The sequence below is a fragment of the Gadus chalcogrammus genome, chromosome 14, assembly GCF_026213295.1.
Source record: "Gadus chalcogrammus isolate NIFS_2021 chromosome 14, NIFS_Gcha_1.0, whole genome shotgun sequence".
NCBI classification, from domain to species: domain Eukaryota; kingdom Metazoa; phylum Chordata; class Actinopteri; order Gadiformes; family Gadidae; genus Gadus; species Gadus chalcogrammus.
Window position 1 is genome coordinate 14184720 of NC_079425.1, and position 285784 is coordinate 14470503.

The window sequence follows — 285784 nt, forward strand, 5'->3', positions numbered from 1 at the left end:
CTATCACTTAAATATCTGGGGAAGGGGCTCCCGATAACTCAATTCCCATAGTATAAATCGCAGTTAGTTATTTGAGAAGGCTTGCACAAAGGTTTAATCATGCTGTTTAGGCAGGACTAATTGGTCACTAACAATATAATACAATAAATTGATTTATTAATACAATATTGGTAATTTTGTTGTGTAGCCTAATCAACAGAAGTTAGCCTATGTTATATTATATATGTTTTATATTGACCATCGGAATCAGGCAAGCATCCGTGAACGTGGCATTATCCCAGGTGCGCATTCATGCGTGTGTAGAATTGGTATTTGAAATCGCTGTTGGAAAACAGGCAAAAGCACGTCTGCTTTTCGTTAGAAACAGAAACCAGTTCGTCCACTTTAGTTTGTGTCTCTGATAAGACCATGTTTGACGCGTCTTTACAAAGGACATTAAAAAAAGTCTCATGCATTTCAACACATTGGCAAAGCCTATGAATGCATTGCCAAGCTGTGTTATCGAAGTTTTGAAGATGGCCATAGGGAAGTGTAGATACAGAACCGTAACGGCTTTCTGCAGTCGAAGGTAATTTTGTGTTAAGCCTTACCCAGGAAATTGCCTGGTCTAAGTCAACCTGTCGTTCTGTTATCAGTGATTTACAGCCTCCAGCTCTGGCGTGGTTTAAAGTTCATTCCCTTTCTCTGGAATTCTAGATGTTAGTCAGAGGAGTTGAGTGGAGTGCAATCCGCAGAGCAGGCCAAAGGGTTCCCAGCAGGTAAGTCTCGGCTCAGATATGCTCCGTTACGCGCAGTTCTTGGCAAAAGACCACTCCCCAGCCATTAACTTAAATGAACGACATCCAGGTATAATTATTGGATGCAAAAAAAGAGCAAACGCGTTTTTCTATCACGACAGCTTATAAGGAGCCAGACGTACACAATGCTAGGTGTGTTCTTCTACGTATTAAGCTACCGATTTATAACTCATTAACCATTTTGCAATTGTTTTACGGACTAAAACGTGCCGTTACTACACAGAAATTCCCTTGGGTCACGTTTCGAGCTGGTTAAACACAGGTGCAAAACGGGACTTATATTAGATGCTAGAATGGAGACTACAATAATCGATGATCCCATTCCGAGCGGAGGGGGACTCACAACAACCAAAGTTCGTAGCTCGTACAGGTGGAAATGGAGGCTTTATAAACAGCAGACATGACATTGTCTGTATTGTCATAGTATCGCTGTTATATCACATTATGTCAATTAATTATATCTGATAAGTAGCAGGAGATGGAGTTTGGTACGCACCCCAGACATAGCTCCACACGTAACATCGGATCTTATGAAACGTACCCAGTTTCACAGAGTTTTTTTGCGTCACCTTTTTTTTATCAACCTGCAGCAGCTCGACCACGGAGCGTTTGATTATCTGACAAAAGTAACGTTGCGATCAGCTGATTTTGCGCAATTCTCCAGTGTGTTCGCAGTGCACAGCAGCACACATGAGCGCACATTTCATTGCGCTTATCATTCGTTTCGAGCCACGGCACATCTCGGTGCCACTTTTTCGAAAAATCATTTTCTTCTGCTCCGGCTCCATTTCCCTTTTCTTTGCAGTTGTTTTTGTTGTTGTTTCGTTTTTTTTTCCCGATCTCTGGAACTTGCGTACCAGTTATGTGCACAATAAACGCAAAACGAAGAAAAAAGCCGAAAAACGGACCTGCTACACCACTGGCCCTGTTGCCACACCACACCGGCCCCAGCTCCGGGGCTGCAGCTGGATGCTACTCTCTTGTTTTGAGTAATTGAGTGAAGAGGGGTGGAGCCATTTATTTATTTTGGGAGGGAGTTCTAGAGGGAGGGTTCTGCAATGGAGAGGACCCTGTCCCCCCCCTCTTGGCACTTGGTTCTGTTGGGGGCCGAGAAAAAAACGATAGTCTGACAAAGAAGCCTACGAATTTGATTACTCCGAGCATCCTGTTCTCCATGGCTGAAGTCTACTATCTGTTCTTCTGACCTCTTCTCCATAGGGAACCATTCATAACCTTCTGCCATGTCTGTTAAAGGTAAGAACAGCCCATCATGTTCACACACACACACAGACACACACACACACACACACACACACACACACACACACACACACACACACACACACACACACACACACACACACACACACACACACACACACACACACATGCATACAAATACACCCACACATGCACACAAACATATTCACAAACATGTACACAAACATACAAGCACACAGTAGCCGTAACCATTGAACAGCCATCTGGGCTTTGTGCCTTGTTGCAGTTCCCCGTACTCAGGAGTCTGTAGCCCGTCCTTCTCTCACCTTCAGCTTGACCAAAGTGCCGCTGCCACAATATCAACTGGAACCCATAAGATGGACCCCATCTAACCCGTACTATCTCCCTCCCCTGTCTCTCAGTCAAGTTTAGAGTGGATTTTCAGGGTTTATATCTGTTTTTAACACTCCAAATGGGTGGTCAAAGTCCAATTCAAAGTCAATTATTTTGTATAGCACAGTATCAGACACAGAGGTTATCAAAGTGCTTTAAAATAAAATAAAAAAACAAAATAGAATGAAATAAATATATATATATATATATATATATATATATATATATATATATATATATATAATAATATATATATATATATAATTATTCAAGTAACAACAGAATCAAACGAAACCAAAACAACATTAATTGAAAGCAAAAGAAAATAACCATCATGTCTTTTGCCCCGAATTCTACCTCAAGGGCAATTAATACTGCCCGGTCCCACTGTCTCAGTTCGAAGTCACGACCATGCCTTCACTGTTGCAATCAATGGATTATTTTAGCCTATTAGGCCTGCTGTCCCTTTGAAATCTCACCTAAATCCTACCTTTTCTTTTGCCTTTAATCCCATCTGAGATTTTGTGACATAAACAACTCGCATATACAATTCGCTGTTTTTGTTTCCTTTCAATTTCCTCTGAAGCATGTTCTTTATAAATAAAATGTTTTTGACTTGATATATTTAATTATATATATATATATATATATATATATATATATATGCAGTACAAATTAAATAGTAACAACCAAAATGTAACATTATTAAAAGTGTGGAGGAGGTTGAGCGGGAATTATAAACCATGGCGATAAACTGATAACACCATGAGAATTATGCTCTTTGAGGCTGTGTCCGAATTTGTTCACTACAAAGCACACTTTTTGGTCTGTCACCATTCTGTAATGCTGTTTGAAGGTTTGGTGTAAGAATCTAGTTGCGTAGTAGTGCAAAACTTAAAAAAAAACAATACACCATTAAAGTGGTGTACAACTGACGACTGGCGTGTACTATAGTCTAAACTATGTGTGGATCTAAATGCACACCATTTTTCCAAACCATTCCACACCATTTCCATACCATTCAACACCATGTATCCCACACAATTTACCTCGTGATGCATCACATTGTTCCTTTTCAGCCAATGATCCAATAGACATGACAAGGCACGTACAATTTATTCATGCAAATGAGCTGTTAGGGGGTGAGATTTAACACATATCAGCTTCAATTGACCAATTAACATCATGCTGAGAGCTTCCCGCATATAATTCCTGTCCGAATTCCCCCTAATCCCTACCTTACTTATTCTTCAAAAAAAGTATTATTAAGTGTTCAGTATGTATTAGGGTTGGGAGAGAACAAGTGAACCAATCACAACACGGCCACAGTATCGATATCATGTTGACAATGAGGTGTGTTGTGTCTGCAGATGACCTGTACGCCTATACCCTGTCCAAGACCCTCACCACGGTGTCCTCCCCCACCACCGTTGGGCTCTACTCCTCATGTCCCGACCGCATCAATCATATCCTCCAACGAACACAAGGTACCGCTGCTCCAAGGGGGCTCGCTCCTAACTGGAACTCTCTCTGATTTGCTGGGCTTAGTATCGTAACAGTGTATACTTGGTTTGGTTGGACTCTAAATTTAATGTAGTTGATTGGGCTTGGAATTCAACTTAATATGTTTGTTTGCACCATAGAAGTAGGTATAGATCTCTGGGGGGCAGGGGAAATCCCCTCAACCTCAGGTCCAACTCTTAAGCAGACCAAACATTGACCACATCATCACCAAGACTAAATATCAGAATTCCACCAGGCTGTGTAACAGTAAAAAGCACCTTGACTTTAACCTCTTCAGACAGTTTTTAAACTTGAGCAGGGAAGGAGATCCCTTAGTAGAAATGAAACACCCTCTCTTAAAGAGTGACAAGGAGAGTTGTATAGTTCACAGTCCACAGTGTTATCATCTGCAGTCTCAAACAAAGACCAATGTCAATATTAAAATGCTAATAAAATGACAGCAAGTTAACGAGATACTTCCTCTTCAGGCCGCGATGTTAAAGTAAAACTTTTATGTCCCCGGCGGGGATTTCTTTTTACAACAGTAGTCGTAATAACACTGATATCACAGCATAACCGTAAGAGACAGAAGGCATACGGTCTATGTGGTGGTGGTGGTGTGGAGAGTGAGATCATGGAAGCTCCTCCACAAAGGACCCTTTCAAATCACTGAACCACGCTGACTTCATGCCTTTACACGGACTACTCACTTGGAACATCATGCCCCGGACATATTCTCAAACAACGTCCTAAAACCAAAATAATTTGTTTTATTGTTTTATTCCCAGCTGAGCTTCAATGTTCTAAAATAGTTTCTCCATAAAAATTGTGTTTTGATAACATTTCTCACAAGAAATTTGCTAATAATAATAATAATCTTCATGCAGCAAATGTATATGTTTGGTTATTTTTCTATCGCTGTCCGTTCTTTCTTTATATGAATCAGGGCATTAAGGTCGACTAAAAGTATACATTTGGAGGCTCTAGATCTACAGGGACTTATGAAGTAAGAGTAAGTGATGTCAAATGAATAGGGGACCTAGGGGTCAGGACAGTGAGCTAGAGACCACAGGTCTAGGATTATCAACCTGGAGGGTCTAACCCGACAGGGTGTGATTCACACAGCTTGACGACGAATTGAAAATAGAAGATGTTGCAATGGAAGAATCAACATTTATTGAAGGAGATAAGAACTTAGCCATCTACCAGGGGCCACCTTGGCTTACCCTAACCCTAAAATATTTATTGTAATAACACCAGATAGGAAATAGTTCAGAAAAGCTTTAAGACATAAGGGTGAACCTGTGACAAGCAATGAATATAACAGGACTTAACTTTAAACAAACTCATCTTTATAATAGCTCAAACGAAGGAAAAAAAAAGTAGGTAAGCCTAGCTCCCTAGCTCAACAAAAAACAAGATAAAATGTTGAACCAAATGAAAGGCCACTCGCAGCCTACCATCATCCAGAATGACGAATGATGAAATTTAAAACAGCTTAACCAAAGCACAAGGCCAAATATGGAAACAGTTAGACAAGGCTGAATTAAACTAAATAGGTGGCCACAGTGGCACCAAACCATAAAAAGTTAACAAATCAGGCTATGTTAACAGGCAGGCGTATTAGAGGGCATAAAAGCGCAGGAGAGCACATGAGATCGATAAGAGCACATGAGAGCGCATGAGCGTGTCTGAGAGTGCATGAGAGCACATGAGAGCACATGAGAGCGCATGAGAGCGTCTGAGAGCGCATGAGAGCGTCTGAGAGTGCATGAGAGCGGCTGAGAGTGCATGAGGGAGCATGATGGATCATGAGAGGCAGATGGAACCGTCAAAGCTTTTAAGCAGGCAGCTTTGCTCTCATTGGTTAGCATCCACCAATGAAAAAGGCTGTAACTCCAAATTAGCCACATTTGTAGTCCTAAAAATGAAAGACACTATGTTATTTATGGTGTGATTCAGGTAAGCATCGTAGATCAGTATCAAATGATGTCCGGGAAAAATTAGTTTCAGTTTCAATACTACACAGCCTGAGACATGAGATGGTGCATCTCATGATGACTTCCTGGATGGCTAGAGCCTCCAAATTGAAATTTTCATGTCCTTTGGGCTATTTTGGATAAAAGAGTCTGCAGGTCCCAAGCTCACTCCCAAGTGTCCTAGGTCACCTACTAATTACATCGCCTTCTGTAGGGCTAGAGCCTCCAAATTTATAATTTTAGTAGATGCCTTTCGAATTTTTATTTATTTATTGCATTCATGAATCATGCATCTTTAAGGCTGTATTAATTTGTCATGATTATGTACCTTTTTAATGGACAGTAATAAAATCTTCTGGTTATAAACTTCTGGGTACCGCCACAAAAACAGTCAGTCGTGTTCATCCCAAAGAACAATAAATGTCATCCCTGGGTCACTCAAGAGATCAGAAGTTACAATTCATAACACATAACGTAACAGCTCAGATGCCTGCTCAACGCAAAGGCGATGATTCAAACAACATACAAGTTGCAGCTTTCAGCCATAGCCCTCTTTACATCAATCACCATGGCAATGATAGAAACAGTTGTATTAACTAACAAAATAAAAAAAGCTAATTTCTCACTTGAAATGTAATCAAAACAAATTTTAATGCCGAAAATAACTTCTAATAAAGGATTTTCTCCCGACATAAAACAGATGACATCCATTTTTTTTCCATACCTAAACTTGACAAACGTGACATATTGTTGCTTTCTATGACCAATCGATAGGGGAGCTAAACGCTCATATGGGTGTTTTTGGGTCATATTGACCAACCACCTCACGTTGACCACCAAAATCCAGCCCGCGCGCCAAACCCATTGGTGGTTTTTGGCTTTTTTGGGATGACGGTTTTTGTTGGTGGACCTTTAGAAATTGTTCCCTCATTCCCTAATCCTTACTGAACACTGCATAGTACACTATGTATGGCATAAATAAGGAGTAAGGAGAGTAACAAGTTTAGGTTAGTATTCTGACAGGAATTATGTGCGGTAAGCTCTCAGTATAGTGTTGATTTGTCGCAACAAGCTGGAACGTGTTAGATCTCACCGCATAACAGCTCTTATTTACATAAGGAAACTGCCTTAACCTCTATATTGGATCATTGGCTGAAAAGGAAAAATGTGATGCATCATGGGATAAATGGTGTAAAATAAATTGTGGAATGGTCTAGAAAAATGGTGTGGACTTGTGGGCATCGGTTGAAGTTGTATGCTCAGCAAACATAGTAAGGTGCAAGGACGGGGTTTCTTCTCCTCTAATATACGTCTAAAATGTTCTCTCAAACGTGTTGAACAATTGAACTGAATAAAACCTTCAGGATTTACAAAGTATTATAATGAAAAGTGAAATAATCAGATTCTGAATTGTTTCTCCCATAAAATGCGTTTAACATGATACCTCTACCATTAATGTTCTACTCTAACTTGTGTTCCTTTCACATGTTCATGGTACTTCTCCTCCACCATGTTTGTACTTCTCCCCCACCATGCATGTTGTTCTCCTATCTATAACATGTATCGTACTCCTCCACTGTGCCGGTTCTCCTCCTCTAACGCGTGGTTCTCCTCCACCGGGCCGGTTCTCCTCCTCTAACACGTGGTTCTCCTCCACCGGGCCGGTTCTCCTCCTCTAACACGTGGTTCTCCTCCACCGGGCCGGTTCTCCTCCTCTAACACGTGGTTCTCCTCCACCGGGCCGGTTCTCCTCCTCTAACATGTGTCTAACACGTTGTTCTCCTCCACCGGGCCGGTTCCAGTGCACATGGACCGGGAGGCGACGAGGAGAGAGCAGCTGTTGGCCTACGGGAGCTCCAGACCTCGCTCGGTGAAGCCTTCTCTCTCTGGCCTGCTCTCGCTGCTCTTCAAGCTGCTCTTCTACCGGCCTGCCTGGGCGGAGGACCATCACCAGGAGCACATGCGCTTCGTCCACATCCACTTCAGCGCCTGGCACTTCGCCGGCAGCGACCTGCTCTGGGCCGGGTTGGTGTTGAGGCTCTGCCACGCCATGCAAGTCCACTTCGGCAGGCTGCCGCTGTCCCTGTACCGCACCGTGCAGCACTACGAGGAGGACGAGATCCGCCAGAAGGTCTTTAAGAGTTTTCTTTGGTGATCTTTCACAATAGTAAAGAAATACATTTGTATGAGGCCCCTATTATACTCTTTTTTTTGTTGATTAGTCTAAACAAGCCGTTTCATAAACCCCCCTTATGTGACATTTAAACTGTGAGTGTTCCTCCAGATTTATGATGTGTAAAGCCTACTAAGTGGGTGCAAAACGACCACTTGTGACGTCAATAGGGGCTGCCTCTTGAAATGGCTTATAATGGCATAAATTATACCTGGTGTTGAAACTTTAGGCGCTCTTTAAATTGCTGCATATGAATGTTGTTTACATCCCTTTCTTCCAAACCATCAGCTTGTGAAGGAAGGTCCAAGCTGCCTTAAACCTAAGATGCTGTGCTGCTGCCCGCTGTGGCACTTCATCCTCTATGTCCTGATTACCATGGTGACCATCTGCGTGGGCCTGGGGCTGTTCGGCTTCCCCGAGGAGGGGGACGAGGGCATGGGCCAGGTCAATGGGACAACCACCAATCTTATGGGTGTCGGTGAGGGCGTGGCCCTGGCAGCGCTTGGCGTTCCTGCTGCAAGCGCGGGCAAGTTCATGGTTGACCTGGCGAAGAACCTTCTGCACAGCCAGAAAAGCAGACTCAACAGCATCATGGACAACGTACAGGTGAGCCGCCAGCTGGGCTTCATGCACGAGGTGCGGAAGGAAATATGGCTGCTGTCCAACTTCATCCACTTCATGGAGCTGTTCGAGGGCCGGCGGATCCGCGTCGTGATGAGGATCACAAATCTTGACCGCTGCAGCCCGACGAAGATCGTGTCGGTCCTGGAAGCCATCAACATCCTGCTCTCAGACCAGGGGAGTCCCTTCTTTCTAATCCTGGCTGTCAACCCGGAAGTGATCGTGCAGAAAGTGAACTTTGCTGATGGCTGCTTGTGTCGCGAGGACCGAGCGTATGCCTTTTTGAACCGCATCGTTACTCTCTCCTTCACCATCCCACCGCTGACGGAGGACTCCAAACGCAAGGTGTTCTACGGCCTCACCTACAAATCAGACGTGATTCTGACCGGGACACACAAGCGCAAACACAGACTGTGTTGCAGCAAATCAACGCAAGACCATGAGTCTTCCCTAGAGGACATCCACATGCCACTGATGTATACAACGAGGGAATCCACGGAGGGGGTGGAGGAGGAAATAGAGAACCTTGTCACCATTGCCTTCAAAAGCTTCATGAGTGACGGGGGCAGGCTGAAGAAATACATCTTGGACGACAGCATGTCCATGAGGCGGGTGATCAACTCCATTCGGATGACGGTGACCATCATGAAATATCTGAAAGCCGAGGTTCCTCCACCAGAGGACATTGCGGCCTGGGTGGTGTTGGCCAACTACTGGCCCTGCCGTCTCAGCTGGCTCCTCAACTGTATGGAAGACGACCAGCAGAGACTAGAGATCGACGGGGTCAACGTGTCGTACAGTGAGGACTCCAAGACCCTGTGGCAGGTCTTCAAGGAGTCCAGGGTGGAGCTCTACATGATCAGAGAACAGATCGAAGATCTCCTGGAGCAGGACAGCGATCCAGAGACCTTTGAAATGCTTCTGAAGATCGACTTCCCGTTCACTATAAAGGATATTGAGGCGTTTGCGGCGGCGACGGTGAACCTTGACCTCACGATAAGAAAGGAGCTGGGTCAGATCAGAGGGGTCTCCAAGCTCAAGGAATCCGGGTGGACTGGTACCGTCGTGCCGCTGCCTATCAAATCCATCATCAACATGAGCGTTGAGGAGGTTTGTTCAGAGGTAAGCTGCTAACACTGAGTTAGGATCATTCATTATCATTAGGAAATAATGGCATAGTCACCAAAATGATTTAAACCCACTACATAGACATTGTATCAGCTCTGATCAATAATTAATTAATTAATTAACAAACCCTTTATCCTACTCTTCCCCTTCTTCTTTTTTAGCTGGAGAGGATGCACCCTAATTCTGATTATGCTAAGGTTGTCAGGGAGAATGACCTTAACGGCTTAGCGCTGGTCTTCGGTGACGTTGACCAACTCAAGTTGCTCTTCCCGATGACGCTGGGGCAGTGGACTGCTTTCAGGCTACGCTTCTGGGGCTTTTCCTCAGTCCGTCGACAAACTCCATCTCAGTCACCCTGCCTCAGACGGCCCCATCACGAACCACCATCACAGCCTAGCTAGCCTTCATGCTACGCTTCACGGATACATGTGTAATCATGATATACAAGCTGTGAAACAAGGATATCAGTATTGTATACGATGTATAAATGTCCCAAATTATACAATATATGGTACTTGGTAAACACAAGGTCACAGGCTACATATTAAACTGTATTATATATACAATGTGAAAGCTTAAAATGCTATATGAACAATGTATAACTATTTAACTATATCAATTAAATCCATTGATTTAATTGATATGGTATATGCAGAGCAGTATTGGTGGAAGGACTGTTTTATGTTGCACTTAAAATTTTAATTATTGAAGTAAAGGAACCCACTTCATTGGAAGTTATAGTTAGTTTGTTATGCTTGAATTAAGAAATTTACGTTTGTTAACATTCAAACCATTCTCATCATTGTGCAGTGAATCTGTTTGTTTCTGGAAAAAGCCCTTTGCTCCTTATTTATTGCCAAGGACTTTGGGAAACACTCTTTTATTTTGTATTCTTTATTCTATCCTGGTTGTTAGTGCATGGTTTCGTGTTCAATTTGACTTTTTCCAAGACTTTTTCTCTTTTGCTCTATGTTGTTATACTTGAACAACACAAATATATATGCATCTAAATATTATAAACAACACTATAGGTATCTTAATTTGCACTTGAATGTGCAGTTTTTTCTTCTTCCTCTGGGAATGGACATTGATCTAATATATTGTACTGTACTTATTTTATTGTACCAGGGCTGTACAGAAATGTCCTGTTGTTCATCAACACTGTACATGCATTATTCTTATTGCAGGAGAAAATGTACTCAATACTATTGTTATGACTTGACTGTTTTCACCAAACAATTTGCTCCGGTGATAAACCGGACTCAACCTCAATAAACATTTGTGAGACTACACTTTGTGATCACAAAGACAATGATTGAATCCATAGTATTAACAAATCAGTCTACATGTATCATGGGGAAACCATCCAGATATTAAAGTTGATGTGACCTTGCCAAATAAGAACTGTTTTCCCATGCCCGTAGACATGGCCCATGTGTTCATATGCCCAGGGTAATGCAAGTTAAAGCCACTGGACATGAAAAAAGGTAATTAATCTTTACAAGGTGTAGCTGTGAATACGACAGAAGAAACACCATTCAGTATTATGTTGTGATATCTTTATTAAGTTCTTTCAAATTAAAAGGTGTCGTACCCCTGAATTGCCAACATGCTAATTATTGGGCTGATCATTCGGTGCCAACAAGCAGGAACCCACATAATGGAAGTTCTAACTATCCATGTTTTTTTCCTTTCATTTCTCCAATTCCAAATTACACTGTCACCCAAAATCACACGACTGAGGTGAGAAGGTTCATAGTGATGGTGTGAATATCAAGACAGCATAAGATGGGTGTGCATGTATATTAAGCATTAGTAACTAGTGCAATCACATGACCCAATATTGATTAAAGGTATATTTGCATTTGTGATTAAGAAAAATACATTTGTGGCATATTAATGCATCATAAACATAATACATCTGAAAATACATAGAGCTTTATGAAAAAATAAAAAATGAATTGCATATCAGGATACATGGTTATATTCAAGGCACAATACAAAAGCCAATCAGATATATTCTTTGTTGCATCAATCCACCGGATTTACGTTTTCAAAGTAGTATCCTAGTGGAATAAAGCTCTTACTGCAATAAAAAGGTATTGCAGTTCTTTAGCATTACATCTACAAAATAAAAGATCATACTATAGCTTCTCATGTGGGCTATGATAAAGGTAAAATAAGAACCAAAGTATGTTGGCAACACTTTAACTAGAATAGAAACACTAATATACCAATTGTTAATCTTAAATGGAGAGCGTTTTGCGATGCAATATCCACTGTGATGCATAAGGAGCGAATATAAATACATTGGGCATTAAAAAAATGTGGAAAAATAAATGAAGTTAAGACTTGAGAAAACAACAGCCTCAGGTTAACATTACAGTAGGCCCCTTAAGGTCAAAACTACTGGAGAACTTACCTTAAGGCAAACAAACAGTAGACCCTACCTTAAGGTTAACACTATAGTAAACTTAACCTTCAGGTGAACACTACAACTTGCCTTAAGGTCAACATACCACAGTAGGCCTTACCTTAAGGTCTAACATTCTACTGCAGGAGTCACCGTAAAGTCAAACATACTAGGATAGGAGTTAAGTCAGGTCAAACAGGAGGGGGAATATGAAATCAACTCGTCAACAGCACAGTAGGCCTCATCTTAGGTCAAAGGTAATAAAACACCCGAAGGGCTTGGGACGACATTACTTTCTGCCCACCGCCTCAGCCAGCTTCTTCAGCCTCTTCTTGAGCTCCAGAGGAAACTTCTCATAACATTTCTTACATACCGGCTTCATGTCAAATTCCACAAACTTGTTCCTGCAAAGAGAAAGACAAACACAAGAGAAAGATGAAACCACCAGACCGACCCAACTGATCCTCATTGGAGCCAATTGAAAACAGCGCTGATTGGAGCCATGCTCTGCATGGCTGTCCATGTTTCCTCTTTATGATTCGGGGGTCCATGGGTTGAAAACACTTAATTGTAGAGCAACATGCAGGTACTTTTTTTGTGTTAATTCACATGGTCTGTTCATTTACTGTTGAGGGGTAAATCTACGTAGGCACTCTATTACAAAGCAGCAAGAGGCTCTCAATCAGCTGTCAAGATTTCAACCTCCATGAGGATGTTAATCCCAATGCTTCCAGTAGCGCCGGTGGGTCACTGGTGCATTCCACTTTCCACATTTGTATCAAATTAAGTCATTTGGTGCACATGCACGTTGCGTTACTAAAATAACAAATATACACAAATATAGTCTTCATGTCGATATCCTTAATACTTTGCCCACTATGCTCATTATTTTGGTGTGCCAACCTACAAGTTGCGCTATACCATTGGTAAAGTTGCACCTTTTAAATTAATGGGAATGACTACATTTCAAAAAAATATGAAAAGTAAAACAGACATAAATGAAGACATGCACGTGTGCAATCAAGTGCCCCTAATATACCACGAGGTATGATGTTGAGTATCCTGTACCAACTATTAGGCTGTGTGCTGACATTTAGTGAGTACTGATTTACACACCGAAATCACTTCACCAATGTTTACATTGAAACCCCAATAAGGCAGCACTACTCACTTTTTGTTTACATAAACATTAAAATAATACAATGCAACAGTATAAACTTGATGAAACACAAACAGGTAGATATCTTGAGAACCCAATGTACATGTACCTGTATGTTTTTGGTTGAATAAAGGAAGTGAAATTAGTTCTTGATTGTTTGTTGCCTAAAATTCAGCGTGGTGATTTTTTGGCTGCACATGAGCAGTTCAAACAAATAAAATAAAATTACCCCATGCTTATTTGATTGGGGTTGAAATTCTCTTCCATGCAGCCAACAATGGTTATGATAGTTTTAAAGTTGAGATTCTGATCTTTGTATGGTGTCTCACATTACTGCTTGCTCATTTGTTTAAATTCCATTCATTAAAACGTCTTTGCGATTGGGGCGGGTGGGCCTCACTCAGACACTTCGGAATGAATTAAAACATTAGATATGGTAACATGTGACCTTGAGGTAGCTGCACTTGGTTGACATTACAGATAAGAGGGCCTTTTCCAAGGCGGAAAAAACTCTGGCGCGCTGTCACTGCCTTCGGCCACGTTGTTCATTTCAATGCAATACAAACTCCTGTTGCATTCTGCGCCTGTGCGCCTGTCTCCGGGACGCTAACTGGTGGACGTCGGTCAGGGGTGGAACGTTGACTGGTTCAACGGCAAACTTCGGTTAAATTATTATCGCGGTTTGAATAATCCAGTTTTGACGCAGTAATAATAAAAGTCGGGAATTTGACCTCGGTTAATCCTTAGTAGGCTGATACATCCCATCATACATCTGGGGGGGGGGGGACACACTCCTCCACCCACTTGTGATGTCACTAATGGATCGATTTTGAACATGCCATGGCTAGACAACATCACACCTGGTGGTTCAATAGAGTCTCTGTAAGACGAGGGTACATTGACACCAGACAGCATTCAAATAAATACACAAACACAAAAATAGAGAAACGCAAAAAGAGCGCATTTCTATAAGCATCAGCGGGAGAGGGCATGCCGTCGACATCACGGAGACATCACAGCGGGGGAAGCGGGTGCCTTGAAGGGTGCTTGCAGAGCAACGAGAGAGGAACCTCTACACACAGACGGTGGGCTTCTTCCGGCCCTCTTTGGCATCCCGCTCGCGGCGGGCCAGGCGGCGCTTCAGCTCGTCAGGCATGCGCTCGTAACAACGCCTGCACACCGGCCGCAGGTCCACCTCCACAAACTTATCTCTGGACGCAGCCCCGCCCACAGGGCAGCGCAGCCAGAGGGCAAGGGGGGGGGGGGGGGACGGGACGGGACGCAAGAGAGGGAAGCCGAAGAAGGAAGACATGAAGGGAGGAGGAAAGGAAGGAAAAGGTTGAGGGAGGATTATTAGGACTAGACCGGGGGTTGTTAACCGAGACCCCAGGGTGAGTGAGAAGCCCTAGACAGAGTGAGTAAACACACACACTCACACGATGCCCACTAAACACACACAGTAAACCCAGAGCAGACGGGGGCAGGGACGTACTTGAGGGTGAGTTTGGTGTTGCAGGTGGAGCAGGAGAAGCAGCTGACGCACCAGGCCTTGTTGAGGGCTGAGACCACTGCAGAGACCAGGAGAGAGGGATCGGAAATCATACCTTTCATCTGACGAAGACACGACATGAGTGCATACTAGTCCAGATTGGTTGGCAGTGTTTGGTTCAGTAACCTTTAAGGTCTCAAACTACATTATTTACAATATTTGTGAGATAATGTGCAGCATTTTGATGGTATGCGTAACGCGTCTTCCAAAGATGTTCAACCAACAGCATAGCATGTTTTAACCACTAGGAAGCAGCAAACTCCTAAAAACGAAATCTCTCAATAGGTTCACTCGTAAAGTATTCTTGCTTGTTACTAGTTCTACCACTAAAAGTACTCTTTGCAGTAGTTTAAAGCATTATCTTGAATAGGTCATCTTAATGAGTATTAGTCCTTACCGTCGCCTTCGATCACACGGTTGCAGTGGTAGCAAACATCACCAAACAGCTGGTCAGTGGACAAAAAGCAGACTTTAAACTAAGCTCCTGAACCAGCTAACTAAAATACACAAACATTGAATAGACATGAAAATTAATGACATGACCAAACAACCAGCCTAGCATAAAGGTAGAGGTGGGTGGTTTGTTGGACAGGGGGGTGTGTGCATAAGAGCTAGAACCATTAATTGCTGTTTATTAGTTAATGGTTAATAGTTGATGAATCGATAAGTCAGTCAATCTACAAAAAAAATAATCAAATCAAATTAATATAATAGATTCATAAAATATTTGGTGTGTGTAGGTAATTAATCAAATACATATACAAGCCAACCATTTGCTGCTTAATGCTTCAGAAGAACTCTGGTAACTTGTGATGGCATTTGGTGTTATTAATGACATTTTGCCCAACGCACTGATCCAAAAAATTATTGTGAGTGGCAACCTTGTGTACAGTTGTATCATTGTTACGGGGGTAATGTAAGGAAGGTGTACCTGGTTGTAATGGGTCTCACAGTAGGCCAGCCCCTTCCTCTCATAGTGGCGGTGACCCAGGAAGGGCTTCTCACACTTGGCACACACAAAGTGCTGCAGAGACACATAAACACACTTATCACAAGATCTGAATTCACCATAACACAGTGTCCGTCTGAAAGAACCAGACATAATAACATAACCTGGTCATTCCCTGCAGTCTGTGTAAAGCTATAACGGCGCTTTCATTTATCCTCCTGCATGTTATTCAGAGTGTTGTTCGCTAAAAGTGGACCAAAATGTCCTCTTTCCGTGCGTTATGATGATCTTTATAATATGAAGAAGATGTGTTGTACAAATGAACATGAAATAGATAGAAGGAAAAACACAAAAAGAAAGACGGGGCAATCTGGCGGCCTGTGTGCTGGAGGAGCGCTACATTTAAAATATGCCCGCTGAGGCGCTGAATTATGTCTGGCTACCCTCTCTACCACTGACCTCCACGTGCCACTGCTTGCCCATGGCGTTGACCACGCGACCCTCGATGGGTCTTCTGCAGGCACCACAGATCGGGACCCCCATCTTGTCGTGGCAGGGCAGACAGTACAGCTCACCCTTCAGCTCCCTTGCCTCGGCTGTCAGCTCCTTACTGCACCACGACACCACACACACACGCCATGAGAACGCAATGTCAACATCATGAGAACGCCATGACGTCATCATGATAACGTCTTGACACCATCATGGAAAGATCATGAGACCTTTATGACATTGTCACGCAAGACAACTCGTTCAACCCGTCTGCATGGGTAACATGGCAACATACCACTGCGCAGAGAGAAGGGCACCGACCTGCAGTTGCTGCAGTTGAAGTGGTCAGGGTGGTAGGGGTCATTCTTGAAGATGAGAGGCTGCTCCTCGATGATGGCATGGCACTTCTGACAGATGTACTTCCCAAGGCCACGAGCCTTCTCTCGGTTGTGGCAGGGACGACACAGGTGTCTGGTTACACACAAGAAAGAACAATTTGCCTTCATCAAGTGACCCCTTCAATCATGCAGGGACTGTGTCTGGCCATAAACTAATACAACGGTTCAGTACAGCGAAATGAGGCTGATATGTACGGGATAAGATACCAGAGAGTGTCTATTGGAGTTTCAGTATGTGATGGTAGCCTGGGGTTCTAGATAACAGAATACAGGTTATAGAATAAATACAATATATGGGGCTGACCTGTTGTTCTAGAATCAAGACCACAGATTAAACATAGTATTTATATGGGGCTGACCTGTGGTTCTATATTAAAGACCACAGACTAAACACAATATATATATGAGGCTGACGTGTTGTTCTTGATTAAAGACCACAGATTAAACACAGTATATATGGGGTTTACCTGTGGTTCTAGATTAAAGACCACAGATTAAACACAGTAGTGTTGAGGCTGACCTGCCAGCATTCTTGACAAAGCCCACGTCAGCGAGCACTGCCTGGCAGATGTTACAGCAGAAACAGTCAGGGTGCCAGCTGTTGTTCATGGCTTTGATCACACGGCCGATGATGAACTCCCCTGAGAACACATGTCATCAGGTTTGATCTTCAGCAATCAGAAAGGCGGACAGGAGGGTCATAATAAGTACAAAACATCTATGATATCAAACAGTTGCCTTACTCTCAGTAGAGAAAGACCTCCGTTTTGCATGACTGTGCACGGTATTCACATACAATCATGACAGAACCTGCATCGATAACGAGCATTTGACTGATTACATGGTCAAAATAGATGTCAATGACGCGTTTCAGTGTACCTTAGAAACGGCACCGGCACCATTTAATTTAGCAGAACAGCCAAAGCCTTGTAGAGTACCCACAGAGAGAATCATGTTTTTTGTGTATGCTCCTGTCCTTAAAGCGCACTAAGACTGCAATGCCACGCTCTTAAGCGGGACCTGAGACCACGCACAGGTCTCGTTGGGACCTGCACGTCTGTAACCTCTCTTTATGCCCAGCTTTAAACGCCATATATTCAGCATTTCAGTCAACACTGCTAGACTTGGACCACGGATTGTCCCATTCCTTCCCTGCTTAAGATCCCTCCTCACTGAGCGTAAATATATGGTAAACAAAATAATGGCATTGTCATCTCTCAAGTATTACTTTGGCAAATCTAAGAATATCAGTTCTAAATGACTGCCCTCATGCATGTGCTGAATGAGACAATTTAGCTTTTGGACTTATTTCAGACCAATCAGGGCATCTCTTCTCTGATTGTCTTGGGGAATCAATCTAGCCTGTCAATCACATATATTGAAGGTAATTTTTTTTTAATAAAGAAAATCTGTTTGGTTGTACTGTCAAGTAATCATGATATAAGATAAGATTGTTGTTGATTGTCATATGTTTTGGCCATACGTTTTTATTTTGTGTTTTTACACATTTACCTCTGGTGTGGTGTCTGTGGTGTGCTTTGTCTGTTTCGCATCGTTGTTTCCTATGTCCAATGCGTGTTTTATTGTGTAGGACTAACCACACTGATGACAGCAGGGGGCGAACAGCATCTGGAAGTCGTGCTCGCAGTACTTCCTGCCTTCAAACTAAAACACAACACACTTCCTGTTAGCAAATATAGGGAGAGGATAACATCACATTTCCTGCTGCTCAAAACTGCTGGGGGGGTGGGGGGGGCAGTGAAAGAGGAAGAAAGAAAGAAAGAAAGAAAGAAAGAAAGAAAGAAAGAAAGAAAGAAAGAAAGAAAGACCTCATAGAAGAGTCCCTCTGGGAACTGCTGGAAGCACTGAGCGCAGACGAAGCACTGCTCATGGTACAGCTCTCCATTGCTGTTCACAATCTTCTCCGCAGGAGCAAAGCCACTCTTGCAGCGCTCGCACGCTGCGTTGGCCAGGGCGTTAGCCATGCTGTCAATCAAAAAAACATTGGGAGTTCTATTTAGTAATTGATCAACGCTGTAATCAAAATAAATAGGCATGAATTCAGATACTGATGCAGACGTCATAATTAGGGAGCAGGTAGCGGTTCGGGCATCTTGATCAAAGATGACAACAGGTAAGGTTGCGGAAACAGGGAATGAACCCAACACTATTCGGATTGGAGTCAAACACCTAAGCCAAGGCTCTACATTAGAAATCTGCCACTGCACTGAGATAGCTTTGACAGGTAAAAAATATATGTCTGGGTTGTATATTAAAAACATTGCTTGTTCGATTGATTTCTCACTTATAGGGGACAACATTTTAAAAGTACATCTCGGACCTTGTAAATACAGTAATGATATTGATTCCAGAAATGTGGCCAAAATATTCTCAGAGCGACAAAAAACTGAGTTTGCAAGCCCTGGAAAAAATGACCGTAGTAGTATCCAAGATGTTTCTACCCAACAATGAAAACTATAATAGTCAGGGAACAACACGACTCTATTATTCGTATGCATACACACAATATATATATATATATATATATATATATATATAGACACACACATACACATTGGATTGGGCTCAGACCAACAAGTAATCCTAAACGTGGCGACTGAAATGACAACGTTAGACGGTCTGTTGTAAATCTGTTTATACAAAACTCCTCTGCCAATACTGAGACGGCAAAGAAATATTCAGCACAAGTCATAACCTAATTTGGGCATGAGAGTACACTACACCGAGTTGACATGTAGAGGCTTAATACATGAATTATGAAAAAGCTTTCATATTGAAAAGGTCGCTGACCAAGTTATAGTAATGTACAGAATAACTGAGGAAGAAATAACACTTTGGAGATAAAATGAGGATGAAATATCTTAACAGAATAACATGAGGATAAACTTAACTAAATAGATTTAAATGTGGATAAGCTTCACTTGATCTCATAATGCTTATCCTTGTAAATGATTGAGTAGCTTTCCTTCTAATTGAATACAAGTTACTATTTTCTCCAGATAGAATAACGTTAACTAATAACGAATTCCCTTGAAGATTTGCTTCATAAAGACAACAGCATGGAATGCTTACAGGATTATTTATTAACAATTTCCAGATACTCAATGTAAAATTCCATCGTTGTTGGCATCTTTTCAGGTCTATATTGTCATAGAACAAGTAAACTAATATAACGGGGCCTACGCTAAGCTAACATGGCTATCGGATCTAGCTGACATGGGAGTATTATACTCCTAAATGTAGTTATGTAGCAGATAATACAACATTACCTGCCCCCCGTCATTCCGACCACCCCAAGCATCACCACTACAACACCACGACGTTTTAAATGAACACCACCCGGACTAGGTTACTTTTACACTTCTAAACTCGGACCGAAAAATCGTTGGAAGAGTCGGTTCCTGACGCTCGCTCCAAGGCGTGCCGTCGTGAGACAGCCCAAATGAGCGTTTAAGAGAGAGGGCGGGATTTTAAGCTACATAGGTTGCACGCCGATAGGCGTTTTGAGATGGAGGGAGGGACATATGATAAAGGTATATCCGTTAACTTTATTTCCGTTATTCTTGTCTCGTCTTCTATTGATGTTCTTATTCTTCTTGCTCCGCGGACCGTTAAACTAGCGTACACAATGAATAGTAAGAGACCAAGTACAAGACCGGATATTACGTTACAGTAGACCGGTGTAACGTTACAATTCATGATCCTACATCCACCCACTCCCCACCGCAGGGCTATGAACGAGGCCCCGCCCACTCTGAAGTCTGTTTATGCTTCACGCACGGCCAGATGGGAATCGCAAATGGGAAAGTTTCAAAAAATTTTCTGTAGCTTATTTTACCGTTGTTCATTGGCAACGCACGTGTACGTTTCAATGCCAATAAAGCCATTTCAATTTTGAAGCAGCAACTCGTCCAAAGTTATCCATGCTCACACAACATCGGGAGCAACGCGGCCCTTGTCCTATAATGTCTCGCTGCGGCTTGTAGTGACATGGACATCCAACGTCCAAGTACTGTCACGTGATTCTACTTGCCACCCCCACTGACGTCACAGGCTAATGACTGAAACAACCCAGAGCTCTGAAACAACTGCTGATTGCAAAAACATGCATTTGTGAAATTCGTTTTTGATGGGTCCACTCCTGAACCAGGGGTGTTTCTAGGTTTCATAAACATCCGGGGCTTAGCCCAGACGGAAAATGAAAATGGCAAAATGATTTCTATGCTTTATTTTGCATGATTTGTTTTTCATAATGCTTCACCTAAATAAACAAAATTCGCAGTTTATTATAGCTTAAAATAGCTACCTGACTGCTGTGTTGCTTATCCCCAAATGTCTAAAGTTCCCTTCAAGTTATTTCAGAGTAAAATTAATACAAGTGAGACAGACTTTACACACACATGACATGTTTTAAAACTGTTTATTCTCTTGCAAGGAATATCTAGACTAGGCTAGTACTGATAAATTATAAATATTTTTACATTTATTTTTTTAACCCAAAAATTAAATTCGGGGCTAATTAAACACAGGGTCTGTGATTAGTATGCCTGGGTACAGGGTCTGCGTTCAGGGCCTAATCGACCAGGTAAACACGTGACCTGCCGTCCTCCTCCGAGCTCAATACACTCATGATCCAAAATCTGACCGCAGCTGACCTCAGATCTGGTGAACTGGGCTTTTATTTCCTTCACTTCATATGTTTCGACCAATCCTGTTGCTGGAGGCAGAGTTATTTGCTGACAAACTAGACCATCCCATGAACATTTTAAAATGTAAATACGCAGACATTTCTGTATAATTAAGGTGTATGACAGCTCCCTCTACTGGACAACAGTCTCACACCAAACTACATTTTCCGTTTGAACCAACGTAGCTATAGTAGGCCTACATTGATGCGAGACGGGTTGGTGGATTGAACGTGTTTTAGTAGCAGAGAATGGCCTGCGGAGCAGTATGTACATTGTTAAATACATGAATAGGCTTGAATTTAGTAGTAATATGGAGGTTTCATATTTTTACAAAATGGATCATGGGAACATTGCAGAATAACAATCATGTATATTAAATGTAATGCAGGAGTTTAGCTTGACATTAACCAAGTTAAAGGACAATTAAATGAACCGCCACAAACAGGTAGAAGTCAATGTGGGATTTTAATATATAAACAAAAACACTTGACAGAAGTTTAATACAATTTTGTACAGGAAAGCAGAGGAAAACATTTTCCCAAATTAATCTTTTCAAAATGTCACCACCATTTCGAAAGCAAGTGAAAAGGTTTGTGTAAAAGCAGTCCTCCCTGACCAGCTCTGTCCCTGACTCTAAACCCTGACTCTCAACCCTAACGCTAAACCCTCTGAGGGCAGGAAGACGCGCCTTCAGTGTAAAGGTTTGAACCACAGAGAAGGAAGAAAAGAGGAAGCAATAGAGAGTAGTGAAGTAGTGAGGTTAGTGACAGACGTGAGGGAAAGGCGTGTGGAAGCACACGGTTACAGGTGGGGTCAAGAAGATCACTCCCACTGGAGGTCATTGATCCATCAGCCTCAGACTGCTGAGCTCAGCAGGTCTTCTGGAGGACGAGGCTCAGATGAACTGAGGAGAAGGGACCAGCAGGATGTCAGGATCAGGGCGGGTTTAGCTCAGGTGTGTCTACCCCCGACCAAACAGGATCAGGTGAGGTTCAGCTCAGGTGTGTTTCCCTGGACCAAACAAGGACAATGATTAGGTTCAATATTCAAAAGATGCAACATTATCTGAACCAAAGATAAGTCATTGAGGAGCAGGCAGGCTTTAGGTCGCCTTGCTCAAGGACGCATCACTGTATTCTGAGGACTTGAACCCGGCACCATTGGTTTGAGAGTTGAACCCCCAACCCCCTACCTAGTCCACTATGTCCAGATAATGCATATTTACGAAGAATCCTTGATGGTAGAGTCCTGGTGGTCCTCAGGATTTACCTTCCAGATGTATGGCTTCTCCATCAGTCCTCCAGCTTCCTGGTCTGGTCACAAACGTAATTATTCTCTAATGTAAGGTAACAAACACAGGAGTAGTTGGGCTCTAATATCAGGTAACAATCACAGGAGTAGTTGGGCTCTAATGCAAGGTAACAAACACAGGAGTAGTTTGCTCCAATATCAGGAAACAAACACGGTAGTAGTTTGTCTCTAATGTAAGGTCACAAACACAGGAGTAGTTGGGCTCTAATGGTGCGTAACAAAGTAGCAGCTGTAGCTTGTCTGGTAAACAACCACAATAGTATGCCGTAACTTGTACTGGACAAACTAATCCTGCGTTACAACAAGTCCACTCTGTTTATTTTAGGCAAACTTACGAGGATCCTGGTTGGTGGAGTGATGTCTTCCTCCAGAGTCTTGGCTCCTTCATCAGCTCTCCTCAGCCAGAGTCCTGGTCTGGAACAAAAAGCGCGAGTATGGCCCTAAAGTCTGGTAACAAACATGTAGTTTGTCTTATTTTGAAGCCCTTTATTTCCAGTTTGTTTGGTTAATACAAACTTACAATCCTTGTTGGTAGAGTGATGGTCATCCTCCAGATTCACGGCTCCCCTACCAGCTCGCCTCCGCTCCAGAAACACGTTCTAGTAAAGAAAACACAGCGGTAGTTGGTTAACGCATGTCAAAGTAACAGCTGTATTTTGCCCTTTAAGTCAACCATGTAAGTAAATACAAACTTACGAGGAATCCTTGTTGGTCGATTCCTAGTCGTCCTCCTGCGTCTCAGCTCCTCCAGCAGCTCTCCTCAGACAGAGTCCTGGTCTGGTTAAAAACAGCGGAGGTCTTGCTTCAACATGTGGTAAAACAGATCTAGTCGTCTGGTATATATGGTACAAACGCCGGTAGTTTGTGGTAGCAGTATTCTACGAGAAGTGGCGGTGAGTGTGATGATCACTTCAGAGTCAAGCTCCATCTACCCCACGACAGACGTCATTCACCAGGCAGGCCCTCAACCAGCTCCTCCACCAGCTCCTCCACCAGCTCCTCCACCTGCCCAGGGCCTTCAGCACGGCTCCTCCATCAGCTCCTTCATCACAGCTCCTCCATCAGCACGGCTCCTCCAGCCATGGATTCCTGGTCTGGTTTCAAACACAGTTGGTCTCAGCAGTAAATCACCTGGAGACGCAACCCACCCCACCTCCTGTATCTGAGGTTCACTTGTAAAATGGAAGACAAATTTAAACACTTGATTAGACAACGTCTGCAGATTGTCACGTTCAGCAATTCATCCACTACGGTCGTAGCAGAACTAGTAACATTAATGGCTCATATGACTCTTGCATAACCCCCGTATGAATTAACTCACAGCTTGGCACAGATTTAAAGTCATAAGATGATCAAAACCAGACCTAAACTACCGTGGATTTTAGTGTTTCAGATGAGCTTGGTGATGGTTACCCTCTGGTCCGGTGCTGCAGGCCCCTGGTCTCCAGCCTCAGTCTCCGGTCCATCCTGGCACCACAAGCCTCCGGTCCCCAGCCTCAGTCTCCGGTCCATCCTGGCACCACAAGCCTCCGGTCCCCAGCCTCTCAGCCTCGCCTTTCAGCCTCGCCTTTCAGCTACAGCAGCAGGTTTATATCAGCATTTGCCCAACAATAAACTTATTTGACTCATCCGAAACCGAGTTACACAATTAATTGAACTATTATTTTATAACTCAAGGCCAGAAAAGACTTGAGACCAGACATGAGCATCCCGTTTTTGGGAATGAAGACAGAGCAGTCCACAAGTTTAAAGAAGTGGTTCAGGCCATGCATCGAAACTGACCTGAGAAGACTACTCACACAGCACTGACCTGTTCTGGAGGTCTTCTGACAGGAGATGGAGGTCTGGCTCTGGGTGAGGAGGTGGAGGTCTTGCTCTGGTGAGGAGGCAGACACCTTGGGACAAACTACATGTTACCTTTTTAACCTTGTACAGTTCTAGAGTATCTTCTACTGTAACACGTGGGAACGACGGCCATTAGTTTAGCTTTGATATTATCCAGTTGGTAACTCTGCACCAAAGTCGTTGTTTAATGTCATTCCATTGGGTAGGGTTTAACTTCTGTGGCAATTAATGACGGCAGATATTTAGAACGTACAAAAACTGAAGTAACAAAGAACACTAAGCAGTATCGATATTAAATCAAATATACTCAGCCATATTCAGGTGCTGGGTTCCGTTGAAGAAACGTCAAATTATCTTCCACCTTGAAATGATTTTCAGCCTTCCCTGATGTCAAAAATGGGCCCGCAAGTAGAACGCTGTTTTGTACGCAGTGAGAGTCCCGCAACGTCATCGTGGTTAAAAGTACGGCGCAACCATCGGAAATTATCAACATAATGTACATAATGTAGTTGTTTAAGATAGGGGCAACAATTCCCAATGGAAACCGAAATTGTTTCCGTTGGCAACGCCTCGAGGTTACTCAAATACATCAAGAACGTTCCGCCAGATTCCCTCAGGGGACTCCAGTCAAACTAACTGCCAGGTGGTTTCTTATGGTTGTCAAGACTACAACGTTCTATGCTAACCATTGGGACTAAATCAAGTGATCGCACTCAACCTTCCACGGCGGGAAGCACAAACCGTCCGACCAGAATCCGAACATTCCGGCCGGAACCAACCAAAGAAAAAACAGAACCAGCGCCTCACCTTGAGCTGAACGGAGGAAGATCCTGAAGTCCAGCGATGGTCTTCATTAAAATACAGCCAACAGACTTACCTTGAGGAGATCTGTTTGTTGCTGTTGGTCATTAATACTATTCAGTGTACCTTTACATTATTATGCACCCAGTGTGTACAAGTTATATCACTCAAAACCATACGAAGAACCAAACTACCATGTACTTCCCACAACAACTTTAAACCTAAAATCCGGGAATCATTCAATACAAAACCATGTCTACATTTTACAATTATCTAGATTATTCAGGGTACAAACCATACAGAGCAAATCTAAACGTTGAGCTCACAGAGAGCCGACCATAGCCCTGCAACGTCACCCTGACCGCCTCATCACCAACAGCAAATCATGCCAGCCAGCCATGGCATGTGGGAAGTGGGCATCTGAGTGAAAGGACTGCCCATAATAAAAAAGAAGCCCAATTCCTGAACTATCCAACCATCTTCATGGCTTAAAGATTTACAAACTTGACAATTCCATTGTGTTCTAATGACCTTAGTCTGCTCCCTCGTTACTTATAAAACTCTACATCTCCATCACTAGAGTGTTGCATCCTACTCATGGGGGTGTGGTCTGAGTGAGCAGAGATGCATGCTGGGATACAGTGCTGTCTGAAGTCCTCAGTTCCATAGACACGCCCCTCAGGAGAAACCAAGTGTTTGAGAATCTGTCGTGACATCAGTTACATGAGCTGGAATATCCTTCAAGATGGCGCCAGGATTCTCAGAGGAGAAAGGCCAAGAGGAAGATGTGTGGGTTCTTCCTCGCAGCCAGTGGAACACAACAACGGTCTTCATCAGAGTACCATGGAACACTTTGAAACATTCTCCTCTTTACACCTTGAAGCCCCAGTGAAGGTTTCCTTACCTCCTCAGCTGAAGAGCACAACTTCAGCTCGAAGAGCGCACTAGCTGGAGTTCCCGGATTGGTTCTTCAGCTAGTCCTGTCCGAACCAATTACAGTTTAGCCTGAGAAGACGTACAACTGAGAGCAAGACAAGATCCACAGGGCTCTCCATCAATCCAGCCAGGTAGGAAGAGCCGTCTCATTACAGGTCTGAAGGTCATCTTGAATATCCATTTAGGTCCCTTTCCAACGTCAGACTCTCCTTGTGGAATTCCTTTTGGTGTCCATCCTCCATTGATCCTGATTGGTGTAGTCCTAGTTTGAAGTCACTGATCTGAACACGCCGCTTGCATCCTTTTACACTTGAGTTGGATACTCTCCTTCCTGCCCAGTGTGTTGGATCTCGCTCCGGAGCATCGCTCAGGGCTCTTCAGGTCTACTGGAGGCCCTCAAGTAAACATGTGGCCGTCCATCAGGTATGATTTAGTTGACCATTCCAATATCCCAAGCCAATCACACAGAGCCCCCGTATGATAATTATCACTGTCAAAGCAAGCCGGACACACGCACATAGAACCCAGGACAGGCACGTAGAACCCCATGCCAGGTGTGGGTGGGAGACACGCACACACAGTAGTAGAACCCTAGTGATGCTCAAAAATCTTCCATCTCATGTCAAACCCAACACACATCACTGAGCCATAAAAGGCCAAACAATCATGCAGGGTAAAAACCTCATATCAAATAACATTCCATCATCCCCCCCCAGCTCTCCTGCCAGGGCACCCATGACAGAACAACCAATGTCTCCAGAGACGTAAATTATGCACAACATTCTTCAGTGGCGTCCCACATTGGTGATGGATTATGCTTGGAGTCTCCAAAATGTGTCCCAGGTTGATTCAACATCTCTGAAGTCATGTCTTTGTAGTCCAGTTTCCTGAATGAGGGGCCTTCACAGATGCAAACGGTGCAGCTTTAGTAAGCCTGAGGACAGGAAGGAGATCATCTGTTCAGAAGACCACCCAGTGGAGGGGGGTGGCTCTTGAGGAGCAGGACCCATATGGGGATGGCCCCAAATGAAACTGTTCCTGAGGAGTCACGATGCCTGGAGGGGACTGTTGAATGTGTTCCATGGTTCTCTGTGTCAGACTGAAGTTGTGTTTTAGTCGTTGAGATGAGGAGCCCCCTCATCTCCCCCTGGTGTTTCTCCTTCTGAATCCCTGTCTCCATCTTTAAGAACATTCCAGTCCATGTAACTGACGACACGACAGTTTCTCAAACACGCGGTTTCCCCTGAGGGGGCGTGTCTACAGACCTGTAGACTCGAGACAGCTCTGTACCCCAGTATGCACCTCTGCTCACTCAGACCACAACCTCATCAATAAAGCAACACTCATGTGATGAAGATGCAGAGCTCAGGAGAGTAGAATGAAAGAAGACTGAAGATATCAGAACCCAACCCATTACTCCAGCTTACAACAATAACCATAACATTTTAACAAATCATTAAAACCAACATAAACCAAACACCTAAGTAAGTAACCCATGAACCAATAAAACATCTTACTACTCAAATCATCCTTCAGGTAACAGGTTATCTCACCAGGAAGCCAAAATACATCAATGTGCCCAAGAGTAATGAGAAATTAATGACTTACAGTTTGCAGTTATGCTTCATGGTTAAGTTGGGATACTCACAGAACTGCAGTTAATCCATGATAGACCTTTGAAGGAAGGAACAGTTTACTCATGGTCCAAATTTCAAACGAGAGTTAAACCACCACAATCCCCGATTTCCTTCACATTATCATTGATTTATATACAACACACAAGTCACGTCAGTTGTACTTTGCCACACAATCCTACTCACATCAGGTTCAGATGAGATGCTCCTCTTTACTTCAAAAAGTCTTTAACATGTGAAACTGGAAGAGATGTTAAATAAGTCACAAAAGACCTCAAAAACAGACACAAACAAATGTACTGTCCGGTTCCCTTTTAAGTGAAACGCACCAGATGCAACCAATTAACTAATTAAGAAAACCACCTGGCAGGCGAGCTGCGGCAGGTGAGCTAAGCTAAGCTAGCTGTGGTCTTGTTGGTAACAGTGAGAGGCTATTTCAGCTCTATTCATTTTAATTAAATGACCTCCCTCATTTTAATTAAAGGGATGAGTCTGATTTGACTGATTTAGATTCAAACTTCAAAACGAAAAAAGTCTTCATTCAATTCACCTTACTGTGTGCGCGAGTGAGTGTGTGTGTTTGTGTGTGTGTGTGTGTGTGTGTGTGTGTGTGTGTGTGTGTGTGTGTGTGTGTGTGTGTGTGTGTGTGTGTGTGAGAGTTAGAGAAGGAAGCTTTCCTCAGAGACCAGAGAAACTCATTCACTGGTTAAACTGGAGTCATCGTCTACCACCACACACGTTAACACACACACACACACACACACACACACACCATACAGACAAACACCATACAGACACACACAATACACCATATAGATTCACACGTTTGTCGGAATTTCTGCCTACGTTGCCAAGTAAAGATGGGCGCGCATCTCCACATGGCCCTCTGGTGGAAAGCGCAAGAGACAATTTATATGGGACATTTATTTTTGCCGTAAAAAAAGACTAAACCCATACCTGTATGCCACTTGATAAATTTCTCACATCTTCCCATATTTCCTGTTTTATTATAAGGCATATTTTATACATTAATACATTTTAAATCGTCCTGCCGGTATAACTACGGTAATGTTTTCAAAACCCTAGTCCTTTTACTAATAATGTGAAACCATTGCATAATTAAACTATTCCACAACCCTTCAGATATAATAAACCTTATGACTGAATATCATGTGAACAATGGTATTAGTTCATCTTTATTCAAATGGTCCGCTTCACGGTTAACATTCCATTTGGATGTGATTTTCAGAGCAGTATAAATACTGAATATTTATACATGTCAATGTTTCAACACAAGCGTTGTTCTTATTTTCTTTTAATAATATAAATACTTTGTGCAAGATCCCAATACTGGATTTAGATATGGTCAGGACTGGGTATAATTATTTTTTAAGAAGTCATTTCCCTTCCATGAACAAATAAATGAATAGATTATGAATGAATTATCTAACAGTGGTCAGTAGTTGGTAATGTCGTCTTGGTAGTAACCCTGAGGGATGTGTCCGCTACGCCATTATAACATGATAGGACAGTCACACACAAATAAAGGAAGGTTCATGGTCTTGAAACGTAAAATGGTCCGACCATTATTCCTCTCTGACCTCTCCTTAAATACACAAAACAAGAACGCTAATTTCAGTGCTGGGTCAACCGAGGACAACCGCATGACTTTGTGGGACCTCAACTTCTGGAAGTCCATTTAGTAATTGAAGAAGGAAAAACATCAAATATATAAATCAAAATGTACGTTGGGCTGTTTTCATTCAGTCTCAATGGGACAAAATATAAAATAGCCACGCATTCACCTGTAATGGTCAGACGTTGGCAACTCAAATATTACAGCAGATATTCCAGATTATAGATCATTTACCGATGCAAATCATGAATGTCAGCATTCCACCCTCTACTCTCTGTCAAGCACCACCTTCTAGAAGAGTCAAAATATAACTTGGACAATAAGAAAAAAATGTAACCCTGTTGCAAAACATGTATATTCCATCAGTTTTACACCTTCTCAAGACCATCTCAGACCCAATACAAACAAGCAGAGGTAAACCCTAGGACATTTGCCTCAATGTTAACAATAACTGTGCCACCCCCACACCCAAAATGACAAATTACACTTTTATTTCGAAAGCAGCGGTTGATACATCACATATATTCCCATCTAGATAGACACAAGCTTAGCAAACTGTGTGCTTCCTGTTCAAAGAGGATAAGCCTAGCATTAGCTCAGCAGTAGCATGAAGACACTGCACTGAGATGGGGGACCACAGCCAAGCAAGCTCATGTCAGATTGTTTCATAACCTGGCGGACGTTATGTTGTGCAAGAATACCAGACCGTACAAATGAGTCCCATGGTGGTTAAGCATCCGATGCCAAGGAGTTTGCAAGATGACACACTGAATGACAAACTCTGATCTAATGTTTTCATCTCAGAGAAGTGGAGGTTTGACCCTCTGGTATTAGCGTTTTCTCCTAAAGAAGCTGTGAACCGGTTAAGAGTTCTGTTTAGGGTGGACATCAGCTTGATACATATGCGGGGTGCAGATAAGGCCCTGGAGCAGGGGTCAGGGGGAAAACAGCACCTCAAAGAGTAGGCCAGGGAAGGAGCGGGGCAGTCAATGATTTGGTTTAGTCAATTCTCACATCATCCAGTTGAAAAAAAAGAAATTAGTGTAAAAGCAGCACTGAAATAAATATCTTCAAATCAACCATTTCGCCTAGGCACGTGTGAACTAGCACGCACGCACCTCTCCGCGTGTCTCAGTAGCACGTAGCATGACTGGGTTAGCCTTCTGGTTCGGGCGATCCCAGCTCCTTGATTGGTCCAGATTCCGCACCAGCGAGAGTCTTACGTGTGATTGCTGTTCTGCGTTGAGTTTTTGTTAGGGGCAGAGTCCACGTGTTTGCTGGGGGCGGAGTCAGCATGCGTGTTGAGGGCGGAGTCTGACAGTCTGTGTGCGATGCAGTGTGTGTGTACGGGGACAGCGCCGGGCAGACAGACCACGTCGGGGCAGCTGAATGTGTTGTGACAGAGGTGACAGCCCCGCTTCTCAGACACCAGGATGGGCTTCTTCCGCTCCTTTAACTAGATGATCAAAAAACAATGTTTAGTCATTTATTGGCGTTTTCTTTATTTGGTTTACTTCACTGCATCGTTGTTCTGTCTCCCACACATAAATTGCATGGGGTACTGAGAAAAAAGGCGATATATTAATCAAATGCATTATTATTATTTCACACTGTAATACAGGATATAATCTGAATTATTTATAGATGAGATATGATACGCTGAAGCTATTTGTCAAGATATTCCTTGACCGATATTCACTCCCGTATATTTGGAATAAATAGGGGGACATGCTGATTGTTTGAGGGGTTATTTTATAACCAAGTATTATAGTGTAATTGCATTAGCATTAACAGTGATCCTTTCTAGCTTTACGTCTGTTTTGACTGTACTGCGGACAAGTCAGCGTCGTATTTTCAACCCGTATTTTGACCCCTCGTATGTGGCCTCCAGCCCCTTAGCGGGAGCGTTAGCGTGGCCCACCGGAGGAGGACGATGTGCAGAGGGCCGAGGCTGCGGCGATGCGCTACTCACCCTGTCGTGCAACAGTTGCAGGTTCTCAGCACGGGACAGGCCCAGCGCCAGGCGAGACGTCCTGCTAGCGTGCACACTGGTGCGCACAGCCCGGCCCAGGAAGGGCTTGAGCAGCTGCAGGGACCAGCCCTCCGGGAGCACGCTCAGCACGCGCACCGCGTCAAACCGCTCGCCGTGACGGTTCAGCAGGTCCACGGCGGCCATCTCGAGGTCTCCTCGTCTCTCCTCTGCACCTCCACCTAGATACATGTCCAGAAGGAGGTGGAGGAGCTGCTGTCTGCAGGCTGCGCCCTGGGAGGAGGAGGAGGAGGCCCAGAGGCAGTAGGCCTCCGCCGAGCTGTAGTCCTGGAGCTGGTGGACCAGGATGTCCAGCGCCTTTCCGTGATCCTCCAGCTTCCCGTGGAGGGTGGCACGCTCCAGCAGCAGCTGATCACAGCCCTCCATCTTACCTAGGACAATTATAACACCTTTATTATACATATGACACTAATTCTACTTATATTAAGGGTATTGAGCAAACCCTTCTGTCCAAAGTGACTCACAACCATTCATACACACATTCACAGTGCGAGGAGAGGAGTGCAGCGGTGAGGAGGAGGAGGAGAGAGAAAGTATGAGGAGGAGGAGGAGGAGGAGAGGAGCGTAGGGGTAGAGCAAAGGTATTAGGAGGAGTATTTACATTTAGGGCATTTAGTCCTAAGTCGCTTTTATCCAAAGCGACTTACTAATACGTTTTTTTTCATAGGAAGTGAAACAATATATCGCTGTCAGTACAGTAAACATGTTCATAGAGCCAAGTGCAAGTACTAACAATCGCTAGGCTAACCCATTCCCCGTGTACAGCAATGATAGCAGCTACTGCAGATGCTACACAACTAAGTACAATAAGTGGTGTAGTAGAGTAGAGGGAGTAGTAGAGTAGAGGGAAGAACATGACATGAAGAGTTATGGGTGAGGAGGCTAAGAGCGAAGGTATGAGAAGGAGGAGAGGAGGGGAGGGAGGAGGAGAAGAGTGGAGGGGAGAGGAGGAGGAAGGGAGTGGGGGGGGGGGGTGGGCAAGAGGAGTAGGAGTGGAGGGGTGAGGACAAGAAGGGGAGAGGACGGGCTAGGAGGTTGAGGGAGATGTGTGGTGGTCAGCAGACCTAGTAGAAGCTGGACCCTGTAGAGGTTGGACTCCCTGAGGAGGGCCTGAAGCCTCTCCCGGGCGAGGGAGAGCTGGCCTGGGGCCGGGGGAGGAGCGCCCTCTAGCAGAGACAACACCTGCTCCAGGTACAGCACGGCAAGGAGGCTGTGGAACTTCTCCTTCTACACACACCACGGAGACGAGAAAACACACCCAATCAGACCCAGTGTAAAAAGTAAAGGACAGTTGTAGCATTGAAAGGATATACATTTTAAATAATGATAAACTATAATAAATATGCAGGAAATATGTCAATACACACTCTATATGGGGTCCTGAGTGTCATCTATCAACCACATACAGAAATAACTTTTTAAGACAAGTAGCAAAAACATTGTAATCCGCTACAGGTACAATTCATATCGCCTGATTAAAAATATCAGATAGCCTGTGTTCTGCAGGTATTTATCGTACAACACAAGGAAGAATGTATCAGGGAGATTTTATTCCAAAGAGGAAGTGGACATTTGACGCACAGGTACTACATTTCAACAGTTTTTGCAAACCTTTATTTTAGTTTTTGTGGTTTTTGGATTGGAAAATAAATTTATGTTAAGGGGTGCCATGGTTTGGAAAGCTTTGTGAGGCACTGCAGTAATGCGCATATTCCTAATTTCAGCGTCGGCTTGTATAAGACAGTTGTATCAATGCAGCCATAGCATCAGTTTTACCATAAAAACATCATACAAAAGCAATGAAACACAGACATGAATGTGCACTGTTGGAATTTCAATCGAGGAAAAGAGGAAAGCTGTGTACACTGTCCTTTTGACCGGGTTCAGTCAAAGCTCTACTTATAAGCTTGCTAAATTGGTGACATAGAGATTCTGCCAAAATACCAAACTCTCTTCAGAGAGTTAGTGACTTATAATCAGTAGACATTTAACTATGTATATTTGGTGAAAAAAGGAAAAGGAAAAGGTTTGAACGGTCCTGTACACACATACTGTCTAATGATTTGGTATTGGAAACACATCAACTTTGTAAGAAGTTGCAAGAATTGTAAGACCACAAATTTCGTTTGCTTAAAAGGTGCAGTGGGAAAAAGGTAGGGGGCCACTCGCGGTGAGGTTGCAGATTTCAACCGACCCTCCCCTCACCCATCCCTTTCCAACAACTAGCGTGGCCTGTACTGACCATTATTGTTGAAGGAGCCGTTAGTTACATCCAATATGATGTAATCGTCTTAATCAGCATCAAGTAGCCAGGTGAAGAGGTTCTTTGATTTATGAGCATTTAGTAAATGTAAATGTAGAACTATAGGTCCCTATAATATGAACGTGATTTGTTCATTACCATATTTATCCCCGGTCCATAAAATAATTACAATTCATGGAGATTAACGGGACATTACACATACGCCGCATTTCCGTTTCACGAAAAAAGTACATCTCACCCTTTTTAGACTTAGATTAAAATCAGTTTAACCAGGAGACCATGAGAGCGAGTTAAGTGTCTGGGACACGTCGTTTTTGTTTGAAGATGTGTCAAGCTCCTGGCCAGCGGTTGATTTTGATGTCCGCGTCCGATAGGGTTAAGCTTCTTGGATACATAGTATAACGCCACAGTTTCTGGCGCATTTTATATAAAACATCCCTAATTATAATTATAAAGCTCCTATACATTGACTTTACTTAAAAAATAATCACAAATAGAAAAAATGGTGTGTTATCCCCATACTTATGGGGATAACACACCAAACTCCTTCCTGAAGCTCTTACCCCAAAATGCATTTTTGTAAATGTGCTTTTCCCCCCTTCAGCCTTTTCCCCGTTCTACTATAGAACCATGGCGTTGCAACATGGTTGCCTCCCTGGAAGACTAACTATCTAGATATAAAGGGCTCAAACTAAGGTAAAAAATATATTCATATTCCCATGGGATTATAAATGATTATTGAAATGTTCCATTTCTTCTGCATTTCCTCCAACCATTATATTCTATACACTGGTCCTTTAGTAGAAGGTAAGCACACAGCAGTTACCTTAATGCGTCTTTCCAACACCAGGTGTTCCAGGTATAGGAGGCGGGCAGGGCTGTGCTTCTCAAGGTAAGTGATGACATCATCAGGCATTGGCTGACCCGATTGGTCCTTGCCAGAAGACCTCTTGGTGAAGATCTGGACTCCTACCTTTGAACAATAAAGTCAGAATGATTCAGATAAATAATTCAGAAAAATTAGAGAATGTTTCTGTACAACAATGTCAAAGGAAAGTACTATTGACGTAGTAGTAATATTGATCCTGTATGTCCATACCTTGGGGTCTCTCTTCAATGCCCAGTCGCTGTACCTCCAGACCAGGTCCAGATTAGGACAAAAGGTGAGGAAGTCCACTATGTATTCATACAGGTCCGGTCGGGTCGAGTCCTGCAGCTCCCCATCCGCCACACGGATCCACAACTAGACCACAATACATAAGATACATTTTATACTACCTAGACCACAACTAGTGCATAACTGTCTGCTGCTAGGAGAGTTGCGGTATACCTGCAGAGCAGCAGAATCCTGGCCGTTACAGCGATACAGGAGACCCAGGGCAAAATATCTGAGAAGAGACGAAATATTTTGCATTTGAAGAAAGACTGAGAGGGAAAATCACGAAGAACACATCAAAGGCAAGGCCATGTCAACAAACACTGACTAAATTTAAAATAACAATTTTTGAGTCAAAAGGTTTTATGTCTATACTAGCATTTTTCCTGCCTTCTCTCATGAACATGCCCATTCCACTTACAAGGCCTCCAACATCTGGATCACGTCAAAATCATAAGTTAGCTCCCGCGTACTGATGCGTTTCCCCCAGCTACACTACACCTCACCGGAGCTTTCACACAATCCAAAACACAGTTGTTTATGGCGGAGTGAAGTCCAAATACAAGGTCCCTCCGTACCAATGTTCCCTCCCTTTTTTTCAGCACTGAGCCAAAATTTATTTTCTGTGCGCACATTTCAGCACTGTGAGCAATACGCAACCACGTGAAAATGAGTGGTCGAAAATGACCACGATCCTGCGTTAGCCATGGGGGATTCAAAGAGATGACAGCAAATGCATGTCTACAAGGTCGATATTTATTTAATATCCTTTATAATAGTTGTACTTTGGGAACATTTTATTGATGCGGTTTTACCAGTCAGTTTAGTTGAAAAAAAAAAGGATCTTTGGTTGGACTTCAATAAGGTTTAGAGAGTTTATTATGACTCATTCACTGGTTTTGTCTGATAATGATATAAAAAATAAAAGTATCCAATGGGTTTAGTAATTTCTCTTATGTCATAGTTTTATCCTACCTGGACCTTCTTTTGTGTCAGTTTGGACTGTTTCATCTATCCACTCACGTTTTCTGGGGCACCTGCTCTGCCTTTCTTTTCACCATGGCATGCGCTTAGCCACATTATGGCCAACGTGGGCCAGTGCCACTTTGATTGACAGCTGGCCCACCCTATCAGAAGTGCAAAATTGTATATAGGCGGTGACAGCGTTGAGCCCAGACAGACAGGCTGCCGCAGCTCTGCTGTTGCGTTAAAAGTGTGTTAAGTGAAAACAACGAAGCATAGTATGCTTTGCTCGCCAACTAATATAAAGACCAGGCAAAACGTGAACTTGTAGCCGTCTGCATTCGGTATATTCACCGGGGAATAATTAAGCGGGCAGTGGGTTTTGTTGCGACTGAAGACATGAGTTCAGCTGGCATATCTCGCAAAATTCTGGAAGTGATCGAGCCTCTGCAGCTCGACCATCACTGCTGATTCAACCCCCCTCTCCAACCCTCCCGCTCCTCCTCCCAATTCAATTCAATTTTGGGAAAATTTCTTTACTGCCTATATCAAAGTAAAAAAAAAAAAAATTAAAAAATGGTGGCCCACCCTACCTCACTAAAGTCCACCCTGATGAAAAATCCTGCCTACGCATATAATTGCTGGAGCAGGGCCCGCCAAGATTAGCCTGAAGGATACTTTGTATGTTAACATTCTAACGTACATCCGGCTTGGGCGCCAGACAGGTCAGTATTTTAAATATTTATTACCAAGCCAACATCGCCTCTGATGCACAGATCGTTAACCCCTGAAGAAAGATCTATTGCGCGGCCACTTCGACTGGCCTGCGCGGCCGCACACACACACAGCTTAGAGGGAACGTCGCTCCCTATACATACTTGCTGTGTTTCTCCAGCCAGGGAGCGCTGTCAGCCAGCAGGCAGGTGTTGTCTGAGGCCAGCAGGTCCAGTAGACTCTCGTGGTCCTGCTCAGCATACAGCTTCAGCAGCGCTGTGTCCACTTCCTCCCGGGACGCCCTGGAGGCCTCGGTACCACGGACCTGTACAAACACACACACACACTGACTCACACTCGCACTGATTTCACAGACACTTGAATCCAGAGTGACTTGCAATTTAGGTCGATTACAATCAAAGCACATAATCGAAATTGAAGCTGCTCCAAAACATATCTACGGTACAGGAAGGTGAAGGTAGAGCATGAAGGTAGAACATGAAGGGAGAACCACGGCGCCCCTCACCGATCCTAGGTAGGAGATGAGGAACCTCTTGCAGCGCAGCACTTTCTCCAGGTCGCCCTGGGCCAGGTGGTTGAGGTCTGCGAAGGGGTGCAGTGGGGGGTGGCAGCGGGTGAAGGAGGACGTGGGGGGCAGCAGGAGGGGGTAAAGGGAGATTAGCTCCCTGACGTCCAGCTCTCCTTTCCTGGGGACACACCATAGAATCAAAACATGCATCCAAAGTATAAAAGTACAAGGAATACAACTTGGGGGAGGTGGCAGTATCCTAATCTAGAGTAAATAGTCAAAAATAACCACAGAGGTCCCATCACTTAAACACCGAGCGTTGCAGTGAAACGTGACCAGATGACCCCACCTGAAGTATTCTTGTGCTTCCTGAAACTGGAGCTGTCCAAACTGGATAAAGCCGGCCTGCCGTAGGATCCGTCTATGCAGGATCTGGTTCAACAAAAAAATATTATGTTCAACATATCACATTGCCTTGTTGAATTTCTGTTTTTAAACATGTATGCAATACGTTTCCTGTAACTGCAAGACAAACCACATGAGCATTTGGTGAAAGGAGCGCTACACTGCACCTTTTCCAACCACTTCAATTCAAAGCTCACGCTCTCTGCTCTGTAACAAAGCTTGGTGAGTCTTGACCTCATCGTCACAGCGATTCCTACACCGTGTTGAATGCAAAGTCTGTTTGAAAACACTACTGAAGGCTTGCCAGTGACATGCCTTCAGTATAATTTATCAGAATGTTATCAATAACTTGTTTTTTGTGTCGGCAGCATGCCACACCCATAGTTGATCGCAGGACACTCATGTCTGCTATATGGTAACACCACCTGTCTTATTGTCCGCTACTCTCCGTGTCGAGAGGGAATGGCATACACGAGGATTGCCCATATATAAATGTATACATACTGAGTAGGGCTGGGCGATTAATCGAATTTTGATCACGATTCCGATTTAAGCATCAAACGATCACAAAACTATTATAATTGAATTTTCGATAATTTTTTAATTTAATGTTTTATAGAAAAGGCAGCTGGATACATATCTGTACATTATTTTAGATTTGAACATTTTCTTTTGGACCATTTTGTGTATTTTTTTTAGCCGAAATTTTCTCAGTTACAAAATGTTGTTTTTGGAGAGACATGATGAATGAATACATCATGTTTTTAAACTCAAAAAGAATCGCTTCAATAATCGTGATTTCAATATTGACCAAAATAATCATGATTGAGTAAACTGAGTACATTCTCTGATGACTTGCGCTGAATGGAGTCAGACAGGGTTTCATAGTCTGGACACTATTCTCAAGGAGGCTTCCAAATGATCATCAGTCATAGGGGAACGGCATTTGGATTTAATAATCTTCATGTGGGAAAAGGCTGACGCAAATAAATAAGTAGAGCCAAATAATGCAGTCTAGGAGGTATCACATTTCCTCAGGTTTGGATACTTTCCTCTGAGTAAGTTCCAAAATTGTCGATGAGCCCTGAACTTAAGCTCAATATCAGCTTGTCCATCAAAATCTCATCCTCCAATCAGATGAGTTCAGGTGGAACAGTGCTGAAATTTGCAATTACATCTTCCCTAAATGGAAGCCACATCAATTAAGCGATGGCTCGAGTAAAGCGAAGTCTTAAAAAGAGGTTGTCAAAGTGTGTAGCGTGAGTCAACTTTCGGTGCGTCTCAAGCTCTGATGCAAGGTTTTTGAAGTTCCACAAATCATGGCAATGCAACTTTGAGGATATATGTTGCATTATTCGTTTGAAAGCATTAACTGAGCTGATGAAATTGACTACCGGTAGTCGTTTTTTTTCTTTGAATTTGTTATTTTCCTTGCAGCTCTAAAATAAGCTTATTCAACTTGGTCAAAAAAATGCCAAGTCTAACAGCCATTTAGTGTCATTAAGTTGCGTGTACTCTGAGTTTACTCTCAAGGAGAAAGCCCTTTATCTCCGGACAGAGTTCTCCAGGGGGAAAAGCCAGCTTGGTGATTGGCTCCCGCAAAAGCGTATCGGAAGCAGAAAGAACTGTATTGCTCTTTTCCAGACCCTTCTGCAGGGCGAACTCAAATCGCCGGCAGAATGGGCGGGGCTACCCAGTCTACCAATGTTTAGAAAAAGGGTCTGAGTAGTTGCAGTCAGCCTCCTCCAGATGTGAACAAAACAGACATCTTTGAAGAGGTCTCGCTTGAATAAAACAAGCGATAATGGCATGTTTCTCTTTCATGTTTAGCATTTTAGCACATAATGATTGTTGGTTTTTCATTCAGGGGTAATTAAGGAAGTCGGGGTAAGCATCGTCCTGCCTGCATTTGTCAATTAATCCATTAAAGCAGGCAACCATTGGTCTATTTCTAGACCCACACACACCTGGAAGCGGTCCCTGGGGATGTTGGGCTGGGCTCCTTCCGTCAGCACCAGGGCCTCCTCCACGCGGTCTCCAGACAGCAGGTCCTGGATCTGCTGCTCCAGGGGCAGCGGGACCAGCACATACACTGCCTTGGTGGAGGCCAACACCACCTTACCTACAACACACATACACATACACGTGGATACACACGTGGTTCAGCTTAGCTCAGGAGGTAGAGCAGTTGTCTTGTAACTGAAAGGCTGCTAGTTCGATCCCCAGCTCCTCCTAGCTGAGTGTTGATGTGTCCCTGAGCAAGACACTTAACCCTAACTGCTCCTGACCAGCTGGCTGTTGCCTTGCATGGTTGACTGCCGTCGGTGTGTCAATGTGTGTATTATTAACCGATGTAATTCGCTGCTAAATGCCCTAATTGTAATTGTAATACAGACAGAGACAGAAATGCCCGATAAGATATTGATCATCTCAGCAGAACTGTATGATGATGCAAACATTAAGTTTGGATACAACTAAAGTTATAAACAAGTTCTCAGACTCACTTTTAGCTTTCAATCATTAAACAACTGGTTCTCTTCATGTCATCATACCTCTTCAGCATTCGCCAGCCCCTCACTTATACTTGCATGGAATAAAAAGAAAAGGGAAAAAAAGAATAGAGGATAAAGGTTAGGTACCTTCAAAGTCCTGCAGGATGTGCCCGTCCCTGAAGGCCAGGCTCTGTTTGAGCTGCTGGTCCAGCATGCTATGGATGGAGATGAAGTCCTGGTCCAGGGCCACCACATATGGAAAACACACAGCTGCACCAATCACACTCTCCGACCAGTTGACTGGCGCACGTTGGGACACACCCTCCGCATTGGCAAACATCCCTGGAAGAAGAATACAAGAAAGGCATAAGATAGTGTAGAACTGTACGTTATTAGTAGAAATAAATAGATACTAGTGATAGGCATCGACACATCTTGGTCTGTGTTTAACATACATATTTTTTTCTATAAAAGGGATATGGCAAGATATGTGTAAATGGGCATTTTCCTTTCTTACCACGATTCAGACGAGATGTTTATTTCCAAATTCATCATTCTTTGTCCAGAAGGTGAGCTTGCTAGGTTAGCAATTGTTTTTCGGTTTGACTTGCCTAGCTCCTGGTCATTTGAGGGGAATACAATTTGATTCACGTGTTCTGAATAGCTTATTCATAACAAGTGTCAGTAACAACACAACAAGATTGTAGATTGTTTAAAACAAAACACCATAATTCTGCACTATTTTCAGCACTGGGATTATTAGGCCCATGATGCACCGGTTATCTCCATGTAGTCTACCCAGACAGGAGCAGCTGAAAGGTGCCAGCCGTGCACAACAGGTAGCCTAATAAGGAAACGCCAAAAGTGGTGTGGAATTATTCATGTGTTTGTAGACAAAGAAACAATCTTGTTGTGTTGTTGATAAAATAGAAATTATAAAGCTACTATTCAGAGCGCATCGGAAATCTTTGGAAAGCATGTAAACGTTTTCCCCTCACATAAACAGAGGTTAGGCTACTACTGTACTGCAAGTCAATGGGAGTGCCTAACAGAAAGCAAATCCTTCGCCAGCGAATTCTCCTTCCGGACACACAATGATCAATTTGGAATCAAACAACTCATCTGAATCTGGGCAAGATGGGCAAAGGACAATTTACAAATAACTCATATCCCTTTAAGCACTTGGATGAAGAAATCTTGAGTTTTGAGGCAATAACTCTTTTTAGTGGTTATGCCATTGAATTTTATCCTGGCACAAGGGGAAGACCTGGGCAGAATACTGCCCAGTATACTTGAGCCCATTGAACCTACTGATCTATGGGGACAAGGATAGCTAATCTATTTGCTAGTTTCCCAAAACCAACCGCTGTGTTTCCACTCACCAAGGCCGCCAGGCGCAGCCAGGAGGAACTCTTCCCTGCCGATCCTCTTGACGATGGGCCTCCTCTCCTCGCTGTTGTAGGGGAAGAGGTCTTGCGAGGCCCCAGTGGTGTAGTTCAGGATCATGTACTGGCTGGCCAGTGCAAGGCACAGAAAATAGCCGTCGAGGCTCACTACGCTGGGCTGCTCTGCCGTGGTCACCTCCTTCACCAGCTGCACGCGGTCCTCGTACACAGTGTAAACCTGCACTGTGCGCCGTCGGGACGAGATCACCGCGATCTCCACACAGAATGGGTCGGTGTTCACCGGGTTTCCGTTCATGCAAAAAGACGTCACGCCTTTTATCTTGGCCCCGCCCGAGCCCGTTGCTGAGGGAACTGTCTCCAGCGTGGCCATGTCTACCAGGAACAGCACGCCGTCACAGAGAACGATGAGGCGCTCCAAGGCTGAGGCGGCACGGAGCTCTGCGACTGGTTTCTTAAGGCCCAGGTATTTCTGTTGCAGCTTCTGGGCCGAGTACTTTATCCCGCCTTTCTGAGAGGGCACCTCCTCCAGCAGGAAGTGGTGGATAAAGCAGTCGTTGGTGCCCACGTACAGGTGTTTCCCACAACACTCAATACACTCCACATTGATGCGAGCCTTGTCCCCCATCAGCAGGTCCCGCTCCACGGCAGGCACCAGCTCAAAAGCCTTCACACTCATCGCGATGGCATCTACACCAAAAGACTGGAAAGATAGGAAAGAAGTCAAAAACACACAGGGACAGCATTGTTTACCAACCACAAATGACGTCAAGCCTGCATTGCCAGTACCATCATAATGATATATAAAGGCTGATTGAAACTTAGAAGACGTCAATGTCTACTGACGAAAGGGAATGTCACAATCTCTCAGCCAACAATGTCTACTAGCCAGAATTCACATTAAAATTCAACATTAGTCACAATTAGCTGCAATAACAACTCGGGCTAATAAAGGGGCGTCCATTACTGTTAAATAATCACAGATAAACTAATACTATTACGTATTTTCTTTAAACACTAATTGACTCAGGCTCAAGTTTATGAACCAACCTCTCCCAAAACGCATTGGTAACCACCTTTACACTAGCTAGTAAGAAATGGGCTAGCATTAGCATAAACATAATGGTAACCCTTGCGCTAAAATGCTAATGTATTTAATAATCAGACAGATCTGAGAGGTAATATGCAGTTAATTTATTATTGTTACCTAAACAAACGTTATTTGTTATACAGTTTATGCCTTCTCTCTTTAGCGGTTTTGCAGCAAACACAACGTTACGTTACCGGAGCACAGTCCACATTGACACACTGCAGGCCGTATCGCAAGAGATGGGCGTGGCCACAGGACTTCACGAACTCTTCCGGGTTATATTTAACAACTCCATGTTGTCTGCCTTTCCAATAATATTAAAAACATTGGTGAATGATTTAATAAACTACGAATTAAGAAGTCTTCACGTTCTGCCGAGAGCTCCGGGGCGGGGTTAACAACGCGCGTCCAGACGTCATGCTGATGGGCGTGGCGTAGACTTCACAGCGCATGATGCTGGGTCCAAACGCACGTTTTTTACGGTCCGTGGTTTGACTCGCCAACTGACAATTGTGATATTATGAATAACATTGGTAAATAATTTGTTTCAAAATTACTTTACACCTTATTCGAAACTTTTCCAATGGTCAGAAAATATTATTGAATAAAATGACACCACCTGAAGTCAACATTGGAAGTTCACATAAAATCGCAAAGTTCCTGAGTGCTCATGAACGCAACTGAACAGTAGCGAGAAAAGCCATTTTGTTATGCTAGCTGGCTAAGTGGCTAAAGCCACTGCTCCTGTAGATCTGTGGCACAATGTTGTTTTTATTGTTTAGTTTGCATTCACACTCCATAACAAACATGGATACCAGACGACGCCTGTCTCTGTTTTAACATGGGGACGTGCTTGTGAACATTAGCCTTCAAGTGCTAAAAAAGAAGAAGATAATAACTGCTAGCTATATGCGGCTAGCTTGAAGCTGACACATCGTTAGCGTGATAGCTTTCTACTAAAATGGTCTCTCTTAGATATTAGGGTGTTATTTTGTATCTTATAAGTTGGAATCTGCTTCTGGGTGCGTTTCTACTCGGAATTCATTATTTTCTTTTAATTCAGTTGGGTAGTAATTCAGCAGTGACTGGCCATCAAAACACTGAAGCAACACTACTCGCCGAACTAACTCCACCTGAGTTTGTTTCAAGATCAGTTCATTTCATTTTGTGATATGATGGCAGAGGATATCCGACAGGACAAGAAGGGTAACTTCTCTGCCCTGATGGAGCACAACAGCAACGGAGTGACTAGGTCCTCTGCTCTGGCTGCAAGTAAGACTGGCGCCTCAAAGAAGTTGGTCATCAAAAACTTCAAAGGTAATGCATTTCTTTATGAACTGAACACCTTTGTGTCAAATGTACCAAATCTGTTCTTCACCTAGTCCCACACATTCCAACAATTCAAGAACACTTCTGGGTTCCAAAATGATACCTTATCCAACAAGTATAATTTCTAGAATGTTCAACATTACCATATTGTCAAATGTTACAAAGGTAATTCATGTCTAAACCAACAGCTTTTATGTGTAGACATGTATATAATTGACCAAACTTTTTGAATCGTCAAAAGCCATCTTTTAAAAAATGCATCTTTTTTTCTGCCCCTTGGATAACATCCATATTTGGTTGAACCTGCATAACAGACAAGCCCAAGCTGTCTGAGAACTACACAGAGGATACTTGGCTAAAGCTTTGCGATGCAGTGGGCGCAATCCAGAACAGCACCTCCATTAAATACAACCTGGAGGAGCTATACCAGGTACGTTCCTTTATTCACTCTTACCTTACTTACCAACTATTTAAGAACTATCGGTTTTGGTATGCGGAAGACCCTTTCCACACAAATCGACATACAGTGAATTCAGAGTAATATCATTGTTAGTTGGTTTGAAGGTAAGTTATTATGGGGATTGAACCCTGTACCTTTCTGCTGGGAGGCAAACACCCTAGCTACTTCACTAATTCACCCAATACATCTCTAATGATCCATGAACAAGAGCGTGCTTAACTTTACCTTTACATATTTTTCTCCCCATGTCCAGGCGGTAGAGAACCTCTGCTCCTATAAGGTGTCCCCTACTCTGTACAGACAGCTGCGGCAGCTCTGTGAAGACCACGTACAGGCCCAGATCCAACAGTTCAGAGAATATCCTTGACACTCGACTGCTTGGCTGCACTTCACTTTCATCAATCATAGTCTCTATTGGTTTGCTAGTCTAGTAATTAAGCCCGTACAGGTTTGCTACAGTTTATCAGGCAATATTATAATGTTAATAATAATTATTGTTTTATATACATTTTTATAATACTAAATAATTAATCACATTTATTTGTGCTTTTCAAAGCATCCAAAACGCTTACATAGTGAATGTGAGGATATCACATCTCATTCACTTAAAGTGTGTAGTACCCAACTAGGTGATGTATGGATGGCAGTTTGCACCAGAATGCGTACCACACACTTGCTATAACAGTGCAGAGGTGATGAATGAATTCAGGGGATGGGGACCAGGGGATAATTAGTTGGTAATTAAAAGAGCAAGTACACCTTAGAACCCCACCCCTACATTGTGAGTGCCATGGGATCTTTAGGGACCACATCGGGTCAGGAACTCGGTTTAACATGTCATCTGAAAGGGTGACATTCATGAGTTGTTGATGGCTCTAGAGGTGGTGAGTATTGTTTTCTCCTTAACATTGAGCTAACAGAGTCTGTGGACAGCCTGTCCTTCCTGAAGAGGATGAACCGTTGCTGGCAGGACCACTGCAGGCAAACGGTAACGTGTTCTTCACTGCACAATTCATTTAAAAACTGCCTATTGCTCTAGTTGATTAGTACTATGAAAATAAAATAGTATTTTATTTTCAAAAAAATACTATAATCAAATAGTATTGATTTTTTGTTCTTGATTTTTGAGGCTTTGATATTTTTGAACACCCTTACCTTTAAGCACCCCTTTATACTTCCTACTACTTTTTGGAGAAACTTTTTATCATGCTAAGATTTTAATTCTATGATATGGCAATGTTAAGATTATATTGAAAAGCTGTTTGACTTGTAAAATTATTTGAATGTTTTTTTTGTTATTTTCCCACTAGATTATGATCCGTAGTATTTTCCTGTTTCTGGACCGAACATACGTCCTTCAGAATTCCCTGCTTCCCTCTATCTGGTAGGACATTTACCATTACATTTCAAGTTGTCTTGTTTGTCTGGCGAGTTTGAATTGATAGGAGTATCTGTGTCTTTACTGGGACACTGAGCTGTTCTATGTTTCATCAGGGGTGTTAAGTAACAATTGTCGTTTTTGGAGTATCTGTACTTTACTTTAGTTTTTATATTTCTGTCGTCTTTCACTTTATGGTCACTACATTTATAAAATGTTTTTGGTCCTTTACCTATGACTTTTAGTCAAATCATTTACTTACAGAGTACCTTAACTTTTACCAGTCATTTTCATCTAAGACATCTGACAAGTATGCTACCACTAGTTTTCCTATTACCTGTTTCTGGTTCATAGGGACACTGGGCTGTATTTGTTTTAATATAAAGTATTTTTGGGTAAACGGGGACATAAGAATGTAGTTGTTTTAATATAAGATAGTGTACTAGATTCAACCGAATCATTGTCTGGTTTACAGGGACACAGGTCTGGAGTTGTTCCGTACCCACATTGTGAGCGATAGCGGGGTCCAAAAGCGCACCGTGGACGGCATCCTGGAGCAGATTGAGCTGGAGCGGAGCGGGGAGACGGTGGACCGGAGCCTGCTGCGCAGTCTGCTGGGCATGCTGTCCGACCTGCAGGTGAGGCTGGCTGGGATGTCCATACAGGAAGGGACAGAAGAGGTTTCTTGACAAAAAGAGAGATTGAAAAAAAGAAACAGGATCTAAAGGGCTAGAGTTGAGGTCAAGCTAGGGGCCAGGATATTGGGGTGGCTAGGATCTTCAACTTCCAATCGAAAAGGTTCTGTGTTTGATCCCCAATGTTTGCAGCTTACCTGTCGGCTTCCTTGAGCAAGATACTCTCTAATGTCATGCATTCGGATCAACATTGCCCTATAATTGTCTGCATGCCTGTGACGGTGTGTAATAATGTCTGGCTGTCCCTGCAGGTCTATAAGGAGTCGTTTGAGGAGAGGTTCCTTGTGGAGACCAACCGCCTGTATGCAGCCGAGGGCCAGAGGCTGATGCAGGAGAGAGATGTAAGCAGTCAAAATGACATCGCAGTCGCATAGCCTACCTGTTACCTGTTTCCTGTTGCTAATTGTGTGTGTGTGTGTGTGTGTGTGTGATTGTGTGTGATTGTGTGTGTGTGTGTGTGTGTGTGTGTGTGTGTGTGTGTGTGTGTGTGTGTGTGTGTGTGTGTGTTCTCTGTCTCTCCAGGTCCCTGAATACCTGCATCATGTGGCTCGTCGGCTGGAAGAGGAAAACGATCGAGTGATCAGCTACCTCGACCAGAGCACTCAGTAAGACTTTCTTTTTCTCCCTCGCTCTCTATTCATCTTCCTTTCAAATTTGAGGGCTTTATTGGAATGATACATTTGTATTCTCTCTTTCTCTGTCTGTCTCTATCTCTTTCTGTCTGAGACACAAATTGTTCAGTGTATATGATCAGAATATTGTAATTGATTACATTCCAAGCAGATACAGTTGAACTTGAACTCGTATCGTACTCTCTGGGCCGCTGCTCCTGAGCACAGCATGGTGATGTTACGTGTCCTTTGTTCCAGAAAACCGCTTGTCTACTGTGTGGAGAAACAACTGCTAGGCGAACACATGACCTCTATCCTCCAGAAGGGTGAGCCAGAAAAAATCATTAATATTATATATTGTATTATTACAAAAATCGTTGTAAAATAACTGAATTCATAATGACATCTAAAATAAAGAAAGAAGAAGGCATATGCATCATGGAGGATGCAGAGAGACTAATAACCAGGTCACTAGCCCTTGTTAAGGCTGTGTAGGTGTGACATGTTCCCAGGTTTAACCTGTACTGTCAGGTGTTGATGTTAATCCATGGGTTTGTGTACCGTCAGGTCTGACCGTTCTACTGGATGAGAACAGGGTGACAGAGTTGACCCTCCTCTACCAGCTCTTCAGTAAAGTCAAGGGAGGCTTACACACACTGCTGCAGTTCTGGAGGGACTACATCAAGGTAAGCCACCATCACAAGCTCATGGTGACCAGGAGGAGACATCTACATGTCATGAGCTCAGGAAACCTTCCCAGCTGTTGTTGTGGTTCTCCTCCAGGCGTTCGGAGGGGAGATTGTAGGGACGCCAGAGAAGGACAAGGATATGGTGCAGGAGCTCCTGGACTACAAGGACAAAATGGACAACGTAGTGCACACCTGCTTCGCCCGCAATGAGAGCTTCATCAACGCCATGAAGGAGGCCTTCGAGGCTTTCATCAACAAGAGACCCAATAAGCCGGCAGAACTCATAGGTTGGTCCCATGAGGAAGTCCCCTCACTGTTACCGGACAGCAATAGATAATATTTTAACATCCTTTTATTTGTTTTTACATCACTTGATGTATTGGTCCTGAACACAAATTAGCTTTTTTATTCCTTTAATAGCCCTTCCATCACAATCTTGCAATATGTCTTAGAAAATCTTAGATCTCTATTCTTAAAATGGATTCCTCAAATCTCTGTTATATAGAACACAGATTCAGCTTCATGGATATTTTAAACAAGATGACTCTTGTGGTGTGGTTTCCCTTGTCAAGCCATTTATATTGCTAATTTTCAGGAAAATGGCTCTATAAATGAGGTTTGATTGATGGACTGAACCCTGCAATTAGAAGTGAATCAACCGGCTTTAAAGTGAATAATCCTCCCTGCGCATGCATCATGCACTAGTTGGATTATTCACTGGTGGATTATTATTCATTGATCATGATTTGGTCCATGTGGTTATTGGTCTTGCTGTGTTTTCTGTGAATCCAGCGAAGTACGTGGACTCTAAGTTGCGTGCCGGAAACAAGGAAGCTACGGAGGAGGAGCTGGAAAGGATCCTGGACAAGATCATGATTATCTTCCGCTTTATACATGGTAATACACTGTTTATATTTACGTTGTATGGCTGTTTTGATATGCTATAATAAATACAAGATAATACTTTCCCTGCCGTTCATACACAATATGTACGCTATATTTATGCATTGTAGTACTCACTCTCTTCTGCTGTTTATACCTGTGGCTTTACATTGTACGTATTAATAGGGAAGGATGGGACTTAAATCAGACTCTAGGCTAGGCTCTATGAAACAGTATTTATTTTTACTTGATTCTATGAAATAGTATTTTAAATTGAATCTATCAAACAGTATTTTAACTAGACTATTAAACTGTATTTTAACAAGACTATATGAAACTGTATTTTAACTTCTCTATCAAACAGTATTTTAAAAGACAATGAAACTGTATTTAAAAATACTGTTCGATATTTAAATAGAACGAATCTACTTAAATACTGTTCCAAAGAGGAGCTAAAATACAGACTCATAGTCTATTAAAACAATATTCAATTGAGTAGTATTTTAATAGACTATGAATCTGTTTTAACTCCTCTGTGGAACAGTATTTAAGTAGACCCGATGTAACAGTATTTCAATGAGGCTGACGTGCTCCACAGGAAAGGATGTGTTTGAGGCCTTCTATAAGAAGGACCTGGCCAAGCGTCTGCTGGTGGGGAAGAGTGCTTCTGTAGACGCAGAGAAGTCCATGCTGTCGAAACTGAAACACGGTGAGCCCTCCTCCATACCCAAACCTGACCTGGCTTCCATGGTTAATGGTGCTGTGTGGGTAAGGTTTAAAGGTGCTGTAGGTAAGGTTTGATGATGCTTAGGGATTGTAATGCTTGCTGAAATATCTGCTCAGGTTGATTGTGACTGCCTCTGTATGCAATCATTTAGATTTGAGACCGACCCTTTATTCTTGTTGGTCAATCAGAGGTCCATAAATGCAACACTTCTTCAGGTACACTTCGAGGTTAGCATGCATGCTAACTCTCGTAGGCTATATAAAGTGAAAGGAGTAATGGCTAGGCTACTGTTCGTTACTGCTTACTAGCCTGATGTTTGTTGTATTTCTGGTTGCTCTACAGAATGCGGTGCAGCCTTCACCAGTAAACTAGAGGGAATGTTCAAAGACATGGAGCTGTCCAAAGATATCATGATCCACTTCAAACAGGTACGCACACAAACACACGTACATACGACAAGCTATAGGATTGCAGATACACATGGGCCGTACACATTTCTGGGAAGTTAAACTGGTTGTTATGATGTTGTGGCTGAATCGCTGTATACAGGGGTAGGGCTGCTCGATTATGGAAAAAATCATAATCACGATTATTTTGGTCAACATTTAATTTAGGTGCCATTTTACCTAAAAAGTTCTAATAGATGCAACTGAGTTTTCCTTCTTGTTAGCACTGCTTCATATGATAGGTCTGAACATCACAGGATGTGGAAGGGGCCTGGGCGCTGTACATATTCTTTATTTTCTGGCAAAAAAAGAAAATTCACCAGTCACCTTTTCGGGCCATTGCCAGTTTGTACCCCTGGTATAGATTTGCACCCATCTATTTATAATATCATGGTGTAATATCAATAGGATAAATCTATGTGTGTCTATGGAATAGTATGGGTGTTTCTATATATCTGTTTAATTGTATATATTGTATATCTTGGTTCCCCTTCAGTATACCCAGAACCAGAGTGGCCCCAGCAACATCGAGCTGACGGTGAACATTCTGACCATGGGCTACTGGCCCTCCTACATTCCCATGGAAGTCCACCTGCCCGCCGAGGTCAGTCTTTGTTCTGGGGTCAGGGGTCAACCTTTCTGTGTCAGAATTCCGCCTGTGTTGTATAAGATTGGTTTCTGTGCAAAATGGTGCCTGAAGTGAAGCACAGCAGCACAGATTTCGGAGATAGTCTAATGTGTGAGTGGTGGGGGGTCAGTCCATGGTGGGGGAGGACAACCTGTCTTTTTGTAAAACATCTAATGCCGCTTTTCCACTGCATGGTACCAGCTCGACACGACACGACTCGACTCGACTCAGCTCGCATTTTTTGCGTTTCCACCGCGAAAACATGGTATCTGGTACCTGAAGTGGCTGCTTTTTCTAGTACCGCCTCGCTCTAGGTTCCAAGCAGCTGAGCCGATGCTAAAAGGTGACGTCGGCAGACGGCCCGCCACTGATTGGCCAGAGAGTGTGACGAAGTCACGAGAGCGACATGGCAACCATGCTGGTAACAGCCATAGCAGCGCCGCAGCCAACATATTCCACTTCTTCAACTTCTTCAACATGCTAGCTAATAATAGTAATGTTATCGATGTCCTCCATTGTTGTTATGTGGGTTCTGTCCATGTGTGGGTTGCGTAGGTGTTGTTTGCGTCGCGTACAAAAATACGTCACGGCTCTTTCGCGCAGCCGACCCCGCCCACGTCCAGGAGGTACTATTTGCGGTGGAAAACGACCCGTGCTGCTAGCTACCGTGTCGAGTCGAGTCGAGTCATGTGCGCTGGAAAAGCGGCATAAGCTATGATATTCGTCTGTGTGCTGTGTAGATGGTGAAGCCTCAGGCGGTGTAAATGTTTTTCTACCTGGGGGGTGTGTGTAGATGGTGAAGCTGCAGGAGGTGTTCAAGGTCTTCTACTTGGGGAAACACAGTGGAAGGAAGCTCCAGTGGCAGCCCACTCTGGGCCATGCCGTCCTTAAGACCGAGTTTAAAGAGGTGAGTTCAGGGGTTGAACTGGTTTAATTCTATGGTTTAACATGGTGGGTTTTAGCGTGAACCTAAAATCGACTTTCCTCTCAGGGGAAGAAGGAGCTGCAGGTGTCTCTCTTCCAGACCCTGGTGCTGCTGATGTTCAACGAGGGGGAGGAGTTCAGCGTGGAAGAGATCCGCACCGCCACTGGGATAGGTGCTCACTCTCCTCCTGTCTTCAACTTGGGTTTACTAATCACTCATTTAGCATGACGCTTTTATCCAAAGCAACTGTCAGGGATTTTTGGAATAAATGAGCAGGTAGGGCAGATAGAGCATCTTGCTCAAGGATGCATGTAGGTAGACTGAAAACTTTTGGGTTGGAACCCAGTACTGGTCGGCTGGGTGTAAACCCCATTATCCTCCAACCTATCCTGCCCCACTACTTGCTTCCTCTACCAAGGGGAACCTGGTCCTACCACTTTGGTTTTCTTCTGAGGCAAAATACGATGACTATTAAGAACCCCAAATGGAAATTTAGGGTCTTAACAGTTTAAGAAAAATGTTTGAGAGGGAGAAATTATTCATGTAACTAAAATGAAAAATAAATCGACTAGTTCTTGGAATTCACGTGGTGTTTGTTGTCCTTGTGACAGAGGAGGGGGAGCTGAAGCGTACGCTCCAGTCGCTGGCATGCGGAAAGGCCCGTGTCCTCAACAAGAACCCCCGGGGGAAGGACGTGGAGGACGGAGACCGCTTCAACTTCAACAAGGACTTCAAACACAAGCTGTTCCGCATCAAGATCAACCAGATCCAGATGAAAGAGACGGTACGGAGGCTCTGGAGCTGTGCTATCAGCCACAGCCTATCTCTGTACCCTAACTTCCTTCTACCTCCTCCATTTTCTCTCCTTCTCCTATCTTCTCTCCACCATCCATTGCTACCCCCTCCTCATATTCTCAACCTCCCCGTCTGCCTCCTCTATCACAACCTCATTCCTAGCCAGCATCCGTGATCTCTACTCTCAGCTGACCCAGGGATGCTCAATGAATTGTTTATAAATCGATTTTGGCCCATCTAATTAGTGTATCATGAAAGTTAGCAATTTATCCTTCTCCTAGTATCTGTGGTACCAAAAATAGTACAGGTCCATTCGTAATTCACAATTCTCTAATGTTGTTTTTATGCCAGCGGTGACCAAAGAGGAACTGATTTCACCAGTGCACATAGGTTTAGCAGTAATTCGTTTGTATGTGGCTCACTATTCAACGGAATGCTTTATTTTGAGCGCAGTATTGAACAGGAAGATCGTCAAACAAACACGTTGGGCTCATTATTTGACAGAAAGCTGCATGTTGGGCTCATTATTTTACAGGAAGTTGTATTTTAGGCTCAGTGTTTGACAGGAGGCTGTGTTTGTGACCTCCCCACCAGGTGGAAGAGCAGGTGAGTACAACAGAGCGAGTGTTCCAGGATCGGCAGTACCAGATCGACGCAGCCGTTGTGCGCATCATGAAGATGAGGAAGACTCTGAGCCACAACCTGCTAGTGTCGGAGCTCTACAACCAGCTCAAGTTCCCTGTCAAGGTGACTAATCGGTGTGACTAAACATTACGGCAGGGCTGAATTCATTTCGGCTGACATCACTATTTTGAAGTCTGATATCACGGTTACAAGAATTTGAATTTGTTCCATCATGTGGAACAAATATGAGGAACTTTCATTTTTCTACAGGGCGGTAAATATGCCAACATGTCTGTGTATAAACATAACATGTTTGTAATATTACTAATATAAATACTTATCTCACCTGTCTTTCCACAGCCTGGGGACCTGAAGAAGAGGATCGAGTCCCTGATAGACAGAGACTATATGGAGCGTGACAAGGACACGCCCACCCAGTACCACTATGTCGCCTGATGGGGGGGAGGGAGGGAGGGAGGGAGGGTGGGGGGGGCTTGTATTACTGAAAGACCCTTTTTGGCTCGTTATGTTTGACGATCCCCAGTTCACCTCACATACTTCCGGACACAAACGGATAAACTCTGGACGGGATGGGTCCAAGCCGGCTGGAAGTTCTGTCCCTGATTGGCCGGATCATTGACTCACTTTTAAACTGAAGATAAACAAGCACTTTGGCGTGATGTTTCCGTTTTGTTTTTTTTCTCTGGGTGAAGTTCATGCATCCTTGTCTGACTACAGTCACGGAGAAGGAGAGACCCAGGAGACGATTTCTGGTGTATGTTGTTTTTAGAATGCCTTCTTCTTGCGGATGCTTGTTATGTTATTTCTGGGGATTCAGTCAGATCGTCTTCAGAAAAGCGCCCTGCTGGAGCCCTGTGGCGTGGAGAGACCACTATCAGAGCTGCGTGGCGGAGATGAGTTGATATGGGGTCTGGGAGTAGAGATGGGAGATAAGGGTAGAGGTTGGGGAGGTCCAGAGAGAGAGGGAGGTGGGTTTCTAATCTGAGGCACCAGCCAGACAACCAACTGCAGGAGAGAAATGCCATTCAACACGTTTCCAGAAAAATGTCCAGTAGGTTGAAGACAAGAGTTTTTGTAGATCAGATTGTATTCTTTGTAAGCGTGGGAAAAGTTAACCTGAATAAATGGTTATTTAATGAATGAATGAATGGTGATGATTTGTGACTTTTCAGTAGCAAGTAGTTATTCTAGGATTCATTTGCTTGCGGCTACTACTATATCCTTCTTCAAATGGTAATTTGATTTCCACCCCTTAAGATAAATTCATTACTTAAATACACAATTTTTCTATTGGAGACGACCAGCACTACTGTGACAAAGATACCCATTGTATCTCCATTGAGCCGATTGTGGGCTAAAAGACTACCATGAATTGTGCAAGTTAACTACAAAACAAGCTAGTCGACGAGACCACAAAACCTGATTGCCAATTTGTAGACAAGCTTACTTAAAACAAAAATCGTGACTGTAGATTTCAATGACTGGAAAACGTTTTGGGTGAGCTGTCTTGTATATAGATGTAGGCCTATATATAGATTGAAAACTCCTTAATTTATATTCATGAAGTCCAGCAAAACTGAAGGAGAGCAACAACGAAACAGTTCTAGTTAATGTTGATACGATATGAGACTAGGAAACCATATTCTAATGTCGGTCAGACGGTCACAGCAGCACATGCAGTGTGTGTGTAGATGCTGGCTTTGGAAATTTCACAGTGAAGATTCGAGATTTTACATAAGCCTGCTGTGGAAAAAAAACAAAAACGTTTCTAACCTCTCAAATTGTCAAGGAACAATTTATTTCGTCAAATTAATAGGAAATATGAATTAACATGCTGACCCATGAAGTTACTTTTGAAAAGCACCAATTATGTATTTTTTATGTTGGCCTAAAATCTGAAAGAATCTCTCGGGGAGATGACAGTTCTTGGACAGCAGCGTGCGCCTTCTTCCTCACCGCCGTGTGAAGTGAAAAGTCATCAGCCGATTTGCAGATGTTGGTGCGCGTGAAACATCACATGATGTCGGTTTTGCCGCGGGCTTTTTCACGACTCATCTGGTGACGATCAGTGGTTTATTTATCCTGAAGTAAGCTCTTCAGGACGTTTTAAACAGGCATCAGCGCTGAATCGCAGATGAGATTTACGTTATTCATCCCAGATGAGAATTTAGGCTGTAAATGAGGCGCCAATTCAGTAATAATAATTTTGATAACAATAGAAGCCACTGTTATTTTATTAGGGTAGCCAACCTTCTTGCTACCTTCATTTGGAACTCGTAAACCTATTCAGAATCTGATCACTTCATTTTTTATTCATAAGCGTTGTCATATATTTAAAACTATTAAGATACAACTATCGATATTTACGAAAATACAAGTGCATGTTAATAGTTTTTTTAGAGGGACTTTTTTTTCTTGGAAATGTTGACACTGGGAATAAAACGAATGTACAGGTCTTTATCTTTGGTCAGGCCAGGGGGCCCTTGCACCGTCGAGCAGATAAGAGCAGCTGAAATTATTTGTGGAGAGGGCGGGAGTAGTCCTGTGTTTAGGCCTATGTTTTCTTTCGTTACGACTCACTGTGTTGAGGTGTGACATTAGTCTGGTGTGGTGGTGCTGGTGATTTCTCTAGCTCGATGAATGACTGAATCAAACCCTATATTATTCCAAACATAAACTTTACTTCGGATATCTTCCATGCTTCCGAGCTTGGTATGGCCCACGAACCTTTCGTTGAGCGGGAGGCGCGGGCGCATGCTCACGTGACTACTGGCTGACTAAACGTCTGTTTCACGTGACTCGGCATTCCGCACCGGGACTTGAACGCGTCCTGACGTCTGCTGTTGCTCTCCTGCGCAACATGCCACTAACGGAGCCCTATAATACCTAATGGATGAATACAAATAAATGCATACGGAGAAACCAGGACGTAATCAGTGTCACTTGTATAGAAGGAAAAGGATTTTATTATTTTCGGATTGCGCACTGACCTGCTTCCATCCGCGACTCACTGCGCTAGGCTATTATATCGCGTTACTTCCAAGTGAAATTTCTGGATTGGAAACATGAAGAAGTCAAACTTGTGTTTCCAGCTCGTCGCCTGTTCGATGATTTTAGGTGAGTTTTCACATACCCAAAACATACCAACGACGTCATTAAATCGATGTGTGGTTGTTGTTATTGTTTTGTGGCGTATACACACGAGCTACATTCAATTATATTAATCCTCTACCTGACGATCATAAATAATTTCACAACTAGAGGTGCGGGAATGCCCTGCCTCTCTGTCAGTTTTTGGCCATGGCGTTGCTGCGCTCAGGTGACGTCATAAGTAGAGCTTTGTGGAGGGGCGTTGATCGGTATCGATCGGTCTTCTGCCCGGGATGTGCTCTTATTTATATAGGTCCATATGGGGAGCAATGGTATTACTTTTCTCTGGTCATCACATGGTGCGTGCGCGTTCGCTCCGGGCCGTTCAATGTGCGATACAAGCGCCCATCACGTGACGGGACGGCATTTGTTCTATGAGACTGAATGAGAAATTGGTTCTCGGACTATTGTGCTTGTATTGGTTGTTTTACAAATTACAGTGTTATTGTTATTTTACATTTAAATAACCAGGATGAGAGCCAGCAAGGTACAGGAGTAGCACACACTAAATTTGACTGGAAGTAAATTGTTCTATATTAATAATTATATAAATACTAAAGCCACAAAGGAAAGCCTACAGATTATCCTACTACAGGTAGACCATGTACATCTGGGATCGAAACCAGAACCTTACGGCATGGAGTGAAAAGCACTTCACTTTTCCACTCAAAACCTCATACAGTTCATGGTCGTAACATTTTTATTAACTTTTTCTCTCTACTTCATACAACAACACAAACATATAACGTTATTGTCCTTCAACACACTTAAACGTACGGTACAATAAACCCACAAAAGGTACTGTAACCCTCTAGGGCAGTATACTCAGATATGGACTATTGACTAGATTCAGAGGGAAGAATAAAGTGACAACACAATAATTAACTGGAGCCACAGGTTACTTTTAAATTGACTGTATTCAACTTTATAGCAAAAATGAAATAGATTCAGTTGAGTTCAGTGCAATCAAGAAAATCCAGCCATTTTCACAGTTTAGACCAAACATTAGGGAAGAAACAACTCTCTTCAAACACCATTAAATGTCGGACAAATAAAAAAAAAATAAGAAAATAAATTCCTTGGAGAGGTTCCTTCAAGTTCAGTTTTTGTTCCTTTAGTTTCCTTGGTTAGGTCAGTTCAGCATGCGTTAACAAAAGGGGAATGTCAAGTGAGAATCCGAAGTCAATGTCAAGGGGTCGTGTGTGGCGCTTCCACCTGATATACTCAAGTGATGGAGCATGGAGGTAGAGGAAGAATGGTCTCCTCCTCGGCACAGGTGATCTCGGTCCACTCCTTTGGGTGAGGTATGTTCACTAGCTCGCCACCCCTTCGTCAAGGGGAATTCGATCCAGAGTTTCCAAGGACTCCAAAAAACCTAGCTCTTACTTCAGCTATGTTTCCCTTCAACTTCAACTCCGTGTATACAGTTATACAACTAGCACTGGTCACAGTTTGACTCGTTCACTCCACTCGTCTCCCACGTCTGCTTGTGTTATCGTTCTGTCTGCGCACGCCGGACAGCAACTTGAATGGGCGGGGCTTACTTCCCTCTACCCAATAGGAGATATGTTTTCTTAGATACAGCCAATAAGAATCCAGTATGAGCAATATCACTGATTGCCAGCTTAATGACCCAAGAGGTAAACAAAGAGAATGAAAAAAAACGTAGGAAATAATATGGGAAATAAAATAACATAACAGGGCCCAATTTTCTACTGGGATACACCACAATGCATGAATCATCACAAAAAAGTATAATCATTGGTATCAAAGAATCCCAAACCCCCTTGTTGTAAAGAGTTGTTTGTTTACCACATGGAACTTTGTGTTTTTTGGTTTTATGTTGCTTGGTTTTATGTTTCAAGGGAGATATTTTTTTGTAATTTTTATATCAATAAACGTGTGTGTTTGTTTAGGGTTCGTCCGGGCTGTGACGTTGGAGTTGAGAGAGGGAAACTCCACCTGTATCAAGGCTGATCTTTCCGCCTCTTTCTCCATCACCTACAACACAACTAACACCTCGGTGAGGAAAACTAGTCACTCATCCACAGATTCATCCTATTTTATACTGTTAAACAGAAGTATATATGGTAAGGCAACTTTATTTAAATAGCACTTTTCATGCACAAGGCAGACTCAAAGTGCTTCACATAGAAACATCGTCATACTATAAAATGAAATAATAAAATATGATAGATAAGTTTAAGATTTATCAGAAAGCTAAAGCAAACATACAATAAAAAAGGAAGTAATAAAATAAAATAGATAGACGTAAAATAAAATAAAGGCAAAGTAAAAGAATGCAATGTAGAAAGTGCAATGTATTCAATATTTAGCAGAAAGCTAAAGCAAACACATACTTTATACTTTTAACTGGTTTCATCCCTCTCTCTAACTATTTTTATCTATATCTTGCTCTGTCTTTTTCTCACTGGCTCACTGTTTCCTTCTCTCCTCCATCTTTTATCTTCTCCCTCAGACCACAGTAAAGGTGGATCTCCCGGACTCTACTACGGTGGATCAGGGCAGCAGTTCATGTGGCAGCGACGGGCGTCCGGCGTCGCTGGTGGGCGTGTTTGGGCCAGGCCACACCCTCGGACTCGTCTTCTCTAACAATGGGAGCATGTACAGTGTGAACATGCTGATCATACAGTACAACCTGAGTGACAGCGCTCTGTTCCCCCTGGCTAACAGCTCAGGTCAGATACACCACATTATATCTAACAATACATTGAATTCACAATGTCTAACATTTTGACTAACTCCTAGCAAAAGAACATGAGAATATCTGTAGTCAATTTCGATCTATAGTGATTTCCATAATGTTATAAATTTAATCACACCGATATACACTACAAATGATAAATGCCAGCCAGCTCTTAACTTTCTCTCTGTTCTTACTATCTTACAATAATCTTACTATCGACCCTCCGGAAACCTCCTCTACTCATGCCACCTAGCCAGCCGACCTATGCTAGTTTGTGTCACACAGTTGCACAGCAAGTCAGATGGAACAGAACATTGTTCTTGCGTTTATTAAACATTGAAAGTCTCCCGCCCATTTACTGGAAGGGACTCAATCTTGCACATTGCGAATCTAAAGATAACTTGACCACTTAAAATGATATATAACAATAGTATTAACATTACATATAGAATTCTATAAATAATATAACAGGACCTCTTCTATTTATTATGTCAGACAATTTATCGGTTTAATCCAGTGTTGTGTTTTTTATGGTCCATTAGACGTTGTCACGGTGATGACGGAATCTGTGGGGATGTGGGCATGGCTCAACACCACCTACCGCTGTGTAAGCCCCGCTTCTATCCCAGTGGGAGGGGCAATAGTGACCCTCTCTGGGGTTAAGATGGAGGCGTACATGACCCAAGAAGACTTAAGCCCCGTTGGTAACACTGCTCTTGTATTCGTTTATGCATATTTTAGAAAGATAGATAGATAGATCCTTTTAATGATCCTTTACAGGAAATGACAGACTTTTCATTTGTTAATTTTAAGAAACCGGTGTCATTTATTCATGTGTTCCCCTGTCCTGCTGCATGTATTCATTAATTCAGGTGTTCATGAAGTAATGTGTTTTAATAATTTATCCCAGTGTATATGTCCGAGCAGGGACCTTTTTGCTAGATTACTCTTATTTTTAACTTTTTCATGTGTTTTATAACACATTTGCCATTTGGTTGAAGCTTTTATCCAAAGTGTCTACAATACCACACAATATTCTCACCATGGTTGGCCCCAGTATGATTTGTACTCCTTACATTTGCAGAATTAATGCCATGCTCGCTCAATCAGTTAATCTAGACAGGTAATAAAACCTCTTACCCTGGCAGTATTAATCCCGTGCTCTACCAATTGAGCTCTGGAGGCCCATGTGTTTGTATGTCACTAATGTATGTGTCGATAGGTCAGTTAACCTTGCGAGGAGTGGCGTTCTGGCCAGAAAACATTAGACTAGCCTCATGGAATTCCAACCAATCTTGCCCTATCTGCCAGAGAGTGTCTGTACTGCTGACCAAGAGGGTACCACGTCAGCGCCTACAACACCCAGCCCCACCACGACGCCAGTGCCGTCACCCACCCCGCAAGGCCTCCCTGAACAGGGAACCTACGCTGTTACCAAGGGCAACGAAACCTGCCTGATGGCCAGGATGGGACTGCAGCTTAACATCACCTACACCTCTCAGTCCAAGAACAATGTGAGTCGGAGACCTAGATTATACTCAATTGTTTCAGTACTTATATGGAGTACTTACCTGAAGCATCTCTTTCAGGTTTGTTACCTGTGGCTGCCCCATTTACCTGATGTTCTCACCTGTAGCATTTATCTGTAGTTCATACCTGTAGATTTCACCTGTAGTAAGTAGACCCTGAGTGAGAGGCAGAGAAATAATGCAGGTTATAAACCCATTTCGCACTGCTTCCCTGCAATGCTAACATTTCCTGAATGGGAACAAGGATCGATATTCAGGGAAATCTTTGAAGCTCAAGACCTAGTAACATTTGCCGGTACGGCTGTATTTTGAATTAAAGCCGCAACATTGCCAGAGAAGGCACGGGATGGGTAAAGTTAGTCTGACATAATACGTTTTCAGCACCTTTTCATGCTTTTCGGGTGATTTAAAAACAAGTAAAATGCAGCTTATTTTTACAAGAACGTCTGGAAACTTAATTCCGCACAACATTCACTTTATCATACACTGCTGTAACGCGATTTGCACCAGTAACCGGTTTACCATTGCAAATGGCAGTTTTAGTTTAACGCTACTTTCGCCATTTTTTGTATACTGAAAAAATCACCAATCATTCAGCTTTTTTTTTTTTCGCTTTCGAGAAATCCAGGGAAATGTTCTTACCTGTAGCACTTACCTGTAGAATTTATCTTCAGTACACTTATCTGTAGCAATAGCAAGTACCTGTAGTGACTTGACACCGGGCTCATGGAGCATGAAATATCTACTTGTAGCATGCCCCAGAACCTGAGTTAATTAACTATATAGTGTGTAGTGTTTATGACTCTGCTTCTTTTTCATCCTGCCAGACGGTCCAGGAAGTAGTGAACATCCACCCCAACCTGACGACGGCTTCGGGCACGTGTGGAGCCAGCATCTCCACCCTGGTCCTGGACCATGAGGGAAACACAATCATCTCGTTCACCTTCACTCTGGTAAACACCACCGTTGCCTTTATTGGGTGGGTGGGTGGGTTTAGGCACGTGCGTGAGGGCATTTTCAAGCTTTTTCAATCAACATGCAATTCTTTTTATAGAACACCACCTCCAACAAGTACCACCTCAGCGGCCTCGTGCTGGTGGCCAACTGGTCCGACATGAGTGGTAAGTCCAACTCCTCAACAGACCCTGATGTCTTAAGACCGCCCCAGTTTATACCACTTATGAATGTGATGGTGTTGTCCTCTGGTTCCCCTCAGAACCAGTGTCGGTGAGCAACAGCAACCTGGCCTACCTGACCAGCGTCTTGGGCCGGTCTTACTCGTGTAACTCGGAGCAAAGTCTGATCATCACAGAGGCGGTCTCCATTAATACCTTCAGACTGCAGGTGCAGCCGTTTGCTGTGATCAGCAATCAGTTCGCTACGGGTAGGCCTGTGCTCGCTCTTTACCTGCAATGGGGTTGCGTGAGACTGCTTACATCTAAGCTTCGGATATTTGATCATACTTTCTTTCATGTCAAATGTTTCAAAGGTCTTGCAAAGGCCCTGTGTATGAATTATATGTTTTCCACTAAAAGGTCAGTTCATGAGTGGCATCAGTCTGAAATACTTAAACTATAGACTGAATTTAATTTAATTTATTTACCTCAAAAATCTACTTCAAGAGAAAATGTATACAGAAACAGAATAGGCTGAGTCCCGGGTTCATGCAGTAATAGGACTAAAAAAGCAATGATGGCTTGGGAACCCCCTGGTCCAGTACAGTGCAATAATTGACGGTTTTTCAGGTTCAACCTATCCGAAACCGACAGTGTGGAAACGAACTCTCTCTGAGTTCTACTGGGAGTTGTGGTTTCCGTTTAAAGATATCCTAACCTGCTTATTGAAACGGGCCCTTGTTTGATGGAGCTGTTTGTTGTGTTTGTGCTGGGGTTCCAGCGGTAGAGTGCCAAATAGACCAGGACCAGATGTTGATCCCCATCGTGGTGGGAGCCGCTCTGTCTGGTCTGGTGCTTGTGGTCCTCATAGCCTACCTGATCGGCAGGAAGAGGAGCAACGCAGGATACCAAACCATCTGATCGACCTCGCCCACGTCTCACCTGACTGACAACGCCAACCTCTCACCTGCTTGGCCGTGGCCACCTACGACCTGACAGACCACACCAACCTCTGACTGCCCAGACCATCTCTCAACACACCAACCACCCCCCCCCCCCCCCCCCCCCTCACCCGCCCACCCTTCACTGGAACGACCAGGTCCATCTCTCATCCAATACCTACACCACACCTACCTCTAACCTGCTAGACCCCGCCCCCACACCTGACAGTCCATGGCCCCCTCTAACCTGAAAGACCCGCCCCTTTCACATGCTAGATTATACCCAACCCTCACCTGATGGGAAACTCCCCTTATAGGCCACACAGCTTATATGACACTGCCTCGTCTGGCCTGAAGGACCATGCCCTCAAATACGGCAGGCCACGCCTTCCTAGAGATATGCCCCATTGTTCCAGACATGTCCATTTCACTTGGCAGACCACGCCCCTCTGTGTGACAGTTTGAAAATGAATGAGTGAAAGGTTGTTAAAAGAGTGAAATTAATCTAGGATGCATTGCGCTGTTTGCGTGTGTGAAGCTGTTTTTTCATTATTTGATGTTAAATTTTACTCCATGTTCATGGATGTTGAAGTGAAATCCGATTATGGACACTGTATTATTCATTCTAGTTTAGAGTCTCCTGTACTCCTGCTTGGATGTGTTTGGGTGTTTTGTTGTTATTTAATAATTACGTAAGTAGACTTTAGGTATATGATACTGCTGGGGAAAGATAATCACCTTGATGCATAAACATCCGAGAATTCAACGGCTCATCCACTTTCCTTGTGGCCAAAGTACATAACACAAGGTATTTTCCTATAAGCGTGCTGGTTTCAGTTGCCCTGGGTTTATCATTTATATCTGCTTGGACAAACAAGAAGTACCATGGAAAGAGAATTGACAGACTGTCCTTTTATTCCTGCACCATGAGAGGTGAACATGTGGAACAGAGTTCTCTATACTACTTCCTGTTTGATATGAAATGTTTAGTGTTCGTTATTTTTATAGAAAATACTTTTAATCGTTTTGTAGACTTTTGCATCCTCCTGAAGTCAATTAAAGCTTTTATCTGATTAAAAAATGTCCCATTTAAAATGTGTGTGGGAGGCATATTATAGACCTGCGGTTTACATTTTTGATTTATTAATATTAATTTAAAGTGATAAAGAAATTGGATAAAGCCTATTGCTGCATCGAAAATAGGATGTGTCTTGTCTATTAGGTAACAAAAACCACTGTTTCGGAATTTTGGGAGGACCAGAGTTCATACTTTTATTGGGCTGGTTCAGTCATGCACCTCAAGATTCTACATTGGGACATTTCCCCCAAATTATTTCTTTCCACATTCAGGGTACAGCATTGCAGTGTCTAGCTGCGTTGGAGTGAAATGGTTGGTTTGGAGGAGTTATTAATTTGCACTGGAGGTAGAAACATTTGGCTGATGAGGCGGGCCTAGCTCTGCTTTGCTCAGCCAATCAGAACTCTGCTGCTGCTGTAGAAGCGCCAAGGTAGGTGCTAGTCAGATGGCTAGCCTGATCTTTAAACATCACATTGAAATCATACCTTTCTTAGAGACTTAACTCATTGTGTATCAATGTTCACCAATTTCTAATTGGCTCGTATGAAAAACTTGTATAATTTATTTGTATACAAAAAGGTTCCACATATTCCAAAAAAATGTTAGATTTAAAGTGATTCTACGTCAGTAGTCTAGCTGTGCTTTTGACAATCAAATGCTGAATGCGAAGAACTACAAGAAATATTCAAGTCCGATATAAGCAACCTTGGAAATAATGGAAACATTCAAAAGAAAGTGCAAAGATTGTGTTTGAAGGTTGTCCCAAAACACAAAAGGATTTCAGGTCAAGTGAGGTCCCCGATGAGGTCTCCTCTGGAATGTAGTGAGTTTGATTGACAGGTATCTATAGGGGCGGGGTCATGACCCCTCGGCAAGGATGCGGGCTCGGCATGTGGCCCGCAGCTTGGCGATGGTTGCCATGGATAGACTTCCTGGTTCGGTGAAGATTTTCTAGGAAATGGAGGGAATGTTTAGGGTGTTACATATGGGAAATGAGTGAACGGAGAGAACTTCATAAAGGACATGAAACTTATGGAAGTGTTTTTAACAGAATAAAAGATTGAAAAAAAGAATATAAAAATTAAAAAAGCATTGTACAATTCGAATGTGAGGTTAGGGCCCACATCAACGATATGTTTGTTATTTATCCAGGGAGCTCCAAGCTATGAGAGGATATAGATAATTATCATTGAGTTCCCATAGCATCTGAACCCATGTTAATACCAAGCCGTTTCAAAATCTACCCTTCATCAGTCCGTCACTCCATCAGTGACATCACATCTGGGAGTGGCATACCAGATGTAGATCAGCATACCCCAGTGGACTTTTCCGACTGTTGGGCTAATCTAGCACATAATAAATCTGGGCGGACACACCCACTTTAGATGTTACTATAGGGTCGATTTTGAAAGGTCTAGTCAACATAAAGCCACATGGTAAAATATGCGCCGGTTATCGGACAATTGAAAGTCACACATGGCACTATCTTCAAAAGATCCTTCAGTGTAGATTCTAGCTGTCTGACCCTACCAAGCATACTGGTCTTGTACCTGCATGAAAGGATGGCATTCCTCCACAAAGGGCCCGAGGGTCATGTGTTTGAAGCTCTGGCACACATCTGGCAGTGACCGGGCATCCTCCATCACTGACTGGTGCTGGTGGATTATCGTCAAGGCAACACGGAAGAGGATTTTAGATCCCTCGTAGAACAGACAATCCCAGATCCGGAGCACCGTCTGCAAGAAGGTTAAACATCTCGACTTTTCATTTGTTTCGTCGGTTCTAGTCAGTTGATGCATCGTTGGGACAGGTGTGTGTGTGTGTGTGTGTGTGTGTGTGTGTGTGTGTGTGTGTGTGTGTGTGTGTGTGTGTGTGTGTGTGTGTGTGTGTGTGTGTGTGTGTGTGTGTGTGTGTGTGTGTGTGTTACCTCCACTGGCAGTACATCGATGAAGAGGCAAATGAACCAGCGCGAGACCACCAGTGACCACATGACCCCGTGCTCCGTCATCGCCCCCCAGACTCCGGGGACTCTCTCCCTCACCAGCTCTCCTAGCACCTCCTGGTCCGTTTTAAGACCCAGCATGGACGGACTGTAGTAGTCTGATGGAGGGAGACTATATTCAGCACAAGCTTTTATCCAAAGTGAAGTAGCTAGCTACAAAAAAAAAGTTTCATTTCACAATCTAGCACAGTGGCTATAGGAATAGAAATTACACGGTTGGTATATATTAAACATGCTGTAGGTTAACTTTGCAAGCCAGTAAGTACCAAAAATATATAATTATGGCCCAGGATCAGTTCCTACACCGATTTGTTGTGTACCTGTAAGCGCACTTGCATGAGTAGTGTACGTCCAAAGCAATGATAAATGCCATGGCCATGCATAGACTGCTCGTGCAATTCAAGAACGTAGCATCACGGCTATATATTACATTTATGAACAGGAGGTTGGAGGATACTAAAGACAGAAGGTTGGATTGGGAAATGATGGATTACACAGAGATGGTTGGATGATTGCATTCTGGAACGTTGTGTCCGTCCCCTTTCCAAGTTAATACTTAAAATAATATAATGTCATGTATGTATGTCAACGTAATAGTTAAACCATTGTATATACATGAATAAGAAAAGTAATATTATGAATGATTGGATTTCCACAAACTCAAGAGGACGATGTTTTCCCCATTAAGTAATTGCGCCCCCTGTTGGATGAGAGGTGAGTATTTTATTCCACAAAGTACTCACAAATAACTATGCACAATGGCACTTTAATAAGAGAGATTGTATTAAAAAAAAGAGCGAAATTAAGGGGGGACAGATAGAATTTCTTACTTCTTTGGCTAATTAGATGTACCTTTCCCATGCAAATAAGCCCTTTGAGTTGAATCGGATGAAGAAGAGAGAGAGGCAAACATAGGGCTTAATCTAGGGGACCATGGGACACAGAGACCATGTGACTAATGACAGAAACATGTGACTTGTGGTATTTATCAGGCCATGCCCACCTGGTAGTATCCGACCAAGCAGAGCTTCCATCAGCCAGAAAGACTTCTCCTCATCCCTGGTGATTATAAGGAGGAGACCAGCGATGAAGTTCATACCCTAAAGAAAGAAAGAAATGAAGAAGGAGAGCCAGAGTACAACTTAATCATAACCTCTGTTTTGCCTTGTGTTATGCTTCAATTATATGTCTGCCCACTCAGTACTCTGGTCCCTATTCTGTGTTCCTTCTCAAGGTTTCTTCCCTCTGGGTGGGAGGAGTTTCTCTTAGAAGTCTTTAGAGTGCTTAGGGTTTGGGGCATGTCGTATAATGTGGGCCTGTGAACACCTTTGAGACTATGTGTTTGATATGCATAATAGAAATGTAGAGGAGTTTGTTCAAAATAATACCGTGTTGCCCAGCTGTTCGGTTCATTTATGTTGCATAACTATCTTAAGAACCAGCCCATCTGGGATTAAAAAAGTAAAGTACCATTTTATCTGGATTACATTGATATTACATGCGTAACCACTATAATCGCTTATTAGTGTTCTCTTTATAGTCATCAGGTCTATTGACTGAGTTGCTGGTACATGAAAGTTTGACGTAGGAGGTGGAAGAGAACAGAAGAACCAACCCAGTTAGTAACATGGCCCCAGGGAGTAAAGAAGAGGGTGCCAAATATCAAGAGAAGCTTAAACAGAGTAACGAAGAGGGCGACAAAGCTCAAAAGTTCAGAAAATACACCTAATCAACTTCTCTAGAACAATCCCGAAGTGTCTTCCTCTACGTCTGAGCTAACACTATAATTTTAAACATTCTGTGAATTGTAGCACAGAACTGTCAACGACCCCCGGTCATTATCGTCGTAATATCATAAGACCACACCTTGCAGCCGGCTGTGAGGCAGGAATGTTTACAACTCCTAAAAAGGGGAACCTTTGTAGACACAGTGTTGTACACACAGTATAAAACACATACTTGACTTACTTCTAAGTAATGTTGTCTTTGTTGTGGAAACATTTATCCACAGCCAATTCATTCCTTAGTACTTGAGTAGCCATTATTATTCCTAAAGTTTGCTATGGTTGTTTATTTTTGAAATACCACTGCCATGACCAGGGTGTCAGAACATTACTTACTACAGTACCTTGGTTTCTATTGTAAGACATTTTCTACCATTCAAATGATTCAGCTTGGTCTAGTTTAGTTACATTTCAATCTTTAAAAATGTAAATAAAACATAAAGCTAAATAACTTGGGCTGAACAGAAATAATTAAAAGACGGGGTTGGTGCTGTCAGTTCATTAGCAACCACGTGTTGGCACTGGGCGTAGCACTTGATAAACTAAACTTTAAAATGCCCCTATATTACCAGATAGACCAGCCTAACCAGCAGAATGTACCAACTGTTGATCTACCCATCATACATCTGGGTGGTCACTCCCTGTGATGTCACTAATGGCTAGATTTGGTAATGGCTTGCAATGGTGTAACCAACTTTATTGCCCATTTAATTTTATATTTTGGTATAAAACCCTTGTCTTAGACGGAGGGCGACATACAATGATACCAGCAATGAGTCATTCAGTTTGGTGTTAAATATTTCCCCTTTTTGCTACCTAATCTCAATAGTTCATGTATGCAAACGAATCTGTGGAAGGACGGATTAACATCGTTTCCAAACCTTAGGACAATATTTAACAGATATTTTCCAGAGTGCCACACGATGTCCTTGATATAAGGACAAGATTTAGTTGGATATCGATATCAGCGTGTTATCTAATAGTGTGAAATATTGTCCAATGTCCAGTCTTTACACCAAGACTTATCTGAAAGAAATATGCAATTTTTCAACAAGCTATTTGGATTTGCAAGCTAAATTCGTCAAACTAATGGCGATGCGCTCCTTTTAAAACTTTATTAGGCTTTTTAATTAAAATAGTAACAGGAATGAACGAATAATAAAGAATCAAGCTGTGCGGAGAGTAACTCTAGCGTTACTCTTCGTGCATGGCGATGCATCTGATATACAGGAACGCATATATTATTGTATTTGTATGCATCTCGGGTGCGGCCCAGTTTATTTAAATAGTAAGAGGAAATGCAAATCAACGCTGCATGGTACGGTTCGGTGGGACCAAAAGTGCCAATGGAAAAACCCCAATAATGTCTCAAGTTATGGGTGTGTGTGTTGGATGGTAGAGAAAGTGGGGGGGGTATGTGTGTGTTGAGTGTAGAGGGGTGGGGGTACCTGGCAGTAGCCCACGGTGGGGTTGTGCTGTCCGTAGGCCACCAGCACATTGTAAAGCTCCTTCTGGAGACACGTGCTGGATGACTTGCGGAATAGGACATTCTCTGGGAAGGTTCTGTTCAGGTCTGGACCATGAACACACACACACACACACACACACACACACACACACACACACACACACACACACACACACACACACACACACACACACACACACACACACACACACACACACACACACACACACACACACGAGGTATACTTGAGGTATAAACAGTGTTTCCTAACCTTTGGGTCAGGGTCACCTGAATGCATATGGGGTGCTCACTTATAAGCTAAAGATATTTAACTAAATGTAGTGTGTTTGAGTCATGGACCAAAAAGTTAAACCATTTTGTTTTAGTGTCCCTGTTGCAGCAACATAGATTCCTGCTTTATGAAGTGTTGACTCTACACAGGTAAGGCTGATCTGTCTGCAGCTGTACAGACAGGTGAGCTGGGTCTCACCTGTGCGGATGCTGTCGACCAGTTTGGGGTCATGCTGGGCTCCCAGCACAGACTGGTAGTAGCCAGCGTTCCTGTCCAGCTGCTCCTGGGCTCCACTGGCAGACATCCAAACCAGGGCCCGGTGCTCGTTGGGAACCCCCTTCCGGACATAGCGCTTCACTAGCGTGGAACGCGCAGACACACATGCAAGCGTTGTTAACAGAGGTTTGTGGTGACGGGAATCGGCACACTGATATGTGCACACTGAGTGCCGAAACGATTTAAATGTTATCTGTAAAAAAAAAAAAACAGGCCTGCTGGTGTCAGCCATTGTTTTTCATATGAATGTGGCTAAACAGAACATGGCTGATGGTAATCAACTTTAGGCGAATACATTACAGCCGCTCTTATATGTTTCCCCCGAGATGATTTTGACGTTGCTTTTTGAGTCAACCTGACAGAGTCAATTTCCTCCCTAGCCCTTATCTTTTTGACTGATGCTTGGTTTGAGTAAGTTGCCTGCTGCTTGTTACTCAATTGCAAGCGTTGACTAAGTGATTGGGACTAGCGTTGGTTTAACTGAGTGGGCGAGAGATTAAAAAAAACACACGTCAGCGCAGCCAAGGGTTGAGCTGACACGAAAGTTTCTTTGTTGCAGATTCATTTTGACCAGAATGTTTCCCTCTTTCTTAACAGATAAGCATGATATGACCAGAACACACACACACACACACACACACACACACACACACACACACACACACACACACACACACACACACACACACACACACACACACACACACACACACACACACACACACACACACACTTACATTTTACATTCTTGTCCACCTTTTTCTTCCCCTTCAGGAGTTTGGACCACTTGATGGAGCGTCTGGTGAGGACGACCATGTACTCTGACATCAGTTGCTCATACGACCCAAAGTCAAAGTCCTCAGAGCGCTCAAAGCCGTACGGGTCCACCCTGTAGAGTTAAAACTAAGTTATAGGTTCAATTAGCGCTCGTAGATGCCCCGTGGAAATGAAGCGAGTCGATGCGGCGAGCCGTTGAGCACCCGTGAGGTGCAGGTAACAAACTGTCAGCTCTATCCCACCAGGTCTCTATTGTAAAAGAGATGTTGAATCTCACTGAGACTGATCACCTGACAATATAAAGATTTAACACATCAATAGAAATCTACTAATTTACTTCCTCAAACAGCCATCATAAAGCTACGCTTTCATGAAAGGTGTCACATAACAACAGGTAGTCGAACGGGATTAATAATGAACAGAGCAATTCTTTACTCCTTCACAAAATAAAGGCTAACCACTTTATTTGAACTCTAACACAGCTCAAAATGATTAATGGCACAGTATTTTCTTTGTTTCTGTATCCACTTTGTTTATGGTGACTTTCTTCCTGGAGATGCAGAGGTCATGGAGCAAGGGATTGGTTCAGTCTATGGATTGGTCTTGAAGCTCTTACGTAACACGATAATCTAAACTACTGAAGGGGAAAGAGGCTGATGGGAGCACTTTCCCCTCAGTACTGAGAAGTAGTGAGTACTACTCTGTACATTTAAAAATACATCTAAAAACGAGTCTGTCAACTTAAATTAATTTAGTTTTTTCCTTTTGCATTGAAACACAATTTTGGGATCTAACCAAAGCAAATATATGCAAATGTGAGTTTATTTGGAAAACATCCACAAAGGAAGTCTTTCTTTAAAGAAATCTAGTTGTCCCATGTCAGGCTGATGCTGGTAGGAGATATATTTAGATGTTTTACCTGACATAAAATGATCACAACTTGGCGAACACTGAAAAGAGCTTCGTTTTTCCAAAAAGTATAAAACACTGCCCCAATTCCAAAACAACTCAAACCGAATGAAGCAAGCAGATGAGCAGTTTAGTAAATAACTATATGTAGCCTACCAACATGTACATAAATACACCTTAGTTCAGATCCAAATAAATAAATATCTAATATATAATATAAACTCTAGCATGATGCTTACCTCTCGACGCGGTCTTTGGCGCCGCGGTGGTCGGGGGAGGCGACTCGCCGCGACGAGCGGGTCCCGTCCGAAGCTGGAATATTCCTCCGGCGGTCCATCTCTTCTCTTTACACACCCTTCGTCTGGGAAAAACGTTCCATTGACGTTTTTTTATTCTCCTACAGTCAGCCTATTAATCCTGAAGAGAAACCCCCACCCCCCAATCCAGAGCTATAGGCAGAAGGTTGCAGAAGTTGTTGTTAGTTTGTCCATGCGGGCTCCGACACTATATGGCTCAACCCACGCAGGGGGTTATTGTTGTCCTGGGATAAACGCGCCCGTCCGACACCAGTACAACCGCCCTTGTTTGCAGGTATTTTTAAGCGCTACTGTGTGAGCTGTGGATTTAACCACCGCTGAGAGACTGTGTTCAGGAAGACCGGTGGGCGGAAACGACACGGATTCACCTGCAACCAGAACCCGCCCACCACTACAAACCCTCCTTATTATTAGACACCAATTCAACAAACTGGACGGAGAGGGTAACTACACTCCAAATTCAGTCTGAAGCGCTGCTAGATGCATTGCGTTCCACCGAAGGATTTGGACACTCGTTTCACGCGCGACAAACCCGATGACTGGGACACGTCAATCTCACTTACTTAAGGCTTTAAGTAACCACGCCCCATTTGATTGACGTAGCATGGAGACTCCCAGATCCTGGATGTAGGCCTACTTTATTTTCGTATATCGACTATGAACATGTTATATAGGTAATAAATCGTTCGGTCGTTGATATTCATCGACAACATTGGTGATGGCATTTAAAGGACCAGTGTCCTTTTTTTAGATTTGAAAATTCTTGTGGAGAGAAACTCCTTCATGTTGAGCAGTTTTGTAAGGAAGAGTTTACGCCGTAGCACTAAATTATGGGCCCTGTATACAAGAGGTAGCCTACTGATGGTCCTCCACCGAATACCCCCTACCAGCCCCCTGGGCCGAATTGTTGACGGAGGGCAACAATTCTGAAGCACTTATTTTGCCCCTCCCACAACTGTGTAACTTATACCCGCAGTCCGGCGGCCCTTACTCACATGTAAATGAAATCTCAGTAACGGTCCAGGACCCACATGAATATATAGCATCCATCCATCCATTCATTCATTCATGGAGCTTAATGCATAATATGCATTGGGTAAGCGGTTCTTTACTGAACTGCTCGTCATTGGTTTTAATGGACAGATTGGCAGTATAGCCTAGTTCATTCAGGTTGCTGAATGTTGTTCTGAAAATTGCTAGATTATTTTTGGAAAACATAACTATTTTCAGTGTTTCGCCAGGTTTGGATAAATAAAGGGCAAGTACAAATTGTATAAGCATGCCTCTGAAAAATACTTTCTTTGTGGATGTTAACATTTGCATACATTTGTTTTGGTTACATCGCTTCAATGCAAAAGCAAAACACTTTAGTTGACAAAGACCAGTTAATGAGGGATTTGTGCATGTTTTAAAATGTAAAGAGTAGCCCTGCTTATTTATCAGTACTGAGGTCATAAACAAAGTGGAGACCAAAACTATAGGCAAATACAGTGCCATTATTCTTGTGGCACAAGATGTAAGAAATCATCTATTTACATTTTTGTGAATCTACACTTCTGCATACCTTAACTTTAGCCAACACATTTATTTACCCAAACCTAAAAGCAGCATTGCAAATTAACCCGAACTACTAACCATTAAATCGAACAAAATAAACCTGTTAATTGTTGTAGTACTTATGCTGATGTACAATTTTGACATAATAACTTGAATAGTAATTTTTATTCAATAAATGATTTATATTTATATTTCACAACAGCCTATTCGTTCTGCAATATTTTCTTCATACAACTGATTGATTGTATGAAGAAATGAGTTACTGCAGCTTTAATGCAGCAAATCTTAGACCCATGCTCCCACTCCCACAATATGTGGAAGCTGTATACCTTTTAAAACACTGATGGTGAATTGAGTCCAAACATGCGCTCGTGATAAAGTGCGCGTACGCGTGATTAAGAGCGCGTACGCGTGATTAAATGCACTAACATCCAAAAGTGCACGTACGCGTGAATGAACCCATGGCATCACCATCTCACTCCAGCCAGGTACCAAAAACTGGCAACCCTGAACCTTGATCATTTGCCGAATCTTTGCAGATGATGAGACCGCGCCGCGGTACAAACGCAAACCACAGTTGGCTAAATAAACTTTTAAGTTCGTATGCAGTTATTTGGACTTAAAGGTCTGAGTGCTTTGTTGTCAAAACTCTGCTGTTATTTACTTTTCCACCCTTGCCCGTGGCAGCAATACGATAACTAAAACCATGTTTTTATACACATTTATATTTATTTATCTATTCCCAGTAAAGACTTTTTTCTACATGAACCTTGTGATAATGGAAGGTGAAGAATGTGAAGTCACTATACAAACAGCTCAACACCTGTTTGATGTTCTTACCTGCAAGGTCATTTGAAGGTTTGCTATTGGATACTGCACGTCACCTATTCAAGCAATGTTTACATAAAGTATCTTTAAGAACACGTGGAGTCAAAGGCATTTACCGACTATGTCCGGCATGCCCCGAGGCCTTTACTGGACAGGTATTTGACTATTATGTAGGTTTTATTTGACACTGGAAGGCAGAATCATAAATGTATTTGTCAAAGTATAATGAACAAGGGATTCCTCTTGGGGTTCTCATTTATTCAGGATATAAATAGAAATATAGAAAAAAAGGCCAAAATATATAATCTAAATTCATATATAAGAATATACATTGTTTGTGTCTAGAAGGTGAAGGTATCTGTGAAGCGGATGACCTTGGGTATGAATATGAGCTGGGCCGAAGGATCTGCGTAGTTGATGGTCCTGTACTTCTGGATATAATGTGCGCTCTCTGGTCCAGCATGGCTGTGATTAGCTGGTCCTGGTCCAGCATGGCTGTGATTGGCTAGTACCTGCCCAGCATGGCCGTGATTGGCAAGTCCTGTCCCAGCATTGCTGTGATTGGTGAGTCCTAATGTACAGGAAATGGGAAGTTCTAAACAGCTCCAGTCTGATTTGCTGGTCATTTCTCGCATCAGTTTCTCTCGAACTCCCTTTTCCATCTTTTCTCTCTCCAGTTCATTGTCTGAGACTCTCTCCCCTCTTTCCAGTCCACTCTTTTTCTCCCTCTCAAGTTTATTGTCTATTTCTCTCTTTGCCCTCTCCAGTTCACTCCCCATCTCACTCTCCCCCCTCTTCAATGTATTCTTTATGTCTCTCTCCCCTCTTTGAATTTGACTCTCGATCTTTCTCCTCAGTTCACTCTCCATCTCTTTTTCTCTTCTCTCAGATTGATTCTCAAGGCCTATATCCCCTCTCTCCAGTTCGTTATCTATGGATCTCTCCGTTCTCTCCAGTTCACCCCCCATCGCTCTCTCCAATTGATACTCTAGATCTCTCTCCCCTTTCTTCAGTTTGTTGACTATATCTCTCTCCGTTCTCTCCAGTTCACTCCCCATCTCTCCCTCCCCTCTCTCCGATTGATTCTCTTGGCCTCTCTCCACTCTCTCCAGGTCATTCGCTATATCCCTCGCCCTTATATCGAGTTCACTATCCACTCTTTCCATTTTAATCTTTATGTCTCTCGCCACTCTCTCCAGTTCAATCTCTTTTTCTCTCTCCCCTTCCTCAAGGTCTCTCTCTATCCCTCCCTCCAAATATTTTTGCTGCTCTTTCTCCAGTTGACTGTCTACCTCCCTCTCGCTCCTGGTGAGCTGTGAGATCATAGCCCCTTGTGAATGAAGACTAAGATGTAGATGCTCTGGTAATCCAAGTCCAGATGTGAGACCAGACCCAAAACAAGTGGTTGAATCATCAACCACAGGACATATCTCAACAGGGAATGATGCTGGCTTAAGTGAGGAGCTATCTGTAGCTTTAGCACCTGGTTCCCCTTCTAGATCAATGGCTCGTGGAATGAGGTACTTCTGCAACCTTTGTTCAGCCTGCATTGGAATTCTCAGGTTTAATGACCTGTCGTTTGAGGTACAACACCTCAGCTTCTCGTCTTCATCTTCAGTCGGCTCCTGTGGGGTTTCCCCGCTGTGAGAAGACCGCAGGGGCACACCAGAGTAACATTCTTTGGTCAGGGAGGTGAAGGCCTCCGGGTGTGGTTTGAGTGAGAAATAGGCAGCTGCAGGCTCAGTTCTGCCAGAGTACGGTTGAGGAGAGGGCTTTGAGCGTGCCAAGCTAAACACAGGAGGAATAGAGAGAGGAACGACACTGTAGCATTCCAGCAAGGCCTGCTCTTGAGGAGCAAGCTCCAGAGTCTCTAGGAGGGCACCCTCAATAACAGAGGACAACAAACAGTTTGGTGTCAGACTACCTTGTTCAATGTCACCAGCCTTACTGCACAGTTCCTCAACTCCATTTTGATTGATCTCTAGATCCGTCTTATCTTCTGGTTTTGAGTTCGACAGCTTTCCAGTTTCACTTCCTTTGGAGAAATGACTTTTGACTTTTTGATCGGGGCAAACGTTTTTGGGTTGCGTAGGTTTGGAATGCTTTGGTTCTCTCTGTGCAGAGTTCTGTTGTGTTAACATCGCTCCCGGCCCCTCTGTTTTCTCTTCCTGCTTGTGTGCCTTGGGTAGAAGGTATTGGAATTTTTCCCCAGCAGTTGGCCAATGTTTCAGTCCTCCTCCTCGTTCTTCACAGTTGGGTTGTTGTGCTTTTTCAAGACGACTCACATTGTCTCTTACGCAACCAGTCCCCCTCCCTACACCTCTAGGAGATGTATCCAGAGGAGATATCAAGTCCCCCTTCCTCTGCATGATTGATACGGTTTCTAGCCTCTCCATCAGGGACGACAGGAGGGGTCCCCTATGGATCAGTCTTGCCTTAATTGGCAACTTCCCCTGTATGTTCACACCCTTTTCCTTCTCCTCAGCCCTGGCAAACCTTGCCACCATGTCCTTCACATTGCTCCCTTTCTTCTTGCATTGTTTTTGTTTTGGCTGGTTTGTCTCGGAACCAAAAACAGCAGTTTGTCTTTCTGGGGTCCCGCAAGCTCCCCTTCCTCTCAGATCACAATGTAGAGCCCCAACCTGCCGTTGGTGGCTGGCTACTTGTTTGGATGTGGTTCTCATGAATTTGGCCTGGAGGAGCTGGAATGCGGTGAGTCGCCGCTGTTTTGGTTCCCCTGCCCTCCGGCCGCCTGCTCTCACATCAGCTGGACCCATGAAGACCTGCCGTTTGGGACTTTGAGCCCAGGTGGTGTCACTCTCACCTTGGCTGTGCTTTTTTGATTCAACCAGCGTCTCAGCAGGAGTGTGGTTCACCACAGATTCAGACATCTTGACTGTCCCTTTCCTGTTTGCTGCACTTGTTGGCATTAAACCTTGGTTTATGTCAACCTCTCTCCTTGCCAGAGTGCGGACCTCCTGCGTTAGATAGTGGAGGAGACTCTCCAAGACACCTCGAACCTCAGGATAGCAGGTGCGTTCTCTGATCATCTTCTTCAGCAAATTTGTATTGATGCTTGTACTTCGGTCCTTGGACTGAGGCCTGTTGAGAACATAAGAGAAGGCTCAATTGCCCCAACCTACTGGAACTACTGCTGCTACGCTGAGCCAATATGCTTCCAGAGGTGGAAGGCAAGTGGTGAGAGGTGGGAGGTAAACTTATTATTATAGGATCACTTACGGCCAATAGATCTTTGGTTGCTGCATGCTCCTAAAATAACCTTTAGTTTGTCAGGAGAAAAGAGGAGGTGAAGTTTTATAGGCTTTTTAGTATTCTGGTGTTGCAGAGGTTATTGGAGTTATTAGGTTATTGGTTATTGGTTACAAGGGTAATTGGACAAGGTATGAATATAAAGTATATCAGCATCCGTTATACATATTCCTATCGGTAAATCATAATGAGTCCAGGACTTCAAGTGTGATTTATAGTATCTCCTTTTTAATCATAATGGTTATGAGCTACAGTACACAGTAAAATAACTAGTATGACTTAAAATAAACTTAAAACATCCAATTCATTCAATTGCACATCAGTCAGTTGAGGCTATCCAGAAGGGAACTCAAACTTAAACCAGCTAAACATTATAGATGCAAGTCTGAAGTCTGAATCTGCAAGTTGAAAGACCTAGAGCACCAAATATTCAACTAAATACATTTCTACGTAAGAGATTAATATGTTAAAAAGATTTTAACAGGGAAATAAAATAAAAGGTGTTTCATGCTCATGAAATACATGAATATGAATACATTGAATATTAATCCCAGTTATTTAGAGGCTGGTCAGAAGGAGTTCATCTTTGAGTAGAGAGGAGAGGTTTCTTTCAACCAATCATTTTGGGATAGCACCTGCAGGATTTTATACATTATCAAGGTCAAAGGAGAAACATGGGATTGGACAACCACAAATAGATAGAGGGGAACTATTCTCATATCCTTGGTTTGTTTTAAGAGTCACTTTGCTGCATCAATCATTTAAAGAGAACCTTCCTTTCCAAGAATTTTCCATCTCGTAATTATGAAGTTGATCTTATCTGTATGATCTCCTCTTCCATGCATGTCAAGTTGATAATCATGGACACTCAAGATTCCTCAATTCATGGTAATCATGAGCTGATTAAATTAATCTATTTCGGAGGCTTGAAGGAGGAAAGAGGAGTGAATTAGGATTAAAGTGGGATGTTACCACACAGTTCAGACTTATGTGATGCAGCTCCTAGAGTGGCCACTAGGGCTCGGTGTTGAGAAGGTTTTTACTTGTCTGAGCACTTTTCCGCGGACGCGGCTTTGAACAGCGCGGCTCCGATGTCTTCCAGCTGCTGCCGCTTGTCCAGATCCTTGACGAGGCCTGCAGGAACCTGGGAAAGCCCATACATGAGGCCGTAGAGACAGCCTGCTATCAGGCCCGTCACATCACTCTCCCCTGGAGTCACAGGAGGGAACACAGGGAGCACATTAGTGTTGGTTCAGTTGGGTAAGTGATTTGACCACAAGTTCTGCTGGTGAAATACCAGAGGTGGAATTGTTGCAAGGCACCTTGTTCATCGCCAATTATCGACATAAACAGAAGTTCTCTCCTTCAACATATGTGTTTTGTAACTTGTTGTGTTGAATTTCTAATGCTATTAGCTCCTATTTCTGTCAAAGTTGGACCACAGTTTCATCTCGGATGTTACTTTTATTCACTCGATGTAGTCTTTAAAGGTTTTTCTTTGTATTCATTGAAGTGAATTAATCAGAATGTAAATGTGAAGGTCAGGACCTCCGTGGAACATGGCTCGTCTGCAGAGTTCGGTCCAGTTGCTCCCTGCTGCCAGCAGTGCATCATAGGCTATCATAGGCGCGTCGTGACCCCTCCTTCCTGCACGGCCTTCAGAGCTCCACAGTCTATACATCTGAGGGGACACACACACACACTACTTTCAGGTCGAAAGTCACAGCTAGGACGAGACAATCATGAACTCACACTTTAAAAACCTGGATCATGGCTACCTTATGAGTCGCATGTCCTACGTTGCCTTTAAACATCTTGAAAATCCTGTGAAAAGAAGAGAGCAGCTCACCTTGTCGGTTTGGTCAGCATCATAGGGGTCAGGAAACAAGGGTTTGTCCTGTCCCTCCTGTTCTATCCCCCTCTCCTCCAGGTAAAACTGCCACTTAGCTTCAAAGTAGAACCAGTTCTCCTGGTACTCTACGGAGGAACACCCAGTTATAGACAACCTCCACACAGAACAGAGCTTCAACTAGAAAACAGTAATCACAACCTTGACTCCCTTTGACTACCGGTACTTATTGTACTACTCCTATCATAAGTAGTCATAATACAGACCTGCCATGTGTCGTATGGTTCTCTTGCAGTACTCGTAGGCCTTGGGTATGGCCTTCATGAGCTCCCGTCCCCAGGTCACGGGGGGTCGCCCCTGGACAGCGAATGACGCAAACAGGGCCGTAGTCATTGAGCCTAGGAAGCCTGAAACAGGAAGTCAGACAACCATTGTCCCCTTGACAATAATCGCTATAGTAGCAAAACGAATAGCTTAGTGACAACTCTGTGCCTTCATGGCAACATAATCGCGGCCATGCCATGCCTGCATGGTAACAGCAGCGTTACCTTAGTAATGGCCTTCGTTACCTACTACAGCATCATTACCATAGTATCAACATTGTTACCTTAGTAACACTGTTACAAATGTAATGGCAACATTACCGTATTAAGGGAAACGTTATCTCAGTAAGTGTGAGTGTATGGTTAGGGCTGTTGGTCAGTTGAGTCTGTCATACCAGTGTGGTCGTTGAGTGTGTAGTCAGGGTTGTGTACCTATGGAGTGCTTGTGTAGTGTAGTGTTTAGTGTGTACCCATGGGGTGATTTTGTGTTTAGTGGATACCTGTGGGAAGTTGTGTGTGCAGTGTTTAGTGAGTAACTGAGTGCTGGTTGTGAATGTAGTGTTTAGTGAGTGGGCTACCTGAGTGCTGGTTGTGTGTTTAGTTGGTAGCCGTTTGCTGGTTGTGGGTGTAGTGTTTAGTGAGTACCTGAGTGGTGGTTGTGTTAGTAGTATTTAGTGGGCACCAGTGGAGTGATTGTGTGTTTAATGGCTACCTGTTTGCCGGTTTTGTGTGTAGTGTTTAGTGGGCACCTGATTGGTGGTTGTGTGTGTAGCATTTAGTGGGTACCTGTGGGGTGGTTGTGGGTCATCCTCCCGGTCTCCAGGCTGACCTCCATCAGAGAGCCCAGACGTTCCTCCTGCCAGTACCTCATCCCAACACACATGGCTTTGGAGGCCCCACCGGACCCTGACCCTAGACACACGCACACACACAAGGGCTGGAATGAATTATTAATGCCAAAAAGAGTTAACTTTTGTATTTCACTTTTTTGTCATTGGAGTCAATGAGTCTGTCAGTCAACATAGCAGAAGTAAGGGATTTCTCACTATTTGTTTAAATAATCCTGGAAATGACCTCCGAAATGTATTACAAGGGCTCACAAAGAGCAGGGACACGGAAAGTGTGTGTGAGTGTATGTGTGTTTATGAATGTGTGTTTGTGTGTGTGTGTGTGTGTGTGTGTGTGTGTGTGTGTGTGTGTGTGTGTGTGTGTGTGTGTGTGTGTGTGTGTGTGTGTGTGTGTGTGTGTGTGCCTTTCTCGTTGAAGGGGGTGTGCCAGGCCAGAAGGAAGTTGTTTGGCTTGAGGTGTGAGCAGCAGTCCACTTTAGAGGGGTCCGGGGTCCGGCCCCGCAGGACCCCTGAGGCTGCCACATAAACACGCACCAGCTCCCGGTACAGGTCTTCCAGGCACCAGTAGTCTGTAGATATCCACATAGTTGCACGCTTGAATAGATATCATCAACCCACATTGAGAGTCGTAAACATTTGACAGGCTTTTTTTATTAAGTACGTTCTATAAACATTAAGTAATCAAGACGTTTATTTTTTTCAAAATCGTGAAGGGAAAAATGTATACACACTACCAAACTTTTTATTTTTGTCACGTCTCACCTTGCTCCTTAAGTTATGTGTTTTGTTTCCTTCATTCTGTCATTGTTTTCATTTGTTACTGTATTACTCGCTTTTCCTCTCGTTCCACATACGTGACTCCCCTCTGTGTTTCCCGCCTCTGATTTTCACGTTATTTTCACCTGTTCCCATTTCCTTTTCCCCCTAACCCTAGTGTATCAAATGAGTCAGTGTGTTTCCCTCCTTCTATACCAGTTCGTCTTAGTACCTCCGTGTCTAGCGTTAACTTCCCAGTGATCTATTGAATAGCCTCTTGACCGCATCTCGACTCCTCGGCTCCTCTTTCGCCTTTGCCCTGATTATTACTGCCTCCCCATGAACCGAACCATTGCCTCCAGTAAAGACAACTCTTTCTGATTCAACCTGCCTGTCGTCACAAGTCGTACTTTTGAGTCCCACACCTGTTTGCCCCAGCGTTACACTTTTGATTTTCTTACTTGACCTTCATTTATTTTATAATCGCTTTAAATGTACTGTAGGTAAGATTGAAGAGCTATTGTTTGATGGAAGTTGGTTCACGTGTGTGTAAGTGTAAGAAATGGCCAGCTATTAGTGAGTGAAATTTGCGTGGGAGAGAATATCGGTTTTGAGTTGACTCTGCCTGCCTCTGAATGAGCCTAATAAAATATAAGATTGCTCCTGGATCATTTCCGACCAGTTCCCTGATTGGTTTGGATCGTCCAAAGGTTCATGAAATTCAACACTTCTCAATGGTGGAGAAATGTAGGGAGGGATGAAGCAGAGAGGTAAGTGACTTTATCTGGTTGTTTAAGATACAAATCTTTTACAACTCTTGAATCGTATACATCATCTATAACCTTTACAACAGACACGCACGCTCACAGACAGTGGCATGCTCTCCGTGCTTCATTTGTGGCTGGTATGTGAGCGAGATGGTGAGGGTTAATTTTAGCCAAGTGAGCCAGATTAGGAGCTTCATGCCGTTAGAGCTGGGAGTGGTTTCCATAGGGAAACCCCACAAACGCACACTGTGTGTATGCGTGTGTGTTTATTTGTGAGCATGTTGACAAAGATGCGTCACTTCCAATTTACCCGTATTGTGTTTCAGAAGAGAAACAGAGTGAGATGGAGGGGATAAGGAAATTAGAGAGAGAGAGAGAGACAGAGAGACAGAGAGACAGAGAGGGAGAGCGCGAGAGAGAGAGAGAGAGCGCGAGAGAGAGAGAGAGAGAGAGAGAGAGAGAGAGAGAGAGAGAGAGAGAGAGAGAGAGAGAGAGAGAGAGAGAGAGAGAGAGAGAGAGTTCTGTGCTGTTATGTGACTGTTATGAGTTGCAGTGAGGGTGAGGGTTACCGCTTTAAGCCTTATTTTATCATTTTATATCATGAACCAGAATACACATTTTTCTTGGTTGTGGTGGTGTGTGCAAGTAACAACGTGAAGTAAACTATCAAATGTGTATGTGAATATATATGCGCTTGCCTTCAAGGTTTTAATATTCTATGTTTGTGTGTGTGTGTGCGTGTATAAATATATATAAATATACACATGTATATGTGTGTATGTCTGTATGTGGGTTCCTGAATGGTTTCATTGTGAAAGCTGTCACCCTGGATCACTCTGGTCACCCGGGATCAGGTTTGACCCCAGCCGCCTGGAGTCACATCTGATCCAGGATCAGACCACGGCTGTCCTCTGATTGTTCCAGAGGAGTCTATTTCAGACAGTCGGTGGCTAGATCTACTGGAGGATTTATGGAGAAGTTTCCTTTGGCATTGGCTGGCATTAGGAAGTTAGGGGTTGCATTAATTCTACAGGTCAAAAGGTTATAACAGCTGATATAACCAGCTCTCTATTTATGACTCTGTATTTATTCAGAGTATGTGAGTCGTATTTGGCAGCCTGCTTGGAAGACAGAACAATTCCGCCCTGGAAAATGTTACACACTGTATGTGCAAAACAGTTGGTATATGATATATTCAGTTTTGAATGATAGACAAAATAGATAAGAATATGCATTATTGAGTTTCTAAAAATGCAGTATTTTACATCCATTCATTGATCTCTCCCTTCCACCATTAATCCATCGATCCATCCCTCCATCCCACCATCCATCCATCTATGCATAAATCCATCGATCTTTCCCTCGTCCATCCTACCTGTGATGAGGGCCTGTGCGGTGGTCATATGCATCAGGGCACTGTCCCCCGGAGGCCAGAGTTCGGGGTCCAGGGTGAGGTCCCCTAGACCTCCCAGGGACGCCAACTCCTCCTGGATCTGTCTCCCGGAGGTGCAGCCCCCCCAACGGCCCTTCCTCCAGCCCAGGGCGTCCCCCGTAGCCCCCAAAACCATGCCTGCCTGGAACTTCTCCATCATGACGGCTTGCCTGGTGTCCTTACCCAAACCCTGACCCGAACGTCGCCCTAGCCTGACCCCTACCTAACCTGGGATCCAACTGGTGACTTCCCGCTCAGAAGACCGAACTGCGCCACCGGTGAAAAAAACGTCTTAATCCACCGTCTGTGTTGTCCTAACAGGTCAAGAGGGACCACACATAGAACCACAAAAATGACCTCAGCCAGCCCGGCAGTCAGCTTGAATGAACTCTGAACTCTGGTCTGGGAGCTGGCGGTCGATGTGTGTCCTAGCTACTGCAGGGCTCTCTTCCAGGTCTCTACTGTTAACTAGTACAAACATATGCCCTCAGGCCCCTGGCATGCGCACACACACACACAAACACGGGGGTCTTTATCAGCTGTAGGTCCTTTGTGTTAAGGGGATGTCACGGGATCCAGCCGTGTTGAGTCGACTCCTAAAAAGGCAATCCCTCATGGCTCAGCAAGCTGCCCGAGCTGGGGGTCCAACAGTGTTCTGGCTAGTGCTTGTGAGGCTGCACGACCGACAGTTGGCTGGACGGGCTGGGGTTGGTGGGGGTCTGGCATTAGCCAGGATGGGGTTTGCTAGTGAGGTTTGGAAGGTGAACCAGAGGATGGCTGGATGAAGGGGTAAACCTGGGGCAAGGTGGATGGAGGGGTGACCCTGGGGCAGGTCGGATGGAGCGGTGTACCTGGGACCGGGTGGACTGAGGGGTGAACCAGAGAGCTGGTTGGATTGAGGGCTGAACTTGGGATTGGTTGATGGGGGGTGAACTAGGGCTTAGGGCGGTTGACTGAGTGGTGGAGGATATAAGGGTAATGGGCTTCATGGCTGGGCAGCCAGTCTGTCAGCTGGCCTAGTAACTTGTTGACACCCTCAGTCCACATGGGGAGGGCCATGGCTCAATGCATAATTCTGCTGTGTCTTAACTGAGTGTCTTTAGATGATCTATATCTTTTTAATGTCCTTTACCCTCACTATACATGGTATTTATTTTCTTTAATTTCTGTCGGATTTCACTTTGTCTTGTTAATCGACTCTCATCAATCCCCATCTCATATTTCTTCTCCTTAAGATATTTTTCTATTGCCATTACTATCTTTATCTTCTGACACTTTTCAATCTTATCGATCCCCTCTTTTATCTATCTCAATCTTCTGTTCGTCACCTCTATCTACATAGCTTTCTCAATTTGCTCTATTCTAATTAATAAGCAAAAATATTTAATGTAGTCCTTGTTTACACTGCAATCAGCACTATTTATGATTTGCTTTGTTCATGAAATGTGGGTGCCCAGTATTGATGCCTAATTATGTTCACCTGCAGTCATTTTTTTCAAGTGCCAGTTTCTGTACCTATTTTTCTTTCTGTTCTCACGCTTTCTTGTATTTATTTTGTGATTCAAGGATAATATCTACACTGTTGTACATGAACCAGGCAAGTTCTTTGTTATTATTATTATTACATGTTCTATACAACTAGAACCAGGTTTTACCCAGTGGACTTTACCGACTGGTAGACCCAGCTTACATCCAGGTGGACACACTGCGTTTTCTATTTCACACTGCCTACAATAATTTTGAAATAGCTTGTAATGGCTATTGACTTACACCTGGTTGAAAAATATTGTCCCTTTAACTGGGTTAAGGGATGTGACCCCAAAACCTTCTCACTCAGAGGAAATCAAATCAGTCTAGAAAAACACACATATGCACGCACGCACACACAATTGCCAATTCAGTTTAATGTCACATCAATTTGTTTCTTAAAACAAGGGCACAATTGAAGTATGTTGGCACAAAGCAAGCCTCACACCATGCTAAAAACCCACATGCTTTATTGACAAACCATAATTTCACCTTCCTCAATAGCCACACACACACAATATGCCACCAATATATTTTAACATTTTTCCATTCATCAGTGAAAAAAACATTTGATAAACCAAACAAACCTTTCGACTTTTCAAAATGTTGTACCGTAAGCTGGTAATATACCGTATGATTATTAATACTGTATGAATACTAGAAGTTGAACTGACATTCACATGATTGAAACCTAGACATCATCTTTAGAGAATATAGTCGGCCAATAGGGCCAGCTGTGTTCAAATAGCTCATTGGATTGGCTGTTTTTTATTGTCTGTGTTGCCAGGTGATAGCATTGTGTGTCTCTTTAGATGCTGTTTTCCATAGGAAAGGTGCTGAACACCGTAGATGTTTCAGATCCAAGAACACGTTGTTTATTTATTGTTATTTAAATATTACATTTAAATATCTTTCAAATGTTACTTGAAACACACCCGACACAAGGTCACAAGACGCCTTTCCATCTGTTTGAATAAAACACAAGATGTCTAAAAAATAAATAACATTTCTGAACAGTGTAATGTTAGAACATTCTTACTGTTTTAGTGTGGCGAAGCAAAGCTAGCTAGCTCCTAGTGGCTCTTAGCAGTAAATTAATGCTAGCTCCTAATGATGGAGGTGCTATTTGGCTTTTCAGTAATTCAGAGCTAGGTCCTACTGATGAAGATGATAGTTAGTTCAGCAATAATTCAATGCTAGCTCTTACTGCTCGAGATGCTAGGTAGCTCAGTGGTAATTCAATGCTGGCCTCTACTGCTGTGGATGGTAGTCAGCCTAGCAGTTAGTTCAAAGGTGCAATGGTAGCTAGCTAGTAAACAACATCCTCTGCAGGTCAGTAGACAACACGCCCAGCCACTTGCAAAGGCGAAACAATGTTGGGCTAACACTTGCGAAGCTTGGCTAACAATTGTGTTGCTAGGGTAACACTTCCCGGATTCACATTTAGCCAGAGATAACAACTGGTACCTGAGTGTTCAGTGTCAAATGTTCCATTGAGGTTTTGACCTAGCCTAAGAGTTGCTCTACTTAAATGAGTTGGCCTTCGCACCACAAGCAAAACAACTCATACATCTACACGTGTAGATGTATAAACCAGTTTAGAAATAGATGGGATAATCTTAAAGAAACCAGTTGAATGTAGTACGTCCGATGTAAACTGAACGGCAGTGCTGCCCTGGCAGAACTTCACTGGCAGTATAATCTAAAGAAAAGTGACCATCAGTGCAGTTTGTAGAGGTGGCATATGAAGGGTAAACAATCATACCCTCCTGAATATCTTGTGTATCAGTCAGCTTAACGGTCAGTTGGTACAGCCTCGCACACAAAATAAAATATATAAATGTTTCAAACAGATCTGAAAAGCTGATTTCTCTGATCAAGGTCATAAAATGTTTTTCTTATTTCTCATACATATATGATACATATATATTCCTTTTCTAAAGCACTAGCCATCCCTAGCTCTGTGGTAGTTAAAAGTATAATACTGTGCTGGTGAAGAGGTGAAAACTCTGTTGAGTACGATCTGCCACTTCATAATCTGTTGGAAGATATGATCAGTCAATTTAATAATCGGTTTCTAGTATCGATCGGTCCACATCCACAGTGGTGCTCAATGGTAATCGATGGCAAACATGCAGAATTGAACATTTAATTCAAAACATTGGCCATGTAAGAAGCCATATCCCCCAAACATTTATAAGTGTTCAACTTCCACTCGGCTAGGAGGATCACTGCAGGCTAGCAAGCAGGCTAGCTGCAGTAGCAGTCCAGCAGGAGCAACCTGTGGTTAGTGAGCAGCGCTAGCTCAAAGACTTCTAGCCATCCCAGTTCCAACTCTGGTTCTCTTGCTGTTCTGTCCCAGGTTAACTCTCCGCAAAGGTCTCTTGGCCAAGTAAGAGAGCCTTTACAGCTTCCAGGTGTAGGAAGACTCTTACTCTTCTAGTTCCTGGTATAAAATCCTCTGTCCATGAAAAAACTAGAAAACGGAAGTCCTGGACAAGTGACCCAAACTACACCAGACGTCTGCCAGACCCAGGGCTGGAGGTTTAACGGCTGCTTCCCGTCACGATTGGTCGAGCAAATTCCACAAAGTCATCGATGAGGACTGGCCATGCACCTGTGGGGTTAGAGTGGTTGAGTTTGGGGGGAGGGATTGGATGAGTAAGAGGGCATCTTCTGTGCATAGTGGTAAGTCTGGATAAGACATTTAGTAAATCCAGAGTCTATTAAGTCTTATGATCTATTTATGATCTATTCTGGCCACCATTTTAGACAGGTTACTGAAGAGGCTTTGTCCTTGTAAATGTATATTATTGATCTCATTCCCAAATTTCCCCTTGGTAATCATATTTGACTGATTATTTATTTGCATCTCTCCTGGCAGGTAAGGTGTATCTGAAAGTGAGTAACTCCTCACCTTCCTCGTCATAGTTGGACATGTCGTCTGCAATCATGTTGCCGAAGTCCAGCAGCAGGTTCCACGTGTCCTTAGGGATTGACCGCTTATGATGCTCCTGAACACAGATCACGCTTTTACTGGAATACATGGTGTGATTACCGTAACCCTTACAAGCCCTTTTGAAAATCGGTGTCTTCGGACATCACTAGTGGGCGTGTCCATCTAGATGTGTGCTGGATTGATGCCCTAACCCAACCCTATCTCTAACCCTTTAAGAGAGCATTTAAAGGGAAACTGTCACACTTGACTATTCTTATATATAAGAGTACTGTTTAATACGTGTGGTGTGAATATAAACAGTCTGCAATAACAGAAATCAAGGTAAAGCTGTATCATTGGTGCTATCTGCTGGGATTTATGTTCTTTACGTAATACTCTTATGCAGTCATTGGTGTTTTGCAGAAACAGTGGTGGTCCATTATATGGATGACCGGTCTTAAAGTATCTGTTTGGACTCTCATACTTGGATTATCTATCCAGAGACATCTCTGTGATGACCGCTGTATTAAAGCGCTCCCCCTACACGTTGTTTATATAAAACCTTGTTTGAAGCACTACATATGTGAACCACAACAGGTTGGTAAGATGGACTCACCAGTAGAAATCTATTCCAGAGGTCTAGGAACTTGAAACGCTCTGTCAACAGTAGGTTCCAATAGGCCACGGCCATCTCTAGGTCTACAGCAGGAAACAGGACATAATGTTTAATGTCTACAGTGGAACAAAACTGTAGGAAAGGGGGGCAGAATGGTCAAGTGGTGAGGGTGTTTCACTCCCAGCCGAAACGTTCTGGGTTTAAAGTTCCAGATCTGCAGCCTACCTGTAGATATCCCTGGCAAGATATCCTAACCCATTCCTGCTCTTTCATGACATGTATATTCTGAATATACTATAATTCACATTATTACCTTTGAATCAAAGTGTATATGGAAATTGTTGCTTGCATCCATTTGTGTAACGAACAAATAACCTTTGAAGGTCACAGGAAAAGCCTTTTTAAGAAGGCCCGTCCCAGTATCTCCTCCAAGTGGACTGTGTCCCCCCAGGATCTCATTTCAGTTTGTACCTAGTACCCCGTTTTCAAGTCTTAAAATGTGTATTTGCTTTTTTAACTATGGCTGTAACATCAATATCCCAGTGAGCCATCTGCATCGCACCACATTAGAGGAGAACAAAACCCCACTAGCACCTATACACTGGTTTGCATGTAGAGGACTCTATAGGTTAAACACATGCTTTGCTTGCATCATGGGGTACAGGCCGATGGGGTACTCTTGTAGCCGGCTACCTAAGCGATGATGCGTCACACCTGTCGTCCACCTATTGAAAGTGAATTGAAGGGGTCGTTTACAGGGGAGCTGCCCGTCCTGACCCTGAATGACCAAAGTAGGGGGATTGGTTCACTTTTAATTGATAAGTAGTCGTCATATATGAATGGCTATGGATCTTTAGTGAGTCAGTATACACAGGACCTCTATGAGAAATGTATCAGAAAATATCTATTGCTCAAGTCGCAAGTCTCCCGTGTCTCTATCTGCATATCAGGTTCGGTCCCGACCGCAAGGTTTGGAAACACTGACCTAATCCCTTCTGTCCGGGGTTCTTGGCGAAGTTGAAGGTGAACTGGTACATATCCTTGAACTTCCCCGTGTCTTTAAGTTCCTGTTCCAGTCTGGGCAGGATGGCCTTCAGCTTGTCAGGGCTGTCACATCTGCACGCACGCACACACACACACACACACACACACACACACACACACACACACACACACACACACACACACACACACACACACACACACACACACACACACACACACACACACACACACACACACACACACACACACACACACACACACACACACTAAAGCATCCGCTGGCTAGAATACGTACACAGCTAGTGACATTATAATGTTGTGAGGGTGGAAACTTTAATGGTTACGTATGTAGCTAGCTATAGAGGATAATTGCTAATTACACAGCTAGTTATAGACTAACAGCTAGGCATCAAGCTGGTAACATTCCCGAGCAAGCTTGCTGTAAATGTAACTTTGAGGGTCACATACAGCGCCATACAACACTACTTGGTTGGTTGTGTTTACAAAGTTTACCACTGCTCACCCGAGTTCTGCCATGCCCTCGAGGAACTCTTTGCGGCTAAACTCGCACTGGGTTGCAGCTCTGAACTTCCACGCGACGACCAGAACGCTGACACTGGCCGGATCCAGCATCAGGTCGTCACAGAACTGCTGGATCCCGTCCACGCCGATCTTGCCCTCATCCTGAGGGTCTGCAACACGCAACAATAGCCTTTGTTGTTGTAATGAATGTTTATCTTTAATGTCTATTATTAAAAGGAACAATGTTTTACCATCCACTGTGAGGCTTATTATCCACTGAGGATGACATCATAAGTGGCCTGGGGTCCCAGATGTATGATGAATAGATCATCTAACCGCCCTGCCCCAAACTGTCATAGGTACGGCTGATCCATCCATCATACATCTGGTTCGACACTCACACTTGTGATGTCACTAATGGGTAGATGGCTATAATGTCATCCAATTACACTAAAATAAGGCTCCTTTAACATTAAAGACATATATAGTCTTGTAGTCCAACTTGGCAATGAGAAGAATTGTCCTACAACATCCATGACACAAGGACGCACTCTAGGGTCATTCATTAAGATATGGTCTCACATTGACCTGACCTGGTGGAGTTCTGGATAAAAGAGCAGAACATGTGATAATAGACCCACAATAGGTCATGATATCACATTAGAAGAATATATTGTGACTACTACTTGCCTTTATATCTGTTGTAGAGCTGGTCCAGCTTTTTGCGGTCTGCGGTGGTTTTCATGGGGTCTCTGCAGTAAAGCTCAGGGTGTTGGAAGAAGTTGTCGGTGGCCGCCTCCAGCTTCCAGTCGTTCTGCGCCAGACAGAACAGGGCCGTGCTCTCACCTGCCTGCGAGAAGCACATGAACTGCCCCACCTTCTCCTTCTGCCAGGACTTAAGCTTATTCTGCAATAAACCACAACCACCCTGTGTTAATAACGTTACACCATATGTATTATCATGCATACATTAATGAATACATATACATCAGTTACATGGCACCGTGATATAGGTGGTAATGACACATAAACACTTATAGAATGTTGACATTTATAAATATGCCTCAACTAGACTTGTTGTCATGGTGATAGGGTTAATAGATCGGGTAGTATTCGAAGTCACGCTACGTGCAGTCACGCGAGGACACCTGTAGTTTTATGTGGAGAGGCACAATATGCACAGCACGTCACCTTTGTTTACATTAAGTATGTGAGCTAGCTGTTAGATGGCTATCGGGGAGATTAGCAAACCGACCTGACCACCAACCCGATGATCTAACCAGCGACCCACTTTCCAAACCATGTGGCGTGTGTGTGTCTGTGTTTGTGTGTATTTGACAGCAACTGTCCCGCTCAACCAAACTTAGACTATGCAACATGCCAAAAAGGGAAAGGTACGTGCACAGAGTGCGGGTGTCCAATCGCTCGACATACCAGCTGCCTCTCTATTTATCTTATATTTAGTATAGTATACGGGCCATCACTCTCACTATGCGACACTCCGAGGACACAGCGACCCCGGATGTTTGCGTGTGCACGATTATTCAATACGATCATAAGAATGGTTTTACTGGGTTGAAATCGGTGTGTTTGTCTCTTTTTTTTTTATCTTAACCTACCATGTTAACAGCCGTTGTTATGGCCAACTTCGATCCTATTACTTAGGTTTTGCGCATGCGCCAAAAACACGGGCGCTACCCCTACGCAACACGTAAACCCTGGGAATTGTAGTTCTAAATAAGTTGTGTGAAATAAAGGCCTTGTATTTGTGATGTGTTTTGTTTATTAAAACTATTAAATTAGGGAACCGAGTCCCCAAAATATGCATTTGCTTGGTTGGAAATACAAGGATAGTTGAAATGACATCAAGAACGAGGATGATAATCCTCTTGCGCAATATATCATGAGTGAATCACGAGATAAATAAGATCAGAGAATCAGTGGTCAAACCTGGTAACAAGTCAAAAGTTAACTACAATTACTATACAACAACATCGACACATACTTATATTACCTTAAACCCCGCGTTGTAAAGATATATACTCGACATGGGCTGACAATTTTAACACAACGATTGAAAACTACAACTCCCATATCAAAACAGATAAACCCATGTTTAGGAAGTAAGCAAAGTCCCCGTCCCCACCAGTTTCTCCCCAAATAATCTGAACGCAAATACCTTTTAAATATATATCCTATATGCCCGTTTCGATGCCGACAGTGTCATGACGTTGCGGTTCAGAGCACATATCGAGGTCGTGGCAAAGGAGAAAGGTGCGGTCGACTGCTTGCGTTGTGGACGCGTCCGCAGGGCACAGAGCTTCGGCTCCAGATATGTGGCACCGACAGGACAGGGAAGCTGCTGCTGCTGCGGCTCGGGCACAAGAGCATGATTGTATTTCCTTCGCCGGTCACAGAGGAGGTCCAACTCAACACATCGCAGATACTTTTGCTGGTAGCCACCATCCGTCACCTTTTAATAATCGAGTTTGATTTGTATTCTTGAGGTATTTCGTGACGTTTTGGTGTAGTGATTTAGGGATGCGACTCTTTAGTAATAATAACAATTCAGATAATCGTTAAGTTGTCAGCGCATTCTCGGTATCACCCCACTGGAAGCAGGTAATTTGTTATTGAGGCGAACTTCCAGAATTCAAATTACATTTCTGAATCCTTGTTATTTGACAATTTGTGTGTGTGTGTGTGTGTGTGTGTGTGTGTGTGTGTGTGTGTGTGTGTGTGTGTGTGTGTGTGTGTGTGTGTGTGTGTGTGTGTGTGTGTGTGTGTGTGTGTGTGTGTGTGTGTGTGTGTGTGTGTGTGTGTGTTCTCTCATTTAACTAGGCACATTGTGAACAGTGGTCCCATTGATGATCGGAATATTATCAGAAAAAGTGGAACCTTGACTGGAAAGTAAAATTCTCCCTACTGTACTCATGTTCATCAAGGTATGGACCCAACTCCTACACTTTACAACATTTGCTCTGTTTTATATTCTTTGCATCAGATTATGATGTAGTATCCTATAGTGTTGTGCGGTTTAATATGTAGACAGTTCATTATAGATTTCTGCCACTTGAATGAGGTACCATTGTAACTCCATTTGCTTCAGTCATTATACTCTGGGGTTTCTGCTTCGGGCTGGTCTGCTGTCGGTTCTAAGTAAGCCACAGAACAGAGAAGAAGAGTAAGGGATAGAGAGTAAAGTTTCTAGGTAATGGGATTGGCTGTTGTTTGCACTGTTAACGGATGTACCACACCTATTCCCCAAACACACAGTGACCAGATAGTATTGCTGTAAATATATATAAGCTATAAAGAGTTAATATAAAGATTGGTGCTTTAGCCTTGAAATGGTAAATACAAGCAATAGCTTTTGCTTTTATTTTGCCCAGCCCTTGCTAGGTCAATAAGCTACTAGTCCTTGTAGCTAATTGGATTTTATTTCTCATTTCTCAAGTTCTCTCTTTAGTTTATTTCCGGTTATTACCAATATTTCTTTGTAATGTAATTTTATGGGATTTATTGCCTTTATGGAGCGCACACTGATGAGGTTTGAAGAGGAGATGGGATGAAATGTAGTAGAGGGCCGCAGGTCTGAAAGAATCTAACCCTAGTCAAGCATATTGCCTACGTGATTTGTGAACCAACAGGTTGAGCATGTCTTCGTAGTAGTAGTGTTCAACAAAGTATGTTCAGTGGACTTCAATGCTGGTGATCTTTTCTGTGGTAGGTGTATAGATAAAGCCTTTAGATAATCTCTATCCTCTCCATGGTCCCCTTCAGGGTGAGAGTGGTGAGTAAGGGTCTGGATGCAGGCTGTGTGTGTGCTGGTGTGCTGTGGCCTGGTGGGGGCGCTAGCGGGGCTCCAGAAGGAGCACGTGGCCCAGCAGGCCATCAAGCTGCACCGTGGGCGTGGCGCGGCGCCCAGTAACACCTGGCTGGTGAACAGCTGCAAGCGCCTGTCCGGCCTCCTGCGGCAGAAGAAGATGGTGGTGAGGAAGTTGTCTGCGGCCGCAGACGCCGTCGGGAGAGACCTCACGCTCTCGGATCCAGAGAGGCTCTTCCAGGTGGGAACTGTAACAGGTCTCAGACTAGCTTCTGCCATCTGGAATAGGAATTAGCACAAAAGTACGGTTCGGTTGGTTGTTTTGTAGTATCTATATTATAGTGTTTTATAGCTCATTTGTATTTTCCTGTGTTACTCAGTTGAGGTCTAATGTTAACAGTCTTTATGCAGGGATGCACCCTATGTGTTGACCATTAATAAGATGTTTATCTACCAGGGACGCCCTGCTGTTAACTGTGCATTATCCTCATATCCACCGACCGCCGGCTACAGCAGGTAGTTGCTTACCTGTGTGTTGACCTTCTCGCCAGGTGCACACTCTGGAGGTGTTCCAAAAGGAGCTGAACGAGAGTGAGAGTCTGGTCTTCCAGTCGGTCGTGAGCCTCCATCGGGCGCTGCAGGGGGACTATCGCGACGTCGTCAACATGAAGGACAGCAGCCGGCTCCGCCTCGAGGCCCTCAGGGAGGCCGCCATCAAAGTGAGCCACGCCAGGTTCCCATGGCGACCATACACACCTTGTGCATTTCTGGGGAATTTTTGGAGTTTAAAGGGTCTATAGACGATGCTTTTGTTGTGTTTCTCCGTCATTAGGAGGAGCAGGAGTATGTGGAACTGTTGGCGGCTGAGAAGCACCAGCAAGAGGCGCTGAAGAGCGCTCTGGCTCAGAACAAGACCCTGTCCATGCTCGATGAGATCCTGGAGGATGTCCGCAGGGCTGCAGACCGGCTCGAAGAGGAGATAGAGGAACACGCCTTCGATAACAACAAGCAGGTGGGAGGGGCTTAACTCACACGCCTTCGATAACAACAAGCAGGTGGGAGGGCCTTAACTCACACGCCTTCAATAACAACAAGCAGGTGGGAGGGCCTTAACTCACACGCCTTCGATAACAACAAGCAGGTGGGAGGGCCTTAACTCACACGCCTTCGATAACAACAAGCAGGTGGGAGGGGCTTAACTCACACGCCTTCGATAACGACAAGCAGTTGGGAGGGGCTTAACTCACACGCCTTCGATAACAATAAGCAGGTGGGAGGGCCTTAACTCACACGACTTCGATAACAACAAGCAGGTGGGATGGGCTTAACTCACACGCCTTCGATAACAACAAGCAGTTGGGAGGGGCTTAACTCACACGCCTTCGATAACAACAAGCAGTTGGGAGGGGCTTAACTCACACGCCTTCGATAACAACAAGCAGGTGGGAGGGGCTTAACTCACACGCCTTCGATAACAACAAGCAGGTGGGAGGGGCTTAACTCACACGCCTTCGATAACAACAAGCAGGTGGGAGGGCCTTAACTCACAAGCCTTCGATAACAATATTCAGGTAGGAGGGGCTTATTAGAAGCTCCCTCGCTGATAACAATGAGCAGGTGGGAGGAGCTTAATAGAGACTCCCTCGATGATAACAAGCAGGTGGCAGGGGCTTAAAGCACACACATTTGATAGTTACAAGCAGGTGGGAAGGGCTTAATAAAGACTCCCTCGATGATACAACTCCAACATTCCGACTATAGTGTTTGCTTGGTTCAGAGTGGAGAGGAACGCTCACAAAAAGGTTGGCAGAGACTGTCAAAAACATATGATTGAACTCCTTTCTCTAAATTACGGTCTCATTTCATTAAACACGATAAAAGTGCTATGTTGAAGATCATATCATATATCAACACATCAGGTTTAAAATGGAACTGTTTTGGATTTACTGCCCGTTTTAATGAGCCCACCTACAATGCAACAAGCAGGTGTGTGGCGCTTACACAAACACGCACATCATGTAACTCACACACACAGTCTCCGTCCCACAGATGAAGGGGGTGAATGTGGAGGCGGTGCTCAGAGTTGAGGAGAATGAGGAGGACGGGAGGAAGAGGAAGAATGTGTCCCGGAGGAGGGAGGCGGAGGACGATCTGGGACTGAGCATGCTCATCGACTCCCAGAACAACCAGTACATCCTCACCAAGCCCCGGGACTCCACCATGCCCCGGTCTGACCCACACCTCATCAAGGTGAAACCCCCCTTCTTCCCATGGGGTTCTACCCCGACCAAGCCTCAACACCTTGGTGTTGGGTTTGTTTGGGTGGTTGGGTGTGTTCTTAGGGCCGTGTGTGTGTGTGTGTGATGATCATTTTTGTTTTCCCAGGACCTGTGTGTGTTCCTAGGGCCATGTGTGTGTATGTATGCTAATTATGATGATGACTATGTATTTCCAGGACCTTGTGTGTGTGGTGATGCTGTCATTCCCGTGTGGCTGGCTCTGTTCCCTGGTGGGTCTCCCTCCAATGTTCGGGTACATCATCTGTGGGGTCCTGTTGGGACCCTCCGGACTCAACACTATCAAGGTGTGTGTTTGCATATGTGTGCGTCCCAGTCCATGGTGCAGACGCTAGGTGAAATGTGATATAATGTATGTGTGCATGCGTGTGTGTTTAAGTCCATGGTGCAGGTGGAGACACTAGGTGAACTGGGGGTTTTCTTCACCCTGTTCGTGGTGGGTCTTGAGTTCTCCCCGGAGCGGCTGAGAAAGGTACCTCTGATACCAATCTTCCTGACATGTCAAGCTGTTCTCCATTACAATGATTACAATTTGCTTGTTATTTATAATGGCTGTTACCTCCTTGTGGTGGAAATATAGGAGACAATAACGCGACAACCAAACAAATAGAAGGAATCAGAGGGGAGCTGACAATTAAAGGGTTTATTCCAAATGTTTAAACTCATAAGAAACATAACATGGGTTTATAACAAATGTGGTCATGCCAAAACAAAGAAATCAACAAAACAAGGACTGGCCCTCTTCTATTTCTCAAAATAAACTCAACATAAAGGCCTACCTGGCTTATCTAAAAATACATGTTAGCAAAACAATTACAGGGGTGGCATCGTCCAAAGCAACCAGTGTCTCTAGACATTGGTTTAAAGCTTTGTGTGTACAATGTAAAGGGTAGCCCCAACTTAATAATGCTCTTTACCTCCACTCACATACCTTGTCCCGAAGGGTTGCTCAAAAGCTAAGGCTAAAAGCCAAGCACAGAACAAGGAAGAGAGAGAGCGACAGTTGTCTGGCAAGGTTAAATGCCAGTTCCCAGTCTGAGGCAACCAATTAGCAGAAATCTCAGACTAAACAGGTGAACTCCAATCACATTGTTAGGACCGGAGAGGGAGAGAAAGAAAACCAGGAGGGAAGTATTGGCTTTATGGAATTAAATAACTAAACTTAACTAACTTTACCTGGTGTGGAAACTAATGATCATCTCATCCATTAAATTCTTAGCTGCCATTGCAGATCGTTTCTGTTTATTCTTGGTAGTATATTTTGCATGCAGACATGTGCTGTAAATCAGGGCAGGGTTGTGGGTTCCTCTCCGTAGTTATCAGATGGATGGTGGGCGGATTGTTTCTACACGCTGAGATCCAATCACAATGTGAGCCAGACCACTTCCATACGGGATCTGGCACGTGGGATTGCAATAGCCTAGATCTGATCTCGGAGGTTACACACAGACACTTAACACGTCCTGGTGAGATGGGATCATGAAAGTGCGACCCATCTCACTGTTTGTATTACACATGTGTAATGTGTGTCTCTGTGTGTGTGTGTGTGTGTGTGTGTGTGTGTGTGTGTGTGTGTGGTTGTGTGTAGGTGTGGAAGCCATCAGTGCAGGGTTCCTGTTGTCTCAGCCTCCTCATGGTGGGTGCTGGTCTGTTGTGGGGTCAGGTGCTGATGATCAGACCAACGCAGACCGTCTTCATCTCCAGCTGCCTGTCTCTCTCCAGCACCCCCCTTGTCTCACGCCTATTGGCTGCAGAGAAGGACGGTGGGTCTGGCCATCTGTTTGTCTCTGTAACTCTGTAACTCTGTCCGTCTGTCCGTCTGTCCGTCTGTCCGTCTGTTCGTCTGTCCGTCTGTCCGTCCGTCTGTCCGTCTGTCCGTCTGTCTGTCTGTCTGTCTGTCTGTCTGTCTGTCTGTCTGTCTGTCTGTCTGTCTGTCTGTCTGTCTGTCTGTCTGTCTGTCTGTCTGTCTGTCTGTCTGTCTGTCTGTCTGTCTGTCTGTCGGTCTGTCTGTCTGTCGCTTCTTCTGATTCTGTACCTATCCCTCTATCATTCTATGTATCTATCTTACATCCCTTGTTATGCAGCTGTGTTATATTCATAATCAACAGGGTATGAACAGCAGTGTTCTACTGAGGTTATATTTGTTTGTAGTATATGTGCATATGTTTTCAGGCTGCGGGTTTCAGCTGTCCTGATGTCAGTGGAGTTCTACCATTGCGGAGCAAGGACAGCAAACTATCCAGATTTCTTTGAGCGGCTGCTGGGGTCCCTATGTAGTGAGGGAGTAGCAAGCCTTTTGACAGCCTGCTAGGCCAATACCACCAGCGGCTTGAACTGGATTCGAGCAACCACAGTATCCAGTGCATGGAACCAACTGAGCAGTGGTGTAGTTTGAAGACCAGCCGGATGGCTGCATTCTGGTTGAGCTGCGTGTAGCACATGCAGGCAGACACAGTGATGCTAACACACTGGGGCAAGGGTCTTCTAGTATGAGGGTCCAGGAAGCATAACCCTCTCTCAGACGGCAACATGAATTGCTATTAGGACAGAGTTCCTCGGGGCGCCCTGGTGCTTCACTGGGTAGAGAGCGTGCTTCAATGTGGTGAAGACTTCTGAACGGCTGTTCTAAAAGGTGAGCGGGCTGGATAGGGCGGAGAGTGGAGGCTGTTGGCCGGTGGGAAGTGACCCAGGATAGAACCTCATCGGGGGAGAGGGGTGAAAAGGAAGTTAGAGTAGGAGATGAAGAGGTGGCTAAAGGACAGGTGGTGACAGCTGGGGAAATGAGAAATAATTTTGGGGGATTGTAAAAGGAAGATTGAATCTTAGATTAGAAGAAGGAGCTTTAAGCTGCAGCGGCAAAATATAAGGAAAAAAAAGATTGGAGGGAACGAAGGTCATCAGGGCAATTGGATATCCGCCATTTGCAAATCCAAGTGCAGGTAGTACCACAGGTTGAAAAACAGTATCCTAGGCGACGTAAAGTACAGCAGCGTTCTGCTTAGTGTACCGGTGTATATGTTTATAGTATATGTATAAAATATATGTATTTGTTTTAGGTGATGTGGAGTACAGCAGTGTTCTATTGGGCATGTTGGTAATGCAGGACGTCCAGCTGGGTCTCTTCATCGCTGTCCTGCCCTCCCTCATCCAGGCCCAGAGCTCCAACACAGACAGGTTATACACATGATATACATATATACTACTGCTGAAACATATACATGTGTATATGTAAAGAACCCAAACTTATCTGATTGTATCGTACCAAAATATACATACACATCCTCTCTCATCCAGTATCTCATATTGGGTGTCTGTGTGTATTGTCTCATGGTGTGTGTATGTAAGTGTGCTGCTCGGAGGTCTGTGTTTGCTGTTCTTTTATTTGATGTGTGTGTGTATTTTCTTGTGGCGTGTGTTTTAGAGTGCTGCCGGGAAGTGTGTGTGTGCTGCTGGTGCTGGTCTTGTATTGTGTGTGTGTGTGTGTGTGTGTGTGTGTGTGTGTGTGTGTGTGTGTGTGTGTGTGTGTATTGTGTTACGTGTGTGTTTCAGTGTGCTGCTGGGAGGTGCTCGTGTGCTGGTCTTAAATGATGTGTGTGTGTGTGTGTGTGTATTGTGTTATGTGTGTGTTTCAGTGTGCTGCTGGGAGGTGCTCGTGTGCTGGTCTTAAATGATGTGTGTGTGTGTGTGTGTATTGTGTTATGTGTGTGTTTCAGTGTGCTGCTGGGAGGTGCTCGTGTGATGGTGTTGTTGGTGCAGGTTCTAGTGTCCCTAGCAGCGGTGCTGCTGCTCTGTCTGCTGCTGAGGTCCTTCCTCATTGGTCCGTTCTACAGGAAGCTCCACGCAGAAGGGAAGGGGAACAAAGAGATCATGGTGCTGGGGACGTGTGCCTTCGTCTTCCTCCTGCTCTCGGTCAGCTCCTAGATGCCCTCTATTGGTTATCACCTGGAATCCTGTCATCCATTCATAAAGTTTTTGGTTTTAAAAGTGGTAATATCTCTTATCTGAACCTCAACTAGTAATATATGCCATGGTATCACTAAAATGGCTTAGTTTTTTTTTGTTACTTAAATAACTCAGTGATTTTATAAAAAAGGGGTAAAATCAGGCGCGTAGCCACATTAGGGCTAACGTGGGCCAGTGCCAATATGATTGACAGCTGGCCCACCCTATCGGAAGTGCCCGGCATTTACTTGAAATTCAAGGATCGAAAAAATAGCCCATATTATAATATACAAAATGTTTTTTTTTGTTTCAATTAAGTATAATTTTGTTACAAATATTTACAGTAATGCTCTTTTTGTAAATTTTTTGGTAAAGTCCGGGAGCTCCTCTAGGAGCCGAGCTCCGCAGGTGTCCGGGAGTACGCACCGGCAACAATCCCTTTCTCCTCCATGTCACGGTTCAATCTGGACTTTAGGGAGTTGAAGCCACAGTTCCGTTCTCCCAATTCCTTCTCAACCGTGGATGCATGCATGTTGTGCCATAAATTCCCCCCAGGGATGAATATTGATCTATTTAACAATGTAGCCTATTATTATTTGCCATCAATCGTCTGATCAGTTAAGAAATCACGTGTTGTTTAATTTTGGGACAATTGCTGTACTGCTTATATCGGAATCCAAGAAATGAAATGTAAAAGATGTCTCAAAAATCCACCCTGTTGAAAAATCCTGGCTATGGCTACGCTACTGGGTAAAATCCTATGTTTTTGCCATTCTTCCCAAAACACTATGTGAACGTTCTACTCTGCTGCGAATGCTGGTGAAATATTTTCGTAAAAATTAATCGTTATGTTTGCATGTATGGCTTTAAAAAAATATTTATGAATATTTCTATCAATGTAGAAATATTCTATCAAAGATAAAATTACGACACAGTCTTTTGGGGACAACGGCAAAGACATAGGATTTTAGTCCTTTTTTTTTTTTTCTAAATCACAGTGACAAAATGGCAAAGATTACTATTTTCACGATCATATAAGACATATTGCCAAAACCAAAAATTCCCTGTGTATTGTCATGCTGACAGAGTTGACCGCTGCATGTTACCTACATGACATTGTCTGGCTGTTGTGCTTTGCCTAGGTGACTGAGTTCCTGGGTGTTTCCATGGAGCTGGGCTGTTTCCTGGCGGGGGCGCTGCTTTCTTCCCTTGGTCAAATGGTCACCACTGAGGTCATGGGGTGCATTGAGCCAATCAGAGACTTCCTTGCCATCATCTTCTTTGCCTCCATCGGTGAGAGGCCATCTATGAAAATGCGTGAGGTTGTTTACAAACCCCGACCACAGTGTTGTGGAAGATGAACACGGTGTGTGTGTTTTTGCGTTTGTGTGTGTTTGTGTAGGTCTCCATGTGTTTCCCAGCTTTGTGTTGTATGAGCTGACGGTTCTCGTGGTGTTGACACTCTCCCTCGTCATCATGAAGGTATAAACAGATTTCCCTCTATATCCCCTGTTTTCGATTAGACTCCATTATTTTGTACAGTTTTCTGCATCTGCTTTCACAGAAATCATTCAATGTCATCAATCAATGTCCCTATCCAAGTACTAAGTAATAGGTCATTTGCTTGTGATTATGAATCATTAGGCCTTCAGTTAATCTACACAGGGAGACTTGACCTGTGACCTGAAAACTTTGACATTCAATTATGCATTTATGCAAACTTTTTTATGTAAAATATAGAAATGTGTAATATAGAAAAACATTGAATTCATATCCAAAAACTGTGCATAATATATTGAATATGCCTAACGTAAATACACAGTCCAAATGCTGCATCGCACAATACATTTGAATATGAAATCCTCTCTGGTAGTTCCTGATGGCCGTGCTGGTGCTGTCAGCCATCTTGCCTCCTTGTTCCCGCCACATCCGCTGGGTGGTGTCAGCTGGTCTGGCCCAGGTCAGCGAATTCTCCTTCGTCCTGGGAAGCCGTGCACGCCGCGCTGGCATCATCTCAAGAGAGGTCAGTAGCACAAGCCTAGCAATTCAATGAGTTATATCAGTAATCATAGCACCGCCTTACCTGGGAGACCATGACCTAGCCCAGAAGACTAGGCTACCTTATATAACAATGTGTTCTTTTAGTGAACAAAGCGCTACTCAGCCTAGCAGGCCAGCCTCCATTACAACGTATTCATACATTGCTGAGTCATTAAGCATGTGTAGCGTATCGAGTCAGTGTGTGCGATTGGCTGTTGATAGTGCTGGTGATTCTCTGGTCTACAGGTGTACTTGCTGGTGCTGAGCGTCACCACTCTCAGCCTCCTATTGGCCCCTCTCCTTTGGAGGGCCACCACGCACAGGTGGGGGATGCGGTCTCAGCGCAAAACACTCACCTGACCAAGCTCCCACAACACTCACCTGATCACACCCCCTAAATCACTCACCTGACCAGCTGACCAAGTCCCTGGAACTCTCACTTCACCACGCCCGGAGAACACTCACCTAACCAAACCCCCATAAACCACCTGAAACCAATGAACATGGCCAAAACTCTCTCCTGGCCACATCCCCAAAACAATCACCTGGACCAAGCCTATAACACTCGCATGACAATGGCCGCAAACACTCACCTGACGATGCCCATTTTACCTAGCTAGTAGCGCTGTTGCTTCGCTGCTAGTGTTTCTGTGTAACTAGCAGTGTCGCTGCTTAATCAGTAATGTTGCTGTTTAGTCAGTAGCAAGGCTGCTTAGCCAGTAACTTAAATGTTTATCTACTACCCGGTGTTTGTTTGTCATCCTGGATAACCTTGGGGTACACATGTGATCCTGTGAGGTGTTGAAACAAACCAACCTCAGACATATTCATCTTGGTTCTGACTTCATTCATAATACTATCTGGGTGGTGGAACTGAATGCGGAATTCCGCATTCAATTCCACCCCAGCTAGTATTTATAACCAAGATGGCCGTAAGTAAATAAGGCCCATATCTCTCCCTAGATTATGTTTAACGTCTCCCAATGAACGTTTGAAATGGGATGCAAATGTTACACAAATGCAAGGCTGTTGTCTTTCAACACGGCTTCATGTTTGTGGTGAAAAATTGTCTACCTGAATATGATGTTTGTTCAACACTCAGAGAACTGTCTTGCAAAAAGGGTTTTATTTATGTATTTATCTTCATAAATATGTACGTCTTGAAAATCTTCTATTTTTAATATAAAAATGCACTTTTGCCCAGTATGTCTTAGGACAGCCTCTGGTTGTGTTTATTGCTGTTCCAAACACCTGGTCCAACATTCTCTCTCTCTCTCTCTCTCTCTCTCTCTCTCTCTCTCTCTCTCTCTCTCTCTCTCTCTCTCTCTCTCTCTCTCTCTCTCTCTCTCTCTCTCTCTCTCTCTCTCTCTCTCTCTCTCTCTCTCTCTCTCTCTCTCTCTCTCTCTCTCTCTCGCTCTCTCTCTCGCTCTCGCTCTCGCTCTCGCTCTCTCGCTCTCTCTCTCTCTCTCTTTAAATTTATATATATCGGTCTGTGGAGATGGCAGATACTAAAGGGCTTATTATTTTTGTTTACTTTAGTTTCTTTCTTATGTAGTAAGCTGTACAATTTCCAACGCTGCACAACCTACAACGTTTACAACTCACTGGACTATTTATTTAAGGTGGATCAATTGAGTAAATACCTCTATTTATTATAGTGTGTGCTTTGTTATTTTTCAAACTTTTCTTAAGTTATAAGTATTAAATTGGCATGTTTGAAAATGTTGTCATGCACAAAAACACCACAATAGAAAAATGGTAGACGAAGGTGTGAATTTAACATGTTAACATGTTTTCTAGTTGCTTTGTGGTTCCTATTCTCTGGTTTGATACACTGTTTCCACTAGAGGACAGCGTTTCGCTAAAGCCTAGTCATTCATTGCTATATTTGCCCACCATCTGAGTAAGGTCTCGCTGCAGCCTGTAGGACATGGACATCCATCGTCCAAGTGCTGTCACGTGACGACAAGATGGCGGACGCGGTGAGGGTGAGACTCCTTAGCTGTGTCCCTATTCCTCTACGAATAGTCAAATCTCCTATTCTTTACGTAACCTTTGTGGAAAACGTCATAGGGTCAATGAGAGATGAAAATGTGCCTCCTTTCAAACATAGGAAAAGACCGCTGTTTAAAATGAATTCGACTCCACTTTTCCTAACCGACGTCAATGCGCGACGGGGAGTATTGCTGACCTCTAGCGTTTCTATGGTGGAACTACAGTTTTCAGAAGTTGGTCTACAACAGGGGTTCTCAAAGTTTTGACAGCTTAGGGACAATTTTGGAACCCAAAATTTGACTGAGGGCCGCCAAAGGAAAGAAATGTAGGCTGGTAACGCCGTCAGCATCCCAGTGGTGAAAAAAAACATTGCACCGTGGACCTCTGGGAGGGAGGTCTAAATCACAAAACTGAGGTTCATCCTTTCAATGTAATGTACAGTCGGATTAAAACTAACAAATAACAGGATTGAATTGAAAGCTAGAGAGAGTCGACTTTTCTCTTTATATTTATTTATTTTTGTTTAAATTAATATTGATATAATAAAAAAACGTACTGGCAATGATGGAAAAGTATAACAAAATGGGGAACGACTTCACGTGACAAATGAAGAAAGGGAACAGAAATTGTTTGCTTTGCAAAAAACGTCTGCATTTTTATTTTCTTGAGGTGTACATTGTGTGCTTAATAACCATCAATATATGATTTCATTTCGATTCAAATAATATGTTTCTTGGAATTGGTATCAATTATTATCAATTTTATTTTCTGCTCTTCTCTTCAAACGAACCAATAAAAAATAGGCTAGAGAAACGACAAATATTATGTCTCCTCCATTTTGGACACACACGCGCTTCCTCGGGATACAGAAGATAGGTGGTAGAGTTCCTCTTGCCATCTCTGCCCTCCTCCGTGAAATGAGCAAACCGTCTGCAATGACTACACACACACACACACACACACACACACACACACACACACACACACACACACACACACACACACACACACACACACACACACACACACACACACACACACACACACACACACATGTTTTTTGTATGTCATTGTTACAGTTGTGTTAATATTGGAATTCACTGCACATCTGCTTCAGAAGAACTATACCCTTCAGTATGAAGATTCTCCAAAAAAGTGGAGCACCACCACTTCCTGAGATGTGTTATGTCATGTTGTGGAAGATATCAGTCAGAATTAACTTCCAAAGACTGCAATGAGAGTAGACTGTTTGTACTCGACTACATCATAATTTTGCATTAACTTTAGCCATTTAATTTTCGTATATATTCCTTTATATATATTTGTATGTATCTAGTATACCATTTGAAATTTGCAATAAGTTTCATGTGATTATAACTATTATTTAAAGTGTCTGCTATCGTGGATAAATACGTTAGCTTAAGGCAGTGGCGTCCCTATGCTGTTTTGTTGGAGTGTATTTGATGGAGTGTATCTTTTGTGTGTGTGTGTGTGTGTGTGTGTGTGTGTGTGTGTGGGGGGGGGGTGTATCTAGTTTGTATCTATATTAAGTTCATCTTTGGTGTGAGGTTTATCTTTATGGTGTATCTATATGGTGTGTAACTATGGTGTGTGCGTATCTATATGGTGTGTGCGTGTATATTGTGGCATCCCGCCCCGTAAACCTCGGCCCGGACCAGCCCGAGGGTTGGTCCTGGATGGCCGATACCACCGTCACCCACCAGCCGGCGACGGAGAGCACCGACCGAACCCCAATCAGCTCGATTGAGGGACACCTGGCCGAAAGCCGAGGAGCCATTATAAAAGGAGCACGAGGACTGACATTTGGGGAACCAGGGACAGGAGCAAGGAAGAAGGTAGCGCTGTGATCCGCGAGAGACTAGAGGCCCACGGAGGCCCTAGAGACCGCGTATACTTTGCTTGTCTCAGTAGGTACGTAATAAATGTCGTGATCGGCTTAAACCGTTGCTGCCAAGCGCGATTTGTACGTGGAACCCGGCAACATCGAGGACCGGGTTACCCACAATATATATATATATATGGTTTGTATCTGTCGTTTGTGTGTGCATATGGTTTGTATCTATATGTTGTGTTTATCAAAAGTGTGTGTGTGTGTGTGTGTGGGGTAGGCGATGACTCCAGTTTAACCAGTGAATGAGTTTCTCTGGTCTCTTTGATGAAAGCTTCCTTCTCTCACGCGCACACACACGCGCGCACACACACGCGCACACGCACGCGCACGCGCGCGCGCACACACACACACACACACACACGCGCACACAGTAAGGTGAATTGAATGAAGACATTTTTCGTTTAGAAGTTTGAATCTAAATCAGTCAAATCAGACTCATCCCTTTAATTAAAATGGTAATTTAAGATCAAACACAGAGCTGATATAGCCTCTCACTGTTACCAAGAAGACCACAGGGTGCCGAACCTGCATTGAGTTTTACTAATTAACTCACCGCCCGCATCTCGCCTGCCAGGTGGTTTTCTTCATTAGTTAATTGGTTGCATCTGGTGCGTTTCACTTAAAAGGGAACGGACAGTACATTTGTTTGTCTGTTTTTGAGGTCTGTTGTGACTTATTTAACATCTCTTCCAATTTCACAGGTTAAAGACTTTTTGAAGTAAAGAGGAGCATCTCATCTGAACCTGATGTGAGTAGAACTGATGTGACTTGTATATTGAATATAAATCACTGATAATGTGTGAAGGAAATCGGGGATTGTGGTGGTTTAACTCGTTTGAAATTTGGACCACGAGTAAACTGTTCCTTCCTTCAAAGGTCTATCATGGATATTTAACTGCAGTTCTGTGAGTATCCCAACTTAACCCTGAGGCATAACTGCAAACTGGAAGTCATTAATTTCTCATTACTCTTGGGCACATTGATGTATTTTGGCTTCCTGGTGAGTTAACCTGTTACCTGAAGGTTGATCTGAGTAGTAAGATGTTTTATTGGTTCATGGGTTGCTTAGGTGTTTGGTTTATGTTGGTTTTAATTTGTTAAAATGGTTACAGGCTCCAGTTATTGTTGTAAGCTGGAGTAATGGGTTGGGTTCTGATATCTTCAGTCTTCTTCATTCTACTCTCCTGGTCTGAGTGAGCAGAGGTGCATACTGGGGTACAGAGCTGTCTCGAGTCTACAGGTCTGTAGACACGCCCCCTCAGGGGAAACAGAGTGTTTGAGAAACTGTCGTGTCGTCAGTTACATGGACTGGAATGTTATTAAAGATGGAGACAGGGATTCAGAAGGAGAAACACCAACGACTAAAACACAACTTCAGTCTGACACAGAGAACCATGGAACACATTCAACAGTCCCCTCCAGGCATCGTGACTCCTCAGGAACAGTTTCATTTCCAAGAAGGTCTTATTTGGGGCTATCCCCATATGGATCCTGCTCCTCAAGAGCCACCCCCCTCCACTGGGTGGTCTTCTGAACAGATGATCTCCTTCCTGTCCTCAGACTGACTAAAGCTGCACCATTTGCATCTGTGAAGGCCCCTCATTCAGGAAACTGGACTACAAAGACATGACGTTGAATCAACCTTGGACACATTTTGGAGACTCCAAGCATAATCCATCACCAATGTGGGACGCCACTGAAGAATGTTGTGCATAATTTACGTCTCTGGAGACATTGGTTGTTCTGTCATGGGTGCCCTGGCAGGAGAGCTGGGGGGGGGATGATGGAATGTTATTTGATATGAGGTTTTTACCCTGCATGATTGTTTGGCCTTTTATGGCTCAGTGGTGTGTGTGTGTGTGTGTGTGTGTGTGTGTGTGTGTGTGTGTGTGTGTGTGTGTGTGTGTGTGTGTGTGTGTGTTTGGGTTTGACATGATGGACGATTTTTGAGCATCACTAGGGTTCTATTACTGTGTGTGCGTGTCTCCCACTCACACCTGGCATGGGGTTCTACGTGCCTGTCCTGGGTTCTATATGTGTTTGTGTCCGGCTTGCTTTGACAGTGATAATTATCATACGGGGGCTCTGTGTGATTGGCTTGGGATATTGGAATGGTCAACTAAATCATACCTGATGGACGGCCACATGTTTACTTGAGGGCCTCCAGTAGACTTGAAGAGCCCTGAGCGATGCTCCGGAGCGAGATCCAACACACTGGGCAGGAAGGAGAGTATCCAACTCAAGTGTAAAAGGATGCAAGCGGCGTGTTCAGATCAGTGACTTCAAACTAGGACTACACCAATCAGGATCAATGGAGGATGGACACCAAAAGGAATTCCACAAGGAGAGTCTGACGTTGGAAAGGGACCTAAATGGATATTCAAGATGACCTTCAGACCTGAAATGAGACGGCTCTTCCTACCTGGCTGGATTGATGGAGAGCCCTGTGGAACTCGTCTTGCTCTCAGTTGCACGTCTTCTCAGGCTAAACTGTAATTGGTTCGGACAGGACTAGCTGAAGAACCAATCCGGGAACTCCAGCTAGTGCGCTCTTCGAGCTGAAGTTGTGCTCTTCAGCTGAGGAGGTAAGGAAACCTTCACTGGGGCTTCAAGGAGTAAAGAGGAGAATGTTTCAAAGTGTTCCATGGTACTCTGATGAAGACCGTTGTTGTGTTCCACTGGCTGCGAGGAAGAACCCACACATCTTCCTCTTGGCCTTTCTCCTCTGAGAATCCTGGCGCCATCTTGAAGGATATTCCAGCTCATGTAACTGATGTCACGACAGATTCTCAAACACTTGGTTTCTCCTGAGGGGCGTGTCTATGGAACTGAGGACTTCAGACAGCACTGTATCCCAGCATGCATCTCTGCTCACTCAGACCACACCCCCATGAGTAGGATGCAACACTCTAGTGATGGAGATGTAGAGTTTTATAAGTAACGAGGGAGCAGACTAAGGTGATTAGAACACAATGGAATGTGAAGTCTGTAAATCTTTAAGCCATGAAGATGGTTGGATAGTTCAGGAATTGGGCTTCTTTTTTATTATGGGCAGTCCTTTCACTCAGATGCCCACTTCCCACTGGAGCTGTACATGTGTTGGCTGGCTGGCATGATTTGCTGTTGGTGATGAGGCGGTCAGGGTGACGTTGCAGGGCTATAGTCGGCTCTCTGTGAGCTCAACGTTTAGATTTGCTCTGTATGGTTTGTACCCTGAATAATCTAGATAATTGTAAAATGTAGACATGGTTTTGTAATGAATGATTCCAGGATTTTAGGTTTAAAGTTGTTGTGGGACGTACATGGTAGTTTGGTTCTTCGTATGGTTTTGAGTGATATAACTTGTACACACTGGGGGCATCATAATGTAAAGGTACACTGAATAGTATTAATGACCAACAGCAACAAACGGATCTCCTCAAGGTAAGTCTGTTGTCTGTGTTTTAATGAAGACCATCGCTGGACTTCAGGATCTTCCTCCGTTCAGCTCAAGGTGAGGCGCTGGTTCGGTTTTTTCTTTGGTTGGTTCCGGCCGGAATGTTCGGATTCCAGTCGGACGGTTTGTGCTTCCCGCCGTGGAAGGTTCTGAGTGCGGTCACTTGATTTAGTCCGCATGGTTAGCATAGAACGTTGTAGTCTTGACGACCATAAGAAACCACCTGGCATTTAGTTTGACGCGAGTCCCCTGAGGGAATCTGGCGGAACGTTCTTGATGTATTTGAGTAACCTCGAGGCATTGCCAACGGAAACAATTTTTCAGTCGGTTTCCATTGGGAATTGTTGCCCCTATCTTACACAACTAAAGTTTGATATTAAATACACACTGAGACGTACGTCGTACAATATGTTGATAATTTCCGATGGTTGCGCCGTACTTTTAACCTCGATGACGTTGCGGCACTCTCACTGCGTACAAAACGGCGTTCTACTTGCGGGCCCATTTTTGACATCAGCGAAGGCTGAAAATCATTTCAAGGTGGAAGATAATTTGACATTTCTTCAACGGAACCCAGCACCTGAATATGGCTGAGTATATTTGATTTAATATCGATACTGCTTAGTGTTCTTTGTTTCAGCTTTTGTACCTTCTAAATATCTACTGTCATTAATTGCCACAGAAGTTAAACCCTACCCAATGGAATGACGTTAAACAACGACTTTGGTGCAGAGTTACCAACTGGATAATATTAAAGCTAAACGAATGGCCGTCGTTCCAACATGTTACAGTAGAAGATACTCTAGAACTGTACAAGGTTAAAAAGGTAACATGTAGTTTGTACCAAGGTGTCTGCCTCCTCACCCAGAGCAAGACATCCACCTCCTCACCCAGAGCCAGACCTCCACCTCCTGTCAGAAGTCCTCCAGAACAGGTCAGTGCTCTGTGTGAGTGGTCTTCTCAGGTCAGTTTCGTTGCATGGCCTGAACCACTTCTTTAAACTTGTGGACTGCTCTGTCTTCATTCCCAAAAACGGGATGCTCATGTCTGGTCTCAAGTCTTTTCTGGCCTTGAGTTATAAAATAATAGTTCAATTAATTGGGTAACTCGGTTTCGGATGAGTCAAATAAGTTTATTGTTGGGCAAATGCTGATATAAACCTGCTGCTGTAGCTCAAAGGCGAGGCTGAGAGGCTGGGGACCGGAGGCTTGTGGTGCCAGGGTGGACCGGAGACTGAGGCTGGAGACCAGGGGCCTGCAGCACCGGACCAGAGGGTAACCATCACCAAGCTCATCTGAAACACTAAAATCCACGGTAGTTTAGGTCTGGTTTTGATCATCTTATGACTTTAAATCTGTGCCAAGCTGTGAGTTAATTCATACGGGGGTTATGCAAGAGTCATATGAGCCATTAATGTTACTAGTGTTGCTACGACCGTAGAGGATGAATTGCTGAACGCGACAATCTGCAGACGTTGTCTAATTTAAGTGTTTAAATTTGTCTTCCATTTTACAAGTGAACCTCAGATACAGGAGGTGGGGTGTGTTGTGTCCCAGGTGATTTACTGCTGAGACCAACTGTGTTTGAAACCAGACCAGGAATCCATAGCTGGAGGACTGATGGAGAAGCCATACATCTGGAAGGTAAATCCTGAGGACCACCAGGACTCTACCATCAAGGATTCTTCGTAAATATGCATTATCTCGACATAGTGGACTAGGTAGGGGGTTGGGGGTTCAACTCTCAAACCAATGGTGCCGGGTTCAAGTCCTCAGAATACAGTGATGCGTCCTTGAGCAAGGCGACCTAAAGCCTGCCTGCTCCTTAATGACTTGTCTTTGGTTCAGATAATGTTGCATCTTTTGAATATTGAACCTAATCATTGTCCTTGTTTGGTCCGGGCAGACACACCTGAGCTGAACCTCACCTGATCCTGTTTGGTCGGGGGTAGACACACCTGAGCTAAACCCGCCCTGATCCTGACATCCTGCTGGTCCCGTCTCATCAGTTCATCTGAGCCTCGTCCTCCAGAAGACCTGCTGAGCTCAGCAGTCTGTGGCTGATGGATCAATGACCTCCAGTGGGAGTGATCTTCTTGACCCCACATGTAACCGTGTGCTTCCACACGCCTTTCCCTCACGTCTGTCACTAACCTCACTACTTCAATACTCTCTACTGCTTCCTCTTTTCTTCCTTCTCTGTAGTTCAAAACTTTACACTGAAGGCGCGTCTTCCTGCCCTCAGAGGGTTTAGCGTTAGGGTTGAGAGTCAGGGTTTAGAGTCAGGGACAGAGCTGGTCAGGGAGGACTGCTTTTACACAAACCTCTTCACTTGCTTTCGGAATGGTGGTGACATTTTGAAAAGATTCATTTGGGAAAATGTTTTCCTCTGCTTTCCTTTACAAAATTGTATTCAACTTCTGTCAAGTGTTTTTGTTTATATATTAAAATCCCACATTGACTTCTACATGTTTGTTGTGGTTCATTTAATTGTCCTTAAACTTGGTTAATGTCAAGCTAAACTCCTGCAATACATTAACATCCATGATTGTTATTCTGCAATGTTCACATAATCCATTTTGTAAAAATATGAAACCTCCATATTACTACAAAATTCATGCCTATTTATGTAATTAACAATGTGCATTCTGCCCCGCTGGCCATTCTCTGCTACTACAACCCGTTCAATCCACCAACCCGTCTCACATCAATGTGCTATAGCCATAGGCGTCGATGACGGGGGGGACATGTCCCCCCCCCCCCCCCCCACTATTTCAAATACGAATTTTGTCCCCACCACTGAAAAAATCCCCACATACTCAACCGAAATCGTCGAGTCTAAAATCATGCGATGGGCGCGCACGAAGCCATCATTTATTAGATAGGCCTACATAAACCGTTGGAACACACAAGACCGGAACCCATAGCAACGCCGGTAAACAAACCCCGAGAAGCCCAATCCAATCCCTATGAGAGCTCCCCGCGCTACGGCCATCCGGAGGCGCACTGAGCTTTTGGCCGTGATATTATATATATGCAATTATATTATATACTATTATATATAGAGCTCCGAGAGTCGCAAACAGCAACAATCACTTTCTCCTCCATGCTGCAGTTCACCCCAGACTGCACTGCACTGAGTTTGACGGTTGAACGCTGATTGGCTGTTACGTTACACATGTCACTCAGTGGCCACGCTGTTGAACGCTGATTGGCTGTCATCACGCGAAATTCGTGTCAAAGTTGAAATTTGTCGCGCCACAAATCCTCGTGAACGCGCTCGCCTGTGCACGGCGAAAGTGTGGCGTGACAAATCAAAACTTATCGCCGGTTTTCTCTCGCGGAAAATTCGCGCGATACGCGTCTATACATTCACTTTGTATCGGATCCTGTCGACCCATCGCGTTTGGTGTGAACGCACTGGAGAAGTTTCAAGACAGACAGCCAAAATTGACATTTTTATTCAGAAAATAGCCGGTCCCGTCCTTTTGCTTCCTGTAAAAAGCATGTTTGTGACACTGGATAACGATATGGATACATCATCTAGCCTGCATGTGGAGGGCCACATAAGGTAAGAAATTGGTTTACGTAAACTTTGCTGCTGGTTCTGTTTGCTCGTGATGACCTGGCCAAAGGTTACCCACGGTCCTAAGCGATTGTGATCTGATTCTGGTTGGTGCTCCAGCTAGTATGCATTGTATATATAGATTGCAGCTAGTAGCAACTACACACGGTGCGATTGCTATGCCAATGTGGTTATAGTTGTTTTGTCTGATTGAGATATGTGACGACTTGGAGCCTGGTAGGCCTATCCTGACATAAATATGTTCTCGCATAACCTGTGTGATTATCCTATACTGTAGGGGATTTTATTTGCGGGCAATTTGCTTATGATGTTGTAACGAGTGAAGTCCACATTGGTCCTTCGCAAGTGTTTACTGGTGGTCAGGATTTGGCAGATGCAATTCTCCTCTGGGTGCTTGTTTTTTTTTTCTTTTTTTAATGCAGCATAACATATGCTACCAGCAGCTGTGGCAACCCGGCCGAGGCCAATTAAGGATATTGGGAGCACCTGAGGAACAAGTGGAGAAGCAGGGCTTAAATAGCCTGCTTCTCCACTCATTCGGGGCTCTCCCAGCCTTGGAGCTCCTGCAAGGAGAGACCGGTCCTCGTGGGTGACGGGTTTCCACCCACGAAAAAGGGGGACCGCTGATTCCTCCCGAGGTTTAAGTTTTTGTGTTTGGAGAGACTTTTATGTTCTTAAATAAACATGCCTTTTTTGGCTTTCACCAAGGAAATGGTGTCCTGTTTGGGAGGAGTTGGTGCGCTCAGCGTGGCGGGTTGCCACATATGGTGGAGAATGCAGGCAACTCGACCGAGCTACGGGCCATTTTGGGTGGGAGCGCCCACCTCAAGCCACCCCCAAACCAGAGACGACGCAGCCGGGGCCGACGCAGCCGGAGTCGACGCAACAGAGACGACGCCGCCAGAGACGATGCCGCCAGAGACGACACGCCGCCAGAGACGACGCCGCCAGAGACGACGCAGCCCGAGACGAGGCTGCGGGAGACGAGGCCGCGGGAGACGAGGCCGCGGGAGACGAGGTCGCGGGAGACGAGGTCGCGGGAGACGAGACTGCGGGAGACTAGGCCGCGAGACGAGCCACGCCGGCAGCAGAAGCAGCCATGCTGCGCGCCGGACCGCTGCCACCTCCGAAAGGCCACCCGAGGCTTCAGCAAAGGGTGGAGGAGTGTGGCAACCCGGCCGAGGCCAATTAAGGATATTGGGAGCACCTGAGGAACAAGTGGAGAAGCAGGGCTTAAATAGCCTGCTTCTCCACTCATTCGGGGCTCTCCCAGCCTTGGAGCTCCTGCAAGGAGAGACCGGTCCTCGTGGGTGACGGGTTTCCACCCACGAAAAAGGGGGACCGCTGATTCCTCCCGAGGTTTAAGTTTTTGTGTTTGGAGAGACTTTTATGTTCTTAAATAAACATGCCTTTTTTGGCTTTCACCAAGGAAATGGTGTCCTGTTTGGGAGGAGTTGGTGCGCTCAGCGTGGCGGGTTGCCACACAGCCCTTGCTCGTCTTCAAAAGCTCAGTACCTCGTTTCATTTCGTACCCCCTTTACAGTCTGGCATTGTTTGTCTGGTCAACTTTGTTGATGTCAAGATAAGTGTTAAATTGCCAACACTTTTCTTTGTCCTGTGTGTATTACATATCCCGAGCCAATACCCTGGTGTTTCCAACGCCGTTTTGCAAAACAAGCCAAAACACAAACTGTGGTTTTCAACTTTTATTGTTTGAATAGGATTTTCAACACCTGACAATACACTGTAGACTAGAGCATATTGTAATGCAGCGTTGAATGGATGAATAGCTTACATAAGGGTACCCAGCACTTTTCAAACCACACTCAAGCTTATGGTTATTGTCCCCACCACTTATTAAAACAAACTGACGCCCTTGGCTATAGCTACGTTGGTTCAAGGAAAATTTAGTTTGGTGTGAGACTGTTGTCCAGCAGAGGGAGCTGTCATACACCTTAATTATACAGAAATGTCTGTGTATTTACATTTTAAAATGTTCATGGGCTGGTCTAGTTTGTCTGCAAATAACTCTGCCTCCAGCAACAGGATTGAGCGAAACATATGAAGTGAAGGAAATACAAGCCCAGTTCACCAGATCTGAGGTCAGCTGCGGTGAGATTTTGGATCATGAATGTATTGAGCTCGGAGGAGGACGGCAGGTCACGTGTTTACCTGGTCGATTAGGCCCTGAATGCAGACCCTGAACCCAGACATCCTAATCACAGACCCTGTGTTTAATTAGCCCCGAATATAATTTTTAGGTAAAAAAAAAAAAAAAAAGTAAAAAGTACTAGCCTAGTCTAGATAGTCATTCTGGCAAGAGAATTAACAGTTTAAAAACATAACCTTTTTACCACCTCAAGTGAATTAACCTATCCTATCCCCAGTCAGATGTGTGTGTAAAGTCTGTCTCACTTGTATTAATTTTAATCTGAAATAACTTGAATGGAACTTTAGACATTTGGGGATATGCAGCACAGCAGTCAGGTAGCTATTTTAAGCTATAATAAACTGCGCATTTTGTTTATTTAGGTGAAGCATTATGACAATTTTTTCATGCAAAATAAAGCATATAAATCATTTTGGCATTTTCATTTTCCGTCTGGGCTAGGCTAGGCCACGGATGTTTATGAAACCTAGAAACACCCCTGGCTTAAGGAGTGGACCCATCAAAAACTAATTTCACAAATGCATGTTTTTGCAATCACAATTAGGTTGTTTCAGTAATTAGTCTGTGACGTCAGTCGTTTGATGTCCCATGTCCTACAAGCCGCAGCGAGACATTATAGCACCATCTCGGTCTAATTCCTCTCATTTTATGTGTTAACAGTTTAATAAAAAATGGATATTGTGATGAATTGCCCTAGTGCTGGATAGTCTTTGAGTGTGTTTTCGTGTGTCAACCATGTAATGGATAAAGGTTAAAGAAAATAGTTTTAGGAATAGTGAGTATGTTGTGTTTAATATTATTATATTATTTCTCAGCAGTAAAGTTTTTAACTCAAAGATTTAGAACCTCACCAGAAATGTTCTTTAGGAATAACACTCAAATATGTTCTTCCTGCTCTAAGGAGGGAGAGAATACTAAAGACGCTTTACCGACATAAATTAGTGAAGGGTGAGGACACGGTCCATCCACTAGATGGCGTTGTTACAACGACTCCAAGGTTTTCCAAGAATCACCCCTATCTGACGCGAACCAACTCTGATCGGAACTGCACACACTCTTCAAAACAAAACAGAATCAAAGCGACCTCACCAACATTACAGTCACTTGGATGTTGGATTTAGGCGTCATTTGAGGCGTCATACGTTTGCATTACGGTTGTGAATAAGGGAATGGCACTCACCTAATGAAACTTTCCCCCTTCGAGGCAATGGTTAGGGTGAGTGTAATGAAAGCGTGTGTGTCTACCTGGGTTTAAGGATGGCGCTAATAGGGAAAATTAACTGCGTTTTGGTATTGGCATGTTGCGCTGCGTTAACGTTTGGCGACCCAACCACCTGCGATGAAGTTCGCAAAGTTTTCCAGCTCAAGCAAATCGGACCTGTGAAATTAGTCCCCTCAAGTCCAAGAACAGGTATGGTTAAGTTTTGTTTTAATGAAAGAAACACCACTTAATTTAATACTTTTTGTATCGGTAGTCTGCTTGCACCCATGGGGAATCTTTTGATAAAAACATTTTTATTCGTCTTATATTCCACAGACACGATAAGTGAAGATCATTGGTAATACGATCAAATTGTCTGTACACCAGAGCGATATCGAGGTTGTGTTTATTTTCCTAATTTCAACCATCCAAAAAAATGATATTCCGAAACAAAATCTTGGAAGTCGAGTGTTGTGGGTGATAAATATCAGTAATATCATAAATATTAGTGCAGTTTTGCAGGCAAAGCTGTATCTCGTGTAGGCCTACCTGGACGTGTGTGGACAGCTTTGTTGACCTACCTGCTGAGGTGGGTCATTATTATGTTGCTTAATGGTCTTAATGATGTTTGAAACGGACAAGATCACGTGGTGGAACCGCCATAAAACAGAATGGATCAAAAAATTGATAGACTTACTGTCCATTATAAAAGTACAGATATACAGGGAACATGCCACAATAAACCATGTTATTCTGAAGAGTCAACAGAGAGTCAAAAGAACTATGTTAATTTATAATGGTTATGTAAATATACTTAATTTATCATAACCTTTTACATAGTCTTATAAAAAATGAAATAAATGCACATATGTTATCCATTCCTTTTGCATCTGGGTAGGCCATAGTCTACTCTTCGCCATCTTTAAAACATGTCTTCATGTGCCTTGATTCCCTCCTCTGATTAACCTGTGTGTAATTGGTTTATATCATGCGTGGGTCCAGTAATATTCTATGAGTAATCCTTCTTAATCCTCCCGTCAGTAGCCAACACCTCGTCTTCCAAAGCGCAGGCTTTTGTCTGAAACTATAACCCCTGACTTGGCCGCCAGCCCTAAACTGGGTCCTGAGTACCGGAGCACTTTAACTCAAGAACTGTACTTGTGTCAAGTACTTTGAGTTTATTTGTGCCAATATACTTGTACTTAACGTGTGGCAAGTACTTGTACTGTTCTTGTCAAGTACTTGAACTTTACGTGTACCAAAGTACTGCCATTTTTGCCGACGTTATGCTTTAACTCCTTTCCAAAAGACAGCAGATGTTTTTTCTTGAAATCATGTTGCCTAATATTGTTAGAAAAAGGGAAGCTGAGGACACAAGTTACGCTGGGTTTGTTCATCTGTTGAACTTGTTTGTTCAGTTTGATATCGTGGACGATAAGGGACAATTCAATCGGAAATCACTGGTCCATTGTAGCTTGAAGAACAGGTTTATTCTCCAAAAATCGACTGTATTAAACACATTTATCTGATGCTTTTATCCAAAACGACTTACAGTAAGAGCATTCAACCATGAATATATAACCCCAAAAGTGCTACTTAATTTTATAACCAAGACATAGAAACAAAACAAAGAAACAAAACATGGAAACAAGACAACACATAGACAAGACAATAACAGGAATTATTTTATGGCCATGAATTCTAACTTTTTCTGACACCTTATCCATGGTGACTGACGGATTCATCTTTAGGGAGCAGGTTGGGGTTAGGGGGCGTCTTGCTCAAGGATGCCAAGACCACTGTGGACATTCCAGGCTTGAACCCGGACCCTCTCAGCTGCGCGTGGACACTCCAACCACCAGAACCATCCTGCCCTCCAACTAGATCTAGTAGGCTCAATAAAACCAACTGCGAGCTTTCAGAGACCCGCACCAGGGGGTCCTTATTCCACGTCCGCTCCCGCTCAGGAGCAGTGGATGCTGGGCAATCACCCAGCAGGAGGTCTATCTCTGCACCCAGAAGCCGGCTACTGGCGCTGGGCTGAGGAAGACTGGGGGAAGTATTTAGGTTAAGAAAGCGCTACCCACTGTGCTCTCATGTCCTCTTATCTGGTAGGGCTGGCATTCCTCAAGCTGCGCTCATCGCCTAGCGGTGATAGTGGTTAGCAGTAGCTGGCCCCCCGCTGGTGCTAACAGGCCTTCAGATTCTGCCTCAACATGTTGTGGAGCCAGTTTTCACTCACACACACACACACACACACACACACACACACACACACACGCACATCTTAAAGATGATTAGTTTCACCCCGTCTGCTCAGAATTCTCTCAGTGTGGTGGAAAGTATGAGAAGGCGATCAGGTTTTGGCTCAAGATGTCTTCTGACAAGTGGACACGACGTGTTGAGGCCTGTAGCTTGCACACTACTACGAGATATTCTATAGCTCTCATAGATTCTGAGGTAAAACACACGCATTTCTTTACTACATTTAATATCCACAGTAATACATCATGTCTAAGATCATTTTGGCGAAGATACAAAAATCACTGAATTGTAGTCCTACCGAAATCCTCTCCACCTCGGGTAAGAGGACTGACTATCTGACCAACCCTCTCTTAAAGGGGCCAGGACCAAGAGGTACTGGGTAAGATCCCCAATGTCTGCCGCCTACCTTGGGAAAGATGCCCTAACCACTACTTTGTCCTTCATAAGCTGTTTCTGAATCCACTGTAAGTTCCCCTCGTTAAAAGCATCTACTGGATGACTAGCAATTGCTTAAGTCTAAAACAGTATTCACAGTGGCTCTTTCTCCCATACTTGAATGTATTCCCTAGTCAAACTGCATATTATTATAATATATATGTTATTATAATGTTATAGTGCTGAGTCGAACTTCATATTATAGTTTATATATCTATATATATTACTACTATAATAGCAGGCTTGTCGCACCAGTTACTGAAGTTACTCATGTGCGCATGTGCCAAGCAGGCTGCAGCTCACACACACATACAGCATGCGCAAACGCATACATACACTGCAAGCACGCACATACACACCGCATGCACACACTGCACACATGCGCACGAACATACATGGAAACGCACACACACGCGTGCACACACCGCATGTCGAGACAAAGACAGCGACATACTCGCCAAGCTAAGACATTATGCTTTTAAACATAACGGCTCTGACGTCGACAAACTCTCCCAGGTAACGCGTACTGTCTATAGACTGTAGAAATTGCGATAAAATAAGGGAAGAGACAATTTCTCACCTCGACAAGCAACTGCGGGTCGTTCATTTTGTCATATGAAAAACGTTAAATTCAAACATCGCACCGACCGGCATATCAATACATAAGTGACGTGATCTTAAAGAGACAGTGTCTCTATAACACAGAACGAAAACATGTCAATAACATAGTATGGTGAATTAGTCTATAGAGTCCACCACAAGACTACACTTTGTTGCTCAAATTTAATATTACCCTCCTCCTTGTGCCTCCCGAAATGTCTTTTTTGATCAAACTTAATATTAATCTCCCACTTTAGCCTCCCCAAACGTCTTGCGATATTGATGTCCCCCCTCCCCCCTGCGGACCGTTTTAGTTGTTTTATGTGTTTTTTTCTTATGTTTTGTGTATGCTATGCAGGACTGTAGGCTACTGCTGCTTTCTTGGCCAGGACACTGGAAGAGATGTTTATCTCAATGATGATTATTATTTTCAACTAACCAATTGTAGTTGCCTTGCATTCTCTTCAGCCCTGAATAAAACTAAAAGCTTTTTAATAATTGATTTGCATCCATAGTATACTACACTTTCAATTGAACAATTACCCCTGTTATCATAAATTGACTCATTTTATAATGTTTCTATCAGGGCTGTCAAGTGATTAAAAAAAAATGAATCTAATTAATTACAGGCTCTGTGATTAATTAATCAAAATTAATCGCATACTTACATTTTACGAGAAAGTATTTAAAAATAATTTAATTCAAGTAAATTATGGGAGATGAGTGATTCAATGAATAATATACATAATAGACTTTAAAGTTCAATGTCTCTTTTATTGAAAACATGTCTTTCATTAACATACGGTGCATTTTAAGATCAAATTAATTAGCTGCTAGCGCTAGCTTCAGGGGCTTTGGCAGCTCATACCTGCAAGCTTGCCGCCAAATGTTTTGCGTTGAGGTGATATTTAAGGGTTGATGAACTCCGGTGATAGGAAAATTCCTTACTACAGAGATTGCAGATAACGGTGTTGCTATCTACAGTTCCGTCTGGGAGTTGTTTAAACTTGAATTTTCCGTTCACGGGGCCGAGCAGCGTCTTCTCGACTGCCTCCATTTTGTTCCAACGCAAATGACGCACCGGGTCAAAGGGCACTATAGAAATGCGATTAATCAGCGTTTTTTTCTGTGATTAATTAATCGAAATTAACGCGTTAATTTGACAGCCCTAGTTATTATGCAATCAAATGCTCACACACTAGATGCTTTCAGACACACGTGTAAGTCCTGATATTCTCCTGATGGGCCGTATGTGTGAACAACATATCCTGACATTTGTACCCTGAAAATCTCCTGAATAACACTACCCTTGAGGTAGTATTTTCTCCGTAAGAAATGTAAATGACCGTATATGTGAATGTGGAGTAGAAAGTCTGTATTTCTCCACTTCAGTGGGCGTGTTGATTCTTCATGTCATTGAGTGGCCCCCCTAAATGATAATCAGCCTGTTGCCCTTTGTTCGCTGAATGGTTAAAAAATATTTAAATGTTTGCAATGCTTTTAAGAGTCACATGTGGTCAACGAATGTTATACCATGTAAAATTATAGGCAAAATGTTATTATATTATGTGCTTAGAAATTTGTTACATTATTGACTGGGGTTTTCACAATATTGCTATAGGTTTAATTACAACTAGAGGTTGAGAAAACTCTAGTATATTATAAAAATGTCAATTCTAACCCTAACCCTTTGTTTTACTCCCCCAAATCTTGTCATGTTTAGCTCAATGTGATGTCACTTCTTGACACCTCTCTTCTCCATCCTCTCCCAGCGTCCGGACTCCAGGTGTGTGTGTCCAGGAACCATACCTGCTGCACTAGGAAGATGGAGGAGCGCTACCAGCTGTCAGCCCGCCAGGACCTCCTCACCCTCCTCCACACTACCAGCTCCTCTCTGCGCCTCCTCCTCTCCCGCCACCTCAACGCCTTCCAAGGTCTGGGTCCTAGTGTGCGTGTGTGTGTATGGCAGTATGTGTGTTTGTCTTTGCGTGTGTAGGTATACGTGTGTTCTTGGTAGTCTGTGTTTGTGTTTCCCATTTTTCGTGTTTTTTCTCCAAAGATTGTGTGTTTGTGTGTTTTTGTGTAAAGATGTGTGTGTTGTTGGTGTGTGTTTATGGATGTTTGGATGTGCGTTAGTGTGTATAGATGTTTGTGTTCTTGTTCGACGGTGTGTGTGTGTGTGTGTCCATGTCAAAGTGCAGTGCACTTCACTTTTCAAAGAAAAAAAACTGATAATATTTTTCAGTAGAAGGTTGGGTGTTTATGTGTATAATTGCATGGGATGTAATTGGTGTGTGTGTGTGTGTGTGTGTGTGTGTGTGTGTGAGTGCTCATGTTTCTAAGCATGTGCGGTGGGTTTGGAGTGTGTGTGGGTTGTGTGTGTGTACACGCTGTAGAGTAAACAGTGGTGCGACCTTCCTCCCACGAAGACCAGCTAATGGTTAGCTCCTGTCTATAGCAGTCTATTGCCCAGTTTACGGTCACTTTTGTAGAACTGAAATTTATTGGAAACCATGACTAAGCAGCCCAAGCAGGCCGCCTGTCTATCTGACAACGTGTTGTTTGACCTATATGGAGGCGAGGTGCGTATAATCTACGGCGAGGGCCTATGTCGGTGTCCCTCGCAATGACACCTTGGCTCTGTTACCAGGCAGAGCTGAGGGATTGAACTAGCAACCCTCCAGGTTCCAAGGATTGTTCCATCCTCTGTGTATCATGTGTTCCTCGTTGCTGCCCAGCTCGTAAGCACTACTGAAGATATTCAGCCAAACCCCTTCCCTCTTGTTTGGGTTCTTCTTGTCTGTTTGCGTGGCTGGGTCTGTGTGCCCTCGTCATCCCCTGCCAGGCGTTTTGATCTCAGACCCTAACCGTAGTAATATCAGGTAATCAGGACGGCGACCCGCATCGCCATGACAACTTGTTAAGATGTTGAGACCTTGCCCTCCTTATCCCCAAGAGACAGACGATAGCAGCAGAGGGACGGAGAGAGAGAGAGAGAGAGAGAGAGAGAGAGGGAGAGAGAGAGAGACAGACAGACAGGCCAAGACTTGTCTCTCCTGTCTACGTGATCCCTGTGCCTGCATCCAGCGAGCAGCTATCAGCTATTCCGTACGCAGACGAAGCAAACGGTTTTGGAGAGACGCAGAGTCGTAGGACTTCTAATGAACTGTCTGAGGCGTATCATTAAGTCAATTTCACTTTAACGACCTCTCTTTCTCTGTCTTGATCTCTCACTCCCTGTCCTGATCTCTTCCTCGGTCACCCTCGATCTCTGTCTCTAACCGGCCTCCTCTCTCAGTCTATCTATCTCCCTCCCTTTCTCTCTCTCTCTCCCCCTCCCTCTCCCCCTCTCTCTCTGTCTCTCCCTCTATCTCTGCCTGGGCCTAAAGATATCCCACCATGCCGTGGTGTTGGGGGGGGTTAGCAGGCTGAACCCAGTGTTTTGGCTGTGGTTTCAGACACTAAATCTGCTGAGTCAGTTTGGCCCTCCTGAACCCCTGGGCACGCTACAATGACAGGCCACACTCTTTAAATATCTAAAAGTGTGTTTTTCACTGCCTCCACCACCCGGTGAAGGGCTGTGGGGAGGCTGGCGGCTACAGTGGCTGCTAGCAGCTACTGCGAACACTAAAGTATGAAGGGAACTCGGAAAGACTGCCAGTACGCATTCCTGCCAAACCCAACGCACCTCCTCTTCCTCCTCCTCCTCTTCCTCTCCCTCCCCCTCTTCCTTCTTCTCCTCCTGGTGTCCACTTTTATTGCAGAAAAAAATGCATATGCAAGAAAGCTTGCACGTAAATGGACACACACACACACACATGCATAGTTTTCATGTCATGTGTGATGGAGGAGGAGGTGAGGAGGGGGACGGAGGAGGAGGAAGAGGAGGACAAGGAAGAAGATGAGGGGGTGGGAGGAGGAACTGGAGGGAGGAAGGGGGAGCAGGAGGGGAGGAGGATGATGACGAGCAGGGGTAGGAAGAGGGTATTTTGACTGTCCTCTCTCACGGGGTGCGCGGGTAGCGCTGCTCTGTTCCCATGGACATGGGACAAACCACCCCCAAGCCAGGCCCCCCTGAACGATGGAGACAGAACGGACAAAGGGAGCTCATAAGCTGGGGAGCGTAAAAGATGTCCTCTCCAATGATGACCTCCGACCCCTATCCGTCTTCTTCTAATGTGTAGTCTCTATGGCGGGTCATCTGGTTGGTTAGTGGGAGAGCGAGGGAGACAGGAGACAATTTATCTACAAGCAACAATTAACAAGCAAAGTGCTCGGTCTCCCAAGACTGTATCTTAGAAACAGGAAGATTCAAGGTTTAATTTAAGGCAATAAGATGTCTGCTCCTTAATGAATGAACTCACTGTACGTTGCTTGGGATAAAGGAATATGAATGCCGGTGGTTATGACTATAGGTGGAAGTTACACAGAATCTTGTTTTAGCACGCTACGGCGCTACCAGTCAAGGCGTTTGTAATCCAAGTCTCCTGTCTCTGTGATCTGTGGATAGCCAGGGCTCGCGTTCCGTACGACGCACGTGCCAGGAATGAAGTGAGTAAAGAAGATGCTTTGATTCTCTGTGATCTGAGAGGAAAGGAAACGCAGGGTTAGACCACTTTAGAAAACATTTTATAGATGCTTTTAATTTGACCCTGTCTCTGGCGTGTTTGGGTCTGTTATCTATTGTTCTCCCTCTCTCTACCTCGCTCTGTCTCTCCCTCGCTCTCTCTCTCTCTCTCTCTCTCTCTCTCTCTCTCTCTCTCTCTCTCTCTCTCTCTCTCTCTCTCTCTCTCTCTCTCTCTCTCTCTCTCTCTCTCTCTCTCTCTCTCTCTCTCTCTCTCTCTCTCTCTCTCTGGGTAAAACTCTCTCTCTCTCTCTGGGTAAAACTCTCCCGCTCTTTCCATCTCTCTTTACCTTTCGTTCTACCTCTCTCTGTCTTACTGTCTTTCTCCCTCACCACCTCTTGCATGTTTGGGTCTCTTATCAGTCTCCCCCTTCTCCTTTTTTTCTCTAATGAATGTGTTTGGTCTCTCTGTCACTTCCTCTCCCTCAGGCCAGGCCAGACCCTAACCCTAGCAACTCCATATGGGTTCTGCTACCCCACTCTATCTCCTCAACTTCATTTCACATTCCTACTTACAGCTGAGACTGCCCCTTCAAGAGCTCATTAGAATACCAGCGCTGATGTCACCCAACACAGAACCAGTTCACCCTCACTAATTCCCCAAGCGGCCCTCAGATGAAATGCTCACACCTGAGATTGGTGAAGACGGAGGCTGGACTGAGGGCCTTTATGTCTCTCTGTGCTCACCGTACATATGCTGGTCTTGGTTCTGTATTGGAGGCCCTGTCTGACTAATTCAGCCAGAACATTGCTGTGTGTTTTTGCTTTTATGTTTTTATGTGAGTGTTTGTCTTGTGTGGGTGCGTCCTTCAGTGGATGAGTGGTTTGTACGGTTGTGCTTGACTTAAAATGTTAATTTGTTGGGGGAAAAAAAGCAGGCGTGTGTGTGTGTGTGTGTGTTGGTGTGTGTGTGTGTTTGGGAGATCGGTTTTTGGAGAATGTTATTAACCAAAAGCTGTTAGCCTTAAGCAGAGTCAAACCAACTCAACAAGCTTTGTTAAATGAAAATAACAAAATAAAACAAATACACACACTAGTTTCATGAGGCCCTTGAGATGACCTGTGTGATACACATGCATCAAACCACACTCCGTCTGGATTTAATAAAAAATAATATCATCCAAATCCTAAAACAATATCCACAAGGAAGGGACATTAGGAGAGAGAGAGAGAGAGAGAGAGAGAGAGAGAGAGAGAGAGAGAGAGAGAGAGAGAGAGAGAGAGAGAGAGAGAGAGAGAGAGAGAGAGAGAGAGAGAGAGAGAGAGAGAGAGAGAGAGAGAGAGAGAGAGAGAGAGAGATTGAAGATACAGTTGAATTCCAGGAATAGAGAGGTTGTGACCTCATAAACATTGACTGGATTTAGTATTTCTTTAATTCTTCGCAATGCTATGAATGAGGGCCATTTTTTTTAACTTTTTAAATAGCCTCTGGTAAAGGTGCGTTTGACTGATATAATTGACATCATTCTGGGTGTTTTTCTGAACTTTATATCTTTGTCTAGAAAGTTCTGCGGCACAAGACTTGGTAATGATATAATTATACTCAAGCTGCTGTTCCCCTTCACTCCTGCTTTTTAAAGGCTGGTGATGGGAACAGCGGTGACTACAACAAAACAATTGCTGCGACATAATAACTTAATGAGATCTCCAGCGATGCTTCCCAAAGCACAATGTAATTGGGAGCAGAAGTCTCTGGTTTAGTCATTTTGCTGCCGTTTTATTTGCTGAACACATCTTTCCTACTCCATGTTCTTGTTGTTGTGCCTTTATGGAAAAGAGAGTTAGGATGGACAGGAAAGAGTTGAAAGAAAGGGAGGGAATGACATGTAGCATACACACACATTTGGGAATCAAACCTGTGTTTACTGTCGGCCACCAGATTGCCACAGAGCTACTGTTAGCTATTAGCTGGAAGGAGAGAAGGATTGAGGGAGAGAATGATTGGGGGAGATTTGGGATGCAGCCAAGCTCTTTAGCTAGAGGAAGGGTATTTGGAGAGAGATGATTATTCAGTCAACAATGCATCACTCAAGTCTCCTCAGACACTGGCGAGTTTTGAATACGGCATGCTCATAACATTGCCACTGAGGCACATTAGCAGGGCTGTTATAGCACGCTAGCAGGGCTGCTATTGCATGCTGTTAATGAAGCTGCAGCACTATAGCATGCCACTGTTACATGTAAACATTGCTCCTCTAGCGCATTAGCAGTGTCGCTAATATAGCATGCTCATAGAGCCCCTCCGGCACTAGCAGTGTGTTAGCAGCATGGTAGCAACACAGATGCAGCGGGCTATAAGAAAGGCCAGTTAAAGCTGCTAACATCCAGCTGGGCTGCTCTAGCATGCTAGCAGGGCTATATGAGCACTGCTGCAGCCCTGGGCTGCACGTCCCTCCAGCTAATTACATGTCTACTACGGTCATATTTTCCTCTTTCCCTTCTCTTACATTGTGCATTTTCTGACCATTTGAGGTTCTAGTAGTAGTACAATATACAATGTTTTTCTTTGCATATGTGATATATATATATATATATATATAAAAAAACACATATTTATAGTCTCTGCCAGACTGCTCTTATTTCACATTCTATGTTGAGCTGGTACTGACATTTAGTATCAGTATCGTGAGGGAGAGAGAGCAAAGTACATGATACTTTACAATATATTTCGAAACAAAGTACAAATAGAGTACAAAGAGTTATGCGTGGTGCAAACACACAGACTTTGATTGTTTTGATCGTTGCACTTGGATTGTTGCACTGTGTGTGTGTGTGTGTGTGTGTGTGTGTGTGTGTGTGTGTGTGTGTGTGTGTGTGTGTGTGTGTGTGTGTGTGTGTGTGTGTGTGTGTGTGTGTGTGTGTGTTCTAAGCAAAGGCTTGTGTTGTCACTAAAAGCAGGACGTTTAGGGCTCTGACAGTTTGACAGGAGTTGACACCTGATGTCTTCTGTAGTATTAAACTGAAGCTGGGTGGTATGTCTTCAGAAGAGACTTCAACTAAGATTAAAACTCTTCTCTTTACTTATTATTCAAATCTGTCCTGACCAAACCACACCACTGAGGTCTTATTTAACAAAGTAAGTGGGAGAAGAACAAGTAGTCTGGAGATGATGTCTAATAAATGTAATGTATTACCGTCTGTTCTATGGATCTTATTATATTAAACAGTAAGAACATTGATCCAGACAATTGTATTAGTATTCATGTTTATTAGGAAATACAACAGTAATGTTCCTAACCTATTGTTTGAATTCTGAAAATATATATGTCTTTATCAGTTCTAAAAACATTTCTAAAAGAGTTGAATTATATCCCACTTTGTATTGATTTACATAATCATGTTTTTCAGATTCATACCCTTCACAGTTTTCTTAAAAACACAGTAAAAAACAGTTGGAATTTTCTTGCATTAAGCTAAACTTGAATGTAAGCTCTGATTGTTCTCAGATTCACTTCTACGCTTTGGATAACATTGTCCGCTCAGTGTATTAATGAAATCTGTGTCCAGTGTGTAGTAGTCTATCGTATGATCGGCCGATAACTGTTAGCGTCAAGCATGCAAAATGCTAGATTCCACCATGCTAACTGCCAACGTGCCAAGTCACTGCTAGCAACCGGTGTTCTAAATGTTGCCATCTTGATTCTAAATGCTAGCATGCAGCATGCTAACAGCTTGTGTCAAGCGTGCTAACGGCTTGTGTCAAGCATGCTAACTTCAAGCGTCCAGTGTGCAGCACACAGGCTCCATTCAATGTTAATGAAAGCTGCACTGTGATAATATTATCCCACTCCGGCCCATTAAAGCCTGGGGTCTCTTCATCGAGATCTCTCTCTCTCTCTCTCTCTCTCTCTCTCTCTCTCTCTCTGCTATCGTTTCATCTGTGTCTGTCTATACATATCCCGGTTTACCCAAGTGATTTTGTGTTGTGTGTGTGTGTGCTTGTGGCCGGTTGTGTTTAGATATGAACATAGGCCATTTACACATGATCTCTACTTTATGTGTGTTAGCTTGTATCTTTCTACATTTAGGTATGCACACACACACACGCACACACTGGCACACGGTCGCGCTCCCGCACCTGCAGTCTGACACACAAACGTATTAAAAGGCTGGCTTCCCTGTAGAGCTCCGATCTCTTTGAAGCGAACCCGGGAACAGATCCTCAAATATTGACTTTATACCTTTACCTCGAGAGGAGGGGGAGAGAGGAAAGGGGCAAGGGAGAAAGGCAGATGGATGGTGAGAGGGAGGGAGAGAGAGTGAGAAAGGGATGGGGAGGGATAGAGAGAGCGACGAGCTGAGGAATAAATTGGTAGAGAGGGAAGGGGGATGGAGAGGTGAGGGGTTGAGTAAGAGATAAGGGGAAGAGAGAAAGAGAGGGATGGAGAGGTGAGGGGTCGAGTAAGAGGGAGGGAGGAGAGAGAAATGGAGGGATGGAGAGAAGGTGAGATTTAGAGATGGAGTCAGGGTTCGAGAGAGAAGGATGGAGAGTTAGAGATGGAGGGAGGGATGAAGGGAAAGCAAGAGATTAGAAGAAGAAGAAGAAGTTTCTTTATTTTTCATTGACAGTACTGTGAAATGTGATCTCAGCCACAGTGCAGCACCCAGGGACGGACTCCAGCCCTAGGTATAGAGGGAGGAATAATAGGGAGAGGAGAAGAGATAGGGATGAAGGGAGGGATGAAGGGAGGGATGAAGGGAGGGATGAAGGGAGGGATGTAGTGTAAACATCACTGATAGAGTGACGCTTTGCCTGACCAAAGCGTCACCCTGAACACGCGTCCTTCTCCATTCGAAATGAATGGGGGAATAGCACCAACAGGGGGCGATACGTTCTCCTAGCATTTGGTGAAATTGTTACGTAGCCATATTAATCGTTATTATCTGAATGGGAAATGCAATATTTTAGGACAGATACACCATTAAACGTGTTTCTAATGACATTTCTAGCGAGAAATGTACATTTTCCTTGCATAATCTTCAATCAGTGAATGTGTATGATCTTTATTAATCTTTATGATCTGAATGGGAAATACAATATTTTAGGATCGATTCACCGTTAAACGTGTTTCTAATAACATTTCTAGCGAGAAATATACTTTTTACTTGTATAATCTTCAGTCAGTGATTGTGTCTGATCTTTAGTTTTATAGTTATTAGGAAGATTTAATCGGCTCGCTCGCATGTTTCAACGACGTCAGGTGGCTAGGGACGCTGCTTTCGCTAAACTAGCAGCTCACGTGTTTCCTGCATTTGTGTTATTAAACCGTTACTTTATGTAACTTTTAATGATATTGTAATAACCACAGGCGAGGTATTGAGCGAAGTAAGCTTGATAGCAGGTTTATTGGATTCCACAATCGGATGGGCAGGCACAGCTCCACCGGAAAACTACAACAACCAAAACTCCCGTCCGGAAGGAAACCCCCGGAACCCCCTCTCAGAAGGCCCGCCCCTTCCTCCCAAACCCTGTGACGCTACAATATCATCTTGTTAGAAACATAGATATATATAGAACACTGTTCTATATATATCTATGGTTAGAAACACGTTTATCTGAGAGCCAACCCAGTCGCCAAAAGCATACGTTGACAGTGTACGTTTTCGTGAACACTGGATTACGTCGCATTTCAACATAAAATAGCGTGCTAAGCACACATACACACACACACACGCACGCACGTACGCACCCCAACACACCCACACCCACACCCACACCCACACACACACACACACACACACACACACACACACAATGCATTTCGCTGCTAAAACAACAACTTGGGCTGCTTCTAGGACATTTTGGGTGGATTTTGAACGGTATGTGGGCAGGACGTTTTTTGCAGGCAGGACCTGGCAACCCTGCGCTGTTGCCCGAGGTGCAGAAATGCTCCGGAACAGATCTGGATCCACCATGGCCAAAATAATTGTCATGAATAGCATGAATAGATTCATGCATTATCATTCAACTTGAACATGTGTTTTTACAGTATAGAGTGGTGGAGTGATGACGTATGTTGGCCAACCCGGAAGTGAGCGTCGACCTGGGTTTCCATGGTTTCCCTTGACAAAAAGCCAACGGGTTTTTCCCTTTATTATGTCCATGGTTTTTCCATTGGCTCTAAAAACCACGCGGCAAAGGAGCCGCCGTAAATTGTGTTGTTTTTGTCGTAAACTGGGGACCGACGGTTAAAAAATAGACAGATATTCCGAGGTATCCTTAAAAGGCAGCTTGGATGTTTTTATTTTCTGCAGTTTAGACTTCTTCTATAACCTATTTTTGAAAGCAAAACACCAAGCTCAATGATTTAACGAGGCAGGGTTATTTGAAACAATTTATTAAATATATATTTTTGAGAGGTCATTCCTTCTCCTGAGTTTGCTTCCTATTTATGTCTAGTGTACAACACTGTCCACAAGCATCACCCCCCCCCCCTCCCCATATGGATTTGGAGAATTGTTGCCACGTCCCAGTGGTGGAGGTATCATATATATGAAACAGGGCATTCAATTATACTACAATGATCAATTAGGAGGCCGAAACCCTAAAGGAAGTAATAATAATAATAATAATAATTCATTTAATTTATTTAGCACTTTTCTAGACACTCAAAGACGCCTACAGTGAAGGGGGGGGGGGGGGGACCTCACTAACCACCACCAGTGTGTAGCACCCACTTGGGTGATGCACGGCAAGTGATGCAATAGGTGACTGAGGGTCAACATTTGAGAACCCCTTTTATCAAAGGGGGTCTCAAAGGACTCATACGCTTCAACCTGAGTGACCCATCACACCCCGGCCATGGCTTCTTCCAACTCCTCCCTTCGGGTAGGAGATACAGGTCCCTTGGGAGCCGGACAAACAGGCTGAGGAATACCTTCTACCCCTGGGCAATTCGTCTACTTAACGCCTGACCCCCCCCCCCCCCCCAATGGACATGTGAAATCCTCTACCATATTTATTTATTTTACTTATATGTTATGTCTGCATATTTATATTTATTGTGCCTATTGCTGTTGTTTGTGTTTGTATTTTTGCTTTTTGCACTGCTTTATTTATTTTGCACTATGGGTAGTGAGCACCACCCCAATTTCATTGTACAAGTTTGCACAATGACAATAAAGTCTGAATCTATGGCTCCAGCCCTACAGGAAATGACTCAGCAAGTGCTCCATCTCGTTGCACCTGCACCCAGCGGCTCGCTTGCAAGATTTTGGCCTGAAGTTCTTCCCAGACCTACACCCTAGCCATCGAACACGCATATCTGAGAATCAGGCTTCTCTTTAATAATGACAAAAAGTTACGAGAGAAATACACATTAACTTTTTGTTATCTCATAAGCGGCGTGGTGCCGGCTCCTTTTGACCTTTTGACCCCAGACTTCAAAAACGTGGCCACAGGCCAGCTGTGTCTACACACCTTAAGCCACAAATGTACACCTCCATCCCACAAAAAATGGGGACTAGAAACTAACCTCTGTCTTATGTACATTTACTGTACTGTTGGAGGTCACGCCCCTTTTCCGGCCTTTTCGAGATAGCTAGGGAGGCTAAAATGTTTACACACATTTCCCGGGGCCCCGAGAACGACATATCCGAGATTTGGAGTTCTAGCCCTTAGAGAAAAAAAGTTTTCCCAAATGGACTGTCATTTGGACAAAGCCCCTCAGAAGTGTTACCTGCAAGACCTAATGGTTCAGAATGTGGTGGAAAAAAAAGTTTTTGAGATAGGAACGTCCTACCGCCCTGAAATTTGAATACCTTATTCTAAGGCCTAACTGGGACCCCCGCACCGAAACTTGGCCCGGTCGGACCCCGAGGGCAGGAAGGGGTGGCCCTTCCTGCCCGAAACTTGGCCCGGACCCCGAGTGCAGGAAGAGGGGGCCTGGACTTTCATAGGTGCCATGCCGTAATTCTGACGCCTCATTGTTCCGACGTCTCAATGTTCCGAAATATTTCCCATTATATCGACATGCCACTATTCCGACGGTTCAATGTTCCGAAAACGAAACCCATTGGTCCGAAGGTCCGTTAGTCCGACTTTTCAAAAAGGAGGCGCATTAGGCCGAAAAAATAGTTTTATACCTCGCTCGCTCCCTCTCTATCTCACTCTCACTCTCTCTCTGTCTCCAAAATACAACCTAGGCCTACATATCACGTTCACGATGAATTTTGGAGAGCAAAAAGACAACGCTTCACTTCATTTCGACACGGTGTTGTAGCCCCATGGACAGAGAGCGGAGGTCTAATTCTCAACACGGGCACGAACACACACACACACACACACACACACACACACACACACACACACACACACACACACACACACACACACACACACACACACACACACACACACACACACACACACACACAGAGTGAGAGTGAGAGTGGGAGAGGGAGAGGGAGAGGGAGAGAGAGAGAGGGAGAGAGAGAGGGAGCGAGCGAGGTATACAACTCTTTTTCCTATTCAGCATATTGAACTGTCGGACTAATGCTCCTCCTTTTTTAAAAGTCGGACAAACGGACCTTCGGACCAATGGGTTTCGTTTTCGGAACATTAAACCGTCGGAATAGTGGCATGTCGATCTAATGGGAAATATTTCGGAACATTGAGACGTCGGAACAATGAGGCGTCGGAATTACGGGCAGGCCCCCTTTCATAATCCTCGCTCGGTGACTGTAAAGGATGTTTGGTCGGATGTTATGACGAAGAATCATAATGTGAATGGGAATATTCTATAAATGTCTTGATATCATCTTTCGTCTCAGCACTTCTGCTGCAGCCGCTTAAAGTCTCACTCCGAGAACCTTAAAATATGAATCAATCCATTAGAAGTATGAAAATATCTTCCCGGTGGTGTAACGGGGCAAACAAGGTGTCCTTTGACATCTACGTTTCGAGGCGATTGCAACAGTGCCACACATGATCATATTTGAATATGTTTCGGGGTAGTAATTAGCTGTCGATTTTGGAGGCCTTTATCAATAATGACCAGCTATAGATTTGCTTCCCGATGGAGATTTTTGACAAATTACATGTTATTTAGCATCTACACGTTAAGCAGAGTCCAATGAGATCAAGCTCGCCTTCTTGCTACACCGAGATCATGTCCTAGACCTAGGTGTACCATGTAAAATACATGTTACCATTTGCTAGAGTGTCATGCTGGGTGTCATTGGACTCAGCTCAACGTGTAGATGCTAAATAACATGTCATTTGTCACAAATTTCTATCGGGAAGCAAATCAATAGCTGCTCATTATTGATTAAGGCCTCCAATTTCGACAGCTAATTACTACCCCGAAACATATTCAAATATGATCATGTGTGGCACTGTTGCAATCGCCTCGAAACGTAGATGTCAAAGGACACCTTGTTTGCCCCGTTACGCCACCGGGAAGATATTTTCATGCTTCTGATTGACTAATGAATTGATTCAGCTATTCCCCCAGAAGTCTGGGGTCAAAAGGTCAAAAGGAGCCGGCACCACACCGCTTATGAGACAAAAGTGAATGTGTATTTCTCTCATAACTTTTTGTCATTATTAAGAGAGGCCTGATTCTCAGATATGCAGGTTAGATGGCTACGGTGTAGGTCTGGGAAGAACTTCAGGCCAAAATCTTGCAAGCGAGCCGCTGGGTGCAGGTGCAACGAGATGGAGCACTTGCCGAGTCATTTCCTGTAGGGCTGGAGCCACACAGGTAGAAGCGTATGCGTCCTTTGAGACCCCCTTTGATATATAAGAGACCTCAAAGTACAGCTTACTTGAATGTTGTCGACCCAGTCACCTAACAGTGACATGAGACCTGGTGGCCTGGGCTGTGGCAGAGTGTCAGAGAGGGTGTGTGTGTGTGTGTGTGTGTGTGTGTGTGTGTGTGTGTGTGTGTGTGTGTGTGTGTGTGTGTGTGTGTGTGTGTGTGTGTGTGTGTGTGTGTGTGTGTGTGTGTGTGTGTGTGTGTGTGTGTGTGTGTGTGTGTGTGCAACCCGGTATCACGCCAAGGCGTAAAATAGATACGTCTGTCCACATCGCAAGGCGTGTTCAGGGTCACCTATTGCATCCTTTAGGGCTTCGGCCTCCTAATTGATCATTGTAGTATTGAATGCCCTCTTTCATATATGATACCTCCACCACTGGGATGTGGCAACAATTCTCCAAATCCATATGGGGAGGGGGGGGGGGTGATGCTTGTGGACAGTGTTGTACACTAGACATAAATAGGAAGCAAACTCAGGAGAAGGAATGACCTCTCACAAATATATATTTAATAAATTGTTTCAAATAACCCTGCCTCGTTAAATCATTGAGCTTGGTGTTATGCTTTCAAAAATAGGTTATAGAAGAAGTCTAAACTGCAGAAAATAAAAACATCCAAGCTGCCTTTTAAGGATACCTCGGAATATCTGTCTATTTTTTAACCGTCGGACCCCAGTTTACGACAAAAACAAAACAATTTACGGCTGCTCCTTTGCCGCGTGGTTTTTAGAGCCAATGGAAAAACCCGTTGGCTTTTTGTCAAGGGAAACCATGGAAACCCAGGTCGACGCTCACTTCCGGGTTGGCCAACATACGTCATCCCTCCACCACTCTATACTAAACACATGTTCAAGTTGAATGATAATGCATGAATCTGTTCATGCTATTCATGACAATTATTTTGGCCATGGTGGATCCAGATCTGTTCCGGAGCATTTCTGCACCTCGGGCAACAGCGCAGGGTTGCCAGGTCCTGCCTGCAAAAAACGTGCTGCCCACATACCGTTCAAAATCCACCCAAAATGTCCTAGAAGCAGCCCAAGTGGTTGTTTCAGCAGCGAAATGCATTTTGTGTGTGTGTGTGTGTGTGTGTGTGTGTGTGTGTGTGTGTGTGTGTGTGTGTGTGTGTGTGTGTGTGTGTGCTTAGCACGCTATTTTATGTTGAAATGCGACGTAATCCAGTGTTCACGAAAACGTACACTGTCAACGTATGCTTTTGGCGACTGGGTTGGCTCTCAGATAAACGTGTTTCTAACCATAGATATATAGAACAGTAGATATATATAGAACAGTGTTCTATATATATCTATGTTTCTAACAAGATGATATTGTCGCGTCACAGGGTTTGGGAGGAAGGGGCGGGCCTTCTGAGAGGGGGTTCCGGGGGTTTCCTTCCGGACGGGAGTTTTGGTTGTTGTAGTTTTCCGGTGGAGCTGTGCCTGCCCGTCCGATTGTGGAATCCAATAAACCTGCTATCAAGCTTACTTCGCTCAATACCTCGCCTGTGGTTATTACAATATCATTAAAAGTTACATAAAGTAACGGTTTAATAACACAAATGCAGGAAACACGTGAGCTGCTAGTTTAGCGAAAGCAGCGTCCCTAGCCACCTGACGTCGTTGAAACATGCGAGCGAGCCGATTAAATCTTCCTAATAACTATAAAACTAAAGATCAGACACAATCACTGACTGAAGATTATACAAGTAAAAAGTATATTTCTCGCTAGAAATGTTATTAGAAACACGTTTAACGGTGAATCGATCCTAAAATATTGTATTTCCCATTCAGATCATAAAGATTAATAAAGATCATACACATTCACTGATTGAAGATTATGCAAGGAAAATGTACATTTCTCGCTAGAAATGTCATTAGAAACACGTTTAATGGTGTATCTGTCCTAAAATATTGCATTTCCCATTCAGATAATAACGATTAATATGGCTACGTAACAATTTCACCAAATGCTAGGAGAACGTATCGCCCCCTGTTGGTGCTATTCCCCCATTCATTTCGAATGGAGAAGGACGCGTGTTCAGGGTGACGCTTTGGTCAGGCAAAGCGTCAACCTGAACACGCCTTGCGATGTGGACAGACGTATCTATTTTACGCCTTGGCGTGATACCGGGTTGGTGTGTGTGTGTGTGTGTGTTTGTGTCAGTCCAGAGAATGTATAGGTGTGTGTGTGTGTGTTTGCGTATGTGTATGTCAGTCCAGAGTATGTGTGTGGTTGTGTGGTTGTGTGTGTGGGTGTGTGGTTGTGTGTATGTGCGTGTCTATGTGTTTTAACACCTCCATGCAGACCCCGTCTGTGTCCTCTAACAACGCTCCCTTCATTCAGGGGAACCAGGGGAACAATCACACGTCTCTGTTCCTCAGCCCCCTGGACCCCGCCTACCACCTCACCCACACCCCACCTAACCCACCCCCCCTCACACACATCTGCATCCCACCTAGCCCCCCCCCCGAATACACACACACACACACACACACACACACACACACACACACACACACACACACACACACACACACACACACACACACACACACACACACACACACACACACACACACACACACACACACAGACAGCTCGCTAGCCCCCCCCCCCCCCCCTCACACACAAACACACATATACAGACATACACAGACACACACCCCTTGTTAGCCCCCCCCCCCCCCACACACACACACTTAAGTAAATGTAGTTAACGTTTTTCCTATAAATGTTTTCTAATCCCCTACATAGACAAAGACACATCTGTGCACAAACATGAGTAACTGTGCCGTACGTGTTATACTGTTTGTCTGTAATGTGATTTGCTCTATTTTTAGCATTCTCGTGTTTATCTCAGTTTGACTACCTGACTATTACCTCACTAAACACACACGCACACACACGCACACACATACTGGAATACAAGTCAACAGAATCCAAACGTTTTTCGTGGAGTGGGCGAACTTTAGAACCTAAACACCTTTTAAGTGGAAGTTTCATCAGTGAGGAGAACACAGAGACGGTGTAAAGCCACTGTTTGAGGTATATCGGCCAGTTGGGTTTAAGCTTGTTAAAATGTCTGAGTCAACCACCGCTTTACTTCAAGTGACTCCATGAACGACTCTCCTCCTTTCCTCTTAGCTCCTCCCTTTCGTCTCCTGCTGTCTTCTTCTCTCCACTCTTCTTCTCTTTTCTCCATTTCTCCTCTTATCTGCTCTGGTCCCATCTCTCCTCCTCCATCTCCTCTCCCCTCCTCTTCAATTACCTCTTCTCCTCTCCTCATCCCTTCCTCTTTTCTCCTCTCCCCTAGCTCTCTTCTCCCTCCCCTCACCCTCCCATTCCTTCCTCCCCCCTCTCATCCCCACTCTTATCCCCTTCCTGCTCCCTCCTCTCCTCTCCTCTCCTCTCTCCTCAACCCCTCTGTAAGTACAATGTGTGTTAGACTCGTTAAAACGTCTCTTAAGTTCCAGTGACTCCATAAAGTGCAGACACTGTTTGTTCTCAGAACTCCGCTGTCTTCTTAAAGGGGAGGTAGCAAGCGTTTCAACTCTTTAACTGTCTTAATGAGAAGGTTCAGGGCTGTTCCCTACCTCCCTGTAACTCACCTTCATCTGCTCACTGGGAATGAGTCATCCACCCTCAACCATGGCCCTGCATGACGTGCCCCTGCTTTTTCCTATTAGAGGTGAGCGTTCCCTTCCTCTCCCTATCAAATCAGAGATCCCTTGCCTGACCAATGTCGCAGGTCCCTGGTTTGCCAAATGAAATGTTAGAAATCCTTGCTTCTTTTGCCCGAGGTAAGGTCCCTGCTTTGACCTGTCCGGTCTCAGAGCTCCCCTTCTGTGTCCAGTCAGGAGACATAGGTCCCCTACCTCGCCCTATCAGATGTCGGCGTGCCTTGTGTTGTGGTCGTGGGGGTCCATTCACAGCCGATGAATGGACATCTCTTCCAGCGTTGCTGTGGTCGTTGGTCGCCCTGACGATACTCTCTGATCATAAAGGACAAAGAGGAACCGTCTGGAACTTCCAGATGCTTCAAACCAAACCACATGAATGTGTGGGTATGAATGTGTTTGAATGTTGGTATGAATGTGTGTCTGTGGTCATGTTGCCATCACAATATCACTACACAATGTCTCCCCTTTGTGTCCCAGTAATAGGAGCATGACCCCATTTGTCTGTCAGTATGTCTACCTGTGTGTCCACCTGAGTATGCGTGCATATGTCTGTCTGTTCACCTGCCTGGCTGAGTATCTGTCTGCATGTCACTCATTATTTCTGTCAGCCAATTTTTTGGTCTGTCTTTCTGTCCGATTTCCTAGTTGTGTGTGTGTGTGTGTGTGTGTGTGCGTGTGTGTGTGTGTATCTGTAATACGTCTCTGGCAGTTTTATCTTCATGCTGTGTGCTAAATGTGGCATTCCTCTGAGACACACACACACACACACACACACACACACACACACACACACACACACACACACACACACACACACACACACACACGCAAACAGACACACAAAACCACACTTAGAGGGAGGGGAAGAGATTATGTAGATGTCCAAGTATGAATGCTGCATTCTTGTTCCATTTGTAGCTTTCCCGTTAAAACAGAATACGTTGCCCTCTGGTGGTAGAAACATGCATACCATCTGTTTACTTATCACTTTCTATGCTTCAAATAATGTTGCAAGTAGGCCTACTCTCATATATTTTTTACACATTTAACTGTTATATTTATATGTTTCATCTTACAGAAGCTGTTCTTTTCTTACCATAGTTATGTATGAGAGAGCTAAATACGACAGAGAGAGAACATATTTATAAGAGATGGATAGAAATAAACAAAATATGAAGTATATTTAACTATGAATAGAAAAATAGAAATCACATTGAAGAACATTTTTTATTTGAGAGAGAGAGAGAGAGAGAGAGAGAGAGAGAGAGAGAGAGAGAGAGAGAGAGAGAGAGAGAGAGAGAGAGAGAGAGAGAGAGAGAGAGAGAGAGAGAGAGAGAGAGAGAGAGAGAGAGAGAGAGAGAGAGAGAGAGAGAGAGAGAGAGAGAGAGAGAGAGAGAGAGAGAGAGAGAGAGAGAGAGAGAGAGAGAGAGAGAGAGAGAGAGAGAGCAGCATTGGATGGAACTAATATTTGAACAGAGCCGGTGTGGGCGGTAGACCGTCACAAATAGAAACAGAGATAACCAGAAAGCTGGGTGTACCTGAGTCCTGAAGGCCTGTAGCTCGGTGGTGAGCTCTGTTATTTTCTCCTCACACTTCAGAAGCGCTATAGATGAAGGATGTAGAGAGAGAGAGAGAGAGAGAGCATTTGTGGTGGGTGCGATGATAACAGGCTATGTTAAGCTCCGTTCTGCAGTGTGCTGGAAGCTGTAACCTCATTATAACATGTAGCAGGGTTATCCTCCTCCGTCACGGCTAACTGGATCTTCCCGCTTCACACTAAAGTTCAATTAACAGAAAAAACAGACAGTATGGGAAGCTTTTGTGCTATTTAATTAAAGTGCCTCCCTGATTGTTGTTTGATTACTAATACGGTGAAGCTATTAGTGGGAGTGCAGTTAGAGGAAGGGGAAAGATGCTATTTTTTAATCCAAAGGGAATAACAGTGAATATTCTCTCAGATAAACGTCACTAAGGAGCAGGAAGGGGTAAGGTAGGGTAATCTACAGATAAAATAATAATACTATCCTCCCCCTATATGTCTTTTATATGTACTACACCGCATGAACATGTGTGCGCGCATACACGCACAAGCACACACACACTAACATCATCCTGTTTATTTATTTTATGTTTGTTTAATGATAGTTTAAATAAAAGTAGCAATATAATAATTGTATCTTTGGCACCTTCTACACAAAATCAATTCACAACACGTACATAATAACGATATAATTAGAATGACATAACTAGAAATACAAATATATTATTTAAAAAATAATAATCATCCAATATATTATGTTGGCCTTTAATTAAGTCTCATATCATGGATTAAAATACCATCTGTTTCAACATATTCCTCAGGTATATATTTTTAACAAGGAGTTTGGCTCCAACCAGCGGAGACAATAGTCAAAGTCAACGTGAACTTTATTGTCAAATCAGACCATGCAACAAGTAATTACACAGAGGAAATTGCGTTTCCCCATGCTCCAAATGTGCAAGTCCTAATTTACCACACAACATATAACATAATAGTGCACAAAGACAACAACAAATTAACACAACAACATATATAGACAGCAGAGGGCAAAGTGCAGTATAGCAGCATTGAGACACATATGTATGTACCGGTAAACATGTATTATTTTGCATGTAAAGAGCATAGTACAGTCATTGATTGTTCATGGTATTTTCTTGAGTGAGTTGAGTAGTCTTGAAGGCCTGTGTGAAACAGACGTTGCTGAGTCTGGTAGTCTGGTTAGTAGCGCTTGGCAGATGGTAGGGGGGTGAACAGTTTGTGTGCTGGTTGGGAGGGATCTTTGATGATGGCTGGATGGATGGCTGGGCTGATCTGGTGATCTTCTCTGCTGTCCCCACCACCCTCTGTAGAGCCTTCTGGTCCGCAGGGCAGCTGCCGCAGCAGGCTGAGAGGCTGCTGGTAAGGATGATCTCAAGAGCACCCCTGTAGAAGGTGGTGAGGGCAGAAGGGGGGAGGTCAGTGCCTTGCTGTGCCTTCTTGACTAGGTAGGTAGGTGGTGTTGGTGGACCATGTCAGGTCGTCTGCACCCCCAGGAACTAGGTACTTTTCACAGACTCCCCTGCACTGCCGTTGATAGTGAGTGGGGTGTGTGGTATGTGTTTCTTCCTGAAGTTCACAGTTATTTATTTTGTTTAGTTGACGTTGAGTTGTAGATTATTGATGTCACACCAGTTGATTAATTTACGTACCTCCTCTCTGTAGGCTGAGTAGTCATCTTTGCTGATGAGACCCAGCACTTTTGCGTCACCTGCACATTTTATGATGTCTCACAGATCGACGACGTTCAAAATAAAAACCCCATGTTTCCAGTGTCATAAAAACAACCAAGAGGTTGTTAAATGTTTTATCGAGGCTGTAAAGGGTATCGCTCTGCCTGACTGCACTGAGCTCAGACTGATCTCCTTTAAATCCCAAAGACACAGAAACATTACGGGCGGCTTTCATTACATTCTCTATTGAGGAGATAAACTTTAAAGCCTTCGTAGTTGTGGCTTTGAGACGCATTAGAGCTGTTCAATCAGTGCTTGTACTGCGATCAAAAGTGTCCTGATATTGTTGTTAAGAAAACAAAAAAGAATACAGTTTCACACCGAAAGAGGACGGCAGTTTAATGTTAAAGGCAAAATGTTATGATATTATGAGCTCAGAAATGTATTGACCAGAGCTTCCACATTATAGCTAATTATAACTAGAGGTTGAGCGCGCGCAACGCTCACGCGGAAACTCTAGTTCGATTAAAACAAGATATCTGTTTAGACGGACTTACCTCTCTGGACCAGATGAGGTTGCACACGTCAAACATACATTACATACACAAATACGGTAATACTAGACACACTAAACAAGTCAAATATCTCCACGCTAAACTCACTGAACCCACCAAATGATAATTCATGTTTTTTGTTCATTCATGTTATTCCTTGCTTTATTCCTATAAGAGACACACAACAAACATACCTAACTACATAGAAGACAAAGAAAAGAAATGCATAAATTAACATATTAATGACATAATATATTTGTCCTGTGTGTGCCGCTAAAGACCCTGTGTAACAGAAATGTTAGTTCTTGTGATTGTCAGAGTAAATATTAGTGTGACCCTCCTGCCACAAATAATAATAATAATAATTTCTTACATTTATCTAGCTCTTATCAAGGTACCCAAAGCGCTTTACAGTGAAGGAGGGACCTCACTAACTACCAACCAAATAGTACTACAAGTAGGTGTGTGGTAGTAGTAGTGGTAGTAGAAGTAGAAGTAGTGTAGTAGGGCTAGATGGGGCAGTATTACTATTATTATTATTAGTAATACTGATGACAGTGATGAAGTCCTATGAACTGTCACCTAGATCACTTCCAAGGAAGAGAGAGAGAGAGAGAGAGAGGTAGGGAGATGGAGAGAGAGATAGAAACGGATAGAGAGACGGACAGAAAAGGAGAGAGAACGTATTCATCACATAGGTAGGTCGTTTTTCTTGGGTCCCTTTAGCAGCTGGGAGACATTAAGTGTTTCTCTCTAATCCCGGTGGGAACACGAGTCTCTGCTTCATACTCTGACTGGGATAATCCCTGCGCGGGTCCACAAGCTCACATCTCACTCTCTACCTCCGTTCAGTTCGGTGGAGTAGAGTCAACAGTAGAGATAGTAGGATAGAGGTATCAGTCAGTAGAGTGATACTAATACGAATAGATCAGTAGTAGAGTAGGGCTAGTGGAGTAGAGAGTAGATAATAGTGTAGAAGTAACAATGTAGAGTACAGTGAAGAGGTCCAATGCAGGTATCATTCAGTAACCCAGTAGAGCAGAGTATCTGGTCTTCTCCAGGCAGTGCCCGGTGAACTGGTTTTCATTCTGGACAGACACCCCCAAGGCCCAGTGTGCGTGTAGGTTTATTTGTCTGTGTGTGTCTGTTTGTGTCTGTTTGTGTTGGTTTGTGTTAAAATTTCATAGCGAATTTTGCACACTTAGACAGGCACACAGATGTAGCTATTCCGCTTTACGAAGGCCATACACACTGTGTGCGTGTATGTGGTGCGACTGCTAATCTGCCTCCGAGCGAAGCTTCGCACACACACGCACACACGCGCACACACACACAAGTCAAATATCTCCACGCTAAACTCACTGAACCCTCCAAATGATAATTCATGTTTTTTGTTCATTCATGTCATTCCTTGCTTTATTCCTATAAGAGACACACAACAAACATACCTAACTACATAGAAGACAAAGAAAATAAATGCATAAATTAACATATTAATGACATAATATATTTGTCCTGTGTGTGCCGCTAAAGACCCTGTGTAACAGAAATGTTAGTTCTTGTGATTGTCAGAGTAAATATTAGTGTGACCCTCCTGCCACAAATAATAATAATAATAATTTCTTACATTTATCTAGCTCTTATCAGTGACACACAGTGAGTGACACACAGTCACTCACCCACTCAATCGAAATTCACTTGCTCAACAACACACACCAGAAATTTGTGTTTGAGTGTGTGTGTGTGTGTGTGTGTTAGTTGACTGTATGTGCACAGCGCATGTTGATCATTTGACTGCAAACACGTGAAAGTGATGAGCTCCTTATAGGATTAGAGGGAGCATGCATGTGTGCTCAGTCCGCCCCGCCCTGTGTGTGTGTGCGTGCGTGTGTGTGTGTGTGTGTGCGTGTCGGTGCGTGTGTGTGTGTGTGTGTGTGTGTGTGTGTGTGTGTGTGTGTGTGTGTGTGTGGCCTGTGTGTTTGGTATGTTGCATTTAAATGAGTTATTAAGAAAGCTTCTCCATCTCTTTGAAGGAAGAATCTATGATCTGTCCTTATCAAACCATCTCCTCTGCCTTTCCTCTCTCCTCTTTTGTTTGTATTCCCAAAGCCTACTCTCTTCCTCCTCCTCCTCTTCCCATCCCTGCAGGGTTATCATGTTCTCTCCACAGGATTGAAACTCCTGATCTTTAACTCCTGCTGGGACTTCTATCTCCTTATCTTCCCTCCGCTCCTCTCCTCAGTGAATCTATTCGTAATAAGATCATTGCTTTGTTATAACCCAATCAACAGCAGGATTACTTTAAATCGAGTCAACTTAACAGAACCACGTTTCCTTTATAAAGATATACTTCATGTCCCTCATTCTCACACTCTCTCTCTCTCTCTCTCTCTCTCTCTCTCTCTCTCTCTCTCTCTCTCTCTCTTTCTATTTCTTTCTATTTACCATGCTCTTGCTCTTGTCTGATAAAATATCAAAAGTGAAAGATAAAAGATATATATGTATATATAAAGTACTAATATAAAGGTTCTCCCTCTCTCTCTGCAGAGAGCTTTGAGGTTTTGATGAAGCAGGCGGAGAACCGAACCAACGCCCTACTGCGTGAGTCCTACGCCAGCATGGCGGCTGGGAGCGCTGACGCCATGCGGGAGTTCTTCACCGACGTGGGCCTCTTCCTGCTGGGCTCCGAGCTCAGCCCAGACGCCTCCCTCCAGCGACTCCTAGACGGCCTTTTCCCATCGGTCTACGGTCACCTGATCGACCCTGGCCTCGGCGACATCGACTCCGGCTACGCAGAGTGCGTGAGGTCGACGCGGCGAGAGCTGAGGCCTTTTGGCGCGTCGCCGGGCATCCTGGCCAATCAAATGGCTCGGTCCGGCACGACAGCTAAGCTCCTCCTCCAGGCGTTGCACCTGGGCATAGAGGTCATCAACACTACGGACCACCTGCAGCTCAGCCGCGAGTGCAGGCACGCCTTGCTCAAGATGCACTACTGTCCCCATTGCCAGGTCAGAGGTCACCTGAGCAGCACATGCAGGCCAGGTGTTGAGATCACCATATAACAATAGATATCATGAAGATATTTGGCTAGAGGATTTCGGGTTACTATACGAGTATATATATTACTATAGGTATGTTTAAACATGTTTGTGTTTTCAAATTTATGTGTATTTAATTATTTTATTAGTTTGAATGTGTGTATGTGTGCGTGTTTAATGCTGTGTGTTTGTGTTTCAATGTGTTGGCGTTTAACTGTGTGTGTGTGTGTGTGTGTGTGTGTGTGTGTGTGTGTGTGTGTGTGTGTGTGTGTGTGTGTGTGTGTGTGTGTGTGTGTGTGTGTGTGTGTGTGTGTGTGTGTGTGTGTATTTGTGTTCCTCAGGGTCTGACCCAATCCCAGCCCTGCATGGGCTACTGCCTCAATGTGATGCGCGGCTGCCTGGCCAGCGTGGCGGAGATAGACCCTCTCTGGAGGGATTTTGTGCGCTCACTGGAGGGCCTTTCGGCACGCATGCAGGGCCCCCAGGACCTAGAGCAGGTGCTCCTGGGGGCCCCTATGCTGCTGCACGACGCCGTGGCCTACGCTCAGGGCAACGCACCCTATCTCGCCGCTCAGGTGTGTGTGTGTGTGTGTGTGCGTGTGTGTGTGTGTATTTTACAGTTTGATTTAATGTTTGCCTGTGGTCTTGCAGGAAATGTCTGCATTTGTGCCCTCACTGTTGGAAATGGCGGGAGTGTATTTCACAACATGCACGTGTATTTGACAATGTCTGGATGTGTATGTGTACGTTTCATATGTATTCACATGCTTGTACAGACACATACAGTACATATATTGTATAAAATAGATGAACTCTTTTAAACACAGGTGCACACAGAATTGTCTATATTTTATGTTTATACACAAATATCTTGAATTATCCACATTACTAAACGTATAGCTCGATACATATATATATAAGCCTAAACATACATGCAAAAATACCTTGCAACAAAACACCATCAATTTCACAGGATCTGGTCAGAAAAAGAATGAACAGCTCTATCTGGTGGCCATATATGGTCACTGAAATTGTGAATTAATTCTAGCAACAGTTTAAATTCAGACAACGGTGAATCAGCAACCATAACAGACCCAATAATATGGTAATTAGTGAGACATTCCAAACGTACAAAGACCCTGTACAGCTGAAGGATAAATAGCCGGCTTCCTTCATTGGTGCAACAGGTACATCGTCTGTGTGGTCCTCAAATCAGAACACCCGGTCAGTCCGCCAGCAGCTGGAAGCCAATCAGCACTCCGGCCAAAGAGAGAGGGGACACCCTGGCTGGGAGGAGAAAGTAAGTAGGGAGATAAGGGGGGAGAGGATGGGGAGAGAAGGGAGGGAAGGAGTGTAGAGAGAGAGTATTTTTCCTCTTTTTTTGATCCTTTTTAGTTGAAGTACAAACCTTTACAGCTGATAACCAATAAAATCATTACCATCGTATTTTATATGAAACACTGAATATCTGAAACAAAATAATTGATATTTATGAATGTAATTCGAGAGTAATGTGAAGACAGATAACTTTCCAAACAGACAAAACCATTAACTGTTGCTGTGTTGCTATAAGTTCTGAGCTAAAGCGTCTGTGTGTTATGACATATATCATATACATATATGTATATACTCTATATCCCTATGTGCCAGGGACTTCCTGAGCAGTCTGCGTCAGTGGCGTGCGTACTACGGGGGTCTAGCCGACCAGTTCTGTGTCAGGGAGTTGGCGTCCGCAGACTCCCTGTCCTGCTGGAACGGAGCCGACGTCGTCCGGAGGTGAGTGGCCAAGCTCCTCATCATAACCACGACACAGTGACGTCGCAGTGACACCACCGTAGAATGCAATCACTGTGAGACACGATCAACGCCGAATGACGTCACAGTGAAAGAGAACGACGTTGACTCGATATCGCAGAGAAATGACATCACAGTGAACCGAGATCACACTCATTGTGTGTTGTGTAACACAGGCAGGATACGTTAGGTAAGTCTGATATTCTACACACTTTTGGCTTGTTTAATATAAAGATTATCCTTCCAAAATCAAAACGAATCAACACAAAAGACAAATTGGTTGTTGCAAACATGTTCCTGGGTTTAACATGGTGAAGGGTACTGCTATTTGTACACATACACACAACCACACTCACACCATCCTAGATAACACATGTATGCAGCTGGGATGTTGATGGCTCCATTAGTCGAGCCTGGTGTAGATCTATGATGCAATCGCTCTGTCACCTGCGATGTCATTAGTCAAGGACCCTGTCGCTCGCCCTCGGAGCGTCCGTACTCTCTCTCACCTGACGGACGCTGTCAACGCCCCGGAAACAGAGGCTGCCAGTATCTGTCAAACCGAGGTGTGTATGTGTGTGGTCGACCAGTGAAAGATGAGGGTAGTGTGGAAGTTGTTTCAGAGCTCCTGGATGAGAGAGAGAGAGAGAGAGAGAGAGAGAGAGAGAGAGAGAGAGAGAGAGAGAGAGAGAGAGAGAGAGAGAGAGAGAGAGAGAGAGAGAGAGAGAGAGAGAGAGAGAGAGAGAGAGAGAGAGAGAATAAGTTGGGGAGGAGAGAGAGAGATTGATGGAGAGAGAGAGAGAATGAGTCTAGAGGGAGGGAGAGCGATAGAGATAGCAGAGAGAGAATAATGGACACAGGGCTAGTGACAGAGAGAGATAGAGAGAACAGAGACAGAAAGAGAGTAATAGAGAAAAAGTGAATTAAACTAAAACTTAATTATTTAGGGCAGAGAGAGAGAGAGAGAGAGAGAGAGAGAGAGAGAGAGAGAGAGAGAGAAAAGATAGAATGACAAAAAGTGAGAATGAGACAGTGACGGACAGGGGAACTGAAGGAGCGAGAGATAGACAGTGACAAAGAATAGGAGAGAGAGAGAGAGAGAGAGAGAGAGAGAGAGAGAGAGAGAGAGAGAGAGAGAGAGAGAGAGAGTGTTGTGCAGGGGGTGCTTGGTTGATGTGTGTGTGGGATTTGGGGTTTTCGGAATGACAAGCATTCACACTAATCTGTCCCTCTGATCACATCTCCACCATGAACCGGATGTGGTCCTGATGTGCTTAAATGACCTTCCAAGACGTTAAAAATCCTTGAAGCAAATTCAGGATTACATCCCGTCCAAGAAATCGCGTTTAAAAACCTACCTCTTTTCCCAAGCCTATGACCTCCCCTACCCATAACCACCCTTATCCCTATCTACTATCACACTCCACCTTGCTTCTGTTCTCTGTTGTGCTGTCTTCCGCTTGTCCCCCCTGATTGTCATCTCCCAGTTTGTGTTTTATGTAAGCTTCTTTGGGTCACTGAAAAGCGCTATAGAAAATGAATGAATTATTATTATTATTATTAAGAATTACATCCTGAATGTGCTCATTGCACATCAATTAAATGAAAGTAAATGAAATTAGATTAAATTTGATTAAATTATTTTTAGTCAAGTCAAGTCAAGTCTATTCAAATCAATTAGAAATACGTTTATTGCAAAGGAAAATAATCATTGACATTGCCAAAGCAGTTATGCGAAACATATTTTTACCTCCCTGGTTCTAATCTTATCATCACCTGAGGCTGGTGGTTTTAATGCTGGGTTTTTGCAGGACTCGGGCTCCAGAGTACAGAGGGGAATACATATCTGTGTGGCCTGTGGGGTCACGATCCTACTACAGCTACACCCACCTGCGGAGCTGGGGGTCACTAAAATCAGAAATCTTTTTCATGTTCGTTGTTCTATGGCCGTAGAGAGAGGTTATGTGATGGCTGGTAATTGTCTCTATAAAATGATTGTGACTGTTTGTGTGTTTTTCTTTGTGTGTGTGTGTGACTGCGTGTGTATGAGTGTTTTTGTTTGTGTGTGACTGTGTATCTTTGTGTGTGTGTGTGTGTGCGACTGTGTTTGTTTGTGTATTTTTGTTTGTGTGCAACTGTGTGTGTGTGTGTGTGTGTGTAACGAGGTCAGGCAAGGGCAGGTAGGGATATAGGGGGGTTCAACACACCTTCACATGTGGTTCTGGGGTAAACAAGGAGACACGTAGCAATCAGATAAGATCAAAGCAGAGGGGCTTTCATCTCAACACCCCCTGAATACTGATGGAAGCCGGGTACACATGCACACAGACACAAACGCACGCACGCACACACATACAAACACAGACACACACGAACACACACACACACACACGCACACAATGTGTCTCTCCCGCCTCTCTGTTACTGTTTGTGTCCTTTTTCTCGCATAAAAATGTGTGGGTGTGCGACGTACGACAAATGGCCGTATGAAACGTGCGGGAGGGCCATGATGACCGCATTTTCAGTTTGTACTGGCAGGCCTAGTTCACCCACGGCGACTCAAACTTTGGTTTTAGTCTCTTTGGTGGGACATGAATCGATAGAAGGTGAGCGGAGGGGACAGAGTAAAGGAGGGTAAGATTAAGGGAGGAATGTAAGAGCAGGGGAGGGCTGAAGAAGGATAGGGTAGAGAATAAAGATTGAAGAGGGGGTGAGTGGAGGGGAAATGAGAGGAGAGAAGATGAGAGGAAGGATATTGCCTGAGAGACTCATTCTGAACTGTTTTTGTTGTCACTTGGAGACAAACTGCATCAATTCTAGATTTGTCTTCACTAACATAAAACAATCTCAATGTGTCCCAACAGATTACTGTTCAAAATGTATTGCCATAAACTCCTCTGAAAGGCTTTCACATTAAAGGTATATTTAAAATGATCAAACATATGTCAGTAAAAACTTTAAGGAACAGTAAGACTGATATTCTGATATTGGCCAACATGTTGCTCAGGGAGCTTAATTAAGCTTTGTTCACTGTGTTGAGGCTGGTTCTCTTCATTACCTTCTGGTTAAGCTAGGTTCTGTGGCCTTTGATTTTAGCCTGGTTCTGTTTATGACCATTTACTACCATTTGGTAAAGCTTGTAGTTGTTTATAACCATTTTGTTTAACTGGGATCATAGCGTTTGGTTCCGCTCGGTTTTGTTTATTTCCTTTAAGCCAGGCTCTGTTTATTACCTTTTAGTTGAGCTAGGTTCTATTTACTACCATTTAGTTTACCTCGGTTCTCTTTATTACCTTCCGCCAGGGTCTGTTTCTAGCGTTTGGTTTGGCTTGGTTCTGTTTGTTACTGTTGTTTTCGGCTGGGTACTTCTCGGTCAGGTGCAGTATCTGGGCGTGACTGCAGATCTAAAACAGGAGCAGCCTGTGGTTGAAGGACAGGGTAGGAAGCAATATGTCCCTGTCTGCTCCCAATGTTTACCACATTCCTTCATTCCTAGTCCAGCCGCCATGGATACACAACCTCCACACGCACACAAACGCATGCACACTCAAACACACACAAAAACACACAAAACACACAAAGCACATAAGCAAACATACGAAAAACAGCATTTAGAGAAAGTGATAAACACAAAAGTACACACACACTCGAAAAGAGATTCACACACACACACGCACGCACGCGCACACACACACACACACCCAAGGCAGTTTGGCAGGCTGCCATATACTGCCCTGTTCCATCATTCCCCCTTCCCTCACACAAGCACCCAGGCAGGCAAGCAGGCATGCAAGCCGGCACACACAAACACGCACACACATGCATACACTCATGCATTCATGCACACCATGTCTATGTCTAATGTGTGAGTGACAGAGTGAATCTCAAATCGTCACAAGCTGTTTGGGTCTAACTGTACCCATGAAGCCTGTGTTGCCAAGACAACCGTTAGCAACCAGGATTCTTTAGAATGCCTTAATTAATATTGGAAAATCACAAGCAGGCCATCAATTAAACACCTTGGAAGATGTGTAGCTCGTCACAACAAGGATGTAGAGAATATAAATAGTTAGTACTATCATTAGTCAACATGCTCAGTTAAAACAAACAAAAGTAGTTGTAGTTTGTTGTTCTTTCAAAGGTATGAAATTTCTCCTGCTAGGGGTGGCTCATTAAAACAATAACAGAAGACGTAGTTTGTTGAGGTTGTGATTTAACGTGGGATCCTGGGAGTCACCACCATTGCAGGTGAAAATCAATCTGATGTCAGGCAGGAATCATGTTCACGGACAAGTTAATATATTAAAGTTGTATTCATGTTACTTTTTATCATGTTATGTCTTTTCATTCTAATGCAATTTAGTTATGTGGGGCAGCCCAGTGCTTAATCCTAATAGAAAAGAGCGTGTTGAACGTAGTTGTAACTTTATAATGTTACTGTACATATTACAGTGCTTCCCACTGAATTTGGTTCTATTTGTGGTGGTGTGTATATTAGTGGAAACTATCGCAGACTTTCTTTAATCCAAAAAAAGCCGTCACAAAACGAATTTGCGTACACAAGAACTCTTTTGAGATTTAGTATTTTTGGTATTCCTCAAACTGATATGTGAGCACCGGATTGGTTCTATAAATTATTTCGGCAAGACGTCTTCTCTATGGGGAGAATCCAACAACGATCCTTCCTCCCACGCAGGATCATGTTTGGATTCAGTGTGTGCACAGAATTTATTAAAAAAACGATCAATCGAAGGCATCGCTCTCTCGGATTGACACATTTTTTATTATAAAGTGAACCACCCAAGTAAAGTCTGTGTGGGAAACAGTGAATTAACTTGTTGGCTGACTTAAGCCACTTATACGTAAATATGACCCCTAAATATCATATCATTGAATTAGGACTCTACTGGATTACTGTTTTCCTGATAGTTAGGGGGTAAATGGCATATGACACCGACATGCCACCAAAATGTAACGGGCCGTTACCGTGACTACAACTAAAGATTCCTCTGGGTTGGAACATTGTTGAAAACAATTTAGATATTTAAGTACATAACTCATAACTTATTTACAAAATATATAACATAGGTCTAGTCGTTTATCTAATATTTGAATATGGAAAGCTTTCATAATATGCCTTTAACTTTTAAGGGCATCTCTCCAGAAATGAGTGTGAAGAACGTTTGGCTGTGTTAACAATACGGCTGTATTAATAATGCAGTCATTGCGTACACACCTGTGGTCTCCCGTCTTACTTGCGAACACCACACCCTTAATTAAACACAACAACAGGTTTTTATTAATCCCCTAACGAGGTCAACCAAGCAGAGCGCTCTCCTTCACTGGGCGCCGGGTGTCACGTCCATCTGTTCTATCCATCTATTCAGAATGTACCTTTAATTAATAACGTTAGCAATGTGAGCCTGGTGTGGTAAGATAGGAGCTAAGAACCTCAGCCTCCATAAAGAAGTGTCAGTTTGTGTATGTTACCATATGACCTTTTACGTCCCTGCCTTCTTAAATAACCGTAACCTTCACCCACCTAACCTGTGTCGTCCGTTCTGTCTTACCTGTGTTCAAAGTTGCGCAGCTTCATTTTTGTTGTTCGGTGCTGGGTTGGTGGTCATTCACGTAAGTGAACTCCCTCTTGTCATTTTAGTATTTTGGAAACATTCTGACAATATTTATCATCACATTGGAGCCATTTATATATTCTACGTTGATTACTTAAGCAGAGGCGTATCCTATTTTGAGGGCTAAAGTTGATGATGTTCAAAACGTTTTTTGTAGAAACAACATACCAGAATCTGAGTTCTCTTCCCTCAGTTGATTTGGTGTTGTAGTACCGCCGTTCAGCCAGTGAGTGGGGCTAACAACATAGCACTGACTACTATCTATAACCATGTTCTCATTTAATTCAGCCCAGCCTTATCAACAAGACACAATGTGTAATGCTAATGATTATGAAGCATAGCTGGATGTGATCAATATGCTTTCTGGCAGCGAACAACAAAAAAAAGGTGTAAAATGTAAAAGGACTTGGCAGTCTATTAACTTACCCGACATTTATCTTATAGTGTACCTAGTGATGAGCTCTTTAAAGTTTAAATATACAGGGAACCTTAAGCATGCACGGTCAAATATATAATGCATCCATGTCCTTCCACTAACCTAAGAGAGGGAAGACAGAAATGGGGGGGGGAGGGAGATGTGTGAGAGGGAAGGGAAAGGGGAGGATTGAGAGAGAGAGTGAACGGCAGGGGGATATGAGAGAGATATTGTCTCTTACTTTCTGTAAAAACGAATCCTGTGTAAAAAATGCATTTAAGTCAACATGAGAGGAGGGGTGAGGTAGAAGTTGAGGGGAGGAAAAAAGGTGAGGGGAGGAGATGAATGAATTTAAGTCAACCCCAATATTGAAACTTAAAAGTACCTCAAAGGTTCAATGAAGACCCAATACTAGACTCCAAATCAAGGCTTTTATTAGTCTCTGGCGTCTCTCTCTCTGGTCTCTCTGGTCTCTCTGGTCTCTCTGGTCTCTCTGGTCTCTCTCTCTCTCTCTCTCTCTCTCTCTCTCTCTCTCTCTCTCTCTCTCTCTCTCTCTCTCTCTCTCTCTCTCTCTCTCTCTCTCTCTCTCTCTCTCTCTCTCTCTCTCTCTCTCTCAGCAGAGTTAGTTCCAGACTTCTGAGCCAATAGTTGTCCCTACTTTCACTCGAAGGAAACACAAAGCCAAATAAATCTTCAAAAACATTATTGAACATAGGGAACAGACAGCAATGGGGGAGAGAGAGAGGGGGAGAGATATAGGGAGTACTTAAGCGTTTCAATTGGGGGTTTAGGTAGAGGGAGCGAGGGGAGGTTTTTAAGGACAGAGGAAGCTGGTGGCTGGAGATAAACTGCTTAACCATTTGAGAACTGAGAAGGTCCAATTCCAGGCCAGCACAACCTACATGGTTTTGGCCTGCACCGCCCTCACACCCCAAGTCCCGTGTGTGAGTCTAAGCTTGTGCTATTTGAGTTTGCATTCATGGCAGTGGGATTTATTTCCCTTTTATTCGTACAATGAGACAACTTCCCTGTTTTTAGTCATTTAGGAGAAGCTGACGTTGTTGTGGTCCAAAACCCCACAAAGCCTGGGTGGTGTTTTGTTCAGCAGAGTGTTCTGGATCCTGCAGTCTACAACAGCACAGCGGTCTGCTCTTCGCTGGTCAGTCCCAGTCCCAGTAGTCCATGATTGTTTCTTCTGGCCGTTTCCTATGGGCCATGCCAGCAACAAGAAAAATATAGTTGTTACGCCGAGTCCTTAGGTGATGTCTGCCTCAATGTGGCTTTTGTGTCTAGTTAAAATAGAAGCTTAGCTAACATAGTGAGGAACAAAGACGACAACCTCAGGTAAAACAAAAGTTTACAAGAACATACCGATGGTTTCTTGGGGAACTTTGATTTTAGATTTTTAAAAATAACTTGGTTACTATGTCAGGATTAGCTTTTTAGTAAGTGTTGGATAATCCAGAGACCATTTTTTTCCCTTTGTTAAACATGGTCATATGTCTTGAATGACCGTCAACATCTATGCCTTTTTGTCACTGATACTAAAATTCTTTAGAGAAAAGAGAAGTAAAATGCATTTGCAAGTCTGCGTCCAGCAGTTTGGAAACCTTCAACTTGACTCTGAACGCAGGTAACGCAGGAGTTCTTCATGAAGACGAAGCGCCTTTTCTGAGTCTTTCAAGTCCAAGGTACACAGGTTTTGAGGTGTTTTTGGAAGTCTAGAGCTCTACCTGGGCAACAGTTGACTGCGGCGTCCGAGAGAGTTTAGCTTCCTTGAACACAGCATAATGCCACTGTGTGGGTAGGTGTTTGTAGCTATGTCTAGGCAGCAGCTAAATTTGATGTTAGCTTCAAAAAGAGGGTTAAGCTTCCCTGACACTAATTGTATAATGCCGGTTTGTGCTCATTATAACGCTCATGCATCATGGTACAATAAAGTATCACAAAGTGGCCTTGGGTTGTTACCATGGCGATAACACGCCCCCTTCTCTGAGAGGGGATCACACAGAACTGGTAATTCGGGGGTTTGGACAATGCATACAGAGACGGGTCTTTAAGGGTAGGGGTTACACAGTGATTACAGACAGGTCATTAGGGGAAGGGGTTGGACAGTGAATACAGAGACAGGTCATTAAGGGTAGGCATTGGACAGTGTATGCAGATAGGTAATTTAGGGAAGGGGTTAGAGAGTCAATACAGAGAAAGTTCAGGGCAATTTAAATTCCAGGTTTTTAAAGCTGGGACTCTCAGTCGAGATTTTGACTAGGATCAATCTTTACCACTACCAAGTTGATTTAGGGTTTTGTTTTCCTTAAGGGGCAAGGATAGGGCATATGAATCTTATTGTAAGACGCCTACTGCTAGTCTGTGGAAGACGGCGTTGAGTGGGAGCTCGATGGTGGCGGCTCATGAATCAATTCTCAGCAGCAGGGGTTGGCTGAGGAGGACAAAAGATATTTGAGATGTCTTGGATCACCTCCAGCCCCAGTTGAAATCTGGCTGTCCTTGTCTGTTACTAAATGGGGTCTCATGCTTTTCGTTTACTTAGAAGGAAACACCAGTCAACAGTCAGCCGTCGCATCCCACGCTCATTGTCATTTGAAAACACCAGTTCTTGTCTGTTATGGCAGGGAAGGCTGGCAAAAAACTAGCGCGTCTTCACACCGTTCTCACAGCTTATCTCCCGGCTACAGGCATCTGACAACATGTGCATCGCTCGTCAATTCTGCTGCTGTGATTCCTAAGTTGTTCGTTAAGGAAACATGGCTCCCATTTGCCGACACTAAGTGGAGAATGTAGTTGACGTTAACAATTCATCAGCAAACGTTTTGTTGGTGGTTTTCGACCCATGCTCTCTTGTTCGGCGGAGTACTGCATGGCTGTAGGTAGTAAGCATGTGGGGGAAGAGAGTAGGTTAGAGTTCCTGCTCGGCTCTCTAATCTTGTTCATTATTTAGTTTGAGTTTTACCGGGAAAAAATATGGATACATAAATTATAAGGAAAGGGAAAGGAAATTCAGCATTGTGTGTCATTTTGTTGTGTGAAATGTTTTAAAATGTTGCCCACTGTCAGGGGCCGCGATCAGTGATGTTTATCAGGGTCTCTATTTCAGAGGCCTTCTATCAGAGGTCCTCTATAAGGGACCTCTAGCAGGGGCATCCACCAGAGCTCTCTACCAGGGGTCTCTATCAGAGGCCTCTATCAGGGGCCCTCTGTATGAAGACAGCTTTCAGAGTCTATATCAGATGCCTCTATCAGGGAACCTCTATCAAGGGCCCCTCTTTCAGAGGGCCTCTATCGGAGGTCCTCTGTCAGGCCTTTATCAGCTTCTATCGGGTAGCCTCTGTCGGGGGGAACTATCAGGGACGCTCTATTAGCGGCCCTCTGTCCATGCCCCATCAGTGGCCTCGTCATCACCACTGTTATGAACCAAGCACACCTCTTAGCTGGGAGACCTGGACCACAGCCAGGTGTGAATCTCTTCTCATTAATCTCCTGAAACTCAGAGCGGCACCAGGGTCTCCGGGCTCCACTGTGATTCGTCTAGAGCAGCTCTTTCCTCTCTGTGGCCGGAGACTATAAATGTCTGACTCGACAATAGGGCCCGCATTCCCCTGGATGCCCAGGTAGAGGGCCGTGCTCTCTCATCATCGCCCCTGTAATGTTTTCCTGTGGTTACTATGGAAACTGAGGTGGCCTTATTAAAAAAAAGCTCGGTTTCACCTTCTTGGAGTGCCCTTTACCTGACAGCAGAGATGAACGATCCGGAGAGGCTGGGAGGAAACACAAACAGCTCTGCCCAGCGGCCCTGCTTATTGGTCCACTGCTGCAAGCCCTTATTTACCTTAATGCTGAGGGGTTATGTGTGTTTGTTTGCGTGTGTGTGTGTGTGTGTGTGTGTGTGTGTGTGTGTGTGTGACTGCCAGAGAAAGAGTCTGTGTCTATGTTTCTGGGTGTGAGTGATGGTGGATGTACCGAGTGTGAGACAGAGAACATTTGTGAGTGTGTGTGTATGTCTGGAAAATGTGGTGTCTGTAGGATGAGCATATGCCAGTGAGTACGTTTTTGTGATTTGTGTTTTTGTGAGTGTTGTGTGAATGGAGTGTATGTGTGTTTCTGAGTGTGTTCATGCCTGTGTGTGCTTGTGTATATGAGTGTCAGTGTTTGTCATGGGAATGTGTTATGAAGGTATGAGTGTGTGTGTGTATAAGTGTGTACATGCCTGTGTGTGTGTGAGTGTGAAGGTGTGTGTGTTTGAGTTTGTGTGTCTATATGAGCATGTGTGTGTGTGTGTGTGTGTGTGGGGGGCGGAGCAGGACGCTGGTTGCTATTACTCAGCACACCGCCCATCTCCAACCTTGAAACTAGCTGCAACATATCAAGAGAAGAAGATAAAAAACTTTTTCCATCCTTCCCCGCTGCCGTTGGCTCTACAGCAAACGTCCGTGATGACGTAATACGTCACCTTCAAGCTGACGAAGGTGACGATGTCATACGTTCGCCATCTGCTCCGTTCCACCCCAATGCTGTTGGGCAGGAAGTGGGTGGAGCGGACGGACTGGGGTACCTGATGATGACCAGACCGCCACGCCCTATCCTTCTGCTGAACACCCAACCTCCCTCCCTCCCTCCCGCCCTCCCTCCTCCCTCCCTCCCTCCGTCCTCCTCCCTCCCCCTCCTCCCTCCCTCCGTCCTCCCTACGCTGCCTGCTACCAGCTTCCTAGCAGCGCGGTGGGTGAGCGTTAGCTGTGGCGGTTATGCTGCTAGCAGCCCGGCTTCTGATTCATCTCACATCTTTGATATTGACTTTCAAAGCAGGAGGATTGAAGTCTAACATTTCCTGGGGCCTTGATCCTACAATTCCCATGAGACCTGGTGTCACGCGACGTGTGATGTAACCGATGTGTGATGTCAGCGCCAGTGGCTGTCTGATGTTGTGCAACTGATGTTGTTTAACTGTCTGGTGCACTTCATTCATTTTGCGCATGTTTTGATTCACTGTGATACTTTAAAACTCAAATCAGATTTGAGGGAAGGATAGCTGTAGGAAACAAACCCAAAGAAGAGATTGTTTCTGTTTCTTCAAATATGACAACTTTATCGTCGTGGCATCATATCATCATAGCTATCATCAGAACAATACAACAATATGTCTTCCTGATGACATAACAACATAATCATCACATCAATACTTAATCATTACAACATCATAACTAACGTGGCAGCTATGTTCTTATTTTGTTCCTAGAAGAGTACTGTGTCTCTTTTAAACGCGAGAGAGAGAGAGAGAGAGAGAGAGAGAGAGAGAGAGAGAGAGAGAGAGAGAGAGAGAGAGAGAGAGAGAGAGAGAGAGAGAGAGAGAGAGAGAGAGAGAGAGAGAGAGAGAGAGAGAGAGAGAGAGAGACTACTCTCAAGAATTTGATCTTTATGATGCTCCAGCGGTAGTGGGGAGGGGGCAGTAGTGGAGGAAGATGAAGAAAGGCATAGATACTTCCATGGTTGGCTAGACATCATACTAGTTGATGCAGCTCAACCATCTGCAAAGGTTTAGAAGCACGTGCCACTAGCTCAGCCAGTAAACCACTGCAGTGTCTGGAAGCCGTGAGATATACCAGAGACTGCACCCGGGGCTTTGGGTACCCACAGTAACCCGAGAACTCTGGTCTGCAACAAAACCCCACAATCCAGATCTAGCAACAGCCAATTTCAGATCCATGTCATTAAGTATCAGTTAGGTGTTGGGGGACGTCTTTCTTAAAGGGACACTGTGTAATATTTTAAGTCATTTATTACCTCAAATCAACGTATTCATTCATAAATAAGTCCTCATTGGTGTAAAATGATCTCTGCCAAAAATCTCACTTATCCTCCTGAGCGAAGAATAATTAATATGTAGTAACATAAGACAGGTAAGCTTCATGGAGGCTTCCATGTTCTTCCGGTCTATGAACTGCCGAGAGGGACAAAAATCACTACGTGGTACAGGATATGCAAACGCGTTTTCACTCTGAGCCAGCGTGAATGATGACTGAAATAATTCACTATCTTGCTCGAGAAGTAATTACTCATACATCATTAGCTTACACTAATGATTCAATGCAGTTTGAAATTTGTTTGAAATAACGAACCTCATCATCACTTGAATGACTCGATGAGGTAGTATTGGATGTCATGACACAGCTTCTTGGCACATACTGCCCACCGTAGATTTGAACAAGCGAGCACTATCAGTTTGAATGCAATATACAATTGTACCACTAGATGGGAGTAATTTTTACACAGTGTCCCTTTAAGGAAGCCTATAGGTAGACTGTTGACATTGGAGAGTGGGAAACCCTAAAAAGATAGTTTACCGTCATCACATTTTGAGTGGGCATAGAAGGTTCTCGTGATGAGTCAAAAAAGATAAATTGATCGCTGACCATTTCCTGTTAACTATAAAAAACGTTTACAGTTCATAGACCGGTTTGTCTTCTACACGTCTGTCATTCTCTGTCTCTGTCTGTCCCTTGCCTTTGAACCATTGAAGGATAAGAGAAATAGTAGCTCAGAATTTGGCATCTTTATGTCATCATGGATTCAGAATGTTGACCAAGCACGACCAACCCAGCTGACCAAAATCGGGTCGATACATCCTGTTCGTTGTGTGTTTACATGAAACCACCGCCGTGCGTCAGAGAAATTGGCTGATGCTGATAAATCTATCGGATGTCTTGTCTGCTTTGATCTTACTTTCTGGTTTGCATGCCTTTAGAATCACTAACCAGCTGATCTGAATGATCAAGATGCATGCGGTGAAGTCTAAATAATTATTATGAAGGCAGTGCCACCTCATGCAAGTATTCATAACATGCAGTGAAAAGGTACTGAAATGAATTGATGGTGTTTCTGTGGAAATGCTCAAAATCAAAACAAACTACACAAGAAGAACAAGAAATGAATTGAGAAAAAATAAATATAGGAGACAACCTGCATGTGCACCCAGACATGCAAGGTCTTAAATGTGCATCAGGGCGACTACGCGTGCTTTGAACTTAGACTTTAGACTGAGGGACGTACATTCTCAGTCCAGCAGGAGTTGACCCGAGAGGTGCGTGCAGTGTTCTATTCAAAAAAACACGTTGATACTGTAAGTAATATGTTTGCCCGTATTTTAGGAATTGTCCACAAAAACTAGGTAGGCTACATGTAGTGCTTCCCTCCTCTGGGGAAAGTGGAAACATAAAGGGAATCCTAGGCCGAGTGGGGTCGATACAATGCAGTTAGGCCAATCTTTTTGCCATAACCAGGCACGTTTATCCCAACCTGTCAGCTGCAGAACTAGCAAGACCAAGTGCCTTCTTTACCTTAATGCTAAAGCGTTTGGAGATGTTTGCTTCCTTTTTTTCCTGCACTCAATTTTGCAGGTGATGGATGCTGCGAAAGTGAAGGGTTTCCTCTGCTGAATCATGAGAAGAGGCATTGCGATTAACAATGTTTTATGCCTGCTCTTTGAGTTGCAAATGCTGGAGAACTGGCATAGTGGTGGGCTCTTAGCTGCGACCTAAGTTAGGTTGCAGGTCGTAGGGTTTAGCGTATGGGGATCCTACGCATGGCAACAGAGGAAGCAGAAGATTGTTCAGTGTCAGTGTATTGGACACCTCGAATCTGCCATGAATTAGCTGAGCAACTGTCAATTGCTGAAATCCGCAACGAGTCTCAATGAAAACAAGAGGGATGAGCGTGAATGAGAGATGTATATGTACACTTCGTGTTGGGGCTTTATTGTACTTCTGTTTATGCATGATGGCCTGATTGGTCGAGAGTTAAAGGGGAGGGGCCTGCGATGACGCGATGGTAATAGAACCCAGACATAGATAGACGAGACATGACGTCAAGAAATGACGTCATCCTGTAGTTACATTATAGTATAACTGCCTATTCCTTTTTGGAAAATAATGTTGCTTTTTCCATTCCATCGTGCATTTTCCATTATTGTTTAGTGTTATTTTTTTTTTCTAAATATACACACTGGGAGCATTAGCAGTGTTGCTGACTTTTTCTTTCCACTGTTTCCTCCTGGCCATGGTCTTTTTTCAGTTATAATAAGTGGCGCTGGCACTCTTTGCTCAGCCACTGCGTGTGTATTTATCTATTTTCTACCATTTGCTTATGAGGTTTTCTGCGAATGGTCCTTAAGACGATTTAGTGGTACACCTAGAGTCAAAGGTTGGGAACCAAGGTGAACATTTTACATTTTTAGCTTGTAATGAAATCGATAGATATTACTCAAATGATTATTTTTGGGTTGTATCTTCATTGTTGAATACGCAGTTGCTTAAGACAAAATTGTCAGCTTAATAAATGTAATGTAATGTCACCCCCTATCTCGGCCTAGCCTGCTTTGACAAAAATGAAACATTTCGGACACCATTGAGCCTAAAATGTCAATATTTTACCTAAAACACAATGTAAATTTAAACAGTAAACTGGTTATTGTTTCACTGTCGTGACCACCTGTTTATTTGAGAATGGGTCCCAGTAGAGGCTCTCCTCGTTCTTGACAGTCTCGTCTTTTACACCATTTTAAACTCACAAATATAATCATACCTGAAGGGACAGACACATCTTGGAGCAAGATTGTTACATCTTGTTCCGCGTTAGCATTAAGGACACTTGTATAACGCCATGGTGTGATGTGCATTTCCTACACAACATCGCTCATTATAACTCCCAGAATAACGACAGTACTAAAAAGAAAAATATTGTAGACATGGGGATAACACATCCTCCTCCTTCCAAAAATGTGTGTTCTCTCTGTCATGGCTATGGTAGAAACATACTCTTGCTCTCGCTCTATATGTAGACAGACAGGGCTCATTCTAAGATAAGGAAAACACAATGAATCTTATTTCATGGGCTTAAACACTAAATCAAACATACATATTGAATATTATATCCTATTTTTGCCCAGTCCTCCCCGCAATATGCTTAATTCTACACACTGCACCTTTAAACTGTATTTTGTTCACAAATTACATGTGAACAATTTGAGAGACATATTAATTTAATGTCAAGACTGGTACTATTTTAGTTTTATGAACAAATTAATTATAATGAATCAAGCATTTGTGTCTATGTCTTAGAGTACCATATTAAGCGCTATATAAATTTCATTTATTATTATTATTATTATTATGTGTGTATGGCGATGTGCGTCAGACACAAAAATACACACACTTATGTGTGATGGCTAGTCTTCGTTGATAATAAAGCCTTAAGAGACATATATACATATATTTTTTCCTCCAGACAGACATACACAATTATATCCACAAGGATCAATTGAGTTTGACAGTTTGCTTCCTTATCTCAATAGGTGTCATGGAAATATCAATCATAACTATAATATACAATTATATAGAAATTATATTAACCTTGTTTATATAATTACTATCACATTTAAAAGAACTGTATACATTCTCCCTGTGTCTTAAGATACATCCCTTCCTCTCTCTGACTGAGAGAGGTTAAGATAGTTCACATTTGCGTTCGTACCAGAGCCAATAAGGCCCCGTCCAAGTCAGGTGCGTTTCCGGTGCCCGAAACCGCACATTTCTGAAACCACGTCTCAGGGTGGTTTCAAATCCATCCGGACCTATGCGGTTTCGTGTTAGAACTCGTGTGGACGCCTGAAACGCAAACGATGACGTCATTGACAGAATCCTTGAACCCACCCGCTGGGTTCTATGCTTCCAGCAAAGCGCTTCTATCTGGCAACGCTGGGTTTGGATGGCGGTTCGAAATGCCTTTTTGGGCTTTCCATCTGATGTTTTCTTGTATCTTGCGTAGAGGTGGTCTCGCTTATTTTTATGTTGCACAGATGGGCCTTTGTGTCCTTCGTCGTGCGAGTTGTTTTCGCAGGGTTGTGAAGGATCCTTTGAACAAGGCCCAGGCTCCCGGCGGCCACTAAAGATTCAACGTCACATGTCTAGAATAGGGGTCATAACCCCGGTGACATGCTGTTGTACAAACATGGCCACCTAATCATCTCCTGGTCTCTCATTGGATTGAAGCATTCCTCACCTTTCAAATAGAGGTGGAGTGATAGTAGTGTGATATCCCTCACAACACTGTTATGGAGTGCGTGTGTCTTGAAAGGGCTATTAAAACCAAATGGGTTATGGCTATTATTATAATTTATTTATCCCATACAACCTAAGGAGCCGCATTGTGCTCGAGCAGGCCCTCTTTCCTCTGGCCACCGGAAAGTTATTCTGTGTGGAGAACTCTGTTCCAATTCTGCCATCACATCAATCTGTGCCGGTCGTGTGTGACTGGCACACTCTCCTGCGAGGGCAGCGCCACCTCCACCACCTCCTCTCCTGGCCCCGCGCGTGTGATTTGTGAGGTCCTGCTGGTAATGACACATGCTGTGGAGCATAATGCATTTACACCTTGTGGAGTGCCATTAAGCCACACTTTAGCATCAATCATGTAGTGGAATTGGAGGAGATTTCGTTGCCGTTAAATATGAAAAAGTTTTTATACCACAAAGAAAGTTTGACAGTGTCGCTTGGATGTGGCTTTCGCTTCGTTCATATAAAAAAAAAAATGGATCAATGACTCTCACTCTATCTCCCTCTCCTCAGTTCACCTCGCCATCTCACCTCTCAAAAGACGACCAAAGCTTACGGACGCTGGGTTCTTAATGCGGCCCCCCACCAGCTGGGCGACGTTAGAGTTCCCTCGAATTGGTTTTGTTTGACTTGATTTGTATCATTTTTGTAGCTTTAAATACAGCCCCTTGGTCATTTTAATTACTAACTGTACATTCAAAAAGCATTTTCTACTCAATCTCAAAGGTTTAACAACTGCTTTCGCCTTCCTCGACAGTTTCTGTTTCGCATGCGCTGCCTCGTCTTCTTCTTTCTTGGTGGAGAACCAGCGCCACACATTGGCCTTGAATGTGTACTACAGCGTTTCTACAGCTCGATGTGTTTTCGCATGAGTCCGTCTTTAAGGAGATATTCCTGAAACGCAGCTGAGGAAAACGGAGGGGAAAAGGTAGTTTTCGCCCGTGTGGACGGGGCCTGATATAACTCTGAGGCAACAGGTGTACAGCCTCACCCAGCTCCAGATTCCAATCAGACTCGGTGGGGCTGGTTAAACCAGCCATCATCCACATATACTGCAACATACAATAACCATCGACCAACCAGCTGACCTCTTTTCAAGGCTAATTTTCGCAGTTAACCGTTGCCTACAGTGAGAAAATTAGATACAGAAGTCGTTTGTATGCTTTGGGTTATGTTCGATTTCACAGTACAGAAAATGGAGCTAGCTTGTCACGGCAAATCATACATCTTCTCTTTCTCCAGTTTCAGTTGGACAACGCTTCGCAGCAGCACATTATATTTACTCCCCCAAACCCTCAGCCCTCTAAAGGGCTAAATCTCCCAGAACCCAGAGGGAAGGAACACAGGCGAGGGATCCTGCCTTCCATGGACGATTGGATGGGTAGCAGGGCCTGCATATGCAGACTTAATGGTAGCATCAAACAAAAAGAAATTAAGGTTAAGTAAGATCAAGTTTTTGTGTGTAGAACAATTTCTTATAAGATCTTAAACATGTGGTTCCAGATTTGGTCGACTTTGTGTCTACTATATTTGGTTTAGTTTTCTTCTGATCGAATAGTGAGCAATCTTGCTAGTGCAAATCCATCTCCCAAATATGTCTCTTGGATTCTCAGACAGTTTTATTTTTATTTTAATCATTTTATTCCTTGTGTTTGCCCGGCTGAAACACTTTTGTATTGCAGCTTTGCAAATGGTTCTTTAACTGAAGTCTGATTGATGCACGGCATGGCCGTGTTCTAAGGCCTGCTGGTATTTCTTGCCGTGGTTTCACCATCACTTGATTGACAGGTCCCTGTCGACAGTGTTTGGAGGGGAAGGGAGGAAAGGCAAGCAATGGAGATTGGAGGTGAGCGTTGGATAAGATCAGGTGACCTTCCTGAACCGCCCAGCCCATCAGTGTCAATGGACCCCACCTACCCTCCCCTCCCCCGCCCTTGCCCTGCCTTCCCTTATCTTTACACATCTTGCCTTTATTTCTCTCTCTCTCTCTTCTCGCGCTCTCTCTCTCTCTCTCTCTCTCTCTCTCTCTCTCTCTCTCTCTCTCTCTCTCTCTCTCTCTCTCTCTCTCTCTCTCTCTCTCTCTCTCTCTCTCTCTCTCTCTCTCTCTCTCTTTCATCCGCTTTGTCAGGCTTCTTTTTCCCCTAGACTTTCTCTTTTTCCCTCCCTCTGTCACTCTGATGTTCGCTCTCCCCCCCCCCCCCCCCCACCCCACCCCCCTCCCTCAATTTCCCTCTCTCTGTCTCTGTAAGTCGGCAGCCTGTATCAGATCTGAGGTAATTTACTGCTGGCGATAAGACAGAGGAGCCCAGTTGTTTCTGACAGGGCAAACTGAAGCCCGGGGAGACCAAACCGGAGGTGAAATTCAGTCGGTGGATGGGATGGAAACATGGGGGCTTATTAATGTGGAAGCCCCACAAAAGGCAATCGGTCCTGATGAAGCGTGTCTATTCGGACTTGCAGGGGGGATGGAGGGACGTCGGGATGGGCGGTGCGCCCGTCTTCTTGATTGTTAGAGGATTGACCGAGCAGACAGAGCCAGGCACAAAGCGCATGTTTGTCTCCTCCTTCGCTCCGAAGCAACATTTAATCACACAGGGCTTCTGCTGCCTCTTAACCCATCAACTGGGAACATTCTCCTGTGTTTTGTGTGTGTGTGTGTGTGTGTGTGTGTGTGTGTGTGTGTGTGTGTGTGTGTGTGTGTGTGTGTGTGTGTGTGTGTGTGTGTGTGTGTGTGTGTGTGTGTGTATGTGTGCGTGTTATACGTGTGGGTGTGTTTGTATGTTTGTTTTGTTGTGTATCTTGTATGTTTTTTTGCACGTGAGTGAATGTGTTTGTGTGTGTGTGTGTGTGTGTTTGTGTGTGTGTCCGGGGAGGTTCTGATCACTCCTGATGGTACAAGCTGAGGCCCGTGAAAAACATACATTATACAGACATACATTACATAGATGGCACAGAGAACATCAAATACAGAAGATTGTGAGATTGTCGCATTGTATCTATAAATATATTTTACTATACAGCATGTAAGGCATTCCACAGTTGCATTGTTAGATGTCTTTATCCTCATCTCTTTTTGTTTCCCTTGGTTGAGCACCTTGTTGTCCCAAAAGGAGCTCTATAAATAAACTTTGATTGGTTGATTAAATTGAATCGTGTATCCTACGTGCTATTTAGTAAATAACACATGCCTCTTCGTCTGAGAGAGGGAGGAGATGTATCATCGTTCTCTGAAACCTCTGAAAGCTGCTGGGGCGTGAGCGCGCTGCGGCAGCGGTCATCCCCCTCAGGAGAAACCCTTCTGGACGACCAGGGAGAAAGATGAAGCAGCCCTTAAATCAAGACACGCCCGGCCCAAGAATCAGCCCAACAGCAGTGGGAAAAGCGATGGGAGTGTCTGGGCAGAATAGGAAAGGGCTAGCTTTTCAGCTGAATGAAGAGGTGGCGGAGATAAGGGCGAGCGGCAGGCTACACAGGCGAGGGGCGAGTGAGAGAGAGAGATCATTGGCTGCATCCAAACAAACAAACAAACAAACAATCAAAATCCCTCTCTCTAAAAATGTCAATCCATCTCATTTGTCAAACAGACATTTGAGATTGTTCACACAGAGCGTCTGGGCGCTTATTGATGAACTCTGTAGTTTAATGATGTCGCTGTGATGGTTTTAATTCTTCGTGATTTACTTATTATGATTTTAAACAATAAACAGTGCACTAGCAGTTGTCCGGTATGGATGAGAAAACGTATCGTGTGAGATTACAGCGGAGATACCCAGCGTGTATTTCATTCTAATTGAAAAGGCTTTGCTGGCATGGAATACATTAGTGACATTACCAAAGCACAAAAAAGCACAAAATAACACCGGCCTTTCTTCACCACAGCGTTTTCAACGGTGTGGTGAAGGTTTTAAGATCCGTGACCTGATCTAGGCAGCTTGTCATGCTGCCTGTGAAAACAAAGCGGCTACCAAATAGGGCTGTAGACAACAACATATTTTTGGATTCAAATTATAGCATTCAGTTGATATAACTTCTTCAAGTCAAATAACAACATAAAATCACAAACACTTTCCTCTGCACATACTTTCTAAGCATATAGCGGACTGGAGTTGGTCTTGAAACTTGCAGCCCTATGTGCTGATCCAATTGTGACCCCAAGAATCTAAATCAATTCAATCTGAGATACATGTATAGAGTCTCTACCCTAGCATGAAATATCAACATCTCGATTGATATATTTTCTGTGAGTGTGAAGGACTAACCACTCAGGTCAGTCGCCCCCCATGGCTGAAGGGAGGCACATCTTGTCCTTCATGTTGAACTAATTACACTCAAAAGATTTGACACAGATGAATAATTTAATAATTAGACTTCGGAAACCAAACCTATGCTCATTGAGAGACCCACTCTGGACCCTTGTTTCGTTTTCTACCCAAGGGCAAGGGCATCCGGTCTCGGACGTGCGGTATAGTAAGAATGATGTGATACAACTTTTATCACAGACTCACTCACATGCACACACACATGTTATTCTTTGAGTCCACGCCGTTAATAATGAACCTTTTTTTTTACTGTTTCTGATATAGAGGACAATAGAATACGTATAATGTTATAAATGCACAGCAAAAACCACAGTGTACATTGTACTCTATGGGTGTACATTTAACACTCACTTCGGGGTATATATAGGTCCAAGAGTTCAGTGTTCGCTGAACACTGTTAGAAGAGCAAAATATGTACTCCAAATTTAGAGTTACATTTGAACACTTTGAGATTGCAAATGTACTCTATTAGTGGTACTTTTGGGCACTCATTCAGTGCTTCCTTACACCTGCAGTGTAAACCTAGAACCCCAGAGAGAGAAAATATGTACTCCAAGTCAGTGCTTTGTAGCACTTCGCAGAGCTGATTATTTAATACTTCTAGAGTGAGAATGTACTCTGACTGGTGTACAACCAACACCTTTGAGGTGAATTATCAACACTTCATGAATGAATAGTCTACACATTAGATTCTTGCTGCTGTTGTTGTTACAGTGCATACATATATAATATAGTTAACATTATAGTTAAACTTTAATTATTTTACATCAAGAACCATATTTAGTTTTACATTTATATGATGTAACAAACAACTTGAAAATAAATAAATAAATGTGTCCCCGTCAACCAATTAAAGGGGAATTCCGGTGTAAAACGGATTTGGGATATGTTTTGTATGATAATGAGTTGAAACGTTAGTTTTGGAGCACAAAAAAACGCATATAGACGCTTTCTTCAGTTGGCTGTTTTTAGCCGATTCTATCAAAACGCTATAAACTTGGAACAATGGGGCAGTGGTTATGGTAAAAACTAAATCGCTATTTTAAACCATTTAAAAGGCTAGAAGTAGCCCGACACTTCTTTGGTAGTTCAATAAGGGTATTAACATATAAAACGAGGCATTGAGAACTTTGTAAGTGTACAGATTGTTTATTAAAAAGTACATTTTATACACACAATACCATCAGTAGATCACCCGTCGACGCCATTTTGTTTTCAAGACTAGATTGGCCAACACAGAGATTGTGACATCCATCAGCAACACCCAAGCTCTGGCGGCATGCCATGGGACCTTTAAAAATAAAATAAAAATGATCAGGATACAATTACCCTGTGAAACTTCACTACACGATCCACAGCTTCCCGGATACTGATTTTGACAGCTCCCTTGTTTCCACTTGGAGGTGGTGGCAGGAGGTAGACCAGCAGGAGAAGTGAGGCCATGTCACTATCCCAACCTGAAAAGGGAGAGCACATACTTTGAGCATGAAATACACCTGATGAAAGCACATGACACAACATAAAAGGTTCAAAAAGTTCTTGTCAATAAATAGTCAGCATCTAAAAAGGTGGCCAAATACAAACAGGTTATTATCATAGGACCCTTTTTAAAAAAAAAAAAAGGGTCCTATGTTCCCCAGTCTCATACAAAGAGGGGAACATAGGACCCGGGGAACATAGGACCCGGGAACATAGGACCCGGGGAACATAGGACCCGGGGAACATAGGACCCGGGGAACATAGACACGCTCCCACTAAATTAAAGCCACGTGCCTCGTTAGCATTAGCTAAAAATGTTAACGAGGCGTTAGCTAAATTGAAGACATGTGCCTCATTAGCATTGGCCATTAAGTTTGACGTTAGCTAAAATCGTTAGCATTTATAAGTTGGTTATCAGATCTAAAAGACGAAGAAATGCTGAATATTCTGCATTCAGGGTTTCTGCAGGTTTGAACAAGTTAAATTTAAGCCTCTAATACCTTCTTAAGACCCATTATGAATACAATTTCTGACCTATATGAAGGACACACGCACAACTAACTATGAAACATAGAAACCCTGTGCATTATTCACTTGGTACTTTTCTTACCTGTTTACATTCCCATGAAGTTCAAAAATGTCTTCGCTCACTCGGAGCAATTCCTTGGCGATATTGATTCGATCCTCTCTAGTCAACCGTCTCTGCCGAAACAGTTTGCTGCGTAGTGTGGAAGAGGACAAACGGTCACATGTCTCTAGATTCAACCAATGAGAAGGCGCAGCGAGCCAATGACGAATCGAAACCTAAACCGACGTGCCGCCGGGATAGTTGGACACTCAACCGTTGTACACTCAGGGAGTCCATCATCCTAAAATAAACACTTAAATTACTCTACACCAGCATTATACTTAGAGACAACACCCAAGAGTGTTTCTGGTACAGCCCAAAAAATGTACTTAGTGCCTATTCAACACCAAAGTGTATAAAATCTACTCTGGTCATGAATACTCTGGGATTTTAACACTTTGCGATTTGCTGTGTGCCATTTGTATTTGTATTAATTTGCATCGCTTTTCCTCACAGTACATGTTCTACTCATTATGAGATGGATCTAGACATATCATATTACTATCCATCAACTATCCATCCCTCCTAATAATCTACCATCCCTGGTTGTCTTGCTATTTGGGATTAATCTGCGTATCTGCAGCCAAATATCCAGTAAAATCATGGGTCTTTAGAGTCCATACCTGTTGATGCCAGACCCAGAGAGAGCAGAGAGATAATTGTAATCAATGTTGTGTCATCATGTTTAATATTCGTATTACGCAGGTGATATGACTAGTTCTATGTCTTACTGCCAAGCCGCTGACATTAAGGACAAACAAGCATTATTCACTTTCAACTGTTACACCCTGACATAAATATGGCTCTTGGTTCCCTGTTGGAAGGGGAATGTGTTTCAGCTTCTGCATGTTTTTTGAAAAAAGACAACAATACAACGATACACTATAATCTGGAAATGGAACAGGACAGAATGCAGAGAGCCATCAATTGTCCACTCCTCCATCTCCTCCTCCTGCCTCTCCTCCTCTCCTCCTCACTCCCTCCACCTTCTCCCCACCTCCTCCTCATCCTCCCCTACCTCCTTCTCTCCCCCATGACCTCCTCCTCCCCTCCTCCCCACCTCCTCCCCATCCTTCTCCTCTTCCTTCCCTCCTTGTTGTCTCCCATCCTCCATCTCCTCCTCCTCCCCCTCCCTATCCTCCTCCTCCCCACCTCCTCCCCCTCCCTATCCTCCTCCTCTCCCCCATGACCACCTCCTCCCCACCCCCTCCCCCTCCCTATCCTCCTCCTCTCCCCCATGACCTCCTCCTCCCCACCTCCTCCCCCTCCCTATCCTCCCCCTCCCCTCCTCCCCACCTCCTCCCCCTCCCTATCCTCCCCCTCCCCTCCTCCCCACCTCCTCCCCCTCCCTATCCTCCTCCTCCCCTCCTAGTCGTTTCCCGTCCTCCACCTCCCCATCCTTCTCCTCCTCCTTCCCTCCTTGTTGTCTCCCATCCTCCATCTCCTCCTCCCTATCTACTCCAACTCTCCTCCCCTCCTCCTCCCCCTCCCTATCCTCCCCACCTCCTCCCCCTCCCTATCCTCCTCCTCCCCACCTCCTCCCCCTCCCTATCCTCCTCCTCTCCCCCATGACCTCCTCCTTCCCCTCCCTATCCTCCTCCTCCCCTCCTCCTCCCCCTCCCTATCCTCCTCCTCCCCTCCTCCCCACCTCCTCCTCCTCCCCTCCTCCTCCCCCTCCCTATCCTCCTCCTCCCCTCCTCCCCACCTCCTCCTCCTCCCCACCTCCTCCCCCTCCCTATCCTCCTCCTCCTCCCCTCCTCCTCCCCCTCCCTATCCTCCTCCTCCCCACCTCCTCCCCCTCCCTATCCTCCTCCTCCCCTCCTCCTCCCCCTCCCTATCCTCCTCCTCCCCTCCTCCCCACCTCCTCCTCCTCCCCCTCCCTATCCTCCTCCTCTCCCCCATGACCTCCTCCTCCCCCTCCCCTCCTCCCCACCTCCTCCCCCTCCCTATCCTCCTCCTCCCCTCCTAGTCGTTTCCTGTCCTCCACCTCCTCCTCCCTATCTCCTCCAGCTCCAGCTCCAGCTTCCCCCGCCCCCCTCCCCCCCCCCACCCCCCCCACGTTCCCCTCCTCCTGGTGTTTTATTTGCATGCGCCGCAGGCCCCAGAGGCGTCTGGATAGGGTGGTTGAAGAGCAGCATGGTGGCATGGTGCAGTCCAATCATCCTGGAGTGTTTGCTTTAATATCCTCGGTGCCTTCATGCTGTTTGATAAGCGGGGAGGAGGCGTGCGATAAGGGGAGGGGTGCGGGCCGCTCATGGCCTGTTGATTTGTTTACGCTTGTTTACAGAAGTTCTCATAAATTCATAATCATCCTCTCTGCGAGTCTTTTCTCCGCTCCTGCAGGAAGCAGGTGTGGAAATTGGCTCTGCCAGGTCAGTTCCGATATGGTTGGAGATGGTTAAGCCTCTTACGCTGGCTTATTTATTCTTTTTCATTTTTTTCCAACTCATCAGAGAGATGATTCAGATGATCTTCCTTGGTTTTGAGCCAAGAAGGCCATTCTCTCTCTCTCTGTCTCTCCCTCTCCCTCTCTGTCTCTCACTCTTATTCATACGCTCACTCCCTCTCACACTTGCTTATTCTCTGTTTTACCTCCGGCAAGATATTTGTTGAAATTCAAGTTGAAATTAGTATTTAAGCAAAATGTGTGGCGTTTTGTGCAGGCTTTTTAGTCTGAGGAGACTGACTTATTTATTTACTTATTACTACTAGGTTACTACATAAACTAGCTAGGCCTGAAGCCCAGGGTACGTCTGCACGTCTGCAAAGGTCCAGGAAGATCCATACAGTTGTGCACATGCCCCTTTTGTCGTACTCGATCCTAGACAATAAAGTCTAAAGTCTAATCGTCCGTTAAAACGTGCAGAGGTTATCAACGCATCGCCCTTCTATGCAGAGGCTCCCTATACCGATTGGCCGAGTGGGCTTAGTGTTTGGTTTTGTCGCCAACAGCTGCGGGCATGACGAAAGAATGTATGCAATGTATATAAAAAACTATAAGAAAACTATATTTTCAATGGAGCAGATTCCGTCTTGCAATTACCTGTCAGGATTTTCTTAATGATTCATGTACATTTGGGGTTAAAAATGCTACACTGCCCTCATGTGTACATGTTAACATAAAAGTATAAACGCAAGCAGTTGTGTGATCTTCGCCGACGTGCTGTATGTAGAACTCTAAATCGGGCATTATTGAGGCCTGTTCCTTGCCACGTTGCTAAATGTGGGGTATTTATCGGGTACTAACATCTTCAGAGAAGTTTTAATTAGGCCGGTCTGTGTGGTATATAACAACATTATGGCTCGCAGACACACAGCTATTCCATTGGGTACTAAAAGCTGCAGTAAAACTCACATTTAGTTTACAATGATTGCAGGGACGTTATTATTGTGTGTGATTTTTGTTGGCAACGTACACACACACAAACACATACACACACTTTCAATAGTTGGAAGAAGAAGGGAAGATAAATGGGTACTGAAGAACGCACGCACATTAAAGAAAATCCGGTTGGTTAATATTGGAATAGATTGTAACCCAAGGCAGAACGCTACTCAGGAAATTGCATTGAAAGCCTCAAAGGGTCAGTGAGTTAGACCAGTTAAATTGCAGTGAATTCAAGTCGAGAGGATTCTAGAACACTTATCCAACTCATATTTTATGTTACCAGTTTTTTCCTACATAAATGACCTTGGGTTGCCTTCCCCATACTAATGAGTCATAGGCTGTAAAAAATACAGATGCAGCATCCTTGACGTCACCCATTGGATAACACAACAACCGTTTTATGGGTGTACTTTGCCTTCGGATATTGTTTGAGATTCTTACAACCAACACTGGAAAGGATCCATATTTGACACATTGAGGGCCGGAATTGAATGGCCCCCATTTTAGAAAGTCATTCATATGCAATCCTTAAAGGGATACCCTTCACGTTCTATCATTCTAAAAAATTATAGAACGCCGAAAAGAATCGCTATAGTAATGTAAAAAAATTGTTATTTTTCCCTCAGTCTAACCCAGTCTTTCCTTGGCCCAGCTTTCCTGATCTAATTTTCTCCTGAAATGACGTCAAATGACGCGCTTGACATCATTTCAGTAAAACTTTGCTTGCCTGCTAGAAGGGCCGAGGACTACAAACCAATGGTTCCGCAAATTTGTGAGCCCAACAATAAGGAATGAGGGTGGTGGTGGTGGTGGGGGGGGGGCGGGAGCTCACGTACGAGATTTAAACACAATGTCCGCCGTGTTTCTTCGCCGCTTAGCTAGAAGACAAATTTGCAATGTGAAACTGGGTCTGAAATAATTTACATTTAGGGCATTACCGCTTTACCTAAAACGACTTACAATAGGTGCATTTGTCAGAAGAAGTTGAAGCAATATATCACTGTTGGTAAAGTAAGGATATAAAGCTAAGATAAGATGCTGCCAGGTCTGGAATTTCAGGATTTTAGGGGCAACTTGTAATGCAGTGGGCCAACTTTTTTGGAGCGAGTTGCAGTATTCAAGGCGGGAGATGACGAGCACTTGGACCAGGAGCTGAGCTGCTTTTCCCGTGAGGAAGGACCGGATCTTGTGGATGTTGTAGGGGGCAAATCTGCAGGATCGGGCCAGCGCGGTGTTATTTGCGGTCCAGCATAACTGCTTGTACAGTATTGTGCCAGGGTTTCTTACAATTGGTGATCAAGATACAGCGATGTCCTCGACAGTGACCAGTAAGTCTGTGTGAGGGCAATCTTTCCTTGACATAAGGAGGTTAAGCTTCAGGTGATTGGCAGTCGTCCAAGTGCTTATGCCTGCCAGATATTCTGAGAGGCGTGTTGCAATCAGGGTGTGGTCAGAGGAGGGGAAAGAGAGGAATAGTTGAGTGTCGTCAGTGTAGCAGTGATAGGAAAAACCTAGATGTTATTACAAAGCCCAGGGATCTGGTATATAGGGAGAACAGAAAAGGTCCCAGTACAGAGCCTTGAGGGACAACAGTGTCGAGAGTGCAGGGTTTGGATAAGGTGCCATGTGACCTTATAGGTGCGATTCGTCAGGTAGGATTTGAACCAGGATAGTGCAGATTCAGCAATGCCAAGTTTGGCGAATTTGGTGAGTTTGGCGAGAGTGGTGAGAAGGATATGGTGGTTTAGGGTGTTGCACGCCGCGGACAGGTCGAGGAGAATAAGAACCGATGAGAGGGACAAGGCTCTAGCTGCATGTAGTGACTCACCACGACGAGAGCTGTCTCAGTGGAGTGTGCAGTTTTGAAGCCTGACTGATCAGGGTAAAGCAGATTGTTTTGTCATATAGGAGGACAGTTGGTTAGAGATGGCACGTTCCAGTGTTTCAGAAAGGAATGAAAGAAGAGATATCGGTTTGTAGTTATGGACGTCGTTGTGTCAAAGGTCAGTTTCTTAAGAAGTAGCTTCATTCTGGCAGTCTTGAAGGACGCTGGAACACGGTTTGAAGTGAGGGAGGTGTTGATAAGGGTGATGAAAAATGCAAGGATATCGCTAGAGAGGGCCTGGAGGAGTGAGGAGGGGATCGGGTCAAGGGGGCAGGTGGTGGCGTGGTTAGACCTTGAAACTAAATATCCCACAAGGCATCAGTGAGCCTGCGAACAAGTCATTTGCTCAAGTGTTTTTCAGAGCTCCTCAACTGGGTGAGACCAGTTTAAGGGGCTGCAGAAGGAGTGTGGTGTTCTGTTCCAGGTGTGTCCGCCTGTCAACACATCTCTCAGCCTCAAGGGCACCTGTTCAATGAGTAATTAAAGTACAGGAGATAAAGGCCACCACATGTGAGACGCTCTAGTGAGAAAGGGTATGTGAGACCCTGCATGTGAGACAATCCGTGCTCAAGGGAAATGCTAAATAAACGCCAAATCATTGGTTTGTCTCTAATGCTGGAGTACCCCTTCATCGACAACATTGACATGTTTCCCTCTGAGCTAATATTATATTATGATCATTTAGCATCTTGAGTAATGTTGTAGCAGCCTAGGCGTTTCAAATGGAAGAAGCGGAGGTGTATTTCAATTTCTGGTCAGATCTTTTTTGATCAACCTGTATAATATTTAACAAATTCAACAAATGTAGCCTTCAACCAAGGTTCCAACCAAGCATGGTGGAGCTTGGTGAATCTTCTACCCCAACATATCTGGTACGAACTTTGAGTTTTTATCTACAAACACAAATCTGGTACAAACCTAGATTTTTCAATCTACCACCACATATCTGGTACAATCTTCCACAACATCTGAGGTCTGCCTCAACGCTACATTATGCTTTGAAAACAGTGTTCAAAACTAAATACATTTTTGGCATATTCATATTTTCCATTCTTGAACTTCTATCTTCCATGATTGTCTGTTTATTGATTGTAATTTCATTCAAATTCGACTCTGTTTTCCTACCCATATAAAGGACTCAGATTGGCCTTGAATTGGCTTTGAGGGAGCTATCTAAACACACTTTCCTAGCCTAGCCCAGTGAAATGACCACTCGGACAGTGTCTGTGTGTGTATGTGTGTGTGCGTGTGTACATCTTCTGGCTCGAACTTAGTTACATATTAGTTTGCCTGCCGCTCCTAGCGCCTGCCATTAGCTAGCCCCCTACTCTCCAAGCGTATTAATTACAGCTGTCACCTCGCCGTGCGGCTAATGCCTAGCTCTCTCTCCCCGGCACTCGTCAATACTTTGCCCAGGCCCAGGGCTGCCCGGTAATTGGACCGGAGCTGGCAGGGGCGAGGGCGAGCGCTAAATCACCGCCACAGGCTGTCTGTACGCTCGCTGATTTTGGCTTGCCTGTATGTTGGATCGTCTTGTCCCCGCCGCTGAGAAAAGTTCCCGGCCGCAGCATACCAGCCAAACGTTCGGACGCCGACTTGTCTGATTAGGATAGCCTTATGAGGAAAGAATGGCGTTAAATATGCATTGGTAAAACATTGTCTTCGTTGAGGACTTTATTTTTTGGAAGTAATTAGCATATTACATTACCAACATTTGTTAGCTTATAAGCGCTTGGCTAACAGGTGCCCTGGGGAACAGTGAGTTCATGACTGATGGTGTGATTGTACTCTGCGTCCCGCGAGCCAATCAGCATGGGGGAAAAAAAATGGGCCGCTTGTTTTACTCACAGCGCTCCTGTTGAGCTCCCTCTATTGTTGTTCTCACTCTCGCTCTCTCTCCATGTTCCTCTGTGTCTTTCGCTCTAATCCCTTCCTCTGCTCTCCCTTTGAGCTCGATAAGAACTCAGGCTAATTTTAAGGCTTTTGATTTGTGGAGATCCTGTTGGCGGCGGCCAATGAGCTGTGAAGAGTTTTGTTTCCACGGTGACGGCGTGAAAAGACAACGACTTTTCTTCTCTGTCTGGGTCCCTGGGCCTGTGTGTTTCCCGAGCCCACCGAGCCATGACCAATTTAGCCTGCGCTCCACACTTCTCTTTCATCTCCCTGGCCGACAGCCGCCGTCTGATAGACCTGCCTGAGGCGAGGGCCTCATTTGGCTGGAGCCACACTTATTGTACTTTTATTTTCAAAAGATCAGGGGATTTGATGTTTACACAATATAGATATTTTTTTAAATTTTAACAAACCCCTTTCCCTCAGGGAATCAGACCCAGTGGATTATTCTGGGAATTTGCCAACTTTGCTGCAAGAAAGATATTGATATTGTATTGCCTGTAGCCGCTTGATTCGTGTCTGGCGTCGAACAGATATGAGTTTTTGATAGTGTGCTGAAACATAGCAAAGAAAAAGAGATACGTCCCTGAAACGTCTTGATAAGACGCCTGACATAACCTCACCTGACATAACTTTAAACTTATACAGAACTGAATAAATGTGTTCATTTTTCACACCATATAAGCAGTTTGAATATGGATTAGTAGTAGAGAGTATGTTAGGTCCATAATGTTGTCTGGGAGCAATCCACTGTCATGGAGGGACTGGTCTACAGGTTGGAAGAGAGCAAAGGCGTTACTTTGCGCTTTCATTTGCAACATAAATGATTCAAACGTTAAGTTCAATATTAATGATGTTGGTTTTAATTCAGTTTGTACCTATGCACGGTATTGTAATTGGTGCCTGCCAAAAGGCATGACATTATGAAAAACCTCCTTCTCCTCATATTTACTAATACTATTGAGTGGTACACTGTGTTGGATTTGATTAGTTATTTGATCATATTTTCATATTGTCACAGTATAGAAGCAAAGGAGAGATGAAGGTTGTAGTTGCGGGTTCTTTGGTATATATCCGTCCAGTCTGTATACCAGCCGACATCAACAATTCTGACATCAAAACCTCCAAGGACATCAGGTAGACAGAGGACACAAGAGAAAGTTTCGCTTAAGAAATCAATAATACTAAATAATGAAATAAAGTAAAAGAAAAAAAAAACACACTTCCATATGGAGCATTCAAGTACAAAGTGATCATAGAAATGTTTCAATCTGGTTGGAAGTGGAGGTTGGTGCGTACGTGAGTGTGTGTGTGGGGGGGGGGGGGGGGAGTGATGATGAGGGAGGAGGGATGATGGCGAGATGGGGGGGGGGGAGCGGGGGAGGATGGCAAGAGCGATATGTAGACGTGGTTGCAGGATGTGGCTTTCTCGGCGGTCGTTCTCCTGAGAGTCAGCGATCACTCAACGTTTTTGATGCGTGGCTGAAGCTGGTTTTTCCTGTGTGGCTTTGTATTCGATCGGAGAGACAGATAGAGCGAGGTCATGATGAATGTTTTTATCTATACCTCCCCTACCCCTACCTCCCTCTCCAGACCGGTACTGAAACGGAATTGCTAGCCGACAGAATGTTGGAGGAGATTTTTCAGGCTATGCATCCCGATGGCGTTAGAAATTACATTTCTGAGGTTAGAAGGGGCCATCTCTGTGTGTGTGTGTGTGTGTGTGTGTGTGTGTGTGTGTGTGTGTGTGTGTGTGTGTGTGTGTGTGTGTGTGTGTGTGTGTGTGTGTGTGTGTGTGTGTGATTGTGTGTGTGTGATTGTGTTTGTGTGTACATACATGTCTATGTGAACAACGTGTTATTACTTGCGTGTGTGGGATTGCTAGTGCGTGTGTGTGTGTGTGTGTGCGTGTACGTGTTTGTGTGTGTGTGTACGTTTGTGTTTGATTGAACACACGTGTTTTCATGTGTGACCATTGGTATTCATAGTGTTTCATGCATGCTGCATGTGCAATATCCGTGCTGGCTGGTGGTCTATCATCGCACATTGAACGTCTTGGAGGACAGGGGAACCCGAGCGTGTGCCCACACTGGTCTGCTTAGCAATATGTTTCCTTTAGGCCCCGGTCCATGGGCCGGGGCCCAGCCTGGGATGAGGAGGCCTAACATGTTTTCATCTGTGAGAATTGGGCACAGATGGCTCCAGTGTAATCTGTTTCGTGTGCCATTAATCACCCAGCAGAGGGGCGGGAGATATCCTGCTGCAAAGGTCACTGGGAGATGTAGTTCACAGGATTAGTTCGACAGCACATGCAGCTTGGCTCACACACACATCACGCTTCGCCGTCTCTCAGCCTTTCTCATACACTGTCACATTATTTTTCCATGTTGTTTTTGGAATGTGCGTCTGCATTAAGATTTAGTAGACTGGTAGTCCCCCATTTGTCTTAATAGCCGGGCCATAGACGATAGCTCTGGGCTGCTTTCAAAACATTTCGTGTGTGTTTTACTCTATCTTTGTTTGCTTCACAGCTGGCGTGTTTCTGAATGCCTCTTAACTACGCTGTTTGAGTTCAGTTTATTGATCACAGCGAATTTTACGTACCCAAAGTTGAAACTTAAACCTATGAATCAGCTTGGCTTTGGGAGATTTATGTTTTTCTTTGAGCAAATACATTCACAATTTATGCGATTCCTGTGGTTTTGCTGAAATGGGATTTTTGTGTAGTTTGCGGTTTATTTACCCGAAGATTTACCAAATTCTAATCAACCATATATCTATTAGTATATTTCAACTGTTTATATGCACCTGTCTATTTACCTGTGTATATCTACCTGTAAATGTACCTGGATATATTCACCTGTATTTCTACCTGGATATATTTACTTGGAAAAATACCTGGATATATCTGCCTGTGTATCGACCTGTGTATTTACGCTCCTGTGTTTCCAGCTACACTATGCGGGTGGTGGGGAACGGGATCAAAGCCCAGAGCGACAACCCTGAGGTGAAGGTGAAAGGGGCAGACCCTGTCATCAGTCAGATCATCGACAAACTCAAACACGTCAACCAGGTGAGCCTCAGCCTTCCGTCTTTTATTTGAATCCCCTTGGTTCCTCCTGTTCCCCTCTTTTCCCTCCACCACCTGGCGTTGGACGTTTTACGATTAAAAATGTCTGTACAAGCTGTCGTCTTCTGCCAATGAGTTTGAGTGTGTTCCATTACGTAGTGTTCTGTTGCCCCTCTCTTCCATTAAAAGGGACAGCTACATCAAGAAGTGCCCCCAAAAGGAGTGGGTGGGTGTAGGTACTGGGAACCTAACGCCCCATCCACACTGAACCAATTTTTTGGTGAAAACGCATAAATCCTGTACGTTTGAGCCGACCGTCCAGACGGATCCGGCGTTTTCGGTGACCGAAAACACACTTTTCTGAAACCAGGTCCCAGGTTAGATAAGTAAAAAACAGATTTATGCGTTTTCGTTAGGATTCGTGTGGACGCCTGAAACGCAAACGATGACGTCATTGCCCCCCCCACCACCTGGGCGACGTTAGAGTTGCGTTGAATTATTATAATTTTTTTTATTTGCATTATTTTTGTGGCTTTAAATACTGGCCCTTGGTAAATGTTATTACTAACTGTACATTAAAAAGTATTTCTGCTCAATCTAAAAGGTTTAACAACTGCTATCTCCTCCTCGACTGAATGTTTGTGTACGGCGTGTGCGGGCTTGATGCGCTCCACTTTTTTTTTGTGGAGAACCAGCGCCTTGAATATGTACTACAGCGTTTCTACAGCTCAATGCGTTTTCGCAATGAGTCCGTCTTTACAGAGATATTCCTGAAACGCATCAAAGGAAAAGCGGAGGGAAAAAGATTGTTTTCACCCGTGTGGGCGGGGCCTAAATGTAAAGGCCTCAGCATTCAGGACACTTCCTAAAAATGTAAAGGCCTCAGCATTCACACTTCCTAAATGCTGAAGACATCGTCCAGTCAGCTACAGCAAGACAGTCCTATTTCACAGATCCGCTGCTACAGTTCACTGCTAGTCTACTTTTCTAATTTGTTTTAAGGGGTGTGTTTGTATAGTAAATGGACCGCATTTATACAGTGCTTTTATCCAAAGTGCTTTACAATATTGCCTGATATTCACCCATTAAAGCACACATTCACACATCGACAGCGGAGCCAAACATGCAAGGCGACAGCCAGCTCTTCGGGAGCAGCTAGGGTTGGTGCCTTGCTCAGGGAAACCTCGACACTCAGCCGGGGAGCAGCCGGGGATCGAACTAGCAACCTTGCGGTTACCAGCCATCCTGCTCTACCTCCTGAGCTACTGCCGCTCTTTTTCCCTATCCAGGGGAATGTAATAAAATCGATGACACCAGTTCATCAGTACCTGAGTAATTTCTGATGCTGCAGGGAACAGTGCTAAGGCTTAGTTTCAAGGTATAAGCGATAAAGAGAGCTATACACGACAGACAGATGAAATGGAATATAATCCCTTCAACAGATTAACAGTAAAACCAAGTCTTACCTCTCACCTTCCTGCTGATAGGCCAACACACACACGCACACGCACACGCACAAATCAATCATTCAATTCTAGAAATCCATTGGACTGCTTTGAGTGTAATCATGTTTTTTAATAATCATTGTTTTGTCCTTTGGCAAAATCAATGTCACTTTAGCATCAACTGACCTGCGCTTTATTCACGTCCTAGTGTTGCATCTAACTCTACGTTTCTGTGCAGATCACATTACGTTGCATAATATTATAATATGAGATTATATGAACACAGCTAATGTCACAACTTCCTCCAGTAAAATGGTTGCAGCGGCAGTAGAGCTGGTTAGAGTCCACAGATGTGTTCGAATCCCTTTTTTGTGCGTCCTCCTTCCTATTGCTTGTTCACCCTTCCCCCAAGGAGACGAGCAGTAAAATCTCTGAAGGTTTTAGGGCTGCTTGTCTAGCTTACGTCGTATGGGTCTTGGGGGAAAATGGTGATGAAGGAGAATAGCTGGAGATATAGGAAGAGGTAGTGAGTTGAATCACTATGATACGATTATCGTCTCCTTAGATTACAAGTCAATTGAAGTGCAGGTTTCAGAGGCCTTCACATCCACAAGAATCATATTTTTTAAAAACATTAGTTCAGTTAATGTCAAAGTGCTTTTAACTAAAAGCACGATCATTGAAGGCAATTGAAGAAAATCGATGTAAAATAAAAGTATTACAAGGAACAGTCTCAGAGTCCAATTCCTATTGGTCTATTAAAAAAGTATATTACCAGTCCAGATCTATTACCAGTTCAGACCTCTTACAAGCCTGCGAGACGAAATGTTAGGGTATTCAATTTATTGTGGAGTTAATGCGCGATGCAATAGCATCCCCGACTAACAGGAATAATCCGATTAGTCCCGAAATAAAATGTTATAAAAATTATAAATTATAAAAAAAAATATATAATTTATAAAAAATAAAAATAATTGCGCCATCAAAAGACGAGGACGTGTTCGTCAATAGGAAGAAAGTGCATTCCATCAACACGCAGGTTGTTTTGATGCAAATTTTAACATAGCCTACTGGATGTTGTTGCAAAGTGGCCTGGATCTTCAGCTACCCATGATTCGCGCATTTTAATGGTGAGCGGTCTGAGGCAGCTTTTTGAGATGTACCAGTTGGGTGTCACTTGCTGGGTGACAGTGACTATCCATGCAAGACGTGGCTCTAGACACCCTACCTCAATCCACAACCGGGAGCACAGTTCAAGTGTAACATGTAAGTGATTACGCAGATTACGTATAGTCCTATGCTATGCGTAAAACACATCGTATTGGCTCTTTGCGAGCACACAAACATACACGAAATGTTGTGGAGAGAGGAATTGGGCAGATGAAACGTCGGTTTCATGTCCTCCACGGCGAAATACGCCTCACCCCAGAGAGGGCAAGCACAGTAATCACTGTATGTGCCATTCTACACAACCTCTGCAAGCGGAGGAACATTCCACAGCCAGACGATAATGATGATGATGATGATGATGATGATGATGGCGATCAACATTACAAGGAATTTGGCCGTGTGGAACCGAGTGGACAGGCATTTAGGGATCACTTTGAAAACACATTTTAGGTAAACACCTTGGCACAAATCAGTCAACACTTGGGTAGTTCGTAACATTTATTTTATTTTAGATTTTACGTATTTGTATTGTTTGCTTTCTCTCTCTCTTGAACGTGCAGGCTACAACGTCATTATCGTGGTCTGCACAAAATTGTCATCATGCGTGTATTCTGCTAACTGCACTATAACTACTTATGTAATCCAGATCTCTTACCAGTTCAGATCTCTCACCAGTCCAGATATCTTAATGGTCCATATCTCTGTGGGTCTCAGAGATCTCTGTCTTCTGCTACATAGCCTTGGCGGGGTCTTGTTTTCCCCATCTGTTTTGTCAGAGCGGGGTGATAAATCCATATCCACACTATTAGCGCGCTCCCAGCACAGCTTCCCTTGTTAGCATGCAGAGGGCAGGGGCCCGCTCTGTTGGCTGCTGTTTGCTCTCTGTTTACATTCGCCTTGACTCTGCATCTTCAAGTGGTGATATTTCACCTGAGTGGTGTGTTACTTGCTATACACAGGAAAGGAGGTATGCGTTTTGTGTTAACATATCCCTCTTTTTCTTCTACAAACTATATGAACACTATACTGTAGATGGGAAGTATCCAGTTGAGTGGATATCGTACTGCATTTAGTACTGTAAATGTTATGGTAAATAGTATCTTCAGTAGTAGTGTCAAAGTTTCTGATTCACAATACCTAATTAATGCTGGGGGAAACAATGGCTAATGGCTCACAAGATAATGAGGCCTGTGTTCCCTTTCGAAGCTCTCTCTCTCTCTCTCTCTCTCTCTCTCTCTCTCTCTCTCTCTCTCTCTCTCTCTCTCTCTCTCTCTCTCTCTCTCTCTCTCTCTCTCTCTCTCTCTCTCTCTCTCTCTCTCTCTCTATTTCTAAGTCTCTCTCTCTATTTCTAAGTCTCTTTGTCTGTCTTCTCTCCAACGTCCTTACCTTACCTCTAGACATTTCCTCCTATAATGGTTCCTTTACCTCCTTGACCATGCTATCTGTCAACTTGACGTTTAAAGTTGTATCGCAGTTTTGTTTTTGATACTAACTTTCTCAAACAAACAAAAAGGGAAACCACCTCAAAAAAACTAACGTCTCCAAATCAGAATTCAAATCCGCTTATCATAATCCCCCTCATCAGCAAACTGCCATTTGCTATACTATTTTACCCTTGGATTAAAAGGGAAACCCCATTAAATTCATAGTCTATATGAGGCGTGTCTGAGAGAGGGCTGAGCTTCTCGGACGCTTACGGTATCGCCAGTTGCTATGTGGATGTGTGGAGTTCCATCTGTGCAGCTGTTGATGTCTTTATCCAAGAGAGGGTTAAGCTTCTAGTAAACTAGCTGTGATTGACATTTCAGGGCAACCGACCCACTCTCTATGTTGATATAAAGGGCTTATTCTAAGGTAACAAAAACACAAAGATTCATATTTTCATGCGATTATACGCTTATTAAAACATACTTAATAATATTATATTCAGATCTGCCAAGACCGTTGCGCTAGATGCCACTTAATTCTACACATTATATCAATAAACTCCTTCTAAAAAGAAAAAAAATCACAGTCAAAAGGTCATATACTGGTACCGAGGCTACTAGTACTATTTAAATACTAATAATGTGTATACATTCTAGTACAACTCTCCAGAGTCCAGTATTTGTATGGGATAAGCCTGATGGATTGGTGTCTTTGTTGCTTCCTTTAGTTTAATCTAAATATTGGGAGGACAGTCTGTGTGACCTTGGTTCCAGCAGAGACAGGTGATTATTATTCCATGCTGGTTATGAACCAGAAGGTTGATTCATCATGCTATCTCTCACGCGAACCCTGCATTTCATCATCATCATCCTCTTCATCAGCAGCAGCGTTCTGCTATGAATTATTTGTTGCTCCACACCTCGTTGACTGTCCTCTCTCTCGCTCTCGCTCTCGCTCTCTCTCTCTCTCTCTCTCTCTCTCTCTCTCTCTCTCTCTCTCTCTCTCTCTCTCTCTCTCTCTCTCTCTCTCTCTCTCTCTCTCTCTCTCTCTCTCTCTTCAATCCTTTTATCAACCCTCTCTCTAACATATTCTCTCATTCTCTCTCAGTCCTTCTATCTGCCCTCTCTCTCTCCTTCTCTCAGTCCTTCTATCTGTCCACTCTCTCTATCCTATTATTTGTCACTCTCTCTCTCTCTCTCTCTCTCTCTCTCTCTCTCTCTCTCTCTCTCTCTCTCTCTCTCTCTCTCTCTCTATCTTTCCTCTCTCCATCCATCTCACTCTTTCTCTCTCTTTCAGCTGTTCTATCTCCCCTCTCTCTTTCCTATTCTCGCTCTTTCTCATTCGCTCTTTTAGCCCTTTCATCTGTCCTATCTCTCTATCCTATTCTTTATCACTGTCTATCTCTCGCTCCTTCAGTTCCCCTGTCCGTCACTCTCTCATTCTCACTTTTTGTCATTCTATCTTTTCTCTCTCTCTCTCTCTCTCTCTCTCTCTCTCTCTCTCTCTCTCTCTCTCTCTCTCTCTCTCTCTCTCTCTCTCTTTTCATATTGCTCTCTGTCCAGTCATCATATTCACCCCGCCCCATATTAGAGAAACGGTTGTGATTGGTCCGTCCCAGGCCATGTCTGCTGACATTCTGTCGGAACAGGAACGGGCCGGACGCATATGCCAAAGTCAATAAAATAGGAGCTTGCAGATACTTCTGGTTCCCAGGTGCTTCAAAAAGTAATCTCTGCCATTTATTTTCCAAAACAACCAAATACATTTAGAGAAAGCAGGTGTAAAGTCCTATGTTTGCCGGTCCCCGCTAACCATTGTGAAAGTTCTGCTCTGCTCCAAACTGAAGATGCATTCTTTATGTGAGGTCGCTCGGACACTGGCGGCGGGGTGTGTGTATATGTGTTGATCTCTCTCTGTGCAGGGGATGATGTTTTTGGATTGGATTGGATTGGATTCACTTTATTGTCATTGTGCAGAGTACAACGAAATGAGGTTTTGTGACAACCGGAAGTGCAAAGGAGCAGTAAAGTGCAGTTTGTACATGAATTATACAGTATCAGAGCAGCATAGAGGTACAATAAGTGCAGTAAATATATATAAATATAAATATAGTAATATAAATTCAAGTAGAGGGATAATTGTTCAGTCAACTAGCATGGAAATAAATATAAATATAAATAAACATAAATATAGTATAATAAAATAGAGTACTATGGGTGTTGATACAGGGGATATGTAAATTCAAGTAGAGGGATAATTGTTGTCAACTAGCATGGATTAGTGCAATGAATGGCCGTGGGGGGGGGGGGGGGGGGCAGACACTGAGGGGGAGGGGGGGGGTAGAGTTTAGGAGGGTGACAGCCGCAGGGAAAAAGCTTCCCCTAAACCTGCTGGTCCGGGTCCGGAGAGACCTGTAGCGCCTCCCAGAGGGGAGGAGGGTGAACAGTCTGTGGTTAGGGTGAGAACAGTCCTTGCAGATGAGAGGTCCTCTGAGATGTGGACACCTAGGAACCTATAGCTGGTGACACACTCAACCTCCGTCCCGTTGATACGGATGGGGGTGTGTGTGCGACCTCTAGACTTCCTGAAGTCCACGATGAGCTCTTTCGTCTTCTTAGTGTTGAGAGCCAGGTTGTTGTTGGCGCACCACGCAGTTAGGTGCTGGACCTCCTCCCTATAGGCCGTCTCATCGTTGTTGCTGATGAGACCAATCACCGTAGTGTCGTCTGCAAACTTGACAATCGTATTGGAACCATGAATAGTTGTGCAGTCGTAGGTGAAGAGGGAGTAGAGGAGAGGGCTCAGCACACAGCCCTGTGGAACGCCAGTGTTCAGGGTGAGGGTTGAGGAAGTGTGTTCATCCAACCTGACAGACTGTGGTCTGTTGGTTAGGAAGTCCTGTATCCAGGTGCAGAGGGAGGTGTTGATGCCCAGCTCAGTAAGCTTGGTGATCAGTTTGGAGGGGATGATGGTGTTGAACGGCACAATAAACAGCATTCTGACATAGGTGTTGTTGTTGTCAAGGTGGGAGAGGGCGGAGTGGAGTGCCGTGGAGATGGCATCCTCTGTGCTCCTGTTCTGGCGGTAGGCGAATTGGGAAGGGTCCAGTGTGGGTGGCAGGCAGGTTTTGAGGTGAGCCAGGACCAGCCTCTCGAAGCACTTTGAGATGATGGGGGTAAGTGCAACTGGGCGGAAGTCATTCAGGCTTGCTGCAGTGGAGTGTTTTGGCACCGGCACGATGGAGGAGGTTTTGAGGCACACAGGGACAACTGCTTGGGCTAGTGACAGGTTGAAAATGTCAGTCCAGACCTCAGTCAGCTGCACAGCACAGGCCCTGAGAACCCGTCCGGTGATACCATCAGGTCCAGCAGCCTTCCGTGCATTAGTCCTGCTCAGTGCTGCACACACGTCGATGGGGGAGAGAGTAAGGGGCTGGTGGTCTGCAGGGAGCACAGCCTTGATGACCAGCTCCCTGTTTTCCCTATCAAAGCGTCCATAAAAGTGGTTAAGCTCATCAGGAAGGGAGGCGTCACTGGATGGGGGGGAGATGTTGGCCGGTTTGTAATCCGTAATGGCCTGGATGCCCTGCCACATGCGTCGGGTGTCAGAGTTGCTCTTAAAGTGCTCCTCGATCCTCAGCTTGTAGCAGTGCCTGGCCGCTTTGATGCCCCTCTTCAGGTTAGCCCTGGATGAGCTATAGGCCCGAGCATCACCTGAACTGAAGGCGATGTCGCGTGCCTTCAATAGGAGTCGGACCTCTCTGTTCATCCATGGCTTCTGGTTAGGGAATGTGGTAATCCATTTGAGGGTGGTGACACTGTTGATTTCAGAGTTCATACGTTTCAGTACAGAGGATGCGTGTCCGTGTGGGAGTCGATGGTGGCCTGAGTGGCAAAATCCCTCCAGACAGTGCTACCAAACCGCTGCTGAAGTGCAGAGTCTGCTCCCTCTGGCCAAACCTTGACTGTCCTCACTGTGGGTTTCACCCGTCTGATGAGTGAAGAGTACTTAGGCAGTAGGAACAAAGAGAGGTGGTCAGATTGACCAAGGTGGGGGAGGGGGACTGCTTTGTAAGCATCAGCTATGTTTGTGTATACATGGTCTAATGTCTTGTCTCCTCTAGTGGGGCAGGAGACATGTCGGCGGAATTTGGGGATTACAGACTTTAGGTTGGAGTGGTTGAAGTCACCCGCAACAATAAAGGCTGCCTCGGGGGTCAGAGTCTGTTGTTTACTAATCGCATTGTGCAGTTCTTTCATTGCAAATGCAGCATTAGCGTCCGGGGGAATGTAGGCTGCAGTCACAATGGTGGATGTAAACTCTCTGGGCAGATAGAAAGGTCTACATTTCAGCATGAGATATTCTATGTTATCCGAGCAGTGACTCTCGATGGTGGTAGTGTCCGTGCACCAAGCTTTGTTAACATAAATACACAGACCCCCACCTCTAGTCTTACCGGACTCCTTCGTTCTGTCTGCACGGAGAGTGTAGCGTTCTGCTAGCTCGATGGCGCTATCCGGAACGTTGCTGTTGAGCCAGGTTTCTGTGAAAATCATGATGTTGCTGTCCATAATCCATTTGTTGGTGGTGATCCTAAGTCGCAGTTCGTCCATTTTGTTAGCCAGGGATCGGACATTGGCGAGAAAGATGCTGGGAAGCGATGGTCTGTGAGGCGCTAGCTTTAGCCTAGCATTCAGACCTCCGCGCGACCCTCTCTGTTTACATCTGTGACGCCGCCGCTGTCCGTTGGTGCTCCGGCTCCGTTTGTCAGTTGGCTCCGCTGTCCTGGCTATTTCCGAGATGAGACCAAATGCGTCCGTAAAGTCCGTAAAGTTGACGGAATTGCAGGAACCGATGTCCAAAAGTTCCTGTCGGCTATACGATGTATACGCTAAACATTTTTTAGCGAAAAGGCTTACAAAAAACAAGCAAATTAACACTACTTTGCAAAAGCCGGTGAGACACAGGGCGAAGCGAACTATGCGCGCCGCCGCCATGGTAACGACGATGTTGATAACTGTGTCATGATTCCTAACCATGTTCTCTCTTCTAAAAATGCAAAAAATTCACACACATGACTCACATGTATATATCTATTGAGCCTTGATTTCACACTGGTGTGATACTTTTATTTTGATACATAACCATCAAAATCACTTATTATTTTTTAATTCCCGAAATTGGCCCAATTTTTTCATTATATATAGTGACGCTTGCCATGATACAATGCAGAAAAAATGCATTATATTATGAATTTCATGGGTTAACAAAATTTTGTAAAGCTAATTGTGTGAACTGTTATCACTTTGAGTGTTGTTGTTGTTATGGTGTATGAAACCATACGCATTTATTGTATTGTCCTGCCAATGGTTCAAACCCTTGATACACTTGCTTCTTTTGTACAGGATTTCGACTCAATTCAAATTCACTTACTGTGGAAGGTTAACTCTTTTCGTGTCTGTGACAATATCTTAAGGCATTTATCAACCATTCCATGAAAGTATTCAAACTTTTTCATTTATTTGCTTGTTCAATGGGTTTTCTGTGAGGTACAAGAATAGCTTAAATGGTATTGTCAAAGTCTGCTCCAAGATAATTGGAGCCCAGCAAAGAGACTCATTCCCCCTCTGGGAGAAACAGGTGGCCATGAAAGCAAAGTGTTTTATTTTATTTACTGCTGCTCGTTGTTTCCTTGTTTCCTTGTACTGACCTACGTACATTGATCTGTTGCCTCTATCCTATATCTACCTTCACTTGTCGGTGAATTTTTAAGTCCTGTTAGTCATGTACTGGATAAGCGGCAAATAGGGCTGGGCGATATGACCAAAATATCATATCCCGATATAGGTCATTCATATCCCGATAACGATATATATAACGATATAGGCCTAGCACATTTTCTGTAAATTCAATGAATAAATACCGTATTTTCCGCACTATAAGGCCCAACAGAGTTTACGCCCCAGCAGCTAAATTGAATGATGTGTACATATATAAGACGCACTGGACTATAAACCGCAGGTGTTTTAATGTTTAATTACCATTAGGGCTTGCCCAAATGCCATTTTTCAGGCTTCGAATAATTGTTGGTTTTTCCGAGCGAATATTCGAATACTCGGTCCAGAAAAAAACACCATCAAAAACAACATTAATAATCCCTATATAGTCCCTGGAACCGATTTTGACATTATCTGCATATTTTGTTGAAGATTTAATAGCTTTTGAAGGTTAATTAGTAGGCCTAAGTAGGTTGTAGTTCCTTCGTTTTTCCCCGTGAAAGCGAACAGCTATTGTTCCGTTCCAAATCAGCTGTCCTCTGCCGCACCGTTATGTAAGCCTCAGAATCGGAAAAAAAAGAAAAAAAAAGGCGCGTCTTATAGTCCGAAAATTACGGTAGTTTATATAAAGTGACCACATGGAAAGGCCTATTTCGTAGCCCCTCTTTTAGGTACGAGCTCACTTTGTCTTGGCTGGTCGTGGGAGTCCTTCTCCTATTCAGAATTGTCATGTTCACTCTCCTCCATGTTTGTTTGTGTTGCGTTCATTAAGCATAGTATTGACCATGACACACCAATTACTGTAAACAGTGTAAAATACTATTGACATAGTTCTCTAGAGGCCTGGATAACTGAGACCCAAGTGAGCTGCACTCGACACCCAGAGTCGGTCATGGTTGACCCATGGTTGATTACGTGATCAGACAAAGTTGCCTGTATATCATGCAAAATATTAAGTCTCCCACTTCCTCCTCCTCCTCCTTATTTTGTACGATGGCTGCATGATTGCTCCTTTGTTTTCCAATCCAAGTTTGGCCATTGAGTTTGAGCAGGTGTTGTGTGAGTGAGACCAATTGGTTTGGCATTTGAAGGCCATTGTTTTCCATGTAAACAAACAAGGCTTAATGAGATTCTGTGTGTAGAGTTGCAAGAATGTGAATTAGTATTGCTTTTTGAGCGAAAACAAAGGAATGGTGCTTAGAAATAGTCTTTGTGTGTAAAGTGTGTAAACAATTGTGAAAAGCTGTTAATCCATCTCCCTCTCTCTCTCTCTTGCTCACTCTCTCTCTCTCTCTCTCTCTCTCTCTCTCTCGCCCGCTCTCGCTCTCTCTCGCTCTCTCTCTCTATCTCTCTATGTCCGATGTCTCTCTATCTGCGTCTCTCAGACACTGAATTATTTATTCCAAATTGTTTATTTACCGCTCTTCTGCGTAGTGGTTGACCAGCAGCTTTCTGTCTGAATAAATCACAGAACATTCTTCCCAGATTGTAAAGAATATGGCCGTAGAGTGACACCGTTTTGAGGTGTAGATTTGACTTGTGTTGCCATTTTGTTTAAATATTTCCACCAGTTAGAAATCCATATTTTTAACATGAAGGGTGGATCTTCAATGAATCCTACACACCGGTCTATGCACAAAACTCATTCAACACCTAATAGCTTTTTAATTTACTGTATATAGCTGTCAAACAGGACCCCCAAAAATACATTATATGGCTATGAGATCCTAACCAAATGAAGAATAGATTTATGTCAGGTGGGTGACTGAATTGTCTATAAATCGGATATCGTATTTTACAGAATCCTAATTCATATCATATCAAAACTCAAAAATCTGTATAAAATTGTATTGTGAGGTCCCTGCGGTTTCCGGTCCCCATATAATACTTAAAGGAGGGCTGGACGATTAATCGATTTTTGCGTCAAACTATGACAAAATTAACATAATCGAGTTTTTCGTTTTTTCTGGATACATTTTAGATTGGAACATTTTCTTTCCGACCATTTTATGTAATTCTTAAGGCGAAATTTCAATGTTCTCAGTTACAAAGTCCTTTTTGGGAAAGACATGCTGAATAAATACATGTTTTCAAATTCAAAAATAATCGTTGACTTGACTAATATCGACCAAAATAATCGTGACTATGATATTTTCCCATAATCAAGCATCCCTAACTTTAAGTAAGCGTGATGCGTTTTTCTTGATGCTGTTCTTGTTTACTTTCAGTTTTATTTTCATCAGAACGCTACACTGAAAACCTTTCAAGTAAATAGCCTCTCAAAATCAATAGCCTTTCAAAGATGCTATGTTAATGTCTTACCGAGAACACGCAAAATATTACAATGTCCATAGCTACTGACACAGCAAAGTCAGCTAAAACAATTCCCCTGTCTGTGCTTTATTTTCACTACTGAATGCACAACAATCTCTAAACTCAGGCAGGACCATGGCAGCCTCACATCCCACCTATCAAATCAACTAGATAGCAAGTAGTAGAACCCTGCCGAACCATAAAGGAAAAAATACTTAGAAACAAAGAGGAATGATACGACCAAGAATATTCTGTCCAAAACACAAGCTGTAGCTACGTGCGTAATATATATATAGGTACCAGGTTACCGGGGCCTTGGCTCTTAGACACACCTACTTGTTAGGTGTGTTTTTTGAAAACTGTCAGTAAGCCCTTACAAATTCAGATTCGTCGGACTCCAGAATCTTCGGTTTATAATTTTTTTGTACGCTTTGTTTGTAAACGCTGTGCATAATGATGCCACCAAAGAGCCCAGATGAGCCAGTTAAAGGACATATTGGTTGTTCTTGTGTGGTTGAATTAACACTTTGTCCTTATTTGGTCATCCCTATGGGTGCAGTCTGTTTCACTAATCATAATAATTATAAAAATTGTGAAGAAGTAACATTATGTATTAATTAAACCCGTGTGTCATAATTATAATATGATATTACTAGACAAACAATCTTTTTTTTGTCTCGCATTCTCCTCAGTTTGATCCATTATACAGACCTCTGAGTAGTAAACACTTTCATGGCTTCTCTGTCACCTATGTATTTCAGCTATAGTCTTAATTGCATAATTGTAATGGCACCAGTGGGGGAGAGTCTAGGATCATATTTAATCATATTAAACAATATCTAGAGACCACCAGTCCAGCCTGCCGGGCTGAATATTCTTCTCAGCATCATCTTTATGTGTGGGTGTTGTCTGGGATGTGTGTGTTTGGTGTGCAAGTGTGTAATGTGTGTGTGTGTGTATGTGTGTGTGTGGTGTGCGAATATGTGGGTGTGTGTTTGTGTCTCTGTGTGTGGGAGGGGGGGTGTTTATGAGGCATCTTTCATAAAGAAAATGTGGCTGCTAAAAAGAGCACAGTGTGTCATTTATTTTATGCACACACAAAAACACCCATACAGGATTGTGTAGAATCGGTATATCATGCAATTAAACACTCTAAGTCTGTTTATGAACAAAAAGGTAATAGCATACCCAGGGCCCTATCATTTCTAATTTAAAATAAAAAGTGAATGTCTCCAAAAACTGGCTATTCACAGTCTTTGTCCCGGGGGTGTATTCGTAGCCAAAGGAATAATGTAATCATAGTGCTAGCTCAACGTAGCAGTAAGGCTATCAGGCAGCATACTGGAGGAAGGGGGACAAGGTAGAGAGAGGAGATGTGACAGATTGACCACTTCCTCTTCCACTTCCCATTACGTAGAATAACACCTTCCTTAAAAGTCTGTCCTCACATTCCTACTTTTATATCTAGAGACACCAGAGCTAATTAACTATTAATTAAATTACCTAATTTAATTCATGAGTAATTGATTTGTTTATTTTTTTTAATATCCTTCGGTTGTTTAATTTACTTGTAGGCTACTTTCTTATGACACAGTCACACAGTGCTCTGTGGATTTGAATGAATTTGAATTTATATCTCTATCCATTGCTCATGGACATTTTGTCTATGTGAGAGACATTTTGTCTATCGCCTTCTAAAGTAAGGAGGGTGAGTAGATTTGTTATTTGTGCCAAGCAGCAGCAACATTGGCACATTGTTGTAAATCCAAGCGCTATCCTTGGTGGAGATAAGAAGTGTGAATGGATTCGTTTTGGCTGAGTTTCCCCACCTGTCAGCTTGTTTGTAGAGTGGAGAGAAGTTTGCGGAAGCCTCAGCTGAGCTCGTCTCCCGGTGGGGACATGGAGGTCAGAGAGATTTACTAACAACCAACATCTTGTTCATTAGTTTTGCTCACCGCTACTACTGATGAGCCAATCCTGAGCTGATGTTGTCATAGCACCGTTGCATTACCTCCATTAAGCTTCCATTGATTATTGATGCACACGGATAATAGAAAGTTATGTTCTGTATTCTGCAAGAGCAGCCATACATTGATGTTGTTGAACTCGTCAACGACGATCTTCTCGATTAAACCACAGTGTGGTTCATCTCTCTATATGCCGTGTGATGGACAGTGTGTCTTCATACACTCTACAGTAACACTGTTTTGCTCTACATTGTCGTACAGTCCTGTGTGTCTCTATCATCTATCAGGGTCGAAGGGCCTTTGGGAACATAAGGGAGTGTGCAGTTTAGTGAGGTGTTTCCACAATGTTCAATCCAAACTGATGTGAGGTTGTGTCTGAACATCATCTTTCACCTCTTCCTCCTAACAGAACTCATATTTCGTCATCCTGCCAGATTATTTCTGATATCTCTTCATCCTACAGGATTCAATCTCATTTCTCTTCATCCTACCAGAAGCAATCTAATATCTCTTCATCCTACCAGAGTATATCTCACATCTCTTCATCCCACGAGATAATGTCTCATATCTCTTCAATCAACCAGATTATATCTCATATCTCTATCTCTTCATCCTACCAGATTGTATCTCATATCTCTTCATCCTACCAGATTATATCTCATATCTCTTTATCCTACCACTTTATATCCTGTATCTCTTCATCCTACCAGATATATCTCTTCATCCTACCAGATTTTATCTAATTTCTCTTCATCCTACTAGATCATATCTCATATCCCTTCATCCTTAAAGGGATATAATTAAGTATACCAGATTATGTTTCATATCTCTTCCTCCTACCAAATGAATTAATTCTAATTCGAGCCACTGAATTCTCTTTGAAGGCATATATCTTCATCACCCAGCTGATTGGGATCCATGTTATGTGACTGGGGTGTCCATATAGGCTTGCCTCGATCACAGCGGAGGTGTTAACGGTTGCTGTCAGGAAACACGATCACTCAGAGGAAGACGTGCGGCTGTTCGATCCACTCAAACACAAAGCAATTAGTCTCCACAACGCCATGACGGAAGAGTGACATGAGGTCGATAGAGAGTGAGGGAGAGAGAGGAAGGGGGCTGAGAGACGAAGGCAGGAGAGAGACGGAACGAGGGAGAGAGAAAGAAAGTGAGAGACAGAGAGAGGGGCAAAAAGGGAGGGAGGGGAGTGAGAGATTGAGAGGTATTAGCATGGGAACCAATCGTTATTCTCTCTGCAATATGTGGAGTAATGAGCTGTCTGTTTATGTAAATCACAATCCCACAGCAAACAAATCATTGACTAGAGCATGATTGCGTGCGTTTCCTGCCAATTTACATGAATGTGTTATTGATGTGAAGTCTTTCTGCAATGTAAGAATCAAATCTGTCAATAGGCCATTATTCTCATCTTTTATTAAGATTCACATCATCTCAAAAACAAAAAGTTTTGTAATAGATTCAAAATCAATCAAATATTTTTGAGCCCAGAAAAGAAAAAATCATAAACTACTTTGTCGTGGTTATTTAGTGTTGATTAACAACTGATTAACACCTTCTACCTGTTTCTATGGTAAAGACTAAAGAGCATTCAGGAAATTGTCTGCAACACCGGATGAGAACACACCAGGTGTCAACAAGTGTCAGGAGGTTGGTGTTAACCATACGGGAACGAAGGAGAGGAGTCGCTCCAACTGCTCCCAGACATCTCAGCAGTTGTATTATTTATGGATGAGGTCACTGAGGCAGCAGATTTGGGTTTCCACGACAACACGCACGCCGGAAAGATTTCAACACTTTTAAATTGTGTTTGAAAAAACGGCAACCGTCAAGGTTGTTTTGGTTTTGGGAGGGGAGGTTTAACTTAACTACTAACTACTTCTGTAGACTTAACGAGTTAACGTGCACAGGAGCATTTGTGTGCACGAGATGCGGGTGTGTGTGTGTGTGTGTGTGTGTGTGTGTGTGTGTGTGTGTGTGTGTGTGTGTGTGTGTGTGTGTGTGTGTGTGTGTGTGTGTGTGTGTGTGTGTGTGTGTGTGTGTGTGGCTTTTGGTGGCACCCTGACAACTCCTGTTTTACTTTTCTGTCATGAATAGAGAATGTGGAAAAGTCTACTTGGGGTTAACACATCATCCTACATACATTATACAGGAAGCCAGCGCCCACACTAACACAAACACACACACACTCACATACAAGCACAGACTCACGTACCCACTTGCACATGCACACGAGCACGCATACACATACACCTACATTCTGTTTCTCTTTTGACCTACTTAGCTACACACAATCTCACACATAACACATAACACATAACACACCATATTAGCACATACATACCAACACCAAGAGTTTATTCGTAGTTCATTCGTTTACTCGAAATCACATATTCTTTCACTCAAACAGACATGCACACAGCTTTTCTTTACAGAGAGTTGTTTAATTTTTAGCACATTGGAGGCGCTTGGTGAGTCACTGGAGCTCTGAGCTGGAGTGGTCTTGAATTTTCCTCTCTGCCACGCTCACCTCCTGTGATCAGAGCAGTGCTACTCACCATCAGAGCCTGAGCCCCCTCCACCTGCTCACTCCTCCACCTCCCTCCTCCATCTCACTCCTCCACCTCCCTCCACCTGCTCACTCCTCCACCTCCCTCCTCCGGCTCACTCCTCCACCTCCCTCCACCTGCTCACTCCTCCACCTCCCTCCACCTGCTCACTCCTCCACCTCCCTCCACCTGCTCACTCCTCCACCTCCCTCCACCTGCTCACTCCTCCACCTCCCTCCACCTGCTCACTCCTCCACCTTCTCCCCTCAACTCAAGTACAGTGCTCGGCCCCGCGGCGCCGGGGAATGTTCTTTCTAATAGCGATTACTTACTCTGCCCTTACAAATGTATTACTGATATGTTGGCTCGATGAAGAGAGAATTTCAAAAAACGAAAATACAAAAAAAAAACTGCACAGTAAAAAGAGATTAATAAACAACAACTATAAAATAACATAAATAGATGAACGTTAACAATATAAATCAGTGTAAAATAGAAAAGCAAATCGCTCACAACTTGGAATGTTGCATGCCTTTTAAAATAAAAAATTGCAAGCAGTACTCTCTTAAATCAGAAAACAACTGAGCTTGACGGTTTTAAGCCCTGGCAGTCTTTTAAGCCCTGGCGGTCACATGATCTCTGGGGTCGGGTTGGATGCCCCCCCCCCCCGGGTCCTCCTGGCTTAGATTTAGCATTAGCCCTGACATATTTGGTCCTCAGCAGTGAAGCGCAACTGCGGCTAATAAGCATCAACACTTCTACCTTTCTAATCAACACAAAGCTCTCCCACTTGTTATGTGAGCGACGTGCAGTGATTTTCAAATTAGCCAATTAGAGAAGGAAGTAAGAGAAGTTGTTCATGTTCAGGTTACAACGTTGCTGGGATAACGATTGATCAACCTGACCATATCTAATGTACTTCATGATATTGAAGTGGTACCTACAAGCTGAAGGATTCTGGGATTGAACACTACTCTCAGCGGCCTAACTGTTAGGACTATCACTTCTGCTGTAACCCTGCATCCTTCGGGGAGTTGTCGAAGTAACCTTAGTAACCCTTAATTCCTTCTCTGTGTTGTCATGACGACATCATTAACCCATGCTTCCTTTCTGTGTTTTGATGACAAATGTCAAAAAACCTTGCACTCCTACAACCCCTGCACCTCTACATCTTTCTGTGTGTTGGTACACCAATATCAGTTCCTCTATAACCCATACCTCCTTCTCTGTGGTGTCATTATGACGTGGATAACCCTTCCGTCTTTCTGTGTGATGTCATTGCTACCTCAGCTGCTGCAGGGGAAGTCCATCCCGCGTCTGGGCTCTCTGGACCACATCGAGACGGGGAGCGGGGACCGGGAAGGAAGGGCCAGCGGGGACTGTGATGATGAGGACGGATGCTCAGGGTCGGGAGGGGGCGAGGGAAGGAGGACATTCCCACGCATCGCCAAACGTAAGTCCCTCACCGCCAACAACGTTTAACCGACCACCCATTGGCCATCTGTTTTTTTCAACTACTGCTAGGCGACAGTAATGCAGTCATGGAAGGATGGATTCCACAAGGATTAAGCATGATGCAATCTGATTCGTCAGACTATGGCCGACTGATCATTGATCCTATACGATGTAGACGCTGTGTAAAGATACCGCTTTCAGGATGCGTAGCGCAGTATCAGGCATAGTGCTTCCGCTAAATGACCAATGCCTTTACAAACAAATGAACTTCACACAAAAGGACAACAGTGTGCATTTTTCATGTCAGCCTCTGCCATCTGACTTTATCTGAAAATAAAGGCTACTATTCGCCTAATATTTAAGAAATATCTCATGAGAGGGTGCGCTGTTATATTGAATATCAGCAAAATATATGATATGGTCTTAAGTACAAGGCCTCAGGCAGAGCTTTTATCCTTGATATTGTCTCTTTGATTATACACAGTTTTCACATCCGAACAGGGCAAAACCCCCATTGATGAAGACAATGTATACACGTTTGACTGATAACAAATTTAAAATACATTTGAATGATGCATTTCAGTGTTTAGAACAAATGTAGCACCATTTAATATAGCAGAACAGGGAAAATGCTCCACCAAGTACCGACAGAATAATTTTCAACAGCGCTAATGCTATAACAAGACAGATGCTGTTGACACAGTTTGCATTTTACTTTTTTTTATACTCCTTAATGGTTTTGATATGATCTCAAACAACGTTTTTTTGTCATGACATTGTGTATCCTTCTCGACTTACGGTCTAGAATGCGCTCTACTTAGAAAACAAACTGATTGGATAGTGCGACTGTCAAACAATAAGGACATTAATTGAAAGCAAAACATAACACAGCAAATTGCCAATAGAAGACGGTCAAGGTCGAACCCCAACAAAACAATACCATTATACTTTCCTTATGGAAGCAAAGCAATGCTGGGGTTTTATGGAATATGATTTGTGACAATATAATTAAACCAAACCTTAAATAGCAAACAAAAATTAGAATTACGAAGCGAAGAAATTATTTATGTAATTATACATTATATTGCCTTTTTTGTACAGTTCCCTCTGCTTTTTTTCTCACTGATCTGTCTCTTGCCATCACTGTCGCCCTTGTGGTTTCACTGCCATCTGCAAGAATCCATGTTTGGAGTTCTGACACAAACCTCTTGCGTGGGCGGGCTTTTTTGAGGGGCATGCCCATTGGCTAATGAGTTTTTGAGTGATAGCTCGGTGCCCCGGATATTGATCAGTGCACCAAGCGCAAATTTGGGTTCTTTGGGGATGGAAAAACTAGGAGACACCAATATTTTTTCGTTTCAGTTAGCTTTATTCTCTCTCGAATTCTTAATTATGATTGATTGAATGGGACATTGATGGAATGTCCTGCTGTTACACACACAGTTTTTCCCACACACAATTAAACTATTGACAACGACGTCATTGTTAAAGGGTATTTTTTCCCTCAGTCTCACCCAGTCTTCCCTTTGCCCAGCTTCCCTGATCTAATTTTCTCCCGAGATGACGTCAAATGACGCGTTTGACGTAATCTCAGGATACTTTGCTTGCCTGCTAGAAGGGCCGAGGATTACAAACCAATGGTTCCGCAAATTTGTGAGCCCACCAATAAGAAATGGGGGGGGGGGCTCGCCTACGAGATTTCAACACAATGCCCGTCAGGTTTCTTCACATAACCTCCAAACGGAAACAGCCGGGCGGTGCAGTGAGCGCAATGCACTGTGGTAGTTGGAGGATTTCTTACTTTTGAGCCAGAGAGACACTTCTGCCTTTTCTCAAGCAAAGATGAACCGATTTCATTTTTTTTTGCACATTTATAATACATAGTATTATTTACTTCAGATAACCTTCATATCTCAACCGGTGAAGTATCCCTTTAAGTCGACTAAATTTCATTCTATCGAAGATCGGAATTGTCGAAGATTCAAGATCACCCCTATACAGTAATCATATGCTATTTATTCCTAAAAACGATCAACCAAAATTGTGGTTTCATGTGAAGATTCTTAAAATCATCTTCATGGGGCAGGAGGATGTAGTGGTAAGGGTGTCTGACTCCCAGCCTAAGGTTCCCGGTCTCTGGCAAGCCGTTAAATGACCCATTAACTGAACTGCTTACTGACCCGTTAACTGGGGACATACGGCACACTAAAAACTTTTTTTAAGGTTCATATTCTGGAATCAACTTTTTATGTGGCACAATTTGGTGGCAAATGTTTCAGAGCGGACTGAGTGCTCACCGGCCATGCAGACTAAAGAGCGGCTGTTCGTCTCCGTCTGATGACATGTATAATCATAGTTATTACCCATAATGGTTGCCATGGGAATATTGTTCCAATGAAAGCCCATTCCTGTAAAAGTTATTGTTCCCCCAAGCCTGAGTGAGCTCTAATGTGTCAAACTAGGCCGGCCCTCTTATTCATGATGTCGCCTCCTTGGTCGAAGGAGGCCTTCCCCTTCCTCCTTCCACTACTCATCTTTTTCTCAAACTCCCCCTTCTCCTCTTCCTCATCTCTTCCTCCTCTCTCAACTCCTATCTCTCGATCCTCCTCCTCCCGTTCCTCTCTTCCTCCCTCTCACCTTCTCCTCCTTCTCCTAACCTTCTCCTCCTTCTAATGATCTCTTCTTCTGTTTCCTCACCTCATTCTCCTCACATCCTCCTCCCTCCCCTCGCCTCCGTCCCCCTCCCACTTCTCACTTCCTCCTCCTTCTCCCTCTCTTTCCTCCCTCTGTCTCCTCCATCCATCGCTCCCTTCCTTCCTCCCTCTATACCCCCTCATCTTCTGTCTCCCTCCCTCTGCTCACTCTGCCCTCCATCCCTCTCCCTCTCCTATCGCCCGCCTCTCCCCTTCTCCATCCTCTCCTCTTTCCCACCTTCTCCATCCTTCCATCTCCCCCAGTGCTACGTCAGCCATGCTAACAGCCTGATTAATCACCTCCTTCACATTGCCCTCTGACGGTGTGGAGTATGGGGAGGAGGAGGAGAGGGAGAGGAGTTTGCGGAGGAGGAGAGGTCAGGGGGTCGCCCAAACAAGGCGTTCCGTTCCAATAAATGCGTTCTCGGCAGCGTGTCACTCGCCCCCCACCCCCCCCCCTCTGGACAGTGTGTCATTTACCCGGAAGGGGGCAGGGGTGATGTCATCTGTCACCCTGCTAGACGATGTTCCACAAGCGGTTATGTCTCATGTATCCCCACAGCCCTATCGGAACAGCTCCAGTACCCTAGCCTCCTGGGACCAGTCTGATCTGAAGTTCACATTCTGTTTCTCGGTGCAGATCGGTCTGGCTGTGACCTTGTTCATATCCCTTTCAAAAACATTCTAAAATGCTAGGAACAATCAGCGCTCAGGGTATGGAGTTTCAGTTCATGATAGACAAGAGCAGGGCACATCAAATAAAATACAATGGCGGAGCCAAGGGACAGGGTAGCAATCACAACTGTTTATATCCGAAATACCCCGAATAACAATTTAAACCAATGAACAGAAGGCTCTCTCAGGTTGAAATATGTTTTGCTTAGCTCCAACCTGATTCGTCCAGAGTGAAGGCAGCAGGAGCGTCACTCTGATTGGCTGGAGTTTTTGCGAACAACGGCCGTGGCCATGTTTGAAATCAATTGCTGTCTAGCCAAGGCTAGACTGATGCATGTAATCATACCATTATCAACATGGTAGTTTAAATGGTACTATATGTTTATTGAATATTTCTATATTTGTTTAGTCCCCCGTGGAATCTGCTTACGTTCTCATGGGTCACTCAGACCCCTGGTTGGGCCTCAATGGACTAGAATGTAGAAAGAGGTCAACCCGTGTTATTACATCAGAGAAGATTCTCCACTCTCCCCTCCATCTCTCCCAGTGACATAAGAGCCCTGTCTGCAAGGGTCCGGCTGGGTCACACCATCCGTGTTTTCCTGGACCTCAACACATGCCCTTTCAACTCCCATCCAACCCACCTCTCTGACCCACGCTGTCTTGGCTGTTGACAGACAGCAGGGTGGAAGGGAGGGCGAGGAGGGGGCTGGGAGATGAGTGATGTTGCTAGCTAGCTGCGGCTGGCACAAGCTGCAGATAAAGGACCTGTCCAGAGAGCCAGGGACCTGTCCCCATAGCTCTGACCATGGAGGGTTGAAGAAGAAAGTGGCTTTTAGCATAGTGGCAATAGTTATCTACCTCTAAATACCTTGAAATACTCAGGAAACACACTGTTGAAGGGCAACATGGGAACGTTTGACTTGATGCTTATGTCATTTTGGTGTATTTTTGAGTATGTGTGCCAAACAGTTTGTGTAATGTGCATACATAGCAGTGTGTGCATATGAGCTTGTCTTTGTGTTTGTGTGTGTGTGTGTGTGTGTGTGTGTGTGTGTGTGTGTGTGTGTGTGTGTGTGTGTGTGTGTGTGTGTGTGTGTGTGTGTGTGTGTGTGTGTGTGTGTGTGTGTGTGTGTGTGCGCGCGTGTCTCTGTGTGTGTGTGTGTGTGTGTGTGTGCGCGTTTACATATTTACATAGTGGGTATGTGCACTTGAGCTTGCCTTAGTGTTTGCCTTTTTGAGTGCATTTATTTTTGGTTGATTATGTGTGTATAAGTGTGTGTAAATGTGTTTGCTCTGCATGCATATGACTGCATATGTTTACATATGCTTACAGAGAGTAGGCAGGGAAATAGAATGCTGATTGGGCGTGGAGTTGAGTGTTTTGTTTTGGCGCCTTCACATCGCCTGGCAGTAGCAGCACTAGAGATGCTTTGTACGCTGGCTGTGACCTTCCACTGTGTTATGACGTACACAGTTATGAAATCTATTCTATCAGTATCAAGGTAGAAGTATGAAATATATCTATGCATTAAAGAACCCGAGTTACGTGCTAACATTAAAGGGGGCATATTATACCACCAGGTGTGCCTATAGCCTTACAAGCCGTTTTCGAAAATCTGCCCAATATTACATCACTGCTGGGCGTGTCCACCTAGATCTGTGCTGCATAGATGAGCAAGGTTTACTTCAGTCCACTGGGTAGGCTGGTAAGACTGATCTATCCAGCACAGATCTAGGTGGACAGGCCCACTAGTGATGTCATATGGGGCAGATTTTCGAAACGGCTTGTAAGGCTAATCACACTCACACCTGGTGGTATAATATGTCCCCTTTAAACAATTCTCTCTTAGTTCAATGCTTGTATGTTAGTAGTTTTGTTGCAAAGAGCTGGAGCGAGAGCTAGAGAGAAACAGGGAGAGAGAGAGAGAGAGAGAGAGAGAGAGAGAGAGAGAGAGAGAGAGAGAGAGGGAGAGAGAGAGTCCATATCATGGGTGGTGAATATCAGGATCATCCACCCCTAGCGACCGTCGGCCCTTAGCGACCGCCTCCTGCTACGCTCCAGCTGGTGTGTTTGGTCGCCGCAGATGCCATTGTCTAGGATGGCTGTATTTGTCAAACCCTCCCAGTTAAACTTTGAACTCCTGCGATGTAGAACGCCCATTTTTGCAACACCATTTCCGGTGAGTATCATAATAAGTATAATTATCAGGATAATAAAATATAATTACGGTGGTTAAAATAACGATCCTGAAAGGCTGTCCTTCTGAAGGTTGTTGGTGAGAAGCTTGATGTGGATAACCATGTTAAAGACCACCACCATAGCTTCTCTGCTGCCTTCTGAAGACATAAACCCCACCCGTAAACTAACAGGATGCAAGCCTGTTCATCACTAAGCTGTTTACCACAATACAGCAAATCAATGGTTTTTATGATTTACTACTATTTAGTCATGTAGTACACACTTTTATTCATAGCAGCTTACACATTGAACTGTTAAGATACATGTCATTAAGGAGCAGGTGGAGGTTAGGGCACCTTGCTTAGGGATGCCTACAGGTAGGCCATGGTAATTGGGTTAGGGTTAGTCCAACTCCCAAACCATCAATGGACTGCCCTGCTGTTTGATGATGAACAAGCAACACAACCTTCTCACACGGAGAATCATGATGTGCTAGAAGGTGTGCTTTAAAACAACATACTCTAAAGAGAAGAATTTGCTCTTGAGTGTTTGCATTGCTCTAGGGGAGATGGGAGAATAAGAGAGCATATAGATTGAAAGAAAAGAAGAAAGACACAAATCAATTTCTAAGCAGTAAGCACAACAATTGCAGCCCCCTCTGGTGAAACTCATTAATTAGCAGCGTCTCTCGAGGTGATCACTTGACAAGATTGCCACTCCTTCATCACACTGCGCTGCACTGCACTCACCTGACGTAAGCAGATAACGTCGGCAATATGCAGCTTGACGACAGCAGAACAATGACATGTTGATCTGGCGGCAAAAGCTAGCAAACCCTATTATTAGTCAACCCCTCGTTGTGTGGTCCTCTTCTTCTGTCGTGTTTGAGAGAGAGAGAGAGAGAGAGAGAGAGAGAGAGAGAGAGAGAGAGAGAGAGAGAGAGAGAGAGAGAGAGAGAGAGAGAGAGAGAGAGAGAGAGAGAGAGAGAGAGAGAGAGAGAGAGAGAGATGTAAAAGGCCTGTTACCCCTGTTAGCTCCTCTAGTCTTCTCTAATGGCCCCTGGTCCACTGCCGTGTAGACTATCCTTTGCCACGATTTGTCATACTTTTTCCATATACCTCTAGCTAGTTTCCTTTCCCCCGTTAGCCACAAGATAGGAGCCACCAGTAGAGATGCCGCCTAGGGATGGGGGGGATAACTGAAGACAAGCCGCACGTTGTGCCTTTGTCTCCTCAGGTGAACGTGCATTGCTGTCCTCAGGGGACATTTTGTCAAATTACAAAGTGTTTGGGGTTTCGAAAAAATAGGCGAGGTATTTGTCTGTTTAGTTTCCCCTCAAACACAGAATTTGCTTCTCACAACCTCGCCGAACTTCCTTTCCGCATGAAGTGTGCTGACCGCTGAAACGCGGCCATCGCATGGATGAATGCATCGCTATCAACATGGCTGTCGTAACATGCTGTCTATTAGCAACAGATGGGATGAGTCATCTGCTCAAGGCGCGAGCGGCGGTGTTTAAAGTGTGGAGTGGCTCATTTCACAACGCTTTCTGTGCTGTAGAGAGCGAGGGTTTGGACAGGTCAAGGTACTAACAGTGTTGAAGTGAACCAAGAGGCCAGACTGAAGCATGGTGGAATACATCCATTAAAGGATGCATTATAAAGAGATGCTTCTGTAGAGGTCGGGTCGATCTCCACATGTCTTCTGAGTTATTAAACGTGACCCCGACACGTCTCGTACTTGGGACTACACGTTTGATTTTTAACAGATAGCACTGAACACACTTACACTCTGGACACTGAACACAGGTCTCTGGAGCACATGAGGCAGAGTTGTAAGGATTTAACGGTATTGTGTAAGAGATTACAGTTTCAAAAGCAACTCCAAAGTTATTTTAGAGACTAAGTCATGATGTTGTGAGGTCGCTTAACCTCACACACCTCACCACACGTATAAATTGTATACGTGTCAGTAACTAAGGGAACTCAGAAACAAATCACAGAATAACCCATTGAAAAGCAATCAATACATTCCTTTCTTGGGTCATCGTCACATTTGAACCCTTGTATCTTCTTAGAGATGAATCGTTGAATTATTGCTAAGAGATGAATCGTTGAATTATTGGTTTGATTCTAGTGGATTTCGTTATACATGAGGTTTGCTTGACTGTCCCCCACGAACAAAGAAACACACCATCATTATTCTCTATGGGAAGCAGGAAGGATTATCAAAGTACTATATTTAAGCATTAGGAACATATCATTACGGTACAGGTATGGTTGAGGTGGCCTCTTACTCTAGAATGCCTTAAGGTAAGGCTGTGGACATTGGGGTTCTGACACTGAACCATTCAGCTGGTGGTCAAACACCCTCACAACTAGACCCATGTGACTCATCGCTAGAATCCTTTCTCAGTGAAGAAAGTAACCTACATAATTTATACAGTGAATATATACTGTGAATAAAGACTGAATATGGACTGTGATATTGAGCTCACCCCTTTTACTGCATCACAGATGTCCATTTTGGTTTATTTCTAGCAGCACAAATATTGTGCTGCTAGAAGCTAGCTTTATTGCTAGCTTTATTTGTCCCACAGGTTGCCATATTAGAAAATTGTCTTTTTTTTGTCTATTCTCTAATTGTGTGTATGTGGTGCTTGTGTAAGAAGTATGTTGTGTGTGTATTGCCTTGGGTATGAAGGATTATGTAGAGATTTTTTGGCTAGATTTGGCTAGATATGAATATTAATATGGACAATATTTTGCATAGTCTAATGGGATTCATCAGGCCAGAACCATTGTCGACTGATGAGTGATTTAAATGCAATACATTTTTTCATCAATTCGGCTTATTTTTTTTTGTCCATGCATGTCATCTGCATTTAATTTCACAGAAAATATTAGCAACTATTAGCCTAGTTTTCAACAATATAGACAAATATAATATACCGTTATACATTTAATAGATCTATGTAAGCAAACGGGGGCCTGTCTCGGTGAAGCCTGAGAGCTCTGTCTGATTGTGCACGGTATTCACACATCATGACAGACCTGCAACTATAAAAAGACTGTGCAAGCATTTGACTGAAATCAAATAAAAAATACATGTGAAAGATGCGTTTCAGAGTCTAGAACAAATGCGGCACAAGTCTATTTGGAAGAACAGCGAATATGCACGACCGAAGGAGAGAATAATTTTGTTCAGCGCGGGGGTATGATATGACAGCTGCTGTTGACACGGTTTGCATTTCAATATCTTTGGATCGTATTTAAATGTTTCGTAATGCTGCAAAACGTTAGACATTTATTTTCCTGACATTTGGTATCTTTCTAGACTTACGGTCTAGACAGTGCGCTAATTTGAAGAGAAAATGAATGGATAGTGCCCCTGCCATTACAGAAAAGGAGTAAAAAACAAATAATAAGGGCATTTATTGAAAAAGTCACTGAGTCAGTCCCTCACCCAGCAATGTTTTGGTAGCACTAATTTAGCACCCCGATTCTCACAATGGTATTTCTTACTGTTACTTACTGTTACTTACTTTTCCCAAAATGTCTTCTATTGAAGGCTCAAATCGTCAAAGATTCAAGGTAATTCCTTCTAGTTATGTCTACAGTCTACTGGATGACTCAATGAAGATGAGTCAGGCTTTTTTCTGTAATATCTCTCCTGTCTTGAAACAACTTGAATATCTTTTAGATTTTCATCCCGCAGGTTTTCCACATGTTATAATCTTTCAACTTAATCTTAAATAGGTTTGGCTTGAACACATATGAATGTATTGGTTTTGATCCTTGGGGTATATTGATGATATTTTAATTTGAAACCAAGAGCAATAAATAATCAACAGGGTGTTGAAGGTTATCGCCGACAAAACTTCTTCTTAAGCTCAAATGTGAAAGGAATCATCATCATCAATCAACAAAGCATACCCAAACCTGGCCTAGGGGAACTTTGTGTGTGTGTGTGTGTGTGTGTGTGTGTGTGTGTGTGTGTGTGTGTGTGTGTGTGTGTGTGTGTGTGTGTGTGTGTGTGTGTGTGTGTGTGTGTGTGTGTGTGTGTGTGTGTGTGTGTGTATGTGTGTGTTAGAGTGTATATACTCTGCTCACCGGCTATGGTGTCATCATTACAACATAGAGAGTTTATTCTTCCTTCCAGACATCAGTCTCTCTTGTATCCTGGGCCTTACACCTCCAGTATTTAATGTTTAAAGAACAACCACAGCTTTCACCCTAGCTTTATACATCCCAAGCATGCACTGAGGATCCTGTTTTGAATCGTGCTGACGTCTGATCCTGTTACTCCTCCAGCACTACAGAATCAGAGTGATTCAGTACCCCACAACTGCTTATTCCTCTGGTAAAGAAGCATTGGTCTCATTCACGTATACTCATCTAAAGAAGGAAGGAAGGAAGGAAGGAAGGAAGGAAGGAATAGGCTAGTAAGCCACTGAGGTATACATACTTAACATCAATCATCGGCAGGTGGATGATTGCATTTAAACATACAAAAATAGATGTTGCCATACAATAACTAAAAGAAATGTGTACTATGATGACGTTACGCAACATATATGGCAACATACTGCGTCACCAAAGTCCTCCCCGTGTTCAGCAGTGTTTTCAGGTGTCCGACAGCGGCTTGAAGTGGCTTATACCCACTTAAACCCTCGCTGGTAGGAACTGGAAACAGCGGGCGCCCCTTGATGCGCCAAACGTGGACGTGCACAACAAACATCTCTTTAAAGCCAGAGTATACCACCGTGCTTTTTTACCTTTTCATCAAACTCCGGCTCCTAGGTGACAGGCGTTGGTTTGAACGCCATCTTTGCCCGGTTCTCCGACGTCATTATCTAACGACAGCACGTTTCCAGTTTCCAATCATGTTCTTGAATGCCTTGCATATTCTACCCTGCCTCTTAATGAGCTGCCGCGTGCAGAAAGGCACGGATGGTGAGTAATGGAGCGTGGAAAGGCCAAGCATATATCGCTCTAAGGATTGTTTTAATAATCAGTCCTAATGCCACAGCCACCTCTACCCTCCACACTGCAGTCAGTATATCAATAACGCACACATGCAAGAAGACTAGCCATTAGCTCCGGGCCTTTCCATCTGCAGGCTGGTTAGGCATCCTAAAGAGAGAAATGAAGACAGTCCTCCTGGTAGGGGGGTGGAGAGAGAGAGAGAGAGAGAGAGAGAGAGAGAGAGAGAGAGAGAGAGAGAGAGAGAGAGAGAGAGAGAGAGAGAGAGAGAGAGAGAGAGAGAGAGAGAGAGAGAGAGAGAGAGAGAGAGAGAGAGAGAGAGAGAGAGAGAGAGAGAGAGAGAGAGAGAGAGAGAGAGAGAGAGAGAGAGAGAGAGAGAGAGAGAGAGAGAGATATCCTCTTGTTGTAAATTGAACGAGGATGCCGACCCTCGCCAATGACAATCCCCAACAGTCAAAGCACACTCACCTCCCGCTGGCTAACACAGTGAAGAGGTGAGGAGTGAAGCTAGCCAATCAGCCCAGATGATAGCTAGGTTGGTGAATTGCCTGGACAACATGGTTGGCGGCCCTGCTATCGCAACGAATTCCATGGAATCTTTATTGACCACAGCGGGTAGGTGTAATACATTGTATCGGAAAAAGAGTTTCAGTTGGATCACCAGGTTCTTGTGCCCATGCGTGAATAGGAGAACTTGTTGTGGCAGGTTGGTCTGATATAGAGAAGGCAGATGGTCTTGTCTGAACATCTCAACACCTTTATTTAGCTAGTTTCTCCATGTCCCCAACATAATGATCCCAGCCCGGAGATATGCACTTCTCTGACGTCGTCCTTTGTTGGGTTGAAGATCCTGCAAGCACACACACACACACACACACACACACACACACACACACACACACACACACACACACACACACACACACACACACACACACACACACACACACACACACTCTTGGGGGCAGAACATAACGCAAAGTAAATATCTCCGATTAAATCAAGAATAAGTTTTAGTTTTTCTTCTAAAACTATGTAGGACACGCATACACATACGTCAGCTCACTTCTCTTCTAAGCAGCTGCCAGTATAGGTGGATGCGTAGAGCATGTACACAATACTGTGCAGAATGCAATTAGAACAGCTTGTACACTAATCAAGTACATCTCTGTTTGTCGTCCCACCCGGGCCTTGCCTGTGGCGTTCTGTTGAATGTTCAACAAACTAGCTGATGTCTCAATAATGGCGGTGATCTGTGGGTTCCATAGACGGAACGGCGTGGTGGGGCTGGGCCAACAGCACTTGCAGGTTTCTGGGGCTTTTTTAATTAGTCATTGCAAAGCAATGCTGGCACCTCACTTAATGGCTCGGATAGAATTTGAATATAAATACCAATTCAGTGCTGTGTGTTTAATGCTGCACAATACAATCACACTCACTGTGTGGCTGATGGAGACGTATAGGGTTGGCGTATAACAGGGGTGCTCAAAGTTGTTGGTAGAATTAAACAAATTGTTATATCACCAGTGATATAATCAATACATATTACAAAGAATTTGGAAAAATCAAAAGTTAAAATAACCGTTATTCGTAATTTATCAAGTTTCATACAACTGATTGTTCGAACCGATTATGTACTTCTACTCATTCTATTTTTTAGGGAAAAATCACATACCTCTAGGTGCAACCAAACTCAAGAGATGTTTTATAGCAATGAAAATTTGGTCTGATGGCCGGGTACCATAGTAATTCTGGCCACACTTTGTGCTCCTTCTAGCTTACACGGTCTCCACATTTTCCGCCCTCTAAACAGCATTCAGACAAATGGAGGACACAGCACATTTGGACATCTAGATACGCTCTGAACACTTTACAGCATTTCTTTAATCAGCGTCTCGTATAAACACACACACACTGACCCACCCCAGTGGGGTCGGACTGCAGTCTGTGTTGATCGTTGGCGAAGCAGCCCGCTCCAACATTACGTCGTAACACTAGCCCATCTATTTATTACTCTCTCTCTCTCGCATAATTATTGACTGCAAGCAGTTTGCCAGAAAACCATCTTCATCTCCTTGGCCACTTGAAGGAGCTGACGAGAACGGCTTCCATTTCAAGCTTAAATTCACATTTCCATTTAACTGGCTGCGCCGCTCCAATAGCTGCACAGTAAAAAAAGGCAAACTTGCCTACATTTGCCATAATTAGCACTCACGAGAGCATTTAAGCAATACTATGTCTTTACTTCATTCAATTAACTTTCAACATGTGCCTAATAACCAGAGACACGTAACATATTTAAAGGGTAGCAGCTGTTTTCATGAAACAAAAAAAGAAACACTAATCTACATGAATTCACCTCTGCCCAAGAGAGGTAAGGAAAAATAAGAAAAAAAGAGTAAAAGGAAAGCTTGTGTTTTCTGTTCACTGGAATGTGAAGCATAATGTGTCCCTGCAATGCCTTAATGCCTCCTGCTTGATATGCTGGATAATTATTAGAATCACCTGTTCCTAAGTAATTCCTCAACTGTAAAATGCATGTGTTGGGACTGTGTTGGGGCTAAAACCAACAGGGGCATGCAACAGGAAAATTACTTGCTTTGGTTATTTGAATATGTATTGTTTTTTGATTCCTCTTAATATTAAATCAAGGAGTATCTTCCAATAAACCGTTATATTTTCTCATGAACCCCCCAAAAAAAACAGCTTATTATCATTGGAATCAGAAGTACATTTTTATATAATAACATAACATTCCCTTTACAAAGTGGTGTTTGAAAATTAGCTCTGGGGGTTTTCTGAAAACTAAAAGGAAGCAGATATTATTCCAAATCATTATTTGCGAGATGATTAATTTTCTCTGAATGACAAACAGGTTTTTAGCTTGGTTTTCATCGTAAGAGCTTCTCATATTTGACTAAACTGAAGCTTGTGAGCAGATGTGGGGCGTTTCTAGGATTTAACGGTCCCATGGCATGCTACTTTACGGATGCTTTAATATAGGTATTAGTGGGCCCCTAAAACACTATTTGAAGACGTTCCCGAAATTCAGCCGAGGTGCAGAATTGCAGCCACTACGAGCCAGTCGCACATTGAGCATTGAACGCGCCGTTTCGGTGTCTGTAGTTTTAATGCAAATAAGGAAGAGAGAGGGGGGTCAAGGAGGAGGTTGGGGGTGTGGCCCTGAGCAGCTTGCTGCCACGATACCACACTGTTTACAGCGGATGTAACGCAATGGCGAGGCACACACAGCCTTTGGCCGTGTTCTGTAAATATTCTAGAACACTCCGGGTGCTCCGGCGGGAGTCATGGAGCACTATATCTAAATAATATCATATTGAACATAGATATCCATATCATATAATTTATATTATCACGGCCAAAAGCCTTGTGCGCCTCCAGACGATATTATGAATCTCAAACGACTGCGTTGGCTCCTCTGATGTCTCTGGTTCTTCCACAATCCCTTTATTCTCCATGTCGCGGTTCATGTACTTCAGGGAGTCAAAGCCAAATGTCTTTTCCCCCAATTCCTTCTCATCCATGTCTGAGATAACCCCCACTTTGAGTCTTGTTGTGGAAATACCAGAGACGTCAGGGAACCGACGTGTTATGCGGCATAACATCAACAGCAGTACGGTTATCCAAATAACAAAGAAGTGTACAACACTTGCTTTACAGTGTGTGTAACCACACACACACACACACACACATGTGCACTCGCACGGTCGTAGCTCATTGTCTTATTGGCGGGCCAAATTCTCTGATGGGCAAGGCAGAGAAAGGGGAGGTAACTTGGCCCCTTAAGACGACATATGGGGCCAAATTTGAAATCGGAGCATCTGAGCTTTCACTTTTCAAAGGCGGAGCAGAATACCAAGTGCTCATTTTACACTTAACGCCATTTCTAGCTACTGGGGGACCATAGGAAGGGTAGGGGAACTCATGTTAAACTTAGAAAACCTCATAAAGTGAAATTTTCATACCATGGGACATTTAAGCAAATCGGTGATTAACCCGAAACTCAGGAAGAAAATGTTATTATAATATTTTTTTATTGCCTAATGCCTAATATACAAGCTCTATTTTGCTGCTATTTTATGAGCACCATATTATTATTGTACTTATTTTCATTTATTTGGTCTAAGTGTAATAGCATTTGCTTACTTTGAAGATTAATTATGAATTGTGATGTTAAATTAATGAGTAGGCTCTCGTTCAGGAGTGAACTAGAGCAACATTTTTTTCCGAGAGGGCATTACTGATTTAGATCAAAGTAACGAAGGGCCTATACTATTGTTGATGTTACCGATGTTACCGGTTTTACCGGTCGGGGGAATAAAGGGTTTAATAACAAATGTATTGAGCACATATTTCAATGTTAAAACGAATGCAAAATAAAAAAATAACTCCACCTACCAAACTCTACCTACCAAAAGGTCGGATAAAATGTTGGTAATTTAATAAACATGAATAAAACCTTGAGCAGGGTTGTTTACTTCTGTGGCAATCCGTGACCCACCATTGCGTCTCTGTGATTTCAAATGTGGTTGCTGGAAAAATTTTCGGTTGAGAAGCACCCCTGTGGTTCAATTTCAACAAAACTTTGCCTGATGTTCAAACCACCTTAATTTTAGGCTTTTGTCATACTATGGAGGCCGGGTTTCTTCAAAAGCTCTTAGGATACATTGAAGTTCTGCCGTGATCGAGTTTGACTCAGACCGACTAGTGGAATGGAAAATCACTGGCCTCCATGCTGCAATTCAACGGGATATTGTAGTTTTTGCTTTTTGTGTTATTAAATAATACATTTGTTCCATGAATTGAACAGCTTTAGAAAAAAGGTTCCCACGCGAAGCTGTATCAGTTTGCTCCCTGCTGGCGCCGATTCACACAGGGTAAGATAGGCACTGTGAATTTCCTCCCTTTCTACCATAGTGTGTTCAGAAGAACATCCAACGTTGAGAAAATGTTGTATACAATCACATACTCACGAGAGTCATTCGCCTTGACGTTCATTAACATAATACGTTTCTTTGGAGGGTGGCTTTGTCCTCCCTTGAGGCGGTTGCGGGCCGGATTAAGGTGATCCACTGTCTGGTTCCGGCCCTGAGCCAGTGTTTCGGCCAAGTGTGTTGTATATGTTCGAATTTTTTATTAGTATTTATTAGAAGCAGAATACTTCTCAAATCATTAAACATTTATTGACAATAATTGATTAGAATATTACATTTTCTTTCTTTCTTTCTTTCGCACATACGCACACATGCACGCATGCGCACACACAATTTTCATCTACAGATGGTGCTGTTTAGCGCAGTAGTTTGCGTAGTATGAAGTAGATTTGCTTCTTGAATGACACAAAGAGAACCCAAAACATACTTGCCTCTTTGATCAACGATATCACATAATTTTCAAGGGCTTTACTGCACGAATAGATCAGGGCTATTCCATTATTATCATATTTCTGGTCAAATATTCAAAAACATTCTGGGTCCCAGCCTTCTGAGGCCTCAGAGCAGGCGTGTGGAAAACCCAAACTGTACAGCACATATCACGTCAAGTATTCCAGATTTGGGAAAATGAAATAGTATAAATATGTTAGGGGTCTACGAGAGGTGGACGAATACAAATTTGCACCTTTTCCACCTCCACCCTGAGGTGACTTATGGATTTGAATATATTCATACCAATTTATCCCCATTGATTTATTTCATTTTTTACATACACTCCATGTTGTATGAGTAGTAGTAGTAGTTATGGTAATATTAGCAATGATGGTGATCTTGGTACCTGGTCAAGACCTGTAGCTCAAGACGATTATGGTCCTGCAATATTACTGTATGGGGATACAGTATGGTACTACAGTATTACAGTATGGTACAACAGTATTATATTATGGTAATACAGTAGTACAGTATGGTACTACAGTATAACAGTATGGTACTACTAGGGTAACACAGTATGGTACTACAGTATAATAGTATGGTACCACTATGGTAACACAGTATGGTACTACAGTATTACAGTATGGTACTACTATGGTAACACAGTATGGTACTACAGTATTACAGTATGGTACGACTATGGTAACATAGTATGGTATATACAGTAAAACAGTATGGTACTACAGTACGGTAAGCACTAAAATGCCCTTGAGCAGATACCTGCTAAATTGCTGCGACCAGCTTGTTGTTGCCTTGTACAGGGGGGACCTTGGCGTGCGGTGTGTGGGTGTTATTCAGTGTGGGTCGTTCATTATTTAGCACTGGAATTGGCTACAAACATTCGAGAATGCTGTATAAATGGAGCCAACTTTAGGCTTAATCTAGAGCCATTAAAGATACAGAAGTGATTGTGAAACAGGAGAATTAAACCACAGTAATATAATGTTGCAGGGAGGACATATTCAGTGATAAGCATAATGGGTTGACGGAGCCAGTCCCCTTGCTTTGGGAGGGAGAGCAGATGTGAGAGAAAGACAAGTACTGACGAACAAAAGGGTGATTAAGGTCCAACCGAATCAAATCAAACAGGTTTTCAGATTATAAATGTACATCTGCTGGCCGTTTAAGCCTCCCGGCTTGTAGCTTGCAGGGTTTTAATGGCTCAAACGGGAGGAGAACATGGAGGATGTGGAGTGATGCAGCTGGTAGCCATGGATCAACAGTAGAATTTGCCTTCGATAACGCTGGGCAATGCGCCCAATTGATTTTGTGTTGGGCGTGATAACTTCCCGGCACAGCTTGCGTCGGCACTTCAGTGCTTGCGGCATGTAAAAAGGGGTGAGACAAAAGTTTACCTTTAGTTAACTTCCTGCAAATTAATTTGTTGTCTGGAAATTGTTTGGCTATTTGATTGGACAATCAACATTGAGTGAGAACAGCTCCTGCACTTCCATCGGTGACGTTGTAAACTCCCACAAGCAGCAGCCAAATAGGCAAAGCAGCGCGTTGCGTCACAGTGTCTTTCACATGGCATGGTGTCTGGGGGGCCAGCAGCGTGAGATGTCAGCCATGACCTCTACTGCGGTATTGATTTATGCGTGGAGATGGCACCATGAGAGCAGCCATATATAGTGAGCATCCCCTGACCAATACCAACCACAACAAAGTTCCACGGATCCCATGGAGGGAGCTGAATCCCAGCTAAGGAAAAATAAGGCAGATACCGAAAACTGTTTAATACTAATGGTTCCATTCAAGCCAGCTTGAATGGAAGATATTTGAGATGTGTTTCATCATGTGAGAACATAATGCTTGCTTAACTCCAACCTCAAATATTCTGAACAGCAGATTGACTCAAACCCTTACACATAGTTGTCTTTGCCAAATAGAGCCTTGATTGTGCCAAGACAGGATCTGGACAAAACAAACGTGTTTGTTTTGTAATAAATATGCAACTGTCATACATAAATACAACACACTATGCTTTAAGCATACATTTACCATTTTAGCAGTTTTTAAAGGATACATTACAGCAAGTGCAACGAAGCCCATGAAGTGTGTGAATTCATTCAGTTGCATGGAGAAGGAGAGGGGGACAGCCATTATCTATGCCGCTGTGGACGTTGACCAGGGATTATTTGACTGGTGTCGGGTTCGCGTGCCACGTCCCGATCCATCTCCAGCGCGTCGATCAGCGTCTGGAGCGTGTCTCCGTTTGCTTATCCCCCAGCCTTCTCCTGTCTCCCCACCCTGCCATCCATCGTTAGGGTGTCACCCAACCTTAATTGGCGCATGGTAATTATCCAATCACACAATATTAAATGTCTTATTTGTGGAAATGTGGTTGCTGGAAATGAATAGTTATTGATCAGCGACACTGACATTCAACTTACTCCTTTTTCGCACATTAGTCCTGCATTGATTGCTGGCAGTGGTGGCTGTGTGCGATACGTACAATCGACCAGAATCCTAATGTGCGGTACAGGCTTGACCATTAGATCCATCCATTATCACCGGCCGCCGTCTATAGACCTGTCACAAAGGCCGTCTGGGAAATTGGCTTGGAGACATGATTGGGATTGTGGCTTGGGGAGGCGGATTTGGCTTCTCTGGAGTCTGTCAGTACGTTGCTATATTGTCGACATATCATAGGTTGGACTGCAGGATTGCAGCTTCCAATTTGAATGGAGCTGTGGGAAGTGTTTTAAGCAAGTGGTTGGTTATTAATTGGAAGTGTAGTTCTTCGATATTTCTTTGGTCGTCCTTTGTTTTTGTGTTGGTTGGAACACTTGCGGTATTTTTATTAAAGGATATTATTAAATATTAAGAATATAAAATAATTTTGTGATTGACGATGTTGATTTATGGGTGTCATGTGTAATACAATTTGAAAGGTATTTGCAATTAGACTTATTATTTTCTAATTTTACTTTGATTAAATAGGCACTTTGAGTACTGCTCTGATGATAATTCGAGGGTTTTGATGTCAAAATCTTCAATGAAATTGGATCCCTTCAAAATTCAATTTTCCACTCCACAAAATCGTTGGGTAAAACACAATCTTCCCAGGTGTTATAGGATGATGTAGCTGGTATTTCTCATTTTGTTTTGTGGAAACCTTGCAATGATGCATCACAATCTGTTTATGCTGCTGGTAACCTTGGCAGAAAGCCTTTATATATTCACATCAAGATCCGGAGATTCATCCCCTTATACCTGGCTGTCCATGCAGACCAATCCTTCTCTGTTCTGCATGTATGAGTAGGCCAGGATGCTGGGGGTCTGAAGTTTGCAGGAGATCTATCATCATAACACAGGTAGGCAGTTTAATAACGCTGCCGGCGAGCGCTGGGCAACGATGGACATTTATTTAGCGTAACAGGGCCAATGTTCTGGGGCCGGCTGACAGGGGAGCTAGGCAGGAAAAATGACACCAAGTAGGCCCACCTCCGCAAGATCACCTGCTCAACTCTTAGCGGGAAGGTGGAGGGGGAGATGGGGAGGGGGAGCTACACCTTGACTATCCTTCCAAACCATGCGTCGTCCTGAAAGGTAAATAAAGAGTAGAGGTATACAGAGACGTCATTATATGTATCTATTCAACAAACTATTTACTCCATCTCTATATCTGTATTTGGGTAAAAGACTGGGTGTGGTTTATACTGAACGTTAAATCAAGGGCAAATGTTGTATTTTGTAACCTTCACAAAATTATGTCTTGATTGCAAACGCAATAGTCCTAAACCAGAAATGCTAATTGTAGAAAAAAGGCGCTCCATGATTCCCAATAAATAAAGTGAAATGGAAATGGAAACTAACTAAATATTTTAAAGCAGGTTTATTTTAGTACTAAAAAAAACACGTAAATGGCAGGACCGGTTTTGGTTGTTCCTGACCCCGAGTATTAGTAGAGAAAGTATTATTCAGCGCATATAACATCGCGGTAGATATTTAAATAACCCTAATACTCTAGCCTATATCAGCTGACGTGGGATTTCCAGCAACCTTGCTTTGAGTGTTGAACCCAAGCGATTGGGAGTGACGGGCGGACTTACCGACCCCCCTACAGGCCACACCATTAATTTAACCATTAATAGGCAACACTCATCGTGGACACCCACAGGCGGACTGCAGCCACCTGGGGATGACACCACGTGGGTTATGACACCACTTGGGTGGGCGTGTATTTTTTGTGGGGGACATGCCCTGCGGGGGACACGCACTGTGCGGGACGACAGAGCACAGCTTGAGGTGTCACATAATAACACACAATAATCCACACGTGGATCATTTTGGATCATCATCACACACCCCAAATGAAACGCTTACACCTAAAAACGACAGGTTCTAAGCTTTATTTTGATGCATAGGTTGCAGGGGTGATCCAGCTGTCACACCAGGAATTTGTCGCGCTAGCTCTCGAATGAAGGCTCTAAATAAAAGGACTTGTTAGTGAAATCAGAGTCATGTAGCAAATGCAATGGGTTTATATTGTGGCCATCGACAGTTACCTGAATCAGTTTGAATAATGTGATTTTTGTTTTTACGAATAATGTATTTGGACTAGTCAAGACAAAAATTAGCCACACACCTAACCCCCTAAATAATACACCCAATCTTCATAGAGTGTTAATGTTTAAAAATGGGTGCGTGAGAGGTAGAAGCAGGACAGTCTGTCAGTGGTGTGCTAACAGGATAACGTGCATTAGGCTCATCGAAGGCTGATAGGATGCAGCAGTAGCCTGAGCAACAAGGATGAATGCGGCAGGAAAATAAAGTCCCCTGTAGATTTGAAAATCCAGCAGAGGCTTGGGACTCTTTCAGAAGGAGCTGCTAAAGCACAGTGACTCCTTAGCATTGAGCCTGGTGCGGCATGATTGACATGTGGTTACCTCTAGCCCAGTTTAAATAGGCCGGATCGGAATCTAAAATGAATGCAATTCCTTGCTGATGCGTAAAACAACCTTTTGTCGGATATGCTGCGTTTCCCAATGCAACCAAGGTGTTCATACTTTGTTGAATAATTGAGGTTGGAGGATTGAAAAAGAGCTCTTTGCTTAGATCTTCATCGACGTGGGCAAGGACTGAGCAGGCTGATGGTGAAATGCCAAAAGAAACAAGGCTTTGACAGCAGTTCATTGGCCAACGCCCATAAAACCATCATCAACTGAACCTGTAGTGACATGGCTTTGCTTCCGACGGCCCTCAATCTGTCCTGTCCTCTGTTTTCGAATGCTTCCTGTGTTGCGTGTAAGGATGTGAAGGAGGAGGCGAAAGCTGGAGGTAAATCATGAATACTGGATGAGACGACGAGCGGCAGACTAGGGCCAAGGCCCGTTGTGTAGGATCGAGTGTTGACAGATTCTCAACGGACCTTTCCCAGTCCTACTTCCTGTCACATTCTAACCTAGCTGCTGTCATCTGGGAGAAGTTGTTATTGTTGAGGTGAACCCCATAAAACCTTTTCGACAGGATTGTATCCAGGGGCAGAGTGCATTTGGGTTTGACTTCACAATCGGCTAGGGCGGTATCTATTTTTCATACCTTTCTGATATTTCAATGGGGTATACGGTATATGTCGGCATGTGGCAATTTATTTGGGGAAAAACTCATTAAAAGCGGAGCATCTTTGGATAATAGTCAATGGCCCAATCCCAAAGTGAGCCGTGAGGACTAAGGACTCACAGACTTAATTGACCTCAGGTGCTAAGTGAGTGAGTGTGTGAGGCCACATGGGCTCAGATAGCTATATATGGGGTTGGGACAGCACTTCACGAAAGCACATATTACCTTGACAACGTTTAATGACAAAGATGTTGCTGACACTTGCCGGTTTGGGAATTCTCATTTTGACATTTTTTGTAAATGCAATGAAAACAATCGGCTACAGCAATTTATTGATGTAAGAAAACATAATTTTTGCTTTTGAATACTTCAGTATAAAGGATGTATTGAATAATTTAGGTGATATTGGCCTACACATACTAAAAATAAGTCAGAATGGGCTAGATTTGGCTGAATTATAAAAGTAGTAATATGAAGAGCCATTTGGGAGCCAAAAAAGCAGGCTCTTGTTGGTGAGCTGATCCAAATGATCCGGCTCACTAAAAAAAAGGCAGAAATTCCTATTTGGTCGCGCATTGACAGTAGCGTCTTGTTTACCTTCCTAATTTCCGGATTTCCCTATGGTCTCCGCGGTAATCATCACAACGCTGTTGCCATTGTCTGGCATACAATGCTGTGTGCCTAATATGCAATTACTTTACTTAAAGGAGTCTTGCTGGGTTTAAAGTCTTATGTATGGAGGTAAATCTGTCTCATCGGATTTTGAAAATAAAAAGCCATTGAATTTTAAGCACTGAATATTGATGCACTGAAATAACGTATTTGGATTTTTTGCCTCTGAGTTTAACTCTTTACACTTTCATCAAATCATTTATACCTTTATTTTTCAATGTTATAAAATTCTATATGAAATATTCAACGCTAAAAAATTTTACTTAAATATTTTCAACTTCCCCAAATTCAACATGCCAAAGTCAGCGGCAAAATTCAATGTATGAAATACACTGAATTCTGCGACCTACCGGAAAGTGTAACCCAAGGGGGCGCTGTTGCACATTTTCTGCAACATGCACGCATTTGAAGCGTAGACGGGCTCGAAGTCATTCACGTGAGGAAACATGCACAAGCTTAAAACGTAACGTTTGTATAGTCATCGATCACTCGGATTGGGGGTATTCGTTTTGTGACACTGGGCGCACGCTAAGTGGCTGGAGCCACGTAACGAAAACGGTTGATGTGCCTCTGTGGTGGCATAACGAGAGCGCAACGAGCTCGCAGAGCCAACAGTATTCCGCACCGAGTGGCATGATACATATATGAGGATGAACAATTAAAAGCAGGTTGCTGTCGGGCACTTCTTCCCGAGGCACGCCGTGCTTCCACTGGAACTACAGGCTGCTGCCGCTTCAGTTGCCACTCAGTGCGCAATACTGTCGGCTCTGCGTTCCCGTTCCACAGTGGGGAGCGGGCTTCAGATCGCCCCAGCAGCGACAAATTGGTGCCCTAATATATTGGGCTCATTAATCCACTACTATTACACCTTACACTGCATTCAAATCCAGCCAAGTCACTGCAATCACACACACACTCCACATACAGGCATTAGTTCACCGTTTATTTCATACTGCAGTAAAAAAACTAAAATCAGTGTGCATTATAACAAAAACATAAATAAAACATAAGATCCCTCCCCCCCTCGCCTTGTTATTAAATGTGCTCAATAAATACAATTGATTTGATTAGCATTTTACAGGCCGATACAATGGATAGGGCGTTTAGTAAGGTCCACCACCGTTGCTTCTCTCCCCATAAAAAGCTAAAGTCAGTGTTTAATGACGTTGATTTATCTTTGAGCATTCCCTATTATAGGCTATGTGTAAAATGCTGTATGTGTGTGTAGAATTAACGTTTATATCAAGAAAGAAAGAACCAGCGAGGGACGCTCTTATTCCCGCTCTCCTTGCTTGACCGCGATCTAGCATCTAGGATCGATTGCTCTACCTTGGGTCCCCGAATGTTAACACTGAATTTCATTTCATACGAATTTTGGACCAGCATTTCTTAAAGGTCAGGACCCAAAGTGTTTGAAAAAACTAAAGCCGGAAAGATCATGGGACCACGAGAACTGTTATGAGCCTACGTAAAAGCAGATGACCCTGCGAGATTCACTGTGGACTTTGGCATGTTGAACATTTTTAAGTTAAATTTTTTAGCGTTGTATATTTGATATTGAATTTTTTAACATTGAAAAATAAAGGTGAAAATGATTTGTTGAAATTCTAAAGAGTTAAAACTTAAAATTCAATGGCTTTTTATTTTCACAATCTGATGAGACAGATTTACTTCCATACTTATGGGCCATAGGATTATGAATAGATAGGAAATAAGCGCCCTACTTCCATAGATTCTTGCTGTAGGACCCGATGATGCTTGTTGCCACAGCAGATACCGACACATCAGTGGGCTGAACGGAGATGATGTGCATATGGAGGTGGCAGGCTGCACTTGAATAAAATCGTATGGCTAATAAACTGCTTTTGTAGTTAGAAGAAGTCATCTCAATATAAAGTTATATGTGGCAATATTTTTATGACTACATTAATGATTCAGTGGGTTACTGGATTGACTGTAGCCGTCTCTAACAAAATGGAGGAGGCAATTAAAGACACAGCCTGTCATCAATCCGGAGGTGGACTATTTCTGAGATACTGAACGTTAACAACATAACTGAACTAGTAACTATTCCTTGTTATTGTTGCTCAAATATTGCCGTTTTTTTCGGCTAACCTATCGGTTGAACCAGGAAAAGCATTTGCAGTACTTCAGATTGCCAAAATATATTACAAATCAGGGAGAATAGTGCAAAAATTGCCTGAGGAAAGGAGGTGTTATCGTTGGCCAAACCAAACCAGGATTTCCAGGGCAAGAATCTTAACAACAAAATCATTTTAAAGCTTTTTCAAATATTTTTGTTGTGTGGCACAATACACAAAGTAAACCATGCTCATCAGAATCACACAAGTTTATTAAAAGAGAACAATATAATACTAGAACAGTTTAAAAACAGAGCAGATTATTTTGAATGCAACAAGATGAGTTTGACAAATTTACTAGTCAGAATAACATTCTAAGATGAACAAAAAAGTACTAATATAATTCTGAAATAATCAGAATCATCAGTCAATAATTATCCATAAAAATTAAGAGAAGAAGACTGTGTGACGTCACCAAAACCGAAACTCACACTTTCTGTGCTGAACAACGTTGGTCATTGGGTGCATCCAAGTCAGTAGGAAGGAAGCGGAAGGAACTGAAAACAAAAGGACATATTATCAAAAATTTAAAAATTATTTCAACGATTACACAAATAATTAGTTGCAAGTTATACATTTTATTTATTTCATTGGCTTGAATTAATTTCATTCTCTTGAATACTTATTTTGGGTTTCTATTCAAGAATTGTCTTTTATTATAGTAACACTGATTCTATTTACGTTATTCCTTGGAATAGAAATCCTTAAATATATTTAATTTGCAGGAAATCAATTCTGTCGCTTGAATTTCACTATATTCGTAATGGCTGTTCACAGAATATTTCTTTAGAATTTAGATGTTATAACCTAAACCAGCTAGCCAATTTTGGTTGGTCTAGTTTTTAATAAAAAATGAGTGTTTCAGAGTTGTAAGTGAGGCCCAAGCTTTGTAAACCATCATTATCAAGAAACGGTAATGTTCTTATCGTTTTATTGGGCTATAATGGCTATTATAAAACGGATTATAACGGCTGCAAACACATGTCTTTCAATATCAAATCACATTCATAGCCTAGTGTAGTCTAGTCAAATCAAACTGCCTATTTATGAATGTAGCCTTTCTAAGGTCTATCTTCATATTTTGATAAGCCTATGTTCTTATCGCAATACTGTCAACTGGAATGCTTATTTAAACCTTTAATATCTTTGTTGTAGCCATACCTCCGGCCCTGCTGAGGTTGGCAATGCAGGAGTTTTGGTCTATGGAGAATTAATGATTTATGATTAAGAAGTAATTGCGGGGAACACATGAGAGTAGAGACACATATGGACCTGCAGATATGGCCAAACTTAAGAAGCAATTACTCTGTTGCCCAACCTTGACCTTCAACTGCTTTGTTTAGATCAAGCTCTGGTACATTGAATTCAAAATTATAATATGTAACATGAAATGCATCTAAATGTTTTCTAAGTGAGGGGCTGCCATTGGACCTCAGTCAAGTGTAAAGGAAAGTGTGTAATATTCAGTATTCTTCTGCTGAAGACAATAATGTAAGGTCAAAGTTTCTGATACAGAGCTTTGTAAATGCAAGGAGGACAGCAAATACAAATCCTGGGGGAGGACAGACAGGTTGTGAGGGAAAAGTAACAGGGTTTTATTCAAAACGGTGGTAAATTGAAGGGTGTAAATCCATCTTAAAATCTTCATGGAAGGTTTCCTGTGAGGTCTTCAGGGGTAAACTGGAGGCTGGATAGATGACTAGAGGATGTCTCTCTTCTTCTGATTTCTTCACGGGGGATATGTTCATTCTGTCTTGTACATGGCTAACTGGCTTGTAGCCTAATGGCTGGCAGGTGTTCTCTATTGCCAATCAGTTGCAGCAGTTGAACTGGATAATACTGATGGTCTCAACTTCTCCCAGTTTGTCTCTTTGAGGGAACGGTGTTGTCCGTGGTTCGGATACCCTCTTCTCCTTCTTATTGTGGAGGATCTTGGGCATCTTGGCCCTCCACAATGCATATAACCTACCTATTGCATTCTGTCATTAAAATAATTCAACAAAACATTGCAGCGTAAGTCAAAACAACATCATTATTAAAGATACCAACCTATGAGATAATTATATACAATTAAAAACAAATGGATGAACAGCCTGGCTTATTCTGTGAAATCGCTTTTCCTTTTTGTTGTTAGGCTGTGTTATATCGCTGTCCTGGCATGTATTTGAACTAACCCCATGGGGGTTGAGTAAAGTATTACAAGGCAATGATTTACCAAGGCTTGAAGTTATGTTTGCCTCTATCTCAGCATCCCCTTGTAGAGACGTGGTTGGTACCTAGTCAAACATCACCATCTCATGAATATAACCGAACGTCATCACTCTCTTGCAACATACTGTGTATAATTTCTAAATACCCGGATATACCGTAATGCCTCATTACAGCAAAAAGCTTACTGTACAATTTTTTTTATTGTCCCATAATGTGGACTGAATGTCGATTGCAATATGTGATTAGTTAATTCTAAATTTCTAAATTCTACACAGTGTTGTACAAAGTTTTTGATTCAGGCCCAATCTGTGTTACTTTGTACCCTTGCTGTGCCAGCCTTAATACCCCTGCTGTTTGGTCCGAGCATCCTAACCCGAGCAGAAGTGTTTCCGCCGCAGTCCTCTCAGTAACCATGGGAACAGATATGTTTCCTATTAAAATATGCCCAGTGGTAAAGGATTACAGTGCAATGTTTTAGCATGGTTCAACAAACCTTCACCAATAGCAAATGTTCTTTTCATGAATAAATCTATATGCAGTACGCCATCACTGCAAAAAGCTGATTAGATGTGCATGAGTTTGCTTGATCTATGCACAGTTTATGCAGACAATTTAACAGCTATTGGTGTTATTTGGCATGACAGGATTTTGTCTTTCAGTATGCTTCGCTGTTTGATGACAAAGTATCTTCTGATGTTGTAAGGTACGAGACTCCCACACTAACTCGCTTCACAAGGCAATTCATATTTATTGTTTTTTGCATGCCATTTCTTTATACGTGAGAATTGATTACCTTTGAGATCAGTCAATTAATGCCTGGTCTTTATCCTGCTCTCTAAAATGTGAAGCCACTCCTACACTTGAGCTACACTTCAACAGAATATTTAGCGTTAAGCCCTGCAGACTGACAGATAAAACCCCTTTTAGCCGGCCGTACCTGCAGGCTGGGTGGGGTGGGGTTGTTCAAGGGTAGTGACCAGGACTTAGAGTCTGGAGCCTGGGGGATCCTCTTAAGCCCCAAGAGAGGAGCAAAGATCCCTCCTCCCTGATGGGGAGCTACTTAATGGATGACAGAGTGTGTAAACCACAGGGAGAGCCTGCCTAACCCAAAACACTGCTGTGAGAACACTTAGGCGCAGATGGGGTTCTGCCCACACACACACACACATGCACACACACACACACACGCATACACACACACACACACACACACACACACACACACACACACACACACACACACACACACACACACACACACACACACACACACACACACACACACACACACACACACATTCTAGCACACATTCACAAAGCCATATTTTTAAAACATTTTAACATAGATTAACTCTGCCTTTTGATGTGAATTGGTTTCCACTTTTAGTATATCTGGTTATGAGTCTGATCTAGATAGAATTTGTGAATATTTGAAATATAATCTGAATAACAAAGGCTGTTCATTAAGAGGACAGTGAATCTCGCAGGGTCATCTGCTTTTACTGCTTTTAGGCTCATAACAGTTCTCGTGGTCCCATGATCTTTCCAGCTTTAGTTTTTTCAAACACTTTGGGTCCTGACCTTTAAGAAATGCTGGTCTAAAACAGCATGCTCACTAATGCCCGGAAGCAGCCGTACAGACGGCATGTTCAGAGACTCAACCGAAGCCTGCGAAACCCACTAACAATTAATTAAGACAAAGAAACCTTTGAAATGATTGTATCGCTGGTAATTGTTCCAGGAAATCTGAGCCCTAAAGGTATTGAATTGTTGAATGTTTCTTCAGGATCAATGTGAACTCTCAGAATAGGTTTAGTTTAAGATTTAATATAACATAATTGCTGAAGGGTAGTGCCGACCCTGGAAGAGAATAGATCAAGTGTTTCTCACTGAATGAGAATAATTCATTCATTTATCCACTCATCCATCCATTCATTCATCCCTCCATAAACCATCCACCTGTACATTTATCCATCAATTCATCCCTCCATATTCCATCCATTCATACCTCCATATAGCATCCATCTGTGCATTTATCTATCCATTCTTCCCACCACATACCATCTATCGACCCATCAATTTATCCATCCATTCATCAATTTAACATCCAAACATCCTTTCTACGGCTTTCAAAAGAAAGATAAAATCAAGCAATTACAACTGTTAAAATAATCCCCAAGTATTCTTTCAAATTCCCCTTTTTGCGGTGGAGCCCTGAATCCTAGTGTGAAGTCATGTTTGAGTGGAGCTCCAGCCCCATATAAGAACACTTCACGCCGCCGCTAAGCCGGGCTTTGGGAGGATTGTCCTCATAGTATTGTTTTGACTTCCCACAGCTGTGCCTTGCATGGCGATTGGATAAAGCATGTTGCTGTTAAAGGGCCGATGGATCATTCCACGACTCCATGACCCAGGGGGGCGGGAAGGGCTCCTGTCGGTCCCCTACCCTTTCAACTCTTTCATTTTGCTGCACTTGTCAAAGCACACACTGGCCGTATGTTTATTTAATACCGCCTGCGTCTTGGCGCCCAGCACACCCTGGGCCACTTTAAAAATGCATCAACTGAAAAAAGTCAAACAATAAGTTGAGTTGAGTTTTCTGCCCGAGAAGGAATGCAGCTGTTATTGAGCTTATTTCAAAGCTGCTGCTTGGCTTCTCAACACTTGCTTGTGAGGCTTTTGAAGCATGATAATGTGTTAAATATATACTTAAGAGTCATCGATGGTAGGCCTATACACAAATATATTCTAATAAAATTCTAAAATAGTTTGCCATTGACATGAAGACAAATAGTAAAAATGAATACCAAATTATGTAGGGGATAATGTATAGAACGCCGGTCATTATCGGGAAAATAAGCCCTGACAGGGCGAACAGGACACCAACGCGCAGCGGAGGTGTATTGCTTTGCCCTGAAGGGGCTTATTTTCGATAATGACTGCCAACGTTCTATACCTTGTCCCGCTTATTACACGGCTACTAGCCAAAACTAAAAAATAACTTTTTACAATTTATTTGTTACCAGCATTCGTAGTGTTGATCAGCAGAGAAATAGTCCGCCAAAGACGTTGAAGTCGCTTAGCAACCGAAGACAAGTTACCGGACTACTTGCGGAGTGATACCAAAGACGTCATTAGAGACAAAAAATCCTCTGTTTTCCTTGAAAGCGGTCAATTATACTTAGCAACGGTGAATTATCAAATATAATTCACCGCCGGAAGTTGTGAAGGGCCCATGCAAGTGAACGGAGCGTTCGACAGCATTGAGAAGACCCATGTAATAAATATTTATAACATTGCCCATGATCAAATAATGAAAAGAATTGTAATGTTTTGTTGATAGCCAACATGAGCGGAGGTCAGCCACGCTAATTCTGAATCCTGAATCCCAGCCCATTCTTCTCTGTGTCTAGCGAGAATAAGCGCAGTATCAACGTTGCATACTTGTTTCTCTGAATTCTTGTCCTCCCTGCGAGACATGAAGAGGCTGTTTTCTGGAAAAGGGCTGAGCTATCCACAGCCTAATCACCCGTGAGCATTCCCACCGATGTTCAGATGAGTTTGGGCCCCGCCTCAGGCTGCAGCGTTCCAGAGAAAAACAACGGCTTGCTCCAGTGTTAATCAGGAGGTTAATGGAAGGTTAATAGGAGAGGCGAAGGCAAACTGAAAACCTTAATGCATTATGCAAATTCAATGAGCAAAGAGATGTACGTTTAGTACATGCTGCTGAGCTGTTGATGCCAATTAGTAGTTAAAACACATCCACCTTTGATGCCCGAGAAAGACGTTTCATTATTTCATTAAGAGCTTGAGCCCATGACATGTAATATGTTTACAGCATTCATGTTGTAATACACTGGATTTAGATCACTAACTTATTCCTTTTCTGTCTCTTTGTTTGAATAATTAAAAAAGCCTGTGAGCACACACTGATAGCAATGTATTTTTAGTGGAATTACCTCTCATTACTCTAACATGGGTTTAATGGTTTCAAGATGGGGAGATCTAGAGTGTTCTTGTTTGCACATAGAAGTGCAGTTGAGAGATAAATGTTCAGAGTCTTTGGGGCATCGCCTCAATGTCCTGAACTCCAAACAGTGAAGAGGGAGTTTTTGTTGTTGTTGTACTAGCAGGGTAAATCACTTGGAGACTTTACAAGCGAACTTGGCCAACACTTCTCTGTCTAACCTTGGCGAACGTTGTTTTTCGTCGACTCATTTGGGGGCTACAGGAACCCATTTTCCCAGACCTGCCTTTGTCCTCTGTGGTGCGGGCCGCGCCAGCTGTGGCTCCTTCGGATCAGCCATGGTCGCTATTGTCCTGTCCTTTGTCCTCCTCAACGTCCTTCTTTGTCCTCTGCTCTCCACGTGCAAACTCCACTAAGACAACTCCAGCACTTTACAGAAAAACACTGCATTTAAAGAGTGTCCCTCGTGGTTAAATCCTCACAGACCTTCATCATGACCCTGAACGTCTACATCATATTAGAGCAGCGTCAGGGCACCATTTTAACAGCGTTTCACTGAAGAGAGGAAACATTGTCATACAAAGAGTAGTTTATTAAATGACCCTACAAACGATTTAATAAATTGATTGAGATCCTTAATGGCCATGGTCAAATAACCGCCAAATCTTTTTATCCAACACTTCCTCTTAGCCCACATACACAGAATGAGATGATTTAAGCGTAGGGAACAGACAAGAAAGTTGCTTTTCTGGCCCAAATATGCCCGAATCTGTGTCAGGCTGTCTCGCTTCTGGCTCAAAGCCTATTTCGAGGTTCGACCCAGGCCGTTGTTCATTATTATTGCTAAACACTCTCACAGCACGACAACTCCCGCATATCTCTGCAGTGTGATTGGGTTGATTCTTTTTTTTATCACTAAGAGCACATACTTGTATTTTGTGTTGAAAAGTTTAAGATTAAATACTCATAAAATCAGACTGAATCGATGTTCCTATTGTAAACAAGTAGTACTTGTCGATACATCCCAGTGTTTTCAGTGACAATAACAAGGACAAGGGGAAAAAAGCAAAAACTATTTGATAGCCTATTCTGTGCCCCTGGCTTCTTCACAAGCTTGAGTGGATCTGAAATAGAGAAATAGATTTTGGACAAGGTTTGACAATAAAAAAGCGTGAAAAATGTGTAAGAGCCATCAATCTAATGGCCAATATGAACGACAGTTCAGTTTAGAGCAGGAGACGGAGGAGGATGGGGGAGGAAGGGTTGGGGGAAGGAATGGGGGGGAGGGGGGCTGAAGGAGCTAGACGACTATAAATCAAAACACCTCTGGGCATCCAAAGATGGAATTGCAGAGATTGTGTGCTGGTGCTTCAGTGAATTATGCATTTAAATATGTATGCGGAAGATAAAATTGGAAAAGAAGGAATTGAATTGCCTTTGTTCACTGTGACTGTATTAATATATCCACACACATGGTGCAAGCTGAAAAACGGTGTACTGGTTTTCAGTCTGCTGCTGGGTTCTGGTGCGGTACATGTGTAAGTACTGCTCATAGGCAGCTGGAAACACATGATGTGTGCCCATCTGCTGGGATAAATAGAGAGAGACAGACAGAGAGAGAGCGAGAGAGAGCGAGAGAGAGCGAGAGAGAGAGAGAGAGGGAGAGAGGGAGAGAGGGAGAATGGACGAAATAAACAAGGTTGGAAGCAAGTCGCTCTGCGAGAGGGAGAGAGTACTGTAGTATTGAGTATTATAGAGATGGAGAGATAAAGGGAGAGATAGACGGTAGATAGAGAGAAAAAAATGCTAGGGTGGATGAGGGATAAGAGGGAGGTAGGGGAGAAAGGAAAGGAGATGAGTGCAGAAGGAGCAACAATTAGGTATGTAAAAGGGGTAGGAGGATGGAGAAAGGGAGACTTATGGAGTGAGGAGTTAGGGAGAAGATAAAGAAAGGGAGGTGTTTTTCTTCTGGTGGTTCCCTTTGATTTTCTTTTGCCTATACTTTTATCCAACATGTAAACTGAACTGACTATCATGTTTATGCAGAACCTCTATCTTTTGGCGGTTGAAACACTCATCCATTCCTGTGATAATTATGTATTACAGTATATATATTGAATCCTATCATTGAAATTGACCTTTGGAAATTTGATTTGTTATTTTGAAACAACACGGTAAGAAGCTAAGATGCACTTTTAGTATTCCATCTTCCGAACATTTTAGTTTCACCACGGCAGACCCATGTCCATAACATCCGCCATCACATTATTACGTACCCCATTGTAATTCTATTTTTTTTCCATTGAGGCAAAGGGAAAATAGCATAGATGTTTGGGTGGCGTAGAAAACATAAATGTTTTCATTATTCGCCCAGAGCCCATGTCGTCGGACATACACACATTCATACACCGAGTGCGGGGTAAACTGTCCAAGGCAACAGGCAGCTTGTCGAGAGTATTTAGGATGAGGGATAGACAGCTTGCTCAGGGACCCCTCAATACTTAGCAAGGGGGAGCCAGGGATCAAACCACCGCCTCCTGTGCCACTGCCACTGTATTTATATATATTATATGTATGCCTATTTGGAAAACAGGCCAGTGATTGGTTACCTCCTTATGGTGCCACCCGACAACATCTCCAGATTGTTTATACTTTATTACACAGAGCATGGGAGAAAATACTGAGAATTTGCCATAGAGCCAATTCTCAGTAGATCTAAACTCACTTTCTCCAGAACCTGCAGCATTTTCACAACAGCTAGAGCCATGATTATGATCAAATAGAAGAGGCAGTCTTATTATTATCCTATGTGTGTGAATGTGAGGTCTGTGGGTGTGATCAAGAGTGAATGTGTGTCCGTGTGCAAGAGAGAGAGTGAAATTATCTGTTTGTTTATATGTGTGTGTGGTGTGTGTGTGTGTGTGTGTCTGTGTGTATTTGTGTCCCTGAAAGCGAGGAAGTGTGTGTGTGTTAGACAGAGAGAGAAAGAGGGCGAGAACCAGAGAGGGTGAGGGAGAGAGGAGGGAGAGGAGAGAGGGAGAGAATCTTTTTGTCTGTGTGTGCGCATGCAGCTTCTTATTCTCGTGTAATGCCCTGTAGGCTGTAGTCTCCACGTCCCTGTAGGGTGTAGTCTCCACCCTCCTGTAGTGTCCACCCTCCTATCGGGTGTAGCCGTCACCCCCTGTAGGGAGTAGTCCCTACCCTCCTGTAGGGTGTATTCTCCACATCCCTGTAGTCTAGTCTCCACCCTTCTTTAGGGTGTAGTCTTCACCCTTATTTAGGTGTAGCCTTATTTAGGTGTAGCCTCCAAAAAATTGTATGTCTATACACAAGCTGTACATGTCGTCTGTGCGGTCAGCGATATGAGATATCATAAAGATGTCTGCAGATGATTTCCATGTTTTGTCTGCTGGAGATATCAATAGTCAATAGGAGTTCAGCAGCCAGTTGTTCTCTTGGAATGACATTTAAGGTGAGGAAAGGCCCGGCAGTCATGTTTTTTCCACTTCTGGTTATTTCGCTTAAAATACTATTTTGTATGCACTGTATTGGTTCTGCCTTGTATTTTTATGTATCTGTGTCTTTATTATCTTATTTTATGACTGTTTTAAAGCACACTGTGTCACCTGTTTAGGAAAGGTGAATAATCAAACTTTCTTAATTACTTATTAAAAAAATATATTGTGCTGTTGTGGACAGTATTAGACGGAGAGGACAGCTGTCTTTCCTAACCGTCATTTTGCAATGTTTTCATGAGACAAAAACCTGAGATTTCACAAGCAGGGTTGGCTTGTGGCATTTCGGTTTTACACTGACCAGAGTGACCACAGATTTCTACACAATGACACACAAACCCTCTGAGCACCGTCTGTGCAAAGGACACGTTGCGTTGCTGCCAGACCGTTTGGGTGGCTGACAGAAATGTATATGCCAGAGAGAAGCAGCATGAGATTGTACAGGGATGGAGGTGTTTTTGGTGGAGACAAAGACGGTAGTGGACAAGAAACTGCACTTTCTTTGTACTTCTCATTGTCGTAATCACTAGAGACCTTGGCGTCCTTTCAGACTGAGTGTTTCTGAAGGTAATTGTGAAACCAAGTGTAATCCAATATCTTCAAAAGCCCATTCACCTTCATGATGATGTGTCACCTCCTGAGGCAGCTCCCAGGACATGTTTGTGTCATCCAAATAAAGAATAGGTCAACATGCGGACTTACTCTGTGATGCACGAAACACAACCTAGGTACAAATGTGCGCTGTTGTGTAATTTATGAAAGAGCTCACTAGAGTGTCAAGGTTCTCAGTGTCCACTATCAGAATCAATCTCCTATCCCCCCAAAACAAACCCCTTCTGCAGATCCCTGAGTTCCTGAGCAAAGTTTCTTGAATTCCAAGAAAGATGTCTGGCTCCTGGGGTCCACCAAAATAAAATATCCAAAAATATCTACTCCTGAGTTCAAATCTCGGTTGGCACTGTATGTTTTTAAGTGTTAGTAATCCATCTACATTCATTTGAAGTCCCAATCTAGACCCTTTAGTGGTAAAAACACAACCTTTTTCTTACTCTCCTGCGGCTAGAATTAATAATGAAGTCCACCACAAAATGTCTGAGTTTTGCGTAGGGTTCTCGCCTCCCCCGGAAGCCCTGGGTGGTAACCTCCGGCTCTCTCTGAGGAAGTGCCCCCTATGGAGAGGGGTCTGAATAATCCATGGTTGTGAAAACATCCTCCCCCTCCACCCCCTCCAGCAACTGCAACATGAGACTCCTGTGCAATCTGCTTCACCCTCGTTTTTGACAACCATGTCCAAAACATGGAAGATAACACTTGTGCCCATAACAGAGGCATCGGCACTACAACTGCAGTTGGTTCATGGGCAGCACTTGTGTGGCCTCCCAAGAGGTTAGGATTGCGGCCAAAATCTGCATCTTCTGTAGGTCTGGTATTGAACAAGTTACTCTCCTATACACTTTCATCAAGCTCAAATGAATCATTGCGTGTGCTAGAGCTTGGCTCGTTGTTTAACACGAGGCTAGGAATGAACCAGCGTAGTGCATCATCATCATAGTATTTCAGACACATAAGCAGGAGAATGGTTGAACAAGGCCAACGCTTTCATATCATTCTTGGTACTGCTGGTTTTGTGTGACCCATTGTCACACACAAGAGTATGTGAATGATGCATAGACAATAGAGAGAGAAGATAGTTTAGGTTCATTGAAAGGCAGTGTACATCGGAGACATTTATGAAATGAATTCAACTCTGAGTTGTTTACCGCTGTGGAAGTCCTATCCTGGATTTTCAGATTTGTTGTCACAGACAGCTGGACTCGAAGATAAAGACACAGGACTTTGAGTCCTTCAATCTACTGGCTTGAACCATCCTATGACTCATGTTATTTGGGAAATAAAACTCAGTAAAGATGAAGCCTAGCAAGGTATTTACCTCCTTAGTTGATCGTGCAGCTATGAAAAACTCACTGTGAATAATTGTGTGAGGGTGAGGAAAATGTTGCAACATGTCTCTAATATCTCAATTCAAGTGGCAGCTAATGAACTGGGTCAATCACACTGATATTATAGATTTCCTGCCAGCTGACTTCTGTGATTAGAATGAAATAGAAGATGGTTGGCATAATGTCTCAGGTTTCATCAACCCATGAAATGGCAAGCTGTTGTTGCCATATTACAATGCTGGCCTAAGATGTGTGTCATACATCATAAAATCTACGATCTTGACCCTCATGTCTTCAGAAGCATTCAAGCACTACAACTAGAGCTAAACTCCTGGCTGGTTGTAATTGGCATTGTGTAGATTATGTTGTGTTTAGTTCCACCTTATTATATTCATTCCAAGCCATTCCAGCTTAAAATGTGTTCACTGGGCTAATTAGCTTGCGCTGAGATACTGACCGTTGGTTTGTAGCTGTCTATGGGCCACATGGGGGAACAATGCTGAACCATGGGAATCATGTCCTCATTGTCGGCAATGTCCTTACTGGGAGGGAGTTCCTAGCTCACTGCCATGTAGTTGAGCTGGTTGAAAACATCATCCTGCAGGGTACAACTTAGGGAAAAGTCCCTGCCTCGATTCTCAGCTCCTCCCGGATAATATTGGTTAAGGGGGTGTAGCAAACACAAGCCTTCGCTATTGTTCAAAGGAAGCTAGCAAGGGCTGACCAACCTGTTGTTATCAGGCCCCCAGGAGCATTGCATACTTCCGCAATCCACCAGTGCTCAGCGGCCATGCCTGGTATTGCAGCTTTTTAAGCGGGCTGTGGACGAGTCCTTTGATCCATGGGGCCCAGAAGTAGATATCCCCGTTCACTCCAATACAAGTGGGAAACAGGAATGTGTCTCCGCAAAACATGTCTGGATATCAATCAAATGCTCATAATTATCTTTATACCATGTTTTAATAAAATGTAAGTTTTCTCTTTTCAAAACGCCACCTCAAACGTTTTAGGAGCCGTATTAATTTCTGCAGGAGAAGGAGGGGTGGGGAGCTGAAAGGAGTCGTAGCAAAACAAAACTTGTTTCAGCCCGTAATCCGAGAGGGCTCAGTGCACGGCTCCGTTAACTTCTCATGTCCGAGGTTTTTCTCTTTACTTAACATGAATGATGTTGATGGTTTTTAGGCACTGTGGTGACTTTTTATCACTTAAATTCGGAGAGGGATTTGTAGACTGGTTCATCTGTGCACTTAATAACACACGTTCCTCTGCTTGCGATCATTGCGGTTCACCTTTATGTGTATATATTTGGTCATTTGATTCCCGTTCCAGAAACAGAAAAAGATATTAATAAACGAGTGGTAAGTATGATTTCTGGAAATACACGTTTTTTTCCTTATCAGAACAAAAAGGGACAAACTAATCTAAAATAATAATATAAATAACAACAATTATTAAATAATTGTTGCCTAAATGGCAGGAGGAGTGTAATTTAAAGATCACATATAGAGAATCACTGGGGGGTTAGTAACTTATACTTCCATGGTCGGTAAACAATGCTGCTGTGCTCGCTCAGACCTCTTGCTTATGATGCTACAATGCTAACAATGCTAGAGAACGAGAATATTGCTACATCCGGAACGTCATGCCCTTGGGCGTGGTTGGGCTCCCATGATGCGGAAGCAAGTCTCTCCTTGATGTTGCCTTGCGCCATTGAGCAGTTTTCATAGGAATGAATGAGCGCCATGTTTTAATCCTCTGTCCTTTTCTTTATAGGTCCATGGTTGTTATAGGCATGCAGGCTTACCAAATCCAATGGAAGGAGGAAGGAGGGAATGGCATTAACATTTTAGATTTTGTCATTTTGCAGATGCTTTTAACCCAAAATTACTTACAAATGAAGATTTAGGACTATTACAGCATACAATCCAAATTGAAGAAAAAAAAAGAAGCAACTAGTTCAACAACAACAATTGGCCATTGAAAAGCCAGAATTACAGGGTTAGTTTATTTATTTTTTTACCTATTTATATTGGGGTAGTGGTAGTGAGAAAAGTCACAGTAGATTGAGATCTATAGTATCTGAATATCAGGACGGCTGTGATCATCTTCGGCACTCGGCCTACGGCCTCGTACCTACGACCGAATCATAGCCGTGCTGATATTCAGTACAACAGCACTCCCTCTCGTGTGATATTGCTTAAATGATGGCAGCATACAACTCAACAGTGTGTTCAAGAATTCTAGCGCTAGATTGCTATCTCTAGAGAGGGCGAAAAACTGTATGGCAGGCAATGATGAGGATGATAAATGCACTGATGTACTGTTGATATTGTATTGACATGTACAACATTGGATTGAAAAGTAGATGGTGATTGTGTGTGCGTGCGTGCGTGTGTGTGTGTGCATGTTATCCATTAAGTAATACCCTTGATTGATATGAAAGGAAGTGAAGAATGAGAAAACAAATGACTGAGGGTGAACAAGTGACTGCAGAATTGACTCAGATTGAGGAGTTATCCTCAACTGCTGGTTACCCTGCCCCCGTCTTGCTTGGTTGGAAATGTCTTTGACGTGTAGAATGTATGAAAACGTGTATGTGCAGCAAAGCAAATGTAAAAGGCTCTGGAACAAAGGCAGTATGACTGCATCTCTGTGTCTCCACCCAGCTTGTAGAATACTATACGTGTTCCAATTCAGCTTCTTGTGAGGAGAATTAATGAAAACAGACAAAAGACTACATGGATTAAGGCTGCTTAACAATTCTTATTCATGGTAAAGAACACCCTGAGAAAAGCAGCATAAACATTTGTCAAATTTACATTTTTACCTTCTGTTGGTGTGTATTTTTTTAATTTTATGATAAAGCTTCAGAATTAGCATACAATACCACCAAATGAGCCCTTTAAAACATACTAAAGCAACCTTTAATAAGAAATTATGAATAATGGTTTAAGTGGGTAAAACACCTTTGTATAACACTTTTCTTTATGTTTATAATATGCTTTTTACTAGCTTCAATCTGATATTCACAAAGAGAAAATACAGACTTTTTTTTCATTTAGTTTTATATTGAATATAATAATTTAGTAATGTGCTTAGCAGCAAAAAACATTTTTTATTTTATATAATTACCAATGCCAGGAAACGAAAGAAAAGAGTGATGCATGGTGCATTAAAAGCATTTATTAATTAACCACAGAACAAACGGTGCAAACGGATGGACTTTCGTCTGAATGAAGTTTATGACACGCTTCTAAATGGCTCTGCTTGCTTCAAAGCGGAGCGTTTATTAAAATCTTCTGGTGGAGGACTAGATATCCAACAGCTCCATCCTGGTTCCCCTATTGAGATCTCAGACACCTCCTATAGTTCTTCCAGCTTCAGCAGCTCCTCTTCCTCCTCCTGCTGCTCCTCCTCCTCTGTATGCGCTTCCTGATCTTCTACTCTTCTTCTGCCTCTTCTGGCCTCTCCTAGTGATGTGGCTCTCACAGAACCCAATTGCTTTTCACCAAAAAAATAAAGCAAGCATTTGGATCCAAACACATTCTCTCAATTACAATATTGGAAGGAATTTAGATAGTAATAGTAGAATGCAGAATAATAATAATAGTCAATATAAATGATAAATGCCGGTATGAGGATTTTTTTTTCCAATAACTGTTTTCCTCTTAATATTGTTAGATGTCATGCAGTAAGACCACTGAACACATCTAGAATAAATAACATGTGAGTACAGCAAATTAATGAATCAGGTGTGCCGTTCGCCCATCTCCTCCTCCTCCACCTAATTCTTCCATCTTCTCTTCTTCCTCCACCATCTCCCCCTCACCATTTACCTTCTATCTCCCCCTCTTTTACCTCCTTCTAAATCACCTCCACCTCACCACCTCCTTGTCCTGCTCCTAGATGTCTCTTCCTGGTGCAGTTAGCAAGTTATAGATCATCATTGTTGCAACTCTGTGTGAATCGTATTGAATACCTCCCTCTCTCTCTCTCTCTCTCTCTCTCTCTCGCTCTCTCGCTCTCTCTGTCTCTCTGTCTCTCTGTCTCTCTCTCTCTCTCTCTCTCTCTCTGTCTCTCTATGTCTCTCTGTGTGTGTGCCAGACCCCCCAACCAGAAACGAATTGTGTAAAGATGTTTGTTAAGATGTTCTGGGGCGCTTTGTCTCTGTGCTGTTTGTTTGTGAAATGACACCTGGCAACCCTATGTTGCTCCCAGAGCAGAAGGAGAAGTCAAAGTAAGAGGAGTGGGGAGAGGAAGAAGCAGAACAGCAGGGATCTCTCTTTCCAGGGACTGCCCTATGTGCCATGACATTAAATAATAATGCTCATAGGTTAATGTGCCAGTGTAGGTGAATATCTACATATCTACAGAATAAAAGCCACGTCAAGGATGTAAGGCATTGTCATTCATCAGATATGTGTTGACAAACAGGGAGGTGTTGTGACGTAATTTTTTGCAATATTTTTTTGTAATAGGTACTTTTCAACCAGTGCAGAAGCTTTTTCCTCCATAATACTGTTAGTTTGGGGTGATGATGTGAATGCTCATTCAAACTGGTGTGGACCGAACAAGCAAACTCCAGTCGAATTGAAAACGGAGACCATGGTCTTCTTCCAGGTGCGCTCCTGGATTGGTTTGCTGAAGATGTTAATGTCATCCCACTGAGTACAGGGAGACAAATACTTTACATTATGGTTTGAACGTACACTTATGCTGGAAACTGGAAATAACACTATTCCGTCAGGTATACGTGAACTTTCAAAAGTGTCGCAGCCAGACATGGTGTATTCAGGAGAAAGCACTCATCGACATTTGTTTGGACAACTATATAAGGCAATTGCTTGTGGTAACTCACAAAAACCCAGGCTAATTATTCAGTGACCGAATGGTGGATATGGGGTTATTTTAATATGCAATAACACCGAAGGGAATTTAAATAACCTAGGACTGCAAAAAGTTGATGTTGCTCCATTATTATTGTAACTAGGAAGCGTTATTAAATTCTGTCCAGTATGAACCCTAACCAAATGAAAAGGCAACACAAATATCAACTTCACCCATGAATCTGAGTTTACCGAGCAAGTTTTGTAAGTGCTCTGGGATTAAGTAAAGTGGCTTAAAGACAGCTTCTACTTGCTTCATTTTTTAATTTTTTGTTACACTGTCCTGCCAAAGAGCTAATGCTCTCAGCTCATGCCAAAGTGTCCAATAGTGGGCAATGTTTTTTTTTTTACAAGAGCGTATCGAGGAAGGTGCAAGCAATTTGGGCAGGACAATTGGTTGCAGCCTGAGCTGTGATTGGGCAGATTGGTTGAATGGCGGAATGGTAAGCTCAATGGACCGAAGGCTGGCTGCTTACACAAAGCTGTTGGCAAACGGATGAGAGGGAGCGAGACCGTTGAAGGCAACGCATTGGGTCGGACTAGGTATTCACCAAGAACTGAAACATCCATAACATGGCAGTAAAACTTATTTTTTAAGCAACAATCAGAATTATTTTTTGTCTGATATAAATTCTGCACAATGAAGTAACTTCAGGATATATGAATAAACACATATGTATTCCTTCCTTGATGGTTTTCTGGTGATAGATTTTACAGATTTAACATATCATGTTCTGCACTCTAGTTCAATTTGATGAACATTTTGTGAAATGCAGCATTAATTTGATGTATGTGGATATATCTTTCTGGTAATTTATTGATGGATGGATTTTGGATTTTTTTCCACGATTTAACACAATGTATTCTCTGGTTCTTAGAGTAGTATAACTTTTAATCTGGTGTGACCCTAAGGTACCGAGGAATTGAGTGGTTTGCTATTAGTTAGCTCTAAAATATTAGATGAGTCCCTCTAACTTTAGAGGAATCCATTTTCTTTGCGTAATTAATTTTAATGGCACGCCGGTGTGACATTATTACTGTACTTAAGAAGCCGGCGCTACATTTAAAGTGCTTCTCCATTAACAAGTTGCCAGGAGACTCGTTTTAGTGTTGGACGGCTGGAGGGCCCTAGAAGTTATGTGAGGTGAATTGATTTGTGTGTGTGTGTGTACGTGTGTGTGTGTGTACGTGTGTACGTGTGTGTGTGTGTGTGTGTGTGTGTGTGTGTGTGTGTGTGTGTGTGTGTGTGTGAGTGTGTGTGTGTGTGTGAGTGTGAGTGTGAGAGAGAGAGAGAGAGAGAGCCCTGCTCTGAGGGTACCCTGTAGCGAGATAGTGTGCTCTCTCCAAATGGCTGTGTTTGGACCTCTCGTGCAGTGATCAATATACAACTAACTTCAGGCCACAGTCACATACCCGATGTATAAGGAAGACATCAGTGCAAGCCAGGTTAAAAGCTACAAATCTATGATGAAAATCTTGCCTATAAGTCAAATACATTCATGTTGTTTTGTTTATGTGTGATGTTGCATTTTATAAAACTAAACAATGAATGTTGATTCAAATAATAATAATGATAATAATGATATCCTATTCTATCCTATTGATTGTATTATATTGAAAACTATCAATCAGTTGTTAAAGGATTACTTTGTTGTTTTACAACCTGAACCCTATTTTCACATCATTTTGGGTATAAGTGACTAAAGCGCATTCTTTTCTATTTTTTTGGTCTGTCCACATTAGTCACTTAAAACTTGGAATAAAGGATCAAGGTTGAACAGTCCCAAAATGTTCCTTTCAGGAATAAGGTAATTGTATCAATTTGATAGTAATAACAAATTCCATATAAAGCTCTGGTCGGAGTTATAAGTGCTCAATTATCAATCATAAAAATGTATTCAACAGCAATTTTAATTTTCCATCTGATGAAGGAGAAGTCTGTGGAACAGGATAACTGTAATTTCAGGGGGGGAGAATAATAGGATAACTAACTAACTTTCATTGATTCAGGTAAAAGGTGTTCAGCAACTGGCATACTTTCAGAAATTACTTCAGCAAAACTTTAGCTGGAAATAAGAACTTGAAGGTTCATTTTCTGTTTGTTCTCTAGACTTATTTCAAAGCTTTGAATTGTGTTTTTCGAAATCACTTCTATGGGACACGCATTAGTCTGCCCATTACGTGTCTTTGTGTCTGTGTGTGTATGTGTGTTAGGTTTGGTTTTGCACACACTCGATGGACGGTCTATCCCTGTATTTAAGATGTCCCTCTTAAGCTCTAACACCTACTACGTGCTCCCTCCTCAGTGGCTCCAGACGTGGACGGCACCCTGCGGGGTGTCCCCCAACCAGACAGCGAGGACCATGGCCCGGAGAGCAGCGGTACCAGCACCCATGCAGGACGGAGTGCGCCTGTCCTGGCTCTCATATTGACTGGTCTACACATCCTGCTGGTGTTCAAACAGACACCCTGAGTTTGAAACATGACAAAAGCTCCCGTTTAATGACTCGACACGCCCGAATGAAACTAGGACCAATCACAGTGAATCCCCAGGATGGCAGCACAAAGGGGGTCACAACAGGGCAGGGGAGAGGGATATAACTTATGTTGCAACAGCAAGCTGTATGTTGCGACACCGGCACGATGGGAACGTCTCCATGAACAATGTTTTGGAGCGCGCTGGCGTTGATGCGTTGAACCAGTCGAAGTCATGGCCCACAGTCGACCGGCAAGCACAGGGCGATGGAAAATGTATATTTTATATAAAACTATTAATTTAACTGTATTTCAAGTTCTATGATAAGATGACTATATACATGTATCAGAAGTTAATGCACTTTTTCTTTTCTTTTTTCATAAAGCTGTTAAACTGTAGAACTGAAGTGCATTTTTACTAACGTACAATACAGACTATAACATGGTTAACCACAGCCTATTTCTGTTCGCCTTAATCGTCCCGTTTACCTGCCCTTCCTGACTGTTGACTTTGCTGTAATGTCTTCAAAAGAAAAACATGGAATTGATATGCAACGTAAAAGTACAAAAATATCTATATTATTGCAAGTCTGTATAAAAGATTAACTGCTTTTTTCTTTTTCTTTCTTATTCCTTTCGACTTCCGAGATAGGAGTGTCAGACCAGGCCGTCGTCGTCTCTGATAGCGGAGCAGCTCTTCACACTAATTAAATGGCTACATTTGAATGTGGAAATTGAACCGCTGGGCCGAGAGTCACCAGAGAGAGAGAGAGAGAGAGAGAGAGAGAGAGAGAGAGAGAGAGAGAGAGAGAGAGAGAGAGAGAGAGAGAGAGAGAGAGAGAGAGAGAGAGAGAGAGAGAGAGAGAGAGAGAGAGAGAGAGAGAGAGAGAGAGAGAGAGAGAGAGAGAGAGAGAGAGAGAGAGAGAGAGAGAGAGAGAGAGAGAGAGAGCGAGAGCGCGCAAGGGGGGGGGATGGAGGGGATTGAGGAGGGAGATAAAGAGTGAGAGGAGAGACTGGAGGAGGAGCAGAAGTCAAGGGAGAAAACTCATCTTCTTCTTACTCCTTTAGAAATACGTCCATTTCCCCAGGAGTCCATTATCCTGCTGCTCCTCTCCCCCGCGGGTCTGGGTGTCAGGTGATAGCGATGGCTCCTCCCCCCCCCCCCATCTTCCTTCGCAACCATTCCAATCACCACCCAACACCACACGGGCACGCCACTCAGACACTAGGCTGCAGGGGGAGGGAGAGGGGAGAGAGAGAGCGTGTAAGAGAGAGAGAAAGCAATAAGCAGATAGATAGAACACTGGGGGAGATAGTGTGAGGGAGAGCAGCTGAGGGAGTTAGAGAGAGAGAGTTTGAGAGAGAGATGGAGAGAGGGGGGGAACAAGGGCGATAGCCGCAGCGAGGGAGAATGATGGAGAATACAGAGCACAGGACAGTGAAACATGGAGAAAGAGATATTTGTTTTCACCAAGGTTGTTTTTCAGAGGCGTCTTGGTTGTTAACGCAGCCAGGCTTCGGTTTAGAGGCTCAACAGTGCAGGGAATAAACACTGCGGTGGTGGTGCCGTGGTGGTGTTAAGACTCATGCTCTCTGGTGAGTTGGTTCCACCCTCACCACCTCTCACTATACCCCTTGTTGACCTCCAGGTATCACGTTGAGTCATTACAAGCAATATCATAATCTACCCATTAGTGACATCACAAGTGCGAGTTTCCACCCAGTTGTAGGTTGTGTAGATCAGCCCTACCAGTTGGACCAGTCCACAGGCTGGTAAGTATATTTACCCATCAAACATCTGGGTAGACACTCCTACTTGTGATGTCACTAATGGGTTCATTTTGACATGGCTTGGAACGGCTAATAAACATCACAGCTGGTGGTAAAATATAGGCTCTTTAACATCGATGAGGGTAAGAAATTATATCGTTCATCCTTTTATAGACATTACACCACAGGGCGAAATAATCAAAATCAATAAACAACAAACTAAGGCCCTGTCCACACGGGTGAATACTATCTTTTCCCCTCTGTTTTTCTTTGATGCGTTTCAGGAATATCTCCGTAAAGACGGACTCATTGCAAAAACGCATCGAGCTGGAGAAATGCTGTAGTACATATTCAAGGCGCTGGTTCTCCACAAAAAAAACTGGAGCGCATCCAGCCTGCACGCATCCAGCTTGCGCGCTGTATACAAACATTCAATCGAGGAGGAGATTAAACCTTTTAAATTGGGCAGAAATTCTTTTTAATGCTCAGTTAGTAATTCAATTTACCAAGGGGCTGTATTTAAAGCTATACAAATAATACAAAAAAATAAATAAAACTAACGTCTCCAAGCTGGTGGGGGGGCGATGACGTCATCATTTGCGTTTCAGGCGTCCACACGAATCCTAACAGGAAGCCGCAGAGGTCCGTTTTTATTTGAAACCACCCTGGGACCTGCTTTCAGAAAAGTGTGTTTTCGGGCACCGGATCCGCCGGATCCTTCTGGACAGTCGGCCCAAAAGCACAAGACTTATGCGGTTTCACCAAAAAATTCAGTGTGGACGGGGCCTGAGACACTCAGGTCGAGATCAGATGAGATGTGTTCACAGAGATGCACCTTGGATCCCTTTCAGGCAATAATCTGCAACCGCATGTGATCAATTTTAAACTTTATGCCAGTAAACTGTTTTAAGAGGGGGCTCACCGGGCAGAGTGCGTACCATATAGGCTCAGTCCTAAACCCAGCGACGCGGGTTCGAGTCCTGCACGTGGTCATTTGCTACATGTCCTCCCATACCTTCCTCTCTATCTCACTCTATAATAAAGCATTAAAATAAATCTTAAAAAAAAAAGTAAAAAACTGTTTTTAAGAGAAGATAAAAGTGATTGTGGAACTTCTTTTAAACCAAACTATTACCATTTTATGTTCTTTAGACATTCTAAAGTAAAACCAGTGAGTAATGGCATAGAAAATCATCTGTCTTTAATATACAATTTATCACATAGTGTAGAATATATTGTATATATACTATTATATATTCTAGTATACATTTTATAATACAGAGTATACTATAATATATCTCCCTCATATTTTATCATCTGAATAGGCTTTGAGGATGGGATCTGCTTGTTAGCTGGAGGCATTTGGACCTCAATTTCGTGGTTTATAAAAGGCAGCTTTCAACATAGAAATGTTCTGAAGAGTTTGAGTCTATGCAGCAACCTTGCTATCAATATGAAGACATATTCCTTTCATACATTCATAGATCAGACAGAAGCCGACCTTCATTGAGTCCTTTCAACAAACCTCTGTAGTAGTAATAGTAGTGATTAGCTAGCCAATGTTCGTAAAAGTAGGGACAATCAGCCAAAGAGTCGGCAAAAAGATGGATCAGTCTGAGGTACCCACTAGGTGACTTGGGATGCTTGACCAAAGGAGGAGGAGGAGGAGGAGGAGGAGAAGGAAAAAAGGAGAAGGGGATCACCCGATAAAAAACTGGGAAGAGTTCTCTGTGGGATCATGTAGGTGTTGCTGGTATCAACTGAAGGGGCAGCTGGGGAGACTTCAGGTTTATGTAACCCAGGAAGGAAAGTTTATGTTGGGGATCATGGCATGAGGTCAAACCGTGTTGATGCAGTAGTGAACGTCATCGCTGAAGGTGCCTTAACTTGCGGCAAAAGACATGCTGCCTAGGTGATCCACTCCCCTGATCTTTTGGTGAGGTGGATCTTTAAAAATCGTAAGCCTCACGTTTTGAACCAAGTTTTAACATGATGTCACTATTAGAGTAAAAGAGGTGCAAGTTGTTATCACTCAACTGGGTATTAATTTTTCACTATAAGCTAGCCCTTTCCTGACATCTAATTGAGATACGGATTAGGTAAAAATGGCCCCCTGAAATTACATTAAAGTGACGAAAAACAGAAAAGCCATTCTCCATTTCCAGCCTAAAGTGCAGACCCTATCAGGATACATCTGTTCAACAGAAAAACAGTGAAAAAGGGTTTGGTTATTGGACTGTGTTGTAGCTGCTGAGTGAAGTGCTGTTTGATTAAAGGGGTCAAGACCTCAACCCATAGGAACCGAGTCTAATCGAGACAGCTAATCCTGGTCCATAAGTTTATGTATCTCGGAGTTCCTGCTGTCTCAGGAAATAAACGTATTAGAAAGTGGATCGGAACGGGCTAAACAATGACGAATATTGCCAGACCTTTCAATAGACCTGGGATATATGGACAAAATACTGTATGCTGGTGATTTTTCAAGATGTGTTGGTGCTGGTACTTTCGATTGTGTTGTACATAACACAAATAGCTATTGTCTCAAACGGTTGCACTCTAATTCCACGTTTTTTGTCCTGCAATACTTGCAATGTGTAACCCATTTTGTATTTCTTGAATAAAAATAGAAGAAACTTCATATTCCTTTGCTAGCTGAGCTAAATGGTTGCGATGGCGAGGCGGCTGTTTTTTCTTTTTCATCGGACGAGATAGTGGCACCCGGAGGGATCCCTGCTAGGGGCCAGTTGCCGAGCACTGCAAGCGAACACTGGAATTAATTTCATATTCCCAGCGAGCTTCTGCCTATCACACAAAATGATAACCACGACCTTGACAACCGCTAACACACACCAGCGCCACCGAATCCGGTGTGCAGCGCACATAGATAAAAGGGTAACCATAGAGTTTACATTGTGGCCACAACACACAGTGTGTGCATCAAAAGATTCACACAATGTTCTTTTCTTTCAGCTTGGGCCTTTTAAAAGTTCCACTCATTCCCTTAGAAAATAGTCCTACAGGCGTCCAACGTAAGAGAAGATTTTCTCTGGTATATCATCTACGAAACTTGGTCCTGATAAAGTTTAGGCTCAATAATCATCTTAGCAATCCAACAGCTAACCAACCGAGTATATAACTGTACACCAACACTGTCGATCCATTCAGTCTCTACAGATTAAATAGTGTGTACACACACACCTCTTTTTACACTGGATATAAATATATTTACACATTTTTAGGGCTCCTTCGAAAAACACATGAACCCTATTGTATTCTTGAGTATTATCAAGGTTATTTTATTTGTTTGAAGTTCGCATGGCCAAACTGAGGCCTTTCTCCAATGCAGGCCGAGTCTTGAAAGTGGTACACACATAATTTCTCAAAAGTCAGTTTTGATGGTGGATTTGACCAAGTATAATTTAGAAACATGGTTGGCGTTTATTCGTATGTTTAATACGAATAAACCAGTTTATAAGGCATGCAAATGCCATTTTACTATACCTACTAAGCTCCCAATATCTGCCACGTATGGAAGACTGTTCCTTCTCAAATTATAGTGTAATTTGTCAATCTGCCCTACATAGCAAGTATTGTAGTGGATTGGGGTTGGCCACATGAACATGGGGTCGCTGGTCCGAGTCCGACCTCGACCAGCCATACTGTGAGACATTGAATGAAATCAAATAATGTATACATTCATTAGGTCACCATACTCGTCATACTGTAGGACCCTTCATTGTTGCTTTCAACTATATTTACATATATAGTATATGCTTTTTCTGCTGCAGCATATATATATTTTATTTATATATAGATATAGATATATATTTTATATACTTATGTTCTCTCTCTCTCTCTATATATATATATTTATATACATAGATATATATTTGCTTCAGCAGAAAATGCTTCTGTCGCTCTTGTTATTCTTAAGGGCAGTCGGAGTGAAAAAAGACTGTTGATGTTGTCTCCTCTCCTCCTCCACCCCCTGCCCCCAGATCAGCTGATAACACTCTAGAACAGGAGCTGCAGGGAACCCTCTGACCCCATCTCTATATCACCACACCTTATCTCTCTCCTTCGCTCCCATGTCCTCCTCCTCCTCCCTTCACCCCTCCCCCTGTCCCCCATCCATCCTCCTCTTCCCCACTCTTCCTATCTCTTATTTTTCTGTTTAGCTTCCTCCCTCTCTCCCCTGACTCTCTCTATGGGTGTCTATCTCTCTCTCTTGCTGTATTTCTTTACCCAAACGCGATCCATCAACAAACCCAAACCCACTCCACGGTTCTTTGTTCAATGGTTGCCTGTGTAAATACTGCCGCAACCACCACTCAGTTTGGTTCGAGGCAGCGTAGGCTCTGCCAAGGCTCCATCAGATTCACCACAACTTGGAATTCAGATCAGACACCAGTCGTTTCAAAAGCTATTGCAGAATTCGATGTCAAATCCATCCAACAATAAGTGCTCATCATAGGAGGCATTACGTCTATGATTGTTTAATTATTTAACTATCTATCTGTCTGTCTGTCTGTCTCTCTGTTTATCTCTCACTCGATATATCTATGTCTAGAGAGAGAGAGAGAGAGAGAGAGAGAGAGAGAGAGAGAGAGAGAGAGAGAGAGAGAGAGAGAGAGAGAGAGAGAGAGAGAGAGAGAGAGAGAGAGTGCGCGCAAGGGAGGGGGATGGAGGGGATTGAGGAGGGAGATAAAGAGTGAGAGGAGAGACTGGAGGAGGAGCAGAAGTCAAGGGAGAAAACTCATCTTAGAGACATAGAGACATAGAGACATAGAGAGCGAGAGAGAGAGTTAACAGAGTCAGGTCATTTCTGGGCCCAGCCAGGCCCAGCCGGACGGTCCTGGTTTCGGCCCAGGCAGTGGCTGAGGGGAGAGTGAGCGGTTACTCTGTTGTCTGTGACACATACTAATAGAGGCACTGAGCGGCACTGAGGCGTAGCGGGGTCGCCAGGGAGAGAGCTCCGGACCTGAGAGGGGTGTCAGCGGAGACATCATGCTGGCAGGAAGGTTCTGCTGTGGTTCTCCCTATTTATGCAGAGCCCCGAGAGAACCCAGGGGAGGGCAGGGGAGAGAGAGAGAGAGAGAGAGAGAGAGAGAGAGAGAGAGAGAGAGAGAGAGAGAGAGAGAGAGAGAGAGAGAGGAGAGAGAGAGAGAGAGAGAGAGAGAGAGAGAGAGAGAGAGAGAGAGAGAGAGAGAGAGAGAGAGAGAGAGAGAGAGAGAGAGAGGGAAAGGGAGTCATCTTGATTTATTGGAAAAGCTGCCCAATCCTCTGGGTGGGCAGGATTGACTGCTGTAGATATTAAATAAATGTATGTTGCTGCTCTTCAGCTGTGAATAACGGCAACCGGCTAAGTCTAGGGTAAGGGTTGCTGGTGTTAGCTTTAGGCGGAGGATTAAATGTAATTGTCACGACTCATTTATGAAAGGCAATCAGACATTAATAAGCCGAGAAAACCCAGAGATGGAGAATCAGAGGTGTTGAGCTAGGATTATTGTAAAAGCATCTCTTATCCAGGTAATTTCTGACGGACATTGAGTGCTTGCAAGTTAGCCTTCAGGCAGGAACATCACGTAGCGCTTTAGTAACATAATTCAGCTCCTGCATTGGTGAACAAGCAAGCAAGTGTAAGGGACTGTGACTCTGTGTCAACAGACGCCAAACAGTGAAACAAACATGGATAGTGGCCTGGTTTGTTTGAGTGTATCACACAAGGTTTAGGGAAGGTCGCACATAAAGTGGATCTGCTCCCTTGGTGGAGAGGACGGTTTAGATTCCTTTTAAAGTGCTGCACGTTCATTCATTAGCTCCTTTTGGGGTTCGGCCCGTTTAATTGGCAAACTCTTAAGGGAGTGTAAATTGAAAAGCGAGATTTAATTTCATAAGACTATTTCCAAAGGGATTCCTCTGTCTCACATGCCCTCAGCCTATTACTTGTCTTGGATAAAGCAATTACAACGCAGCACTGGTAAGGACCCGGCTTTGCTGAGTGTGTAAGCAGCCGGCTCTGATCCCATGCAATGCAGTACACCCTCCTGCTTTCACAGATCAGACTTTGAAGAGTTTTATCGATAGGGAGGGTTGCTGAAAAGGGATCGTATTCGCAGCTGATGTACTTTTATTTTCTAGTTGTGTTGCTGTTAACACTGGAATACATTGAAGATACAAAGATGGGATGCACCAGAGTCACCCACATTCACACACACACACACACACACGCACACACATACTCACACACAAACACATACAATTATAATGCATTTATTATGTACTGATTACCTGTTAACTGAAGAGACACATTTTTTTTAACATTAAGCACCCAATTTCCAATCTAACACCTTTTGATGAAATTTTTTATGGATTTCTTGTGATTCACAATTGGTATTCTCACCTAGTACGTCCTTATGCTGGATAACTAATTGTATGTATAGTAAGTCAACCTCATCTGTGCTCAGAACTGATTATCAGCATTAAAATATAGAACAATAGAACAAAGAAGCTTATTTCTGGTTATTGCACAATATCCCAAAGTTTCCCCAGTTACACAGATACAAACACACAAATATACGCACAAACGCACGGATATACGCAGACACCAAAAGACAGAAACACACACACACATACACACAGACACCACACACATACACACAGACACAGACACGCACATGCACACACACAGAGCATACATACACACACACACACACACACACACATACGCCACACACACACACAAACTCACACATACACTTGCACACTTGCACACACACACACGCACACACACAAACACACACACCAGTTGCTAACAGGCTGCCACATAAACCCATGTCAGCGGAAAGCATTCTGTTACTCTGCAGAGGATCTGTTGAAAGAATAAACTCACACATACACTAAAACAGCCCTGCTCCGGTTGAGCTGACAGGCAAGAGAGAGTTGTTACCGCGCCAATAACACGCGCACGTGTGCCATGAAGCACACGAAGCACACGAGAAATCCATATAAATAGCTTGTTTAAAGGAGAGGTGCGCATAGAGTTTAGTAGCAAAGCGGGCAGAATATACACAGATTGAATATTTCCTCTTTAGCCTCAAAATTATAATCCTCTATTGATACTTTAGGACGTGTTCTTGCTGAGTGATGATCGTCTGCGTCAGATGAGGCAAATTTCGAGAGACCATGGCGATGGTTACCCGCCTCTTCTTTCTGATATATTTCTGCAGACTGCTGACTGACATTTTATGGCCCTCGTGAGTCAGCAGATCTTTGTGCATTCATCAAGGGGATAAGAGAGAGAGAGAGTATGAATTGCCTGATTAAGTCTGATGACAGTTTTTTTTTTTTTTTTCAAATGCGGTAGCACCGCCCACAGAGAAACTATCAGTTACTGACCGCGGTAACATTATTTATTATTATAGCTTTGTTTTTAGTTCCACTGCAGTTGGATTTGATTTAACAGCACATAGACGAGTGTCCAACAGGAAGGTTCTGCGTTTCAAACCCCAAGTCCACAATCTCCATATCTGTAATCATCCTTGCGCAAGATGCCCCAACAGTACCTTCTCCTAAATTAAATGTGCAAAACTATTTTTTTATGTTGTTTTGGATACAATATCTTTCTAAAGTCTAATTGAATACATATGATGATGACAATATTTTAATAATAATAATAATATTAATAATTTGAATTATTAGTATTACTATTAGTATCATTATTATATTATCATTGACATGCTTGGATTCACTAAATAAGGTTAGGAACATTGTGTTGCTTGTATCCAAGACGAGTTTGTGTGAATTTCATATAGATGTCATATAAATGTTCCCTCAGCCCTTAGTGAGGGAAATCCAACATGAGAATCTGTTTTTGCATTGACTGCGCATGGCCCTCGTACAGCCCCCTGGGGGAGACCATCTAGATTTTGGACAACTTCCTGATTATTTCTGACCTATCAGGGCATCTCTTCCCTGATTGGATCTGGGAATCCTTCTTTCCTGCCAATCACAGGTGTATGAATGCAACACTCCTCAATGGCACAGAAATATAGGGAGGGAGTGAAAAGAGAGGGAGAGAAAGTTTTTTTCAGTTGTTAAATTTGAAGATCTTGAAATGTTTGCTCATTACTTTGTGTCTACATTAGGTTTTAGGAGCAGGTAGGGGTTAGGACATCTTACTCAAACATGCCTCCAAGTACGCGGTAGACTTAAGTGAACCAACACAGAACCTTTCAGCTGGGAATCAAAAACCTAACCACTGCACTATCCTGCCGATATTAACATGACAAAAACAAAACATTCTTACTAGGTAATGACACAGCATCGCACCTCAGGGAAGGTACATGGAGATGAATTGATGGAGTTTCGACGAGGAAAAATGTTTGTGTCTCTTGATCATTTTTAATCACTCTATATTTATACACCTCAAAACAGCTTTTTTGGTGATTGCATCACCATTCAGAAAAACCACCCCAAACCCACAGTAAATAAGTATTGCAATGTGTTGGCATTGCTTATTTAAAATGCACACTAAGACAAAATAGAATAAATCAAACATAAAACCAATCATAATTCTACTGATGCATGATCTACTTTCAAAGTAGAAAACTTTCACTGTCTTCAATCTAAACCTTCTCCCCATCCTTTCTCGTATATTTCATCCCGCCCTAAGTTACATGAACGAATAGATAGCACTTTAGCATATTTTCTACTTCCTTATTCTGCTCAGGGTTCTCGGGGTCAGGGGTGGGGAGATGAGGTCACCCCCATCTATAATGTATGTTTGAAAATATAAAATATAGCATATATAATAGGACATGATGTAACTTCTTCAATTAACTGGCCAGCATTCAAGGCTGCAGGGGAGGCTCTGGTCTTGGCTGCTCCGGTTTAAACTGGATCAAACATTCAGACCTGAGGGTTTTTAATGTGAATCCAAAACCTAGAATGTCAGATAAATGGATTAAAAATTGGCTAAAATGTCAATGTTTGGGAAGTAGAATAGATTTTCTTCATCATTAGAAACTACAATGGAACAAACAGGGAGAGTGAAATAGGAGGTTGTGACGGCTGTTTGAATACAAATGAGCTTAATGTAGGCTAAAATGATTTATTAATATTCTACAGGGTCTGGGCGTTTTTAGCATTATTCATTTCTAGAACTGTTCCATTTCCTGGCTAACCCCCTGGGCAGCTCTGCTTGGGGGGGCAGGTGTGACTCCAGTCCAGAGCTAATGCTATGAGACTTTGTGTCGTGTAGAATGACTGCTGTTATTTTAGGTTGACGCAAGACATTCACCTATTCCATAAATGTTTTGCTTCCTTCATGTTTGTGATACTCCCAAACATGTATGACTAATATCTGAAACAAATCGTCCCTCTTTTCAACAAGCTATTGAGTTTAGGAAGCAAACAACAAAAAATAGGCGAATATCAAACATCGAACCAAAAGGACCGCAGCCAATGGGGATGAATGCAGAGCACGTGCTGTTCCTTTGTTTAGGATTGTGAGGGTTTGGACGTCTCCCAGAATAATGATTTAGGGGGTTGTTAGGCATGAGCATGGCTTGGATGCCTTTCAATAGGCTACGGAAAGTATACTTAAAGTATTAGAGGAAAGTGAAGTACGGGACATTGGTGAAAATAGATGTCAAGCTCGGCCTATGAGTGCAAGGGATTTGTAAGTATTATGACTTGAAAGGCTTTAGAAAGTGGTGGTTGTCGTGTGTTAAGAGTGTTGCTCTAACAATGGGAGCAGGCTGGCAGAGATATTTACTAACTAACTATTTACATATTTACTAAATTTGATATTGACAACTTGAATTAGTAAAAAATAAAGCATGAAAACACATAACATTTGATTGAGACATGTTTGGCTTGTGTAACAAGTCAAACAAGTAGGCTATCATTTTTTAAGATCCCTTATCGTGGAGGTGGTCATATCTTTTGACAACATTGATCGTTTCTTCTGAATATATGTTCCTGTGAATTGATATTATATTATTGTAATAAGATATTGGTTTATTTTCAAGGAATAATGATGCCACCTTTATCCAAATAAATACACTGAATGGATATTACTACAAAATAAGGGTATTCCTTTAAAAGGTCTTTACTAGAATGTATTCCTAACAATATGATGTTCATTAGGTAATCTAAATGTTTATCTTTTTATAACCCAAACTTATTTAATGGAAAAAATGTGAGCCCAATAGAAGTACTTCTATTGTTTGTCTGTGTTGATTATTGTATTAAAACAGCATCGCCATAAGAAGCAGTGAGGGAAAGCAAACAAACATCTCAAAGGTTTTAGTTTTTTTATAAAATCTTTTATTTTCTTGTCTCTTTATTCTCTGTGTACAAGAATGAGTAACAAAAGCCAAATGAGCAATCCATTGAAGTCTTTTAAAAAACAGTAAGGCATGTCTGCTTGAACTGTCAACTCTACTTCTGTCAAGCTAAGCAGAGAGCGTTCCCACGACAACACTTCCAAACACGCCGCAGGTTTGGTCGCATTCTGCGTCACAACAACAGAGCTACACTCAGAGCGAGGGGCAAAGCAAACAATCAAAATTGATCTAAAAAATAATTTGCATAACACTTTTCCTTCTGTCAGCCAGAAAAGTCTCTCCAAGACACCTAGGATGCTTGTGATTCATTTCTTCTGTGTCATCACACCAGAAGAGAAGCTTAAGAGTGGTGGTGGTGTGGAGAGGAAACTATTATAGATATCCACGGTGAACGGTGAACATCTACGCCTGCCAGAAACTGATAGCCTTGTGCACATCAACATCCCCCACAACCAGCCAGGGAGAACCTCCTTTTGTAAGAACGCAGAAAATATACTTTTATTCATCCTCAAATAAGCCCTTTGGAATCATGGGATGTGTTACATGAGGTCTGCCTCTTTACCTTCTCCATAAAAACGGGTTTTATTTTAGACAGGAGCCGCCTGCCCTTCTCACTCTCCCACTCACTGCGGCTGTTAGCTGCTCTAGAGCTGTGAACTAGGTCTCCTCAGGGTGCACTCAACCTTTTCATGTCCTCCTGCTCCTCCCCGACTCCTCTTCACCTCCTCATCCTCCTCCTCTATGACTCCTCTCCTCCTCACCATCACCACTGGTGGTCTGAAGGGCTCAGGGTCCAAAAAGGCCCTGGAACAAGAGAGAGAGAGACTCTTCCTGCTTGCCCCAGACAGGAACATAGCTTCCTAACATTTCACTTCCTAACTGTTGGAGTTCAACAGTTTCACAAATTGATGCATGGCTTGATTGGACTTAATTGATGAATGCCTTTTAACATGCCGTAATTGTACTTAATGAATAAAATATCATTTTTTATTTTGTTAACTGTTATCCAATGAATTCAATATTGCCAAAATGGAACATACATATTTCTACTTTATTCCATTGACAAAGATTTGGATATAATTCTACCAATATTCGGAAACACTTTTTGCCAACTTTCTTTGAGTGCAAAGTGTTCTTGCCAATCGAGTTGTCACTGCTTCCCAATGATGTCCCTGCCCGTTCTCTCGTAAATTATAAATTCACTCTCAAAAATCATAGCATTGCATCGCCAAGTTGGATGGCGAAAAAGCAATTTATGTCTAAGAAACCAATTGAAGTGTAGAAAACCAATTTGAGTGTATACCATGGTCCATTTCTTTGCTATTAATTAAAATAGCTGACTGAAGATACATTCTAGTCCATCATGACATGGTAAAATATAATGTATCAAGAGAAAACAAAGCAGTAACATTTATAAACTCATTGATCTTTTGAAAAAAAAATATGATTGATTATTAGGATGGAAATACATAGGATTAGGGTTTTGGACCAAAAATAGACAAAAGATAAAAATACAAAAAAAATAAATAAATGTATATATATATAGTGAGAGTCAAGTAAAATACAATTGTGAAGGCTGCCATTAATTAATTAAAAGGTCAGTAAATTAATTAAAAACTAAACAAATATGAATTATTCTTTATCCTATGGGGTAGATGGTAATATATGTTGTAGAAGATTGACCCTGCAAAAATAATCAGCGCAAAATGACTTTTCTTTGTAAAGTATATAAAATAAAATCAAGTGTGCAATTACAGAAGAGCGCAAGGAATTCCCTCTGTCTGGGTCAGATGGACACAGAGGCTTGCAGTAATCCAGCCACAAGGGAGACCATTTAAGCGGCTGGGATATTTTTCTCAAAAATAACCAATATTATCATGCTACCACGCAATCGACAGACACATACATAAACACCCACACGCGTGCTCGCACACACACACACACACACACACACACACACACACACACACACACACACACACACACACACACACACACACACACACACACACACACACACACACACACACAGTATAAAACATACTCTGTTCTGTCGGAGGGACAAGCATCTTTTTTCAAAACAGGGAAACGTCAAGAAAAAACCAAACCAAAGTATAAGGTCATTCACGTTAAAGACCGTTGATGTATTTGAACTTCTAGATTGCGGAGAACTCAACCCTCTTCTAGAAGCGCCGACCTGGGCGCTGGTGCCAAGTGTTCTTTGGGAGATGAAGGAGATAGAGGAGGGCTACCCTGCGACGCATAGACCAATCCGTAGATCCCTAGAGGTTCCTGGAGGTCCCCATAGTTTCCTATAGATTCCTAGAGGTTCCTGAAGGTCACTAAGGGATCCTATAGATGCCTAGAGGTCCCTTTAGGTTCCTATAGAGTCCTAGATGTTGCTGGAGGTCCTTCAAGGTTCCTGTAGGTCGCTTTGGGTTCCTATAGCTTCCTAGAGGTTCCTGGAGCTCCCTATGGTTTCCTATAGATTCTTCGAGGTCCCTATAGGTTACTATAGATTATTAGAGGTTCCTGGTGCCTGGTGGTCCCTAGAGATCTCTATAGATCCCTAGAGGTTCACGCCGGTTCCTGGTGGTTCCGGAAGTTCTAAAGGTCCGACGACAGAACCCCACCAAGCCCCCGAACCTTTGCATTCGGGAAAAAACACAGCTGTCTTAAGAGTACACACAAGTTGGTCTGGCGGCGGTCGCTGGTAACCCGCTGGTACTATCTCCATAGCGACCGTGCGACAGGGGGCGAGCATGCGACGAGGAGGGGGAGTCCGGTGGTGATGAGCAGCAGGAGGGGGGCGGGGCCGTGTGCCGCAGAGCGCCCCGCCGGCGCCGCTGCCCGCTCGTCGCTGCGGTCGGCCCGGACGACCGGCGCCTCAGAGCCCGCCGGGGGGAGGGTCTCCGTGGGGGTCGGGACGCAGCCATCTGCCGCACAGCCGTTACCACTGCTGGAGCCGCTGCCCTCGTCACCTGGCAGAGGGGGGGGGGGGGGGACACAAACACAATGACATTAACCAGAACCAAGACGGTCAACAACAGTGCTCTCAACAGCACCGTCATCAACGGCAACGTTGTCAGAACCGGCGCCATGACAGTGATGCCGATGTGGTTTGAATGGTGAAGACATGCAGAAGTTAGAGTTAGAGGAGTCGTTCCATGCACCCAAGAGGTGGAAAGTTCAGAATGACGAGTACGTGAGAGACCATCCCGGGATTTTGAATCAACACTTTTGATTGGCTAATAAGCATAACCCAGAAGCGGATCAGTGGCAGGTGGGAGCCAAACCGTGGAGCCGGACTAGTGGCTGGTCTTCTCCTTCATACACGTACACTTCTCAAGGTATTTTCCTCATCCATTTTGTCCTTCTAAATTATTGATAGAAAAAAAGGGTCGGATAAAAGACGTCCAAGGAAGAGGAGAAAGGTTGTCTGTGCTTCTTGAGATGTATATGTTCCTGGTGTACTGGTGTGTGTATGTTCACCACATGAGTGTGCTCTATATATATATTGTCATTATCACTGGGAGAGCGCTTTAGTTGAAGTGCATGATGGCGTTCCTCTCAGCCGAGATGGAGGGCTCAGCTCAATGGCACCTGAGCCCTTTTTTCACAATTTAGAAAAGGGTGTTTATATGTGTGTGTGTGTTTGTCTGTGTGTGTGTGTGTTTTTTTTTTGTGTGTCTGTGTGTCTGTTTCTATAGCATTAAAGTGTCTGTTTTCTGTGTAAGTGTGAATGTGTGTGCGTGTGTATGGGCGTTAGTGCATGTAAGTGAATGTTGAAGTGTCGTTAGTGTGTATGGAAATATAAATATAGTGTGTATAGTGTATATATGTTTGCGTGGTTGAATGAGTTGGTGCATTCATTTGTGTGTGTGGGTATGTTAGGTGTGTGGTGGATAAAGGTCAGAGTGTGTTTTTAGTGGCGCTGTGTACGTTTTTGTGTATGTGTGTTTGTGTGTGTGCGTGAGAGAGTTTCAGGGCATACCTGTGTGTGTATATGTGAGCAGTGAGGTCCAATTCTAAGGCAATCTCTGATGGTACAGATAGAGAGTTGATGGAAAAGCTTTTCTCATTCAGAGTCTGGTTTTCCTGTAAAGGGAACGAGAGACAGCTCCCGACTGCATCATATATCTCCTCTTTATGGATGCGGATAACAAGAGGAGGAGGAGGAGGAGGAGGAGGAGGAGGAGGAACGGTAGGAGGGAACTGGGGTTATAGTCTGTCCTGAACCGGCCTTGAAGCCAGGACAGCACAGTGGCCATATCCATATAACTAGAAGCAGACTAAGACCGACCAATCAGACTACACATTACGTTTTGATGAAACAGGTCATTGAGATTAGGTTAAGGTCCTCCTTACCAACGTATCGGACTCCTAGATCTAAAGCCATTGATGGCTCTGGGGGAAAGAGGTCAGCACAAATTTCTCTTAGATAGTTTTACAGACAACAATTTGTCGCCCAAACACCTTTGGGGTTTTAACAGATGGAAAACAATAGATTCAGGAATGTCTTTGGCCTTGTGTGAGTTCAAAAATATTAAAAATAAGTTGTATCACTGGCTGCAAAGGCAGTGAACTGAAATGTAAACTGTCTTTAAATAGCCAATGAACCCACTGTTTAAAATGGAATTTGAACACTTTCTGATAAAACCCAAAGAAAAATTAGGCGAAAAAATGTATCAGGAAAGAGGGGTTTGTGTTATCCCCATGGTTACGACCCACGCCAGCTTTATCCTACTATTTTAGTGCTGTCGTTGTAAAACTGTTATGAGCATTATAGCGCAGTTGTATCTTTTAAATGGGCCACACACCGTAGCGTTAGACTATAGGTGTCTGGGAAGCTTACCCTCGGATGTGGGTAATAAGTAAACCACTACTCAGACGGAGCTCCTCCATCCACACACACCGTGGCGTTATACTATAAGTGTACAAAAATCTTTGTCTCGGACATTGCAATCAACTGCTGCCCAGATAGAGCTCCACACGTCCAGACAAACCGCACCACCAGTGCCCCTTTGTCCTGACGTCCTACATCGGAAAAAGGTAGTCTGACGTCATGAAAAGAACACCATCTTTGTTTGCAGCGTGTGGGACGTTTACGTAGGGTTTTACGGAGAATGGCAAACACATGGGACTTAACCCCTTTTTTTTCGGGGAACTTATTTCAGTAACGTGATGGAAAAGATTAATATGATAACGATCATATAAGAAAAATTACAATGTTTAAAGCAAAAATAGGTGGTTTTGGATTCACTGGCTCATTAATGATAAAGCGATTGGTTTTGTGACTACATATTTATTGTGGTGCTCATGTAAATCCAGTTGATCATGATAAAAAAAGGAAATACTGCTAAATGTATTTAATATGTTTTGAGAAACATATTAAAGTAAACACCTTCTATATTTTTTACGTAGAATTTAGATCATACTTGAAGCTTTCTCAATGTATTTACTACATTTAGCCTGTTGTAAGACTCTTTATTCGCCAATTTTCTTCAAAGTTCTTCCTACATCATAAGAATGTAGGATTCTGCAATTCAACATAGGCCCAAGGGACACAGGGTTGAGCCTACAGAGCTGTTCTTTGTCAGTTGATGGAGGGCCTCGGTCGGTGACACAGTGGCTGTGTAGGGATAGGTGGTTGTATCTGTACACAACGGAATAACATGTTCAACTTTAGAAAAGTAACATTATTCATTTGTTTTGTTATACATTTTACAAATGTATCCAGTATTTGTCAATCTATTAATATTTAGATTTTGAGTCAAAAAAATATGATTATAATTTTGTTTCAAAAAATGTATGAGATATACTCTAATTTGTGTTAAAACCAGATTCCTTAATTATTCAGCCTACCAAAATAAAATAATAAAATGTGTACCATTGTAGTTTCTGGCCTCACCCATATAAAAGACTTACTTGAGTCCTGGAAGTAGATGTCGTTGCCGTTGTAGGCACTCTTCAGCTTGTTTGTCATGACGCGGAGGGCCATGATCTGCTGGCGGATGAAGGAGTTAGGTCTGGTGATGTCCAGCTCCACCTCAGGGTTGTGCAGCTGGTTTGTCAGACCCTCCCTCACCACCTCTGGGAAGTACCTGTAAAACCAGGACGCCACGCGGAAACAGTCTTTTAGGAACATGTGGATATAGTCTGGGGCAGATTTGAGCATGATTGGATGGATTCCGGTCAGCTCTAGTCCTTCCTACTCTAATACATCCATGCTCCTATTGCAGAAACAAAATCTCCCATCGCTGACTTCCTGTGAGCAGTGTACAAACAGTAAACAGTCCCCCGTGCAACAATAATTCAGAGAAGAGCAAGAAGAAGAAGAAGAAGAAGAAGAAGAAGAAGAAGAAGAAGAAGAAGAAGAAGAGAACAATTACAATTACGCCAAGGCGAAAAAAATATAGACTTTCTTTTACAAATAATTTGACATAATTATGCAATCACATCCTCCCTCTACTTTGCCACTATCTGCACACTCAAAGCATCCACCTCCACACATTCTCCCTGTTCAGTCCTCCTATATTGGAACCTCTAAGCAAACTACTATGAAAAGAATGTTACATGATAAATGCAGAATGCAATAAGGTATGGCGGTGGAAATTCAACAAAAACCTCTAATGGAACAGAAGAATGTTCATTTTCAATGAAATTCTTCTTAGGATTCAATTTGTTTGATTCCTTGGTCGTTTGCATTATGTTAAGAGCAAGGAGCTATTACTTTTTTTCAAATGTGCTCTACAAAAGCAATTTCCTCAAACCTATTTTTGTTAAATACGTAACATAAGAATGACTCATTGTCGAAAAAACCTTGAGAGAGCGTCTATTAAAGATGCACCATGTTCTCTTTGTGTGGTTGGCTGCCATTAGACTGACATGTTAACATGTTCTATTCCCTCGCAGGTCCCTTGTGTCAGGGATGGGAAGACGCCTGATGTGATCAGAGCGCTCAACCTAACCACAGGGGCTGCAGATGGTTCGATCCAAGACTTAAATGCATCATGCATCGATGGATTCACTCAATCATCATTAAAGTCCACCCAAATATTACTCTGAAAAACTGAATGTGATGTTTCTCTAATATTGTGTATGATTTGACGACCACATGCAGCCCTCAACTCATCAAACCTTACATTTTTGTCCGTCTGTCTGCCCATCTCCATAAACCATCCATCTCTCTCTGTCTCACCTTCCAACTATCCGTCTGAATCTATCTGAAACTATCTATCCATTCATCCATCTCTATATCTTTACATCCATTAATCTGCCTATTTCTCTCTCTATCTATCTGACACTCTCCATACATCCATGCATGACTTTATGTATATATATACACACATATATATATATACACACACATATATATATATAATATATATATATATATATAATATATATATTATATATATATATATATATATATATATATATATATATATTCATGTATCCATTTGTCTACTTCTCTCCCTCTCTCTACCTCCTTTCCTTCCTCCCTCCCCCTGAGAGTTTCAGTGAGTAATAACAGCCAGGTGTGTGATGGCCTGGGCAGGGCGATCCTTCACACCCAGGGGTGGTCCTGTAGACAGCCCTCCTACACGTCTGTCTGAACTGCCTATAAACTGAGGTGTATTTCTTTGGTTTAGGAGAGCAGCCGGAGGAGCAAAGGAAATTTCCATAAGACATGTTGTTCGCAAGACACTACGACACTGTGAGCCTTTCGTTTTTATCTATAGTCACCATTTCACTGTTTGTGCCTCGCTTATCCCCCTTGAGGGAAGATGAGACAGCCTCGGCTGACTCGCATCGATACAACGAGCTACATCCTGAGATGGCCGGAGGGAGTAGAGGCAGCCCTATCTGCACCCCCAAGGACGTTTCCCTGCTTTAAAACTGAGGTTGCCAACTGTTCGGGGCTCACTACGGTGCTTCAACTTGTCGTGTTGTATGGCCTCTCTGCGCAGAGACTACTTTTATCTTATTCTTACCCTTTATTACAATAAACTCTTTAAGTTCACTCTGAGGAGGTGGTTGAGGAGGAGGCTGTACAGGAGGAGGAGGAGGTAGTGGAGAAGGAAGGGGATGGTGCTGGAGATGGAGGAGGAGGTGGATAAGGAGGAGTTTGAGGAAGGAGGAGGAGGGGGAGGGGGGAGGAAGTGGTTGAGGAGGAGGTGGAGGTAATGAGAATCTTGCACGCCATGTTCTTCAAGCGGGGTTTCCAGGGGGGGGGGGGGGGGGGGGAGGGGTGTGTGATCTGCTCACCTGCCCCTGGCATGACTGTTCCAGCAGCCCTCCTCGTCCGGCTCGGTCCGGTTCCCACCGGAGCAGATCTCATCTGGCAGTTTGGACCAGAACCTCTTTGACTCACTTAGTTTCTTCTTGATGTTCTTAATCTGCAGCGGTATCCAACATACACACACACACACACAAACATGCAGGTTAGTGAGTTGGAAAATGTAACAATGTAGGATTAATGGAGCAGTGCATTGTGGGTAATAACTTTCTTTTGTAACTTTCTTTAAATTCTCAATGACTTCAAATGAAAGTATGTGACTTTAAATCCCAAAACCTTGTAAGACCAAATGGGAGTTGGGTCTCATTTAAATATAATTTGGGTACACTACTTGCTACTCTATTGAATTTGAATAATTGCACATGGGAACCCAAAGTGACAAAGCTGATGGACTGCCTTGTGAGTCTTCTGTACTAAACTCTTCCTGGCTAATTCATCCAGAAGGACGCTAGGTTTCAACATGGTCCTTTGGCACCAGGACTCCACCAAACCCTCCAACCCCCCACCGAATCCATCTGGTCGCTGCATTGCAAGAAGGGTGAGCCAATCGACTGAAAGCTCCAGAACGTGACTTCTATCCAATAGCAGCAGATGGGGGTTCACGATGCTAAATCTAACTTCAGCATTGCGTTAGCATCAACTTAAAGGGGACCCTCAAACTCGGCTGTTTTGTAATATACTTCTGCTTCAACAAACGGCTTCCTTTTGCAGCACAGTTTCAGCTTAATGAGTCAATTGACATGTTTTACTTAGTTATGTTGTGGAACATATATTGTACAAGTTCATTTTCAATTTTATGGACAATGGAATATTTCACTGCATGGGATATGGTAAGAGCCTGGTTATACCATGGAAACGAACAAAGATTCCTTTAACATTACCATTTTGAGCTTACTGAGTAAATTGTACAAACATCTGCAAGAATGTACCCAGTACGTAAAAAGATGTGCCGTGACGCTAAAAGAAAACTGTTCCGATTGAGGTTGTTAATAGGTTACAAAATGCAATATTTAAACTTAAATCCAAACAATTCCATCGTTTCTAGGTAAATCTGACATACCCTTTATCAATACATAGAGCCACGAACAAGAACTATTTAAAGAAGTAATTTATTAGAAAGTAATCTTAATTTATAGATAGTGAAACTTTACCAACATAAACCTTGGATACCTAAAATCGTAAATTTAACTGACGGGTAATAGAGGTGTTTCATTGAATTGCTAGCCTACTGTCCGAGGAAGTATACAATTATATCAGAGTTATATCATCACGATCACAATTACATGATACTTTGTTAAGTAGTGGTGGAGGTTGTTAGTATTTCAGCCATATTTTCTCTGTATTTACCCCTAACTTCAGTTGTAATTACTCAAAAATATATCTTTACAATATATTGACCAGGTAAAAACTTGCTTATAACGAGACTGTAAACGGAAGGGTTACCCAATACAACACACTTTAACTCACAATGGCAACTAATACTAGTGCAAAAAACACAATGACCGCAACACACAATCACTTTAATACACAACACATAATGCTTGGGACACACCACCACTTCAACACAGGTGACTACAAAACACAACAATCGAAGGCGCAAATACAACTCACAACATCAACAATCTATGCATTGAGACCAAGAGAGAGAGTGCGAGAGAGATTGAGAGAGAGAGAGAGACAGAAAGAGAGAGAGGGAGAAAGAAAGACAGAGAGAGAGAGAGAGAGAAAGAAAAGGGGGATGGGAGATATTTGAAACCTAGAAATAACAGTTTTCCTTCAAATTGCATTTCATTTTCTCCAAAGAATACAGAACCTGAATAAGTGAAATTACATCTCTCTCCCTCACACACACAAATATCCCCCCACAAACAAACACACACACACACACACACACACACACACACACAGACACACACACACACACACACACACACACACACACACACACACACACACACACACACACACACACACACACACACACACACACGTAACTCTGTATCCAGCCACACAAGAGATCTGTATCAGGAGGGGATAAAACGGAAAGTACAGGCAGAAAGTGATGAGGCCCTCAGCATGACAGTGGATCTGCTCTCATCTGAGGGGCAACGTGGTGTCATGGCAATTGCGTTGCAATATAAACGTTGCGATGACTTGTGTAAAAACGTTTCAAAAGGGCCCATCTTTTTTAACCCGATGCGCTTGTGGAGAAGACGGTGACATGTGTCAGTTTTAGATAAGAGATAAACACAGCAGAGGAAGACAGTGTTCCAGTTTTCAATAGAAGACACTCTGCTTCCGGTTTGAGACTTCTGGCATACAAAGGAAAAAATCCGCCTTGGTAATGGGGCAGAAAAAATAAAGAAAACGATTTTGAGTGTCAACAAGCTTTGATTACAGTGTGTTTATTTTACATCTGCTATAGCTATATATTTGATAATTGTGTGTGTGTGTGTGTGTGTGTGTGTGTGTGTGTGTGTGTGTGTGTGTGTGTGTGTGTGTGTGTGTGTGTGTGTGTGTGTGTGTGTGTGTGTGTGTGTGTGTGTGTGCGCGTGTGTGTGCGTGCGTGCTGTTCTATTGAATATCAGCTAAGCTGTGATTCAGTCGTAGGTATGAGGCCGCAGGAAGATAATTGCTCATTGCTGTACACTGTGTTCTCTATCGTATCGAGACCATCTCTCCACTCCGTAACATATTCCATATGTAGAGATGGGGGTATAACCCCCATCTCTGCTAAGGACCGTGGATGGGCTTTAAGACACACCGGCACGCCCGGTCACGCCTACCCCCATCTTATAAAACACCTGTGTAGACGTGAAGATGTAGACGTATAGATCAGTGATTGTTTGATCTCCACTGTGAAAGGTACCGTGTGGGGTTGTGAATAGATGAACGTGTATGGGTTACAGCCAGTGCTGGATTTGTAAAGTTGACCCGGAACGCAAAGGGGGAGTTGATCCGGCGACTTAGTACGGGGGTTATTGGTAATTGAACAAAATAAAATACAATGCCTACTAGGGTTGTGCCGATGGTCGATGTCATAGTCCGTCGTGATGGCTGACTGACGATGGAGGGCCACCATCGTGATGGCACGCCCCCCCCCCCCCCCCCCCTGTCAGACACACACTAATCCTAGTCTCTTATATAGTTAACCTAAATACTTTGCAGGGATTTTTCTGTAAATTTAATTGAGAATATAACTGATGCATACGCATGCTATTTTAAATAAGGCAGCCTTTACCAGAGACGTGACGTGTTAGTCTTCCGCGATCTGAAAGCATTTCTCGAGGGGGATTACACAGTGCCATGTCGCCAAACTATGACTGTACGGCTGGAAAAAATGTACAGCGAAGCAGCAGCCTCCCTCCGTGAGATCCTGTCCTTAGCGGAGAAAGTTGCCATCACCACCAATGCTTGGAAAGCGTTGATTACGGAGTCGTGCGTGACAGTGACTTTTCTATCGAATGGGTTGTGCAGAGTGAGATCCTGCAGACCTGCTCAATACCAGAGAGACACACTGCGGGAATTTCCGTTTCCAAATATTTATTGAAAAACGAAAATCTCTGTTTTAGTGTGTATGTTCAATTAAATGTTTTTATATCTGAAACAAATTCCATTGCTAAGAGGAGGTGTAGGCCTGTGTCCACAGAGCCCCGCCCGTGCCAAGGTGAAGGTTTCCCTAAGGCTCTACAGAGCCCTACGCTGGGCTCTGGGGGTCAGTGACTCACCGCCAGATCGTATTTACAGACGCATCCCTAGCAGGCTGGGGAGCCGTACACAAAGGTCAGGGTATCAACGGACCCACGAGGGGCCGCTTGGGGTCTAAAAGTATCAACTTGTTGGAGCTGAGGGTGGTTTGTCTAGCCCTAAAGCACTTTCTGCCGCAGCTCAAGGGTCAGCATGTCATAGTCAGAACCGACAGCATAGTGACAGCTGCCTACATCAATAGGCAGGGGGGTTTGGGCTCCCCAACCCTCTGCAAGCTGGCAACTGCTCTGTAGCTATGGGCTCATCCTCAGTTCAGTTCACTCAGGGCCTTTCATGTGCCAGGGCCCCTAAACGTGGCGGCGGACATGTTGTCCAGAGGGGGACCAAGTCCAGGAGAGTGGAGACTCCACCCCCAGGTGGTCGAGGGAATCTGGTCCCGATTTGGCAGGGCAGAGGTCGACCTGTTTGCGACCAGAGAATCTTTTCATTGCCCACATTTCTTCTCCCTGAGGAACGACGGTCCTCCTCTGGGATGGGATGCGCTGGCGCGCCCTTGGCTGCAGGCCCTGCTCTACGCCATACCCCCATTCACCTTCCTCCAAGCCCTTCTGCACAGGGTACAAATGGAGAAAATGAGGCTAATCCTGGATGCAGTTTTGGCCTCACATGTCTTGGTTCTCGACGATTCCTACCCTACTAGAGGGTCAGCCATGGATGCTTCCTCTCAGGAGGGACCTCCTGTCTCAGGCAGGTGGGAAATTGTTCCACTCCTTTCCAGCAGGACTGAGGCTGGTTGCCTGGCCCCTGAGAGGGACCGGCTCCTGGCCCTAGGGTTACCAGAGGCGGTGGTGCGGTCGGCTAGGAGGATAAGTGAGCTCCATGCGGTGTCCGTCCACAGGGATTGCTGTACTTTCTCTCCGGAAGGGTCAAAGGTGGTTCTTCGCCCCAACCCAGCCTTCTTCCCCAAGGTCCTGTCTGACTTCCATCTGTCCCAGAGCATAGAGCTGCAGTCCTTACCTGTCTCAGCAGCGGACCAGCTAGCACTCTGCCCGGTAAGGGCCCTGTCTGAGTACATACGGCACACTAACCCGCTAAGAAAGTCAGACCAGCTCTTTGTGTGTTTTCACACTAGTTGCTGGGGTAGACCACTGTTGAAGTGTTGACTTTCTCACTGGGTTGGGGACACCATCCAGCAAGGTTACACCCTTTCGGGCGCTCCTGCACCCTCCAGGATTCGAGCACACTCAACCCGCAGCGTGTCAACTTCTTGGGCTTTGTGGTGGGGAGCCTCTCTCGCCACCATATGCGCAGCAGCCACTTGGTCCTCCCACTCCCCGGTCACCAGATTTTACCGCCTGAATGTGGCAGCAGGACCCTTCTTTGCAGAGTAGGTACTTGGTGTGGCTCGGACTCAGAGGTAACTCTGAGCCCTCAATTGGTCAGCTTTGCATCTTGCAGGCAGACCTGGGCTGCTTATCTGCACAGAGTTGGCCCTTGCGCCTGGCGGGGCTTTACCTGGGCTCCGGCGTTAGGTTGTGCGTCTGGCAGACCCGCCGGAGCAGCCTTCTGCCTTTCGGGCTTGGCCTTTTCCTTCACACTGGCTTACTACTCTTGGTAAGTGTACACGTTACTGCAGCCCAGCTAATTTGAATCATGTTAATTGATGTCTTTAGTTTTTTTTTCATTTTGCAACCAGTGAAAAAGGAGTCTGTTGACCGCTTTGATGAAACGTGTGATTTCAATGGGTTTACGTCTGACAATTGTAAATTAAAACAACGGTTCTAAGAAACACCTATAAATTAGAGCGATACATGTATGGTTCAAAGTCCCAGTGCTGGTACTCTGCTGGCACTCTCTTTGAGAACAACTCTACAGTGGTTCTCAAACTTTTGCTGCTGGTGTACCCCCTTCGAGTTATTTTTTCTGCGAGGTACCCTCTTCACCAGGATAATTTTTTTCTTTTACATAAATAATGTATGTGCGTTCTATTTGCCAGTGTAAACATGAACATTAAAAGGGTGCAAATACTCATAATTTAGTGAGAAACATGGGCCTGTGCTTCATGCCACCGTGCTTATTTCTTCCAACAAAAAAAGCACAGCGCCAGGGGAGGGTCAGAGCATGTAGAGGGGAATCCCATCAAAATATATTCTTCCTGAAACTGATGACATTTTTGTGAGTTTTTACTACTTACTATTCTTTTCAATTTTCGGTTGTCTAGCTTTTCGAATTGAAACATGCTTATTTTTTTATTATAGTTAACTTTTGTGTGTGTGTGTGTGTGTGTGTGTGTGTGTGTGTGTGTGTGTGTGTGTGTGTGTGTGTGTGTGTGTGTGTGTGTGTGTCTGTCTGTCTCCATGCATGTATTTATCTGTGTAAATGTGTGCACACGCTCATGTGCTTATTCTCCCAGGTGTGTGCATGAGCTATGTTCCCTGGGCGTTGTGATGTGGCAGCACCCAGGGGTGATGAACACATGATAAAATCAGCCAGGCAGATTCATGATGTTAACAGGAGGACAATGACACCAAGGTGACTTCACACCAGGTGTCATCACACTATATAACATCACACCCAGGTGACCTCACCTCATCTTCCACTTCAATCACATTATAGTTAACATCCATAATAAACCAGGACTATATCCTTCGGCAACATAACGCTGTACTACAACTATAATAAATTCTAGTTGTCAATCCGAATAATTTTCATGATTATTGAGTACAGATATGCATCATTGCGGAGCAAATAGAGGTTGGGACCCATTTGAACAGAATTGATCACAGAATCTGTCAACATGGAGACCCGGCCTGACCGCTAGACGTGTCCGGCCCCCGAGACAGAGCCGGTAGAATAGGACACCAAAGAAATAATCCTCACACACTTTTCACAGGCTCGTTCCTCCACCTTTCCACAAGCCTACCAAGTTCTTGGTAATAAATTATCTGTATTTAGAACAAATAACCCTGCTTTAAGAAGACATCCTATCCAGCAAGCAGTGTTTTTAAAAGACAGTCCAAATGGTTTTCGACAGTGGTTTTTAAACTTTTGATTGGTGAATGGTTGAAAGACTTCAGCTGTCTGCTCTGCTGTTTCTCTACAGACTGTGTGGCAGTTTCAACAGTTCTGCTCTACTGCATCTGCCCTGTAACAAACTTACAGTGATGTTCACAAGGATGTTTACCACAAGGCTTGCAAAGAGCTTCTCAGCAATACATGAATAATAGTCTAGCAATACATTTTTCTTCATTTTCTTTAGTCACAATACATTTAATGATACGGTTGCAAAGTTCACTGAATAAATAATAACACAATGTATATGTACAGTGACTCATCATGTATTAGGGTATAATGTTAGGGTAAATGTCGATTCCTTCGATGTGTCGTGTCATTGTCTCAATTATGGTCTCAAACCCTTGAAAAGTGTCGCTGGTCTCTCAGTTGGTTGGGTGAAAAAGAAGGAGAGAAAATGAAAGAGAATCTCAGACGGTGGCATCTGGCGCGCCGACACAAGTCTGGCACTTGTCCAGCACGGCACACGAAGTCAGGCTCTTCCCCTCAAATCCTACCCTGCACATTCACATCCTTCCACCGTTCTTTCCCTCTTTCTTTATTTCTTGCTTTCTTTCCCTTTCTTTCATTCTTTCACTCTCCATCTCTCTTCCATTCTTATTTCAGTGTTTAGGTAAACATTAACACCATCTCCTGTATCTATTTATCTGAACAGGATCCTCTGTGTCTTGCAAGGGGTCCCCCAATGCAGCGTGCTCGTGCAGACCTGCATGCTGATGCAGCCCCAGTGATTGTAATTAGGTCAGCGCAGCCCGCCACAGTCCGCCACTTCAAACGCCCGCAGAGCTGCGCTCCACTTCAGAGGCTGAGGCTCTAGCCGGGGGCCGCGCCCTTAAGTTAATAGATGTGACCTTTATTATCTTCACAGTTATTATACATTAAAGCTCAGACGTTAGACGTTAAAGTAATAAGATGTTAAAGTTATTAGACATTGCCATGATAAGACGTTCAATTTTTATATGTTCATGAGTAGTTTGTGAGTTCAGGTTATCAGACGTTAAAGATATGATACTTTAAAGTTGGTAGAGGTTAATGGTCTGATTTATTAGACGTTAAAGTGATCAGACCGTTAAGTTATGATTTGGTAATGTTATTACATAAAGTTACTTGAAACTACGTAAACTGTGTTAGACGTCAACAGTATTAAACATTACATTTGTTGCATGTTAAAGTTATTAGGAGTTAGAGCTTTTAGGCGCTTTTAGATATTAGATGAAGAGGAAGCAAGTGAGTGACCTCTCTCTTTGTTATTACAATAGGGGGCAGCCATTCATCAATCTCTTCCTCTAATGTCCAGGATCTTATTAGGAATCAAGTTGGACTGTTGAGCTCTTTGAGCCTCGACCCACACACTAACTCATACAGACAAACACATTCACACATGCACAGAGACACACACACACACACACACACACACACACACACACACACACACACACACACACACACACACACACACACACACAGACACACACACACACACACACACACACACACAGAAACAAGCACACACACACACACACACACACACACACACACACACACACACACACACACACACACACACACACACACACACACACACACACACACACACACACACACACACACACACACACACACACGCACAGTCGCTTCTTAAAGCCTCTCTGTTCATGCCTTGAATTCTCCTTCTGAAAGTAAACACTGTGCCCCATCAATCCCCAAACACCAAAATAATATATTCATGAGAGGTTTGAAAAGTGTGACTAAAGCAGGGGCTGTTTTAGTGCCTCCCATCTATTCTAAACAAACCCTATCCTAGGTACTGCAAGCACAGATGGACATTTCACACACAGCTGGTTTTCAGTGGCTGGTCCCTGGGGTGAGGGCGCTATTTGCGGAGAGAGGCCTCGTGGACAGATGCCACACGGCAGGTAAAACAGGATCTCCAAGGTAATCACTGGGCTGGTGGGCACGTTAAAACCACACCAGCAGATTATATATGCACATGTTCCTTCCTAACAGCCGCAGCGCACCACCAAAGACAACCTGTACTGCATGATGAAGGACATTCGTACTGAACAAATTCAGAAAGACTCGCATGCATGCATTAGTGCACACACACACACACACACACACACACACACACACACACACACACACACACACACACACACACACACACACACACACACACACACACACACACACCAATGATGCACACACACAAACACAAAACACACAAACACGACCGAAGCACGCGCACACACAGACTACTCAACCAAATATCTCATCAGTCATGGCAGACTTGAACAGCCTTAAGGGCCAACTTGTGAAACATATTTCTAGTGTCAGAATACATACAACGATCAAAAGGCAATGCAAGGCCATGAATCTCTTTTTGGTTCATGTGTTCATGGTAATGGGTAGGTCACTCTGTTTATTTGAAGGGTTTGGTGAGGTTGTGTAAGGGTGTGGTTTATTTGTTTCAATTAAAGGGATACACGAGATATCTGTAAACTACCATTAGCACCCAGATTCAGACAAGTTGTTTAATTCCAAATGTATCATTGTGCCTCCAGAAGGGGGGTTTGCAGTTAAGCATCAGCTCTAAGTTAGCCGCTTCCATTGACTTGCAGAGTTACAATAGCCTTGCTCCTGTTCATGTGAGGGGAATACACTTTTAATGAGTTTCTAAAGATTTCCAATGTGTTCTAATAGGAGCTTAATCAAGCTCCCAAGTTCCAGTAACAACACCACCAGATTGTAGTTTGTCTAATAAACACACATACATTTCTGCACCACTTTGGACTATTTAGGCTACTGTTATGCTGCGCTGACAAGTTACCCTCCAGCCTACACAGTCAAAAGCAGCAAATCATATAATTGCGCAAGCAGTGCAGCAGAGGTAACTTTATTATCACAGGATCTAAAATTGTGTTGAATCATCTGTGTGTGTGTGTCTAGACAAACTAGAATCTTGTTGTGTTGTTACTGGCACTCGTTTAGAATAAGCGACTATCCGGAACACATTGTTGGAAAGTAAAAGTAAAAAAAATAAAAGTAAAATTGAATTCCCATCACATGAAAAGATCTAGGCTAATGTAACTCAGCAAGTCAATGGAGGCGGCTAATTGAAATCAAATGCTAACCCCGCAAACTCCCCTTTTGGACAAACAATGAGGGAGTTATAACTCATCTGAATCTGGGAAAGACAGGAAAACACCTATTTACAGATAACTCTGCATATTCCTTGAAAGGAAGTTTCATGTATATTAGATGTTCATGTGGTTAATGTGTATTCATTACTTAAGGTTTAAGTTATTGGGCTTGAGGTACATACACACACAAACACACACACACACACACACACACACACACACACACACACACACACACACACACACACACACACACACACACACACACACACACACACACACACACACACACACACACACACACACACACACACACACACACACACAATTCTAACCCTATCCCTAATCCACTGGATGCCGGATAGAGTAAATTCATTCCCAGTTACCAACATGTCCTCTGTCTTGATGAGGTTATACCGTACTTTGTACCTCTGCGTTGAGGAGATTAATTAATCAAAGAACAACAGGCTGCTTACCCCGTTTAAACCCATGACATGCTTTCATATTCATTTGAAATGATGGTGTATTCGTTAGGCTTCCCACCGCCACGCAAAGTCATCATCATGAACTCTCATTAACCGTCTGCCACCTGTTGGAGATCATCCTGATGACTCTCCCTGCATGACAAGAGGTTTAAACCGCATTAACGCCTCCTACCAAACCTGCCAAAGACATCCTGGTTACACACATTTCATTGGCTGCATCAATGGTGAGAATATGGACATTATGGAACCCTATCTTGCCCCCATTACAATTTACTTTTACACCGTGGATGTATCGTTGCTAGTTTGCACCGGGCGTAAAGCAGACTTTCCTCGCACCGCTAACCTCGCACCATAACATTTGCGTTCCGGCGCAAATGATACATGGTGCTCTTTCAGTGATCCAAAAAGCAATCATGCCACTGACTGGCAAATACTTGGTCGAAATGCCCTAGCAGTTAGTGCAGTTGGTGTTGCTCTTTTGACGTAGGCCTACCATGGTCGGAACTGCAACATAAGCTTACACACACTTAGGCTATATACAGCACAAACATACAAACGATTAGCCTATTTGAAATATTATGATGTCAAAGGTTGTAAAATTACATTTGGAATTGATTGTGGAATAACTGAATGCGGGTGATGTTTGGCGCGCAGTTCAACAATATGTGTACAGCCATCTGTTTAAACAGACACATACTTAACGTGACGCATAATACAGTTCATGGCAATGTATATTAACGGGGTGACACATGCCTATTATCAACACAAGTCGATAACGATAATGCATACAATATTGGTAACAAACGGTGTTTGTTAATGTATACATAAACCCTGCCAAGCCGAATCCCCTCAAGAGCTCCCCTGCTAAGGCCAACCCCCAACTCCCAAACCCTGTGACACTACAATATTACATGATACAGATATCTATCTATACATTATATCATCTTATATTATTTAGATATAGAGCTCCAAGACTCCCGCCGGAGCTCCCGAAGTTTTGTAGTTTGTAGAATATTTTATTGAACGGATGATATTAAGAATCCTTAACGACTGCGTTGGTTTCTCTGACGTCTCTGGTACTTCCAACACACGTAGAGACCGGCCATGGTTGAGAAGGAAATGGCGTTCACAAGAGGAAGCCTCTGTCAAACTCAAGCGACCACGCAAACAAGCGACCAATTTTTTTGTTGCGAATGTAGCATAACAGAATCGCTGGGAATTCCAGAGTGAAATGACAGCGCAGTATTTTGAGGGCAGAGGCTACCGCCTCTTCTGTCAGCCAATCAGGAACTGAGGAATCAAACTCAATTTTGTTTCATTAAAACTTTGTTTCACACACAATACTATTCTCTCTTACACACACTACTATATTCTCTAGCATAAACAAGTATACTCTCTCACAAACAATACTATCCTCTCTCACAGACACTACTATATTTTCTTGCATAAACAACTATACTCTCTCACACACACTACTATTCTCTCTCACATACACTAATATATTCTCTCACATACACGACATAACACATAATACATACATGTAAAAGGAGTATAATGGTGTGTGTGTATGAGTATAGTGGTGTATATGCGAGATTATAATAGTGTGTGTCTAAGACCAAGTATGAATTCTGTTCCAGGCGGCCCCTCATAACTCTAGGACAGACGCGCGCACTCGCACATGCATATGCACGCACACACGCACACACACCTATGAGTAAGAGAGGTGGACAGAATGACAGTGGATTCGATACATAACCCAGTCTGGTTGTTAGGTTGAACAATATCACAAACCCATAAGGCAGCAATCATCTCCAAGCCAAACCGGTGTTTCTTGGGAAAACTAAGGAATCAAGCCCTATTGTTGGTATCTATTATTGTTTATTTCCAGATTTTCCGCTTCACATGTGCTGTTTACTGGTTTGCATTCCAAACTATATGGGGCCGTAAATCATTACCTGGACGAGCGGTGGAGCAACCAACGATAATGCAGTCATACCGTCCTGGCAAAATAACGCAAGGTGTTGAAATATAGGTACAATTTAGTGTGGAATGAAGCCCAGACTATACACTCTCTTCTGCTTCTGCAATAAGGAAAAACACCAGCGTACAGGAATCCAGGGAACCCGTCCAGCACTGGAGCGTTTTTATGAGCCATCCGTGGAGGGATGATGCTGACGATCCGTCGACCGGACGGGACACTTTCATTCTGGTCCCCGCAGACAGCGGGAGGTCTGGTCGGATCAGATCAGATGTGAATTCACGCTGCAGAACGGTGTTTGGTCCAGTGAACTACCGCAGTGCCCGGTTGCATTATTATGTTTCACATCAGTGGTGGGATGGCTTTAAAATGGATGTGTGTAACAGTCGGAAAGTTGGAGGAGAGATTAAGGAGTGTGCTGGGGGAAGCATTGTGTCCTGTGTGGTGGGGGGGGGGGCCTCAATCACAACGCGTCACCTCTGACTGGATTTCAAGATAGTATTATGATATCTTACATTTTTGTAGTGTAGTTGTACAGTGGTTACCCCCAGCCAAAAGACTGTGGGTTTGATCCCCAATGATCACAGTCTATCTGTAAGCCTTCTTGAGCAAGAGGTCGTAAGCCCTACCTGTCCCTTAATGATTTGTATCTAAAATTCTCTGTAACTCACTTGACATGCTGCCTGCTTGAATACTAAATAGTTAACAGCAGAGCAAAACCTGCATTTCCCTGTTTAAAGATTTATTTAATCTTAAATGATGTTTCAGACAATCCAGTGTAATGTCTGCTTATTCACAGGGTCATCCTGAATTATTAATGTAACTGTGGACCGGATACAGCCTGAAGACTATCTGATTGAGACAGATACAACCGCCTCAGCAATCAGCAACCTGTGCTGTGCGCTGTTGTTTACTGTCTGTGAGTGTCTCCCAGACCACCAAGGCAAGCGTTTAAAGCCTCTTCATAAAGTCTTTCTCTTAAGTGTTCTGCACCATCATTACATAAAGCTGCAGCATCAGAATGCACACGCTACCTCTCACACTAATACCAAGTTCAGGAAACCATTTCCCCACTACCTCCACCATAAGAAGGGATCTGGTAGCCTGCCTGGCCCCTCGATGTTATGACCAAGAGCTGTTGTTGCTCATCTGTCTGCGGAGAAAAAAAAACGCTTTTCTGGGGAATCGCTACCTAAATGAATTGTTTACTGTTTCCCGAGTGTGTCCATGCGTGTGTTGTGATCCGACTGGGATGCTTGTTGGCTTGAGGCCTCGGAGTAGCCCCATAGCCTCCTGACCGACGACCCTATAAAGAACGCACATCTGCTGGAGAATATTGAGCTCAGCAAAGAATACATTAACGGCTGTCTGTGTGACAGCAGATTGCAGCCGTTGGTTCGAGATCCGCCCGTACCTGCTTCCTGAGCACGTCTGCCGTCGTAGTGCTATGCATAATTGAACAGTTGCTCCGGAATGCTAGCAATGCTAGAGTGCAGTGTCTGTCGCTAACTGCTGATGCGCCAAACTATTGGTTGGTGTGGTGGAATAGCTGAAAGACTTACGGTTTGTCTGTCTTGTCATTGCGGAGAGCTAGACGGTTCCAACACCACTCTTGATTATAAAAACTAGGAAAAAATAAGAGGTATGACTCCCTTACCGAGGGTTATAATTTGCAATCAGGTAGAAAAAAAAAAAAGTATATGGAGATGAGGCTGTTTGTCGTCAAGTGATTAGCCGAGGCAACGAGAGCCCTCGTCTGCCACACCGGTCAGTGAACATTGTTGTTTTTCCAAACTAACAATCAGACAAACCACTTGATCTCCCGATTTGAAACCCTTTGAGTCTAACACACACATTCACAGAAACCCACAATACAATATAATATCACACACAAATACGGGAGTACTTTCCCATGCTCTATCCCTCACACACACACACACACACACACACACACACACACACACACACACACCCCCCCCCCCCACACACACACACACACACACACACACACACACAAACAAAGTAACGCACGATGATGTAAATTACATTATTATATGCGTTAATAGACCCCACGATATTAAAGCTAACATAAGTACCTCATTGGACCACATATTTGTAGTGCTAACTACACTCTGTTTCTGTTTCCACACTTGCTCAACAAAACACTGTTTGAGATTGCATCTCGGTAAATCCGACCCTGTGGGCGTGGCTTCTTTACCATACCCAAACCAAAATAGACTGAATCTGTACCTGCAAATGCTTTGTTAACGACCTCCAGAGTGCATGTCTGTTTACCTTGTATCTCTGAATAAACCACGTGTTGAACCCTTCCCACTCTCCGAGGCATACCAAGCCCCGAAACCATGACATCAGAGGCTTAAGCTTTATCAAACGACACACACACACACACACACACACACACACACACACACACACACACACACACACACACACACACACACACACACACACACACACACACACACACACACACACACACACACAAAGAGGCTAACAATTAAAGAAGTGAATGTTTATGAGATGGGAAGTTAGACCCTCTTAGTTTCCACATGGTATTCATGTTAAGTAGAGGAAAAACAACTGAGAGAAATGGATAGACATGAGATAGAGTCAGACACACACACACACACACACACACACACACACACACACACACACACACACAGACACACACAGACACACACACACACACACACACACACACAGACAGACAGACAGACAGACAGACAGACAGACAGACAGACAGACAGACAGACAGACAGACAGACAGACAGACAGACAGACAGACAGACAGACAGACAGACAGACAGACAGACAGACAGACAGACAGACAGACAGACAGACAGACAGACAGACAGACAGCGAGAGAGAGGGTCAACAGAATACCCTCTAGTAGACACTCTTCCTGTACCACAGAACAGAATACCATCTAGTAGACACTCTTCTTGTATCACAGAATAGCATCTAGTAGTCAATCTACCTGTACCACAGAACAAAATACCATCTAGTAGACACTCTTCCTGTACCACAGAATAGCATCTAGTAGTCAATCTACCTGTACCACAGAACAAAATACCATCTAGTAGACACTCTTCCTGTACCACAGAACAGCATCTAGAAGTCAATCTACCTGTACCACAGAACAGAATACCATCAATAGTCCCTCTACCTGTACCACAGAGCAGAATACCATCTATTAGTCACTCACCCTGTATCACAGAGTGTACGATTGTACTGCAGGTCGGCCATCAGACTGGGTCAGGCACCAGCCTGGGGGCATGTGGCCTGGACTGTGAGATGCTCTTGTTCTTATTCAACATGAAACTGGGTAATAAATAAAACATTGAGGGCTAGGGGCTACAAGGTTGCTTTCTTTGTTCTCGTAAACCAAATCTTGTGTGAAAAACTGAAAATGAACAAAGAAACTTTCTTCTTCTCTGAAGAAGGCGTCTGTGTTTGAATTTGTCAATGTTTTTGTATTCTAAAATAATGAAGTGTGAAGTGTTGTGTTTTACTGTGATTTAAGTTTGCTTTTATTAGATGGTACTTTGAACTAGAGATGGGTTGTTTTGCCATGTATAGAAGAAGAGAAGTAGTCCAAAATAAAGGTCTGCTCCATCTTTTTTTTGCTTGCTTCCAAGTCGACTTCACAGAGTATTCCCCATTTGAATCACCCAGCATGGAGTAAAACTTGAAAATACAAAGTCTACTAAATTATTCCCCCACATAATGTAAAAACAATAGTTGAGGCATCAAAACATTCAAACAGCAACGTTGAATGAAAAACAGTTCAAAGGTTTGTCCGACTGTAACCGATGCGGGTAGACAGGCGGGTAGATGAAAGCACACTTCCGAAATTTGCAGAATGAGCAAAGTGTGAGAAAACAATAACAATTCCAATCAATACCATATCATTCAATAACCAACAATGTATTGCATTGAATGAGGGGGCTGGAAAAAAGAAGATGCAAAGCAGAATAATAACGTTGGATGCTAATTAGGAGATTAGATGTTAATAAGATATTTTATAGAGAGGTGCATCATGATTATTATCAATTATGATTAATAGATTAAAGAGGTGAACTTGTTCGATTGGATTAAGATTTAAAATACAAATGTTGATGAAGAAACCAGATAAAGTTTTTAGAATAAATGAGAATAAAGATGATATGGATGATTTAGATTATGAAATTGAATAGAAGTGGTTCAATTATGGGTTAAATTGAAGAGTTCCAATTATGAGATTGGAGTAAGAGAATAAGATGAAGAGGTTGAAATAAGAAACTAGGTAAAGAGTTTGAATATATACATTAGAAAGGGGTTACATTGAGGGGTTTAAAAGTTAAAATGAACAGATTAGATAAAAAAAAAGAAATAAAGGGGCTAGTTTAGGGGAGTAGGTTAACAGATAACAGATCAGGAGGAGATATGGATGGCTTACGCTGTGTTGCATGTTCCTCCACACAATCCTCTGGAAGCAGCAGAAACACCAAGGAGAGAAATATGATCGACAGGCTTAACGTTGGACAAAGAAAGGTTGAGCAGAGAAAGAGATCACAGGAGGCAAAGGATGTAGAATTACTTGGGAAGGTAGGATGTGTGGTTACATATCCGCCACTCTAGGGAATATTCTACATTTCAGAAGTTTGATTTACGCAGATCAGGGAATGTTAGAATGCATTACACATTGTCAATTAGATGATTAGTCAAAAGTTCACCAATTAAACATTCACAATAGTTGGAATTCAATACACCAGTTTGCCAATACAATAATCATACAAAAAACGGTATTATACAAACATTTCCCTGCTTTGGACTTTAATATCTCCCTTAGACCAAACTCTACCTCTTAAAATTCTCCACTTGCTTATCACTTTAATTGCACAGCGCTAAATGGACTCTACCTGTCTGCACAAAGTCTTAACTCTTTTATGGGGCACTTTGCTTTTATGTGGAAACCTGGACGGCTCATTAAGGTTTCGGTGATAAATAAAATTAAGGCTTTTAACTTCATATTTTATAAACCCTGTTGGAGCTACTCACGTTGTGAGCCACAGAAGAAAATATGAATGTTCTCTGCTGGGAAACCATATCTGTTTCATGGAATTCAAGACATTCAAACGTGTAATTACTGAAAACCTATCCCAAAAAATAAAGATTTGTCTCTATTGCCCTTTGGTTTTCCGTAAAGTGTACTTCACATGGTTGAGGTTGAACATATCTCCATTGAGGTAAAACATTAAACCTCAAAGATTTACATTTAGCAGACCCCTTCAGAAAAGCGACTTCCAAATGAGGTGGAGAACAATCCAAACAGAAAAAACAAAATTGGGGCAGCTACAAGGCAAGTCAAAAGGCTGAATGAGCTCGTTAAAAAGAGTGGCGCATAGTGGCCATGTGAATCAGAAAACAATGTTTCCAGTACAACATGAACTCCGATGTTATACTGGACTTCCCAGGTCTTACCAGACCCCTGTAGGCACTACCGCAAGGTGAGGCAGTCCACGTCTTACGAAAGCCTTCGAGGTCTTATGAGGGGGTCCAGGTATTACGAGCTCTTACCAAGTGGTCCAGACTGGGCGCAGCTGCGGTGGTGGGCCTGGCCCGTGAGGCCGCAGGTCTGTAGCGAGGGTTGGAGTCAAAAACACTGCGCGTCGATCGATCCCTGCCAGCGATCAACTTGGGTTGACCACAGAGCTGGAAAACCTGAGAGGGGTAACCAAGAGGACAGTTATTTAACCTTTACTTAGTAGGTAAGTCATATTGGTATGATACGTCTTTTCTGAGAGAGACCAGAGATTGAGCAGTGAGAGAGAGATCAGTGGATCATAATTTCACTGGATCGGCATCGTGAATCATGAATGAAGACCTTGAAGAGGACCAGGCCAAGAAGACAGTGTTCAATGCAACACAAAATCAAAAGGTACAGAGAGCAACAAACACAATTATAAATTCAAAGTCAAGTGCAAAGATAATGATGTGGAATGAACAGTTCTAGGCTCCTAAAGATCGACTCAAATCGTCTTTAGGAAACAAGAGTGGTCAGTGATGGGAGCAGTTAGAGCTTATTGGTCTGTGTGGTCTGAAAGAGAGCTCATTGATGGGGCATTCTGCAGGTTTAATTACAGCTGTTTAATGAACTTGAGATAGAACTGTGGAGGTCTTTGAAGTGTGACAGGGGGAAATGTACTGTTACTCTAACCATACAAAAGGCTAACATTTGTATATTATTTTTTACTTACTCTTGAAAAGCAAACAGATGAAACAGAACCTAGTGCTAAGAGCTGACTGGTAACTCAAACATACTGCATTGCATATTTTAAATGAACCTCAGATTCTGTGATATTCTTCAGATATGTCATTCAACAAAATGCATGCTGATGCTGAATCCTTGAGCAGGATGCCCCAACCCTGTATACCTGGTTCTTCTTCTGACTATCTATTGATCTCTATCCCTGGACAACATGATGTGGTGTGGCTACCTTGTTTCTGAATTCAAAGTTGTCCTCTTGCATGGTCATGATGGCGTCAGAGATTTTTACGTCGATGGGCTCCAGAACCTGCTGGATGTTCAACGGACCAACCAGCCGGTCAGCCACCAGCAGCATGGCATCTGACACAAGAACACAGACCCGGTTAGAACACAGAAACACACACACACACACACACACACACACACACACACACACACACACACACACACACACACACACACACACACACACACACACACACACACACACACACACACACACACACACACACACACACACACACATTTACAAACGCTTGCACACTTTTACACACAAACTCAAACAGACACTCACACATTCCAACACACACAGGCACATGCATGCACACACACACACACACACACACACACACACACACACACACACACACACACACACACACACACACACACACACACACACACACACACACACACACACACACATTACAAACGCTCGCACACTTTACACACACACACACACACACACACACACACACAACCCCCCACAATTCAATAATAATTTAACTGTGTGTGTTTGTGTGCTTGCCTGCGTGCGTGCATGCGTGCGTGTGTGCGTGTGTGTGTGTGTATGTCTATTCTCTAAAGCAGACGATGCTATCTTCTGTTTATGCTATCCTCTGTTTGGCTCTGGTAGCAGAAACACAGCAGGCTGGATCACCACAAGCCCCCAGGGGCAGGCACATCCACACATGCTTTCACCATAAACTACAACTTATTCTCCAATATTCACACATCTCCCTTCGCTCCAGATTTCCCTATTTTTCTCCTCTTGCGGATCTAAAAATGTGAAACTACTTTTCTATGTTATCGTCGACATATATCATATAAATGTTCTCTGAGCACAGAAGAGAAGAAAACTTCAGCGCTACAATAAAATCTGTGCGTCGGACCGAGCGACCAGGGGTAACCGCTGAATCAATACCCATGAAGACAGATAGGCCGCTCCACGGCTGCTTCTCATCCTCCCTGAAACAATGTGATTTTAATCGTTGTTCATACAGAACCCATTAGTGGCGATGGAAAGCAGCCATCGATCGACAGCTCCAGGACAGCAGTGGAACGCGTTGTGGTTCGGCCTTTTATCTGAATATCTCTCAACCCTCTAGAACCACTGTCATGGTCTCTAAAACCACAACGCCCTGTCCCTCTAGAACACGGGTCTCAAACTCGCGGCCCGGGGGCCAATTGAGGCCCACGGGATGATATTTTGTGCCCCCCTGCTTGACATCAAAGTTAAGTGTTAGTGCTACTATGTCATTAGTCACGTTTCCACCTTTTATAAAAAAATTAAAAAAAAGTTTGCAAAGAAATTTGAATTAGGTGCGTTTCCATCAAGTGGTTGGAGCGAAAAACTACACACATTCCAGGGCTCGTATCCTTTTGATAAAATCCTCTCTTAGGTCCTGATATATAGTGGAATTGCGATGCGAGCAAAGAAAAGTTTTACCTCTTCAGCGGTCCACACGTAGGCCTATCTATTATTCACATTGGCCATCGGTTCCATGGACGTATTTAAAGGATGCATTGTACATATTTATAATTCGAAATTCGTCGCAGTCTTTATACCACAGATACTCCAGGGTCTATAGCATATAACCGCGTTTTCTGATTGCAGTTTAATCAGTTTCCCACAATGTACAAGCTCTCGTTTTGAAGGCTGAACAGACAAATTGACTGGAATTACTTATTAGGTGTCCATATATCAGAGATTAATGGACACGGTATAATTAAAGGATATGCAAACATAGACATATCATATATGATATAGGATGTCTACGTATATAAACGCTTACAAATATTGAGGCTACAAGTTGATGTCGGCAGGGTTGCTATGGCCGGGCGGTCGTTATGCGGAAATCAGAAAGACATTGTCAGTCCTATGTGTTCAATTTTCGCTACGTCACAGCTGTTTCAAAAAGTGTGTTTCCATCTCACATTTTGGGCACTTACTCCCTTTCGCATTTCTCAAAAACCACCTAAAGCGAGCGGATAAACTTTTTCGCGAATTAGAGGATTTTAATGCAAATTTTGGTGTTTCCATCACCGTTTACTGATTCAATACTAATAGTATGGAAACGCAGCTATTGTCTCTAGAACCACAACGCCCTGTCCCTCTAGAACCACTGTTAAGGTCTCTAGAAGGATTCAGTCATGGTCTCTAGAAGCCATCTAATTAGTATCTAGAACCACACTATCTAGTCTCTAGAAGCCAAACTAACTGGTTTGTAGAACATCTCTATATGATCTGTAGAACCACCATCTTATCTCTAGAGTTAGTGAGACCCAGTGAATGGTGTGAGAACAAAAGAAAGAATATAAACTCAGGATCGCCAAACAATAGAACGTATAACTCTACGCTTGAGACCAAGACTTCAGACCTAGACATGAACCTGGACAATCCATGTGTGGGTTAAAATACAAAAGAGGAAGATGGTATATCTTCCTAAAGTGGCATCTGGTCGTGACCACCTGGGAAAACGTCACAAACTTTTCTGAAGGTGATAAAGAACGAAGACAGAAGCAGACTTCCCTCCAAGAGCCCACCCGTGTCCCCGCCAGACACTGATATAAAACTGATTTATGAGTCAAGAGACACTCTAGTTTTCAATTTCGAGGGGGGTACACAAGCAGCCTTTCCTATCTTCACAGGAACTTAAGTCCTGAAGCTGACAACAACAAAATGAGAGAGTCATTGGGCGAGAGGCTAACGATACTTGTCTGCATATTTTCCCAAATTCATGTTTTTTGCTGAAAAAATACAAAGACAAAGGAAATAGATTCCTCTTCAGAGATCTTGAGTTTATATTTTTTATATGATTCATTTATACGTTGGTGCCTTTTACCCGAATAAAAGGTTTTCTAGTCCACGGTGTGTGTGTGTGTGTGTGTGTGAAACTGATACATTGTACATAGTGGTACAAATGAAACAGTGATTGACTGCATACTAAAATGAATGAATGAACATGAATGAAACGTAGATTTCTGTCACTGCTTAATTAGTCTTGTAACCCAAATGAATGACTTAAATGAATGGATGAAAACAGTGCATTAGACCAAAGTGCTTCAACAGAGTAATTTTTTTCGGGGAAGACATTATAAAGACATTATAAAGACATTAGCGTAGTGTTAACTAGCCTCGCCTGAGTACACAAGCCGACACGCTTGGCAAGAGTCTCACTTTCAGCAAATAGGTGTTTAACCTCAGAGAGCGAGGCCACGTGGAAAACAATCTGAGAGCAGCATTCCTTTATGTGTATAGGGTAGCTTTACTGCTTGGCCTTGCAGTGTGCTATAAGAGCAGAGTAGAAAGGTCTAGCTGGACCTACTTGTCCTCCCTCTTAGAGCTACATGCTCCGTCATTCCTGAGCTCCGCTGTTTACTTTCGTGCTGGAATTGAAGGTGATGCTTGGTTAGACTTCCATCAGGAATCAAACGGCAGGTCATTTCTGTTGGCTCTGCTGAGACTTCAGCTGGCTGCAAGGGGTTTCCAATCCCCCAGTGCTAATGCTAAAGCTAATGCTAGTGCACTTGAACTAGAAGAATCTCTAATGTTAATGCTGGTGCACTGACAATATGGTGCAAATGCTTCTGCACTAATGCTAGAGCGATAGGCTAAAACTAGGAAGCTAACACTAAAGTAAATGCACAAACTCTTAATCTATGGCACTATTGCTAAAGCTATGGCGCTAACACTTAAGCTAATCTGCTAACACTGAATCTATAGTACTAGGGTAACGATGCTATGGCAAAAAAAAATCCAATGGGACAGAGGGCGAAAATGAAAGATGATCAGTCACACTCTCTGCGGAAGGCTGAAATATATAAATATATGTTTACCTGAATAGAGAGATTTATCTTCTGTGGCGTTCTGACAACCTACTTTTGATTTCCCTTAATGGGTATTTTATGTATATTGAGTTTGAGGCAAGTGATTCAATGACTTTGTCAGTGCATGCCTGTGTGCTTTGGGGGTTCATATGCGTGTGTGTCTGTGAGTGTGTGTGTTTATGCATATGTGTGTGTGTTTGTTTGACTGTATGTGCATGTGAGTGGAGGTAATGTTTGAATAGCCCCAGTGTTCCTATCAGATGTGGCTGTGTGGCTGTTAGCGGTGAGTGGACATGAGATCTCAGACGATCGCTCATCCTCTCTGATGGGAAGCAAACCACTTACTAATTACATACAGAATCAACACGCTGCTGGGGTTAGACAATCACACAGCTTTTCAACGCTAGACCCATAAAACATCTACTTCTTTGCAAATACGATTACCTTGTTATTTTTGTTGTTTCTCTTAATTTTTTGTATTGATTTAGCAAATGCTGTTTTCCAAAACAACTTACGGTGATGCAGACACAGGTCATTAAAGTGAACACAGAGGCAAGTCATTAAGGAGCAGGTAGGGGTTAGACAGTAAATACAGATACAGGTCAAAAGGAGCAGGTAAGGGTTACCATGCTTAAAGGTACGCGCCTCAAAACCAGATCCCCCTCACCCCTATACATTCCGGCTGGTTTCAAGTTGTTATTTTATTACAAATCAAGAAACCATAGAAAGAGATTGAGAATGTGTAGCAGTGCAATATAGTCAAATGGGAGCTGAGTTAAATTTCCTATTCCCGCAGCCTACTTGTAGCAAGATGCCCCCTAACCCCTACCTGCTCATGAATGACCTGTATAAGATTAAACTGTAAGTGGCATTGGATAAAATAATCTTCTGCCCTGCAGTAAAACCCCCAGTATATGTGGACATATTGAAAGCTGTTATTTTGCAAGCAGAGCTCCTCCGCCTCTCTTCACATTTCACACTGACTCATGTGAAACCAAACATGAATCATAATAGCATCGCCTGAGCTCCAGTCATGGCAACGCCAGTGCAACTAACGACAAAATGATAAAAGGCAGAAGAACATTTAGTTAGTGCGACAACGTACGTTTGCCTAGAAGAAAGCAAATTGTACTGACCAAGCATGCTTTTTTCTCCTCCTACATGTTCTCTTCACTGTAAGGCAGGATTGAGAAATGATATAAGCGTTGCCGGCGATTTTCAGCAATGTTCCAGTTTGACCGGAGCAGAAAAAGGGTTTATTGTGGTGCGCTGACTCACGCGTCACCATTTCACTGCTTGCTGCAAACAACCTCTACAATGTCACTTAAAAATGGCTCATTCAGTGTTATTTGTGTATTTGTGTATTTGTATTTGTGTGCTGGGAGGAAGTGCTTGGCGAGCATAATTGTCAAATTATTTTTCATATATTACTGGTTTTACAGAAGTGAAGACACTTCAAAAATAACTAGAATAAAACTGTCTCAACCTTGTTTTAATTGTACAGTTTGAAATCAAAATAAGTCTCCTCCAACATGTTGATTTATAGTTTAGAATACTTTACTCAGTCAGTAAAGTACGCTCCACCATACTGTTACTACACTACTGCTATACTACACTACACTAAGTGGTCCCTCCCGACACTATACTACATTAATACTGAACACTCACTGGTTACGGTGTTGGACTCTCACCCAGTCTGGGGTTTGATCTCCCCATGACTGCAGCCTCCCTGGGGGCCTACCTGTAGAGCACGGCTACTTTAACTTCCACATCTCAGACAATCTGACCATGTCGGCGACAATGCTGAAACTAATTCCTGCTCAGAGTTCTCTAAGTGGGCTGAGCTCTGTCAAGCCGCGACCCAACTCTAAATTGATTGCGATCCATTTTGGGTTCTGACCCAGAGTTTAAGAACTGCTTTGGACTAGCCCATAGATTCCATTAACCCTGAGATCCTCCATTATGCATGGAGCATGCACCTGTATTAATACTTATTATGTAGCACTGAATGCAAACACAGACTCATATGAACAAAATTGGCTTCCTGTCTGAAGTTTCCATTTATCGGGCAGTTAATAAATTATTTTGTCATGAGAGCTCAGAGCTATAGAGAAAAACGTCAAAAACCTGTTGTGAATTAAACACATTTAGACCTATTCACCACTGTCCCTAAATGATTATATTACAAAAATCATAATGGTTATAGACAGCCCTTTTGCGTCCAACATACCAAAATATTTATAAGAAACCTTGAATCCAAAGTTTGGGTTAGAGCTAATTATGTGTTTAAAGGATTTTATCTAAATTGTTCCCAATATAGAGCAGCGTGTAAAAAAGTACTTAAATTTAACAGAAAATGATTGGCTGTATAATCTCAA

The 285784-nt window shown here is 43.4% G+C and overlaps 11 protein-coding genes and 1 long non-coding RNA gene across 24 annotated transcripts in view; 5 read left to right on the top strand and 7 right to left on the bottom strand.

The window, feature by feature from the left end:
• Positions 1-273: 273 nt before the first annotated feature.
• nkpd1 (NTPase, KAP family P-loop domain containing 1) lies at positions 274-11370 on the top strand. Its single transcript, XM_056607500.1, has 7 exons — positions 274-568; positions 697-758; positions 2016-2051; positions 3782-3898; positions 7696-8024; positions 8355-9809; positions 9977-11370. Exons 3-7 carry the CDS (start codon positions 2039-2041, stop codon positions 10214-10216), a joined length of 2154 nt encoding a protein of 717 aa, XP_056463475.1. The 5' UTR covers positions 274-568; positions 697-758; positions 2016-2038; the 3' UTR covers positions 10217-11370.
• On the bottom strand, positions 11328-20445 carry lims1 (LIM and senescent cell antigen-like domains 1). Its single transcript, XM_056607501.1, has 10 exons — positions 20066-20445; positions 18605-18761; positions 18374-18440; positions 17296-17416; positions 16699-16848; positions 16345-16495; positions 15868-15960; positions 15334-15382; positions 14880-14955; positions 11328-12632 (listed from the first exon to the last, which is right to left on the bottom strand). The coding sequence occupies exons 1-10, from the start codon at positions 20095-20097 to the stop codon at positions 12518-12520; spliced, it is 1011 nt and encodes a 336-aa protein (XP_056463476.1). The 5' UTR covers positions 20098-20445; the 3' UTR covers positions 11328-12517.
• A 1184-nt stretch (positions 20446-21629) lies between these two features.
• LOC130404057 (uncharacterized) lies at positions 21630-28571 on the bottom strand. Of its 6 annotated transcripts, none has more exons than XR_008904167.1 (9): positions 28198-28571; positions 24606-28051; positions 24209-24369; positions 23728-23889; positions 23492-23572; positions 23316-23394; positions 23131-23209; positions 22677-22797; positions 21630-22495 (listed from the first exon to the last, which is right to left on the bottom strand). It is a non-coding gene; the product is annotated as an uncharacterized LOC130404057 (long non-coding RNA). The 6 variants fall into 6 exon arrangements; XR_008904165.1 differs by having other exon boundaries at positions 22677-22820; XR_008904166.1 differs by having other exon boundaries at positions 22754-22820; positions 23131-23242.
• Positions 28572-28835: 264 nt separating this feature from the next.
• Positions 28836-43135, bottom strand: tgfbrap1 (transforming growth factor, beta receptor associated protein 1). 2 transcript variants are annotated; one of them, XM_056607412.1, is made up of 13 exons: positions 42830-42921; positions 41602-42325; positions 40367-40561; positions 39695-39849; positions 37672-37754; positions 37320-37500; positions 36958-37118; positions 35291-35348; positions 35060-35203; positions 34787-34933; positions 32762-32924; positions 31620-32068; positions 28836-31103 (listed from the first exon to the last, which is right to left on the bottom strand). In XM_056607412.1, the coding sequence occupies exons 2-13, from the start codon at positions 42299-42301 to the stop codon at positions 30867-30869; spliced, it is 2673 nt and encodes an 890-aa protein (XP_056463387.1). In that variant the 5' UTR covers positions 42302-42325; positions 42830-42921; the 3' UTR covers positions 28836-30866. The 2 variants fall into 2 exon arrangements, with proteins under 2 accessions (XP_056463387.1, XP_056463386.1); XM_056607411.1 differs by having other exon boundaries at positions 28837-31103; positions 42907-43135.
• A 241-nt stretch (positions 43136-43376) lies between these two features.
• cul4a (cullin 4A) lies at positions 43377-53357 on the top strand. Its single transcript, XM_056607413.1, has 20 exons — positions 43377-44029; positions 44356-44471; positions 44755-44858; positions 45420-45489; positions 45812-45885; positions 46355-46517; positions 46826-46915; positions 47097-47179; positions 47444-47511; positions 47753-47871; positions 47969-48161; positions 48667-48771; positions 49355-49465; positions 49826-49911; positions 50426-50533; positions 51351-51464; positions 51549-51654; positions 52094-52266; positions 52872-53024; positions 53262-53357. Exons 1-20 carry the CDS (start codon positions 43885-43887, stop codon positions 53355-53357), a joined length of 2277 nt encoding a protein of 758 aa, XP_056463388.1. The 5' UTR covers positions 43377-43884.
• A 2349-nt stretch (positions 53358-55706) lies between these two features.
• lamp1a (lysosomal associated membrane protein 1a) lies at positions 55707-62461 on the top strand. The gene is made up of 9 exons (XM_056608144.1): positions 55707-56039; positions 57989-58095; positions 58552-58771; positions 59322-59483; positions 60091-60293; positions 61136-61261; positions 61363-61429; positions 61525-61692; positions 62205-62461. The coding sequence occupies exons 1-9, from the start codon at positions 55988-55990 to the stop codon at positions 62342-62344; spliced, it is 1245 nt and encodes a 414-aa protein (XP_056464119.1). The 5' UTR covers positions 55707-55987; the 3' UTR covers positions 62345-62461.
• A 746-nt stretch (positions 62462-63207) lies between these two features.
• Positions 63208-71809, bottom strand: grtp1a (growth hormone regulated TBC protein 1a). The gene is made up of 8 exons (XM_056608414.1): positions 71190-71809; positions 70002-70153; positions 69187-69345; positions 68677-68801; positions 66448-66544; positions 65370-65542; positions 64993-65178; positions 63208-64393 (listed from the first exon to the last, which is right to left on the bottom strand). Exons 1-8 carry the CDS (start codon positions 71285-71287, stop codon positions 64301-64303), a joined length of 1083 nt encoding a protein of 360 aa, XP_056464389.1. The 5' UTR covers positions 71288-71809; the 3' UTR covers positions 63208-64300.
• Positions 71810-73354: 1545 nt separating this feature from the next.
• LOC130403199 (uncharacterized) lies at positions 73355-83475 on the bottom strand. Its single transcript, XM_056607414.1, has 8 exons — positions 82841-83475; positions 80347-80511; positions 79881-80006; positions 79038-79178; positions 78772-78899; positions 78471-78603; positions 77966-78131; positions 73355-76754 (listed from the first exon to the last, which is right to left on the bottom strand). Exons 1-8 carry the CDS (start codon positions 83055-83057, stop codon positions 73994-73996), a joined length of 3837 nt encoding a protein of 1278 aa, XP_056463389.1. The 5' UTR covers positions 83058-83475; the 3' UTR covers positions 73355-73993.
• Positions 83476-84482: 1007 nt separating this feature from the next.
• On the bottom strand, positions 84483-91865 carry LOC130403201 (DCN1-like protein 2). Of its 3 annotated transcripts, none has more exons than XM_056607421.1 (7): positions 91125-91623; positions 90196-90412; positions 89507-89675; positions 88964-89094; positions 87979-88061; positions 87342-87438; positions 84483-87041 (listed from the first exon to the last, which is right to left on the bottom strand). In XM_056607421.1, the coding sequence occupies exons 1-7, from the start codon at positions 91125-91127 to the stop codon at positions 86971-86973; spliced, it is 771 nt and encodes a 256-aa protein (XP_056463396.1). In that variant the 5' UTR covers positions 91128-91623; the 3' UTR covers positions 84483-86970. The 3 variants fall into 3 exon arrangements, with proteins under 3 accessions (XP_056463396.1, XP_056463397.1, XP_056463395.1); XM_056607422.1 differs by lacking the exon at positions 91125-91623 and adding an exon at positions 91685-91865 and having other exon boundaries at positions 84484-87041; XM_056607420.1 differs by lacking the exon at positions 91125-91623 and adding an exon at positions 90761-91100 and having other exon boundaries at positions 84484-87041.
• On the top strand, positions 91621-102819 carry tmco3 (transmembrane and coiled-coil domains 3). 4 transcript variants are annotated; one of them, XM_056607416.1, is made up of 15 exons: positions 91621-92127; positions 92347-92450; positions 93289-93572; positions 93883-94050; positions 94164-94343; positions 95381-95581; positions 95787-95915; positions 96008-96100; positions 97217-97391; positions 98685-98802; positions 99342-99537; positions 100713-100863; positions 100973-101052; positions 101444-101593; positions 101857-102819. In XM_056607416.1, exons 3-15 carry the CDS (start codon positions 93315-93317, stop codon positions 101968-101970), a joined length of 2013 nt encoding a protein of 670 aa, XP_056463391.1. In that variant the 5' UTR covers positions 91621-92127; positions 92347-92450; positions 93289-93314; the 3' UTR covers positions 101971-102819. The 4 variants fall into 4 exon arrangements, with proteins under 4 accessions (XP_056463391.1, XP_056463394.1, XP_056463393.1 ...); XM_056607419.1 differs by having other exon boundaries at positions 99459-99537; XM_056607418.1 differs by having other exon boundaries at positions 92347-92410; positions 93288-93572.
• Positions 102820-115744: 12925 nt separating this feature from the next.
• On the top strand, positions 115745-240945 carry LOC130404019 (glypican-5-like). Its single transcript, XM_056608612.1, has 9 exons — positions 115745-116119; positions 120982-121143; positions 143621-144081; positions 144453-144686; positions 145299-145411; positions 145762-145887; positions 178619-178739; positions 196694-196856; positions 240044-240945. The coding sequence occupies exons 1-9, from the start codon at positions 115966-115968 to the stop codon at positions 240208-240210; spliced, it is 1701 nt and encodes a 566-aa protein (XP_056464587.1). The 5' UTR covers positions 115745-115965; the 3' UTR covers positions 240211-240945.
• Positions 240946-257623: 16678 nt separating this feature from the next.
• gpc6a (glypican 6a) overlaps positions 257624-285784 on the bottom strand; it is a 109479-nt gene continuing 81318 nt past the window's right edge. The window contains exons 5-9 of one of the 2 annotated variants that reach the window (XM_056608103.1): positions 279526-279656; positions 278606-278749; positions 260606-260736; positions 258263-258438; positions 257624-257990 (exon numbers count right to left, since the gene is read on the bottom strand). In XM_056608103.1, the coding sequence (XP_056464078.1) occupies positions 257881-257990; positions 258263-258438; positions 260606-260736; positions 278606-278749; positions 279526-279656 (692 nt within the window). In that variant the 3' untranslated portion in view covers positions 257624-257880. Of the gene's footprint in view, positions 257991-258262; positions 258439-260605; positions 260737-277370; positions 277515-278605; positions 278750-279525; positions 279657-285784 lie in introns of those variants that run through there. The other variant, XM_056608104.1, reaches the window with a different exon arrangement.

Bases quoted from the DNA above. Each gene is read 5' to 3' on its own strand.
- LOC130403199 (XM_056607414.1), bottom strand. From the start codon at position 83,057: ATGATGGAGAAGTTCCAGGCAGGCATGGTTTTGGGGGCTACGGGGGAC. The intron at 79,179-79,880 runs GTACCCACTAAA...TTCCTGTTTCAG, and splicing joins GACCCACAACCACCCCACAG to GCTTCCTAGGCTCAATGACT. The intron at 78,132-78,470 runs GTCCTGACCTTC...CTGTGACTCCAG, and splicing joins ACGAGCCATGTTCCACGGAG to GGGAGAGTGATGTGACGGGC.
- tmco3 (XM_056607416.1), top strand. From the start codon at position 93,315: ATGCAGGCTGTGTGTGTGCTGGTGTGCTGTGGCCTGGTGGGGGCGCTA. The intron at 94,344-95,380 runs GTGGGAGGGGCT...TCCGTCCCACAG, and splicing joins CCTTCGATAACAACAAGCAG to ATGAAGGGGGTGAATGTGGA. The intron at 101,594-101,856 runs GTCAGTAGCACA...TCTGGTCTACAG, and splicing joins CTGGCATCATCTCAAGAGAG to GTGTACTTGCTGGTGCTGAG.
- LOC130403201 (XM_056607420.1), bottom strand. From the start codon at position 90,808: ATGGTTTGGAAAGTGGGTCGCTGGTTAGATCATCGGGTTGGTGGTCAG. The intron at 90,413-90,760 runs GTCGGTTTGCTA...GGTTTATTGCAG, and splicing joins ATCATCGGGTTGGTGGTCAG to AATAAGCTTAAGTCCTGGCA. The intron at 87,042-87,341 runs GTGAGGAGTTAC...CTAACCCCACAG, and splicing joins GTCCAACTATGACGAGGAAG to GTGCATGGCCAGTCCTCATC.
- grtp1a (XM_056608414.1), bottom strand. From the start codon at position 71,287: ATGGACCGCCGGAGGAATATTCCAGCTTCGGACGGGACCCGCTCGTCG. The intron at 68,802-69,186 runs GTGAGACCCAGC...TTCATGGTCCAG, and splicing joins GGTCGACAGCATCCGCACAG to ACCTGAACAGAACCTTCCCA. The intron at 64,394-64,992 runs GTACAAGACCAG...TCCATTTCCTAG, and splicing joins AATGCCATCCTTTCATGCAG to AAAATCTTCACCGAACCAGG.
- LOC130404019 (XM_056608612.1), top strand. From the start codon at position 115,966: ATGGCGCTAATAGGGAAAATTAACTGCGTTTTGGTATTGGCATGTTGC. The intron at 144,687-145,298 runs GTGTGTGTGTGT...TTGGTGCAACAG, and splicing joins CACCCTATCTCGCCGCTCAG to GTACATCGTCTGTGTGGTCC. The intron at 145,412-145,761 runs GTAAGTAGGGAG...CCTATGTGCCAG, and splicing joins ACCCTGGCTGGGAGGAGAAA to GGACTTCCTGAGCAGTCTGC.
- nkpd1 (XM_056607500.1), top strand. The intron at 3,899-7,695 runs GTACCGCTGCTC...GGCCGGTTCCAG, and splicing joins TATCCTCCAACGAACACAAG to TGCACATGGACCGGGAGGCG. The intron at 8,025-8,354 runs GTCTTTAAGAGT...CCAAACCATCAG, and splicing joins AGGACGAGATCCGCCAGAAG to CTTGTGAAGGAAGGTCCAAG.
- lims1 (XM_056607501.1), bottom strand. From the start codon at position 20,097: ATGCTTGGGGTGGTCGGAATGACGGGGGGCAG. The intron at 17,417-18,373 runs GTTAGTCCTACA...ATGTGTTCTCAG, and splicing joins CCCCTGCTGTCATCAGTGTG to GGGAGTTCATCATCGGCCGT. The intron at 15,383-15,867 runs GTACACCTTCCT...TCCACTGACCAG, and splicing joins GTGAGACCCATTACAACCAG to CTGTTTGGTGATGTTTGCTA.
- tgfbrap1 (XM_056607412.1), bottom strand. From the start codon at position 42,301: ATGAGTGTGAAGGCTTTTGAGCTGGTGCCTGCCGTGGAGCGGGACCTG. The intron at 35,204-35,290 runs GTATACCGCAAC...ATTGTGGTCTAG, and splicing joins AGGATTCTGCTGCTCTGCAG to TTGTGGATCCGTGTGGCGGA. The intron at 34,934-35,059 runs GTATGGACATAC...TATTGTTCAAAG, and splicing joins CATTGAAGAGAGACCCCAAG to GTAGGAGTCCAGATCTTCAC.
- cul4a (XM_056607413.1), top strand. From the start codon at position 43,885: ATGATGGCAGAGGATATCCGACAGGACAAGAAGGGTAACTTCTCTGCC. The intron at 45,490-45,811 runs GTAACGTGTTCT...TTTTCCCACTAG, and splicing joins AGGACCACTGCAGGCAAACG to ATTATGATCCGTAGTATTTT. The intron at 48,162-48,666 runs GTTGGTCCCATG...CTGTGAATCCAG, and splicing joins TAAGCCGGCAGAACTCATAG to CGAAGTACGTGGACTCTAAG.
- lamp1a (XM_056608144.1), top strand. From the start codon at position 55,988: ATGAAGAAGTCAAACTTGTGTTTCCAGCTCGTCGCCTGTTCGATGATT. The intron at 56,040-57,988 runs GTGAGTTTTCAC...GTGTTTGTTTAG, and splicing joins CGCCTGTTCGATGATTTTAG to GGTTCGTCCGGGCTGTGACG. The intron at 58,772-59,321 runs GTCAGATACACC...ATGGTCCATTAG, and splicing joins CCCCCTGGCTAACAGCTCAG to ACGTTGTCACGGTGATGACG.